Here is a 240860-nt window from a genome sequence, read left to right on the forward strand (position 1 = left end):
ACATGGCCATAATCACAGGCCAGTGTTTCTCAAGATATATGAAGTTATCTGAGATATCAAGATATCTGAAAACTTTACAGCAACTGCCCATGCTGGCAATGTTCCAAGATGCTCCTGCTTTGGTCACTGCATATGGATTACTCGTCTAGACGGCTCACACCTGTGGCACATTAATCTCCAGTGGCCCCAGCGCCGGATACAGCTGTTTAGCATGACAGCATGGCCCTCCGTTGCACCACACCTTTCCTTCTGTGCACATGGTGGTGCTCCAGCATGTGCTCAGAAAGGGGTGGGGTGGGGTGGGGAGGTTAGGACACTGCAGGTGCCAGCCGCACTCTGCCGTACCTCCCAGCCATCTTGGCAGGTGTGGGAGGTCCTGGCCTCTGTCAGACACCTCCATGTTTTCAGTTCACAAGTGCTTTTCTGGAGGTTGTCCATGGGATTGGTTCTCAGCAGCACCTTCACTGGCCCCGCTGGCATCATTGTTTCCTACAGTTAAACACAAGGTTTGAAATGCTCACCCTTGACTGAAAGGCATTAGGCCAGAAATGTTGTTTTCCTAGATTCCCACTGTTGAGGCTCCTTTGGTTCTATATGTATACAGGGTGGAAGGCGCATAACTTTTAATGGTTACCTGAAATTACCATAGAATGTAAATATTTAGAAACAGCATGGGTGGAGTCCCTTATTGTGTAGTAGTCAGTAGTGATGACCAGAGAAGAATGGGTTCCCCTAGCTGAGCCTTGGTTCCTCTCGAGGTTTTTTCCTTTTTCTGGGTGTTTTTCCTTGCCACTGTTGACTTTGCTTTGCTCACTAGGGGCCTAGAGTACTGTTCTATTGTTAGCCACTTTGTGACAATGTCCGTTGTAAAAAGCTCTGTATAAATCAAAATTGATTGATAAATGTAATTACATGTAAATTCACCACAGTTAGACCCATTCTTGCACAGTGATTGACTTGTTAAAGGCTTACTAGAAATGCCAAGACAGGCCATCAGCCACCAATATCACAGCTGACTGAATGACATTGGTTAGAAACCACATCAAAAGATTTTTTTTCACAAAACAGTTCTAAAATCTAAAAACTAAAGGTATTTTCCCATTGTTGTTGTAACGGCCATTTATAAGTATTATCATGTAGATCAAACTGAACAAACATTGCTTAAATGTGACTTAATTCATTAATTACCTGTAATGTGTGGGTAAATTATTATTCTGACAAAAGGTCCATAAATGCATTTTACAACATGATAGAATGTTTTATGATGGTTATCAGCATGTCTCCCTAAAAAAGGAATGGACCAGCATCTCTGGTATGCTACAATTCCCCTTGACACACACACACACACACACACACACACATCACTTTGCAAATTCACTTCATTTCTGTTTTTTCTCATTATAAAACTATTGTTCTGAATTAACAAACCTAATTTAGTGCATGATTCAAAATCAATGTCTGTGATATCATCAAAATGTTACCCATGCTATCATTCAGATAAGAATGGAACAATGGGACAAAATGCAATAGTAGAGTCGAGTGCGACCCCCCGACTTTGTTACGCATGTGGCTGTCATGTAATCTGAGGCATAAGACTGATCTGATGAAATCTCAGCCTGTTGCAATTTACTCAAATACGCTGCATTTTCACAGAGGCCTTCTGGCGGGGCAGACGGACGTTAACCTTTTGTGTGTCATGGCTGAATAATGCTTGCTTGTCCCCTGACTCTGATGACATACAGAAAGGGCCAGTGACAGATGCAAAGCAGTGATGAGAGGTGAGGACACACAGGGAACGTGCAGACAGAGTCTGCTTGTTTGACCTGTCGACAGTCTTCATAATTCAATACCTCAAGAGGAAAGCTAGTACCTGCATGGCAGAAGCCGCTCCATATATATCCATAGGGCCTTAAAGAAAAACTGTAAATAAATAGAACAAGTTCTCCCTCTCAACAGGACAACATAGGTGATCAGCCAGAAAAACTGAGAGTGAAAGCACAGGTGTCAGACACGAGGAATGTGTAGAAGTCTTGGTCCGCTTCTTCTCTGCTGCTGTTTTGACATGTTGTGAGGATTTCTGCTTTACCTTGGTGTGTCTGACAATGTAGCCCTTGTTCCCGACCCACCTGATGTACTTGCATTTGATGCTAAAAAGGTGTAGCTTGATGGGTTTGCATTGTGGAGGCATGAGGAGTGTAAGGTATGTTTTGAGAGGAAACATGTCTGAAATGATTTGAATGACTGTTGGGCGTCAAACCTTGTTATCGTTTGCTTAACCTCTTGTTATTGTGCTCATACATGAGTTCATTTGATCTCATTATATGAAGTGTCATTAAGAGTCACACATTGTAAAACCTATTGAATTTAACACACTGGGGTCAGTCTGAAAAAACCTGGATGGATCACAGGTCAAGCTTAAATTTAGACCCAACCTACCGCAGACTCCCATTTCAATTTCCGCCTAGCAGGCAATGTTCAGATTCCTTGTCATTGTCACAAGAGCAGAGTATTACGACTTTCCCACCGCCACCACTCTCCTACTGCCTGTAAAGTTTGACTTGGACCTCTGCCAGTGTTATAAACACAAAATCAATGGATTAACAATTTTGCCCTAATCTTATATGGCAGGCCTCGGCCAACAAGTGACCAAATGAACACAAAATAGAGTTCCACCCCCTACTTTCTCTTTTTAAAGGCTCCTCACACAGAGAGCCTCTATTCAGTTCACAAGCCACACTTGTTGAGGTCTTAGTGACCAATCTCTAAGTGCCTTTCTGTCGAACAAGACCCCCTATTGCAGAGGACTCAGTCCGGTTGGCAAACATTGTGCACAAAACCAGAATGGGTGGGAATCTGGCGTAGGACAACCGTCTTGGATTTGTGGATGGGATTACAGCCACAGCATCTCATCCCAACCTTTTCCCAAAAACTAATTTCCCTCCCTGAATGAACACATTCTTTCTCTTATTTGCTTGTTGTTAAGCTCTTGTTCTCGCAAGACTGTGAGGTGCAGATGTTAGATAATTGACATTTCAAGAAGGCAGATAAGACCTGAGAAGTTAAGAGTAAAGATTACATCCTGTCATTACATATACATTTACATTGCATTTATTGGCCAAGTATGTGAATGAAGACATACAAGGAATTTGATTCTGACCAATGGTAGCAAAATGGTATAAACAATGACAATATATAGTGAAAGTGAAAGTGGAGTGATTGTCATTGTGAAACACTGCAGTACAGCACATGGTGACAAAACGAAATGTGTCCTTTGCTTTTAACCTGCTTTTAAGTGAGCAGTTGGCAGTCATGACAGGCACCCGGGGAGCAGTGTGTGGGGACAGTGCTTTGCTCAGTGGCCCCTTAACCTTCTGATTATGGGGCCGCTTCCTTAACCGCTAGGCCACCACTGTCCCAAATATAAAATATACAATATTAACAAATCTAAGATTACTTATAGATGAGATAATACAGGTGTAATAAAGTGCAGAAGTAAATAGGTATCAGTTGTTTAGGAGGTGAATGATGAGGGGAATGTGTTGCACATTCCCCTCTGAGAATGTGCAACTGAGCTTAAGTCCACAAACAGGATCCTGGCATAAGTCCCTGGATGGTTGAGGTGTTGCAGGATGTAATGCAGCCCCATATTCACTGCATCATCCACTGACCTGTTTGCTCTGTAGGCAAACTGCAGGGGGTCCAGCTGGTGAAAAGTAAAAGTGAAGTGATTGTAACTGTGCACAACACATGGTGCACGCAATGATATGTGTCCTCTGCTTTTAACCAATCAAAATCAGTGGGCAGCCATGACAGGTACCCAGGGAGCAGTATGTGGGGACAGTGCTTTGCTGAGTGGCACATCAGTAAAACTTTGGTGGTTCTGGATTCAAACTTTTACCTGTGGAAGTTACAGAGCGATAGGCATCTTTTAAAAGAATATTGCAGTGATCCAGAGTGATATTGGGCCTAGTGGGACAGTCAATGTGCAATTTATTCTATTTACTGGTACTTTTTGTCCAAACCCATAATAAGCAACTCTCCAAATGAATCAGTAATTCATCTTGAATTTTCTAATCTGTTCTTATACGCACATTGAGAAAATTCAGTTTCTTCATGGAATTCAATAGAATTTTATGAAAATATCCTCCTCCTTCCCTCGGTTGCGCCATAATTGACCGGTCTGGCTGTACACATAATTGATCTTGCAAGTTTTACATCAAATGTGCATTCACAGTGGCTTAGGTGGAGGAGCTAAGCAATTTAAAGATTTAAAAACAAACAGTTAAATCTATTCTAAAAAGCTGTGAAGGGAAGTTCTTACCTAATGCAGTCAGGTGCAGCAGAGATCCAGCAACTATGGACAGACTATTATAATAGTCCAAACGAGATGACATGAAGGCATGTATGACCTTTTAAATGTCCAAGAATTGCCTTTAAGAGTTAAAAGAAGCTTTTTTTCTACCTTGTTTTTATCTGTTTCATAAAATTGTAATTGCTGTCAAGGAATTCCTTTCTAATCATTCAAAGTACAATAAAAATATGCAGAATTGCATAAAATGGTCACAGGATAAGTAGAGCTGTGTGTGCAATGGTCTGAATGAAATGTACAGTCAGCTGTGCAGTATGATCTGGAATATGCAATATCAGTTCACAGTACAAGAGCATTGAATTGTAGCCAGTTCACATTGGTTTAATCTAATGCATATACCTCGTTGGGTGTAAAAAGGTTCCTTTAAGACCTTTAAAGTTCCTTTACGTTTCTTACGTTTCTACTCTTCCTGATAAATACATGTCAATCTTTCAACCATGATTCAGTGGTCAAGAGCCCCACTTTTACCCTGCCAGCCTTGACCACTACCTGACTGTCTACACACATGTCCAAACACACCCTCACAGCTGTGTGTGAGGCACGGCCCTCTGCGGCACATTGTTTGTCATTCCAGACGTCAGTCATGTGCCGCTCTCCCAGGCCAACATGAACACATTTTGGTAAGAGGATATGGGGGAAACCAGAGTTCTTCCTGTTAACGTCACTGTTTCCCATGCTGAAGTTTCTCATGCTGCAGATTCAGGGCCTCTGAAAGAGCCACTCTACCACAGATAACGTCTAGCATTAATTCCAGCTGTTTTTTATGTAAAATGTGTGCTAATAAATACAATTTGTCTGATTATTTGATTTGTTATGATAGTACAGTGTAGCCACCTAGTCCAGCATAAACATGGATGTAGATGATTATTCTGCTTTTACTCTGAAGCCCCTGGGCATTAGCCCCTCTAACCCTCAGGATCGCCTCAGAGATCTCACAGCACCCTCTCCTGCCCTGGCATCGGGCCTTCTGTAGTCCACAGGCGCCGGGTCTAGCCACGGTGCCATGTGGCTTAAGCACTTAATCACTGCTCCTAATCCATGGACAGCTGGGGAATCTTTACAGCACAAATTGGGCATGATGAGGCACGGTGTCCGAGCTCCCATCTCTCCTGTCCCCGGGCGTATCACTGCAGACCTAATACATTCCCATAAAACAAGAGATTGAATATTCTTTATATGAATGTTTATATCAACATTCTTTATATGTCATTCCAAATGAATATTTGTTTGTCTTGACAGATTAACCAGGTGGTCCATCAATATTTCAGTACAACTTATTTTCCAATGCTGCAAAAAATGTCAGAATGTAAAAGTGACAGGTGGCACAGCAGGGTCATTAGCTGACATTTGGTGGAGTAATAGGGACTGGAAAAATATTTCATAACCGCAAACAACAAAAAGCTGAGATATCCAATCAAAATGACAAACTAATGGCCTGAGGAGCATTTTTTAAACAATCAATTACTACATTAATTAAATACATATTAAGAAAATACGAATACATATAAGGAAATCTATGTTAATATATGAAAAAAAAACATGTTTTTATTTTATTTAGCAAAAACTGAAGCAAGGAATAAACTCCATGTTCATCTTTCTCTTTATGAATCTCCACAGACCCATTTGTTCTCTTTTCTATTTAAATAGTTTCCACATTGATGCGTATCTGCAGCTGTAACCTTGTTGGGTCTGCTGAGCCATTAAATCAGTTGTGCTGAGTGGCACTGCAGAAAAACAACATGAAAGCGGTCGTGTGGATCGTGCATAACACCCGCCCCCCTCGCTACACAGGGATATTCTCCAGCTGGGCGAAGGGAGAATCTGGGTAAAAACAGTTGTGGGGTGCGTGATATATCATTTCATATGTTCAGCACATTGCATTCTAACTAAGGCTGATCCAAAGGATTGCATAAGGTAGTCTTTGTCCCACTAGTGGCCAGAGGGATTTCAGCCTCTTCTGATGCATGTACCAGGTAGAACTGGTCAGTGGGGGACCATTTAATGTCAGAGGATATTTTATATCCATCCTATCTGCGGCCTTGGTTTTTTTGGCAACATTCTCCAGGCGTTTTTCAACAAGGTCTTTTGTGAATTATGAATCTCAGATGGGGCTTTATTGCACCTACAATTGAATGTAATGTTAGATGTAATAAAATGAAACATTTATTGCCGCACCTGTTTAACATTTATGCTTCTGCTAAAGGACATGATAAGAAATGTTCATACCAACAAATGAACAGCTTTTGACTGTTATGCGATGCCATAAATGTGTTCCCCATCTTGGAAGTAAATAGCCATTGAAGTGACAGTGAACATTGGAGTGCTCATCATTAGTGAACTCATCTAGAGGTTTGGGTAAATTACTATATAACAAGGATGAGCCATACAGTTCCAGCTTAACTCTGTTAAACTCCTCAGTGCATCCAGTTCCTCTGAGGTGCTAATGAATAATGGAGTAATAGAAGGAATTTCCTTTTAAAATAAAATGCTGCTAACCCGGCACCTCTCCTGGCAAGTGCAGCCATTCCCCCACTGCAATCACAGTTCGGTCAGATGTGCCAAAACCTCAGCGCAGATCAGCTTTATGCGTATTCCGTCCCCCTAGAACTCCAGCAATAGCATCTCCAGGGCCTTCCTCATCATCCAAGTATGTGCACCAATGAGCAAAACACATGCTACATTATTATTTATGCATTAATTTGTTTATTTATTATCATTCCATATTTTCCTTAAGAAAAATGTTGACTTAAGGCTTTTAAATATATCAGGATTTATGTTGGGATTTCTGTAGGAGTGAAATGAAAGGCATGTAGCATTTGTAAGTTATTCATGTAACTTATTCCAGTTGATGCTGTTGGGGTGAAGGAACCATTGTACACACCCTGTGCTGTGTGTGGGGGGAGCACTGCATGTGTCGGCCTCGATAGTCTGGGAGGTTATCATCATTTGCCCCTCCGTAATATAAATAATAGTTGTGCATAGAATAGATATTCCAGGACTCTATCGGATGTTTTTGTCATTATCACCATTAAATGAGTGTTTATGGCCTTAACTGCATGCTGTGATTGAGGTGAAAGCTTATGGTTGAAGGGCATATTACATAATTTACATTACATGCAGTGGATGGGGCAATCCCATCCCACCAGGGTGGGTTTTTTTAGTTGCTTGTGATTGATTTGCAGTTTCCCTCCTGTCTAACAGGACAAGTTGACATGTACTAAACTAGTGACTTTTAGTTTCAGTCTCCTCCTTCTGTCTTAAAGGTGCAATGAGTAAGAATTTTAGTCTAAAATGTTCAAATTTTATAAAATTGAGAACTGCAAAGTGATGAAAATGCTTAGAAAAGGGCACAATAGACACCATGAGCAACAATGGAGACCATTCTTTCAAAAGATATTCATTTGTTTGGTGTCATCACTCCAGTCTTAAGTTGAGCTGTGGTCACATCATTTCATGGAAAACAGTATAGAATAGAGACATTACATTATAGGATTATTTTAAAAAGCATGTAAAACACAGTAAAACCCGGGCCAGGTTTTGCAGATTTTTCAGACCTTCCTTTACCTGAAAGTCAGGTGTGAAGTCCAATAAACTGGAGTATCTGAAACAAGACATGGAACTGAATTTAACCACTAGTCTCAAGGAGCTCTGCATTAAAGCACTTCATAAAATCATAAAACCATACGTGAGGAGTTAATGTAATTTTATTTTCCATTCTGTGCCACACCCTCTTTCATGTCAAAACATGACCTTATTGTGATATCTTAATTCACACAAAGACAAGAATTTGCTGTTAAACAAAGTGATCCTTGTCTCCATCGCCGATAGTTTATGTAGATGTACGTTTTTTCCTCCACCTGCAGCTTTTTATTTTGCTCCTGTTTTGAATGATCCGATACTCACTTGTTTTTCCAGGCAGGGATGACTGAAAGGGGAGTGGGAGCCTTGACAGGTACTTAACAACAATCAAAAACAGTTGTAAACAGCGCAGATCCTTGGACTCCTTCAGGGAATGAGTGAATGTTGGGAACACGCCTCTATCAGACTTTCCAGTGGGTGACCTGTTGCTTTCCCCCGAGGGAACAGAAACTAAAAAAAAAATGCATGAAATGATTTAGAACACACTTTGATTAAAACATTCTGCTTATATGATGAACAACGGACACACGGATGAATGAAGTGCACTCGCAGACCCCTGAAAGTGATGAATGGGGTAACGGGTGGCTGATAAACTGATGGCAGATGGGCTGCAGGCTGTTGGACACGGTTTAAGTGTTGATTAATGGTTGCTGATCATTCTGGGCTGCACAGTTAATGCACAGTAAACGTATTTACAGTTCTAAGACAATGTAGGTGGTGTGGTTGTCCATTAATTAAACCGGAAGGCATGTATATCTAATTTCTGTAGGCAGTCAGTTGCCCGTAGGTGTCCAGAAGTGCAGTATTAAGATGTGTAAGTGTGAATGTGTGATGTGTTTTGCCCAAATGCAGACAAGTCCAGGTTAATGACTGACTGTAATGCATTTGCCTAGCTGAATGGGCAAATGCAATGTTTGTATGGGCAGTTCAGCAGGTGGGTAGGCACTGGTGTCTAAATTGCCTTTTTTATGAGTTTCCACACAGCAGAAGTATGTATCATTGAGGACCTTAACCTCAGGAAATGCTTTCATTGTGAACCAAAATTAAATGCAGAACTTTCCATAATTGTTTTCCATGTACACTTATTAAAGGTTTAGATTTGTGGTATTGTGGTTAGAATGTGATATTGAAAGGGTGCTCCCTTTCTGATCAAAAATATCCTTACATGCAATGGCTAGATGAAAAACACATGCACATTTATTTGTATTTAACTTTCCTAGCTTTACTTCTCACCAGTCATTTTCCAAACCCTTATTGCTGTGGGTAATTTTTGGTTTATAATGGACTATCGAATGGAAAATATTCTCCTCCAAATTGTCTGGGGAAGAATTTGATGCATTCTTGAGGTTTGCTTCAAATTAGCTGAAATAATATAGTTCCTATAATATAGGTGTTTACAGAAAAAGAAAAAAAAACAACGTGATATAAAATCTGCACAACTTTTGTTTGCCTGCCCAAGACTTTTTACTCGGACATACTTCTCTGAATGTCTCTCAACTTTCCAGATGCGACACATGCAGTGGGTGCACTTTTCAATTAATCAACAATCAGATAAAATTGTACAGATAATAGTGTAACCTACTAGCCACATATAACCACAAACAATGCAGGTGGTTCAGTAAAAGACCATTTATTTTCCCCTGTCATTACTAAAAATTCTCCTGTCTTGTCTAGTGATCAATTGCATATGTGAGTGAACAGATAAAAAATTGAAATTAGATTTGGGCTTTGTCAAAAGACATGTTTGCATGACAAACATGAATGTAATGTAATTAAAGTCCAATAATAGAATTTGTAGTGAATATGATGGCTTCATTATCTGATCCTCTGTGAAGCACAACAGTAATCACTGAAGAAATCTGCTCCCTTTATGAAACCTAATCTCAACACTTACTCCTGTATTTCAGCTGCAAGCTGAATGGGTCAGGACCCATTGGTGCGCAATTGGTGACACTGTCCCCCATATCCACTGGAGCAGTGACTCAGAATCACAAAGGCTGCAAAAGGTCCTGTTACAGACTTTTTAGCTGTTTTTTCTGTGGTTGTTTCACCTCAAGACCCCGGGTTGCGCTCTGAGGTGACTGAAACGTTCCACAGCCAAGAGTCAACACTCCTCAGCAGAAAACTCCCAGGAAACAGGGAGCTGCATAGCACTCGCTCGTGTGGGGTGTCGCTGGATGCTTTTGTGCTGCTTTCAGCATTTGGAGGGTTCACAGAGCAAAGGATCTCACGCTTCCAGTGTGTCTCTCCACCCCAGCCTATTGTGCGGTTGGGTAGACTGAAGGATGAGAGGGGAGCGGGGAAAAGGGAATATGTTTTTTACAGTCTTTGCTGTAGTTGCGCCCACTTCCTCTCTGGTAACAGCTGTCAAAACGTTGCTGGATTACAGCGCACCGCAGAGTTACGGCTCGTATTAGAGCCTGGCACAGGGCAGGAAGTTAGGAGGGGTTCAGCCGTGCAGCCGACGTTTGGGCAACTCGGTTCCTTGGGGTCATGTAATCAAGGGCATCGTGTTCGGCTCATTTTAATGCGCCTTAATCTTCCGGCACATGTTGGGCGTAAGGCCGCATCCCGCTCCGCATCAGTTACTGAAATTGATATGTTGCAATCTGCGCTGTGCTCTCAAGATTAGACCTGATGGTTCTTCATCCAGATTAGCCAGCCTTTGTGCGGTGAAGATATGGGGATGACCATCAACCCCTCACCCCCGTAGTTCTTACAACATCAGCTGGGGGACTTGAGTTTGCTGACAGAGTCATGCAAACTAAATCCTGGGGATTTCAGGCATGGATGTGACGATACTGTTAGATTGTGTTGTCAATAGGAAGTTATTACAAAAACATTCCATAATAAGAGCAGTCAGGCAAAGCCCATCTGATGAGTGAATTGCCTTATTAGCTGTGACACAACATGCGGCAATACTGCCAGATACCTGATATTTAATCAAATAACAAATGGAAGCAGTGTGGGGATTACTGGTATCTGGATTGGAGGCTGCTTCAGCGGCTGCTGCTCGTGCTCCTGACAGCCAGTGGAAAATTCACTCTGCTCTGAAGGAAGAAATAAACCCTCAAGGACTTCTGTTCCTCTGCTGAATGGATGGACATCATTATTTGTTTCCTTTAGTGTTCTGATGATTGTGATAAAGACACCTAGTCAGGATGGCCAAGTGGTCTAAGGCACTGCGTTCAGGTTTCTCCAGGAGGCATGGGTTCGAATCCCACTTCTGACAGATAATCTGGTTTGGGGGCAGTGGTTGGCTTAGCAGGTAAGGACGCAGCCCCGTAATGAGAAGGTTTCCACTGAGCAAGGTATCATCCCCACACACTGCTCCCCTTCTCTTTTTAAGACATTACGCCAGAATCTGCCTAGGTTTCAGTTGAGCTGGGATCGCACTATGGGACTTACATAATATCAGAAACATCCTGGGAATGTACGAAATAGCAACATTTTGAAAATATTGCCCCAGGTCAGTACACATACAATGACTTGTGTACAATATTAGAAAAATAAAGTCACATGCAATAGTAATATAATAAACATTATTTTTTTAATATGTCCTGTGTTTGAAAATCCCAAATTTACTCACAACCCATTTGTGAAAGTGTGGAGAAAGATAAACATATTAAATTGTGGCTGCAATGAAAAGTCAGACTGAGCAGAATGAATGAAGAATGCCGCATCAGAAGATACTTTAAAAATTCATTTTTTATTTTCAGATTTCCTTGCCTTTGTTATACAAAGATGTTAAATAACTTAAATACATTCTTACCAGTCATTCATGATCAGTTTATACCTACAAGCTATACACATGAGGTAGAGGAAAATAATTTAGGTTCCCATAAGACATGAAAAAGTGGACATGGACAACCTCCTGTTGGTTTTCTCAAGTGACAACAAGCGCCTCCTTCAACGCCCAACACAAACTCTCTGTGTGTTCTCCCTCCCCCACAACGCATCTGGACTGTTTCACGGCAGGTTCTCCGAGTCCAATTTCAGGTCACATTTTATCTGGTCAATATTCTCAGCATTGGACCAATATGTTTATCAGAAAAAACAGATGTCTGGGGATGAATGCCAAAAACAGTTCTCAGAATGATTGACACAGACAGATAGTCGACTCCTTCAGAGTGGAAGCAAATCTGTTCAGGGGAAGTCATTATGTAGTTTTCAGAACCTACTGCAGTTTATTCTGCTCTTTGGTGGAGAGAAGGATATACGTAATGAGTTTGTGTTGCGCATTGGTGTTTTTGTGAGATATTTTCTCAGGGTTCATTTCAATTTTCAATTTTCACCAAATGCCTTTAAAATTCCCCCTTCTGAAATAAGCCCCCCAATGTCTTTCAAAAATTTCTGTTGAGTGAAGCCACACACTGCCTCTACTGAAGCCTCCACCCCAAACACCCCATACAGATTGAATGAAATCCATAGTAAAAAATAAAAGATTATAAAATCAGTTTTGACTTTACAAAATGTACATTGAACACATGCTCTTAATATATTTATTAAAATAATTTATCTTTGTTTTTATTTTTTATTTTTTCTACAAAATAGATTTTTATACATGATCTACTTAATAAAATGTAAAAGGACCCGAAGGTGGAAAGGAATCAGAATACAGTCTGGGTCAATGATATTAAAAAAAAAAGAACTGCTATCTTGTGCCGTCCTTAGTCATTATATTTGAAATATATTTTTTGTATATTTTGGACATATAACACACTGTGCATACATGAATATATAATCTCTGGCTAGAGTTATTTATCATTGAGTAATCTGCCTCTGTTGAGCACTACAGTTCGGGATGGTTGAGCATCCATCACCGTATGTACATGCACCGAATGTTTCTTTTTTCTTTTTTTGCACGCTACTCCGTTGTGGGTAGTAAGCGTGCCTCATGAGGCCCTGCACGTAGCTATTATGGTTTCCATGTAGCGTGCAGAGTCCTATGTATACATTTCCAGCTGCGCTTTAATTGGCATGCCTCTTCATCGCAAAATGTTTGGAATTCGGCTCGTTGCGACAAGTGCCTGGGACGAAGGGCTGTCCTCAGACGGGCCTTGTCCTTTGTATCCTGTATCAGCCTCAGTTTAAGCAAAAAAAAATTCAAAAGCCGAAATGGGGACGCATTCAGACACTCTTACCTACGAGGAACGGAAGCCACCAGTCTTTCCCAACCAGATACTCTAAGGCTGGGCCGTACTTACAGAGCACCTCACACCTTTCAGATGAACGTGGCTCAATTAGCCCCGCCCTTCACTCTACAACCTGCATCGCGCCCTACATTTACTGCCAAACTGCCTGTGAGAGTTGAGCATGTGCCTCACCTTTGTCTTCATACCACAGGAACATAAACCTCAGCTATTTACAATGAACAAAAATGCATTTTTAATTCGTCACATGTATTCATAAATATAGGGATTCTTTTTAAATACTTAAAGGGAAAGCTTCAGTGCGTGAATGCTGCCATTTTACAAAACTGGGTTCTCGCTCAGTAGTTCATTCACACTCACCAAAAACTATGCTTAAGGCCTTATATAATACAATTATATACCTTATGTTATTGTCTTATGTTAATATATTTACATTTTTCATTTATATTTCACTAAAACTATGACTACACTTTAGACCGACAGTCGTCAATATTACACATTAGATATAAATGTTTAATTGAAATTCCAGTGACCTGAATCCCTAATGGAATTGTTAAAGGATAAGTCAGACCTGTTAAAACCCTGATTTATGCCTCACAATAGACACTGATGGTTGGTTTTGGTTTTGTCTTTCATAGTTCATAGTACATTTAATAATAAGAAATATTTTGCAGAATTAAAACAAATATCGTGCAGAAGCTATTACAGGTCACCACCGACACCAGGGCGTGGCGCTGGGATTTCATCGCTTTCTCGCGTGTTTTTAAATGTCCGGTTAAGCATAGTGGTTTTTGTTGTTCCCTGAACAACATTCTACTGAGTTCATTCAAGGTCGACAGTCACGTCAAATCAGCGGGTTATAAAAGGATTTATAAAGTTATTTTCCATTCCTCTTACAGGAATAGTCCAAAAATATCCATAAATTACATCCACAGAAAAAGGGACAGATGTGCTGCTTTCCAAAGGGCCTTGTCAATGTGATAAAAAAAACACACAAATAAAAAGCTATTTGTGCAGTTAGTGGTTATTTGACATAATTTGGATAAGTGGTGTGAATACTATAATTATAATACAATTTTCATTTATTTACATACATACACTTGGACAGTGTGTGGGTGAGAGCAAGTTGTGTCACCTTGTCACTTTACTGTTACCCTTTCCCTAACCAATGAACACACACACACACAGTCACTCACCGATACATACATACAAACACACACTAAGGATATACACACATGGCTGTCATGGGCGTTGCACTGGCTCCATGTATGTAGCATTATCTTGCTTGGCCTTCATGTTATTGCTCAATGAATTATGCTGTGAAGCTGGGATTAGAGTTTGGCAGCAGGGGCCTTTAGTCAGACAGTCTAGACAGGGTCCCGGGGTCAATTAAAAGTAGAATCCCTCCAAAGTGCTTACATCTCCTGTTGGCTTACTGTCCCGTGAACCCATCCGTCTCAGGACGGGAGTCGTCGCACTCACGCATGCAGTCTGACACTCGCTCACACTAATGCTCGTCTTGGCCCTCTTCACTCTCTCTTGCGCGCCCCGCGACTAACCTTTGCACGTGTACACCTCCTCTCTCTGGGTGCACTGTTTGCACTCTACATAGCAGCACCAGCGCACCTGGCACTGGCAGGGGCGTGTCACCACCCGGCTCTGTGTATTGTGTCCGCGGCCACAGCAGATGGCGTCGCAGTTCTTGTCCTTGTAGCACTTGCGGGCGGACGTGCCGGGAGAGTACTTGCTCGAGCGGCAGAAGTTGGGCGAGTCTTCTATGTGGATCAGGTCCACGGTGCGTGGTATCTGGTCTTTGGACCCCAGGGTTCCATGGGCCTGGAGCAGCGGCAGGTTGGGGTGGTGCTGCTGCTGCTGCTGCTGCTGCTGCAGATGCTGCTGGCCGCGGCTCTGGCCGATGTCCCCCTCACCAGTGGCATCGTTGCTGGAACTGCCGACCTTCAGCGAGGTCTCGTAGAGCAGCTTCAGCTGATTCCCGATCGTGTGGAACGGGGAGAGCTGTCGCCAGCACGTCTGCACTGTGCAGGAGCCCGACACGCCGTGGCATTTACAGGTGGTCTCCACGCCTGCTTTGATCACCTGAGCAGAATGGGGGCAGAGCAGTCAGTCATCTGACATCAAAGGGACACTAAACAGCACCGAGATCATCCTCAGTCACTGCACATCATACAGGCTATGGCCTTTTATTAAAAATGAACAGGTAATCATGGCTGTGTTTAATATATAATATTATTATATTCATTATAACATCAAAGGGACCACCAACCCAAAACAAACAACTGGATTAACATATAATCACCTCAACACATAATCATATCATTTACTAGAAAATATTTGATTTTACAAGACTGAAGTGCACAATGCACACCAGATCCCTTCACATAAAGAGGAAATAAGAGGTGAAAGGTTTCAGAGTGACAGGAGCAAGGGGATATTACAGAGCTACAGAACACAGATACTTTTGCATTTAAATCAATGATGGGTATTAAGCACGAGTGCAGTGCGCCGTTTCTCTTGGAGCACTCCTGGAATAGAGGATCTATTGAGACAGCAATGAGAACAAACAGAGACGAGACATTCCTGGATGTGTGAGAGGAAGTGCTGGAGGGGGAGGTCCATCTGTGCCAGTTTCTAGTAATATAGTTTCTCTGTAATACAGTATGAAGCAGAGCAGGGTCTAATATTTGCATTCATTAATTGTCGGTTGTCAATGGTTGACAACTGACTTATTGTTTTAATGCCCACAGTAACAAGCATCTTCGGTCTTATGACCCACATGACCACATTTCTCTTATATACTTTTATGTCTATATATTCATCTGTTTTGAACAGCATTCAAAAACCATGAGGTCATGTGAGGTAATGAATTATAAACTGACGTGTCAATCATTATGGTAACTGTGAAAATGAAGGTCAATATCTTATTATAATAAATAAGCTTCACATCCTGAGTGAAAGTGAGCAACATGGACATTACGGATAGTACTGAATGTTATTGAACGTTGCAAAATGGGTCAATTCAAAAGGCTCACATCCGCCATGCTGGTAGCAGAGCTAAATGTGGGGAGTCAGCTTTAAAAACGGAGAATGCCCATTCGTGCACATTCCAAACCTTGCTCTCCATGTGGGATTTCAGCCTCAGATTTAGCCTCTGGATTTGGAGAGGTGAAGTCAAGAGGAAGATGGAGGACCAGGTCCATGGAGAGACATCTGTGTCTAGTAATAGTTTATATTCCTACTAAACCAAAATCTGAATAAATGCGGGGTGTGCCAGAACTGCAGTTTGCCTTGGCTGTGTGCTGAAGACCTTTCTCTAGTCTTTTTGATTTCACTCTTTAAAAAATTACTTCCAAGCTGCACCCTGCCTCCTGTCTCCCTGTCTCAACAAAAACAACAGAGAACGTACGCCTGGGACCAGCTCTGGCCCCGGCCAATCGCCTTGGAAAGGGAAGCTGACCCTTGATTGATGATCACTTTCAAAATTACTGAATTAAACGGTCAATTTGGGTGATTTAAGCCGGACCTTTTAAGTGATTGTTAAGGAATTTATGATCATATTTGTTTAACAAGCCCAGTCAAAAATTATGCCTCCATGTGAATTATCTGAACCACTGGAATGGCTTTAAAATATGCCATCATTGTTATTCTCTCACGGCCATGTCAGGTAACACTTTTAAATGGCCGGTTATTTTTTCAATGAGCTTTAAATGTTCCCTCATTTGTTGTTTGTGGAAAGTAATCCCTGATTTGTTGGTTGAATGCTGTCAGAAGCAGTGGCTAAAATATACTGTGTGAATCTGACATTTTTGTTCCTTTACTGTTTTCAGCATTTGTCAGTAAAGCCTCAACACACCAAAATGACCAGAATGTACCAAGCTACGACAGGCAATCAGGATCTTATTTGTATGCATCACCAAATTACGCTATATGTCCTGCATGGGGTCAGTGCTCTAAAGGTGATTTGAAAGTTACAGACAGCAAGCGAAACAAAAAAAAAACAGAGCAGAAAATCATTCCCTGCGGCGGATTCTGCCTAATGGGCCGTGAAGTAACAATAAGGACACTCAGACCTCCCGTACCTTCATGCCAACATTAGTGTTGTGCATGTCCACTCGGGCACGTAGGTCCTTGTTGGACTTCTTGCCCAGGAAGTCCTTGACAAACTTGTTGCTGTACTTGAGGTTGTCCCCGCAGCCACCCCACTGCCAGGCCTCGCGATTCTCCAGGTCGGGGGCTTCGTCACAGGTGCAGCGCTCCATGCGGCCGGCGCTGCATGCCTTGGCCATGGCATGGGTCAGGCCAGCAGAGGATATGGCATACAAGAAAGATGTCTCCTTGAAACCTGGGAATCAGGAAAGCAGAACGTTTTCATATTGAACATTGTATAAACTCAAAACGAAATGTCCATGAAGTAGCAATAAACTCTTAATGAATAGATCATTAACCTCTTTTCAAAATGTTGGCTCGGTAGCGCCCCTCAAGGGTGCAGTTCCACCTCTCGAAGCGGAACTGGTACTGGCATTCCAGTGCACTCATACTGATGGCCTCCATGAGGGTCTCAGCCACACCCGGGTCACGCCGACACATCCTGCGCTGCTTTTTCTCCAGCTTGAGTCGGTCACACAGTTTGTAGTGGGCTTTGCCCACCCTTTCCTCTGGTTGTGAGCTCAGTGGCAGGATAGACAAGGGCTCATTACCCGTCAGCCTAAGTAGAATGGACACAGCAGAAGTAAATAAACTGTACACTAAATCATTTCAATTCACCTTTAAAAATGTAGATAAAAATGTATGTAGATACGTCACTTCAGTATGACCAAAAGTTTTTCCTGAGTGTCAGGGCACATTATTCTCCTGAAACAGGCCTCTGCAATAGAACTTAGTTAGCAACAACGTTTAGGTAGAGAGTTCATACGGTCATTAAAAGCCTGCAAAAATTTTACAGGACAAAATTTTGGAATAAGTTATGGCAAAGTCCCTGAAATCTGATTGACTGTAAAAAAATGCGCAGATAACTTGGCGGACATAGTGTGGTGAAAATCGGAAATTCATTTTTTTGCTAGTGGCCATGCATGATAATTTGTAGCAAAATTTTACAATCGGCATTTGGCTTCACTTGGCTAAGCATAAAGGATGGCTGAGGAACCACAGACGTGCCAAATGTTGTCTGTGCAGTAAAACCTTTAACATATCGAACATGAGAGAGGCAGCGTTAACTAGCCATGCCAAGGGGGCTAAACACCAGGCTACTGTAGCTCCAACCCTACACCAACCCTCCAACCTGACACCTGCTCTCAGCTGTAGTACCCTCACATCCACCTTCAAACAAGGGACCGTTTCAGACGCTGTGGCCAGTAACAAAGCACTAACATCAGAGGTACTGTGGGCACTAAAGGTGGCACTATTACAAGTCGCATGAAGACAAAAGCCAGATAGCTGCTAGATTTGTGTGCGGTGAATGCAAGTGCTTATATTTGTGTACTTTTGTACTGGCTACTGTGCCTGAAATATTGAAACAAAGATTGTATGTATTGTTTGTTGAAACTTTGAACCACTATTTACCGACTAAACTGTTAAAAAATAAAAATATTTATTTTATATGGAGCTGATAATAATAATTTAGGATAATATGACATATTTGTGATAATTCAAACTTGCACAGAAATTTCTGAGGACATGTGATAATGGAAATATGGAAATTTGTCTTAGAATCATTGAAATTCTCTAGTAAAAATGTGTAAGAACCCTCTAGGTAACTTGTATGTGTCAAAGTAACATCCTAAGGTTTTCAAGCAGAACACTGCCAGGTGCATCATACCAGATAAAGTGCAGATGCACTTTATCACAAAGTCCATCCTGGAGCCATCCACAGGTTGCAAAAGAAATCATGGCACACTTACTGGTCCCCAAACCCAACAAACTTTCATGCACCTTTCTTTTAGAACATTTTTTTCTACAGTCTGATCTACAGGAACTCTCCTACTACATTAGACATGGGACAGCCTGTGATACCAAATGTATGAATGAGTCTTGGCCACCAATAACCAACCATTCCTTGCTTCGAACACTATTGGTAGGTCATGCCTTCTGCAGAGTCTGAACACCCAACAAGAGTTCATCCAGCAGTCATCACAATTCTGACTTGGTCATAATGTAATGTATATATCCTGACAAACACTGCATGGTTCCTGTTATAGCAGAAATGTAATGGCCAATCACTACTACCCAAAATTGAATTTTCTAAAATTAAATCTGAATCATTTAAAGTGGTACCACTAAAAGGGACATTTTCCCATATAGTTACCCCAGTGTAATGCAATACTGATACTGCTCACCCATACTGCATGTATATTCTCATCTGGCTTGGAACGTCAACAAGTATCAGGACTAGACTTTTTTTCTATTGGGAAACCAAGTACCATGCAGTAAAATGCTATGAGCAAATAAATATAGTAGTATGACCTTTTTATTACAAGATTAATTACAAGATTAAAGTACGCATTGTTTTGTAGCATGTTATGTCATCATATTTCGGCAGCTATGAATCAAAGTATACTGTCCATTGGGTGCATGGAAACATAGATGCAAATCATGCCATGGCGGGGTGAAATAGACGTAAGTTTTAATAAATGAAACAGAAAACATCATGACAGCTGGAAACATACAAATAAAGAAGCAGAAAATACCATAGCAAATAAAACAATGTTAATGCAGGACAAGTGAGTGAGGGAGAAAACCAACTGTCATGATCCGGTCCGGCAGGGGTTACTCCGGATCCAGAGTTCACACCGGAGTTTCATGTTCGTCCTGTGTAATGTTCCCTGATTGTTATCACCTGTGTATCATTGTATAAAACCATCCTGTTCGTGTCTGTTCGCCGTCAGGTCATTGTTTGGTGATGTTCCCTTGCCGTGTGTATTATGTATTAAACCCCTGTCCTGTGACGCCGTGCGTATGCGTCCTCCTTCCTCGCCATGTCCAGCCATCGTGACACCAACATATAAAGGGTTCAATGAGCAGAAAGTGGGGGTGATTAGAACCCTTGTGAGCATGTCACTGGCACCACCTGGCTAGCCCAGGGCTGCCTTGGCGTCACAAAATGTAGCCACCAAACATTTCATTAGTTAATTTTCAAGGGAGATCTAGCCCCACTCAAGGCACACAACGTGACCTGCAACCCTTCAGAAAATAAAGAAAATTAAACCACAATACACACTTGTCCCACCACATGTGCACGCCTCTCAGGAAATCAAGCAACATTTTACTCCTGCCTAAATACGGGCTGATCAGCAAACAAAAGACAAGGAGCTCTTTAGTTTGCTTATTTTAGGGGCAAGTGTGCATAAAACACACTTGCGGGGTCTGCCACAGTGCTGGTGACGAGCCCATCGGCATTCTGAGGTCACACTGGTGAGAGCCAAGCATTACTTTCACGAAACACACACTGGGACAAGACGGTCAGGCCCTGACCATTCTGGTCACACCAACTAACAATGTTGGCAGTCAAGCTGCTCATTATGTGCAATTTCTGGGTCGCTTTTACACATTCGTAGCAAAACTGCAGAATAAATGGCTTTACAGATCTCGCAAACACGCTGCACATGTTATTACTGCAGAGTTGACGCCTCCAGTCTGCTTTGGTCTACTAATATAGACATTGGCTATTATTATCCATGGCCGGGGTTGCCCTGACAACCTAAATCAACACTGCGTGCATGGTTCCTGCACTATCTGCTCACCTTCCTCTGGGTCACCCAGCTTCAGGTCTGCCTCAGCCTCGCATCTCTGCCAAATTTCCACCATTCAGACCCCTGACTCCTGGGTTTTGGAGGGCTCAGCCTCTCAGCCACGAAACATGAAAAGCTGCCGTTTACTCAGCCACTCAAGCATGTCTTCATAGGTGGGGGCTGCGGTCAGATCTTCAGATTGTGGGTGGCAAGGCTCTTTTTTTCTGGAAAAGTGTGATCTCGCCAAACTATTAGCAGTGTGTGGGGTAGACTTGTCAGAAATTGGGATAGGGTGGCTCACTAATGCTGCCTAATTGCATTCTCAGTCGATTACCACTGGATTTTTCCACATAACGATACAGTTTCTCTCAGCCGTGGATGCTTTAAACCCTTGGGAAATGTGATTGGCTAAAGGCTGCAGTATTTTTGTAAGGTTCGTAATGGTCTTCTGAAAGCACTGCATGTCTATGGATTTGAGCTGCACCCACCAAGTGGTAACCAAAGAATCAGGGAATCCTACAACTGATGATCCAATTATGGCAATAACAGTATCCCCGCCAGCATTATTTCTATTTATTTATCTAATGAGTCTGCCTCAACCCTTACAGTGTTAAAAAAAAAATCACTGCAGTTTAAAAGGACATAATACAACAAAACTCTACCTCTACTCTTGTCTAAGGACAAATATGAGGCAGCAGGGTTTCTCCTGAACCCATGACATCATTCTCTCGCCATGAGCTCAAGCAGAGACTGTAACCTAGGCCATGTAATGAGTAGCCGTGTTCCTGTCAAGTGGCAGAAACCTTTATATGATCCCTGTATCCTTTATGAGAAGCAAGGTGGCAGCTCTGCCAGGAGTAATAAGGTGATTGGGTGTGGACTGCGTCGTGTTCTCAGCTGCCACCAGAGGCTTCAGCGAAGTTCGAAAAGCTCAAGCCGCTGCCACCAGTTTCATTCTGTCAAAGGCGTTTGAGGTAATGGGCCTAAGTAACCCCTGCAGAGGAGTGATGTGAGAAAGCCACACAGGGAGATTTGTCCAGCTCCTCAACGCAGATTTTCTCGAATGCTCAGGCAGTCGTGAAGCTGTGCTGATTTAAGTAATCCCCCCCAGCCTTGGCTTGGGACCAGCACAGAGCCATTGTTAGCTTAGAGGACGTTTAGAAAGTGTTCAGTTCCAGGGCTTTGTAAAAGCAATGAAGGTGCAACAGTCAATAAAACCATAAAAGCGTCAATGCTCCATCATCACTGTGCTTTTTCCATAAAGCCATGATTAATATAGAGTGTGTAAGGGACACATGGAAAAGAATGACAAAAAGTGAAACTTCACCGCTTTTCCAACCCACTATGACAGCTGTGGGTGAATGTTTGAATAGAAACTTGTCCGTTTGTTTGACAGCACTTTAAAATGTGTATATGGAAATATTTATGCTCTCATTTGTTAAAATTATAGGTACTTTATGTAAAGGGCAAATGGCCATAATAAAGCTGGTTATCATTGAGACAAATGGCACCATATACATTCATAAATTGTATATTAAAATAATTCTGTTTTATGGAAAGTAAGAAAGTCTAAGAAAGTGAAGTGATTGTCACTTGTGACACACAGCAGCACAGCACATGGTGCACACAGTGAAATTTGTCCTCTGCATTTAACCCATCACTCTGAGTGAGCAGTGGGCAGCCATGACAGGCGCCTGGGGAGCAGTGTGTGGGGACGGTGCTTTGCTCAGTGGCTTTGCTCAGTTTGCTCACCTTGGCGGATCAGGATTTGAACCGGCAACCTTCTGATTACGGGGCTGCTTCCTTAACCGCTAGGCCACCACTGCCCCAGTTAATAATCAATGATAATTTTTCTCTCTTCTAATGAGAATTTACATTGATAATGTAAATATATCACATCATCACATACTGTAAATCGATAATAAATGGAGAATTACCTACAATCACAACAAAATCTTTTAATTGTTAATGATCAGTCCTGAATAGGACTGATTGCTTTTGATTATATGAATATTGATTGCTCCTGGCCCCAGCACTTTACTACTCCATATTCATTTGGTAGGACATTTAAAGCATATTTTTTACTATAACAACAGATGCTGAAGCTAAACAGGTGAAAACACCACTAAACACCTTCAGACTGATGATACAAGACATACACATTAAAATGTCCAGCACCAGCAGTTTACTGTACCCATAGACACACTTTCAAACCAGTTGGACCAGCGTGTTAAGCCCAGTTATCTGACTGCAGCAGGAGACACTGTGGTTGTGGCTACGCTGCTAGTGAAATGTTTCCTTAGAAAATGGACCCTGTTCCGTTTGAGATGTTTTAAATATTGGACAAAAACAAATAGAAGGCGTGTTTCACTTGACTGTGAGGCCTGCACTGATGAATTCTCAGGCTGCCTCAGCAGCCGTGCTCACGCTCCCGGCCAAGGCAAAAAAGTTTTCATGGAAAATGCCCAGATGAGCATAAAGCAGATGCTTGCGGTCATTCAGAAACAAGACTGGAGAATCACATGTCATTCCTCAAATACATCCTTGTGACGTGGGACTTACTGAAACAAAACAAAAAAAAAGCTCCACGAAGCTGGAGGCTGGCCAGAGACAAAGCGCTCCACTTAATCCCCGGGCTACTGCTCCTGTCTTGCTGTAGGAATATTTTTAGCTTGTTACCAGGAGGGCTTGGGGCACGATTGGATGTGCACAGCTGAAAGTCCCGGGACTCGGGAGAAGCAGCTCTGCTGACACGCATTTCCGCTCACAGACTGCACTGCATCAGCTACTTAACTGCTGTTGCAGATGGGTTTTTATGAGCTCCTCTTGTTTTAACAGAGTTGTACAGTAGATATCAAGTGCATCTCAAAAAAGGTCAATTGTTGTAATTTATTTAAAAAAAGGTAAACCTTCATTGCAAAAGTTAAATCATTTTCTGTTGATGCTGATCAGCTTATCAGAAATCAGAAAAAGCTGAACTACAGCTTCTCAAATTAGTAGAATATTACATATAATCAATCAGTAAAGGATTCACACTTCAAGAATGTCCAACTACTGAAAACTCATTAAGTTAGCATTTGGTAGCACAGAATGATTGAAAGTGTTGAATTAAATTATGAAAACAATCTTGTTCACAATATTCTATAAACTAGATGCAGTAGTCTATATTGTACATGTATAAGGGACTCTGTGTATCTCCCATTACTCTTTGACCCAGCTACAGAGCCTCGCTTCCTTCTCCAGTATTATTTTAGGCTCACACTGCCAAGCGGCTTCCAATATAATCTTTTTCTGTGACTGGTGATGACACTACTGTAGTACTAAGATCACCAAGTGATTTAACAGGTTTGCAAATTACACACCAGGGAGCTTATGCAATGACAAACTTAATGCTGTATAGAGTATGTGCAATCTCTTTGTTATTTGATGTATAGAGTAAATGCAATGACTGGTATTTTTTGTGCAATAGGAGTGGGGGCAGTGTGGAATGGGATGTGGGGTGAATTAACTAAAGAGCGCTGAGAATGCAATGTATTTTTTTGACTGCATACCACAATGATTGGTGCACTAATCTTGCCATCTGATAAGAATATCAGTAACATGTCCTATCTGAATTTAAAGAGTACATAAGAAATCAATCAACTAGAGGAGTCTATTAATCCAACAAAGTATTGCTGTAGAGAATCCTAGTCCAACCTTAGACTAAGTAATGGCTCATCAGTAAAAAAACAATTATATTCTATAATGCTCCACTGCAATTATTTAGTGTGTTACAGGAGAGCCATTCAATGGCAACCCCCCCTTCACACACTCACGCACGGTATGGGTGAAGCATGTTCAGAAAGTGTGGCAGAGATCAGTTCTTCAACGTGTGATGCTGATGTATGCCATAGAGCCATAAGGTGTTTTTTTTCTGTATTGGTCTTCAAATTGTTGGCAAAGTAACTTTACAAAAGTAACAATACCAAAAGCATTCGGTTATCATTGGTCAGGTCTGATCTTTACCACTGTTTGTTCAGCTTGCTTCTTTCCAGTTTGTTCACATTCATGCTCCTTTCAGGCCTCCCCAGAGCTTTAGCGGCCTAATCTTGCCAATTGCTTTGTACCCATCTTTCATTGGCTACCTCAGTTTGCAGCTCGGCCCTTTATTATTATTGTCAACACCTCACATTGCCGTTATACTGACTTCATGTACTTTTGTTCGCATCTGCAAAGGCTGAATGAAAATGCGCCATTACTCACACTGTCAAGCCATAAATTTTTTCTGACAATGGTACTGTTGCATGGTTTGAAACTGCAAACTTTGTCCTATTAACTATGCTGTGACAAATACTGTCACTTCAGATCAGTGTTAACAAATTGCTTCGGTGAGTAATGGGCAAATCTGTGATCTTGACTGTCTGTATAAAATACACTGTACATATAATATTTTGTACTACACTAAACATTAACTACTAATGGTTAATGGAATTGCATTGAACAAATCACTCAACAAGGTAATTTCTTAATGCTAATTCTAATTTCAAATATACTAAGGCACACATGCTTTCTATTGAAAAAGCATTTAAGAAAGATATGAGATATATATCTTTATATATTTGATCTGATAGATATGTAAAAGTATCTGTTTTTGGCCATATCTCTGTAGTTCTTCACAGCTATAGTGAATGGAAAAACATGGAGGTGCTAAGCTAGCATATGACAAATGACTAGGTGATGACTTGACCTGTCATGGAATGCCACCTTTTGGCTAGGGTCAAACCCCATGCTTACAAAAATAACTTTTTTCCATGGTGTATTCAACGGGCCACCACGTTAGGGTAAAAAAAATTGCTAATGCTAATGACCTAATCTCAAGGTCCAGTTTGCTTGCATTGAACTTCCTGTTCATGTGTGTGTTCATGTACAGAATTTATTTTACTGTGCAGCATTGCACAGGAAATGGTGAAACATCTCAATGGTGAACTTGAGACCACATGATAGACAATTCAGAGGAACGTATTTTGGCTCTGCATTTTGGGACATATAGTTTACCTTAGAGCAAAACCTCTCCCCAATATATCACATATCTACACCCACTCACAAGCTACTTCTCTCACACACACTAACACACAGCTAATAAGGAGCAGATGTGCACAGAGCAAAAGCCCTTATCCCACTGACAATATGAAGTTCAGCCATTATTTAGTTAAAACAAAAAGAAACAGAGTAGTACTCTCAATAGTTTGACCAAATGAACATCTCTGGCTAACTTCAAAATACCTGTCCACAGACACAACACAAACACACACACATTTTGGCAACTTTTAAGATGGGACTGATTTGCAGATTTTGCAAAGACTCGGACAAGTGTTTGACAAGCGAGCCCTGTACTGCGCCAATTCCAGTACTCCTTAAACAACAGGTGCTAGCTCTATGCTGATATGTGGAGTAAGTGTGTGTGTGTGTGTGTGTGTGTGTGTGTGTGTATGGGGGTGCAGTACAGGGCTCCCAATGTGGGGATTGGTGTGTTTCGCTACCTTAAAGTCAACACCTCCGACAGTAAACCCGGCTGAGGGAGCCCTGGGCCACAAGTGGGACTCTCTCCCAACCCGTCTGGGCTTGCTGATTGTGTGGTCTGCAGCCTGCCAGGTCAGACTCCCTGGCTGGGCAATTACTCTAAACGAATGCCAATCATTCCCCCCAGCTGTTGACCCCAAACAAAGCCTTTTCTTAGACAAAACCCCCCAGCTGTCTGCCGTGGCAACCCAAAACAAAGTCAGATGTGTGGGGAGGCAGGAATTGCTCGAGTGGGGCCAACAAAGGCCCTGCCTGCTGCTGGCTCGTGTTTCGGGCTCGGCCTCAGCGTGCACAGAATGAACCCACCCCTCCTTGATCAGAAGGTAGCCCCTTCTCCACTTGGCCTCTCTGTCCCTCCCCCGGAACATTCCGAAAGGCCTCGCAATCTGGGGGAAAGGATAACATGAGAATCAATTAGCTGCTATTCTGATCAGCATCTCAGGAACGACCCAATGACAGCCCATTAAAGCAGCACGAGGCCTAGAGGTGCTGACCCTGCCTCCACAACCTGCCCAGACAGGAAGACAGCAGGGAAGAGAGAGTGGGAAAAGGAGATGGGATGGTGTGAAAGAGTGATTCAGACTGTTAGATGGAGAGAGCGAGTTGGCTTTAAAAGACAGGGAAAAACGCCCTTCACTAGAAAGCTGGATGGAGTTCACACCACCGTGTAGTGGAGCAGGCCAGGCAAGAATGTGACTGTGGTATGCTCCCTTAGGCCCAGCCAGCAGACATGGCTGTCTGTTTGTTTTACTACAGAGGTCTTGGCTCACTAGCCAAGGCCTCCCTCTCTATGGGAACAGATCACTAACAGTGTTGGTGCAGCACACCTGACCAGGGCACAGGCACACCGCAAGCTCCAGGGATTTCCAAGTACCAGAATGTAAAATCTAGGGTTTTATGGAACTGCATTTCCATTTGCAGTTCTTAACAGTACTCTTGCCTTGATATGGTAAATTTAAGGATTTACCACCACCAGTGGACACCACCATTGGAGGGACTAAAATCTTGAATTTACTTTTAAAGTTCCCATGACCTTTCACACTTGCTTTGTGAGATTTTTTAACATTAATGTGAGTTCCCCTAGCCTGTCTATGGTCCTGCAGTGGCTAGAAATGGGGATAGATGTAAAGAGTGCTTTGGTAATTCTGCTTCACCATTCAGACAGCGACACCTCAGATGGCCATATCTGGAATTTGGCCCCTTATGACATCATACAGGGAAAGGTTACCTGCCTTTTATCATGCTTTGCCGACGCACAGAATTTTGCACCCCTCCCCAAAAAATAAATCGACCATCCATCGACCATCAACCATCATGGCTTCCAAACATGGGAAGCATTGTTTGGTGATTGGATGTAAAAATGAGCACAAATTTATTTTTTAAGTTCCAGCATGTGAGCCTCTGAAGAACTCCTATAGGCCTCTCTCTACCTCATTAGCATTTAAAACTACAGACACATAAACAGCGTGTCCTGGGGAAATCTCATTGTGGGTCTGGCACCAAGGCTGCATCAAGGTGCAGCCTTTTTGGAAAGACACTTCAGATATAGTATTAGGGGACCACTAAGACCTATATAAAAGTATGTCATGGGGCCTGTAACAGGGCAACATCAAAATAATTAAACACTGTTCCCAATTACACATTGCCATCGATATCTATTCTAAATCATTTTTGATGGTAGTGAACCAGTGTCATATATTCAGTGACAGATACTTCAAAGCATTTATGTAACTCTGGGTAAAAATACTGCCAATAACTATAAATGGAAATGGAATTTATACACTGTAGTACCGGTATCTTTGGTGCATTCATGAAATCTTTGCAACTGAAGAAGAAGAAAAAAACAGTTTTCAAAGTTTAAAAAGCAGAATTCAATAAAAAATGAGTGCATTAAAAGAGAAAGAATCTGAAGAAATTCAGATTCTGAGGTTTGTTTTTTTGTAAGCAATGAACAATTAAGTGATGGGTTTGAGAGAGGTCAATGCAAGAGCGCTAAACAGTCTTCCTCGCAGCCAGGTAGAACCTTATTCATAATCTTGAGTCACATGACCATAAAAACACATGTATAAAATATATACTTATCAAATGATTTGGAATTTCTAAATGTTCCTTAAAAAGTGTATTCACCAGGATGGACATAAAATCTCGGTTAGATGTGAAGAAACATCTAGCGTCACCAGAAAACTGACAAAGTACTCCTAAATAGCTTGGAGATGACGACTTGTCTGTTACAGACAAGCTCTTTCATAGCGATGGGGGGAGAGACATGGTCACATGACTTTCAGAGCTGAGTGACACATACAGGATGTGAGTGACCATCATGTCATCTGTGATCTCTCCATCCCTCCAGGCTTAGGGCTTTGAGCAACAAGTTGGTGGGGGCAAGGTCACACTAATGGGACAGGTCATCCATTAAATTCCAGACGCTAAGTGTTGCATGCATGGTCAAGGACAACCTTGAGAGATTCCAGAAATCCTCTCAAATCTCACACATCCTGGTAATTACTGAGAAGGTTTCCACCGTAGTGTTCAGCATTACTGACAATATCACTCCCAAGAACAACAGCAATGAAGAAATATGAACCCTACGGTGTGACCTGAAAATATCACACACAGAAGTGTATTTTTGAGTGCCTGTATGTGTGATTGTGTATGCATGCATGTGGGAAGAGCAGGAGTTGGGCTTGAGGGCTAAGAGGTTTAACTACTGAGTGAGTGAGTGTGTGTGTGTGTGTGTGTGTGTGTGTGTGTGCATGTGGTTGAAAACTCCTGCCATTCTCTCAGGACCGGTCACTGTGTGACTGGCACAGGTTGGGTGCTCAACAGCTTCCACATGACTCCCAGTTCGACCTCACGCCATGGCACAGAGCAGCCCTGTACCAGTGTGGTAACGACCCGGACCAGCACCCGCGCTCCGCTGTGTCAGGTACGAACGGGGCGCCTCGCTCTGCTCTCCCAAAGCCTGCAGGCTTCCAGCGCAAACTTATAGCAGCCTCAACACAATCAAACCAGTTTATTCTTTTCTGCAGGTTTACCAGCCATGTAAAAACTTAAGAGTAGGTGGTTTCAACCAACATTCTGCATTCAACTAAAATGTATGCATTGTGAGAGCTGATCCGAATCTCAAATAATCAAATCAGAGACCTCTGTTTTTCCTTGGCAATAATTATACATAAAAAACCCTAAAGATTACTCTGACCTGGCCACGATAGCTCTGCAGCTCTACATTGGCTGCCGTTGTTTAAAAAAGCACAACTGAGAGAGAGTTGAAATCAGGTGCATGAAGTTCAGTCCAGGCCTATAGTCTACAGCCTTTATAGTGACTTTATGAGTCTCTCTCTTTCACTCTCTCTCTCTCTCTCACCCTCACACAACCTTGCCTTAAATCTCAAAACATCAGAGCTGCATTTTGGGTGGCTGGGAAGAAGTGGTTCCCGGGGTCAGAAGGTTGCCCACTCAAGCTGAGACGTCATGCGTTATTGTTTAAATACCACAATTAAAGCTGAGATCTGTCACCATGTTTCACGTTTTCCCCAAGGTTGGCCTGACAGCGGGGTATGCAATAACAGAGCTGGGAGTAATTAAGGTGTGGCTGATGCATGTTGGAATTTTATGCCCCTGACAACTGATCCTGCCTTGTTTTGTCAGTGTTTAGAACAAGGCAATATCTTACCTACCAGCATTTCTTTCTGGAGCCCTAGAAAAATGACACGTGCCATAGAAGTAGTTTCACAAGATCACAACTAGATAATGAGTTTAGCATAGTGGTGATGTTCACAGAAAGCATGTAGGAGGTGAATGCTATTTTACAGGAAAGTTGTGTCATTTTCATTTGAAGGGATCTGTACACACAATGGAACCTAAAATACATCAGCTATGTATTTGATGTAGACCAGACAATTTGATGTTGTACAGAACAGGCCAAAAGTTTGGACACCTTCTCATTCAATGTGTTTTCTTTATTTTCATGACCATTTACATTGACCATTTACATGAATGAACACATGTGAAGTTATGTACTTCAAAAGATGAATGAGAAGGTGTGTCCAAACTTTTGGCCTGTACTGGATAGGTAAGAGTGACATGGTCCTGACATGGTAAGTCCCTTTGCCCTGTTAACACAGGATCTTCCTTGGCTGCCATTAAGAGGAGACTAATTTGAAGCGTGCAGAATGCATTTGGCCCGTCAGACTTCTAATCTCAGGCCATTCACCAGAGTTCCCACAATTCTGTGGGAGGAAACTGGGCTGTGGCGAGAAATGGAAAACGCAAGACATGGCAATCCCACTAATTAACATTATTTCATCAATCCTTAACCGCCAAAAACTACTACAGTTTTCCTGCTCCCCATCTGTGAAGCAAATCAGTGGGTCTACCTTCAGCTCGTTATGGGTCCCCATATCGCAGCACTATCCACCCATGAAGCATGTGGACGACTGGTAAGCGGCTACGCCCTCTCTTAAAATGCCAGTATTTCCAAACTGCGGTCTCCCCGGCCCCTGACGATACCGGGATCTCAAGTCTTTCGGATGTGAGTGGGCCAAACACATTTTAAAGACATTCCCTGAAGCAATAATAGCATATAATCAGGCTGGCTTACATACGGCCACATTGCACGGCCTTTCACAGTTAGACTGTGTGTGTTACTGCGTGCGCAGAGTAAACAAGCTTCAGTCAATCAGGGGTGTGGTCAAATGTTTTGGAATATGATGAACCCACGCAATTTAAGGCCATTGTTAAAGAGTGTGTGACTGTGATGCAACAGAAATGACAAGTTCACTTTAACAGTTTCGTGTGTTCATAAAACCAAAGTAAACGACATCAAAGTATACATATGCACCAAAACAACAGGATCAAATGTGATGTCCAGTTTAAGTAGACATATATCTCAATTTCTCATTGGTATGCATAAACTACCTACCTCTATCTATCTATCTATCTATTTTATGTACTGTCTACATCAGCACCACTGTTTAGTACATGGTCTTTGCTTTTTTATACATTGGAGGTGTCTATAAACATGTTGTTTGTTTCATTAAAGTATAATAACCTCTCTGTTTTTAATATTTTTTTTCTAGTAGCCCTTGGAATTCTGTATTCAACTGTGATCTGATTCCAGAGTAATTAACCAAAGGGAACTGATGAAAAATTTTGACGCATCTTGAAACTATTTGCTCCTGCACCGTATCCTATGCCTGGTTCATTTGGATAAGGCTGCGCTTGGTGCTCACTTCCCACTCTCCTAGGGTTACATAAAAAGGCCCAGAAAGTGCTGATTGAGGAGCAGGCTGCTCTGGCGGTTGTCACTGCTCCCCCCAGTGGAGGCTGGGTACACTGCAGCCGTGCTCAAAACAGCAAAGGAATATATAGGAAGACCCTGGGAGGTGACAAACCCGCAACAGCAGCAGTGGTTCTAGGCTACATTTGCAAAAAAAAAAAGGGATCATAGAGCTTCACAGACATCTCTGTTGCCAGGGGATACATTATAGGGTGCTGGATGGCGGCTGGGGCGTGAGAGATAACCCTTCGAAGGGCTGCTACAGCTGCAGGATATCCTTGGGAGTTTGGGAAGTCCCTCCATCGCCACCCAGCACGTCGGTCGAGGAGGGTAACAACACTTAAAAAGCTCATAATGAGGCGTTCGCCACCGCCGCCTGCCAGCCAGCCCACGGCAGCTCTACCTCCGCACTAATCACACGTTCATTCTTCTCCAACCGCCCGCCAAACCAGCTTGGACATGAAGCGAGGGGGGTGGGAGCACTTGAGCAACATCTGCGCTGTTTGTGTGGATACTGCGGAGTGTCCTCGGGCGATACTGAGGCTCACCGGGGCCCTGCGCTTAGCAGCGTCTCAACCGCCGGTCCAGGGTCCGGCGAGAGGTTCACGCCGAACCTCATCCCACTGCTTTGCTCGCCGAAAATCCATTTAGACCAAAACACTTAACACATGATTCAATGACTACAGGAGACCGACATGAACGCAGTCTGCTTTACAGCTTTGTGACGTGTAGACCTGCATGGGTGACCCAAGGCCGGCTTCAGCCGGATCTGTACGAACTTGTCAGCACCAGGCACACAAGAATCTCGTCTCAAGAGCCACATATGGCTTCGTTTTTTTGTTTTTTTTTTCTCAACAGAATCTTGCCTCTTCCCGTCACCCCTGGGCTGCCTGAGGTGAGCGCTGAGGCCAGACGAAAGGCAGGCGGTTCCGGGAATATACCTCAATTCCACGCGCTGGCCTGACCCACCCAAGAGCGAAAGGAAGAAAGTCACACACTTGCCATTAAAGACGCTGTGCAGAGGACGGGCACCTGCCACCACACCAACCCCAGGCAGGATGGGGGGAGAGGGTCCGAGCAGGACCCCACCCTCCGACTCGCTGGCTACCGCGCGGGGGAGACTGGGTATGCAATGCCGGCCGGCCCGGACGATGCCTCGTGCTCCCGCAGGATGTTTATTTGTGCGTCGGGCCATCGACGCGCCGGGCTCTCGGGTTTCCCCGCTGTCTCTGGCGCTCGGTGCGAGCCTCGGCTGGGGGGTGGAGATCTTGTCGCTGGAGTGGGCCGCGCCTCAGCTGCGCTTGTCTGGACCTCCGCCGCGCCTCCACCACTGCGCTGAGAGCACCGCAGCCCTGACTCTGCTACCGACACCAGATGTGCCGCCGGGCGCTGTAATGCAAGACACGCCGGCCGGTGCGCTTTTTTTCAAATTCGCCCTGGCTCGTATTCCGGAGTCGCTGTGTGAATGCGACTGAGTCAGTGTATATATATGCAAATGCTGGATGCAGATGAGGTTCAATAGTTTATTGTCACAGCCTGAGAAAACGTGCGTGAGCCTCCCCGAATGATGGAGAACCCGAGAGCTGCAAAAACAATAATGACTGACTGTAGAATAAAAAAAAATGTTCCCTATAATGGGAGGTGGAGCAGTGCAGACACTATTATTACTGTATAATTACTTATATCAGACACTGCGCTGCTTTCTTTTCACATACCAAGCACACACACACACACATATATATATATATATATATATATATATGTACGCCTTTTAAAAGCCTGCTCAATACCCACGATTTCCAGCTATTCACATCTCAGCTTTAATCTCTCAGGTCGCAGGAAAAGCTAATCCCACCCAAGGTATGGCTGTCCGGCCACCAAATTTTACTGATTTCCTCACACCGGAACGACGCGAAACAACGAGACCCAATCCACAGTCCCTGTAGCCCAACAAACCGGTTTACGGCTTCATAATGTTCTACAGGTCCTGGGGGAGCCACTCCCAGATTTGGCCTTTGCAGTAAGCCCTATCCTGAAAACACCTTTCCACACACACACACACACACACACATACACACACACACACACCGCCACACGCACATGTGTGTAGCTGACTGAGCGGCCAGGGGAAGCTGGACTGCAGAGTGTCCGGGACAGAACGAGTGGAGACGTCGGTAGGTTGCCATGAAGGCGGGCGAGAGGATGCCAGCGATGAGCACGACCTCCTCGCTGAGCCACATCTTCCGGACAGTGAATAAAGACACAGATTGCACGCATGCTGGGGAGGTGGGAGTAGATGAAGTCAGGAGTCGCCCAGGTCTGTAATCCTATTCGGGTGCGAGCCTCCACGCCTGTTGAAACAAGTCAGGGTGGCTTTGTGGCAGTAATAAAGCACTAAATTGGCACCCAGCAGAGATCTGGTTTTTATAGGGTACCTACAGAAACCTCTAGCAGCCGGCCAGGCACGGAAAGCCCTCCACCTCCTTCCAGCACCGCAAGAATGCGGGGGCCACGGAGGCGTTGCCCACCATCACTCCACTTTTCCTTCTTTTTTTTTTTTACGGTGGACACTGTAAACTCTTGACGGCGTTCTTTCGCGGCCGTCATTAAAGCCATCGGTGTTGGACGGGGAAAGTCCTGTCGCCGGTTCCGCGCGCCGCCGCGTTTATTGTTAGCAGCTGTGTGCGCGCCCGCGCGCGCGCGTTCGGTCGCGCGCGCGCGCGCGCTCCGTCTCCAGGTCCGTCTCGCGCGCGGCTGTCGGGGACGCAGTCGGAGAACTCACATGACGTCCGGAACGAGACCGACGAGACCTAACGTTCCGGCCGACCCCGGCTCGGTCACGAGTAAGCCCACGCAACTTCATAGCCCTCATAAATCCACAAATGATCCCTCGCGGTGACCCGTCCGTTCATTCCACTAAAGAGCGTTTTTCTAACAGTGACGCGTCCCGGCATCAACCTGTCGCCGCGTCAATTACACCCATTCATCCGGGCGCACTGCGACAGGTTCACTAACGCGACAGGCGGGTGACAAGTGACAGAGAGCACAGCCTACCCGAAATACGCCGCCGCGGGTCCTGGCAGGGTGAAAAGGTGCACTATAACTGTGAACGATAACCATCCCAGGAGTAGGTGTCCATCCAGCATTTTGCAGCGGCTCTGGGGCAGATCATTTCGTTTCTCCTGAGTAGTTGCGTGAGATCCCTTGTTGTGCGGTCGCCACGTTTTATACAGCGCGAGGATGGCGCGCTCCTCCCATCCACGGGCGCGCGCAACAAGGACAGGAGGAGAGAGAGCTGGAGAGAAGGAGGGGGTGATGAGTTCAATCCTCTTTTCTTGGGCTTTTATCCATAGGTTACTTCGGTGGTTTTTACAGCATTTACATTTACAGCATTTATCAGACGCCCTTATCCAGAGCGACTTACAATCCAGTAGTTACAGGGACAGTCCCCCTGGAGACACTCAGGGTTAAGAGTCTTACTCAGGGACACAATGGTAGTAAGTGGGTTTTGAACCTGGGTCTTCTGGTTCATAGACGAGTGCGTTAACCACCAGGCTACTACCTCACCTTGTTTGTCCGTAAACTCTGGAACGTCTTTGCTTTTACCGGTGTGACAGTCCCCCCCGTGTGATAATGTGAAAAATGCACATATTCCTCCACTGCTCATCACTAGATACTGGATATCTGACTGATAATTGACCCGCACTCCTCCCTTTTCTTCGGTGGGTGTCCTGAGGGGCTTTGTTTTGCAGACAAACTCCGGTCAGCTGAGACCAAGTGTCAGTCTGGTATGTTTTGCATACGGAGAGAAGTGTCCCCCGTTGACTCCAGGTCAGTGGCCATTTGTCATTTTTGACGAAGTAAAGCACTGTTCCTGTGGATTTCACATTTTGAAGCATGCAGATAAACTGCATTTGTAGAAATGTACTTTTCAGGCATCCTCCATAACAACAGTACATCAACTCTGGTCCTGCAACCACTTATGAGCTTCTATGTAATGCAAAAATCACCAGCGGGAACGATCTTTAAATTCAACATTTCAAACCTTAAGTTTAGTTGATGCCAAACTAAACCAAAAGGCACACAGTCAAAAGAATTCAGTTTCTCGCCACCATTCATCATCATTGACGGTTAAACATTGTCCAGAAAAGTCAAAGATTTGTGTGTATGTGTTTCATGTGAAGTGCAGTGCCGTAGGCAGAGTTTCTGCACCACTTTAGAGGCTGGGTTGAGCCTTCCTGTTGGTACGAGTTCACGCACAGTTCAAAAGTGGTACCGGAGCAGCTGATCTTTCTTTGGGCTAATATTTCACAAGCGCCAAAGATGAAATGCCTTATTGAGTAGGCAAGATAACTTATTGAGAGCATAAATCATAATTAAAGCATGGCACTGGCAAGGACCTGGAGCTGCTCGTGTTTTCATGCCATCAGTCGGCTGGGAAATTAAAAGACACTCAAGTTCGTTTTATTAGGGGTAAATTCGATACAAAGAATGTCGTGCACGTCTGCAGGTATAGGCAAGTTGTGCTTAATCGTTGAAGTACCACTGTTACACTGGCAGGTGAACAGACATTACGTAGCGTCAATTCCACTTTGAAATATTCCACGATTTTCCATCAATCCATCCCAGTGTGGTGCACCTTTGTTTTGGCATTGGACTGAGAAGGAAGATAGGAATCTGCGCTTGGGACGGATCCAGCTTTACCTGCGCTACACCTGGGCAAGACGTCTATTCGTCCCATCACAATAATACCAGCCTCCACATCAGCACCATTGACAGTCGGGCGACCGAGACCGCATGCCAAATGCACATTTACGCCTCGCGCAACAGATGGCCAGGAGGACAAGGTAAGAACTGTGGACTGACGCCATTTTCTGGCAGCAGGCCTCACGCAAGTGCCCGCACTCAGCTACGTGGCCATGATTTTATGGGTCTGTTAATTGGCACACACTCTCACCACAGGTGCCGAGAGCTGGAGCTGAGGGTTTTAGAGGACTGACAGTGGAGTTGTGCGTCTACTGTGACATTGTGCACTATTGACTTTTTTTTTTTTTTTTTTACTTTTGGCCCAAATCCTCTGATGTTATTGCAGCCCACAGAAAACATATTTGCACGAGTGCGAGTGAGAGTGTGTGCGCGCGCGAGCGCAAAAATGCATCCACCTCCCGCGCTATCTGTCTTCATCAAAGATGATGTTACATTTATTTGGCCGCGCGTGGCAGCCACAAATGAAATTTTCTGAAATGCGGTAAACTCCCAGTCGGCATTATTTATGGCCACTGCCAGCCGCTGACAGATAAGGGAATGCAGGTGTCAGTCAGGTTGAGGGGGAAAATCTCACTGTACTGTGGCTAAACCCAGCATGCAGGTACGGACCCCTGAGAGTCTTCTGCTGACGCTCTGTGACCCAAGGACTTGTATCAGGTTCATATACCGTCATGCATTCATGGAGCTCGTTTCAAAAGCCCTCCTGCACTGTGACTTTTGAGAGTTGAAATTCTTTAAAATTTATAAAGCTACAGCTAATGATTTCTTATCACTGGCTTTAAGGATGTTGAGGTTTACGTTTTTTTATTTTTAGCACCACAATAAAAGGCTTTGCATGGGGCTTTTCGTATATTTGATCACTGGGCTGTTGTTTCGCCAAGATTTGTTGAGTGTGAGCTAATCCAGTCCAAAGTCATCCTTCACATCAAAAGTAGTTACCAAACACCAATCCATAAACTCCCAATCCCAATAATCAGACCCCGAATAACATTTTTAGATTTTGTCACATAGCTTTTTCCTCTTCATGACTTTGAATTTCATACTGCTTTAGATCAAAGGTTATTTAAATCGGCTGAACAGACTGGCTGAATCGTAAGTGTATCCATAAGTGAACAAAAGCCTGAACCTGGAGCCACTGGAGTGAAAAGCTGTAGCAGAGAGCTGATTTGCCTCATACCTAATGCAGCCCCTTGAGTCTGTGCTGCTCAAGCTGTCACGCTAAAGAGTGCCATTTGCCGCTCACATGAACCAGTCCAGCCCAGTTATTTCCCCTCTTATTTAAAGCTCCCTTGCGTTATCCTGGACTTGATCCCCTCTCGGAATATCCTCCTGCATGTGAAGAATGTAAATCACATCCATCCATCCTGCTCCGGTGCCTGCAGTCATCTAGGCCTCTACGGCTCTCATCATGGCCCAGACGCTGACTGTGGCTTGAGGTTGGCTGCTGGTGGCGTGTCTGCATTAATACACTGTGTCAGGCCCTTGGCCGTCCACATATCTCCACTCACTCAATTCCTTAGGCTTAGTCCGAGCTATTAAATCTGCGGCTCAAAGACAATAAACTGGAACGTGGCATCAATTGTTCCTAAGCACCCACAATACGTCTGGAATTTTCAAGCCAAATGTAGACTGTTTTATCCTAGATGATTTGGCAATGGCTCCCATTGTCATCACAATTATCTTCTTGGGACTAAGAACTCCATGTAAAAGTGAAAATGATCTTTACTCCAGCGCTGCACTCCATTGTGACCCATTAGTCTTGTGGGTGAAAAGAAGCATTTGACTGATTTTGCATGCATATGAGGAGGCATATGTTAGCCCCCCGGTACTGATCCAAGATATGGATCTGGCGACAAATCTGGCTGTAGTGCGAGAGGCGGGTGGTTTGTGCTTGTCTTTGTTTTATGGTGGGTCATATCCAAATGCTATCACGATCATATCGAGTTAGCTGCTTGACAGACATCATCCCGTTTGAGGGAGATATTTGTGGGGGAAACTCCACGGTATGTGGAAGGGCCACTCCTAACTCGCCTGAGGTCTGGAGTGGGACACAGCTTCATCATTGAGGGAAGCAGGGAAGCCATTGTTCTTGCACATCTTTCTAAAACATTGAGGAATTCTTCAGCTAATACGCGTGTACATGCAGCGGCATGTTTCCCTTTCGGTGACTTAGTGACTGTGACAGAGAAATCCCACTAATTTCTCACTTAAAAGTTTAAAAGAATGAGGAGACTTGAGCTGGAAGGGTTCCAGTGCTGTTCACCTCAGGGAAACATGGCAATGCAACATTTAAAAAAGGGAATAAGAATAGCTTTATTGAGTGCAGGAAGATTTCAGGCACTACAGGTCAACCCTGTTTGCCAACACACTAATGCACATGCATTTTTGCCTTTTCCCATCATTAAAAGTCATTGCTTCTTTGTTTAGTGGACATTCTTCGTTTTTGAAAAGGCATGCATCTGAGTCTTCATTTTCTTTGCTTTTTCCCCGACCTCATCAGAATGGTTAATAAATGTTGTGCTGTAGCCACCAGATCAGAGCAGTTTGCAGGTTGCTGGGCAACTTGAGAGCACCTTAAGCAGGCCGTGTGTACAGAGTGACAAATCCATAGCAGCCTGTATTTGCCTTCAGTCAAAAAGGTCCCCTATGCCTTTCAGCTCAGACTGGACACAAAACAACATCGGCACACCATCACAGTACCACCATCGATAGCCAACAACATCACCAATCCATCACTGCATGTCTGTCAGACGAGAAGACACAGGGATAAAGATGCTTGGGCTTTTACAGACGTTGGGACGATGGCGCTCATCAAAGCTGAATCAAATGAAAGCCTGTGCATGGATGGGTACGTGAAATCGTTTGAAGTCACCACCCAACCCCATCCTTCCTCCTGCTCAGGCGCTCCACCTCAGAACCTTTCAAGTATCTTATCATCTTTGCCAATGTGTTCCCCTTTCAGGGCTGTCTGGTGACAACACTGGGCAAGGGCTCCTGAGGAAGAACCCTCAGGTCAAAAACAAGGCAGAGATAAGTAGAGCGTCCGTGGCAGGAACAGGCCTTCCCACCCACCCATCCTAATTTCGTTTCTCAGTGCTGAGAACTGAGGTTAACAGGGAGTTGGGGGATTTATGGGGTTGTGACCTCCCTTTGCTCCTAGTGAAAGCCTCTCCACCTTGAAGAATATTTAAAAAAAAAAAAAAAAGAAAATGAACCCCCAAAACCCCAGTACCCTGTGTTAGCAGAGCAGGAACTTGTAAGGAAAGTGATGAGTAGTTTCGAGGTGTGTGTGCCCCAGGGGTGTGTCCCAGCCTACACACTTATCAAGGCGCAGTCCCCTCCCTTTCCCCTGGAAACTTTGCAACTGCAAACAGAGCAGAATCGCAGGAATGGCAGTGTTTAAACAACAGGTTGTGTCGCCTTGTCTCACGTGTATTGTTTACCGTGTGTACTTTAGCTGCTGGCTATGTTCCAGACGAAAAAAGAAAAAAAAATGCATTAATGTACCTCAATGTCGTTATCTGTATGCAACTACAGCAATCCCATGCCCGTCATCTCAGTCAGGAGGAGATGACCATTCATGGGTGACTGAAGTCAAGCTCAGCAAATTAAATAGGGATATAGGTTTTCTTGGAAAATTACGCACATAAATAACTTTTTTATTTTTTGACAAATATATAAACAATCCTGACACCTAGTGGCCACGAGTGTAACTGTATTCATAACGCCATTCATATCAGGGGGTGGGGTGTCAATTCTTAGGAATAGGAAAATTGCTGACCTGCTTTTAAATTAAACATCCCTTTTAAGACCCCCCAAAAAAAACCTTCAAAGAAACAGCAACCGATAGAAACTCCCTAAGTCCCCACTGCATCCTGTTTGTTCCCAGTGCACAGACGGCACTTTCTCCCAACAAGTGACACACATATTCCAGCCAGTGAGTCAGAGCCTCGTAGTGACATGAAAAATGAAATATCACACAGCGGCTGACCTGCGCAGAGCAGCAGTGATGTCAGGACTTTGAGCAGGGGTGGTGAGAAGCCATTTCCAGGGTTGGGTGATATAAGGCAGGATAACAGCGGACCTCCTCTAAGACCTCCCAGGCTCACTTGGCAGGCTCACGTGTTATTAATCTTTGCCTGGTCTCTTGAGTTTCCATGGTTACTGTCTTCACTGAAAGTGAAAGTTTCTTCTCTTCCCCTTGTCAAGTGTCCCCTCCTGAAAGTCCCTGAAAGGTCGGGATTTACAACAACACATGATCAAAAATGCACCCAGACTCTCAAAATTAAATTAATCCAAGATACATTTAAATGTTAGACAGTAATGAAGTAAGACAGTAATGAAGTAAATTTACAGATGTTTCCATTTTTTAACTTTACTTGTAATGTATATGAATACATACAAATGTTAATGAATACATAAATATGTTAAACATAGAAATATTTGTACATATGTAGTTGTAACTGCATGGAATGTGCCTTTCTTCTGAATTTATATATCTATTATATCATACTATAATAAATCTGATTATGCCAGTTGATGTTTATGCACAGTAACATGCAATAAAGTAAATTAATACAGTAAATTAAATTTGTAAAAACTCAGTTTCAACCAATATTTTATCAAACTTAAACATAACATTCAACTTTGCTTGTTTCATAAGGACTTTGTTCCACCAAAAGCAAGATGCATTCTAAGACATTCCATTCTAAGACAGCAGTAACAGTGTAATTTAACGATATTCACAGGATTATGTGCAGAGACTTTTTCACCTAAAATTAGTTGATTAGGCAAGGGTTCTGGTAAAACTATGATAACAGAACAGTCAAGCCATAATAAATCACTGTACTTTTATGCTTGACACTTACATTTGAATGCAAATACTTTTGTGCTTTTTTACTCGAGTGGATGTTGAAGACTGCTTTGCTCCAGTAAAAGTTTAAGTGTTTTTGCACCACTGAAAACAGAATCTGTACCTGTGAATCTGACAGTGAGGAGGTTATACTGGTTTTTGACGGCTTCCAAAAAAAGAGGATCGCTACCACCACGTAGGTGTGAAAGTCCAGTTGAACAGAGCTGCTGGTGTAAGGCTGATATGAGGGCCAGCCTTCGGTACTTTTGTTGGATGGGGCCCTGCCTTTACATCATACAGGATGACATCATGGCCCCAGTGAGGTCAGTACAGGCGAGAAAAGCACATGGAAGCACTGCGATGTTGACACAAAGTCCCTCTGTTACCCCATGGAGGAAAAAGTGAACGGCTTGCAGGAAAGGGCTCTCTGGTGAAAGAATGAAGATTTAATATCCTGGGAAAAGGGGTGCTGTTGGTGGAGGCCGGGGGGAGTCAGCAAGATATTTTTTGTTGAGCTCAGCCCACAGCTGTGACTTATGCTTTCTGTCGCTGTTGACAAAAGAAGCATGAAGGCATTTTAAGCTTAAAGCAGTGGTCTTGAACGTATTGGTGTTGCATTTCTAAATCATGAAACGTAGTATAATTATAAAATAAGTAAATTTTGGGGAAAGTAGCTAAAAGGTTTTAAAAAATCACTTCATGACTAATGTCTTCTATGTATCCTACATAAACAGGTCAGAAATGCACTGATTGTTATGTTGGTTTAGCAGGAAGCATTAACGTCATGTCATTGGGCGTACATGCACCTTTAAGGAAACTTTAGGCTGAGGTATGTACTTAGTTCAGCTCGTTGAAGGGTGGTCGACCTGTGTTCCTGTTGGTGGAAAAGCAATAGCAAGTGCAGTCACGAGTCTTGGCCGCGTAAGGAGCCTTGTTTCAAGCCAAAGGCAAAAAAAAAAAAAACGGACAGGCTTGGTGCTGTTGGTGTGAATTTTTTGACCAGTAAATTAGATCCTTCTGCTGACTCACTAGCATTTGCGCCAGTGGCATGTGGGGTAATAAAGGCATACACCACACTTCAGCCAGCCTCCCAGACATATTACAGACATATATAGTCACGATATCCAATATGAAAGAGATTTAATCCAGACATAATTTCATTTCAGCCAAACCCATGGGTCCATGACTCAGCCTTTCAGTTTTTATACTTACTGTATCAATTGTAAAAAGTCATTCCACAGTTATGTGGACCAAACTGGCCATTGAATATTTCATGACGTCCACCCAAAGATGCATTAAATGTTCAAACTTCCTGGGGGGAATGGAGAACACCCTGAACAGGACAGCTGGGCAGTGATGTGGCAGTGAAAATGATATTCAGAGGCCGACTTCGTTTATCAGATGACAATCAAACAAACATCAATCATTATGTTAAAAACGAATAGTCAAATGTCTCAATTGCCAACTAACTTCCAACTGAAAATTGGCCTGGGACCTTATAGACTTGTGATCTGAACATCAGGCATTTTTTTGCCATTTTAATTCTGTGTGTTGTTAAGCCATGATTAGTATATGCTTTCTGAGTGATTCTTTTTCCAGTTCAATGGTTGAACGTGTTGATTCAAGTTTTGGTCATGATGCCTGCTGGTGTGATGAAATATATATATAAACTATTCAAATGATTCTTTCATTTCTAATGATGTAGAGGGTCTCCTGTGAGGACCTTGTGAGGTGCTGAGAAAATTTGCCTCTTTTGCAATGCAATCTTTTGAACTGTTAAAATACAGGAATACATGTCTTCTTCAGAACTGTCATATAGATAACCTTTGACATTACCTTTGACAGACATCAGTATTTATAGTCCATATGTGATCTTCATACCTGTATAGCTACACTTAAATCCGAAATTACTGTTCAACAGAGATATCAACTAAGTTACAAACCATCACAAGCCCTATTACAGTGCAAAAAGAACATAACATTTCAAAACCAAAAAAACTTTTGTTGCAATCTGAAAAGTTGTTTATTTAGTCCAGTAGATACTCGATGAGTTTTTAATCATCACTTAAAGATGGGAAGGGACTCAGACGTTCTGATGGCAATATGGAGCCAGAGCTGAAATGACTCTGGATGAATGTCTTGCTCCTTTAATGAGAAGGTGTGCTTGCTGCTCTTATGGGATGAGACATGACCTTCTGCTTAATTAATGAGAGATAGGAAGGAGACCATTCATTGCCTTGAATGCAATAGTTAATGGATTGAACTTAACACGGGAAGCCACATGAAACCAGGTTTTGTAGCAGAGGCGTAGTGTATGAAAATATTCAGACTTTGTAGACAAGTCTTGCAGGAACATTCTAGATCAGCAGAAGGGGTCACATAGTCTTCAGCAGACATCCAGTCAGTAGAGGGTTGCAGTAGTCCAGTTTAAAGGTAACCAGGGGCTGGACAAGTATCTGAGTATCACTGGTAAGAAACAGTCTGATTCATTTGATGTTCTAGAGGTGGCATTTGCATTACCAGGTAACTCTGTCACTATGAACGGAGAATGACAGGCCTTCATCTATTGTAGCTGTCATCTATTCCTGCTTTCTTTGAAGGAACATAACAGAGTTATCAATGGAAATGAATTCCCCTGAGGGCAGTGGTGGCCTAGCGGGTAATCAGGTGGACTTGTAACTGAAAGGTTGCCAGTTTAAATCCTGAACCATCAAGGTGCCACTGAAGTACCATCCCCACAAACTGCTCCCCGGGCACCTTTCATGGCTGGGTGATGGGTTAAATGTTTTCACTATTACTGGGGTTCAGCTTGAGGTGGTGGGAAGTCATCCAAGAGGAAACATCAGCCAGGAAGAAACAGGTAGAAACTTGTGAGTCACCTATGTACAAAAACGTTTAGTTCTTTATATTCTGGTATGTATATATGTGTGTGTGTGTGTGTGTGTGTGTGTGTGTGTGTGTGTGTGTGTGTGTGTGTGTGTGTGTGTGTGTGTTTTCTTTATTTTCATGACCATTAATAACTACATAACTCCATGTGTTCATTCATAGTTTTGATGCCTTCAGTGAGAGTCTACCAATTAACGTACCAATCATTTGAAATGATATATATATGTGTGTGTGTGTGTTTCAAATTATATATGTAATAAATGTTTCTATATATAATTAATGGTTTAATTGAGTTTCTATTTATGTTTGAACTTATCTTTAAGTATCCTTACATCAACTTATAAAAATAGAATTTATACCATCAGCAACTACATAAGGGATATAGCATTATGACAACTCTTTAATTAGCAAAAACCGCACAATGAAACGACATTTATTGGAATTAGGGATTTAAATCTGTTTAAATCCCTATCCGAGCTTCGATGGTTTGTTTTCTGTTGTCAGGGTAGGAAAGATTTCTTCAGGTTTTAACCACTAGATGGCGACAAAAGCAATGATAAATTCACGAGGATCCCGTCAATGGATGGATGGATGGATGGATGGGTGGGTGGTCTGGATTTATACATCAATTGCGTTTTAATTGAGCTAAAACTTTGTAATTGTTGTGTAAATATTTTTACTTTAAAGAAATGCTGCTCCATCAGTGTAGTTTAACACATTTTTATTTATAAAAATTTAATTTTAGACTTTTGGTTCTTTCATTTTCATTTAGATTAACTGTTTTAAAGATTCGATTTATTCATTGTTAAATATACACAAGATAGTGGAATTTCACCTTTCATATAATTTCATATTGTCGATTTTCTTTATTTAAAAATCGATGCACCTGCTCTTCGCCAGCCTCGCATCACTGTGCAGACGAGCGGACAAGACGCGTCCACGGAGGAAAAATACCACGCTCTTCCTGAGCATGCTGAACTCCCTGATCACAGCGACGCCTTCTCGTTTCACGTTTTAGACTGTACACAGTCCCATAGTATAAATTAACTAATTAGAATTCTTAATAATTCAATATGATGTAGATGGTAAAATCCAGCAAATTATTAATAGTAGCATTATTATGGCCCAAATTGTTATTTTTATTGTTGTTGTTTTTTCATTATTATTAGAGATACAGCCCCTGGTCATATGATATTTTAAATTAGACTATAAAACCGGAGGTGAGGGGTGATATTTATTAAAAAAAATGTTTTAACTTGATTTCTTTGTCTGTGTATTAAAATGGAATGAAGACGGCTGTTTGGTCGAGGACAGGGCGACAGGGACAGGGTTGATGACAGCGCGGGCGGAGCATCGCGATCTCTTTATAGGCGCTGGATCTCGCACGTAAAATATTATTATTCGTTTTATTCGTTTGTGAGATATTGGGGAGGAAACACGCGCCTCGCGTCGAAATCAGAAAGACACAAAACTCCCCCCGACACCCCAATAACAGCAGCAGCAGCTCCACCAGCAATTCGCACGTTTTTTTTTTTTTTTTTTGCATTTTAGCAGCTTCAGACCGGGGAGTGAAATCCGGACAGGTTGTTATTGCTGCCCAATCCACAGGGGTGTCCCCCCCACACCCCCAAACACACCACACACACACACACACTCCCCCCTCCTCCTCTCCCTTTAAACAACATTATATATGGCGCCGCCGGAGCGCAGGGCATGGCACTGGCCACACGTCCCGTTGCGCGCGGAGCATGCGGCGTGTTGAGAGGAGGAGATCATCATCATCATCATCACTGTTCCCCCTGTGGCAGTGGCTGCTGATTGGGCCCTAACCCTCAACCTCCATACCTGCGAGTCGCGAGCCGCGGCTGGCTGGCTGGCTGGGTGGGTGCTGCTGCTGGGTGCTGCTGGGTGCTGCTGGGTGCTGCTGCTGCTGCTGGGAGACTCCCTCGCTCTCGGCCCGGTTACAGAGACCAGAGGGGAAATATTGGTGTTTTTTTTTTTTTTTTTCCTTTTTTTTTTTACTCGCGCCCTCATTGAAAACGTGTGTGTGTGTGTGTGTGTGTGTGTGCGCGCGTGCGCGCATTTTCGCGAAACTTGCTTAAGGATGATACACCTGGGATGGTTCCTGTTCCTCTGCGGGCTCACACGCGTCATGGCGAGTTATCCAATCTGGTGGTAAGTTTTATTACTGATATTGCTCATAATAATCAATCATTTTTGTTGTTATTTGTGTTAGGGGTGTTTTTTTGTAACGAGTTTATTTTCGATTCGCGTGTCTGGTGTCGGTTTGTGCCGAATTGGGTGAATGTCGCATGTCGCTTCATGTCGTGTCATGTGGGGGACACTGGACCCGACGTTGGTCGCGGTTCTGGCCCAGACAAAAACTGGGGAAAGGGGAAAGTGTGCGGAAGCAAATAAATAAAATCGTCTTGAGTTGCAAAAAAAAGATATAAAAAGAATATATGGCAGAAATAAACCAAATCTGGAGCCGCCCCTTCATCTTCATCTTCATCTTCATCTTCTCCCACGGTGGCAGGTGCTGCCTGCCCGCCTGTCCATATATATATGTGTGTGTGTGTGTGTGTGTGTGTGTGTGTGTGTGTGTGTGTGTGTCGTTCTGTCAGCTGGGCTCGTTTTCTTTTTCGCAACCGACATTTATTAACACTGGTAATTTAACATTTCATTTTAATAATTTAATAGTCAAATAGAGTTTGTTAAACTAGCTTATTTAAACCACATAACAGCACCATTTTAAATGAATGTGTGCTTCTAGTAATTATTTTTATTATTAGTTAATCGTTTAAATATTTTTTTAATTCTTAAAAACCAGTGGAAAGAATGAATTCAAATTGATTATTAAAGCATTAAACAGTAAATTTACAAATTACAAATCATTTTACATTTGTTTCGATTTTTTTCTTACAGTTTATTTGAATAAATCCCTAATATTTTGCCTAAATCTTTATTTAATTCTTAATTCTCTTTAAACATTCTGGAAATGAAAATGAAATAGAAATTAAATTAAAAATTACAATTTTTAAAAATCACAGAATTATTTTTTTTTCAGTAAAAATTTTTTTAATCATAGAATGATTAAAAAAAACAAATATAATGATTTTGGAAAAGAAAAATAACAATATAACTAAAATATTTAAACAATGATTTGCAGTAAAGTTATGAAGAGGGTTACACAGAAGTCTGGGAGAGGCACTGAGTTTTAAGTCTGGTTTTAAACACTGTAATTGTCTGAGCCATTAGTCACTGAGCAGGTCATTCCCTGCCATTTAACTGCTGTCTGAGCCATCAGAGACATCAGGGGACCCACAATGTCCCCCTCAGTCCCAGAAGCAGTTGGGTGGGTTGTTAAGTTTTGGTGATGCTGTGGTCCCCCTCTGTCTGATGCAGCCTCCAATACATATAAAAAATACATGGTTTAGCTGAAGAGCAACTGCTGTTGCCACATTGAGGCTCATGTTTTCTTACAGAAGATTCTGCTTTTGTGCACAGAGCTGCTTTTCTGTCCAAGATTACAACAAAATACATGTCATGAGTGAGAGTCTCCCTGGCAGAATTCCATTTGGTCAAAGCAACAAGCCACTGGCATCAAAATAAAGTCATCAACTTTGTCTATGATTTGTGCTTGATGGGTGGGTCACAGTAATTATTGAATCTGGACCAGAGACCAGCTCCAAAAGTGTGACTTCCACACACTGTCTGTGAAAATGCAGCTCGTTCATCACTTAAAAATAAATGAAAAAGTATCAATTTAAATGTAGGGTTACTTATATGTGTGTGTCTGTGCGTGTGTGTATAGATGTATACATATGGTATATTAACCATATACATATGGTTAAAAAGTAAAATGTTAAGAGTAAAGCTGAATTCAGTAAGGTAATGATAAATCTGGTATTACAATGTAATTGCATATAGGTTGGAATAGATCAATGTATTTGATTAATTGAATCAACATATGTATAATATAGATCATAAAAGATGCATTTATTTTTAGCCCCAAATCTGTGTGTGTGTTTGTTGGTGCTTCAGTTCCTTCTCCTGAATCACTGTCCTAGTCAGATATGGGGTATGATTGTGCATGTGTCGGATACTCAGCCGCGTCTCATCCGCATGCGAATACGTCTGCTGAGGGTCATTTTCCTGATTGCTACTGGTCCGGCGTGGACCCACACTGAGACAGGTTCATGGCTGTCTAATTCCCAACCTGACATGGCACAGCCTAAGCCCTCCCCCCAACACACACACACACAAACCCTCCCCCTCACCCCACCTCTAAAGATAAATACCTGGAGGTGAAAGCTTGCCGCACATTCCTTCTTCCAAACATGTTCTCTTGATGTCAAAGTCGGCCCTGTGGCCCCGGGGCCCAGGAGTAAAGTGGTAATTCGGAGTTGCTCCTGCTTGGGCTTGCTGAAGTATGCATTAAACCTGGGCTGGATACACTTTAAATGGGAAAGGAACAAATCCATATCAGAGCCTTGAAAAATAGCAAAATCACATTTATTTCTCATTTCTCGCCATCTCTTCAGATCACACCAACCCAGTTACAAGTAACTGCATCATCAAATGCAATTTAAACAAACAGTGTAGCAAAATGGAATACCTTGTAGTTGCAATATCACATACCCGAACCCCGACAAAACCTAACCCTATCCTAACTGGAGTTCTGGAATCGAGGAGGCTTGAGGAGCAGTCTAGGCAAAAATATGGGGGGAGATGACTTCAGGAAACGGGTTCTACCATACTGACCCATACTTTTCAGTCTAGACAAAAAACATGATAATCGTAGATGGTGGCAAACTTAATATATTGGACCAAAAAATTATTTTTTTTTTGCATGGTATTATACAAGAGGTAATAAATGGCCTTATAATAAAAAAGAGACAATAAATATCAAAGAAGAGGTCTTGCTGTGAAAGAACCAAATCTCTAGGCCAAGACTATTTCAAAATTCTAAGCCTAGAACAAGAGTCTTGAGCACAAGAATGGACTAGAGTACCTCAGAACTTACTTTGTATTACCGATTTATACCAATTTAAAGGCCCTGCACGTGATCTGAGACTTGGTTCTACTCGGTATTATTATAAAACAATGTGCTCTGCAGCAGTGAGTTTCACACACAGGAAATAAAGTTCCATGTGGAGTCCAAAATGGTTCTCTAGCAGCTTCAGATGTAGCCCAAGGAAGGTTCATGTGTTTTTTGTTGTTTTGTTTTTATTGTTTTTATGCTTTTTATGCGCAGAACTTATTTAAAAGAAAGAACATTCGGAAATTTGCAGTTCTCACTTGAGGCGGCAAGCCTGGCATCTACTTAAATTATCTACTTAGTATTATCGTGCATGACAGACGTGTGTAGGATGGCTGGGCATGAGGAGGAGCACCCCGTTCCACCTGCTCGGCTCACTCAACACCGGTGACGTCTCAAATCCATCAGTTCCTGGCAGAATTCAGTTTTGTGAGCGTGGAAAGTGGCAGTCGGCAGCGCCGATTAATTACCGCGTATGTCTTGGCAGACGTGCCTGAAAGGCGTCCATGGCTGATGTCACCTGGTGCCACTGCAGCCCTCCTTCTCACGGACTGCTGGAAGTATTTGCTGAGGGATGGATGATTAAATCGATTCCCTTTGCCGGGGTTCAGACTGGAGAGTGTGTGTGTGTTTTGGAGGAAAGTGTCTCATGCCAGTGATCTGGAAGGTTCTTAACAGCTTAAGCGCCTTAGGATATGGACTGACAAGGGCTAAAGGAAGGTCACTTCGTAATAGGAGTTACTTAGTGAACAAATCTTCATATTTTCAGCTGCGCTCTGGCAGACAGGGGGAGAGAGCAAAGAGCAGAGAGGGAGTGAGACAGAACTATTTCAAAGTCTTTCTTGTGCTTGTTCCTTCTTGTTCTGTACTTCTTAGATGATAAACACAAAGGCTTGTTAAGCTCAGTGATTGAGAAAGCCTTTTAAGCAAATCTGACTCACTGCACATTCGTTGGCTTCAAGGATATAACACGAACTACTTGGTAACCTATTAGAATAATCTCAAACATGAGACGGAAACATGTCGGGCGAACGCGGCAGGGAGCTGAGAAGACCTGTCCTTCCTCATTTGGGCGCACATGTTCTCCTGGTAAAGGAGTTTCGGGTCAGTTCAGGTGAAGGTGCGTGGCGGGAATGGAAGCCCCACACGGGCCTCTGTAGGCCCTATCGCGCTCAGCACAGCGCCCCAGGTCAGCCATTCGGCAGCCTGCTTGTTGTGATCAGTGATTTGTCCTTAGCTGAGCTGCAGAGGTCAACAGACAGTGAGCTAATTGGGTTGCGCAACGCCTCTCACACCTGTTCTGGCTGCACAGTGCGGGACGAGGGTCGTGTCGTGTCCTCTGACAAGGAAGATAGTGAGCTCATGTTCTCAGAACCAAATGTAGTAGTTACACAGCTTGAACTTGGAATTTGGTCTCCATCGCTGGCCGGCCGCACAAAATCAGTCCTCCAGGCAAAACTATTCTGTGTCAGGAAAAGTCCGGGCTTTTCCAGAATTATGCGTCTGTGCATAAAGTAGACCGCATAAATTTTCATCAAATGTTCACCTACAGCCCACCTTCTCCTCCCGTCTGTCCGTCCCAGGTCCCTGGCAGTCTTCCATGGCCTCATCAATTTCACCTATCTTTTAAGGCATCTATACGTTTCATTTATATCAAATCTATAAATTGCACAAACATAGCAGAAGAAAAGGTGGACTTTTTATATGAACTTGCTGAGTTTTATATGAACTTTCCTACCCCAGTGATCCCTCTGTGTGTTTACATGCCCCCAAACAATTTTGTACTAACAATTTTGTACTAACAATTCTGTACTAATGATTTTACTATTTTGCATTTTCTAATTATTGAAATTCCTCTGGTTTGCTACCTTTCCACGGATAATTTAATAACGGTGCCATATGATTATATATTGTGGTTGTTAAATAGTCAGCAAATATAACTTGGTATTATGTGGATTTTTTTTAAACAAAGTTTGTTGACTTGACTTGACACTGTAATACTACTTCTGTTTTAAGCTGACCTGGGTCCTTGAACTTCAAAAGGGAAAGTCCTGATTGAGCTCAGCCCTGTTTGATGTCTGACTCACAGTTTTGCCAGAGACTGAGAATCGTAGGTGTCTGCAGAGCAGACTGCATTCATTTTACACTTGGACAAATGGAGGGAGAAAAATCAACAAAATCTGGACTTCTCGCAGCTCTTTCATTCAGACCAGCATGTTTTTGCCCTGCGTGAGAATAGGAAGTGTCAGCACTTGATTTAGGGACTTGAATCGAGCCACCACCGCTACGCTTTCAAAAGGGCTACAGATTTCAAAGAATGACATAACAGAGGGGACAAGTATTGGCTGCCGCCCCTTCGCCGTAGCCAAGCACTCGCAATGGGGAGTCGAAACGGAGGCTCATGGGTATAATTGTAGAGCAAGCCGAGCGTGTTTGCACTTGCAACCGCCCAGCTTACTGCCATCAAAGGGTGGCCAGGTTCAAAATGATATAACTCAAACGGGCTGTGATGCTAAGCCAGACTAATGCTCGCCGTCTCATCAGTCAAGCCGAGTGGACCGTTCACCATGTGGACAGTGGCATGTTGGTAGCCTGTAATGACAAGGTGCCTGTGAACTCTGGGTCTACAAACTGCCATTGCTTCACCTGCCCGCTTTCATGTTGGCTCTCAACCACTTAACCACATGAGTGAGGTCCTGTGATCCGAAATCCCCACTCTGAGATCAGGCAGCTGAGGCACCTGCAACTAACCTACAGCCCACCTTCTCCTCCCCTCTGTCCGTCCCAGGTCCCTGGCAGTGGGCCACCAGTATTCGTCGCTGGGCACCCAGCCCATCCTGTGTGGGAGCATACCCGGCCTGGTGCCCAAGCAGCTGCGCTTCTGCCGCAACTACGTGGAGATCATGCCCAGCGTGGCCGAGGGCGTCAAGATCGGAATCCAGGAGTGCCAGCACCAGTTCCGTGGGCGCCGCTGGAACTGCACCACTATCAACGACAACCTGGCCATCTTCGGACCTGTCCTGGATAAAGGTAGCTTATGTAACAGTGTGGGGTTTTTAATGCAGGGACTTATCAGCTCTTATCAAACAGCATCAGGCCCAGAGAGTACAAGGGAACTGAATTATGCTGAAGTTCACACAGCACCTCCAGACCTTCAGGTGTTGAACATTTTATATCTTGCCAATTTACTTTTGAGTCCAGCAGCTTCTGTCAGATGTGGGGTGTTCTGGGTTTTATCCTTTTTTGGCTAACATTTGTTCTTTAGAACATTGTTCTAACATGAAGACCATAAGTTCTGGGTTCTTCTCCTATAGTTGTCTTTAGCTGAGAACGAAAACAATAAATCAATTGCACAGGTACACAATTCTGTGTAATTTGGAATGTCAAGTTTGCACAGGAAGCCTCTCTGAAACATGATATATGGCTGAGAAGTAAAATGCCTGATAACATAAAGCGATAGAGAAATCATCCCGCAATTGTGTAATTAATCCATCTGGATTAATCTGTGCTTGTTTGCTCTTTGTGGTGGCAAATACGCACTGGCCATTGGCTCATAATCTTCCTTCCCACCTATCATTCATTAAGAGCCTCCCAAATCTCTGTTCAAACAGATCTCTGTCACACACACTCGCCTATGAAGAGCTTTAATTAATGCGGTGGCGTATGTACACACTCTGGGTGGAGCGTCTGTCGGGGGATTCCCTGCCAGTGTTTCCCCTACACGGCTGCCCTCCCACCTTCGGCATGGGAGACAACGTGCTTGCCTCCAGTCTGCGCCTCGCTATAAGTCAAACAGCACTTCTTTGGAGGAGGGTTATGTATCTCGCCGAGCGTTTATTTAAGGGGAACTCTCTTAATGTGGAGCATTAGACTTTAATCAATAAGGCTAAGTCAGAGTGCGACAGTTTTAAAGTAGCCATCCATTTTCCCACGTATCTAATGGCTGTTCAATAGTCTTGATTTTTGTGTTTATGATCGGGTTCATCATAGTGTCAGGTTAGCTCCTTAGAGTCCGTGGCCCATTTGACATGTAGCACACAGGGTGTGCTCACTGATGTCACACCGAGTTTGTCTTCAGGATTTAAAGGACTGATTTTAAAAATGTAATTATGTATGACTCCCAGAAAATGAAGTTTTATGATGCTTTTGAAAAAAAAGTTTAAAATGGGAGGAGCCTATATTGATGATTGACCACTCTCACACTGCCTCATTGTAGACGATTTAAACTTCCTTGTGTCAATACATCATATAAGAAAGTGTATCCTCCAACCTCTGCAGTCCTGAATTCCCTTGTCCACATCATTGGACATCGTACGTCTGATCTTGATGACTAGTATAGGAATCTCAGGACCATGTCCAATATCAAGCAAAACATTATCAGCAATCTAATTCAACTAGTGAATGTGCCACTAGCGAACACGCCCCATGCTCTGTTTTATAATACTGCGAAATAAAGGCTTCCAGTCTGACCTGACTCGCTGTTGTTGTAAACACCGGTTTATTTGGCGCTGTGACTCTGGCATGTGGCTGTGGCATGCCCCCTCCACACAAAAAAAGTCAGCCATTAGTTAAAAAGGAGGATGCGAAAGAGGAAAAAAGAGAGGGAGGGGGGAAGATTCTAAACCTGTCAAGGCTCTTGGAGGGGGAGAAGACTGATGTTTACTGTAGTGGGAGGTGGGGTTGGTTGGGGCAATTGCTTTTAATAAACTCTTGGGCAATTGTTACATTGATGGAGAAGGCTTGAGCTCAAGTAGGTCAGTAATGATAGGGGTTCACAGCCCTGGCCCATTGTGGTGCAAATCCTCTCGCATCCCCAACCCACCCCCCACCCCCCCGCAGCCCCCCCGCAGTCTAAATTGCAGGAGCCTGAGTTAAAGGAGGAGGTGCCGGCCCGGTCTTTGGGGTCTGGGTAGCTTTAGTAAATCATTTTGATTGGATTAAGGTCACTGAGGCCCTTAATAGTGTGAGAGGTCAAAGCGGCCGGATTAAGTTCCTTTGTCGAGGGGTTGGCGAGTGTGACTGTGTCCCTCCGATCCCTTTTGATGGGGTTTAGTGTGAGCAGCGCTTATTGCGTTTCATTGAGGGTTGATGGATGCTCGTATTTTGTCTGCATATCGGCATTGTCCACCGGCCGTGTCTGTTTGTCTGCGGCCGCAGACGGATGTATGTTTGTTTCCTTGTGACCTTTTTGTTCGCCACTGAATGGGACAGTGGATTTTACGCCTCTTGGTCAGCCCATTACTGCCAATCTCTTGTCCTACGCATGGCACCCACTTCCACTGGGAATAGTTTGAAACATTCGGCTTTCCCCAGAGTGAGGTCTGGGACAGAGGCGTTCCGGAGAAGGTCTGGCGTTCCAGGGAAGCTGGGGTGTTCAAAAAAGTGAGAATTGTCAAAGTATGATCTGAATCCTTCAGAGGGGAAGGGTGGAATCATTTCCAAGGAGTATAATTATAATGTGGTCATTCGGAGGCACCTCAAATGGAAACTATGCATCACCGAGACGTGACACCATTTTAAATCATATTTTGTTGCAGGTTCTGACAAATGTTGGTTTTAACGATTGCACCCACTTACCTTTACTTCCTCTCCCTGCCTCTTTCTTTCTCTCAATTTTTTTCCTCTACTGATTCCACATGGTGATGCAGATCTCTCCATCCATGGGAGCATTTCTAATAAATAAATCTAATAAATGCACCATTTTAATCGACATTAGTGTTAGCAAGAGTTAAAAACACCACTTAAATGAACTCTCTGGTTTATTTATAAAACTCCCAGACAGTTAAATGCTTCATTTCTCTATTATGGATTTTGTAGAAGCAGAAGATGGAGAGGGAGAGGGAGAGGGAGAGAAAGAAAATCCCCAGGCCTGTAGTGTCTCTCTCACATTGTTTTGGGCCGGTGAGCTGCCTTCATCCCTCCCTCTCTCCCTCCCGCCTCAGCCCGCCTCTGTCTATCTCTTTCACAGGTCTGCCCGCGGCAGTGTCTGCGTCAGCGTTCATTAATTTACATTAACCAAAGTGTCAAAACACGGCTGTGTGGAATCTGCCCGTGATGAAAGGGGAGTCTGTGCAGGTGTTCGCTGCGGAGCACTGCAGTCCCGCAAGCTCAGCGAACAGATACTGTTTCACTGCGCCGACTCAACTTTTTACACGCAGACAGCGGCAGTGCACATGCAAACATCATATGAGCCCGGCGAACAAACAAACACATTACACAGGAGGAACGTCCACACAGTTGTACCAACAATTGCAGATGCAATGTGAACCTGATCATTTCAAATTACAGTGCCCCTCTACAGCAACTGGGCCAACCCGAAAGGAACAGGGTCCCTAGATTTATAACATAATATCCTTATATTATATAATGTAACAGAGCCCAAAATCTGTCAATCCCACCAAAAGGACAATAACCATAAATATTTACATTTAGAAGAAAGTCAGTGCAAATAATTGTTTCCGTCTTGACACAGAGCTCCATTCTGAGATGAGGAGGCCACTTTCTACGCCTTTCCACTGAAAGAAAGATACTCTCCAAAGGTCAGGCAGCCCAGGTTGTGACCTCTGACCTCAGGAGGAGGAACTGTTACAATTTAGGATGTGCTAAGAGCTCCTTGCTTTTCATAAAATGCATGTTTCTTCATGCTGGGGGAGGCTAGCACATCAGTATATCATTAACTCTAGCTAAGAAAGAAAGAAGGGGTGTGGTAAATGCAGCTGATGGGGAGACCTTAGCCCCACTCCCCACTGGGCTCCGCCTGGAGCACAATATCTCTGCAACCATGAGATTAAGCCAGAGAGAAAGTGCCTTTCACCATTCACACGCCCTTTAGATTGTTTTATTAAAGCATTTGAATAGGGATTTCCCCGTCTGCCGACAAGCGAGGTCCAGCCAATGCATAGTTCTCTGTTGCTATGACTTAACTTGGTCCTCACTAATCACCGGCGAGGGCAAATTTCATATAAAATATCTGGGCCCTTTGTGGGCCTAACGCGCCGTGACAGTGGCAGCACAATGGGGGATTCAAGCCCTCAGCAGATAATATGGACGACTCGCCATGCAATGGTCCAGCTAAGATTGTTCGGAGGGTGGGTGGCGGGGGAAATTGGGGAGAGAGTGGGGGTTGAGTTGGTGTCACACAGGCAATCAAGCCAGTCAGGCACCACCCCATGCATTCTTTCAGCAGGTAAGCTTCATCCTGACTCAAGGTGTCACCAAATATTTAGCTTTTCCCTCCTTTTTTCTAGGATGGGGGCTTTTTTTAATTCTCCTTCTCATCTGTCTGGATAATCTGCTTTTCCTTTCTTTGCCCCCCACCAGGGTCCTATTAGCACTACCTCTGCTGTGCAGTATCATTGTCAGCTAGCTGTAAGGAATTGACCCACACTTTATTGGCTTCCTGATCATAAAAAGTGGGCGACTCAGTGGTTTTAAATTGAAATTGAATAGTGGCCTTTCAGACTAGACAATTCACACCCCTAGCAGGCCCCGAGAGTAGAAAACTCTTTGCTCAATGGGTCAAAATAGCAACCAAAAAGCTAGTAGCAATTGCTCTTCCATGTGTTTAAGAATTATTTTAGTCATATGTTTATCTACTTTAAATGTCACACGTCAAACCAGGTTAAAAATTGGCTTTTGGCTGGTGAAGATGACCTTCATTAAGTTTACTGTATTAAAATGCTTAAGCACACCCTCATATTTGGAATGAACATTGCAAGGACCAAGGATTGGTGAGGACGCCTGAGCTCAATCTCCACATTATTTCTCTCCATGCCCCTAATTTCACCAACCAGTTGAAACCTGCAACAAAGGAAGAACTTCTTCTTCACCAGGTCCCCCTAGCCGTTTCCCGTCTCTCTCTCTCTCTCTCTCTCTTTCTGTCTGTACAAGACCACACAAGACCAGAGAGTATTTATCAAGAAGGTGCACCATTTATACCATGCAGGGGAAACATTAAGTTGAAGGATTGCGTCAGCGTGGAAATTATATGAAATGCACTGATCACAATGAAGGCCTTCAGCACATTGAGCTCGACCAATCAATCATCTTTTTAACTAAGCGCCCCTGAGATTTCACCAAATCTCTCTGCTATGTGTCTTAGTCACGGTTAATGGGGCTATTGCCCAACCTTCAAAATCTTAATTGAGTCTGCTTAATTATAGGCCCATCACTCACCTACCGTACCGTCATCACCCAGAATGGGACCAGTCCCCGTTGACTCATTGGCCAGCTATGCCCGTCATAAGAATGAACCACTATCTCCAAATGGGTGTTTTTTAAAAGGAAAGTTCAGCTGTTTTCAGTCTGACTACTGATTCTGTACTGTGCACATGTGGGCGGAAGTCGAGGACCTGGCTGCCCTTTAAGTCACCTGACCCAGATTCAACACAGTCTGAGCCTGCAAAGCCAGCATGTGTGGGCATATCACAGCCTTCAGTTTAATGCAGTTTCTTTTTTTTTTTTTTTTTACGTTGGGCACCACTTCAAAAAAACAAAAAAGACAATGAACTGATTTTGTTCCCTTTTCCTGTGGATCAGTTAGGCTGGGTCCTTGTCTACTAAAACCAGCAAGTGTGCTAGATCCTGAGCACACTGACCAAACTGTTCTTTGTCTTCACAGCTACCAGAGAGTCGGCATTTGTGCATGCCATCGCTTCGGCAGGCGTGGCCTTTGCGGTGACCCGATCCTGCGCTGAGGGTTCAGCCACCATCTGCGGCTGTGACACGCGACATAAAGGCCCACCTGGGGAGGGCTGGAAATGGGGTGGGTGCAGCGAGGATGTGGAGTTTGGCAGCATGGTGTCTCGGGAGTTTGCCGATGCCCGGGAGAACCGACCAGACGCCCGTTCTGCTATGAACCGCCATAACAATGAAGCTGGTCGGACAGTAAGTTGCACTACATAACAAAATATTTATTGACCATTACTTACTATACACTAGTAATTGCCTCTAACACACAGGAAGGGGAGTTTCACATTTCTGGGGAAATTACTACTTTATTAAGATTAAGATTCAATTTTATTTCTAAATTAGATATATAATAACTTACCTGATCTCTTTCATCAGCATCCTCACCTGTGCCCTGTTAATATGAGTGTGCCGCAACAGCTTGTTTTTTTTTCTGATTTAGGCCATTCGGGCAGTGACACAGATTGAGAGGTGATTGAGACCCTATGGTCATATTTGTTCTCCGGAACAGTGGCTAGTTCCAGTATCTGTATTAGATGAACTACCCTGTCCAAAAGCCCTTATTTGGGTTTTGATTTGGCACATGGGACACCTCACCTTCACTCTCAGTTTTCAGCCTCGTCAGTAAGGAAGGTTCCCCTCCATCTACATTAGCTAATCTTCAGATTCTCATTTACTCTCGGTGCATATTCTCAAAAACCCAGAGCAGTCAATATGGAACAGTTAAAATACACTAAATTTGAACTTGGTGTTTCAATCTGATTCTGGGTGATTGTATTGCGATTCTCATTTGCCTTGTTTGTTTGTCTCTTATGCAGTCCATCACAGACCATATGTATCTGAAATGCAAATGCCATGGCCTTTCGGGGAGCTGTGAGGTGAAGACCTGCTGGTGGTCCCAACCTGATTTTCGGGTGATTGGTGATTACATGAAGGATAAGTATGACAGCGCCTCCGAGATGGTGGTAGAGAAACATCGTGAGTCCCGGGGCTGGGTGGAGACGCTAAGGCCGAAATACACTTTTTTCAAGCCCCCCACAGACCGTGACTTGGTCTATTATGAAAACTCCCCAAACTTCTGCGAGCCAAACCCAGAGACGGGCTCGTTTGGCACACGAGATCGGGTCTGCAACTTGACATCCCATGGCATCGACGGATGTGACCTTCTCTGTTGTGGCCGTGGCCACAACACCAGAACAGAGAATCGTAAGGAGAAGTGTCACTGCATCTTCCACTGGTGCTGCTATGTCAGCTGCCAGGAGTGCATGCGTGTCTATGATGTCCACACCTGCAAGTAAGAGCTTGCCTAATCTCACCAAATGCCTAACCAAAATGAGATTTCAGCCAAGTGGAGGCTACCAAACCACAGGCATCTCGGTACCCAGGACTTTATGGATTAAAACGAAGGCCACTGCTGGTCAAAGTTAAGCTTACTACTTCACAAACTCAGCTTCAAGGACCAGGCGTCAGATGGGAAATGTTGCGTTTTTAGCTCATTCGCAAGGACTAGTGTCCGATATCCATGGCGCCATGTTGGAGTCTGGGTCTGCGCATCAGAGTTCAAGGGAACACTTCTTGGATCCTTGGGAACAAGTGCCACCCCCACAAACACAACTGTGGTGGCATCACCTGAGTAAGGGTAATTGTGGGTCATTGATGAAGACTGCACATACAAACACAAACTCAAGTTTATCTCTCAGCCTCTCACTTCCAGCAATTAGCCTGATTTTCCATATGGCATTCCGAGTAAAAACGCATGTGTGTGTAAAATGTTTCCAGTGCGTTCTCACAACATTCTCTCAGTAGAGCAAAGGCCGTAGTTTTTTGCGAGCACATGTTCTACTTCTGAGCTTTGAGAAGCCCTTTGACTGAGTGAGTGACTCTCTGTGCATTCAGTATAGTGTTAAATTGTTACTAACATGTGGGTAAGCATGCACTTGCACCTGAGTGAATGTAGAGATTCTGTGTCTGTGTGTGTGTGTGTGTGTCTGTGTGTGCGTGTGTACATCCCATAAACTGAAAAATGTGCATACAAACTTCCCAGAGAACATGTTATGTTCACAACCACAAAATCCACCTGTCAAACTGCATAATCATCAAGTTAATCATTATTAGTATTTTCCCAAATAATATGTCAGTGACTGAAGGTAGCCAGGACAGAAAGTTATTTTTTGAAAATTATCTCCAAAGACATCAGTTGTCAACATTCAGTTTGAGTGCAAGGCCATTTGTTCAACAGCACAGAAGTCCGCACTTCATGAGACTGAGAACAGCTTTTGTTCTGTTAGGTTCCTAGAGTAACAAAATCAGTATTAGTGAAGATCTCACACAGATAGAGTGTCTCTTTGTGGGGGGCTGACCATAAAAAGTGATGCATTCACAATGATAGACCATTCAGATATTATTAAATCTTTAAGAACAGAGCAGACTGAATGCATCTGCCAATCTGCCAATTCAGAACCTGAGTAAGTCAGCAGCTCCTCCACAACAGTTACAAAGTGCCACCAAAATGCTGCTAATTAATGTGCATATATGTGTGTTGTGTATATGTACCTACAGGATGCATGGGTGTGCGTGTGTGTGTGTGTGTGTATTTTCTTCTTTCTATGAAAGATGCTGCGTAGGCATAGTGATAAACTAAAAATGTGAAGTTTTTTTTTCTACTAATTCTGTTTTCATAGAACTGGTATTTGATAACCAAATAGACAACATGTAAAAATTGTCCATGTCACTTGATGTAATGGGTGAGAAAGTATTAGAGATTGTGTGGAATATTGTTTATTAAGGCATTGTTTTATCAAGACTACTGATTGCTTCGACAAATCAGGGCCCTCAGTTAAGTAATCACCCTGTATTAAAAATCATCCATTGAAATTATTGTCCTGTAAGAGTAAGTCTTGTCAGCATAAGCATGAATTCATACTCTCCAGTGTCTTAATGTCTTATATAATGTGATCTATAAAGTCGTGGTACTGCATGAGCTATATGATTAATAAGCTTTCAGGACTGTAGTGAACCCAGAACACAGTAAGTGTTGTATAATGCGCATAATACAGCACTTAACATCACCAGCGAAGCCTCCGTACCCAAGTGTACAGTCCTTCAGAGACTACTGAGCAATGTTTCTTCTGATCTCATGTCCTCACACCTTCCACGCTTGTCTTCCATCTGCTCGTTTTCTGAACTTTGATTTGCGTATGTGTAAGGTCGTAAAATCCAAAGTTTTGTACAAACTAGCTGTGTGTTTCTATGGTTTCTAAAGTCTGGTTTTTGTATTATTTATTTTACCATAAATGTATATATTAGTAAGAGTATATATTTGCTGATAAAAATACTTGTTTTGACAGTGTTGTTTCTCTGTAGCACTGTAGCAGTTTTACCTCAATGTGTGTGTCATTTTTTGTTTGTTTGTTTTTTTATTTGTTTTGTTTTGTTTTGTTCTCACTGACCACATATTCACTCAGGACAGTTCTGCTGTCTGAATAGGATCATAGATGTTAACTTTATAACAAATAAAGTAAAAAATGTACCCGAACATGGCTATCAAGGAATGTTTTAAGCAAGTATCAAGAAACTCATACAAATATTATATTATATTATATTATATTATATTATATTATATTATATTATATTATATTATATTATATTATATTATATTATATTATATTATTACTACAATAAGCTTTTTAAGGTCCTCTGTAACTCCTTCCATTTTTTGTTTTTTATGTCTGTTAGTGTGTGTGTCTGTGTGGCAGAGGAATTATACAAAATTAATTAAGCATCATAAAATATTCAGTAGCCAGCGTGGTTTAACCTTTTTCACATGTTTTGTGGCCGAATGGTGCAGTGGTGGCCTGGCGAGAGGCAGTGGTGGCCTAGCGGCTAAGGAAGCGACCCCATAATCAGAAGGTTACCCGTTTGAATCCCAATCCGCCAAAGTGCCACTGAGAAAAGCACCGTCCCCACACACTGCTCACCTGTCATGGCTGCCCACTGCTCACTAAGGGTGATGGTTAAAAGCAGAGGACACATTTCATTGTGTCACCATGTGCTTTGCTGCAGTGTTTCACAATGATAATCACTTCACAAATGTACAGGATGGATTGCCAGTATGTCCCTTGTGGCAAGGTTATATAGCTGCTAAAGCAGGTAACCTGCAGCCAGGTGTGAGTGTTTTCCCTGCATTTGTGAAGGCTGGGAAGATCTCATACCTTTTCCTTTTCATTCATCTGCCCTTCCAAGGACTTGGCACAATGCAATACTTCCAATCTGGGTTGCCTGATTACTGTTCACACCTCCGTCTCTCCCAGACGTGGAATATGCAGTGTCATTATATCTCCGGGTTTATCACAACAGGCCAGCAAAGGGCTGATTGACACTGCAAATGCATAATCTCTTTGCTGGCCCTTTGTGCATGTGAACGTCATTATTGTGTCTGTTTTTATTGTTTCTCACCCCTGCTGAAAGAGGATAAGGCAGAGCTCACTAACTTGAAACTTTATTAAACTATAATGCTTAAAAATTGTCAGATTAAAATTTGGTGGGGTTGTCAGTGTATATTACGTTTAGGATCTGGGAACAGTCCACACAGCGGACAATGCCATCATTCTCCATGGACCCCCCCCCCCTTAAAAAAATCCATCCTTTAGTAATAATTTGATTCTTTTGAGAGGCCTCTGAGGGTCGCTGAGCTCTTTAAGAAACAATAAGAGGAGAATAAAATCTCATGGAAGGGATGGCAGCAATGAGAGAGGCTTGCTTGATCTGGCTGCAGAAGATTATGGGCCTAACTGAATAGAGCCCACCAAAATGTCATGAGCTGGGACCCTGATAACTCATTCTCTCCTGCACAATGTCCCAACCAGAGGCCAGGTCTCAAGCAACTAACCCCAGCATCCGAAAAATATTGACACACGGCGGCCCTCCTGTGTGGGTGCTATTCCATTCACATCTATGTCGCCTGTTCACACAGGCCGCTGCCATTCAGAAGATGAGCTGCAGGGACACCCGTTCGCTGACATAAATTGGCGGGAAAAACAAACCCAACCAGCTAAAGAGGAGTGCAGAAATTACAAGTTATCAATTTTGAATATTTTGATCGTGACTGAAGCACAAGAAGCAGATGTGCACACAATGATTTTGAATTCACTTTTATTCATACTAATGCAGAACTTTGTACTTTTATTAGCAGCAATGGATTGTAATGCTGCAATGCTTGTAGAAAGTAAACAAAAAATAAGTGTAGTGACATAAGAAAATGCATGTCTGATCTTAGATCAGAGTGGAGCAATTTATCTGTCAGTGTATCTGTCATAAATTTTTTTCACTCCAATTTTGTGAAGTTTCTAATTAATTACCAATTAGAGAACAGTTAATAATATGATAGAGGTAATCAATTTTTGATTACATTTGCCAGGTATCTATGTTTCATAAAAATTAAAAGTTCATTACAATAAACTTCATTACAATGAGAACATTACAAAATAACATTATTTGCTGATTTTATACGGTCGAAAGAAATGTTTTAGTATGGAACAGTTTAAATCATTTATGAAGTGTTCATTTTAACATTTCCATTGCATTTCTCGAACAAATTATTTTGATTTGTATCAAAATTACTGTATTTTATAAGACTTACATATTAATCTTTATTTACAGACATCCATAAAGTGTTGATTTATCATCCAAATGCAAAATATGCACCTGTCCTGAGCCTGATATAGAATAAATTTACATTCTACATTTTTGGCATATATCTTTTAATCTATGACCATAAAGCCAAAAAGCTGAGGAAAGGCGCATCATGCTGCAATACAGCTGAATTTGCATTCTGGTTTCAGCGCAGACAGGAAAGACATCTCACGTCTGGCCCCATCTCCCCCAGGGCAGGGAGAGGCCTGGGGAAGTTGGATGCAGGGCTTCCCTTCCCCACCTGACAATAACAGAGCAACCTCCATCCTTCCCCTTTTCACACCAGCGCAGGGAGAAACTGGCTCAGAACGTGAACCAATTCACCGGGTAGACAGAAACCCGGCAGGCTCATCGTCCTTGGGCCAAAGGAAATTGCCCCCCCCCTCCCTTCCCCCTGACCCCTTCTCCTCGAAAACCCACCAAACAAGCCTGTCACCAAAGTGAGATGCACATTGTTAGCAGATAGTTGCCATAGGAGGCAACGCCGGTTCCAGTGTGGGAGATGGCACTCGGAGTGTGAGAACTTTGACACTGTCAGGGGAGCCAGGTGGCACCACCCAATAACCATATAAATGGGAGACAATGATCCTAATAGCAATCAGTCCTCCGCCTCTTTTTATTTCATGGATTTGTGGTTGTTGGGAAAGGACAAGATTCCATCGTTTTTCCCCCTTTTTACTGTGGAGTGCATTTCAATAAACCTGTCCTCTTCTGAGGAGGGTGACACAAAGTGCAGGGCAGAAACGGAACTAAAAAAGGTCACACTTTAACTCAAAGCTGCACCATCTCACTTTCCCAGAAAGTTAAAAAAAATGTATGAGACTGAAATAAAATTAACTAGCCAAAAGATACATTCCTTTAAAAAAGTAGTCTTTGGATTCTCAAAAGTCCAATTTGAAGAGCTGCATTAATCACAATAACACAAATGTTACAAATGTAAATCTTACTTCTTTTATTAGCAGTCATGCAGTCTGTGAAGAACATGAAGCCAGGGGAGAAGGTTAAGGAGCAAAAAGAGGTAAACATGGCAATTAAAGTCTTGGTACTCTTAATCAGGAGGTGAAATTTAATTGAATTGGAGAAATATCATGAATCCTTCTCTAGTGGTACATTGTACAATATGCTGTTATCTAGTATGGCCGGATGAAGGTTACAGTTGAGTTGAATTTTTATAGAAGAAATTTTTTGATTTTGGCAGCATATTGTGACAAAATTATATCACGTCACTAAAATGCAAATAAATCCAGAAATGAAATAGCTAGATTAAGGTCCCCTTATGTTCCCCAATTCCTTTATCTTCCACAGCCACCATGACTCAGTCTGCATGTTCTTAGCACATCATAATCAGACACCAGGCTTAGGAAAGATCTCAGTATGAACCCCCCTTCCCCCCGTCTTTGTTCCGGGAAGCCCCCGACACTGCTCTGCATAATTCTGACTTTTCATGTTTTGTCTGCTCGCCTTCACCAGCATTCAGCTTCAGGCCGGGGGAAAGTCGGCATGCACATGGAACCTGCGTTCATCGTTTGAGGAAAAGATCCTCAACCATCACGCAGTGTGTGGTTCCTTCAAGCTTCATTGCCATATCGAATGTCTTCACAAGAAACAGACTTCGGGAGTATTAATGAAGAGAAAGCATTCAAAACAAATGTGTAGTTTAACCTATTAACATGGTTCGGTGTTTAAAGTTGGTTTTGTGGGAAAAGCAGAACAGGATGAAGCTCTGCTTCTTTTCTTTTTTTTTTTTCCTGTACAAAAGATGAGAGACGAAATGGCCTCAGCTCCCTCAGTGTTTGGGTACTTTATTATGAAGCCTGTCTTTGAAGTGATCTTTTTGATGGTCATGACAGTACTGAACCAATGACCTAATGAGTGGAGATACGTGATCTGTTTTTTTTTTTTTTGGAGTATTGCAGTGTTGTAATAATCAACCCCCAGGCCTAGAAACCAATGGCTTCTCTCAGGGGCTGCATCATCTCACGTGTTTTACAGCCTGAAGTTCTCACACGGCAGCAGTAATGAGTCATTTCCACTGGTTTTATTGACGTTGTGAACTTCAGTTCATCAGTTGGAGAAACCAGAAGCACGCAACCTGAAACCGAAATGGGATTATTCTGGATTAGTAGACGCTGCCTTGCTAGCCGGTGTGGAGAGTCATCACTAAGATCTTGTTGAGGTGCCAGAGGGAGATGTAAAAAGTGTGTCACCTGCCATGAAGGAGACGGGTCACCGCCCATCTCCTCTGAAAAAAAGAAGCCCCCCTCCATCATCAGCGCTGCGGCACCTGCAAAGTACTCTTACTTTGTTTGAAGTGCTTGTTTGTATTGTTGAGCCAAACAAAAGGATTTTGCCACCTTTGTACTTGCAAAGGGGACATTAGTCAAAAACGGGGGTCTGATCAGGGTTGAACGCTAACTACAAAGTGTGGGGGAGGGCGGATAGGGAAATGGGATCTTTCCCCCAGGGGGCGGGACATGGGGGCAGCAGGCAGGGCCAACGGCGGGAGGGCCGACGCCGCAGGCAGACGCACAGTAACCAGGGTTCCATCAACATCACTGGGCCAGATCATTAATCGCAATTTCACATGTAATTAGACAATTATCACCTTGTTATCACTGCTTCAGGCCAAACCAAATCAAGCTGTCAAACCGCACGCAAGGAAAGTGCCACTTGCAAATCAACTAGGTGAACCGTTGCTAAACAGGCGTCTTTTTCATCACTTGTGACGAAAACCCGGACAGTTTCATTAATGTGCAGTTAGTTTATCATGCATGCCGATACGTATACAGACATGTATGCTAATAAGCAGGCGTTTTTCTACCATCCACAAGGACAAAGATTAAAAAAATTAAGATGTCCCAGTTTTGTGCAGGTCTAAATGTACAATGTCATTTCAGAGACTGCAAATATTGCCAAATTTAGATTTTAGTGTAGGTATTGATTTAATAAGAATGTTTGGACCATGGTTTCTCTTAATTTAATAGTTTTTATTGTTATATATATTGTGTTATATACATTATGCCTTTATTCCTTTGAAATAAGCTTCACTTACTCACTAGAGTAGTTCATTTACTTAATTCACATTATTTAACTTCAGAGCAGTGTACTGAATTGTAAGACAATTTTCAGTGGCCTGAAGAAGCAACATTAGACTCAGAGGCACGCGACTGTAATTAGTGTATCACACTGGGTGAAGAAAGGGCTCGGAGCAGAGTCCTGGTTAAATTGGGTTGGGGGCACAGGGGTTGAGCAGAGGTCACAAAGACTGGAAAGTGGGGGGTGGAACTGACTGACTGTCACTGTAGCACAATGTAATCCGAGCAGTAACTTATCCTCATGGACAAAATCATTCAACACAAAGTGAGAAAAGTCTAGATGGTAACAACAAGCATACCCAGAGTATTCATTTATACTACCAGTCAAAAGTTTGGACACACCTACTCATTTACGGTTTTTGAATTTTTTACATAATACAACAAAACTGAGGACACAGGTCTATGAAACAATGTGAGGTTATGTAATAAACGAAAAAATATCAAACAAGGCAAAAAGCTGAACATTTCAGTGTCTCCAAAGCAGGAAGCTTTTGCAGCATTTCACACCATTGGCTTCTCTTCACCACCTTAATGTAGACAATGGGGATGGTTTCCAACAGTCCTGAAGGTTTATTCTGAATACTTTCTAATCATTTATCCATGCTAATGATCATCTCATGAAGCAGCTTTTGACAATTTACAATTGTGAATAAAGCCACCATGATGATAAAAACAGATTCGCTTTATAAATGTGAAATTTTGAGTCAATCAAAAACTTTATTTTACACAAATCAATTAAAATGTAAGTAAGCATTACAACTATAACATACTATTTTAATGTGAAAACTGTGTCCATTCAGAAGCTAGTGTGGAGGTCATCAGCTCAGTACAGTCTGACGTCCATCGCTTTCCTGGAGAAGTGACTCAGACTTCATGTCTGAACTGGTTTGCAAGCCACATGTCTGTGTTCTTGTCTGCCAGTTATCATAAAGTCTCTGTGTGAATACGTTTGCTCAGGAGGTGACCCTACTGGCAGAAATCGGGGCTGAAACGCCCCCCGCCTTGGTATCCCTGTTCAAGTGTGTGTTGTCAGCGAGGGTGTATCAATTACAAGGCGGCTCTCAGAGGGAGATGGAGAATGGTAGCGAGGGAGCCGAGAGAAGAGGAGAGGAGAGGAGAGGAGAGGAGGAGAGAGGTTATCATTAGCAGGGACTGGAAGCTGTCCTCCAATAGTTCCAGTAATTACTTCACAAAGGGTGGTGCTTGCCTTCCCACTGGTTTTCCCACACTGCACGGCAGTCCCTGAATTCCGAGCGCCCCAGACCTACAATCTCTTCAGTTTTACCCAGCAAATTACTAAGCAGCCCTATTCTTCACAGCACTGTAATTGCATTTTAGGGCTGTTTTTTATTGATGCTGGTCGGCCCAGCCCCTTTCCCCTGCTGAGAAGAGTCACGGTGTCTTTGAGGGGTGAAAAAGAAAGCCCCCCAAAATAATGGCATCACTTGTTTAGTGAGAAGCTAAGGGTTCGGGACTGACCGCTCTTTTTTTCTACATGCTGTCCAGCTCAGCTTGTACTCTTTAGTAACACTGTGTAGTTAACGTTGTCACACCGCAGTATGAGCGTGTAGCTAATGTAGTTACTCTGTGTAATTAATTTTTTTATAGGAGAGTAGGAGTGTGCTAGAATTGACATATTCCGTTGGAGTGTGTAATTAATGTTGTTACTTTAATTAAAAGAAAGAACATCATAATCTCCAGTAAGATTGTGCAACTAATGTGGTTAAAACTGTTGTAGGAGTGCGTTGGTATCATTTCTGTTCTACAGTAGTGTGTTGTAACACAGTAAAAGTATTTTGTACCGTGCAGCAGTTGTATGTTGTTTGTCCTGTTAAGCTGCAGCCATAGTGTGTGACAAATGTATCATTGTTCAAAATTTTAACACATTTCAAAATGTTCATTTAAATTGCTTTTTAAAGTTAATTTAGGTTCATTAAAGTTAATTTGAAGCTTCCATTTTGCGTGTGAATGAGTATTTTAAAACCAGAAAAATTTTTTTTTTTCAGCCTTTATTACATTTTTTGCAGAAGTGTTTGGAGCAGTGGAATGACAAGGAAGCAGGAGGTTATTGGTCCGCTCACCGGAGCGTTATCATCTCTGTCATGCTTAACATGATTATCAAGCGAAACCACAGCGAGGCTTTTCACACAGTGGGAATGCTAAGAGCCAAAAGCCAATGCTTGGGTAATTAGTTTTTTTTAATTGCACTGAAACATTTATGCTCAACACCAGAGTGGTCTGTGAAACAGAAGAGAAAAAACTCAGATGCACGCTAACTCCCGAGTGTCAAATTTGTATCAGTTTTGCTCTGCAAACGTAATTTTGAAAAAATATAATTTAAAAAAAATTGTCTAGGTGGCAAATTGATTGTGTGTACTTATGTTCTCTTTCCCACCAAAATACAATATTTCTTTACAATGTCCCCCCGTCCGAATTCATTAGTCTCCATGTCCATACAGAATCGGTGCAGAGAAAACATCTCATTAGAGGATTTGAAGAGATCTAGATGCATTCTTGGCTCCGTCAAGCTGTTCTTCATTTCTTAGATATAGTTTCTCTCCTTTCACTGACTGCAGAAATTCTCAACGTTCCTCTGCTGGACAACCGAGCAGTTTCTGTTTGAAATGAGAAAAGGAGAAAGGGAAGTAAATGGCCTCGGGATTAAAGGCTCTGAACAGGATAAAAGCATAATAGATTCTTGGTGTGATCCAGTTTAGTTTGAAAGGTGGAGGGTCTTAACCAGGATTTCAGACTTTAGACTGCTTTGTGCTATTCTTTTTTATCAAATGCAGTTTGTTCTGAATTGCAAGGTTTTGGTGGGCTCTACTGCAAACAGGCATATACACACAATCTTGTAAGAAACACAAACAGACACACACTAGGGACCAGTGTTGGGTGTAGTGTGTTACTAATTAAATTTTGGAATAAGCTACGTAATACAAATTGATTACAATATTTCACATTTGATGTAGAATAATTCAATGCATTCAGATTCAGACTCTCAGTGCCCCCAAGTACTTGTAATCAAGTTCGATAAACCATCCGTCCAGCGTTAAAAAGAAGTGAACCAATTGTAAATATTGAAATGTGTGCTTATTTGTATGTAGCCAGTGTGTGTATCTCTCTATGCCTGGTTGAACTACTGACATTTACAACATATCGTAAATAAAGATTCATCTGGACTGTAGTGAATGTAATACTTAATTTGTAGTCAAATTTATATTAAAGATTCAGGATGAAAATAATTCCTTTCTCTAGTAATAATGTGAGAGCGTTTGAGTAATTTGGTGGTTCCAGTTGTGCTAGTGACTCACGTTCTCACAGTCTCAGACATGACCATGCACAAATACATTCGATGGCCAACCTTTAAGGCAATCTCAACGTCTAGCCATGCTGAATCGGAAATTGGTTTGGACGAATCTACTTCAGCCAAACGCCTATTCTCAGACACGAAGAACTATGCGCATGGCAGCACGCACATCACAGTGCCGGAGCTTCCTCTGTAATTACGTTGTGTGGACATGCAGCCTGCTGCTGACACCTTCTGTAGAGCTCTCCGTCACTCACTTCTCCCTGACACCTGTGACCCCATCCTGAACGTCAGAGGGCTTCAATAAAGCAAAATGACAAGCCCAGGGAGACATTACTGCACAAGAGCGTCAGCCAGCAATGAGAGGCCTGCCAGCTACTGAGGAATTTTATTTAGCCCTGAGCAAGACAGGTGCACTTAAAAACAGAGCAAGACATAGAAAAATGTGAAGGGTAGAAGCAAAGGTGCCTTATTAGACACAACAAAAAGTGACAGAGCGTTCTTCAGTTACCCAGAAAGGTCTTGAGAGCTCCAAAACTTCTCCACAAATAATCGCACTGTTTGAGATTCAAGCGGATGGTTACTATAGTAGTGGTAAAGTGTTTTGGCAAAATCATTTGAAAAGGTGATAAATAATATTTTTTTAATTAGATAAATTGCGTGAGTGGATGGATCCACCTCCTTCAGGAATGACTGCTGTAACTCGGAGGGAGCGTCTCACCCAGACCACCTCTGAGCTACACTCAGAGCCCTTTTGATTGAGACCCAGCCCTACTAGGGAATTCAGCAGTAGCTTGTCAATCTCCAGAATGTCTTAGCTCGAACTGGAAACAAATAAAGGGGTTGAGGGCGGGCCTCAAATCACCTGGCATCAACGTGACAATGGAGGACAGCATGCCAAGGGGAGATGCCTTTGATGCCACTAAGTTTTTATCAGAGCTGGGTCTCCACGGTGTCTGCTCCAACAAGCTGTAAATTCCAGCCCATTATCCAGCCCAAGGTGGAACAGGTTTCCACATTCACCTTGGGCTTGGATGATCTAGAGGATGATTCCATTTAATCAAGATGGAGCGTAGGGTGGGGCATGCAAATCACATATTTAGTCCCATAAAGAAGCCATTGTTTACTTGTAATTTTTTACAGCAGAAAGGGAGCAGGAATTGGCCCCAAGGGTCTTTTGAAATATGCATGTGCACATTGCAGATATAATGTGTGCAGAGAAGAATCTAAAAAAAAAAACTTTGTCTACATTTTAATGAGTGAATGAAGTTGAGTGGTTTCATGCAGAAATAAGACACTGGCATAATAAAAGTCATTTTCACTAGTTTGCCAGTTATAATACTTGAATTTAATGACCTGATAATACTTGAATTTAATGACCTATCTGCATTTTTGACCAGGTATGGGGACATGGTCGTCTGAAAAGGATATCAAGAGCACCAAAAAATACGTAAATTGAAGAAGAAGGGAGGAGATATGTAATGTACTGACAGGAGGGAATGGTCTCCTCTCCAAGAAATTAAGGTAATATGTATCTGTTTTGTCTATTTACTTCTGTAAATCCAGAAGACAGGCTAGAGGTGCTAAGCTGTATATAGTGCAGCAAATATCTCAGTGCAATCATGTTTGTATATAAGATTTTGAGCGCATGTGTGATCACAAGAGCTATTGCTAATAGAGCTAGCAATCAGACGGCAGCTACACTGATCTAATCTGCCAATCGTTGTTGCAACACAAGGATGTTGTCAACAAAGATGAAACATACCCGACCGGGCCTTCACAATTTGTTTTATATCAATATATGTCTTTCTACCTTTTGGCATAAAACGGCACTTTACTCATTTCCATGTGCAGAGTGGTTCTCGAAACTTCCCTTTTCCAATAGACGTGCCAGGAAGTTCCCCATCTGACGACGTGGACCACATGGAAAATTAGCATGGGGCGAAGCACATTTCCTAATGCAAGCAGGGACGGATGCAAAATGTTATGTAAATCCCCTTAACGACCTTTTCAGGCCACCAACAATCGGCACACAAAAGTGATTGGCAGCCGACACGGTGGGGCTCATTTATCCAGTGCCTCAACCCGTCTCGCTCCACATCGCCCCCTGCTGTGAGAGGCGTGGGGTAAAGTGCCCAGCGACTTGGTTTGCCAACGGGTAGAGCCAACATGAACCCTCTCATGGCAACCACAGGGGTTGTCGTCATAATGTTCCGTTTGTTCCCCCCCCACATCACTTCGGAACTTGGCCCCTGGTGATCTTCGGGCACGTCAGGCGCAGGAGGAAGCGTCCACGCCTGTCCTTCTGTGTTCCCATGCTGCCCGGCCTCCCTTGGTTCCCATTGTGCTTCTCACAGTGTTGCTGTTGTCCTCGTTGCCTCTTCTGTTCCTCACAATGGCAGCACATGCCAGAACGATATAATTATTGTCATCATTCCTTGAGATTGTTATGATACGCACCCCTTCCCCTCCATGGAGTGGATCCCTACCAATGCCCTCTCGTCTTGAAGCCCGTGTTCCACTTCAAGAATACACAGTCGTACATAAATACTTGTAAATGCACACACTCTCCCTCACACACACACACCCAGAGCTGATTTTCTCAAGCCCGTGACTGAGAGGTTTTCACTATTCCAAGCTTCACTTTGAGTTGGGGGGGGTGCAGTTGTTCCCTACTGAGACACAAGCCCCACTTCCTACTGCGAGGCCTGTTTTGTTCCTTGGCGGTCTTCCTCCATTCAAGTCCACTCTGACCAGCCTTGCTCCACAGTGAGTAGTGAAATCTAAAAGGATTTTCCTCCATTTGTGTTTGAATGACCTGACAAATGAATAATGTGTCAAAAATTGATGAGCTGGGCTATACACCTATACACCTCGCTCTTCCTGCAGTTGCTGATTTTGATATGAATTATGTATATACTCTGGTGTTCTGTGGTGTGGTCTTCTTTGGGCCTTATTTATCAAATGCCACTGGGTGTGCTTACAGAGAGAAGGTGATGTGAAGACACTGAGGAGAAATCTCCATGTAAGCCATGGCAGACCTGGGTTAAATATGAGGCAGAAAAGGACCAGCTCTTAAGGAAATGGGCACCACTGGACAACTGCAATGAACTGAAGAGAACTCCTTCCTGAAACAAGGGCCTGGTATGTTAACAGATTGCTTGCATATATCATATTCTGGCATTAATTGTTAGGTTGCATGGTTTGTTACCCACCTCCTTGCACAGTTACATTATCAGGCTATGATTAATGCTACCATCAAATTATTACAAATCAATGTTGTTGCAATGAACTTGTATTCAGTATTAAATTAGGGTATTTCATTGTTTTTTCATAATGCAATATGTGCTAATGGCCTCATTTTCATATCTCAGCCAGGGTTTGAAACAAAGGGTTTCATGTTTCACTTTTGCAAAATGAATGCGCAAGTCTGATTAATGTACGAGAGTATCAGCTTTTAATAGAAAAGTTATTATTTTTCCTAATGACAAATTTTTCCTTATGACAATTACATAAATTATTCTACCAAACCTCTTGCTTGTATGCCTCTATTGATTTTTAGGCTAAACTGGCTTATGAACAAAAATGAAAATAAATTAGGTTTTTACCTAGTGCCATGCATGTGTGCCTTTCAAAAATGTCGTTTTTGCTGTTGTTGTTGTTTTTCAATGCTAACTTCATTCTGACAACTGGCATTATGGCACATGGACTGCGGCTGGAATGTAACTGAACTCATATAGGCCCCAGGGCCCTCACACCAGTGTACTCCCTCAATGGAGGGAGTTCAGTTGCATTTTTTTCAGTCAATAACCCATGTACAGTTTGTGTTTACCATGGAGCACATTAACTGGCAATTTCTGACCATATGTATGTTTGTTGGTGAACAGGCTCTCAGTCAGTAGCAAAATTCTACCAAAACAGCATCTCTGAACCATTACTACATCACTGTCATTGCTTCATTGAAAACAGTTCCACACCTAAATCAGACCTGAAAATGGAAGTTCATTTATTAATCACATTTACAAAAGGACATTACATTTTTACCAAACTGCTGTACAACAACAATGCATAGAAAAGCATGCAATATGCTAAAGCGTAAATAAATCATCAGCATTTAGATATGGCAACACATGTGCCCAGTACGATCCCATATGGAAGCCCATATGGAAGTATAACATTATAGCAATCACCCTTAGATTTTAACCACAAAAAAAGCCATAACATCCAGTGGCAGCTAGACTGCATAGAAAATAAATTGTAACGGGATCTCTCTCGAAGGAGCCAATTCCTGGTCAGAAATGGGCCGTTGATTAATGGGGTGATGGGAGCCTGCACCTGGTAAACTGAACAGTGCTCCTAATGTACACTTGCATACAATAATCTAATGGCCAACTACAAAGCAGGAGATGAAAAGTCAGGGAGTGAGGAGTGGCCCTGACAGAACATTTCTGGTCAAACGTGTGCATAATAGTGCAGAATTTGTAAAGAATATCATGTCATCAATGTCATGTGATGATTGCCTCGGATTTTGATTAATGCATTTTGCAATATGTCAATGGTTTATGTTTAGTGCTATATGTTGGTATGAAAGGCCAAAAATAGAAGAGGTTATGCTGCCCTTAAGCTAAGGTATAGAGCAGAGTTAATGATTTTAAGTTTAATAGGTCAGGTTATTTCAAAACCGAATCAGTGGCATTTTTAACCCTGAGTTACTTCAAAAGAGCAAAAGGAATGTTAGTGTACAATGAGCACAATTAGCGTTCAGCATGGAAGGGAAATAATTAGATCCTTTTAAACAAAGCTAATGATGAGGTCAGTTTGCTGGATGAGTCAATTATTCAATTCAAAAGAGTTAAATTGAGTTTAAAACTCAATAATTAGAAGCCAGAATGGGAGCTAGACAGCAGTCGTCTCATTGAGTTGCACGTGCAGAGCTAATCCATCATGTTAAAAGAGACTCATACAATTTATGAATAGCTTTCAGTGCTGGACAAGGAGGAAGAGATGGGCTTTTATGTTTTAAAATGTAATTTTCCAAGTTTTATTTTTATCTGTTTTAGTGGCTCTTTAGCCACAGTTGTCGAGCTATAGTGACACCTTTTGGGTAAATTTTCATGGTTATATGCTTTGAATTCCTTCAGGAGGCAACTGACAAATGAACAATGAACAAGGTTTTATGAGGTAGGAAAGGGTCAATAATTGTGATATAAATATGTATGTTTAATAAATCACATGTAAATGAAATAAAGAATATTTTCAGTATTAATCTTAATTAAACATGCCCATGTGTGTGTCATGTGATGATTCTTCTCTTGGCTCTTTTATCCTGTGGATCTGATAGTCATTGCTAATGTTATCCTTAAAAACAGGGAAAAAATGATTAATTTGGCACCAGCTCCATAATTAGTCGGCACTTAACCACACCCCTCCAGAGGAATGAAGGCCTCCTCAAGAATGAAGACAATGGTTGCTACGAAAAAAACAGTCTAAAAGATTTCCTCCCCGCTCTTGGCAGGGCAAAACCACAAATTAAGGTGCCCATTGTGAGTAGCCATTATGAATCTCTGTTGTGTGGTCCTCTACCCACCACAGTCCCAAACTCTTGAGCCATCCCATCCCGCTGTGCCCCCCACCCCCACTGTTGGGTACCAACAGACGTCAGCTTGAAAAACTGACCCCTACTACATAGGGGTTCATAGCCCAATGCTATCGCAATCAACCAGCTGTCTGAAGCCTAAAAATGTGTTCTTAAAGTAACTAAAATTATTTTATTTCTCACATTCTCTCTGCACCACTGCACCAATAGACACCTGCCTCCTATACATACAGGGGCATTGTGCTGGGTGTGTTTTTTTTTTTTTGTTTTTTTTTGCCAGAGTGCAAGCGAATTCATTGCTAGGGTCCTTGGCCTCCACCCCCATAGTGGCAACAGCTGCTTGTCTTTGAGCGTGAGAATGCATCATAAAAAGCCGACAGTCTGAGGGAGCCATGTCCCATGCCCTCAATTTATTCTGCGAGCATCACAGGTCCACTAACATGAATCTGTGCCATTGTATGCATAGAGGCGGTGATATCCAGTGCATGGAGCAGTTCATTAAAGCATCAGGAGCACCTGGAAGGCAAGACTCGTCATGCACAGAAGCGAGACGTAATGATAGCTACCCCGGCTCGGGCTACGCACTGGAAGCAGTGTCTTCATATTTTGTGGTCAGGAGTTGAGTTACTTTCTGCTAAAAAAGTTGACTGTGGTGTTTATTTGTTGTGGCTCTCAGTGTTGATGAGTCAGTACCACAGACGACAGTGAATTTAAGTGTGAAGTGAATGAAGGCCAAGATTCTGACAGAATTATGTGCTAACATGAAAATGGGAAAAATATACCACAATCAAAAGAGTAAGCACTGGCTGTGAGGTAGTTTAACCTGATGTAACTTTATGCATTATTCAACAGCAAGAACTTTCTGTATATTTTGCATTTACAATCATTTTCTTATGGAAGATCTTAAGCACAAATATTCAAATGGCAATTCAATATTCAATCTGAACATGTAATTTGATAATACATTTTGCAATCGGCAGTTCAATGTGCGAAGTGCTGACGTAATCCTTAGTTCATTTCAAAGTATTGTGAATTTAAATAATACAATAACAATTCACTGAATTGCATGGGTTTCCTGCACATTTATTCAAATGGCAATTCAGTGTCCAAAGTGCTGATGAAATCCTTTGTTGATTTAATTTTTTTAATTGAATTGCAATTGCAAACTGTCGCCACGACTCTACACAGAACAAAGTTTCGCCGAGTTAGAAAGAGCCCAGCATGCTATGATGAGAAACGAGCGTGTGCGGCTGGTCCTCCAGCCCACAGCGCGGACCCGTCGGCGCGCAGCGGAAGCGGCGGTCGACGCGCTGACGTGGCCGGTCGGCCGGCCGCCATCTTGGGGAAGGGAACGCCTCGGAGCGCCAGAAGAAACGAGCGGGTGAGTGAAAGAAGCGACAAGTCCCGTTTCAGACCGGCGCGTTTTGAGCGCCGGTCGCTGCGTCTGTCCGAGCCGGCGCACCGAGCTGCCGGCCCCGTGTTCGAGAGCCGCGCGCTTCCCTCCCGCGGCGGAAGCGGCTCCTTCGCGTCAGACGGACGCCTCGGTTAGCTTCGGCGCTAACCGGGTGTGTGTCTGTCAGTTGTCCAGCAGCCCGTCAAATAAACGCATGAAGTCTGAGAGAAAACGCGCGTCGGTGGCGATTCTTGTGGATTCCGGAGTGCGTGTGGACCTGGTGCTTGGGAACTTTAAATATTACCTTTAAATATCACCATGTTTACAGTGCTCCGTGGTTAGCGGCTAACGCTAATGGGATTGAGCCGGGTCGGATAGGTGGGAGTTTAACCGAGCTTTTTTTTTTTTTTTTTTTCCATCTCACCCATTAGAAAATATCGTTTTTATCATTAAATTGTTAGTTCCGTGTTTCGGTTGTTTTTATTTATTGCTGTCTGCATGTCCATTTCTACCATTTAATGTTTTCCTTTTTAACTCTCTTGCAGGTTTTTTTTTTTTTGCGTGAAGAGACCTGGTCCTTTTCACCACGCCTGAACCATGGGAAACATTTTTGCCAATTTATTCAAGGTCTTTGGCAAAAAAGAGATGCGAATTCTCATGGTGGGTCTTGATGCGGCTGGGAAAACAACGATTTTGTACAAACTTAAACTTGGGGAAATTGTAACAACTATCCCCACAATTGGTAAGTGGCCATAACAAAGTCTATTTGCGTTTTAACGTTCTAGCCAAAATTGTGTAGCCCACTGTGGTAACCACATGCATAATTCATTTCAGCGTTCGCACTGTTTGCAGTGCTGGTAAATGATTAATGTTTCTTTACCTGTTTCAGGTTTCAACGTTGAGACTGTTGAGTACAAGAACATTAGTTTCACAGTTTGGGACGTTGGTGGTCAAGACAAAATCCGACCACTGTGGCGTCATTACTTCCAGAACACACAGGGTGAGAACTATTCTTACACACCAGTGTCATTCGGTAAATTAAATGAGACATTTTTGCCACAATTTTACATCTTTTTTCAGGTCTTATCTTCGTAGTAGACAGTAACGACAGAGAGAGAGTGAATGAGGCCCGAGAGGAGCTCATGAGAATGTTAGCAGAGGATGAGCTTAGAGATGCTGTTTTACTGGTATTCGCTAACAAACAGGTTTGTTTGTTTTTTTTAATTTTATTTGTTTGTGCTTTTGTCATACCGTAATGTGTGACTGTACGATATCGGCTTGTCTCCCTGCTGTAGGACCTACCAAATGCCATGAACGCTGCTGAAATCACAGATAAGCTTGGACTGCACTCCCTGCGCCATAGAAACTGGTACATCCAGGCCACTTGTGCCACCAGTGGCGATGGCCTCTATGAAGGCCTAGACTGGCTTTCCAATCAGCTCCGGAACCAGAAATAATGTCCCGCTGTTCTCTTCTCCTCCTCTGCACTTGCTTTTCTCCTCTCATGTTGCAAACAGAGCTACTCTGTACCTGTTCTCATATCACTTGTAGTCCATGCCAGAAAGCTGCCGGGTGTCTTATTTAATGTAAATAGACAAGTTTTTTTTACGGGGCAGCTTGATGCAATATGTACCCAGATTTTCTGCCTCTTTTTTTTTAAAATATTAGATTATTTAACCACTGGACATGTAGTATATAAATTTGATGTATTTGGAGGGTGTGGGGGACAGACACTAGACAACTGCACATTGGCTGCTTAAATCCTATTTTCTTCTTTCAATGCCTCACAGACATGCTCTCTAAATGTCATTGTAACATTTTATATTTACTGTAAGGGGCGCTGTTCTGTTAATAAAGAGACACATTAATGGAAGCCAGTTGCTACCAAACAGATACACTACCCACAAGAATTCTTGTTTTTTTGATAGTCATAATTAAAGGTGGTTGCCTTTTAATTATTTAAGTATTTGTGTCAACAACACGTAATATAAGTGGCTTGATGCCGTTGCATCAGTGATTGAACTCCATGTGAGCACATCTTAGAGCTGCTTATCAGTCAGATGCCAAGCAGGTTCTGATGCAGCCTGAATGCAAATAAGTCGTTGTGGCCAAACCTTACCTGCATACAAGGGGACAGTCTAAAAGACTGACTTTTTTTTTTTTTTTTTTTGTATGATTTATTTGGTAGAATGTTATTGGTTATAATGATATGACTCAGGTTAATCATGTTCTGCTTTACTATGTAATTGGGATAAGTGTGGGGCTTTGAATTTTTGCCATTTGTTGCCTAGCCTAATGTTCCTCAACCATTTACAATGGGTGACTGTGGTTTTTGGCGATTCGGTATCCGATGTGTTGCATGTCTGCCAGTGATGCTTGTTTTTTTCTGTCCTGTCCCATGCCTTCATCTCAAAGTGCTAGAGTATTTTGTTGGAGGGGGAATGTGGCATGTTTATAAGCAATATGAAACCTCCGGTAGTAATATTTACTGAGCTGGGTGTTCAACCACTGACCATCCTCTGTACAAACACTCAGGTCCATGTATCTTCCATAGCTTTACTTACGTACTCACCTATTACACAAAACAATCTCAGTAGACATGATGCAGAAAACTTGAAGCAAAAAACTGAATGGTCTCCTTGTTTGATGTCACCTCTGATGTCTTCATTTAACTTTCATTGCTTGTAAATGAAAATCTGTTAGAATGTCTGTCCTCTAGCGTGCCTCTTAACATGAATGTTAATTTTTTATGTAAACTTTCATTTTGACAAGAGCACTGTAATTAATTAAACTCGTCATATTAACGTCTTTCTTTCTTTATCTTTTCTAATGAAGTTCGTGAAATGTGTTTTTTGTTTTCTACTCCATGTGGGAAAAATACACAAATGAACGAAAGATTGCAAATGCCTCATAATCAATTAATTCTGCTTCATTCACACCAACTGTTCAGTTGTGTAAAACTGACCACCTGCTTACGTTCTTCAGAGCAAAGGAGAAGCCATTTTATGAAAAGTCTTCCATATGTTCTTTATTCAATTATTGCAAAAAAATAAAGTAAAGTAATAGCAGGATCATGACTGCTGAGGTGCTTGTGGAATGGGATTGAATTTGAGTGGACAAGCTTCTATGGCTTTTGCATGTGATGTTCTGGTAGATGTAATGTCAAAAGTGTGCCAATAATTTGGTCCATATAGTGTAAAATAAGACAAGGATCAAAATAGGGAAGATGAAGGCCTGAAAATTCACTTGTTTTCCTGTCCTGTGATGATCGTGACACTGTGGTCTAAAATGTGGATATTCAAATTTAGTTTATGGGTCGAATACGACCTCCATGTGTGACTGTCCAAAGTTCATCATCACAGGTAGCCAGAAAACTTTACTTCATCAGCTGAAGGAGTCTCCAGACATTCAATTTTGCTGTGTGAATTCATATTTAGCATTTGTCCTGTTATATTTTCTCAGTGAACACAACAGTAATAACGTGTACTGTATGACAGTGCATTCGAAAGCTAGTCTTCTACACAAAATGTAAAATTAAAATTTCAATCTACAGATGCATGTTATTGAATCTAGAGGGGTTTTGTAATTATTGTATACTAAACTGGGCTTTTTTTGTTTTTGTTAAAAATGTAAGTAAAAAGATTTTTTCACATATTTGTCTTAAACATTTTGCTGAACAACCACACTCATTTTAAAATGATAGAACATTGGAGAAGAGCCACAAAGCCTTGTTGGTTTTATTAAGGCTTTTTTTAAAAAAAAAAAACATACGTTTTGGTAAATTGGTTAGTCGTGGAATCCCTCAGAGCAGCAGCATGAGCACACAAGCTTCCAGAGCCCGGCTCACTCCCACTCACGACGGCACATCATCTTCAGCTCCAGCCCCATTGTCCCCGAGCACCCCCACCACAAACCCACAACCAAACTTCCCGGCTTTCTCATGGGGCTTTTCTCCTGAATGACTCCTCATGTAAGCGTTTCTGCGCTTTAGCTCCACCGGGCTCCTTCTCTCGCCCTCCTGCTGGCTCCAATCCTCGACTCGACCCCAACCCCTCGCGGCTGCACCGCTTTCCACCAAACCATAGGCGACAGACAGCTCCCCGCTCCCAGAGGTTCTCTTTAATAAGTGACAAATGGAAATGACTGGGCCTGTGTGGTCAGCAGGGTCTGCCCAGGCGCCAGGGGTGGAACAAGAGGGGGGGGGGAAAGCAATCGAGGACAACGTTCTTTTGGCCTGATTAGGCTGCCATGGATAATGCAACCAAGCCAGTAACGCATGGCAGGAGAGCATGATGGTGGGAAAGGAGAGGTGCTCGCTCGCTTTCTTTTTCTCTTTCTCTCTCTTACAGGGTGGCTTTGTTTCGCCCACTCCTGCTGCTCCATCAGCTTGGGCTTGTGTGTGGCGCTCCTGCATCTATAAAAGGACCGGCCTGGTTTTTTGCACTCTCCCTTTTGTCCCGGCTTTGCTCTTTTTTAGCGCAGCCCCAGGTGCCAGGCAGCAGAATGCCCCCTTTCACAGCGACTCAATGCAAATGCAAACACTACACTCTATTATGACCACTGGAGTGCATTCCAGTGCCGTCTCACTGGCCAGGGAGCGCCACTCACACAGGGACAAAGGGACAGCGCTCGCTTGATTGAGAAAACGAAGGAGGGCCTGCCTGTGTAAAATGGACAGAGTAGTGTAAGGTAGAGGGCTGATTTATTTCAATTACTACAAAATACTCATATGCTGGACCTATCAGTAGATGCCTAGACAGTTCAATAATATTTGATGGTGCTGACAACCCAAAAAATACAATTATTTATTTATTTTATTTTTTAAAAGGCTTTATTGGACAGATTTACATGATTATAATTTCTAAAATTATAATTCAAAAGCAAATATAACTCTTGCCATGAACCCGCAGAGAGCAACAGACTACAGACGACTTGTTCATTATTTGCTGACCTGAGGGCACCTGCTGCATCACCTGAATTATGAGCGTGGGGGGAAAAGTTGTCATGTTTGTATAAAGTCTCTCAGCCTGTGTCTCTAAATGGGGGTGGGCCGGGAGGTTGAAAGGGCCGCATTAGTCGTCTGAATCGGTGTCGTGGCGCCGCCGGTGGCATTGTATCGACGAGGATGGTGGGGACCTGCGACTGTCACTGCGGCGAGGGCGGCGAGACCCCCCGTCATCGGAGGAGTCTGTTTCATGCCGTTGCTGGCGTCGCCGGGCAGGAGGGGAGTGGCGTGAACGCTCGCCCTTTGGCCCCCCTCCTAAATGGCTGTCACAGGCCCTGGTTCCACTCTGACTGCTCCATGATGGATTATGACTATGGTGGTCCTTTCTGCGCCTAGGGATCACAAAACACACCCAGACAATCAGTGATTGGGAGGGGGGAACTGAATGAGGCCCTAGGTTTTTTGGGGTTTTTTTTTAAGAAAAAAGGAAGGTGTGGCAAAACCAAAATTAAGTAGACAGGTGATCCATATTCCCAAGCATAAAAAGTTGTAAAATAGTTTCTCTAACAACAATTTTAGTCCAAATAAATTTTAATAAATAAATATATATGTAAGTGTATGCATACACTTCTGTTGAGCACATTCTGAGAACACTATACTTCTTCCACATCCGGAATCTGTATTGTGGACGAATTAGAGAGGAGTCCCATGCAAAGCCTCCAAAAACAGTTCTACAGCGCCCTCTAGTGTTCTCATACCAGTCCTCTGCCAGACCACATTTTATATTATCCCAGCAGATCAGTGGGCTTTACAGACTCACTGGATCATCTTCTGAACAACGTTCTATCATTGGCCACTTCATTAGGTTTATCTACCATAAAGATACACTTACATTTTTAACCTACAGCAGGACATAATTTGTCAGCCACTTCCCACTTGTCAGCCCTGAGTTTATTACATTTGCACAGCAGCATGTTAGTCAAATTTTGGTACTTTTAGGAATGTTTTACACACATCAATGGCATTACTGAGTAAAGAGTGGTCCCAATCTGTGAACAGAAAGAGACCCTAGTGATGGGCTAGATCAGTGGGGTCAAAACCCGCAGCCCACGGGCCACATCTCACGAGACAACTTTATATAGATCTATTATTACACGCTGATAACACACAAACTACAGATCCCATAATGCAGTGCTGCATCTGTATTTTGCATGTTATCAGCACTTCATATAGCCGGGCCAAAACAATAGATCTATATAAAGTGATCACACGTGGCAGCACCGATATAATGAAGAGTTCAGTGCATCAATAGTTCTACAGCTAACCAAACGCTAACAAATGAAGCACTCGGTCACCTTTTATTTTCATGTTCGGATTCAGAGGAAGATGATGAATCCCTTCTGTGGTGTTTCTTTTTCTTCTCTTTCTTCTTTTTCTTTTCCTTTTTATTCTTCTTCTCTTTTTTGGTCTTTTTCAGGCTCTCCAACCTTGAGATAATTTAAATTAAATAAAACATAGCAATTAAACAAATGTATATTTATATATAGATGAGTGGGAATGTGCTGTATTAAAGCTACCAATATATAATTAATACCTCTGGTCAGCTGGATCTTGCGGAGTGCTCTCTGTGGTATTATTAGCAGAAGCAACTTGAGGCTGATCAGTTTTATGATGCTGTTGAAATATTCTTGATTAACACAAAACTATTATTATACTATATGAATGCCATTGCAACCAGTAAAACATTCATTAATAAATTGCTTAATTACCGTAAAGACTGACAGACCCATTTTTGCGGCTTCCTTCTCTTGCTTGGACAGGATCAACTTCCTTGCCCCAGTACTATTTAGAGAAAAAGCTGAAGTTGTTTCATAGCATCAAAAACATAACATGAAGGAAAAGGGGACGTTCTTATTACCTAGTGGTCAAGTTAATTATAATTATACCACAGCATTTTGAATAGTTACAATACTGCATGATAGTCAAACTTAAACATCACTCCATCTTATTATTTACAATGAACAATGATGCATATCATTAGTTTGCTTAAGTTTTGTCACAACAGCTGTGAACAAGTTTTTAAATAATTTAATTCCATAATATAACTCATCAGTTCCTTTTCTCCCACAGACAAAACATCCTTCACCTAGAACTTCCCAGTCCAGAGATCCTGTCGACGTCTCTTTCCTCCCCTTCTCCTCCCTCTCTCCGACACACATCAGCCAAATCCTGATAGGCACAATATAAGAGTTTATTTTCCATTTAATTAGTTCAAGCAGCAATTCTGGACTAATAATAATAATAATAATAATGATCATCAGTTGAGAAACAAACCTCTTTTGTAAGACCAGTTGGTTGTCTCTTCAATACCTTGTGGCCTCTGAAAACAAAGGACTTTTTAGTATTTTAGAAATTATATCTTTATAACATTTACATCAACTGTATACAGTTGGGATGCTCCAGTCTGGGATTTTGGGCCATGCAGAAAGATTGTAATGCTTAATAATATTATTACATTTACATTTACAGCATTTATCAGACGCCCTTATCCAATCAGTAATTACAGGGACAGTCTCCCTGGAGCAACTTAGGGTTAAGTGTCTTGCTCAGGGACACAATGGTAGTAAGTGGGATTCGAACCCGGGTCTTCTGGTTCATAGGCGAGTGTGTTACCCACTAGGCTAGTACCACCCTGTCTAATGATATTGCCCTCCGTTGGCGATCCCAGCACTTACAGAGCAGCCATCATGGCCTCATGCTCGGCTTCCTTCACGGCAGCCAGCTCCTGCTCCTTAGACAGCGACTTGCCGGTCTTATCTTTAGAATACCATGTCAGGTCTTTCCCCTTCTGCCAGCGGCCCACCGGAGCCATGAGGGAGTTTCCTGAGTGACAGAGGCAGATACAACATCAGCACAGAGCACGCCACCAACAATCACACAACAAAATCATTACACCCAAACAAACAGGCTTTTACATGCAGTTCCGTTAAAACAGCGTAACACTAAACTCTAAACCATGGCAACTTTCTAAATGATATTAATACTGTTGTGGTGATTGAGAGGGAGTGGGTAGGTGATACATCCATTAACATCTTATGTACTTGTTTTTCATAGGAAACAATTGTTGCATTAAAAATTAAAAAGACACCAAATGGGTCAAAACTCCGGTTCCTGACATTGTTAATGTCGGTAATGTAACACCGGTACTTGGAAATGGCAGCTCATGATATAGTATCTGCATACATGTAGAGATGAACTTTATCAGTGGAAGGAGGTGTTCATTAATCCTTTAAGCTTTATTGATTATTAGAAAACCCTTTAAAATTATTTTAGTACAGCAGACAAGTTACACTGCGATAAAAAAATGCAATAAAACTGCCTACATAATTCAATCAAACTTTGTCAACAACCATTCAAACCTATTTTGTGTGTGTTTTTTAAAACAGGGAAAATGCAGGGAAATGCACATACACTACATACACATGGACAGTCACAAATAGACTAAATATCTTGCAATATGAACATTTTGAACAGACGTCTTAATTAAATTGAACTAATTACGACGTGTTGATTCAGTCCACGCGTGTTGTGAATTAGAAACATGTGTTCGTGTGATATGCATTATTTGCTAAATCGATTTGGGTGCCGCTCTCGCGTGTTTTGGAAGGGCCCCACGCCACGTTGGTTTCTGTTACGTAACCAGCCCCCCCGCCCCACGGCCACGCAGAAGACGGGTGAGAGGAGCCGCCGGCGGGGAACCTTCAGGCCAGTGACCCGCGCTGCAGCTCGGCGGGACGACGTGAGATGAGGGACCTCATCGCGGGAGCAGGTCAGGCGCCGCGGACCATTTTAAAAGATCAGAAAGATGGCAAGTCCACGTTCGCCGATTGGAAATTTCGAAGTGTAGAAACTTCGATTAGGCTAAATTAATCATTTCCACCCAAACCACCTATATTATTCACACAAAAATAAGGATTCTATTCTATTTAATAAAAGCGCACTGTCCGCCTCAAACTAATATCTGCTGTGTATGCAAATAAGATGCTAATTCTGCTAGCTGTTTTGGCTAACAGTTTAAACAAGGATAATAGCGAATATGCTAACTATACAATAATAAGTATGCAACTGATCTGATTGAACGGAACACGTGGACTTTAATTGCGTGTATTTTTTTTATTTCGTCATGGTGTCGTTTTCGGCGGAAACCGCGTGTCGTGGCCGCGGCGAGATAAACCGGGCTGTTATCGCGACCAACAGGCTGTTCGCGGCCCGCTTACCCAGGTAGTTCTCTCTGTGTTTATCCGTCTTAACGTCATCCCAGCTGAACTGGTCCTGTCCTCCCCGCACTCCGCCTGACCGGGAAGACCCGAACATGGTCGCTCGGAAGCTGAGGGGAAAAAAACAGTCTGGAGGGGCTTGTACTAGTTATTTATTGGAGTTATTCGGAACCCGCGACGACTCTCACCCGGCAGATTTGGTTCTGGTCGCTTGTTTACTGGGGGGAAGTAGCGCGTAATATTCGCCTTGTGGCGAACTCGGAAGCACGTGGTACGGTCGCGTTCCAATCCGTATGATCAGGGCGCGTAAAGTTGTCTCCCGTCATGCATTTCGCCAACCAATCAACCTGCGGTGGCGAAGGGACGTGCCGAGCGAATTGGGACGCGGACGCTTCTGTTTGCGGTTTGGCCCCCGTTGATGACGTAAGCTGCCCGTCCATAATGGCTCTCGTGCGGAAGGAGTATCCTGGAAGCGAGTAGATGCGTGCGGAAGCTTTTTGGTCTGCCGAGAGACGTTTCCCCCACCCCATGTTCATGAGGTTCTTCTCCACGGTGGTTTCAGGTAGGGCGGACTTCATTGCAGTTGTACGGATGGAGACGTGAGAGGGGAGGGCACTTCTTCTTCTATTTGCAGCTCTGAATGTCTGTTTAATTTAGACGTATGTGTCATATTACAGAAATGCAGTTATTCAGCCTCATGCTTGTTCTCCTTTTGTCGGATGGTGAAATGAATGCAACTATCACATGGTGAAAGCCTCTTCTACTGGTAGGCTGCAGGGTGTTCAAGGTGTCCAGTGGTTGTGGGTTTCCATTTTGCATGAATGATGCCAGAGCATGAACTTGGTTCTGCACAGTTTGTGGTAGAATAATAGGACTGGAAGATGGGGTGTCGCAGGACCATGGCCTTTCTACGCTTTTGTTTTGCGTATCAGCCGTCTGTAAGAGGAAATGTGACATTCCTTCTTACAGACGGCTGATACGCAAAACAAAAGCGTAGAAAGGCCATGGTCCTGCGACGCCCCATCTTACAAGACAATAATGAACTAACTGGTCTCGTGGCAGTTCTGCTTGTTATGATGTCACATGAACAGAAAAGCATACGAGTCTTATTGCTACACTGACCTCTGTAAAAGTGGTATGTTAAAAGTCTGGTTAGTTATGACATACCGGCGTCCAAGTTCAGTAATGGCTGTATTGAGATGAGTAATGGTAGTTTGCACATTAAGGAGCACGTGTGGTCATGAGAACCTTGGCAAATTTAATTTGCGGAGGTCTAGTCCCATGTGATAATGTCTAATTACTCCCATTTTTCATAAATTCAGTTATAGTTGTCAGCTTTAGAAAACAGCTGTATTTTAGTGCAACATTTTTACGGCTCGTTGACAGGTTGCCTCATTAGTTGTTACTAATTAATAACAGACTTATGAATAGGTCCTGCAGAGTGTTACTCTGCCCGAAACGTGCATGACTAGGTCGTCAAGGACATGTGTTTGTCAGTGGAACCGCTTGGGCTCTGCGACTCTGATTTTGACATGGAAAAGCAGGAGCAGCGAGGATGGAGTGGAAAAGGCCCGTGTCACGTGCAGCTGTAATCCCCGGTAATGGTCTGTTGTCTCTGCTGCACCCTCGTATTAGATCAGTCCACAAGGGGGTAAATAAAGAAACAAAAAGCAATCTGAACTCAAAGCTGTGCAAGTTGAATAGCTATTCGGCAATGTTCTTAGAGCCACAAGGTCTAGTTTAGTCATTCAGAGCACCAGATCGTCTAATTGAATTGACCCTGGACTCAATCAGATTAGGGACACAACATAGTGAATGGCATGTGATGCACCATTTGTGGAATGAGCTTCCAGCTGCCATCAGAATTGTTCCTTCACTCACTCAGAATTTAGCTGTTTTTTTTTTGAAAAAGATCTAAAGATCTAGATTGTGGAAATAATATGGGTTTTGGTTGAATTTGATGGAGGTGTAGCTCTTGCTGGACATTGCTTATCAAAGACTTCTTCCAGGAACCCCTGCCATTAAGCTGCCATGCAGCTGTGGGTTTTTTTTCCACATCATTTCAAGTGAGTGAAACAAACCAAACATGAAAGTGAAAGGACATAGAAAGGTAAGTTCTGAAATGAATCTGATTGGAGGGTTATTTGAAGCCACATCCTACCATGGGTCTAAAGGAGTCTTCTTGCATTCTTGGCTTAAATCAGTTAGTATTCTGTTCCTGTCCAGAATCAACAGGTTCACATCTCACAACGCGGTAAGGTAGGGGACGATTTGTTTGTGTAAAAGCGCTTTTTTGGGTGTGGTGCACTGGGTATTTGTAAATTCAGAATCAGAAAATCTTTAATGTCATTGTAAGTACAATAAAAGTAGGTGCAGTCCCTGAGCCGGAGAGGTATCTGGGGAAAAAAAAAAAGCTAGCTTAAAAGAAGATGTATACTAATATAATACAAAATATAAAACCAAAAATTAAAGGGTGGTGTAAAATTATTGTCTGTAGTCAGTAAAGTTGATTGTACACATTTGTACTTTTTTTTTTATATATATACTTATAGCTCCTTGTGGTTTGCTGACAAACTAGTTTTTCTGGCTTTCAAGCTATTTTGTTTGCATATCTGTAACAGCACTCTGGGTCGAGCAGTGCAGAGCGATGGGAAGTGTGAAAGAGACATTGAGGAGAGTGGCAGGAGAGATTAGGGACCGGCAGGTACCAGCAAGAGTGGAAGGGCATGTTTGCATGACCAGAAGTGTCATATGGGTGGCACTGACGAAAAGACGGGAGTCAGAGCTGGATGTCACAAAGTTAAAGATGCTGTTGGGAGATAGACAGGATTAAGAATGAGTGCATTAGAGGAACAGTTACGGTTGGGTGTTTTGAAGACAAAGCGGCGAGACAGCGTTGGTTTGGACACATACAGAGGAGAGACAGGACGTGCAGGTGGTTTGTGTGGAAAGTGCAGGCACACAGATTTGATACAAAAAAAAAATTGTGCTCAGTGCTCTTTCTGGATACTATGCCTGTATGGAAAGGTACATCTGCATGATATCCTGGTGATGTGCAAAAGTAAAATCTGTCATTGATCTGGACCTTGAAGTGACATGATTCAGCTATTGAATGAGTCCTGTGCAACTTGTACTTATTTACAGTGCACTGTTCAGTAATACAGTTTACCTCTTCTCATGATGTAAGACTAAGTAATTTGAACAAGGTTGGATCGTTCATGTTAACATGAATGGAATATATTGTGGTTAAGGTCAGAGTCAGATTCTGCTGACGTCATCCGGAGACCCCAGTTCGTTCCTGCCCACACCTTGACAACCGCACATAATGAATCCCTGTGTGCTAATTGGTGTTTTGCCGTAACCTGTTCTGATTTGCACTTGCGAATAAAAATAGCCTGAAGCCTCACCTGTAACCATCACTGGCTGTTAATGCATCGTACCTGTTTGCTGCTCAGCTCAGTTCTTCTACTCTGTAATTTTTTAATATTCTGCATTTCGTTTCTTATATCCCGTTTAAAGCAATGGCAGGACCAAGGCCTGTGGTGATGAGTGGGCCCTCAGGGGCAGGGAAAAGCACCCTGCTGAAGAGGCTTCTGAAGGAGTTTGAAGGCGTCTTTGGCTTCAGCGTCTCTCGTAAGCAACTTTTTGACCAAACTGATGCCTGCTGATGTTTGGAGAGACCCTCACGCAGGCTGGTGTTTGATGGTGTGGTATTTTCTTCCCTCAGATACAACAAGGAGTCCTCGCCCGGGTGAGGTCAATGGAAAAGGTGACTCCAAATTCTCATTGTTTTTATGAGCTTTGCAGCTCGACCTGCTTGTTCGATATTAAACGTGTTCTGTGTGTTGCAGATTACCATTATGTCACCAGGGAGGTCATGCTGGAGAGCATAGACAATGGAGAATTCATTGAGAATGCAGAATTTTCTGGAAACATGTATGGCACAAGGTATGTCTGCTTAGAGTTCAGCTAATCATAAATGAATGTGTTTAATTGCAGATGAATGGGGGGGGCTGGCATGTGACTGAAAATGAATGTAAAAGCTCCTCACCTTAATTTTAAATGGACAGTCATGTTAACCCAGCAAATTTCTGCTTTGTGAACCACCCCACAGGTCTTTTTGTTTCATTGGCTGTTGTCAGCAAGATAATTTTTGGTTGTCAGTAATCACTAATGAAGACTTTGTTGAAGATCAGCTCAGTTTGTGTTTCCATTGTGAGTCCTTCCCTCACCATAACAATGTGTGTTTTGTAGTAAAGCTGCAGTTCAGGATGTCCAGGCAAAGAACCTCATCTGCATCCTGGACATCGACATGCAGGGAGTGAAGAACATCAAAGGAACAGACCTCAACCCCATCTACATCTCCATCCAGCCACCTTCCATGGAAGTGCTGGTACGCCACAGTTCATAAATCTGGATTTCTGGTCACTCGGGTTTTATCAGTGGCATGCTGCTAAAAGTGGAGCACTTTACTTTTCTTCAGGAGCAACGTTTAAGGGATCGGAAAACTGAAAACGAGGAGAGCCTACAGAAGCGCTTGCATGCAGCAGCTGTTGATATGGAGCTCAGTAAGCATTACGGAGGACTTCGCATCCTTTTTGTCCCCTCTTCAGCATTTTGCCATATAGCTCCAACGCGTTGTCCATTTCTTCCAGGTAAGGAGGCTGGTGTGTTTGACACAGTCGTTGTAAATGATGATCTAGACAGAGCGTACGAGAAGTTGAAAGGTGTCCTTCTTGAGGTAAGCAGTGAGTAATGTACAAATGTACATATCACATTCTATTTATTAATTAATTATCTTCCATCTGGCATCATTGTCTAATCGAGAAGTAACATTGGTGTTTTTGATTGTCTCATGGTTGCTCAGTTTTTCCCCGTTCTTTCATTTTTAATAGGAAATCAATAAAGTGAAAGAGAGCAGAAATGCGTAATCCACTCCTGACTAACCACACCACAGCCTTCATCACAGGATCCTTCAACACAGCTTACATAAAACTAGCACATTCAACTTAAGCAAATTAAGATTTATGCAGTTTGTGATTTTATTATTATTTATTTTAACATTCCAAAGGCTAATTTAAAGAAGAATTTCAAGAAATGGAAACATCTGTACATTAAATCTACTCCTTGGATGTGTGTGTGGATAATGTTTATGTACTGGAGGCATGTTTAGCTGTACATTTTTTTTTAAATAAATGCTTCTTTTTATTCTTTAAGGGTCATCCAGGATGCCTTAATTTTAAGACAATCTTGCCTCAAGACCTTCTGTTAGCATGCTCTAATGCTACAAGTATATTTCAGATTTTTAAATATATATTACGTTAATTTTGCTCTCCAGGAAAATCCACATTTCCAGCTTTTGCAATCTGGATGTTTCCACATTTTTATTAATTGCAGTGACATCTACTGAGACATTTGCAAAAGATGCTGCTGCTTTAGTGTCCTTAGTCACTGGCTACATTAAATTTTGTGATAAAAGTGAAAACCAAACACTCCTTTTTTTTATTTTTTTTGCAGCGTATCAATGCGTGTCTTTAATTCTGACACAGGAACATATGTGGCAAAATTCTGTGGTTTCATTCAGCATTGATCTGAACATATGCTATCCCATATTCAGAACACTGATCTGAACATATGCTATCCCACCAACAGCCCCACCACCACAATGCTGTAGAGGATTGAAATATTTATATTTGGAGGTCAGATGGAAATTAGAGCCTTTTAGCATTAAAAATGTGATCTTGTTGATAGTCTTCCCTCTGTAGTTAGACTGTCCTGCTATTTTCACTAGAGGTCAAGAAGTCTTGAGATGTCTCAAAACTAACAGGGAAACACCATTATTGATTTAATGTATTGTACATGGATTTTGTTTTTTTTATACACATTACACATAACATGGTTCCAAAAAGGCAACTCCAAAACAGGGGTGCAGTGACTTATGAGCACCAATTGAACCATTCAATTGGGTGAAAGTCCTTGTGTTGCTAAATATTAATAAATAAAAAAACTACAGCGCTCTTAATGGACACATATTGTGTGTAGTTTTAAGTGTAGATGTTTTTTATACCTTGGCTGTTGTTTTTTTTTAAATCAAATGTGTTAACATCCCTTTATATCTATAGCAAATGGACATGAGTAGTCTAAAGTAAATGTAACCAAAAGTGATTACACTAGACTGTCAAATGTTTAATATTCTGTTCAGTTGTAATAAATGTATACTGATCAAAGAATGATTGTTTTCTCTCCAATTCTTTGTATTGTAAGAGGGACAGTACTTGCAGTAATACAACAGATTACTAAATTTTTCTTTTTTTTCACAATCTGTTACAGCTTCATGATCCCCCGAAGTAACATAAGTCCACATTTTTGTTCTGAAACAGCAACTTCATTGTAACTTTCTATGCAGATGCTGGTGTCTGATGTTAATCAGTTCATACAGTTCTTGAAGAACAAAAAAACATAAATAGGAAAGAAAAATACATTTTAAAAATGTACATATTGCCATGACACCATAATAATCTTGTTTCCTTAGTTTGCACTGGTTAAGACAGAAGATGAGAATGAGTTCCAGTCTTCTCACAGGGGAAAAAAAAAAATGTTCCAGTGGGGTGATACAAGGTGCTAGTGGTTTATATACAGTGTATCTGGAAAGTATTCACAGTGCATCACTCCCCCCCCCACATTTTTTGTTATGTTACAGCCTTATTCCAAAATGGAAAAAGGCAAAAAAAATTCCACACAACACCGTATAATGACAATGGTATAAAAAAAAACTGAGAAACCGCATGTACATAAGTATTCACAGCCTTTGCCGTGATGTTCAAAATTGAAATCAGATGCATCCTGTTTCCCCTGATCATCCTTCAAATGTTTCTGCAACTTAATTGGAGTCCACCTGTTGATTTTGACATGATTTGGAAAGACACACCGTCTATATAAGGTCCCACAGTAGACAGTTCATTTCACAGCACAAACCAACCATGAAGTTAAAGGAATTGTCTTGAGGCACCAAATCTGGGGAAGGTTACAGAAAAAATTCTGCTGCTTTGAAGATCCCAATGAGCACAGTGGCCTCCATCATCTGTAAGTGGATAAGTTCAAAACCACCAGGACTCATCCTAGAGCTGGCCGGCCACTTACACTGAGCAATCGAGGGAGAAGGGCCTTAGTCAGGGAGGTGACCAAGAACCTGATTGTCACTCTGTCAGAGCTCCTGAGGTCCTCTGTGGACAGAAGAGAACCTTCTAGAATGACAACCATCTCTGCAGCAATCCACCATTTCAGGCTTGTATGGTAGAGTGGCCAGATGGAAGAAGCCAGTCCTTATTAAAAGGTACATGGCAGCCTGCCTGGAGTTTGCCAAAATTGCCAAAAGCCTCTCCGAGGATGAGAAACAAAATTCTCTGGTCTGATGAGACAAAGATTGAACTGAGTGCCAGGTGACACGTGTGGAGGAAACCAGGTACCTCTTATCACCAAGCCAATGCCATCAATACAGTGAACCATGGTGATGGCAGCATCATTAGTCAGGATACAGGTAAAGATGACTGCAGCAATTTACAGAAACATCCTTGAACTCAGTGTGGGGCGACGGTTCATCTTTCAGCAGGACAATGACCCTAAGCACACAGAAAGATGTCAAAGGAGCGTTTTCAGGACAACTGTGTGAATGTCCTTGAGTGGGCAAGCTAGAATCCAGACTTGAATCTGATTGAACATCTCTGGAGAGATCTTTAAATGGCTGTGCACCATCGCTTCCCATCCAACCTGATGGAGCTTGAGAGGTGCTTTGCAAAGAGGAATTGGTGAAACTGGTCAAGGATAGGTGAGCCACGCTTGTGGCAACATATTCAAAAAGACTTACATTTACAGAATTTATCAGACGCCCTTATTCAGAGCGGCTTACAATCAGTAGTTATAGGGACAGTCCCCCCCGGAGCAACTTAGGGTTAAGTGTCTTGCTCAGGGACACAATGGTAGTAAGTGGGATTTGAACCTGGGTCTTCTGGTTCATAGGCGAGTGTGTTACCCACTAGGTTACTACAACCCTTGACTTGACTTGTGTAAGTTTACTTGAGTCTGTAATTGCTGCCAAAGGTGCATCAACAAAATACTGAGCAAAGGCTGTGAACACATAGAATTTCTCTTTTTTTTTTATTTTTTATATATTTTCCAAGTAAATGTTTTTTCACATTTACATTATGGGGTGTTGTGTGTAGAATTCTGTGATATACACACAAACAATTTTGGATATCCAAACACCCCTAGTCACTGGTATGTTACCATCAAATGTAGTAACAAAAAAAGCATTAAAAAGAAACATGTGAGCGTCAAAAATGAAAGCGTCTCTTGTTGAAGTAGCAAAGAAAAAAAAAGTGAATTTTTATTCACTACATCATTTTCTGTTGATCGTTAAACATAGCACTAACATACATATTGTGGAAATATTTATTTTAGTGACTAATCGTTCGGGTTCTATGAGCAGCTTTGAGGCAATTTCGCTACTGATAAAACTATACGGCCATGGAGTCTCTCTGTCTGCTGGTTCTCTGTCTATGACATTTCTGATGGGTTTCTGTATTATCAAATGGTCCGCCACTCACAGCACTGCCACGCCCCCATCACATCGACTTGTAATCATGTTGCCAACTTCAGTCCACGTGTCCAGGTGAGGGTCATAGATCTCCACAGAGTCAACAGTCACCGGTGCCTGGAAATCCCTGCTGGAGGTGCGGCCACCCACAGCGTACAGGAGCCCATTCACAGCTGCAACCATCACCCCTGCCCGGGCGACTCCCATGGGAGCAACCTCCACCCACTTTTCCTACAATGCCAAGAAAAGTGTCACTTCAACATGCTGCTTTGTGTAAAGCCTACTACATATTTCTTCAGCTCCATCTATCTCCCGTGCTCTGTCTTTATTCCAACAGAAGACAAGTGTTCTCCCTAAACCTGGATTTTTTTTTTTTTAATTACATTAAATCTTAATATTTCTTTTGATCTCCTGTGTTAACGGACATCAGCTAACCTCCTCTGGGCAGTACTTTTCCACTGTCTCCAGGGAACCGAGGGCCTCGTTCCAGCCCCCCACAGCATAGATGCAGTTATTGAGGCTGGCCACACCCACATAGGCACGACGTGTCACCATAACTGGCAGGGCAGTCCAGCGGTGGGAGAGGGTATCGTACATCTCTGCAGAACGCAGTTCTGTTCCCTCATCACTGATGCCACCAATCACATAAATGAACCCTGCAAAGAACATTTACAAAAAGCTGAGACTAGAAATACTAACAAATATTCTACACATAGTATAACAAGTTAGGTCTATAATGCTACATAATGTCATGTTAAAGGCATATACTCTAACTTTCATTCATAGAATTATTCTATTCTATACAACACAAAGGAACATAACATGTTCCATAATGTAACCACCAGATGGAGACAAACTCCATGAGAGGAAGTTTTCCTGGTCTACATGTTCTCAGTAAGTCACATATTGCATGCAAACAGCTCATGCACACTCTTATTGCAGATATAAGCTTCAAACCTAGTAAATCTCCAATCACCCTGACTTCTATAAAAGGAAAAACTCAGACTACCCACCATGCAGTTCACAGCAGCCAAAGTAGTACCGAGGCACAGCCATGCTCCCTATAACTTCCCACTTGTTTTCTGCCGGATCATAGCGCTCCATGGTCTTTCCGATCTCAGACCCAATCCAGCCACCTGGATAAACCGAATCACAGCATCATTACATTTTATTTATATTTTTAAATGTGATCCAAAGGCTCATTTTAACCAACTAATTCCATACTGTATATGTTGACACCTAATATGATTTAAACATAAATGGATAGAACAGCACTCTTTCGTGTGTCAAGGTACCTAGTGCATAGAGAGCTCCACTACAACCACACACACCCACTCCACAACGTGGGAAATTCAGTGAGGCAATGGCAGCCCACTGTTTTGTCACAGGGTCATATCGCTCACTACAGTCAAATATCATGGAGTCCTTCTCTCCTGTTGAACACAAAATAAATGGTCAGACAAGCATCATATCATTAATATGAACATTTCACACATCTAACCCATGTGGGCAGCACCAGCATGCATAAGTGTGTTGGGTATGGATTAAAGCTCAGTTTAAATTTTTAAGATGAGCATCACAAGGAAGAAAATGACATCATATTGTCCATGCATGTAGAAGACTTTCCATCTTTTATGTACACTATACCCAACAACTAAAAAGGCTAAAGCACACACCTCCTATTACGTAGATCATGCCCTCGAGCACAGCCACTCCCACACCACTGCGTGCCTGGTGCAGGGAGGACACAGTGGTCCAGTACTGGCTAAAGGAGTCAAAGCGTTCCACGCAGCTCAGAGCACGGCTGTCACTCCAGCGACCTCCCTGCAAGCGTGTATAGCCCCCTGGGTGAGGAATCATAATCACCAGCAGCTCAATGAAGCAGCGGAAAAATCCAGAATTCTGTGAAATATACTCTAGTAAAACGTTTCCAAATGTACCAATGGCATAGAGGTATTTCCTGGCTTTCCTCCTGGGCCGTGTTTTGGCTGGCTGCAGCAGGCTGACCGTCTTACTCTCTTTCGGAGACTTGGACACCTCTGTGTAATCCTTCAGGAGTGTCTGTAATGCCACACGTAGACTGAAGTCGGAAACACCTTCAATAAACCCAGAAAAAGGACATGAATTCATAAGTTAAACTAGGATATGAAATATGTACTATATATATATATACATATATACTATCTAATGGTATTACTGGTGAGTACAACAATCCTTGAACATAAATTAATTTCAGATATCATTACATTGTAAAACGTTGTAATAATCCTTGTAATGATCCATGACAAATGTCCTTACTCTCTATGTACTTGAACAGCCTCTGTGGCGAGAGCAAGGGGAAGCGCACGGCGTCCAGCACCTCCACAACATGTTTCTTCCTGCTGCTCACGTCCTGCAGCACCCAGTCCATGGCTGCAGTGAACACCTGGTACTCATCCTCAATCCTCAGCTCCTCACTGCGCAGCAGCTTCACCAGCTGATCTTTAGTCAGGCTGGAAAACTCCTCTGCTGCACACACCTTAACAAGAAACAGCAAGACATCTTAAATATACGTAACAGGATTGTAGCCTTGTGGGGAGACACTTGCCTATGAACCAGAAGACCACAATGTGTAGTCTCCCACAACAAAATAAGTCCTCCTAATTTAACCCATCACCCTTGGTGAGCAGTGGGCAGCCATGGGGACGGTTCTTAGCTCAGTGGAATCAGCAAACTTCCGATTACTTCCTCAGCCGCTAGGCCACCACTGTCCCTGAGCAATACACTTTAGTTGCTCTTGGGGGGACTGTAACTACTACTGAGTGTAAGTCACTCTGGACAAAATGCCATAAATGTAAATGTGCAATGCACTACACACTCCAATGATCAGAGAAGGTATGGTTGGAAAAAGAAGAAACTCACCTCAAGAAAGTGAACATGTACGTAGTTTTCTGTGAATTCAAGCAGGTCTAGGCAGGCGATTTGTTCCAGGAACTGATATATGCCCACGCAGTTGGAGGGATCCATGTGTCCTCGTAGAAATTCACCACAGATGGCCACCACTTCATTCAGCTGCAGCATGTCTGCAGCCACCATCAGCTCCTGCACATTGTCCACTGTGACATCCACAGTTCCTGCAGGAATGTCCAAAAAATTAAGTATATGTCTATGTTAATGTAACAATGATGATTCAGAAAAATAAAATGCATTACCTGTGTAAATAAACTCCAACAGTTTCTCAAAGACCTCAGGCTCGACCCCAGCTATTCGCACCTCTTCCTCACGGGCTTCGCTCATCGCCCCAGAAAAGAGTGCTGCGAAGTAGGGGCCACTGGCAGCCAGGACCAGCTTGTGCACGCCGAAGGACTGGCCCCCGACCCGAAGCAGCACGTCGCAGAAGTCGGCGCGGAGGCGCATCTTGTTCATCTGGGCCAGCAGGAGGCGCGCATGCGCATCCGAGGTGTAGAGCGCCCGCTCCGGCGCCTGTGCAGCATCCATGATGGCATGTGCTGACGGGGGCGCTTTTCAGGGCCTTTCAGGCGCGGGTCTACAGAGCGCCGCTCTCCCCACAGCCCGGTCCCGACGGCGCCATTGTCTGTTTTTAAAAAAAAAATGCGTGATAAAAAATGTGCCAAGCTGAGCTTTGACGAATATTGTCACTAAATAATTGCGTCGAGGGTTAGCGGTATCAGAGAAAAGCGCGCGTTATATAAAGCTGTTTTTATCTCTTCTTTTGCACCTTGTGTTACCGCTGACGACGACACGATTCGATGCCAAATCTACACAAGAAAGTTTTGCCACAGCCCTGGCGACCCCGACTAGCATGTCCGCACCAGTCCCCGATACAAAGTTGACAAGTGGGGCAGGGTCCATAAAGCTGCATGCAGCGAGCTGACCATCATAAACGGTTCACCAGCACAGTCCCCTTTGCATAATTAATGCTAGGAACAAATGGACAGACTCACGGGAATTAATTCGTGGATTAATTCGCCTCCATCATTCAGCTCATCACTTTTGCAGAATCTAACAGCAGCTTCCGTGTTTGCAATCTATTACTCTGCTATCCATTAGGCGCGCTGAGTGAACGGCTAGGTGTGGCAAATCAAACGCAGACCAAATCGAGCGGTTTGCTGCGGCTCGCGACAAAACCTACAGATAAAATTTACATTTACATTTACCAGACACCCCTCCAGAGCGACTTACCATAAGTAGTTACAGGGGACAGTCCCCCTGGAGCAACTTAGGGTTAAGTGTCTTGCTCAGGGACACAATGGTAGTAAGTGGGATTTGAATCTGGGTCTTCTGGTTCATAGGCGAGTGTGTTACCCACTAGGCTACTACCACCCTGTAAAAAATGTGTTTTGAAACATTGACAGAAATATTCCATATGAATATTATTATTTAAATTGGAAGCAATCAAAGAAACAAAACGAGATTGTGATCTCTTTTATTATCTATTTCTATAAATCGTTTTATATTATTTATTAATAATTAAAAGTTGTTATTAATGCAAAGTACACACATATGTGGCAGCTGAATCAAAAATATTTAGTTACAGCTGTATTCTGATTACAAGTGTCATTGTTAAGACTAGATAACTAATTAAATTAAACTAATCTCTTTGAATGAGATTCAATTACATCATTAAGTCTGTAAATTGGATGGCACAGTTTGACCCCATACTTTCAATTTGGTTTAAGTGACAAGAACATACGATAGCTCTCATATTGTGCACAAATAGATAACTAATAATAAAAATAAATAATCACAGATTAGTTTTAGTTGTGTTCATCAAAACCTTACATTTTATGTAGCACTATTTCACCCCAAATGTACTATTCTGGTTTTCCCTCCTCAACATTTCAGAGTTTAGTTAACTTCCGTCTAACTTTTCCCCGTCTCTAGTTTCCATCCCCTGGTTACAACAACACTTTTTAAATGGTCTGTATATACTTTCATGGTCTGCATGACACTGTCCGACATTTTGCTGTTCTTCCAACTGATGGCTTCAGCTTTTACGGCAAAGGAATAAAAAAAAAAAGCCATTTGATTACATAAAAACAAATACCCTGTGAAGCTCAGCTGTGCTAGTGCGCATATCTGCAGCACAGGGACTGTGACTCAGCAGGTCTCCTCATTCAGTGCCGCCCTAACAAGCTGTTCTGACTTGACTAATTCCCCTTAGCCCCGCCGTAGTGCTGACACAGTTCAAGACGACTAATCCAGCAGCCGGATCCATAGCCCTTCCTCAGAATTGCCAAATCCCCAACAGCCGCCACATGGAGGAAATGTGATAGGCCACAACAGTGAACCGGTAATACCCAATGTCGCTTCTCCTTTTCCTCCCCTACATTCTCTATTCACAGACTGCCTCACTGTCAGAGGTTGGTCCATTTTCTTTAAGATTGGACCAGCATCAATTGAACTTCCGTAACTTAAAATACTCAGTGTTCAGAAAAAATACTCTTTCGAAGACAAAAAAGGTATAAAAAGGTATTTAATTGTTTTTTTTTTACAAAATGGTTGCACAGCTTTCATAGTAAAACAGTGTAGGAAGATCCCTGAGTAAAATAAATAGAAGTAATAAAACTAAGAACAAAACAAAGGGTACTAAGTGTAAATCAGTATACTGGTTCCTATTTAGACACACGCAATGTCATGCAATGTATGCAACACAATTTGTAATATGTTAATGATGCTATAACATAAGACAGAAAATAAACAGGATGTTTGTCCGGCGTTATTTGAAATGGCCCATGGTAAGGTAGTGGTTCTCTTCAGCCTGCTCCCGCCTCATAAAGTGCATGTAGGAGGGCTCGTGAAAAGTCTTTTTACGGAGTGGCCCTCATTCGTTGAAGTCATCCAGTATGTGGCAGTTGTGACTGTGTTAGCTGTGCGGGCAGGGCACGTCCATGTGAACTGGGTAGGCCAGCCGCACATCAAGGGCCTGGTTGTGCTGGACCAGAGAGGTTTGGTGGTAGTGAGCAACCAGGTCCTTTAGAGACCTGTAAAGGTTGTAGGGTTCGGCAAAGCCATAGCCTCGCGGTGTGCAGTAGATTATGCAGTGCTTTACCTGGTTCTGCAACCTGTTTCAAAGAGAAAGAGACAATAAATAATGAGTATAACAATTTACAGACAGCTTAGGAACATTCCAGTTGAACGATTATAAATTAAACGATTATAAAATCTGGGCCATGTTTAAAGTTGCTTTTAAATACTCAAATACCCCATTTTTTAAGTGGCTCTAGTAAATACAATAAGGCCTGAGAGTAAATTTAACACAGTTTAGGGGACAAGGAGGATAGGCTGCACATTGTGAAGTGTGATAAAATCGCTGTAATGCTGTAATGCTCTTTTGAAAGAGCTTATTGCTTTAATATCCTGTTACCAGTGCTGCGAAAACAGTTAAGAGGCAACTGAGTTCATCAACAATTAGGCTCATCTCCCAGCATGTAATAGAACACGCTGTACTTTTCACAACAAAGCCAGGTTAAGAGCGTTATCCTCAGGTGAACTCACACAACAGAGCAGGCATAGCAGCCCTTTTTGCTGCTGTGACGAATAAGGAAGGCTCCATCTGGCTTCCCAGCCAGCAGCTCCTCTGCCTCCACACGGCTCAAATCTCCAACAAACCAGCTTGCCTCCTCCATCACAAAGTGGGGACTATGGGACATACCAGTCACACATGCACCTATAAAAACAGCTTTACAGACAATCTGACATCTTTATGCATGTTCAAGTTTATGCTCACCTGAGATACGGATTAAGTATCTTGCGGAGCTGCTTGACGTGTGTCTCCAGGCCTGTTTCTTTGCTGAATTTCTCTGGGATTGCTGGGTTGTTGGTTTCCAGATACAATTTGTCATCAAGAAACTTGTGTTGCTGAGATTTCAGCTTCTGGCACATTGTGCTGATCCTTAAGAGAAGGTCACATATAAGCACATATAAATATGTGACAAATAAAACCCTGAAGTTGCCTTTAAGTGGAAAAAATGTCACATGGTGCCTTAAAAGGAGCACTTACAGTATTTTTCCATGGGTCCCCTTCTATACCCACATGAATAAGGTGCTCTTATGAGTAGAATAAATACTTTCATGGATATGTGGGTGTCCCTACATGTGGGGAAGTATCATATTGTCACGGTTCCCCACCGTGTATTTTTGTGAGAGAGATGTGCATTATATTACATATTACAAATACTTCAAATACTGAATATACATTTCCAAAAATGTATTTAAAGCTGTCTAAGGTAAATGAAGCTTGAAATCTGGCATTGTATCTGTTGAGCCACTTCATCATGCTGAAGGAACTGAATGGATCAAACGTACCAGTTTACATCCCTCATGATTCTGTCATTGTGACGTATGCCACACCTCCCCTCCAGTGTAGTCACAAAATCTCTGAAGACATCAACAGCAATTCTTTTTTTCCTTATTTCCTAGAGTACACAATGAGAAAAGGCTTACTTCACATTACTAATAGTAAAGCAAGGTGCCATTCTTGAGTTCCAATTGTCCAATTTACAAAATATGTAAATATTAATAATAATACACATGATAAAGTGTGTCATACATTTACATTACATTTACGGCATTTAACAGACGCCCTTATCCAGAGCGCAATAAGTAATTAAAGGACAGTCCCCCTGGAGACACTCAGGGTTAGGTGTCTTGCTCAGGGACTACAATGGTAGTACCTGGGTTTGAACCCTGGTTTTCTGGTTCAGAGGTGAGTGTGTTAGCAACTACCACCCTGTTTAAAAGGTCATATTCCTCAGTAACCACTTAGACCAGGTTCTGACTGCCCAAATGTCTCTCCCTCACAACTCTGAAACTATCCTCCTACATAATCTTAAGATCACCCTGCACATTTGCATCACTGTCAAAAAAACATCACAGTAAATTATCATACTGTTATCAGCATTGTTCAAAATTGCTTACCTGGCAAACACGGGAAACTGGGTGGGCAAGAGCAACATCCAGTGCAGCATTGTACTGGGCCAGTGAGTGGTGCTGGAAGTGCTTAATCAGGTCCACCACAGAGCTGAAAGTGAATGGCTCGGAGAAGCCATATTTGCCATTTTGGTAGTGGATCTTTATAAGCTTGTTGTCGCCATTTTTCCTGAATCATTGACAAAAACGGATGGTGAATACAATATTTTTTTAAATGACATCCCATCAACATTAAAAAAGCAGCATTAATCTTCAAGCTACCTCAGTGTTAACGTGTACTCCCCCTTTATTCTGGAAGAGGCATCTCGGACTAGAAAGGTGCCATCTGGGCTATCCTGCAACATCTCACTAACAGCCTCCCTGTAAAGAAAATATTATTTTATAAAAAGTTATTTTATTTTTTGCGTCACTTAATTACACACTCTTACAGGTTTTATCTGGCGTCAGCTCACCTTGACACATCACCCCAGTACCACTCAGCGTCTTGCAGGGAGCTGGTCATGGACTGGTCCAGCACAGGAGGTTCAAATCCCAGGCCTGCGTGAACAGCATGATTCTTCTATTCTCCATACATTTCCAAAGACTGGAAGCCATATTTAAAACGTATTCCTTCAAATATTTACTGGTGGGGACTTAGAAATAGAATAAATAGATAGCTGTACCCAGTTGTCTACGTAGAACCTTCAAGGCCGCCAAAGAAAACACGGCGCCAACTACCACTGCGCTTTAACCAAGCCGTTTTTCTGTATGATATGAATTAATCTGGCTCGGACCCAAAAATGACGCGTCACTCACCTGTCCCGCGGATATAATCGGCGACATAATCATCACAGTCACCGTGCATAGGACACGTACCTGTAGGACGCTTCTGATCCATGTCGATGTAAAACAAGAGATCCTCAGGCATCTTGCTCGTGCATCATCAGAATGAGTAAAAGGTTGTTAAAGTGGTATTTCAAATGCAACATCAATTGGTCTCGCAAGAAAGTATTAAACTTTCTCACAAAGCCACCAAATTGTCGTACTTCGTAGTACACTCCACAGTCTGCGAGCCTCGCATAATGAGTGTGGCGGTCAAGTGTCCCGCACTGAAATATGGCAAGACGTCGGAGGCACCATTACAAACACTGATCCTTTCCAAACACTCTCACTGCCTTTCTGACTTTCTCTAATAATGAAATATCAATTGCGCGATGTCTACAGGGATGGTAACTGGGTGTAATATTGTCAAGGGGAACTCCGAATGAATGTAATAAAGTCATTGACATCAGCCTGCTCCCCCCACACGTCATAGTAATGGTACAGTCCGCCGCTCGGCGATAGCGTGACATCTCATCACAGAATGATGCAAGTGCAGGTTACAGCTTTAACATTAGGTACGCTGTAAATCTGTTTGTAATTGTTATCTTTGTTGATTACGTATTCATTTGTCGCAATAAATGTTGTGTCTCGATGTTTTTTTCTGACTCCAGATGTCACAATATTATTCGTTTATCGTTTCGATCATCACAAATTATCATGGCATTAGTTTTACTGTGTAAGACTAAATGAGGAAGTCCAGTAGTAGTATTTGTTAGAGTGTGTTCATCATTCTCGGGGGTCTGTATGCAGTTTTTGACCAGACCTTTTGACCCTTGCTGCGATTTATGACCCGCTATAGTTTGCTCCCATCAGGCAGAGGTTGTTGAAAGAGGAACAGGCCCACCTTCTTGCATTCGGATTCTACTTTTCACGGTTAAGAAATTATCTAGATATGCATTTGAGAGTGCGATCATAAAGAATTAATACAGTTCATGCATAATCATCCTTGCATAATGCCTGATGAAAGCGCAAGGGTTGTACACACATAATGTATGTAAATCATTTTGCCACACAGAATGGTTGTGGGAGATAACTGCTAACAGTCAACTGAAAATTAGGTGAATAATAAGTGTGCGTGTGTGTGTGTGTGGTAAGAATTCTCAGATTTAGGCAGCCATGATTGAATGAGGATCAGCCAGGCTAATCTGGTGCTTTCTGGGCTTGGGGCAATACTGTGATCCGTTCCAACTGGACACTGACAGGATGTGTGCTGCTAGGGTCCTGGAAGGTTACCTCGGGGTAGAAGTGGTTTAGTACTATCAGCTAGAAACATAGAGTCTCAGAAGCATAAAGGCCTGTTATTAATTAACAAACCACAGGACAGATTTTTACCATAATCCTGTGACCGAGGATTGGGAACAGTAATGCCTAATGAAGTGAATTAATTTGCTATTTATGTGTCTGAGGCGTTGTCTGACAGGTGTGTAGCTCAGTGAACTGTATAAAGAACAATTACAGATGAAAGGCACATAATTAGAACAATTTCTAGGTACTGGTGGAGGTAGGGGTGTAAGGAAACACCAACTATCTAAGACTGGTCTCCTTTACGCCTCTTTTTCGCTTTTAAAAAATAATTTCTCATGTATGAACACCACAAAGCACCCACAAATGGGTAACAATGCAGAGAAAAGTCAGAGACATTATTCCATATGAAAAGCTAAAATTAAATAACCAATGTCATTGTACTACAATGTTAAATGGCAGAAATCAACATTTTAAAGCAGGCAGGGCTTAGAGTGGCCCACATTTAATGGCCCACTGTTTAAGAATTAACACTGTTTTTCATGCTGTTACTCTGAGGATCAGCACTGGGAACTGAGCAGCCATTGTCACCATGCCTCACTAGATTTACTGCCTCTCTCTTTGTGGTAACCTTCACCTCTGACCTGTCTCACCCGCTCAGTAATTTCAGGGCTTGTGGGATGCCCTTTCTCTTGTTTCATGACCCTATTCACTTTTTGTTGGCTGTAAAAGGAACATTGCATGTCTCTGAAGCAATTAAAACTCAAACTAGCCAAACTTTTCATTAAACATGCAGAATGTAAGGCGTATATATATATATATATAATATTTTATAATGTATTTTGTTGTACTGTCATTACTCTAAAAAATACAAAACTACAAAAATTACAAAAAATCTGAATCCAGTTAAGTAATTAAACAGTGCAAATTAAATTAGGTAAAATAACACACAAACCAAATACCCAAATTAACTCAAAACAATAAAAATGAACTAGAATTTCTACATTTTATATGAGTCTGTACAAACAAGAGCATATTGTTTTGGTCACATGTTTTATTGCCAGTTACAAAGAATTCACACACCATACTGCACACACACCATACACACCACACACACCATACTGCCACCACCACTGCCACCAAAAAAAAAAACTGATCAGGGCATTTACACTCTTTTCTGTCCTCAATATTTACACACTAGTTTTATTCAAATTTCAACCAACATGAAGATTTCAATAACATTTATCCAAGAAACTTTACATAACTGATTACACACAGTGTATTCTGAACAAAATATAGAACTGAGCTGCAAGGCATTGAGCTAGAAACCACAATTCACACACAATTATAGTAAATACAAATCATGGCTCAGAATCTAGAATTGTAATTATACACTTCTATGATATATACTAATTATAATTATATATTTTTTGTTACAATTATTCATTAACCGTTAATATCTTATTAATTTAAAAATACAAACAAAAAATCAAATAAAGCATAAATATTTATGATGAAACGGTCTTTACATATTATCCTGGCCTGACTTTGTGGGGTAATCCAGTTCCATGTTCTGGTTTGGAGTTTGGTGTTAACTGTGTGTGCTACTGATTTCCAGATTGTGTTCACCCATGTTGCTATGTATAAATCTACCATGGTTGTGTCTTGTTCTAGAAACACTAGAGTTCTAGAAACACTAACTAACCACAGATCTTCTTTGCATGTAGGATTCCTCAAATCCCAGATAGCCTCAGTGGTCTAGGGCGGACATACCATCACTTTTCCATCACAGGGCTCCTTGTTCTTTACACTGAAGATAGTTCGTACATTGTCCTGTTTCAGAATAGGTTTGGGACCAATCACACATCTACCCGGTAAGTATCTGCCATGACTTTAGTATCAACATGCCATGAATCCTGACCAAAAGTCAATCTGAAGAAATGTTCCCCAAAACCTGCAAGGATCCTCCACCATGCTTCACTGTTACCTGCAGAAATGCATTATCATGCCAATCTCCAGACCCTCAGCAAACAAACTTTTTCTCCAGCCAGATATTTCAAATTTTGACCAGCCCAGACTGATGTAAGTATTTAGTAAGCATTCTTAGTTTACTGCTACTTAAGTACTCTTTTACTACTCCTTCATAGAAAGTGTCATATAATCAGAAGGTTCCGTAATCACAAGGTTGCCGGTTCGAATCCTGATCCGCCATGGCACCTCAGATGCGACTGAGGTGCCATTGAGCAAAGCACCATCCCCACAAACTGCTCCCCGGGCACCTGTCATGGCTGCCCACTGCTCACTCAGGGTGATGGGTTAAATGCAGAGGACAAATTTCACTGTATGCATCGTGTGCTGTGCTGCTGTATATCACATGTGACAATCACTTCACTTTACCTGTTTACCTGTTATTAAGTCTTGGATCAACAGGAGTTATCAGATGGCTAGATTACAGAAGAGCAGCACTGCCCTCTGCAGGAGTCAAACAACAAACTACTCGAAAATATATATTCTTAATTTCAATGATTAAGCTTCGAAATATCGAATAGCATTGTTCAAAAGTTAAGCAAAGCCTTCTTCTTTTTAGATGTAAAACAGACTCTCTAGACAGACGCTTTTGCATTTCATTAGACCATGAGCACTAGATTCATTCTGCATAATGCAACATATTGCACTTTGCGTGGAAACGCCATACTTAATAACCCAGCTGGAGACATGCAGAGCGGCGAGTTATAAATTTAGCTGCGAGTTATGAAAACAGATCTTGGACGCCTGACTGGCCAGTCGAACGCGCGCGGCGCGTGCACGAGGTCTGCGTCGAGTCACGTGCGCCTCCGCTCGGTAACGCGCGTCCCACACGGTGACGAGCGAGCGGGGCGGGACGCAGAGGACGTCGCGCTTTACAACTTTTTAGATTACCATTATCATGGTGAGTTTTCCACGCTTGCTAAGTGTCGAGCACTTGCGGTATTTTGTCGCCCTTTCACTGAAGAAATAATAATTAAAAAAAGGTTGCGGCGAGGGCGGTGTGTGAGTGTCCACGATTATGTGATTTAAACGGATTTAGCTCGACCGTGGTTAAAAAAAGAACCCGCACTCCCCACCCACGTGGGCGTGGAAGCGGCCCTCCGGGCTGCGAATGAATATGTTTTATGGATCGTGGTAGGCAGATGGTGTGTAGTTCTTCAACTAAGGTTGGAGGGAACCCAATCTGGCAGGAAAAAGATATCGAAGTGCATGATTCATAATACGACAGTGTGAAAGCAACCTATAGACTCCACTCAGTAATAGTTTTGGTTTGTTTCGCATGATATCTTTATTAAATGATGCCACAGTGTAATTGCACTGTCACACAGTGAGAATTACATTAAAATCTATTTCTAAATTACTAAGCAGTTCTTCTGTCTTATGAATTCCTCAGTGTGACTAATTAAGTTGAACTTTTTAGGGAAGGTTAGCTCCACTTGAATAAAGTGAACTGATTAAAATCTCTTTTTTTATCATGTGTACATTAATCTGACAAATGCTTTTGTCTGCAGTTCACCTGCCTGAGGATTTGCCGCTACGCTTCTTTATTTTAACATTATTTAACATTTAACATTATTTTTTATTTTAACAACTTTTTAAATTAATACGAGTTCCCCTAGAATGTCTATGGTCCTGCAGTGCCTAGATATGGGGATCTGTATAAAGTGTGCTTTGGTTATTCTGCTTCTCCATTCAGACAGTCGGATCTGGAATGTCTCCCCTTATGTCATCAGAACGGGAAAAGTTACCTCCCCTTTTTCATGCTTTTTCCGCCCAGAGAATTTCCCACCCCTGCCCTAAAAAAGGAACACCATCCATCATTTTACATTTACAGCATTTATCAGACGCCCTTATCCAGAGCGACTTACAATCAGTAGGTTCAGGGACAGTCCCCCTGGAGACACTCAGGGTTAAGTGTCTTGCTCAGGGACACAATGGTAGTATGCGGGATTTGAACCTGGGTCTTATGGTTCATAGGCGAGTGTGTTACTCACAAGGCTACAGCCACACCCTTGGCTTCCAAACGTGTGAAGTATTGCAGTTGCTCTGTGATTGGATGTTAAATGAGCACAAATTAATTTTTAGGTTCAGTCACACACTCTGAAGAACCAGTGAGTAAATTGTATTTTTATTGGAAAAACGCAGACACGACTTCCTGTCTGTACGAAAGATTGTGGTTGGTGAATGGTGCTGATGACATCATTTCTGTGAAGGCCTCCTCAACTTCTATAGGCCTCTCTCCTCCTCATCCTGCCTCTCTCCTCCTCTTTTGCATTTAAAGCTACAGACACAGAAACAGCGCGTCCCGGTGAATTTTCATTGTGGGACTGGGTAAAAGTGGCTGAATTTCTGAAAAAGACTTCAGATACACAAAAGCAAACCTTTAACTAATAAGAAATGATCATTAGCTCTGTCAAATGATTGAAGGGGCCTGGTTATTGCAGGATGAAGAGAACCCGGTGGCCTTGGCTGATATTTGCCTGGCCTGGATCTGCTTGAACCTCCGGCAGCTATGTGAGAGGCGTTCTGATGGATCCTTGTGTTTCCACCGTTGTCCCGTGTTCCCACAGGAGCTAGCTGACCAGCTGCTGTGCAGGATGGCAGAGGAGGGTGAGTGAGAGGGATGCAGAGTTGCGTGCATGGCCTATTTTTAATTCACTTCACACACCTGGTGCCTTTGGATCGTGGCTCTTATGGCTGATCATTTGTCACGTTGATGAGGTCTTCCTTTCATCTCCAGGTGTCCTAAATGATGGCACCATCGGCATCTTCCGCAGCCATGAGCATCTGCGTCTTCGTCGTGCGTTGCTCCGCTCCTCACATCTCTCTGCTGAGCCTTTCCGCTTAGCTATATGTCCTCATCGTCTGCAAGAGCTGGACGTATCCCGGATCAAGGGTGACCTGACTGTCTCAGATGTTCTGCTCAGCCTGGCTAATGAGGAATGCCGAGAAAGCCTTCAGAAACTGGTTTTGACTGGTTTGGATCTAAGGGGTGAGAATGTAGAGGCCAGTTCACTCAGCTTCAGTGCTTTACGTGGTGTGAAGAGCCTGGGACTGGCTGGGACAGAGCTTGATGATTCTGGCCTGGAGGACGTTTCTGCACTCCCTCTGTTGGAAGCTCTGGATATCTCTAACACAAATGTGACAGATCTTAGAGCCCTCCTGGGCTGCCAGGCCAGCCTGCGGTCCCTCACTGCCCATGGACTCACATGTCTGGACATGACCCCTGCTCAACTCTTGTACGTTCTGAGCCATTTGCCAGGTCTCCGGCACCTGGACCTCTCAGACAACACGCTCAATGCAGACAGAGACTGTGTGGTCAAGCAGCTGCTGGAGGAGCCAGGCATTCTCCCATCTCTGGTGTCCCTGGATGTTTCTGGGCATAGGGAGCTCACAGATGCAGCCATCCAAGCCTTCGTGGAAGCAAGACCTGGAATGACCTTTATTGGCCTACTGGCTACCCAAGCAGGTTTCTGTGACTTCTTTACTGGGAAAAGCAAGTTAAAGGTCAGTATCAGGACTGTTACCACCCATTAATTAATAAACCAATTAACCAATTATTAATAATATGTTGCATAACATCTGCTGTTGTAGTAGTCTGGTGAACAGCATATTTATTATAACACATGATGCTGCTGTGCACCTTATAAGGCCTTCTGCAGTGCAGTGTAAAGGAAACTGCCGTGAGACTCTTGTAAGCTCTCCTTGGTGATTCATGGTGGTTTTTATATAATTATCACATAACACAGGGTAGGTCGTTTCAGAAATGACCTTTTCGATGCTTTAAATGAAGTATAATATTTTGTTGCAGGTGGCTGGAGAGGCCAACATCGCCCAGATCAGTGAAGCTTTGCACAGGTACAGTGAAAGGGAGTGCTTTGTCCGTGAGGCTCTTGTTCATCTCTACAGCCTGACTAATGACAGTGATGAACCTCAGCCAGATGTCTTAAAGGCACAGTTTTTCATCTCCTTTTGATTGTTTCATTTATTGTAGTCCTTGCAAAAGCAACAAAAATGCATTATTGATAATTTGCTCTATTGGTCTGAATATAAGACTTATTTTTTTAATATTTGTCTTAAAACGTGGTGTCATTATTTGTGGCCTAAATAAAAACACATTGCTGGTAGATGGCACCACATATGATAGTGTATCCATTAGTCTTGTGCAATATGTTTTAAAATATTCCTGTGTTGGTTGCAGTTTCTGTTCCTGCTTTTTTGGTAAGTTAATTGTTTCTCTTTGAATAAAGCTGACCAGGTGACCACTCTCTGATCTCTAGCTGGTATCAACAGCAATGCAGAGCCATGCACACTCTTTGCATGTCCAGCTGTTGGCCACTGCCTGTGTCTTCAACCTCACAAGTCAAGATCTGGCCATCGGCATTCCACTGAGGCTTCTGGGGAATATAGTTCGACAGCTCCTGGCGGCTATGAGGAATTTTCCTAACCATGAGCAGGTGTATACAGACCACATAACATCCAGCTTTAACAGTTTACATTCACTATAGACTGATGACTAATAGCAGACCAGGGCCCCAACAAATTTGGAGCCCTATGCAGATGACAGCGTAAAATGCTGCATTGAGGGTGTTTACAGAACACTTCCACACGAACGTACTAAACAGCAGTTTAGTACGGTGTTACCTTTAAAAATGAGGCAAGTCTTATTGTATGTATTCTTATTATATTACTACTACAGCTTAATAGGCTTTTCTAAGCAGGTAAATTTATGTGGGCTTGTTCTTTTATATTAACACACATTAATACCAACTAGTTTAAACAAACCAACTAGTTTTAAGACTTTTTTGCCCCTCTGTTTGTAAATGACTATCATCAATCATCAATCATGATGTCACAGTCACAGCTTCTGTTCTGACTCATCTATATGTTGCATAGTTAGTTCATTGTCTATAGTTCTTGACAAATCTATACAAAATGCATCTGTTCATGGACCTGTCTATAGTTATTTTTTTTCCAAATAAGCAGGAAAGTGCAATAAATATGTTTTACCTGAAATAATGAATAGTAATGATTAATAATCGTGATTACAATAGTGATAAAAACAATCGGGATTCAAATTTTGTAGCCCTATTGCTTATGCCACGGGCCGGTCTTCTGTTGAGCTACTTCATCGAGTTAGGCTACCATAGCGCGCATCGATCACCTAACCCTAACCATAAACCAGCAAGTTTAGGTTTAGGTAAACCTTATAAATCCTATCCCTGTGGAAGAGCTCCCGAGCCTTTCTGCGCACATTCAGGTCTTGATATGTAGCATGATTCGATACAACACCAGCCTGACTAATAGTGTTCTTACCTGTCTAAAACGTCAAACACTAATTATTTTCTCAGAATGTTTTTTTGATCATAAAGTCTTTCCAGTTGCAGAAAAACTGCTTGCTGACACTCTGCAGTGACCGAATCTTGCAGGATGTCCCATTTGATAGGTCTGTAATTTGCTTTTCCTTAACCAGTCTGTAACTGGTCTACAGACTGCTGCCCTGTTTCGACCTAATTCTCAGGCTTTTTGTCGGCCCAGGTTTGAAGCAGCTAAACTTGTTATGATGTGGCTGAGCACTCGTGAGGACCAGACCCTGCAGAGGATGGCTGTAGCCATTGTCTCCATTCTGGTGTCCAAGGTAGATTTTGGAACAAGCATCAGATCCATTAGACAGTTATTCATACCAGTAACTAATGTTCTGAATGGGTCATGTGTTTTTCTTTTACACCAGTGTCTGCATCAGAGTGCATTAGGTACAAAAGAGCTGAAAACTAATTCTTAACAGCTTTTGTAGCCACTTTTCAACTTTACAAGCAAAAATGATCAAATATGACAAATTATTAATGACAGAACTCTGACTACATGAGCAGTAGAGTGGTATTTTAAGAGGACATCATACTTGTGTTTCTCCAGCTGACAACTGAGGAAACCACACAGCTTGGTGCTGAAGCTTTTATTATGAAGGTAGAGTTTCCATTACCAGAGCCACCAGTACAGCCTGTATGCTCAGTTACTGGGTTTCCTGGTTACTGTCTGTCCTTGTGTCTCTGCAGCAACTTCTTTGCATCGTCCAGCAGAAGGCCTCAGTGGGTGTTGTTGACTCCACCCTAAAGTTTGCCCTCAGTGCACTGTGGAATCTGACTGACGAGACCCCCACTGCTTGCCAACACTTCATCGAGTGCCAGGGTCTTGAGCTGTATGTCGAGGTGCTGGAGGTAAACCTCTCCTGTACACACTGAGAATTTTTGAGCAGATGCTGAATGATTGTGTTGTCTTTAATTTCTTTGTATCTTTAATATCTTCTACAGTCTTACTATTCAGAGTCATCCATCCAGCAGAAGGTCTTGGGCTTGTTGGTGGGTGTATTTTTGCTATGCAGATATAGATATCGGTCTGTATTTTTCTAGTGTAATGCAAGATGTTGCATTCACTAATGTAACTGCATTTATGTCTTCTGGACTTACAGACAGATAAAAATATATATACAGATACAAACATGAATACACTGCTTGCTTGGAGAGCAGCACAGCAGTCATTTGTTCAACAGTTATTTCACAGAGAAGACACTAAATTAAGTTTTAAACAGAGAGCTTGTAGGCATGATCCATTAAACAGCTCTCATGTCCAATTTCAAGACAAATTATACCTGCTCCTGTAAATAAATCATAGTCAAAGGCATCCATCTCCTGTTTCCCTCTGTTTGCTCCTGATACCCCTTGATATGCAGTGAATTTTTTTTCTTACAATTTACATTTTATTTAGGGCCTCATAAAAGCTTTTTGAGCATAATGACACTTTGCCATAGATGTACACACTCAAACACTCATCCTATGCTCCTAGAACAACATAGCAGAGGTTGCAGAGCTGCGAACAGAGCTTTTGGATGAAGACCTGGTTCAGCATGTGCTCAACCTCCTGCAGAGCCCCGAGGTGGAGGTCGGGGTCAGTTACTTTGCAGGTGGTATTCTGGCCAACCTGGCATCCTCCGGAGAGGCTACCTGGAACCTGGACCTGGAACTTCGGAACATTGTCGTGGCAAAACTGGTACTTCTGTTAAATTGTGTGCAAACCACTGTGTTCCTTTTCTCTTGCTGAGTTTCATATTCTCATATCGCAGCACTCTGCCATTATGACATGGACCCCACCTGAACGTGAGATGGTGTCTTATAGGTAAGGGCCAAAAGTTATTAATCACCAAGTCTATGCATAAACCTATAAGCTGCACTAGAAGTACAACATATATGGAGTCAACCATTATTTATTCTAATATTCACTGACATTCACTAATATTGTTTTCTGTAAAACACAGGACATTCCAGCCATTCTACCCATTACTTGACAGTTCTCAACCCACGGGAGTGCAGCTCTGGGCTGTCTGGGCAATGAACCTTGTCTGTGGGCAGAATGGTGAGATAACATAACCCTCCAGGAATCTGTCCCATATGCAGATCTTTATAATTCCATGACTAAATTTAATAAACTTAGTAACTACATTGAATGACATCTATACTCACCAACTGATCCTGTGTGTGGTAATGGGTAACCCAACTTTTACTGGGCAGTAAATCTGTGATCCCACACAAATTTCCCTTTTTTTCAGTCTGTACCTCGTTTTATCAGATATTATTAGGCTGTGTTTCTGATGGAGGCCCAGGAAAAGTTCAATCACCAATCAATAGTCCTTTTGTCAGTTATGGCATAAAGCCAATATTAAACCAGTAGCTCCTGTTTATAATGTATATTGATCTCACTGCACTGATGGCAAGGTTTTAATACAAATGGAAGATTCTGGATGTCCACCAAAAACAGATGGATGGCCCATCCTGATCACCCACTCTAGATTGTATTTATTTGAGTTAAAGGTTTTTGGACAAGCTCTAATACTTAATAATTGTTTTTCTTTTTTAGCCCCACACTATGGCAAAATGCTCCAAGATGAAGGTGGGTTTGCACTACTGAAGACCTTAATAACTCATCCCAACACTCACAACGATGTCCGGAGACTGGCAGAGGGCATTCTGTGTAGTTTAGAGCAACAGCAGTGTCTTGGATAGGCTTTCAATAAACGTGCAGTATCAGAACTACCAAGCAGACAGTGAGGGAGAGAGGAAAGCAGCCTTTTATCTTCATGACTTGTGTTTCTCTTTCATCTTTTTTTTCCACTACAGAGGTGTTTTGAGACTCCCAGAGAGCCTCTGTGAGCATGTGTAATCAGGCACTGGTGTTACGCAGACTGTGGCAACAGACATCGGTCTTCAGGTTCAGTCTGATGGTTCTCAGGGTGGCATGAACTCCGTTTCAAATAGACTGTTAATCGGTAACCGATTTCGGCGTGTGGAGTCTGCTTGAAAATATGAACAGGCACAGGCTTAGCTGATCATATATTGAAATAGGCTTGCTGATATATATGAACGAAAACCATGTATAAGTTACTTTTCTGAGATGGATGGGAAGTAGGCTCCGCCCACCATTTAGCCTTCGGAATGCTGGCTACGTATATAGATGTGAGAAGTCTGTCTGTTTAACGCAGCGTTTAACCTTAGCACCCACAGACAGCTGCAGTACTATTCTTACAGGACCTGCTCACGGAAATAGTTCCGCAGGGTATCTTCTTTTATCTTTGAGATTTGTGGAGACAGAAATCTTCATGACAACGGTAACTGGATCACCTGCTGCTTACTTTTGTTGTTGTGGCAACAAAGACGATATGGATTGAAATTTTGCTGGGATGTGGTACATCCTGAATCCTTCATGGGTTTATGGAATGTGACAGCTGCTATACACATAGGCTAATCTGTGTGTGATTATCAAGACTGTATTAAAATGACAAAGTGACCATTATAATGCTCACTAGGACAAATAATGTATACATGGACATTTAGCTATTTATTCATTGCTAATTGGTTGATTGAAACCAATTCGAGCTTCATCGTAATACTCAGTATTTTGAACGGCAACATGTCTCTTTTTTGGATGTGAATAGAAGTGGACAAGTAAGAGGCTGGATTGATGCTAGTGACTCAGCAGCCCTTTCCAGAGAAGGCGTACAGTGTGCACAGCCCCAGGAAATCAGATATTACCGCACATGAGTGACAAAGGCCAGCACATTTTCAGTTTGTGTTCACTTATACCAACGTTAAATAAAAAGGATTATAACTGAATTCCAGTGTGGTTCATCTCAACGTGATGGACAAGTACATCCCACCACAAAACGTTATATTCATCGTTCAGAAACGAAACATTCGACTACACTTTGTTTACAGAGTCATAGTAATGTTAATAATAGGAATATTATTACAGTCATAGTTAGAATACTAATAGTTGATAACTAACTGAAATATTTGCACAGTAATGAGTATTTTTTTTAATGAATATACTAATTGGACATTAATATAATGCTTTGTCATTTCATCACTGATTATGATGATTTTTAGTTCCTGTTGACGTGCCGAGCTCCACACACCTGTCACCTGTCCCATTGCGGAGCAGGTTTCCACCCGCAATGGAAAGAAAGCAGTTCCGCTGTTCCCATGCCCTCTTCTTTCTTACTCTTTTACTTCCTCCTTTTCCTCGGAGTCAAGTTCCCCGTTCTTCCTTTTCACATGTCGCTCAAGCAGCACCATCACGACCCCCGCCAACCAGGCCAGCACAGTGCCAGCTGCAAAGATCACAAAGCCGATAGCCACGAAGAACAAGTAGTCCTGGTGGCCGAGACTCGGGTGGCATTGTGCCCGCAGGTTGAGGCCCAGTTCTGCGAGTCGCCTGCCCCTCATTTCCGGGGGGCTCTCACACACCGTCAGCCCTTCGTCTGCAAAGGAAACAATCAAGACAGTTAAATCTTTTTACTAATGATTTGTATTTAATTGTGAGGAGATTATATGCTGACTGGGGAAACGCTTTAAGTTCAATACAATTTCTTCAGCAGCCAAATTCCAAAAACCTGGAATATTGCAATTTAATTAGATGCCAAAAACTTATAACATTTTAATGGTTTCTAGTATACATCCAAACTTGTAGGAAAGAAAAATAAAAATATGGAATTGCATGTAGTCACCGTCATAGGCTGTTGCGCTCTGATCCTCTTCGTCACCCATGCAACTAACCCCTTCGGCAGAGTGATGCCATACAGATATTAATATAATTAAACAATATGAAACCTTGTCATTGACATTACTAAGTAATTCCCTTCTAATCTTTAACTTAAAATGTGTACATTACAAATAATAAACTATTCTATTTCTTTAATGGAAACATAACGGTCATAAAACATAAAGCTCATCTTATCTTAATGGCTCTACCATTACAAATGAAGATACTCATAGTGGGGTAGCGGTGGCCTAGCGGGGTAGGAAACTGACCCGTGATCAGCAAAGCACCGTCCCCACACACTGCTCCCTGGGCGCCTGTCATGGCTGCCCACTGCTCACCAAGGGTGATGGTTAAAAGCAGAGGACACGTTTCGTCGTGTCACTGTTGTGTTTCACAATCACTTCACTTTCACTTTTCACAAGAATCTGTATTTTGAAGCAATATTAGGTCTTTTAGGTAATATTTACCATTCAGGCTGCACACACACACATTCATATAATAAACCATATACAAGAAACTTTACTTAAGCATGCCCAAAAAAACAGTACACACCCGATCCTTTGTGCCTGGTTTGTTGTGCCTGGTTTGGGAACAGCCACAGTATTGTTCTTCAGGAGGACCTAGTGCCCCAGTGACACTCATTTAAGAGCACAGTGGCTCTTCCATTTCTCTGTGTGTTTCCTCTTCAAATTAATAGTTAATTGCAAAACTAAGACAGTTTTGTTTGTTTGTTTCGGTTCTCCAAGATTATTACGTTTCAAAGTGAACTTCTAATAATTCAAACATGTTACATCCCTCCCAGTGTCTGTAAGTGGACACACTCCTTTATTCGTGTCCCTGCGTTTATCCATAAAATAAAATAAAAAAAAAAACCCACAATGTTTCTCAGTATGATCTGCAACATAATCCTGTCTTCATCTGTGTAACCAAACTCGCAGTTAAAGCCCCCCATTCTTTCTCAGAGCTAACTTACACCCCCCCTTCCGAACCGGCTATTTTCAGCCGCTCGTCTTACATAATGAAATGCTAATCTTCAGTCTTCAGGCCCCGGCCCCGTCCCGACGTAAACGCGGCGGGGCTTTCACCGCCGTGATTTACTCCGATGTGTGGAAGGGGCGAACGTGGGTGGGTGGGTGGGGGGAAATAGGACAGCACACGAGGGAGTAGTTTCGGGGTCGACGTGCGCCAGACGTCCGGCCGGATCAGACCACGCACTGCCGCGCCGAGCCGCGCTGCTAATTAACGCAATTAGGCTCGGAGTCCTCTCGCGTGGCCGCGCGTCTCGAGTGGGCCCCGCGGCTCCGGGACTGATGTGGTTCGGGCGGGGACTGGCGTTTCAACGAGTCTTTCACGTGTCCTGTCTTGACGATTTGACAGTCTTGACAGTGACCATAAAGATTTATATACATGAGCTCAGTGCGCCTTGTGTCATGATCAAGTACGATGTTCAGCAATGAGTAAATTGTACATTTTGGGTCAGACATTTGTGCTGTTATGTGATAAATTGATCATAGACGGAAAGCCTGGTCCGTGTCGTGCACAACGGGACAGAAAGTGCCTCCCGTACCTTGGAACCGGAACGTGTCCGTCTGCAGCCACAGGCACAGGTCCTCCGTGTCGCAGCCGCAGCGCCACGGGTTCCCGCTGAGGCCGAGCGAGCGCAGGGCGGGCAGGGCGAGCAGGGCGCTGACGTTGAGGGCGCTCAGGTTGTTGCGACTCACGTCCAGCACCTGGAGCGCCGCGTCCTCCGCGAACGCCGTGGCGTGGATGTCCGACAGGCGCGGGTTGTCCGTCAGCCGCAGCATCACCAGGCTCAGCAGGGGGACGAACGTGTGGTCCTCGATGCGCACGAAGTTGTTGTAGGACAGGTCCAGGTAGACGAGGTGGCGCAGGTTGCCGAACGTGGACTCGGACACGTCGCTCAGGGAGTTGTTGCTGCAGTCCAGGTACGCGAGGTCGGACAGGAAGTTGAGCTGCAGCGCGGGCAGCTCGTCCAGGCGGTTGTTGGAGATGATCAGCTGCCGGGTGGGCAGCGGCAGGTCGGCGGGGAAGACGCGCAGCCGCTGGCCCGAGCACTGGACCACGAGCTGGTCGTCGCACACGCAGCGCTCCGGGCAGCCGGCGGAGAGGGGGGGTCCCGGGGCGACCCTCACGCCGAGCAGCAGCAGCAGCACGACCACCGGCGCCCGGCGCATGGTCCCGCCGTCCTCATCACCACGGACGGTCTCCGCCGGTTCATTTATCCAGCGCCGAGCAGGCTGCTCATTGTTCACAGTTAGTGGGGTAACGCAGCGCCACCCTCCCCACGCGCGTGGAGACGAGCACGAGGGAGGGAGAGGGGCGGGTCCGGTTCATTACCACTGGAGGATAAGACGAGGCTGGAAAATGGAACCCCTAATCCGAAGGTTGCCGGTTCCAATCCCGAGCACTGCTCCCCGGGCGCCTGTCATGGCTGCCCACTGCTCACCACGGGTGATGGTTAAAAGCAGAGGACACATTTCGTTGTGTCACCCTGTGCTGTGCTGCGGTGTTTCGCAATGACAATCACTTAACTCTCATATTTTATAGAAATGAAAACCCAACCCCACTCCTAGTTATGTTGGATCTCGACAATTACTACTCTGGGCAGAACCCTGTTATTATAACATACACAAAATCCTCACCGCGACCACCAAATTCAGACAGTAAAAGTAAAACGAGGAATTGTTCGCTCTCATGGCATGGAAGGTTGAGCAGTAATCCTCAATTTAAAAAAAAATGTAACAAAACAGTATTAAAAATACCGTCATTTTATTTCTAATGACGTAATTGATCACAGAAGTGGATGTTTCATTGGCATCAGTAAAACTCGTATTAGTTGATATTTATGGGCTGTAATGAATATTAATGTTAATTTAATAATTGTGGTGTGTCTGCTTAAATGTGGTGTGGTGCTCACTGAATTATTCATTCAAAAACATAAATATGACACAATCTTTCATGTTTATAGTCACATTTTAATTAAAAATGTGGCCTTAATGTCAGAGCCGAGGGCATGTACTGTGACCAAAGGCGTCAGAGCCCAGGTCATACAGTTTACCCCTATCAAACACCACAATGATCCAGTCAATATTGTGTTAAAGCGAGAAACTGAGGAGGAAATATGAACACTTAAAGAATTATATTTGCACCATGTTGTCAATAAGCTAGTCGTGTTGTTACATATTAATTACATGCCCGTTGTAATAGTAATACATATATAGTGATATGGTTGTTGTTATTATTAGGTGACGTTAATGTCGGACGAAACTACACGCCCCATATGGCGCCATTGCGAATGTCCCGGATGTTCATCGCGCCGGAAGAGAAGGAAGTGTCTTCCCTGGCCATCTTGTGGCAGCTTCCCGCGAACTGTTCGCGTCAAGCCTCGTAGAATCGGAGGAGAATCCCACAGAAGGGGCGCCATCATGCCCGGACACCTGCAAGAAGGCTTCGGCTGCGTCGTTACCAATCGGTTCGACCAGCTATTGGACGACGAGTCCGATCCGTTCGAGGTGTTAAAGGCCGCGGAGAACAAGAAGAAAGATGCGGCCGCGTCGGGTGCCGCGAAGACCGCGGCTCAAGCCGCCAAGCAGCCGAAAAAGGAGTCCCAGAAGGACAGGAAGAACCCGCTGCTGGACAAAAAGGAGGATTCCCAGGCGCCGGTGCCCCTGAAGAAGGAAGGTAGGAACTACAGCAAACGTCCGGCTGGCGCGTCGCGACGCGGGCTCAGCGTGCTTCTCCTGCACCCCGTGGAGCCGCAGTCAGTCGGCCGGGCCCGCTTTGTGTTTATGTGCTGCGCTTCGCCGACATCCGGGAAGCTGCATCGCGGGTGGCCGGGCGTTACGGACACACGGGGCGTTACGTTACGGATACAGGTGATGCTAGGGGGCGTTACGGACACAGGTGTTGTTACAAAGCGTTACGGACACAGGTGATGCTACTGGGCGTTATGGACACAGGTTATGTTACGGGCCGTTACAGACACAGGTGATGTTACGGGGTGTTACGTTACGGATACAGTAGATGCTACTGGGCATTACGTTATGGATACAGTTGATGTTATGGGGCGTTATGGACACAGGTGATGCTACTGGGCGTTACGGACACAGGTGATGTTACGGGGCCTTTACAAACACAGGTGTTGTTACGGGCATTACGGACACAGGTTATGTGCCATTATGGGTACAGGTGACATTACAGGGCATTACGGATACAGGTGATGTTACGGGGAATTACAGACACAGGTGATGTTATGGGGCGTTACAGATACAGGTGATGTTACAGGGCGTTACGGACACAGGTTATGTCCCGGTACGGGTGACATTACAGGGCATTACGGATACAGGTGATGTTACGGGGCATTACAGATACAGGTGATGTTATGGGGTGTTACAGATACAGGTGATGTTACAGGGCGTTACGGACACAGGTTATGTCCCCGTATGGGTGACATTACAGGGCATTACGGATACAGGTGATGTTACGGGGCATTACAGATACAGGTGATGTTATGGGGCGTTACAGATACAGGTGATGTTATGGGGTGTTACAGATACAGGTGATGTTACAGGGCGTTACGGACACAGGTTATGTCCCCGTATGGGTGACATTACAGGGCATTACGGATACAGGTGATGTTACGGGGCATTACAGATACAGGTGATGTTATGGGGCGTTACAGATACAGGTGATGTTATGGGGCGTTACAGATACAGGTGATGTTACAGGGCGTTACGGACACATGTTATGTCCCCGTACGGGTGACATTACAGGGCATTACGGATACAGGTGATGTTACGGGGCATTACGGATACAGGTGATGTTACGGGGCATTACAGATACAGGTGATGTTATGGGGCGTTACAGATACAGGTGATGTTATGGGGCATTATAGATACAGGTGATGTTACTAGCCGCCTGAAAAAGTGACACGGGACGCACAGTTGCTTAATTTCACCAGTGTGAGCAACATTTCCACCAATCCGGCTACTTCAACATTACGTATACGTAGTGGTGAGAAGTTGGTCGCTGCCAGTGCAGGTCTTAGATAAGTTGGCATGCGGTGTCCGGAGTGTGTGCACTCTGCCCCAGCCATAAACCCTGTCACTGGGCTAGAACGCCACAGAACAGCGGTCCCCAGCCTTTGTCGTACCAGGTATGACCAGAAGCAGCCGCCGGGCACGTAATAAAACCATAATAATGTGTGCAATAGCTTGTGGGCTTCGTTTACCTGCATTCAGCAGTGGCAGAAACGTGCTTGGAGAGAGGCACAGACAGGGAGATGATCTGAGCATAAAAAACACCCTGCAGTGAATAAAATTGAATAAAAATGGTGGGTCCGGTTAAGTGGTTGAGAACCGCTGCCATAGGTTAGTGATGGACGTGTAGCACCTCAGTGATGGAAGTGTGTAAGAGCTGCATGGGGAGACACTTATTTAGATGTAAATAAAGCAGAAATGGTATTATATGCTGAGTATTGTTGGTATTAATAAGCTACAAATAAGCTGTCTTCTCTTCTCCCCTCTTGCAGTTATCCTCTATCTAACACGGCCTATTTATAACAGACTTGAACTGGCGCCTTGTGCTGTCAGGTTATTTCAGGTTGTGTTCTATTTTAGGGATTCGGAGGGTTGGTCGGAGGCCAGAGCAGCAGGGCCAGCCTGGCTCCCAGCACCAGGGAGGTCAAGGGGATGGACGCCCCGGAGACAGAAGGCCAGACAGACGGCCCCCGCGCGAGCGGCGCTTTGACAAGCCCAGCGAAGACAAGCCAGAGGGAGGGGAGTTCACAGCGGACAAGTAGGTCTTTGTGGGATGCTTTGATCAGTTTCACTTGGACGTTTGTGTTAAGGGGAGTGAACCATGGCCAAAGGAGACTTTTCAGGATGGCATGTGAGACATAATTCATCATGGTATAAATCTTAGCCATATTGTACTATACTGTTACTATGACAATGATATTACAGTACTCTTTGTTCTTTGTTTTACTTAAGCATGTTAAAGTTTCCCTAAATAACAAAATTGTGTAGAAATGGAGAAATATACTTTGTTTTGTCCCATGCCTAATCAACCAGTATGTTTATTACAACAGAGCTAATGACCATGGCATCATGCATCTGACTGGGTTTGTTTACCTCATAGACCTGGAGGGGACAGACCTCAGCGGGGACGTGGCGGTGGTCGTGGGGGACGTGGTGGCCGCGGCCGTGGCATGGGAAGGAGCGATGGCTTTGACACTCGTGGCAAGCGTGAATTTGACAGACATAGTGGCAATGAAAAAACGTGAGTTGATCGACTGTTATTGGGCAGAGGTCTGTTGTGGCATTTTGGCCCAAGCATTAAGGCAGAACTGTCATGTTTTGATGTGAGGCTATATCATGTATATCATCTATACGGGGCAGTGGTGGCCTAGTGGGTAAGGAAGCGGAACAATAATTGGAAGGTTGTCTGTTCAAATCCCGAACCTGCAAGGCACCGTCACCACACACTGCTCACTGGGCGCCTGTCATGGCTGCAACTCACCAAGGGTGATGGGTTAAATGCAGAGGACACATTTCGTTGTGTCACCGTGTGCTGTGCTGCAGTGTGTCACAGTGACATTTCCCTCTCGCTAATCAGCGGCCAGAAAACTGAGGAAAAGCGTGGCGGGGCCGGATCTCACAACTGGGGCAACGTGAAGGATGAAGTCAGGTAAAGTCTTTTTTTATTTACTTGTTTTCACAAAAAATTGAATTATGCTTATGTTGAAGGTGACCATTGTGCAACCCCTGCAGTATCGCATGTTGCAGCCTGTAAAATGCCATCTGCAACATCTGCTGCTGTTTGTGGTTCCCAGTTAGTGTTTTCCTGCCTGCTGGTGGGAATGGGTGGGGACTGGTTAAGAACTGTTGGACCTGCTTACATTGTACCATTCTAGATCCCTTACATGATTTCTGAGCAGTATTTTTGTACGTTTGAAAGTGCGCATGCAGACAGAGAGTAGCCTGACCTGTCAGATATCGCCTGTATTTAAAAACGCAAAAAAAAAAGAAGTGAACCTGTAAAAACTTAAATGCGATGACATTGAAAATTTGGCGCACCTAACTTTTGTGCTGGTGAACTTATGAAAAAAGTCGGGCACACCAGTACAAAATGTTAGTCTACAGTCCTGGCATAAAAGGTACAAAATGTTTAAAGTGTGGGAATCTTTAACATGGTAAAGGAAGGCAACGTGGTAAGGTGATACAGTACCTGAATTGAAAGCTTCCACACGTAAACTGCAGTTCACCAAGTGGAACCTCTGCAAGGTACCTCTCCAAGGTAACATAAAAGTTGATGCTAGCTGGGTTAAGATTGCTAACTAATTTAGACACTTGTATTTGTGATTATTGGTAGCCTATGCGGTAGTATCATCCACTTGTCATCTCGGACACAGAAACAGAGAGACAGCAAGCTACCCAGCCCTGGCAGAACTGGCTAAGTCAATGCTCTCAAGAGGGCTTTTGTTCTCTGCTGCTAGGAACGTTGCCTCAACGTTTCCAGCAGAACTAAGAGCAAGCCTTAGTTCTGCTCATATGGAAACGCTGACATTTTTACACTGGAACAGTCACTTGCTTTTGTAAACTATTGCATATGCATTGCACACAAATGCACTAAGGCCAAGTTTATCTTAATGTGTGTGCATTTATTTGTTGTAAGTCATTATTTGTTGTAAGCTGACACTTTTAGTTGAAATAAAAAGCAGGAAAACAGCCATTTGCTTGATTATTTAAACAGGCATTTCATCTTACAATAATGCATGATCAATATTGTTTAAGTAAATTTCATCGATGAAATTGCCAGAAAAGTATTCCAAAAGTATTCTACAGTTGCAGCCCTACATGAAAACAATCACTTTCACATATCTTTATTCAAGAATTTTTTTTTGAGGATAAAAATGTATTCCATGCTAGCAATGTTTAATGAGTTATACTATTGCTGTTTTAAACGTAATGAGTTATACTATTGCTGTTTTAAAACGTGACTTTTTATTTTTTATGATTTAAAATTGTAGTGAGCACGAGCAGCCCCCTGCGCCTCAGGAAACCCATGTAGGAGAGGAACACGCCCCTGCTGACTCTGAAAACAAGTGAGTATGCTGGAGGAGAGGCCCATTCTTAAACCTTCTGCGGTCCATAATGTCCAGAGTCCTGTTACATCTTTAATCACAATGGAGCTCTCTGTCTCAGACATTTGAAATGTAACAGGACTATTTTGTACATTTTGAAGGGAAAATGAAGTGGAAGAGGTGAAGGACGAAAGCCCTAAGGAAATGACCCTTGATGAATGGAAGGCCATGCAGGACAAGGAGCGCTCCAAGGTTGAGTTCAACATCCGCAAACCCAATGAGGGCAATGATGGCCAGTGGAAGAAGGGCTACGTGCTGCACAAGTCCAAGAGCGAGGACGTTGGCGGGGTAAGACCATGGGTTGTAATACCAGCTGTAAGGGCTCTTACTCTTAACAATTCCCCATTTTGGAATTTCATATTTATTCAGCCCTTCAACTGCACATAAATTGCAACAGATTATGCTGTCTTGAGCAATTTGTACCAGGCCCATTTGAATAAAACATATTTGATATACCTGTAAGTATTTTACTTAAAGGTTTAAATAGGAGATTATTGCAGTTTATATTCACTGACCCTTTGTGTTTTGTGCAACTGGGCAATGGCTATAGATCACCTTACAGTTTTAGTCTTGAGAACATTGACATCAAAGGAATGTCAAGCGTAGTTGTGTTTTGCTGCTGTGTCAAAGCATTATAGTGAAGTGTCTTATTTATTTTAAGGCCTGTTTCATATGATATTTTCTTGTTATATTTAGGCTGCTTATTAAGTGTTTTTTTTTTTTTTTTTTTGCTCCCTGTTTGAATAAGAAGAAGTCCGGTGCTTTGATTGACTCTGGGGATTATGAGGCCGATTCAACCACTCTGCACCACAAGGTGATTTGATCTTCCTACTGTTTGCTGAATCGCCCTCAAACACAATTCACTGTGTGCAGCGATCAGTGTTGTGTATTTAAACAGCTCCACCCCCAATTAGGTATTTGTTAGCTAATTATTATTATTTGTATGCAGCAGGGTGGTGACGATGTTACTGGAGACCATCACTTCCGCAAGCCGGCCAATGACATCACCTCTCAGCTGGAAATCAACTTTGGAGATCTGGGGCGCCCTGGGCGTGGACGTGGGGGCTCTCGTGGTGGTCGAGGGGGTCGCAGTGGTGGTGGCAACAGGGCAGGGCGTGGGGGAGGCAGGACTGAAAAGGTGAGTAGAAACAGTGTGTTCTTTCCTATACATAGCTGTTTCTGTCACAAATATAAAAAAGGATAACTTGAAAGTAGTTTGGTTATGTTCAAGAAGGTACATTTGAGGGAAGTATACTTTGAATGTGCTGCTGTAGGTGAAAGTATTTTTACCCTTTCAAACAGAGCCATTGTTTCATAATATTTAATACCCACTGAAGAATACATATGACAGTATTAGAAAAGTCTGGGTTCTGGCTTAACTGGAACAATGTTCAGGAGGAAGACTGTAAACACCCAGCAGACATCACCTCATTTCCTCTTGCTGTTTACATCAGGGTACCCACAGGGTCTTAAAAACCTGAAAAAGTCTTTTGGAATTCTTAAAATTAAGGTCTTGAAAAGTTAGAGACTGTGAGAGAATATCCAAGAATAAAAATACACTGCTAAAAAATAAAGCTAACAAATACTTTGTTATTTGCATAGTTGAATTTGATGACAACAAAATCACACAAAATTATTGATGGAAATCAAAATTATCAACCCATGGAAGTCTGGATTTGGAGTCACACTTGTGTGGAAAAACACTACAGGCTGATCCAACTTTGATGTAATGTCTTTAAAACAAGTCGAAATGATACTCAGTAGTGTGTAGCCTCCTACAATGCCTGGACATGTTCCTTATGAAGTGGTGGATGGTCTCCTGAGGGATCTCCTTCCAGACCTGGACTAAAGCGTCCGCCAACTCCTGAACAGTCTGTGGTGCAATGGTGGATAGAGCGAGACACAATGACCCAAATTTCCCTTGATGTGTTCAATTGGATTCAGGTCTGGGGAACGGCCAGGCCAGTCCATAGCATCAGAGCATCATTTTAACACCTACACACGTGGACAAAATTGTTGGTACCCTTCTGTCAATGAAAGAAAAACTCACAATGGTCACAGAAATAACTTTAATCTGACAAAAGTAATAATAAATAAAAATTCTATGAAATTTAACCAATGAAAGTCAGACATTGGTTTTCAACCATGCTTCAACAGAATTATTTTTATAAAATAAACTCATGAAACAGGCCTGGACAAAAATGATGGTACCCCTAACTTAATATTTTGTTGCACAAACTTTTGAGGCAATCACTGCAATCAAACGATTCCTGTAATGGTCAATGAGACTTCTGCACTTCTCAGCAGGTATTTTGGCCCACTCCTCATGAGCGAACTGCTCCAGTTGTCTCAGGTTTGAAGGGTGCCTTTTCCAGACGGCATGTTTCTGCTCTTTCGGGTCATTGTCCTGTTGCGAGACCCATGACCTGTGACTGAGACCAAGCTTTCTGACACTGGCCAGCACATTTCACTCTAGAATCCCTTGATAGTCTTGAGATTTCATTGTACCCTGCACAGATTCAAGACACCCTGTGCCAGATGCAGCAAAGCAGCCCCAGAACATAACAGAGCCTCCTCCATGTTTCACAGAACGGACGGTGTTCTTTTCTTGATATGCTTCATTTTTCTGTCTGTGAACATAGAGCTCATGTGCCTTGGCAAAAAGTTCAATTTTTGTCTCATCTGTCCATAGGACATTCTTGTGGCTTGTCATTACATTTACATTTACGGCATTTGGCAGACGCCCTTATCCAGAGCGACTTACAACGTGCTTTCAAGTTACCATCGATGAAGAGATCAATTCCGGTTCACTAGGACCCCAACTATGAATACATCTATTTAATTCACTCTGTTGTAGATTCTGTACACAAAGTTCGACAACAAGAAAATTACAATTTAATCTAAATATTCTTTAAAGAGGAAGGTCTTGAGCTGTCGTTTGAAGGTGCTCAGTGACTGAGCTGTTCTGACCTCGAGGGGAAGTTCATTCCACCACCGAGGGGCCAAGATGGAGAAGAGTCTAGATGAATGTTTTCCTTTTACCTTCAGAGATGGAGGGACCAGGCGAGCAGTACTGGAGGCTTGGAGTAAACGAGGTGCAGTGCGGGGTGTAATAAGGGCTTGTCCACGTGTAGTTTGGCATATTCCAGTCTGGCTTTTTTATGATTTGTTTTCAACAATGGTGTCCTCCTTGGTCGTCTCCCATGAAGTTCGCTTTGGCTCAAACTACGACAGATGGTGAGATCTGACACTGATGTTCCTTGAGCTTGAAGTTCACCTTGGATCTCTTTAGAAGTTTTTGTGGGCCCTTTTGTTACCATTCGTATTATCCGTCTCTTTGATTTGTCATCAATTTTCCTCCTGCGGCTATGTCATGGGAGGTTGGCTACAGTCCCATGGATCTTAAATTTCTGAATAATATGTGCAACTGTAGTCACAGGAACATCAAGCTGCTTCGAGATGGTCTTATAGCCTTTACCTTTGACCTGCTTGTCTATAATTTTCATTCTAATCTCCTGAGACAACTCTTTTCTTCGCTTCCTCTGGTCCATGTTGAGTGTGGTACACACCATGTCACCAAACAACACAGTGACTACCTGGAGCCCCATATATAGGGCCACTGACTGATTACAAGATTGTAGACACCTGTGATGCTAATTAGTGGACACACCTTGGATTAACATGTCCCTTTGGTCACATTATTTTCAGTCTTTTCTAGGGGTACCATCATTTTTGTCCAGGCCTGTTTCATGATTTTTTTTTTAAATAATTCTGTTGAAGCATGGTTGAAAAGCAATGTCTGACTTTTATTAGTTAAATTTCATAGAAATTTTATTTATTATTACTTTTGTCAGATTCAAGTTATTTTTGTGACCATTTTGAGTTTTTCTTTCATTGACTAAAGGGTACCAACAATTTTGTCCACGTGTGTAGGTTTGTAATCAATGATTTTTCACAAGGGGCTAGGAAAGCGAGGTCAATACGGGGGTCACCACTATCAAAAGAATACATTCAGTCTTACTCTCATTTAGTTCCAGTGGTATTTACAAGGTTTAACTTTTAAGAATAATAGAGGATAAAACAGCGCGCGTGGTGTTTTGATTTTAACCCACAACTGCAACAACCAGGAACTTAAATGTCAAGACCAGAAAGAAACTCACAGGAAAGAAAATAACAGGTCAACTTAAAGCATCTTCACCACCATACCTTTCAAGATTAAAAAAAGATTTTTGATATGTGGAATGCTGAACTTGTGTTGATGCTGAGCAATTTTGGTCTTAATGGGATGTTGTGCTAAATAGCTGCGCATTAAGGTTTGGGAAGTGAGAGAAAAAATGAAATCTAATTTATTATGCATATTAGCACAGGTATGTCAATTAGAAATGTGTTTGTCTAAAGATGACACGTGTGTGTACCAGGTTTGGTGCTTGGTGCTGTATTTCCACAGGAAGAAAGAAATGCTTACACATTTGAAATGTCAGCATTAGGTCACTGTTTAACATATGAAAGTCGTTATCAGTGCTTCTAAACCAACTTCTTGACAACATCCGGCCCATATTTCATGTGGTTGTGATGAACCGTGTCCAAGCTCAATAAGGAAAACTAAAAGCTTGTTGTTTTTTTTTTTTGTTTGACTAGTTGGTGGCACTATACAATATTTTTACATGGGTGTGACCAGGGAATTACCCTGAATATGTCTGGGAAATTTGAAATACATTTGTACAAAATTTCAAGAGATTTTGAGCGTGGGAAAGGCCTCAAAAATGCCCCAAACCTCCAAAAATAATAATAATAATCCTTACAGATACAATAGGGCCTTTGTATTCCAGGAAAGGTGCAACCATTGTTAAGTTTCATTTAAAGTGGTTTTAAAAGGTCTTAAATTTAAGATATAAAATCCTGGTGGTACTCTGTTACTAATTTAAAGATTGGGAGACTTATGAATGAAGTTAAGTTGAGTGCCATAGACGGCCCAGGTTGACAACATTGCAGTTGTGTAGTCGGCCTTGTGTGAGTAGAAATATGTGTGCCAGATCAGCCTAAAGATGATGTCAGTAGCCGCTTCATTGGACATGGAGAATTAGCATGCATTTTTACTCAGTTTTACTCATCCGTGTTGCTCTCATTATGACTCCTTGCACTAATTGCAGGTTCAGGGTTACCTGTGTTAATCAGGAGCTCTGATTTTGACATTTGGGTCTGTTGCAGAGAAGGATCAACAGCGGAGTAAAATGCACCAACGGTGTTGCACATAACCAAGTGTCCTTAAACTCAGGAACCCCTGCCATAGATGAATTTGTAGCGTAGACATTTACTCAACTGCTCACACAACAATCTTAGCACTTATTGTCTCAGTCAGGCTGCATCATTTGAGTAATGTTTTATTTTAAGTACTGTTGTCCTGTATTGTGATATAGATTTAATATAATAATTAGCCTCTTAACTTTTGTGTTTGCAGTCAAGTGGAGTGTCTGTTCCCAACGTGGATGACCCAGAGGCCTTCCCAGCCCTGGCCTAAAACCAAGCAGCACCATCAGCCATCACAGACGCCCCTCTGGGACCCTCCTCTACGAGGCTTGCATGCTTAAGGATCCTCTGATTATCAAAAATGAAAAGGAAAAAAAAAAACGAGAAAAAAATATTTTAAAACATTGAAAAAAAGACTACCATCCATGCCATTCACTCTGAGGACTGTTTTACCCCCTTTTGAAAGGAAAAGAATAAGCAAAAGGACTTCTCTTGTTACACTGAAGCAAATTCTTGGTGAAGTTTTTGTATTTAGAAAATATGATAGCAGGGATGTTTCATACAGTATTTTTTTTTCCAGAGGTTGTGCATCCTCCATCAATATTTTTATTGCTGCTTGAATGTATGCATTTCCAAAACTGAACTGGAGCGTGGTATGGACCCATACTATATCTGCGGCATTTAGCCTTGACCCCATGTGTGATTCTTCGTAATCTTGGGATCATCTTTGATCGGCTGTTACCAAAAGGGGAATATTATGTATGAGATTGAGCTAGTAGGACCTCTGTCCTTTTTTATTTTGAAAGACATTGTACACAGTTGTAAGTGTATGTAAAGGAAATCCCTGAGGTTAAGTAGTCCAAAAGGTTTCATTTTATTTTGTTTTGTATTTTATTTTTTTCTTCCTTCAGCTTTTTTGTCTGAAGCTATTGGTTTTGTTTTAATGAGAGTAGTGACTTTTTTTCCCCTCCTCTCTCTTTCCTGGTGGACCAGTGGTCTTAGTTCATGTGCTTTTCCCTGTCCCTCTTCAAGATTTAGTCCTGGTCTTGTAAGAGTAGTCAGGGTGTATTGTAGTTCCAGGCTGGTCCTTGTAAAGGTTGCTTTGCGACCTGTCTTATCTGTGGACCACTATCAAAAATGTGTGTTTTATGTACCTGTCTTTGAATGTGTTTGAATGATAAGGACTTATTTTTGATGTACTTATTTGCCATGAACTTGGGTCATTGGAATCTTAGGTTCTAGGTTTAAACAGCTCCATTTGATCAGACAATTAGCTTTGTGTTGAAAGTTTGTAGTGAATTTTGGACATATCTTGCACTTAGTTTAATAATAACTCATACTCCACATGCTTATACCCATGAGTTCTCAACATCATGTTTTTGGCTTTTACCTGTTGTATTTCTTTTTGTGAAATTTGCTGTGTTTATTTCTATAATACAACAGCACTACTGCATTTTTTTGGTTTTGTTTTATGTAAAGAAAATGCACCATTCGGTGTGAAATGGCTGTACAACAGAAGAATGAATGCCAATCCTGCTTTTATCGATGTCTGAAGGCTTTAGTCCCCCTTTTGCTTCCAGCACATCCACTCTGTTCTCATGCGGGAGAGGGGATAGATGTTTAAGAGTCAGCAGTTCAGATCAATCTTTGCTCAAATAATTTATCAGACTTCCAGACCTTAGTGATGTGATATTATTTTTGAAAGGACTTGTACTATTTTTTTTTTCTTCAAACATCCCTGTTCAATAAATTGCTTAGAGGTGTTAAATGTTTTTTCTTGTCTGTGGTCGTGAATCAATTGAGCCGCGGAGACATTCATGCAACAATAGCGCCGAACTTGTGACGTACAGGGTCGCTTTAAATGGTGGGCGGGGTCGACGGAGAGGCCACGCCCACCGCCGCCCACCCGTTCCGGGACGGCGCAGCGTCTAGCTGCTGCAGCTATGGCGGGGACGGAAGACGCGAAGTCGAAGTGCGCGTCGGAGGAGACGAGTGGCGCTGCGGACACGACGTCCGTTTTCGCCAAGCTGTGCGCCGCGGCGTTTTACGGAGTCAGTTCCTTTCTCATCGTGGTCGTGAATAAAAGCGTCCTGACCAACTACAGGTAACGAACCGGTGACACTTTGGCCACGTGTGTGAGTCTAGGCTGAGGGAATAAATGTTCATTTTTAAATGATAAATACATGGATGCAGCCGAGTAAATGACAATAAACGGAAAGTGTGCTGTTGCAGGTTCCCGTCATCGTTATGCGTGGGCATTGGACAGGTAAGTGTTTTTTTGGAACTTTGGCCTCCAGTGCTCTGTTCTGACCGAATGATCATACTACACTTTACAGATGATGGCCACTGTGGTCGTGTTGTGGGTTGGGAAGGAACTGAGCATCATCACTTTTCCGGGTTTCAACCGTAGCATCCCAGGCAGAGTAAGTGTCGGAGCATAGGATGTCCAATCATCACAAATTCCGTATTCTTGTTCCAGATGAGGTAATCTGTTCTTTTCCTGTCCCATACACAGTTATTCCCACTGCCGCTTTTATATGTGGGAAATCAAATGACAGGACTGCTGGGAACAAAGCATCTGAAGTACGTACTGTACTGTATGCATTTGTTAACCGTTTAGGAGAATAATTATACAAACTTGCCACCAAATGCTTAAACAGAAACCATTGGCCCATTCCTGCATTGAACACAAACTGGACACTGTGGTTGCATCGTTTTCCAGTTTTTTTTTTTGTTTTTATTTTATAGTAGCCTGTGACTGTCACGGTCGTATAAATGACGTCCCCCCCTTATTGTCTCAGTTTGCCGATGTTCACGGTGCTCAGGAGATTCTCCATTTTGTTCACTATGCTGGCAGAGGGAACCCTTCTGAAGTAAGTTTCTGTCATTTCTATGCAAAGCGCCATCGCATAGACAATACTGCATACAGTTTTAAACGAGCTGTGCTTATTCCAGAAAGACGTTTTCCAGGTCCATTCAGCTTACAGTATTTACCATGATTTTCGGAGCACTAGTTGCTGCCAGGTAAGACACGTGACCCGTGATGGACTGCTCTACAGGTGTGGTGTTTAACTTGGCGAAATCGGGTGAAGGTGCAATTTTTTTCTTCCTCATGAATGTGTTGGTTTGTTTGCTGTAGCTCTGATCTGGCCTTTGACCTGCAAGGTTACATGTTTATTACAGTCAACAACCTTCTGACTGCTGCAGGTGGGGCATATATGAAACAGAAACTGGATTCCAAGGTATATGACACCACTAAAGATTAGGTATTATTGTTGTTTTGATATGATATAATAATATTAAACAATTCAAATTAAGAAATTATAATAAATAATAATAAAATGTACTTTAACACTGCTAATACATTGCCTCTTAATGGTCCTCAGGAGCTGGGAAAGTATGGGCTCCTGTATTATAATGCATTATTTATGGTTTTTCCCACCTTGGTGTTTGCATTTTTCACCGGTGACTTGCAGCAGGTAACTTTGTTTACTTCCACAATGAATATATTTTTAAATTAATAAAAAAAAACAAGTATGCTTCCCCCCTCACTCTCAGACCCTGGAGTTTGAAGGATGGTCGGACGTGTTTTTTGTTTTCCAATTCATTCTTTCTTCAGTTATGGGGTAAATAGTTAGTCTCTTAACATTTTAGAATGCGTTTCAGTAAAACTGGTGAAATGTTAATAGCATTACTGACATCGCTTATTTCTGCCAGTTTTGTTTTAATGTACTCCATTGTGCTGTGCACACACTACAATTCGGCACTGACCACCAGCATCGTGGGCTGTATAAAAGTAAGTCAGATTTACTGTTCCTTAGATGGAATGTGCTCTCTGATGACGTCTGATTTTCCTTCCTGCATTATCCACAGAATATCTTAGTTACATACATCGGGATGTTCTTCGGCGGTGATTACATTTTCACCTGGATTAATTTTATTGGATTTAACATAAGGTAAATTACTTGTTAATGTTCCCTGTACTATACATTTATATGAACTTTTTTTAATGCTTGTTTTCCTTGTTTAAACAGCATTGCTGGTAGTCTTGTGTACTCGTATATCACCTTCACAACAGCACAAAAAAGTACGTGAAAATGAATTTTGTTTTCTAATCCTGGGAAATAATACCTTTTAAATAAAACACTGCTGAATTTAAGGCTGGTAGATTTGCACTGAAAAGCTTTTCAGTATTATGACTATCATTCCTTTAAAATGATTGGCATTAATTCTTTCTTTCTTTTTTCTACAGAACAATCTTAACAGGACAGCAGTGTGTCTTCCCTGCAGCAGCGTGGACTCTAGAAGCAGAACTTCTAACTGTATTTTTATCCATGTGAACATTTTAGGCCAGAACAGTAACCAAATAAAAATTTTAAGTCTTAATACATGTAAATCTCTATACACACACAATTTTATGTTTGAGAACCTAAAGGAAGATTCAGTGAAAGTGAAGTGATTGTCATCGTGAAGCACAGCAAAATGTGCCCTCTATTGGGTGTCAGGTGAAATATTGCAGAATGTGGCTATATTTGAAGCAAGTATCAGTTCCTGTAGCTTGTACGGGGGTCGAACCTGTGTCCTTGGCGTTATTAGCACCACACTCTATCCAGCCTTGCCGGTTGATGTAGTTTGAAAAGTGACCTGTAATCTTGAGGGTGGATCTGGAGCATCTTTGGTGTTTACCAGCCCCCGTGGGCTACAGGAACGTGCTCTAACAAGGAAAGGTTTATTTATTTATTTTTTTTACCACAATTTGCAGTATTTCACCTGACACTCACAAAACCACAAATCTCTCACTCTTACTTCCAGCACACACTGTTGAAATGTCTTTTTTTTTTTTCATACTTCACTTAGGAATCATATTTTATTTTGGCATCAAACCAGATTTATCACATCGATCGTAAACAGCGATGACAGAAACAGGAACAGACACGCCGGTGTGCAGAGAAAGCTTCACCCAGAAATAGCTCACAAACTATAAAAACAAAGATCACATAGCACCGGGTGCCTTGAGCGTCTTTTTTTCTGCCATAATTCCAACATTGAAACATGAGCAACTCAGTATTTTCCAGTCTCTCTGAGACAAATAAACAGTTTTAAAGCATATAGTCAATAACATCAGCTACATAATAAAACCGAATGCTAAACCATCAGCGTTCAACATTCAACTCATTCATCAGGCAAATGGAACAGATGAGAACGAAGTGTTACATGAACTGAAACAAAGTCCACTTTTAAAATGGTAACCCTTCTAAATGCACTTGTAGGTCAACCCTGTAAACAGTGTTTATGAAAAGGGCAGTTTTACCTACATTCCACTGAAGCATGCCGTTCATTTTAGAAGGCGCTTTTGGGAGCACACACATAAGATTTTATTCCAGAAAGAAACTCTGGTTCTGAAGGGTTGCATAAATTTGAAGCGTCCCGTATGAGGGGAATGCCTAGGATTCAGTGTTTAAAGCGGTGTTGAACCCGAGAAGATAAGAGCTGTGACTTGCAATTCTAAAACATGTTCATGTGCCCACACTTTGTAATTCCCCTTTACTGTGCACACAGGATAATGATGGTGACCTCACCATGAAGGACACCGGACAGAGGCAGATTTACAAAACAGTTATCAAAAGTGTGAGATTTGTACAGATTAACAAAATCTTTACAAAACTTTACATGTTCACCAACTAGTGCCTTTCTAATGCTGGGTTACGAGTGATGAGTGAGAGCGGAAAGAACCTTTAAAACTGGAGCTAGAAATAGCAGTGTGCCTCTCGGTCCTGCTTCTCATGGTTCCCTGGTCTCTTCGTTACTGATCAATGATTGACTTAAATGTTGCAGCTTGCACCAACTCACAACTGAAACTTTGTGGGAGTTTTATTCTTAAAGCTGTCAGCACCTTTATCTCTCTTGAAACTGATGTCAGCACAGCTTAACTTTTTATAAATCATGAAAAAGCCATATCTACTCCAAATTTCCAAACAGAAAGAAAGTGGCTTTCATTTCAACATACATGTTGTACCTCCTCAGAAAAGATAGTACTAAAGGTTAAATATAAATAATAAAAACAAGAACAAAATCCGAGCCTTGACGGAAACTAACACATGAAGAACAGGACTGAAAAGGCACTGCGACTAGTGTTGTTATCACTGATCTCAAAGCTGCCCGACAACAAACCATCAGAGGATGCTTCCAATGGATCGTTTCTGTTTGTGTTTACTATATGGAATTTTAGCGTACCAGAATTCAGTTCGTCGACCACCATGACCACCTTCATCAGAACCAAAAATGAACATACAGAGTAAAAGTGCATCTTGTGTCTGCATTCCAAGTGAAAGCCAGGCCTATTAACCCCTTATGACTGTCCGTGCCTTACTAAAATGGCTTTACCAGCAAATCAATTTTTGTAAAAATATAAATATATATATATATATGTGTGTGTGTGTGTGTGTGTATTCGTTTTAAAAAAATATCACAGACATTTTTCAGATACAAATCCTTTTCTTAGTAAAAGGTTGACAGGTCTCTGGGGAAGGAGTGATGCAATGTTTGTGGTCCCTAGCCCAGCCTTGGGGCAAGGAATTTTGGTCTTGGGATTTGGTGTATATGTACCCGGGATCAGTCTTCCTTAGCCCTGGAAGCTTCAATTTCCAAATGGGCCTCACCCTCAGTCCGGCATTTCTTAGGTAAGGGCTCATAGGCTCGGCTGTCACTGTCACTGCACGCAGTCTCATTGCCATTCCTTTCTGGTGTTGGGGAATCGGTTGGGCAACAGCCATTAGAGTCCTGGCCTGTCAAGGGTGTGTGGGTGTTGCCATTAGGCTGGGTGCAGTCACTTCTCACTTCAGTACCTAAACCCAGCAGCTGGGCAGAGGAGGGGAAGGACTCAGCGCTGTAACTGTTCACACCTGTTCCACACAATACAGAGGTGAAGTCATATCAAGCATCAACATCCATGTTCTTTATGCATCTTAATCAATGAAGGATGTGCATTAGGGTCAGAACATCTTCTCACCATTATGGTTGCTCCCCTCCTCTCTTTCGGATTGGCATGTACTGCCATTCGGGGGAGGCGAGGCTGCTCTGCTGGACGCAGTGCTCTCCGTCTCATCCAGCAACCGGTCCATGTAATCCCTGCAGCACACTCTAGCTGTCAGACTGTCTGTTTCTGCTTACACACCCAGGAGCTAATAGGCACCACCACGCCAAGGGCACAATGTTCACTGTACATCAGGTGCAATTTACTGCACATAGTACTCATTAGCAGAGGTGGACCCTTCATAATTTTTTACGAACACACTGTAGAACGTGAAACTCTGTAATATACCATAATAATAGATTTTCAGCATATAGGTTGCATAAAAAAAAAAAATCATAGAATATATATTCACATATCCTGTTCATATTAATATATCAAGTACATATTAGTTACTATTTAACCTTCATACTTTAAATAGTCTTAGTTTTGATGAGTGTGCCACATACAGTGGTGTGAAGTTCTTTGAATGCTTCGGGAGATCTTGGATTACTTTTTTGCTCCACTCTTTTTGGTCAGCCGGCCACTCTTGGGAAGGTTCATCACTGTTCCATTTTTCATTTGGGGATAATGGCTCTCACTGTGGTTCAATGACTTTAGAAATGGCTTAATAACCTTTCCCAGACTGATATCTCTCAATCAATTTCTTGCTCTTTGGGAAATTTTGGTCTACATGGCTTTGTCAGGCAGGTCTTATTTAAGTGATTTCTTGACTGAGAACAGGTGTGGCAGTAATCAGGCCACGGTTTGTCTAGAGATGTCGAACCACTTTTAACACAGGGCCATGTAGGTTTGGATTTCACCACCCCTTAATAATAAAATCATTCACTTAAAATGCATTTGGTGTTTACTTGTATTATCCTTGTCTAATATTTGTTATTTTTATACATTTCAATCTGTCTAACAAAAAATGTAAGAAGTCACACCACTGTATGTAAATAGTGTGCTTGCATTACATATCCTGTCTGCACACACGACATGTCTACACTTTAAATTTACAGCATTATTCAGACACTTATTCAAGTGCAATAAGATCACTATTTATGTAATGTGATTGTAATATACATTAAAGTACACAATATGTTGCATGCTTTCACGTAAATGTTTCTGCTTTATTAACTGTGGATATACATAATAAAAGATATAAATAAAAGGTTTCCACTTACGTGACACCAGGGTGAAGGTTGTATTTCCGTTTACCAAGTCTGGTTTGCTGTGCAAAGAAATCGTAGCGCTCTGACTTCTTCCACATGTAATAAAATGCCACACATTCACCTACAGACCTAGTTCTCACCTGAAAAATAAAAATCACACAAAAAAGGATAACATTTTTATGCACATAAACAAAATCAACACCAAAACTCACAAAGCTCACCTTGTTGGCTTGTATGAAATGGAAATCTTTGCCATAAGCTTTTAGACCTTGTTCAAAATTTCGACACTCTTCCTCTGTCCAGACAGACAATTCTTCTGTAATGAGAAAAAACAATCATGTTTCTCAGTATTGTCATCTATTTTCCTAGATACAGAATAAACAAAAATAACTAAATGAAAAACTTTTATAATAATGTGGGAAATGTTTCTTTTGGTTGTTGCTGATCTCACCTCTAGCAGCTTTTACATTAAACCTTAGTCTTCTCAGAGCTTCAGCAGTATTAAAATCACACTTCACCAACTCGTAGAGGGCCTGGTGACAAGTAAGATGTTCATGAGAGCATTTACATTACACATAAACTCTAACAAAGGCCTTTTGGTTAATCAGCAATTGCTAACCTCAATTAAAATCAAACATTTTAATAAATTACACAAACTTGACTGACTTAACTTCAAGATCATCTTTGGTTTATAGAGCTAATAAAAATCAAAAAGTAATTTTTATTCTCTGTCTGATATAACAGCCACAAACATGTCACGTTACACACTCTACCTGCTCATTATCTTTGATATGGGAGCCTTCAGGGATGGCGTCCACACCTTTCTCTTCGCCGGTGCGTCTACAGGCCTCGGTTAAAAACTCCACTACTGTGTTTTCTGTGAGAAAGTCTGGATTCCAAAGTAGCTGATCTTCATTCTCATACACTACAGAAATTAAACAAACCAAAAAAAGAATTCAAACAGCACAAATAAGTCATAGCTACACAGGACTTTCTTGATTCTTTGTATTTCAGAACATTGTATATTTGATTGCAGCCATCTATACTTATTTGTGCAGCACATAGCACATCCCATACAGTTCAATCAGAAATGCATGCATGTTTCCCACATTTTAATAACCATATACAACATTTATGTACACATATTAAAGTGGTAAAGTTTTTAAATCATGTTTACCTTTTTCATTCTCCTTATACTTGCATAATCCTGTTGGTGTGTCAGCTTGGTACATTGAACCCACCATGATCTCCTGTAAAGGAAGGAGGGGGAGGTCAAAAATAAGTGTATAATTTGGCCATAGTGAGCTGAAAATAAAAACGTTCAATAAGCAAATATGTTAAGTCAAAAAGAGTCCGTCCATGATCCTATTTAACGATCTCAAATTTTCAAGGAGGTTCACACACTTCCCAATAGCAGAAGTTCCAAAATTTATCTCCCAATTAATAATAGTTTTGGCATAAAAAAGTATTTTTTTCAACTAACCTCAGGCCTGTTTTGAGTAGAGTTTTCTGGTGAGCCACTTTGAGATTGCTGTATCTAGAAAAATATTTAAGTTAGGTCCTTCAAATATGTAGAATTTGTGGACTTTTACACGTGCCTTTGGTTCATCATAGAATCCTGTTTGAAAATGTGTGAACCTCCAGGAATTTTTCCCACTAAATCGGAGTCCAAATCTTTCCCCCAAATCGATGGATCCAACATGGGTTCATGTCATGACACTAATTATACCTTTTTCCAGTCTTCTGATGGGACGTAGTCCTCGTCCTCATCAGATTCTTCCTCAGCATCATTATCTGATCAAAGAGAAAAAAAATAACACATGGCTATGCAGGGACTCTTACCTTTGAATATAATAAAAGCATTATATATACTATTCACATTAATTTACAGGACTTACTCTCAAAGGAGCTCTGTGGCCGAATGAGCTCTGCCGTGCTGTGGGTTGTCACTGATCGAGTATGGCCCTCGCCAGATGTATGGTTCTCATCCACGATTCCAGATGAGATCTTCACTGGAGTTTCCTATTTGTATTAAACAACAGAAGCAAAGCAAAATCTGGACCTGAAATCCCACAGCTATAGCAGGCTATACCATGTTGTCAAAACCACAGAAACGTTGTTGTACAGCCCTGTTCAAGTTTTAATACTAGCGCTAACCAATCTGTGTGTGATTCAGATGATGCAAAGAAACTGTACGCAGCTTGTATGGTAGTAATAGATGTTTTAATGACTGGAAGATGTATTTACGTGATAGAGTTTACAATTTAGTGAAGATAGGACTCAAAGGATTATGTTCAATGGAGACCTCAGACTCATGCCTCAAGAGCTATTTAATTGATCCGGGTGAATCATGAATCACACAGTACTACAGCTCACAGTAACATGGCCCCCTCTGTCAGCTGATGGAGGAAGGAGGTGAACTGCTATTAGTACCTCATGCCTACCCTCTGCCAGCACTAACCTTATTTCTCTTCAGCTCCTCAGTGCTTCTACTGCTCTCATCATTGTCTATATCCTCTCCATCTTCCTCATCCTCCTCTTCCTCATCCTCCTCTTCATCTTCTTCTATAGACTCAGGATTACCATAACCATAAAGATTTAAAAGATCCTGTAAGGGCATTTCTCCCTCCTGTGGAAATAGAGTGGAAATCGGGGTTAAACATGACACTGAAATTTACAGGAAAGAACAAAGTTTAAAAAAACTCTGCAAATATGTCGTGCTCAGTATCCACTTGAGATTGTACAAAACATTATCCAGCAATATAATACTCTGATGTACTGAACATCAATGCTGTTTTTATAAGAAACAAATGGAGGAACTGAATGCAATTTCCCCCAGAAAGTACTGTTTCCTTCATGACAAAATACAGATTTTTCTCTTCTTAATCGATATCATGCTCACACTGCAATGTACAGAGTATGGCAGAATGGACAGTATTATAATATGGACATGGACAATACTTTGTTGCTGGGTTCTCTGTGAACCCTAGTGTGCTCCATAATTTCAAATCACTTGTTCATGTGCAAGCATTTTTCATGGCTAGGGAACAGTTGCTCTACCTTTGCCATTCTTTGGACACAGAACCAGTAATGTGACCTTGAATAACCATGTTCGGCTTCACTGTACCACATACCCTGGTAAGGTCTTTAATCTCATTTCCAAAGTTGGTTTCCCCCTCAAGCCTCTCCTCTTCTTCAAGCGTTTGCTCATCATCATAATCATGATTCAACATGTCAGCGGAAGGATCAAAGTCTAGGTTGTCAGACCCAGTTGAGACTCCTACAAAGCAATACCAACAAAAGTATTAAAACGATCATTTATCTAATTAACATGCATTTCTACACTCTAAAAAAACAACACTCCATGCACATTAGAGCAGAGTTGATATTTGGTTTACCTGGGCTTGAATTCCCAAAGGAGGACTTGTGGAAAGAGTGATAAAAAAATACATGAAAAAAAAACACAATTACAAACAACATTTTGTTGAGACACAGCATAGATAAACAGATCAAATCAGTAAATCACTAAAAGCACTATACTGTCCGACTGGAAAGCAAGTCTGAATTAAGACGATTTTTTTTTTATGGACCAAGACATTTAATTAATGGGTGGTAGTAGCCTAGTGGGTAACACACTCGCCTATGAACCAGAAGACCCGGGTTCAAATCCCACTTACTATCACTGTGTCCCTGAGCAAGACACTTAACCCTAAGTTGCTCCAGGGGGGACTGTCCCCTGTAACTACTGATTGTAAGTCGCTCTGGATAAGGGTAAATGTAATGTAATGTAAATGTAAATGTAATCAACTCAAAAAGCGCCATGGCAGAAGCCATTCAACCAGTTAACACTACAACACAACTGGCAGAACTGAACTAAATTAAACTGCATTTTTATCTAATAGTGCTCAATTAAACCAGCATTTACAAAAGAAACATAATCGCAAAAGATATATATATAAATTGTTAATCTGTGTACGTAAAGGTTCTAAAACGTTTTTTAAAAGAATAATATACTGCTTTGACGTTCGCACCGATGCGCGAATAAGGAGCGTCTGAGAGCCATTTAGCTAAATCCTGGCTATTCAACTAGCTTAGCTGAGAAGTTGTGCAGAATACACAGCTCTGAGGAAAATACGCACGACGACACACAAAATACACCGAAAGCAACTGCACCCATTATATGCGCTTCGACATCGCAAATACAAACTGCCGTACGTGACAATTCCTTACAAATACGATTATTACTTAGACAATATGTATTATTTTTCTGTCTTACCTCCGCCATGTTTGCAGTACTGATGGGTCACATTAGGGGGGGTCACCCATAGTTCCCGGATGCACATGCTCCGCCCTCATATTAATCTGGACCCCTTTTTAATAGCTGTTGACCGAAACCTCATTGGTTGTATATCACAGTGTTATACATTTACCCGTCACAACCACAACTAATCAACTTATATGAATAATTTCCCTTTTCCCTTATAAGCTGCAAGGAATGTTTTGTATAAATAATCTTTACGTTTAATTCAAACAAGACAAGCACGATATGATACAGCAATATGGATGTATGAAATCTTTTAATCTGGTATTGCACAATTATGAGAAATGTACATGTGAATTACACATCAACCATATCAAAAGAGATGACAACACAACACGCATAATGAGTATGAATGGAAAGGTATTCAACTCCATTTTGTCCCCAGCAAATATCTTCCTTGTCATTTAGATAGATTAAACTATCTGCCCATTGAGGCAAGCACATTAGTTCACAACAATTTTCTTTAAAACAATTTTCTTGTACCCTCTTTGTAAAAGTAACTTGAGGCAGCAATGACAGCATGGTGCACAACAATGCAGGATTTCTGTCACACCACCAGGTGGCAGTGTCTTCAGCATCCCATACTTTTGGCACTCATTCTGTCCAGTTTGTGTCCGAAGCAAGCCTGCCCTGCAGTATAAGTTCTCTTTGGACCTCTGTGTTTTTTCCGACCACTGGGTGCCTCAATTGTCTGGGACTTGGTGAGGTTCATATGGAGATTTTGTGCCAGATGTAACCTTTCCTCTTCCAGTTTGTGGACAGAGTCCTCAGTATTGGAAGAGTTCCTTAAAACTTGAGTCCTGTTGTGCTGTAAATGTTAGATTAATTTATGAAAACTATATTTTTGCTTTGTGAACAAATTTGCTAAAATAATTAGAAATGACATGGTCCACATTATAGCCAGGAAAATGATCACCTGATTTTACTGAATATTGTGGTCATCAAACTTCAATAAGAAATTGTCCAGAAGACGTTTTTTTTATATTGAAAAATGTTTCATTATTTTATACAGCTTGAAATATTGTGTCAGTAATACTTTTCATTTGATTTTCTTGATTTGAAAAGACTCGAGTAACAGTGCATCCTCATCAGTGCGAGATAAGTACTTTCGTACCTATGAGATTTGCTCAATGAAACGCAAATCTGTTTATCTGTAACCCATAGTGCCACTAACCTTGTTAGGTGTTGTTGCCAGCGGTTTTGCGCTGAGTGGAAAAGACAAGCAGAGCATCAACAGTCCACACGTGATCACCAGCGCAATGCCCATCCTCGCGTCTGCAGATCGTGCTGGACAGAATGCAGCCGTCAACTCCCGCGCCCCGGAGCTTTATAATATCCCGGCGTGATGTCACATCACACTGGAAACCGCATCCTTTCCATCACCCTTATACATCGTCCTCCAATATTAACGCGGACATCTAATAAAAACTTAGTGTAATAAAAAGTGAATGCGAGTGCACCATTTGTCTTTGGGGAAGTCTACATCGTCTAAATGCCAATTCGGTTAAATTGATTTCTTTATTTAATGTGAGTGAAGTTGATAATTGCAAAATGTGTTAATTTAATTTTAAACCGCAAAATTCCATTTTAATTCATAGTTGTATATTGTTGCGTATAGAACCTTTTTTTTTTTTTTTTGCTTTTTTTTGGCTTGTCTGTTTCTTTCTCTTAAAAAAAAAAAAGACTCAACCTTTCGCCCGTACAACTTCATTTCCCAGCATGCTTTTCCACCGGAAAACGCTTTAAACGACGTCATTGGGTAGCTTAGCTTCTGAAGTTTGTTTTGTCATCGGGAAAGGTAATTTTGTGTATCCACATTTTGAATACGTTTTAGCAACGTTCATTGTATATTTTATGTAGCTTACAGCTATGTTGTTTTTAGAACGTGTGTTATGTTAGCTTATGTTTTGCGATATTCACTGAAATGTTGCTTGCTAATATACAACCCGGTGGCCCTTTGAACCATCTATTCTTATGCGGTGACCGATTGAGTGGCTTTTGTCCTTAGACCCCCGTATTTTATATTGAAACAATATTATTGTTGATTAAAAAGGGCATGGAAGTAATTTTTTTATCAGTCGTTGTTTTGAGCATTAGGTGAACCTATTTTATATCGCATGTTGCCTGACCGCAAGAAATATCTGGTTATGGTTATTATACTGCCGAGAATATACGTGATCTCCCCTTTTTTTTTTTTTTTTTTTTTTTTTAGGATTTAAAGGGTTCCTATTATGGAGTCTAAAGGAAAGGGGCCCAGTTGGTCGAACGAAGCTAGGCGTGGGCAGAATCAGCCCCCACGCAAAGATGCCTACGCCAAGCTGCTCAGCCAGCACCAGAGCAGTAGGTTCAGGTCTTACTTAGAACAGTTCGCCCAACAGAACGTCCTGCCAGATCTGAACAGTGTCTCTAACAAGGGGTGTGGCTCCAAATATAGGAAACGTGGTCCCATTGTAATGGATAAGTTTGATTTGATAGGTCAAGAGTCACCTCTGCACTCTGAAATGAGAGGGGAAATTGGGGATAGAGACAGAGATGTGTACAGTCTTACCAAACATGGACAGTTTGGGACTGTCACCCAGACAAATAACCATAAGGAGGATTTAGCATTAGATGAAAAAAGCCCAAAGAAGCATAAGAAGAAGCAGATGCTCAAAGATCCTGGGTCAGGAGAAAGCACAGGCAGCAAAGTTGACAAAGCTGCAAAGAGTGAATCACAGCACTCAGAGAACCACATTGATGTGAGGTGTGGGCTAGAAGGTGTAAATAAGAGATCAAGAAAAAAAAGTGGTGCAAAAGAAAAGAACTCTGCTGATCCCCCCCTTGTGCAAAACAAAGGCCACCAGCCTCAGGGTAAAGATATACTTTGTCATAAATACATTTATCTGGATTCTGAAATATTGAGGTTTTTTTTTACTTTGCTTGTTTACTGTTTAAACACAGCTTCCCCTGCAGATAGAGTGAAAAAGAATAGAGGTGGAAGGCAATCAAAAAAGGCAATGTTTGAGGAGTACATGTCTCTACAGGATGTGTCTGCTGGCCTCAAAAGAGGAGAACTAATTCAGGTAAAAGGTCTGAATGATCTGAAATCATAATCTAGGATCCACAGCAGCAACGCTTAATGTATTTTAATGTGCATTTGACATTTCAGGGTTCTTTGAGAATCAACCCAAAAAAATACCACGAGGCATTTATTCCATCTCCTGTGAGTAGAAGGCAAATTTAGTTTTTGGGTAGCATCATGTCAAATTTGACTTCTGTTATGTTGCATTACAGGATGGCTTGGCAGATATTTTTCTCGACGGAATTGTGGCCCGTAACAGGGCGCTCAATGGGGATATTGTGGTGGTGAAGGTTCTGCCTCAGCATCAGTGGAGGGTAATTTTTCTTAATTCTTAATGTAAGGGATCATCCTTACATATATAATTAATTAAACATTTCCAATTCTGGGTTCAAATTAATGTGTAGAAAACAGGATAAAAGCCAATATAATCATTGGATTTCAGTGTTTTTCTGAAATGTAGCAGTTCATCTTTACGTGACTTGTTGAGGCAAGCAGTTTGTAAGTGCCAGTTCTTTTTTTTTTTTTTTTTTTTTTTCTTTCTTCTTCTCTATCATAAAAAAATTTAGTTTACCATGGTGTTTTATCATTAGACAGCTCCGCTGTGTCTCTGTTTCTTCTTGCCCCCTCCAGATTTTTTTGGGAGTCCTCATTCATACTTTCATAACTGACTTGGATTTGCAGAGTCATGAATGTTTGGGATTGACTTCAGCCTCTTGTGCCAAACCACAGTCATGATAATCAGATTATAAATAGTATTTTTTATTTTTTTTTTGGCAGAATTATGTGACATTTTGTTTGAATGAGTAATTAATGTTTTATGGTCCATACCCGAGGCCCTTATGAACAGGTTTATTGATTTTAGTGCAAGAACATGTGAGGTGCTCTAAGGCAGGTGACTTCACTCCATAAGCAATCGGTGGAGTTTCTGAAAAAAAATTAGATAGTAATCAAAGAGGATGGATTTTCAGAAAATGCAGTCTTCCTGAATAGATTTCCTTGCATCAAATGACCAGCTGTGCCTGGAATGGAATAGAATCATTGCGACAAGAAAGTCTGTTTCTGGTCATTTGCTTACTTTAATTACCTTTCCTTTTTAAGATGTTCTAAAATGTGATCTAATGTTTGAAACCCAGAATCAGATGACTGCCTATTTGTGACTGAGTACTACAGTTAATGTTAATTACTACTGTAATTGCCCTTCCTGAGCTGTTTGTATTGATTTAATCTGTGTAGGTGGTGAAATCTGAGCCAGACAGTGAAGAATCACCTGAGACACAATGTGTAGCTGGGAACACTAAGTGTGAAAACAAGAAAGCAGCGACCTCTTCCAGTCCTGATGTAATTGTGGAAGCTCACTACAACGATGAGAGTGAGGGTCCCAATGAAGCAGTGGTCCAAAGAGTACAGAACATAAGCCTGCAAGACAAAGGTCTGACTTTTTTTTTTTTTTTTACTCAATTTTGGGACACTATTTCTATTTTGTGACAACTTAAAGCAAATACTCTGTTTATTATTCTTAGGCTTGTTTTGGATATAACGTAATAATTCAACCAGAATGGCACATCACCTCATCTTTAAAAGATCTATGATATTTAGATGTGACCTTTGGTTCGGGGTTTTTTAAATATGCGTCATTGCGAAAAAATGAGCAGCACACCCCTTGAAGTGTAGTATATCTGAGACTATTTGAGATATGGACACTTAAAGCAGGATATCGAGGATTCTAAAACAGATTGAAGTCATTGACAGATTTTTTTTCTAGTTTGCTAGGATTGTACTACCCCAGTGAATGAGCTATTCTCTACAATATGCAAAGCAGTGGCGACTCATTCTTGGTGTCCCTAAGTAGCCTTTGTTTGGATGATAGATATTCGCCTGTGCATTTCACATTGCTTCATTGGAATAAACGTACATACACCACCTCAATTTGTTACTGTGGGGCAAAGAAGTATTTGGCAGCGACCGATTGTGCAAGTTGTCCCACTTAAAAAGATTAGAGGTCTGTAAATTTCATCATAGGTACACTTACATTCACATTTACATTTACAGCATTTATCAGACGCCCTTATCCAGAGCAACTTACAATCAGTAGTTACAGAGACAGTTTCCCTGGAGCAGTTTAGGGTTAAGTGTCTTGCTCAGGGACACAATGGTAGTAAGTGGGATTTGTACCTGGGTCTTCTGGTTCATGGGAGAGTGTGTTACCCACTAGGTTACCACCACCACTTAAACTATGTGCGATGTAAAAAATGTAAATGTAAAAAAATCCCAGGAAATCATGTTGTATGATTCATAAAGAATTAAAGTGGGACAGCTTGCACAATCTATGCTGCCACTGATTGTGTGGTTTTTATATATGTGATCTTTCTACTTATTAATTAACTAATTAATTAATTTACATCTTGCCTATATGTACTGTAATATTAAAGTAAGAGAATTGATCATGCTACAGTTTTGGCTACATTGACTTCTACATTCATGTTTACTAGTTTTCTTATTTTATAATTTGGCTTTATTTTTAAATAACCCCAGCTTCGTCAAAAAATGAAGACACCCCTACTGCCCTCCCTACAGAGAAGGTTCTTCAAAGGACAGCAAAGGTAAGAATTCTGTTTGAATTACTAAGTCAAATTATTAGACATTCAGTGAACGGTAGCAATTCTGTGCCATTTACCTTTCAACAGCAAAGGTTCATTGAATAGGGTCTTCAGTTTTACAGTGTAACCAACAGCCAGTGCACCTGACAGTACTTATGGCTTGATGTTGTAGGTGGTATACATCATAGAGCAGAAGCACTCACGGGCAGCGTCAGGGTTCATCAAATTTCTTCCAGACAAGAACTTTGCCATGTTTGCTCCAGTGGACCACCGGATTCCACGAGTAAATGTGCCTTTGGTGGACTGTCCTGCTAATTTTGATTTGCGTCCTGGCGATTACGCCAATACCCTGTTCATCTGCCGGATCACTCACTGGCCTGCTGATAACACTTTTGCTGAAGGGTATGTGAAGACTACATATCTTTCAGTGTTATTTCAATTAAAAGCATTACTGCAAGTTTAGTTGGCACAACACTGATTACATGCATCAAAATGCCATTTAATTGCCTCTATTTTGCATATACCTTTGTGTAATTATTTGCACAAATGTGTATTTGTAGGCGATTGGCAAAGACACTGGGCCAGGCCGGAGAGATCGAACCAGAGACTGAGGGTATCCTAATTGAGTATGATGTGGACTTCTCAGAGTTTTCTGATCAGGCTCTGGCATGTTTGCCCCAGGCTCTCCCCTGGAGCATCCCACCAGAGGAGCTCTCCAAGAGGCGGGACCTGAGGTGATGCTTTGGGAACTATTCCATTTTGCAATCTAAATGGCAGTGGAAGGTTCAAGATTCAAAGAGCAAGTGATGTGAGACTGTTTCTCTTAGGGAATTGTGACTTTGTCCTTTGTTACCTGCAGGAAAGAATGCATCTTCACAATTGACCCAACCACTGCCCGAGATTTAGATGATGCCTTGTCGTGCAAACTACTGCCTGATGGTACGAGTTGAAAGTGGAACACAAAGTATACATCTGTTATTGTGGCACTAATGAAAACAAACATTGAACATTTTGTGCTATTATACAAAATTTTGTACTACTTTACTGACCTTCAATGTAGTCTAAATTTCATTTTGTATTTTGACAATAGCCGGGTTAAGCATTTCTTTTTTTTTTTTTCTTTAAATACACACAGGGAACTTTGAAGTTGGTGTTCATATTGCGGATGTTAGTTTCTTTGTGGAACCTGGAAATGCACTGGATTTCATCGCCAGTCGAAGAGCCACAAGTGTCTACCTGGTCCAAAAGGTATTTATTTATTTCTGTATGTTTATTTTAAAAAGAAAAAAAATACTTTTAACTGCAATTAACTGCTGTTTTCTGGAACGTACTGGTGTGCAAATTATGAATTTACAAATTATGAAGATGAATATGCACTTTTTTTATATTCAGAATCATTTATCAATGACAAAGTTAGTTTATTTCACTTCATTTTCATCTGTCTGGGGCTCCTGGTTTTTCAAGGATTTTTCAAGGTCAAGGAGAACCTGTCACAACAGTTCATGCTGTGTGTATGTTCCTCACACTCACTCAACAGCACCTGCCTACCCTAAAAATGCATTGTTCTTTTCCTGTGTTTCTGTCCCTGCCTGCGCACATCAATGCCACAAGCATAGCGCACGTTCCTCCTGCCCACGAGAGCTCCGGCACACAAGCACATTCAGCCTTGTTTTGCATTCTCATTCTTTGTTATTTTCATTTCCTCTGGGAGAAGCTGCTCATAAATAATACTTTTTTTTTCTATATATAGCTGCCGATTTATCATCTGTGACTGAGAACATTCTGAGGTCTCTTTATGTACAAAATAAAGGCTCTTCTAAATTGGGTTGCTGGGGTACAGTATCTTGTGTGCTTAAAACAGTTAACCAAAGCAGTGAAAATGGCTTTAGAATAAAGGTTAAATAAGAAATGGAGAGACATCAGATGGGAAGCATGGGTTCAGTGGAGTTTAATGCATTTCTTTAATTATATACATTCAATAATAAGCCACAATATTAACACCACTGATGGGTGAAGTGAATAATACTGATTGTCTTTTTATGATTTCTTGGTTGTTTTGAAATTATTGGACGATTGAGAATCTAAAAAGATCTTACCTGAACGGGTCATGTGGGGTGTGGTTTGTACATACAAATTCTATTCTAAGGAAGGACCACTACTGTGTGGGGATGGAAGGCGAGCCATCCTGGTCTGAGCCCACAAAAGTGTTTCTGTAGCACAACATATGATAGAACCTATGGTCATGATGGAAACTGGTAGATAACTGTCAATTTATGAAGTGAAGATTATTTACAATGTTCATCTATGTCATAATGATACAATCTTTCATTGCGTGTTTGTTTTAAGCCACCAGCAAGAACTGCTGCTTTTGAAATGCAACACTTCAGTGCAAATTCAACACTCCCCAATTTGTAGGTCTCAGACAAAATTAATTTGTTCTTAAAGGTCAGGCTATGGCTTTTTTTGTCAGACCTACTACATGCTCTGCCAGTGTAGGCACAGGAAATGCAAGGCTTAAAGTGACCCCATGCATAGTTAACTCTGTTCCGCTTTAGGAGAGTGCCATCACAAGCTTCCCTGTAGGCATTTACACAGCTATGCCATACCTGCCCTGAGTACAGTTGATCTTAAGGAAAAAAGTGACAGATTAGGTGAAAGTGAAGTGATTTTCATTGTGATACACTGCAGCATTGTGCTTTGCTCAGTGGCACCTTGGCAGATCGGGATTCGAACCAGCAACCTTCTGATTACAGGGCTGCTTCCTTAACTGCTAGGCCACCACTGCCCCCACAAAGTACCTTCAAAATAAATAAAGATGCTTGCAGTGGTTGTGATCTTGTATCTGTAGTGTCTCATGAAGTCATGCTTGATATGTGTCCAGGTGATCCCGATGTTGCCTCGCCTGCTTTGTGAAGAGCTGTGCAGTTTGAACCCGCTGACGGACCGACTGACCATTTCTGTTATTTGGAATCTTACTCCTGAAGGAAAGGTACAATGTTAACGTTTTTTCCCTAAATTTGTTAATTTTATTAGTTGTTGCTGCAGAAAGTTGTAATGTTTGTATAAAAGAGTATTTATATCTGTAAAGGGTGACTGAGTCTTGCATTAAATTGAAATGCAAACAATGTTACCATAGCAGTGAGAATTTCTGAGGCGGCCTTCTGTTTTCCTGTTGTTCATTGTCAGATTCTGAGTGAGTGGTTTGGTCGTTCTGTGATCCGCTCCTGCGTGAAGCTGAGCTACGACCATGCTCAGAGCATGATTGAAGCTCCAGACAAGCTCTTCACCGCCAATGAGCTCCCGCCCTGTGCCCCAGAACACCCCATTGATGAGATCCACCAAGCCGTACTTAATCTGCACGCCATTGCCAAATGCCTGCGGGCCCAGCGGTTTGAAGGCGGTGCACTACGACTTGACCAGGTTGGTTGGAGAACCTCTTTTGATAAAGCTTGTTCCGGTGAAGAACATAAGCAACAGATAAAAACAAAGAAACTCCTATAGCTCTGACTGGATCTACTGTTGCTTGTACTATCTAAGCACTCATTAATATGTTTAATTGCATGTAATTTCTTCAATACATGCCATGTAGTAGGAACAAGTCATTCCAGTAAGTGGTTTTTACTTGCTCAGGCCTGATACGGCATTTCTCAGAAAAAGACAAATTGTCAACTTTTCTCTTCATCAGAAGCCTTGCATCCCTCATTTTTCCATTACATAATGACTGTCATTGCCTGGCAGTGGTATCAACATGGCAGCATGGTTTGGCAGCCTGTCTGAGATGATTGATCTCTTTGGGTGGTGTTCCCTTTGGGTGTCGTGTGGTGCCGCTGTGGGCCAGTTGCTCTCCACCCATACACATGTCTGCTTTCATCGGCCTGTCTACCTGCCTTTACTCTGCTTATGACAGATGGGCACTGTCTGCCTAATTATCCCTTCTGATGGTAATTAAATGATTGTGCCGTGGGTTGAGTGTTTTTGCTGCCTCATGTGATCATGATATTTTGTGTGTGTTTTTTTTGTTCTTTACTCTTTAGATGAAGCTTTCCTTCACTCTAGATCATGAGACTGGCATGCCCCAAGGGTGTTATGTCTATCAATACAGGGACAGTAACAAGTAAGTGAAAATTAAGCTGATTTACTGCTATTAAAACTGTTCTCAGGGGTGCTGTACATTTTGTTTCACCTTCTCTAGTCAGTTTTGCTTCAGATTGAGAAATGTACATATGATTAATGATAATATTAATTGGCATGACTGACATTTTTGGCACTTTGACCCACAGACTGGTAGAGGAATTCATGCTGCTGGCCAACATGTCTGCTGCTCACCAGATCTACCGGACATTTCCAGAACTGGCCCTACTGCGTCGCCACCCTCCGCCACAGGCCAAGATGGTGGACACCCTGCAGGAATTATGTGATCAAATGGGTCTGAATATTGATCTGTCCTCTGCAGGTGCACTTCATGTGAGTCTCAGAGCTGCTGAACACTGAAATGGGCTCATCATTTTAATTAAATATAATAATCATAGGGTCAGTTCCCCTTTCATGGATTAAGGCTAGTCCTAGACTAAAAGATCTTCAGCAAAGTTCTTGATGAGTCTAGAACTATGTTTAACAGGAAACTGACCCATAATCATGCTTTATAATCACAAATTTATGTTTACAGAGGAGCCTGAATGAGACTCTGGGCAATGACCAGTACTCCAGTGCCAGGAAAGAAGTTCTCACCAACATGTGCTCCAGGCCAATGCAGGTTGGAGCAAGACCATTACTTCTCCTCAACAGCACTTACGAGCCATGACAGAGCACTCAAACCACCAGGTTTCATTTTGAGCTGCTAGATTTTTGAGCACAGATAATAATTTACAGTCAGTGTATGCTGCCATTGCTGACTGTCAGACAAGATTTCTGACTTATGCAGGTGTATCTAAACAATGAAGAATACAGAAATGTGGAATTGTTGGTTAAACTTCAGCTATTACTCTGAATAAATAATTTGTAGTTGCACATACAGTGCAATAATTTGTAGTTGCACATACAGTAATGTTAGGTTAGGAGAATATGCTCGTTTTTAGAGTTGAGTTGTATGTATTGCATTAACCCTGTTTCAATTCATTTGTTTTAAGATGGCTCTTTATTTCTGCTCTGGGGCATTGAAGAATGAGACACTCTTTCGCCACTATGCCCTGAATGTGCCAATGTACACCCACTTCACCTCTCCCATCAGACGCTATGCAGACGTTATTGTACATAGGCTGCTAGCAGCTTCACTGCGTGAGTTTAATTTCCAATTCTGTTTCATTAAACGGTGTGTGAGGTGTGCATGTTACGTATGTCAGAGGTTTTATTAAGTTTGTGCATACCCTTTTGCGTGTGTGTTTTGATTCACATAGGCTGTGGACCTCACATAAAGATCACCACTGAGGACATTCAGAATCAGGCCTCCCACTGTAATGACAGAAAGACTGCGTCAAAGAGGGTACAGGAGTTGAGCTCTGAGCTCTTTTTCAGTGTCTTTGTCAAGGTAATAGCACAAACACACACTCTTATTCATCTTGTTCATACAGAGAGCGTGGTTTTAATCCAGTCCATACAGTGTTTGACTAGTTGCTGGTTTGTTTAGGAGTCCGGTCCTTTGGACTCTGAGGCAATGGTGATGGGAATGCTTGACCAGTCCTTTGATGTGTTGGTGCTGCGGTATGGCGTACAGAAGAGAATCTACTGTAATGTAAGTACAGTTCCTGTTTATCTACCTGTAATATGTGAATTTCACTACTTTCCATTAGTGATGTAAAAATTGCATTTTGTGTCAGTCCCTTGAGGGCCTTCAGAGCTTTGAGTACAAGAAGGTGGGCAAATGTCCAGAAATGACACTCCTGTGGACTCCGGATGACACAGAAAAACCTTGTATTCGGCAGGTAATTACATGTAATATACTGAACATTTTTAATATTGCAGATTGTTATATACTTTTGGGTGTGTGAGACTGGTTCTGGAGCCTGTCACATTAATGCTGATGTGCTCTTTTTAAAATACATGCCCATGTACCTGTGTTGTCTGTTGTGTAAATATGTAAATGGTTTCTTTTTATTTTATGTAGAAGTTTGCATTAGAGCAATTGTTAAATTGTACACTATTCTGTGCTTGTTTCTTGCTCTGGGATTTAGGCAACCCTAGTACATACAGAATAGTAGGTGTTTTTAAGAATGCAGGGGAGACGTGCCTTCATGCTTGAAAAAAATTTCAAACGAATAGTCCATTTGTAAAATTGGTTTGCTAGACATTGATTGAAATTAATTAGGGTACTGACAACAGGTCACTAATTTATGTTGCTTTTGAATAAGTGTATTTAGTCAAATGCAGAAAAATGGGAGAGCAGGAGGCTGTGTATTGAAGCGACTATTTATTTATTTATTTATCTATTCCATCTTAAATAACCCATTCTAATAATCATGTACTGTTTAATATTTAGCTAGACTTAGAGATGTCACTTTTGCAAATATACAGGGCTGGTTGCATTCAGGCGCCACGCAGGCTCTCCGGTGTACCGAAGTGGCTGCGAAATAAATAAATAATGAATGAAAATCAGGTCTGCCCAATAATCAGACATTAGATCTGAGAGGCACAGCTCAGAGCGCAGCTTTCACCACGCCAACAATAGGTCTGCCTGCCAGTAAGCCAATCAGAGATAGGGAGGGGTGAACCTTTGATCTTGGCCAAACACATCGATACAGATCCTGCAGTTTTTTGATGTGACTGAAACGATATGAGATGCAAGGTAAATGCTTGTCATGTGACTATAACTATAAGAAATGTATGTATTTTTGTTGATTATTAAAAAAATAAGACTTTACAAAATTATAACTATATGGAACAAATCTGTATTATTCTTGAGTCTATAAGATAACAATAATATCCTTGTTCTAAATTATGATTACCTTGTTTTTTTGTTTTAATTATGAAATGGGTTTGACTAAAATAATTTAGTTTTTGTCTTTTCTACTAGGTATTTGTACTATATTTGAATGGGTTACTAATAAAAGACACTAAAATACTTTTTCATTGACAAAAACTAGACTACAACAGTCATGGGAAATTCTGACTAAAATGCTGAAACTTGAGTAGATTAAAACGAGTATGTAAGTGAGTAATAAAACCCTCACATAAAAAAGGCTCAGGAATCCCCCCCCCACCCAATATCAGCTCTGTATATAAATATAACTGTGTCTCTGCTATGTATGCTTGTCTAATATAAAGTTCTACCTTATCCAGGATCTTTCCATATTCAGCCTGGTGGAGGTGCAGCTGAAATCTGATAAAGCTCCTCTGAAATACAGCGCGGTGTTGAAGAGACCTTAGGGATGGCGACATAAACATCTTGCTATTGTTCACTTTCAGGCACCCTCAGAACTGGATTTGACCCATACATGTATTGAACCCACACATGCAATAAGGCATTTAGAAAAGTTTTAGTATTACTGTAAGTAGAACATTGTGTTTTGTTGAACAGATCATAGTCTCATACAACTGACCTGCTGCTTTATTATGTTCTATTGATGTACCAATTGTCCTCTATATTATTTTATTTTTTGGCTCACTGCTTCATAGATATAACTGATTTCATCAGTTTTATTTTAAATAATTTTCTGTATGAAATTGTTTATTTTATTATTTGATTCTTATAATTGTACACGTGCCTTAAATATTTTATAGTTTTAATGATTTATTAAGCAGTGTGGGTGCATTTTAGTGATTGTCATTGTTTTTACTTTTTGTCTAAGCACAGACATTTATATGCTACCAGAAGTGAGCGTATTAAGTATTGTCACTAAAAGCATGTAATTGTGTAAATCTCCAGAGTTCTAAGGAAGATAACCAAAAGTTGACACAATAGCTTTACCAAAATTTACTCTGCTCATGTCAGTTTATGTGCTTTTATGAAATATTATGTGAAATGTGCACTTTTGTTATATGCTGCTTGTAGCAATGTAATGGGTGCAAGATTGGAGACTATAAAAGAAACTGCACATTCTGAAGAAATGGATTGTATGTGCCATGGACTGAATTAAAATCTGAGGCAGAAGGCAATTTCCGTTTGTGTCCAGAACTGTCATTCAGATCAATCAGAATCAGAAAACTTCATTAATCCTGAAGGAAATTGCTTAAATTTTCTTATCTGGCGCCAATTAAATTTGTCTGTGTTCTTTCACCATTAAATGTGATTGGTAACATCCCTGAAGTTGAACTTTATTTAAAGAGAAAGCTACAACAACTATTTAATAAAGTTGGTTGTGTATTAATAATTTTTTCTAAAATTGGAACTGGTATGCAGTTCTGAAAAGAAGAAATTTAGGGTATTTAGGTCTAATGAACTTTGTTTTTGTTGTGTATATATGTTTTTTTTAATGGTGATAAAACATTCATTTGAAAGGGGAGGAAACGGGAGGAAAGCTTTCTGCAGGATGCGATTTTTGTTTGCTGACAACCAGATTAAATGTTAATGTTAAATCCTTTTGTAGTGGACTAATTGAGGAAATCTCCACGCTCCACGGAACAGCGGTAGCGCTCTTCGAACGCCAGATGTCGCTGCTGTACCAACAATGAATTCGCGCCGTGACTCGGTGCATCTGTCCCGCACGAACACAATCTGTTCCGTGTTCAAAAACAATATCTTGACGAACGCAAGTATTAAATTTTCCAGAATAGCCTTGTTGTTTCACGTAAACAAAGCACGTGCTCGTGGGTCGACACGGCGTTTAGTTGTCGCCTCCGTCCCGCGGTCACGGTTGATGAGACGGGAAGTGGAACAGAATCCGCTACTGATCCGGCCCAACCGGGACGGTTCCTATTGGCCGCGGCGCCTGTCGCTCACCCGCCGCACGGCCCAGCCCGGAGTGGGAGCGGATTTCGGCACCACCGCGGTCGCGTCGGGCTCTTGCGCTAATGCGATGCCCGTATTAGCAAGAACTACCTGCGTTTTTCAGAATCGTTCTGTGCAGTGAATCTTGCTCACCGGGCGCCTCCTGACCTTTTTTTAAATATAGAAACGATATATTTGGTTTCTCCGGTGGCCAGCAGACGCACCTTATTTTAAAATTAAATATATATATACATATATATAAATATATAGCACGGAAATGAAGGTAACAGTGGATTTTGAGGAATGTCTGAAAGATTCTCCACGATTCCGGTAAGGTTGCATTTTAATGTTTTTTTTTTTTTTTTAAATGGCCAGGAGTATCATATTGTGTGTATCTCTCTCTCTCTCTCTCTCTCTTTCTCTCTCTCTCCCGCTCCCCATTCATTTCGACCGTGTCACCCGTCCGAAAACGGGCCGAATGTTCTGTTGTATCATAATGCACGTTGAGGACAGGAGACATTTCGCGCAGGATCAGCCTTTTGTAGGTGGACGAGAACCCGAGCGGGGCGGGGGGGGTGTCCGTGGGGTATATCGGACATGCGGATTCGGGTCTAATTTGATCGCAGCAGAGAAACACCAGACACTGAAAGTTCCTCCAGCAACGCTGGATTCCTGCTGCTCTGGGCGAGAGATTGAAGAATTATTCTGTCCCTTCATTATCGTCTTCATTATCATGCTAATGACGTGTGTGTGACGCTGTGCGTGCCCTGCGTCTGTAGTGGCTTCTCGTGCATGTAACACACGTGACCAAGAAATATTTACATTTACAGCATTTGTCAGATGGCCTTATCCAGAGCGCCTTACAGTCAGTAGTTACAGGGACAGTCCCCCCGGAGACACTCTGGGTTAAATGTCTTGCTCAGGGACACAATGGTAGTAAGTGGGATTTGAACCTGGGAACCTGGGAGTGTGTTACCCACTAGGCTACTACCACCCCGGTAACAACCACACAGTTGCTTTACCGAGTTATATAACCTTAACTGGGTGCTTTCATCTGAATTTTTAATATCTGCTGAATTTCCTGCACTGTGAACATCTGCTGTGGTGCAGGAACGTTTGTTAATGAAATGGTGATAAAATGCGATGCAGCGCTGTCTTTCGTTTATTAGGCTCCGGCCGTCTCAGGCCTGGCTACTGTGAGTAATGTCATTATGTGCTCACTGGGGAGGAATACGAGATGAAGAACTGGAGCTGTCAGAGCGTAGTTGAGTGGTTCAGGACCCCCCTTTCTGCCGTGAGAGCGCCTGTACGCCCCACGCTGATGTGCTTGTAAATGCATCATCAGTTCATAAGGGTCTGCTTCAGCAAACATGTCGCGTGCCGCACATCTGGTTTCACCGTGGCCCTTTACCTCAGGCCCTACTGCCAAAAAAAGGAAGTGTCTTTGGCAATAACGGCCATACTTGCCATCAGGACAGGTTTATTCCATACAAGGGTTCTGTGTTTTTTACATTTACGGCATTTATCAGACACCCTGGTTCATAGGTGAGTGTGTTACCCACTAGGATACTACCAGCCCTATACCTATACCTATACTTGTTTTTATGTACATTTACATTTACAGCATTTATCAGACGCCCTTATCCAGAGCGACTTACAATCAGTAGTTACAGGGACAGTCCCCCCCTGGAGCAACTTAAGGTTAAGTGTCTTGCTCAGGGACACAATGGTAGTAAGCGGGATTCGAACCCAGGTCTTCATAGGCGAGTGTGTTACCCACTAGGCTACTACCACCCTATGTGTTGTTAGAAGTATTTTTGAAAGTGAAGTGATTGTGAAACACTGCAGCACAGCACACGGTGACACAACAAAATGTGTCCTCTTCCCAATTTGGCGGATCAGGATTCGAACCAGCAACCTTCTGATCACGGGGCCGCTTCCTTAACCGCTGGGCCACCACTGCCCCTGCTGACAACCAAATACTGATAACCAAACACATGACAGGGTTGAGCAGCAGCAGGCAGAAATAATGCATCCGCCTACATTTTGAGATTATCTGTGGTAACTGCTGACAAATGCAGGCGGATGCTTAATTCCTGCCTGCTGCTGCTCAGCCCCAATTCTGTCATGTGTTTGGGTATTATTAGTTGTTGTTATCAGTTTAGGCCGTGACATCAGGGTGTAGGCTTTTGGGTGCCTGACCTCTGACATGACACTCGCACGTTCTTAATGATGTGAGTGAGCGTTAATGGCTCGTGGAGCTTGATTTATAGAGCACTCGGTTGGTGTCGTGCCAGCCAGGGCTACTGGGCAACAGCATTTGCATAAACTCCACAGGGACAAAAGCAGGGAAATGATTCTTAGTTTTTTTGCATGTTACACAAGTACAGTAGCTTTGCTGCTGGGTTCAGTGTTATTTTACTTTATTTTTTTTTTTATCTCTGATGATTTCCTGTGGACTTCCCTTTGATTTCTTTGTTCCATTGTATCTCATTGTAGTGCTGGGCTGGGTGTGTTTGGGATATTATATTACTCCTGTCTATTTTATTTGCTTTTGTTTACATGTTAATGTCTGTATTTTGACATATTGGGGCTGGAGTGAAAAAGATCAAGTTGAAATTATGCATGTCGCTACTGGATTATTTTTTCATACACAGTTATGCAGGTACTACGTTTGAAGAACTTCAGAGAACAAAGTTTAACTGACAAAAAACATGAAGTTATCAAAGCTGCCTGAGTTATTCTGGGTTGAACCAGCGGGTTTCCCATTTATGAAGAATATTTTTTTATATACTGAAGAGAAATCAGTTGTGATTTGACTGTATGCTGTCTGAGGGCACAGTAATTTCTGCCCTGGTGTGTCCTGCCCCACGGGAATTGAAGGGTCCACCATTGATTTCTGTGAGGGTCCTATGCACTGGGATGTAATGGACGATGGTATATATTGATTCCCCAAGGCAAATCCAGCGGAAAACTGTTTGGATGGACAAGCTTGTTGTTTCCTGGGAGACTGATGGGAAAGTCATTAAGTGTAGCGTGAATCTCAGACTTGTGCACATGCCAGGGCGGTGGGACTTTGAAAAGCTTTTAATTGTTCCTGCATCATCTGCCTCTCTCTCTTTTTGATCACTTTAGTGCCACCATCGAGGATGTGGAGTTAGATGTTGCAGAGCTAGAATCAAAACTAGACAAGGTGAGAGAGCAGTAAACCCACCAGACACTTTATTCCAGGGTTAGTTATGAGTGATGATTTTTAACACATCCTGACTTTTCTTTTTGTCTTTTCAGCTGATCAAGCTGTGCATTGGAATGATAGACGCCGGTAGGGCGTACAACATGGCCAACAAACAGTTTGTAAATGGAATTCGTGATTTAGCGCTGCAGTCCACGAAAGATACAATGATCGAGGTAAAGGCTTGGTGCCAGTTGATGAAATATAAAAAAAATTAAGAGTTGGGATTCCGTTTGTCCACAATGATGACCTGTTTTTTTCCTAACAGTCCACGTTAACAAAGTTTGCAGAAAGCCTCCAAGAGATGAACAACTACCATACAGTAAGTTTCTTAAGTATTACAATTCTGATGATAAAAGTCTAAGAAAAAGGACATGAATCAATTTATTTTGTATTGCAACTGTTGTATTGCATTTCTTCAGACCCGAGAGCTATGAAAACAGAATCATCATTTGTGCTTCCATTTTCTCTGTGTCTTTTGACCTTCTGTCCATAGATTTTATTTGACCAAGCACAGAGATCAATCAAGTCTCAGCTCCAGACATTTGTGAAGGAGTAAGTGTTGCTTAATAGTGTTACTCAGTGTTTTTTTCCCATTTCAGGCCTTTCTCCATAAAACTGCTAACAATGGTTTAATGGATGAGCAGTTACCAGGGTATACTTTGTTAATTGAGTGAAATTCCAGGGTCCCTGACCTGAACAGGAGAACATAAAAATATATCAAGTGTCTAGAGCAGTATTCTTTCAAGGGGTTATGAATTCCTGGCAGTGCTACCACCAGCTTAAAAATGACCTTATATATCTGTGAATCTCTGAATAATTTTTTAATACTAACAAGACACGTTGACTCACAGATTCATAAATGTTAAATGATCATTCTGTCCAGAGATCTTAGGAAGTTTAAAGAGACGAAGAAGCACTTTGACAAGGTGAGTGAGGAGAAGGAGGTGGCGCTGGTGAAGAACGCCCAGGTGCCACGCAGCAAGCAGCACGAGGTGGAGGAGGCCACCAGCATCCTGACCACAACCAGAAAATGCTTCCGCCACATCGCCTTGGACTATGTCCTGCAGGTGGGAGTCTGAAAGTTAAGCATGTCTGGGCTTTTATCGAGATTCTAACATCCTTTAAAGGATGAAAACTGACCGAGTTTCTGTTGAAAGGTCAACATTTTCAGTCGTCATAATTACGTCAAAGTTTAATCTGAATTGGATGAGAGAACTGGACTTAAAGCTTGTTGTAAAACGCTCCATCTGCTCTCTACATGTCTTTCATTTGAATTTTTTTGTGTGCAGATCAACGTGCTTCAGTCCAAGCGCAGGTCTGAAATCCTGAAATCGGTGAGCACCAGGGACTTTTTTAAAAATTTGTCTGGTGTCACCAGCAGACAAGCCTGCAAGCTGAGAGCCAAAAACTCAATGGGTCAGCGGGTGTTGTTTGGCTGGAAGAATTGTAACACGTGTTGATTGTCAGAGTAACATCATTTCAAATAAAATATATTTTTAATCTTTGGATAAAATCTGTATTTTATCAAGTCAGTTGAATATGTTTCTGTTGACATGCATTTCTGTCATGCAACTTTTATCAGTAAATATTATATTATTGAGACCTTTAGGGATTTTTGATTGGTTGTTAATATATGGCTGTGAACTAAACAATTACCTCCTTGTTCTTTTTCGGACGCAGATGCTGTCCTTCATGTACGCTCACCTGACCTTCTTCCATCAAGGTTATGACCTGTTCAGTGAGCTTCAGCCCCTGATGAAGCAGCTCAGTGACCAGGTCAGTGTTCAGGTCCTGTGAATGTGGCTGCGCTTCGTTTTGTGTTGGATGCAAGACGTGGCTCAAGGGTCTAATGGACTTCTTTTGTTTCTTTTTCCTAGTTGGACCAGCTTGTGGTAGACTCAGCAAAGGACAAGAGGGACATGGAGCAGAAGCACTCCACTATCCAGCAGAAGGTAGAGTTTTCTGAAACTTTTTTTAATACACTGTAGAACCATTGGTTCAGTCCAAGTGTGTGTCTCTCAGTGGCTGTATGACTTTTTAGCTTTGGAGGGCTAATTTGAGTTCTTGGGGCTTTAGGAGAACGTATACATAATTGCTATGAGAACCAGTATGTGCCACATGCTACAGAGGTGAAAATTCTCAGGTTAACAAGGTGGTCAGATGACATGGACACGCTGAACACACTGACTTGTCCTGTCCTTGCCCTTCTGGACTGATGCGGGTAATTGAACTATGGTGGGGTCTTTCCTGTACGGTACAGAAAATCTCCTAATGACATGTGAGTGTCAGGAGTCATGAGCAGAGGTTCCCATCCAGGTGTAGGAGCTAAATGTTGGCACTCCTCACACCAGCCTCTTTATCTCATTGTTCTGTATCTCATTCCTTTCTGCTGCTTGTCCTGGCATGTTCTCTCTCTGCCCCCTCCCTGCTTCACTCCACCAGGCCGCCCTGCAGGTGAGTCTGTTTCGCTTCTGATCACTCTTTGCTCGTGCTTATCAGATCTACACTATCTCCATTGGGCATGTGCCCGGGGGACCGGATGCAATGTCTCTTAAAGGAGCACATAGCTTAAAGTGTGAATTTGTGGTTGCTTTGTTTCTTAAGAAAAACTGGACTTGTAGGTAACAGAAGTGAGTCATATGAGTCATGAGGTTCAGCTATGGAGGCTGACAGAATTCACTTTGCTATTTCTCACGTCATGTTGGGTGGAGTGCTTCTGTGACATCTCACAACAGGCAGGTGAAGGCTTCACCAATCGCTGCTCTCAGGAGTGGAAAAGTTGCACAATCTAGTTACTACTACTTTAAATCTTTGAAGTCATTAAATCCAGTCATGGGGGTTGTTCTGACTCATGCTGACTCTTGTTCATGTGATAGGACTTATTCAATGAAGACACCAAGCTTGAGTACAACGTGGACACAGAAAATGGCATTGCCATGGAAGGATACTTATTTAAGAGGGCCAGCAATGCCTTTAAGTCATGGAACAGGTAAAAATGCATTAATGCTCTTCATTGTAGCAACTGGAAACAGAACAACATTGTGTGATGATGCATCAAATCATTTATAGTACTTAATTTTGCTGATGTAAACATTTCATAAAATGATCAGGTCAGATCAATTATGTCTTCGGCATTTGCTATAATATAGATGCCAGGAACTATCTAACTTCCTCCTCATTTCTGAGGCACTGAGGTGCCACTGAGCAAAGCACCGTCCCCACACACTGTTCCCCGGATGCCTGTCATGGCTGCCCACTGCTCACCAAGGGTGATGGGTTAAATGCAGTGGACACATTTCGTTGCATTCACCGTGTGCTGTGCTGTGTAGGCTGTTCCTTAAGGATAATTTAAAACACACAGTTTCACACAGCCTGCTTCTGAATTTTGGACCGTTTTAACCTACTCCAGTCGATATGTTACATGTTACATCAGCCCAACTCCATGGCTGCAACCATGCCAAATATGAATGCTATAAAGTGAAAGTGAAGTGACTGTCATTGCAAAGCGCAGCGCACACAGCAAATGCATCCTCTGCATTTAACGCATCACATCATAGTGGGCAGCCCGGGGAGCAGTGTGTGTAGACGGTACTTTGCTCAGTGGCACCTTGGCGGCTTGGGATTCGAGATGTCATATTGAACATGCTCCATGTGTAAATGGAAAAATACCCCAATGTGTTACCATATTATTGGTTAAACCATCCTTGTATCCCAAATTGTTCTTATTACTTTGTAATGTTTGTTTATTTGGTGTTGGCATTGTGGCTGTACATCCATTTTCCTTCTTTGTTGATTTGCATGTTTTGTGCTTCACTATTTTCATTTGTGCTCATTGTGTGTTTTTGTGCGTTCACTTTATTTATTTGGTTCCTCCTGGTGTTTGAAACATGAAAGAAAAAAGGCTGATAATATAAGGTACAACATTCTCCCAACAATGTCTCTTCCTCATTTTTACATTACCACATTTTTGTCCTGACTTCAGTTCATTGACTCCAAAGTATGAATTTCATGCTTATCTAGATTGTACTTTTGTTCTAGACGCTGGTTCTCTATACAAAACAGTCAACTTGTTTATCAGAAGAAATTTAAGGTAATCTAAGGTTTATGGGTACATTACATGTTTGTGTGTGTCTGTTTTATCTTTGTTGTTGTGATTACATGATAACTGTCTTGCAGGATAACCTAACAGTGGTTGTAGAAGACCTGAGGCTCTGCACAGTGAAGCCCGTTGAAGACATTGAGCGCCGTTTCTGTTTCGAAGTGGTGTCTCCCACAAAGTGAGTAGCATGTGCCCTGAAGATTTCATAAAAATTTCTATAGATTTCTCAAGGTGATCTTTAATCCTTTCCCAGGAGCTGCGTGATGCAGGCGGACTCTGAGAACCTTCGGCAGGCCTGGATCAAAGCAGTTCAGAACAGCATCGCTACGGCCTTCCGTGAGAATGGGGAGGAGCCAGCGGTAAATCCTTCTGTCTCTGCCATTATCATTTTAGGGTTGACTTAATAGGTGGTAATATTAGGGAATATTTACATATTGTAATGTAAATACAATTAATTAAAAAGTAATTGTAATTCAGAAGTAATGCCATGCCCACAATTTCCCCTGCACTTTGTTTTGCCACACCCCCTTTTCATTTAACTGAGTTTGCGGATTCTTGACAACTAGGAAAGGAAAACTGGTTTAGGTTTAAGAGAGATTTTCTGTGAATAGCCAAAGCTGGACAAGAAGTCCTCAGCATCTCTGGGCAGCCTGGACTCTGGGGCTGAGACCAGGTCGTTAAAGGCAGAGAGCGCGCTCCAGAGGGTGCTGTCTATCCCGGGCAATGACACCTGCTGTGACTGTGGCCAGACGGAGCCTCGCTGGGCCAGCATCAACCTGGGCATCACACTCTGCATTGAGTGCTCAGGCATTCACAGGTATCACACCCACCAAAACCACACAACGTTTCTGACAACTTACAAGGAAGTTAGTTTTCCAGTGTGTTCATGGCATGAAACTGATTACTAACATCTCCGTGTGGGTGAGTTTGTGAATGTCAGTGCCCTGTGTGACAGGGATGGATGAAGTATTCCACAATATACCTCTCTCCTGTAGGAGTTTGGGGGTGCATAACTCGAAGGTCCGGTCTCTCACACTTGATTCATGGGAGCCTGAGCTTCTAAAGGTGGGACACCGGTGCTCCATATGTGACCTCAGAGCGACATGTACTGAATGTTGTTCTTGGGATATGAGCTATAGCTCAATGACCCATGAATGTATGTTTCTAGTTAATGTGTGAGCTGGGAAACGGAGTCATAAACCGCATTTATGAAGCACGCAGAGAGGAGATGGGAGAACGGAAACCTCAACCAGGAGATCCCAGGTAAAAGAAAGAAAATAGAATAGAAAGAGGCTGCATGTGCTTTTGTCTAGTTGGTAGCAGATGACAATGTACCTCCATTTATTTCTGGTTACTGTGGCAGAAAATAGAGATGAACCTGGTAAATACCTTTTGTAATAAAGAACAAAAGTAACAAAACCTCTTTACTCATTATTCAACTATGCAAACAGGGCCACTATTGTGTGAAAATTTAATCAGTTTGTTCTTTTTCAAGTGCAAGAGCTGGCAATGACTAAATAAATCGGTTTTAGATAGTTCTTTCCTAAACAAGGGATGATTGAAAATTATTGAACTAGTTTCACTACTGCCTAAAACTTTTGCACAGGACTGTACATATTGAGCAGATCTAAAACTGAGCATTAAAAAATATGAGTATCATGAAAAATTCCATCCCATCCTTGACTCTCTGATGCAATTTGGTAGACAGGAGATAGAAGCCTACATCAGAGCGAAGTACGTGGAGAAGAAGTTTGTCCTGAAGCCCACTGCCATGGAGCAGAGGTCAAAGGTCACCGCCTTGAGCAAACAGGACAAGCGACCGAGAGGCATTGTGGAGTTTTTGCCCCCACGTCCGCCCCCGCCTACACCCAAGCTGCGCACCACCTCCAGCACCACAGGTTTGTCTGGACTGAAGCTGCCTGTGCTCTGGTTGTCTGTTGCTCTCGCCTTTAGACTAATTTGCCTTTGCTTTAATCTCGGCTTTTTCAACATCTCTCATTTCTCACGTCCTTTCTCGATCTTTCCTGCCCCGTGCGTGCTCTGTGCGTGTTGTCCTCCACTAATACTCCCTCTCGGCTTCCTCGCCCCTTGCCGTGTGACGTGCGTTTGCTCAATAGCGGCAGCTAGTGGCCAGGAGGTGCGTCGTGACTCCCTCTTCTGCCCCGATGAGCTAGACTCTCTCTTCTCCTACTTTGACACCTCCTCCAAGCTGCGGAGCTGTGAGTACTGCATTGTTATGTCCACCTGCCCCTCCCCACTGCTGCTAGGTACACTTTCTCATCTAACCTCTGCTGTTCTGGGATCTGTGCTTGGAGTTGCTTGCCAGTGTATGAGCGTGGCTAAGTGAAAGAGCCTGGCTGGATTCTCAGACCCTTTTTAGGGTTTCGTCTATACCCTGTATGTAGGGCAACTGACCCGACTTCCCACGTGTCTGGTCTGTGCCTGTGTTGTAGAATGATTGTTGTTAGAAATCTGAGACTTCCCTGTTTTCTCTGTGCCAGTGAGGAGTGCAGACAGTGGGATCCAGAACAGTACAGATGGGAGTCGGGAAATGCTGGCCTCCACACCCTCCAGCAACAGCCCAAGTGAGCCTGGTGAGCTGACAGAAAGATGTGAAGCTTGGTTGTGCCTCTTGGCCATCCTCTCAGTGAATCAGATCAGGGTCTTATGCTCAGAAGATCATAGCTGAATAGTGGGTAACATAAATTAACCAGTCAGTTACAATGCCACAGGTTTAATAGCCATTTATGATTAAGATTCAGGATTAAGATTCTGGATTCTGTCTGCAAGTCACTTTAGACAAAAGTGTCTGATGAATGAACATTTGGAAACGGAAGCAAAAATGTGTTATTATTGTCATATTGTGTGATTGTTACGTTTAAAGTGCTGATTTGTTCATATCAGTGATGCTGTGCAGTGCACTATGTCTCACAGAACTGCCCGAGTCTGAGTCACCAGTGGGCTATCAAAGGAGGGAGTCTCCACCGGTGTTCTCAGAGTTGACAGACTTCTCCCCTGGTCTGCTGCTCTACTGGGCGTCATGCGCCTGCAGTCTTCCCGATATGGCTGAGGCATTGGCGCATGGTGCCGATGTCAACTGGGTCAACACTGAAGACTGCAACCGGACACCTCTCATACAGGCCGTCCAGGGGGTGGGTTCCACAAGAGAGACAAATATTGCAAAAATCCCATGTAAAATGGATTCATGGTAACAGATTGCAAACAGAAAGAAGCCTAGAGAGTTATGACCTACCAGCTATACTCTTAATTAGCTCTATTTGCATGCATATTTGTCCACATTTTTGGGTGCACAGAAAATAGACAGCTTGGTGAAGTGAGTTCCCTTTCAAATTAACTGAGAACATGAAGATGTGAGCACACAAACCTGGTTCAGTGTTTCTGCTGGACCAATTTTTTTTATCTTGCAGTAAATTGACAGACTAGGCTTGACTTACTTTTCTTAGAAATGTATCTAACCACTTTAGTCAAAATGTCTCTCTGAATCTCACTTCTTAAGTAATATTGTGCAGTGGAACCCATATTTGACCGATTATGTGGTCATAATCGTGTTTTACAGGGATCATTGATCACTTGTGAGTTCCTGCTTCAGAACGCTGCCATTGTTGACCAGCAGGACATTCGTGGTCGAGGCCCGTTGCATCACGCCACGATACTGGGACACACCGGGTAATTCCATCCTGGTATTGTAGACATTACACATAGATTTTGTCTGGTCACTAAGTTAAGTGCCACAAAGTTTTTTTTTTTTCCAATGGCTGAATGACTGAAGTAGGATTATGAAGTAACTGTTACTTCTGGATTTCCAGAGCGACTTCATGCAACCTGATATGATGAAATCACACGTATCCTATGCTGTGTTTGCAGCCAAGTATGCCTGTTCTTGAAAAGAGGTGCCAAGCAGAATGCTGTGGACACTGATGGCAGAAGTCCACTCTCCATCGCTGTGGAAGCTGCCAATGCAGACATTGTCACACTGTAAGGCTTATAAAACAAGTCTCAGCAACATGCTTTGTGGGCCTTATTTATCTCAAAATGTATCCTCCTTCACAATTTTAATACCAATTTTCTGTCTCTTCAATTGTAGGCTCCGTTTGGCGAGGATGAACGAGGAGATGCGGGAACAGGAAGGCACATACGGGCAACCAGGTCAACTCCCCTCCCAGAGCAGCCAGACTGAGCAGCAGTACAAGAAATGCATTCAGGAGTTTATCAGCCTCCAGCTAGAGGAATCCTAACTCTGCTCTTTATATAGAGCTGTTTTTACAGTTAAAACAATACACTGTTAAATCACAGGAGTTTTTTTATTTTAAAACTTCAGACGGACTACATGATTTAATCACTTACAAGGGTAGAAAAACGAAGCCATAGAAATTGGCCATGAAATTTTGGGGCTTGTAACAGCTGCAGCATGCAGTATTGTGTAGGGTAAAGGCACATTCCAACTGAATTCTTTCATCTTACATTTTCATCGTACTTGCTCTGTGCAAATAGATAAAAGAAATTAATTACAAAAGCCAGAGATTCTCCCCCCTTTTTCTTTTTCTACTTTACATTTACGTTTACGGCATTTGGCAGGCGCCCTTATCCAGAGCGACTTACAACGTGCTTTCAAGTTACCATCGATGAAGAGATCAATTTCACTAGGACCCCAACTATGAATACAGATTGAATTTAAATTGAAGCGGCCCTAAAGTCATATTCATATGTTGGCCTTTATTGTTTGCAGCAGAGAATCTGGTTGGAATGTCCCTTTAATGTCTGGATTAACCAAATATGATATAGAATATGCATATATGTGGTTTGTATATTTGTAAAATTAGGTCTTATTTGGTATATTCAGTTTTACACCCTTGTCATACAGGTGCTTATTTGAGACGTAACACTGCAGGTCAACAGTTTACTAACAACACGGTGCAATTTTTTTGTCCATGATATGGGATCAGAAATTCAGCACTGATACGCTTGCTCAGTTGCATATGGACAGGGCTTCATTTCCTGTTGATGCAGACCTCAAACAGGGCTGTACATTTAGCATGTCTTCCCAAGACAACAAAGGAGAGGGAGACTGTGACTCTCTATCACCTTGTCACCAAAAAATGTTTTGCACATCAGCTGGATGTTGCAGCTGACTTGAACTGTAATAAGTTCCAGACCATTAGAATCGTTAGATTTTTTGTGCTTGGTATTGATGTCCGCTTCATGTTGTATTTAATCGCCTCAACTACTTCTAACGTTACATTTAAATTCCGTCCTCCACTTAACTCTGCCCGTCTTTGCACACAGACTGTCAAATTTTCTGCATGCACACCACCTGCATAGATGTGTCATAGGAAATTAGCATTTGCATCTGAGCTTTTGGACAAAGAAGGAGTAGTGTTTGCTACCTCAGGCACATATGTTGTACAGTGAAGACGAACATACATGTGCAATTCCTCTTTGCCTCTGATTTATAATTGTAAGGTTAAGGCAGGATGTCATTCGAGAAGCACGAGAAAGGCTGTTCTGGGGTAAGCTGTTGATTTTCTAATCATGCCTTCGGATCAGCATTAGGTGTCAAAGTAGACAAGGCTGAGTTCCTAGTTAGCTGTAGTTAACTGGCCATGCAAAAGACGTGTTTTTAAAAGTTAGCAAGTGTGTGCTTTAACTCATTGATACTAAAATTCAGTCCATGGTGTGTAAAGGACCAACAATTGGGGGCAGAGTTCAAGTTAGGAAGTTTAGGAATTAGGACTCTTTAGAGTAGAAGACCGATAGGTCACAACCGTTCAAATAAACACAGACCTGCAGCGTTTCAACTTCCTCAGCTCTTGCATGTACGGTAGAACTTTCCACATAAGTCGTTTAGAGGCCATGACTTCATGTTGTGAGCAGGTTTTATGTAGCTTCAGCTTATTCGGGAATGAAATAACATTTTGTACATAATCCATACAAGAAGTTCAGCGCTCGGTCATATTTTCACGTTTGCATATAGCATTTACAATATGTAGCCGACACTGGCCGGGATAGATCCACAGTTTACCGCAGTCCACTTGCTCTACCTGACAGGTTGAAGTGAAAACCAGCACACATGGGGGGCTTAAGCACCCTTTAACGTCAGTTTACAAGTTTTCTTCAGGTCAGCATACTGAAAATGCCAATTTAACACACTTACATGCCGAAGAGACTGTTCCTACTTCTGTATTCCTGGCCATAGTGCAAAGACCATGTAACAATTATGTAACAATATATATACTATAATACCATGGTGTTCATAGGTCTGCAACTCAAATGTACACTTTGTTAATGTGAAGACTGAAATCCATTAAAACTGTATATGTTTAGTTTTATTCAGCATCTTATTAATATTGATAAATGTTGATTTCAGTCTTCTGAACAAATTTGAAATTGTAGGCTCATTGATTTTTCTTTTGTGTTAATGTTACCTGCTATGTCCATTAAGATGAGTGATGTTAATTTATTCACGGTGTCAAGTTATGCACCCGTCTCAAATGTAGCAGCAGGAACAGGCCAGAAGCGACGTATTTCTCTGCTACGTGTTCACTCTGCTGTGGTCAATACGGTCCTAGTTGATCTGCATTTGAGAGCACTAACCCTGCGTGTGACATTTTTTTAAGTGACCCACTACTTCTTGAGTTTGCTCAGAACTAAGCTGCAAGGTGAAGATGAGGCAAAAAAAATGATCAGAGTTGATTCACTTTCTGTTTAAAATTATGCTGAAACTTATTGTGTTCTGTTGTGTTTTTAAAGTGTGAGGATAAGGATGTGGGAATAATTCTAACTTTTCAGAGGTCAAGCACTCTGAAGAGGTCAAAGGACTGTTTTTAATATGCCACACGGAGAGATTTGAACGTGCATCAATTGTTTTACCCGATGAGTGCGGAAGGGAGCGAACATTGGTCCTGCTTTTTAGCCTCATTTCTTCTCTGTGGTTGTCCCTTTGCTAAAATGCTGCCTCCTCTTCCTCCACCCACTCCAGAGCTTGTGCCTTTTCTGTTCTGTTCTGTTTGTAAATCTGCACTTTAAATACAGTATTCTCATTAGACAAGAAGCTGCTGTGTGCTCGTCTTTTCCATAACTCCCACTGACTATTTAAAGCCAATTTCTGCATACATATTAATGCAAATTAACATTTAATCAAAATAAATCTGACCTTTTGACAGGTCATGTCCTTTAAAATGGGTCCTGTATATAACAGTTATAGTATTGCAGCTATAAACACTTCTAGTGTTGGATAGTACTATGAAGTAAGTTAGCTGGAAATGTCGTTAGTGTAATTTTAGAATGTTAATATTAATTGCAATTCAAGCCCTAATCTGTGATGATCAATCAGTCAATGAATCTTTTTAACAATATACATTGGCACCTTAGATTAAAATACAGAACTCAAGGCTCCTAGTGAGAAAGCCAAAGGCGACAGTGTCAATTAAAAAAATATCCTGAACAAAAATCTGGAGTAAATGATTAGATTATCTGTGTATGCTCGGCTTCTCTTCTGGCCTCTTCTCTCTTTCTGCTTAGCAACCCTCTCTGACCTGCTTGGCGCTGCCAGTCTCTGGCCTCAGGTATGTCTGTTCTTTTTCTTTTTCTGCTGCATTCTTATCCTCTGTCTGTGTGTGATGAAGTGCATGGTCCATGAGAGCACCTCCTGGTTTACACAATTTTAATGCAGAGAATGCATATAATGTCTGATTTTGCCTCTTTTTCTCCTGCAGAAGATGACACTTGTAAGGAAATCTTCCGGGATTTTTCTCAGATGGCATCTAACCACCCGGAGAAACTCAATCGCTTTTAGTGACCTCAGTAACAGGGAATGTGAAGCATGTGACACAGATTGTGAAGAGGTAGAAGCACAACATGTTGTTTGTGGCTGGATTCAGTTACTGTACATGACTGATTTATGTGTAAATGTGTGTGTGCACATGTATGTTCTGTGCTTAAGAAATATTGATACTGACTCATAGGTTTTCATCACCTGATCCAAGAAGAAGAGGATAAAATGTCTTGGACTGGCACTAAGGCATTAAGCAGCACATTCAGCGTCTTCACACGTGGTCTTCAGCAAGAAGAAATGAACTCAAGTCAATTTCTTTCTTAATGTTAATTGATCTATGCATATGTATTTTTTTTTATTTGAAAATGGTTGAAATAATCATCATTGGAATTGTAAGAATAATATAGTTAATAATATAATATGAATAGTTTTTTATAATACATAATATTAAGATAACATATAAGTGTCATCATATTTAATGGGCAGTGTGAATTAAATTGTCTGGATCTGCAGTGATCCTGGGTGAGGTACTGCTTATATATATATTTTTTGCCCTGCTTTGTGTTTAATGTTACTATATGTATGCTGTATTGTTACTATATTGCACTCCATATAAAGAGAAGTAGGGTATTCTGTGCTGCAAATGTAAAAATGGTACTTCACAAATAAAGGTTTTTATTGTTGATTTTGCTGTCAGAAATTATTTAAATAGCTGCAAAACCAAAATGAAGTGACCTGTCTGATGTTACTGCATGTTGAACATGAAAAAAGTGATTTACATATCAGATTGGCTGTCAGGTAGATACCAAACATTAAGTGTAAATACAATAAATCGTGAAAGAAATATTGACACTAATTATTGTAGTATTGATATATCTCAATTATATTGGGGAAACAAAAAAACGTATTAGAACAGTATAATGTGACCGAGTGGAAGTTAATTTAATATAGTCTGTCAACCAAATAGCACCTGAAGAAGTCCAAATTGTTTTCATATTAACCTCTAGTTTATTAGTTAGAATGTGACGACAGCGGAGGCTCGCTCGGCATTTCGCCTTCGCGTTTTGTCCCCTCCCGGCCCCCGTACGCAGTGCTCCACTCGGCAGGAAACTGATGAACATGGCAGCGAAAACGGCCAAGCAGGGTCGCCCCGGAGCTCGGAGAGCGGCTGTCGATCAGGACGAAGAGGAGCAGCCGCTCCAGGCCGTCCTGGTGGCGGACAGCTTCAACCGCAGGTTCTTCCCCGTCACTAAAGACCAGCCCCGCGTACGTACCGAGCTGCTCCTGCCAGTCATGATGCCCGCATGTGGTGCCGCGACCCAGCTGCCACCAACCACCCCAACGCCACTTCGTTTATGCGTGGACACCTTTTACCTGCTAACCATTTTGAAGTCGTCTGTTTCACGGGAAAATAGAAGCCAATCATGCATCGCCAGTCAAACTGTCGGAAGAATTTAAGGCTTCGGCTCGACACCGCTTGCTTCTTCTTTTATAAAGTGTTTTTTTTTTTTTTTATTCACTAAAATTGTCCCCCCCGATGGTTTTTTTGGACACACTGCTGTTCTCCCCCCAGTCGGCTGATATTAACTTTCCAATACAGACAAATGTCTGTCACCATAGGCAGGTGGAATAGCTGTGAATTAAAAATGTAATGTAATACACTTTTTTTTGTGCTTTTCATTTTCAGGCTCTGCTGCCTTTGGCCAATGTAGCCATGATCGACTACACACTTGAATTCCTTACGTCCACCGGAGTTCAAGAAACTTTTGTTTTCTGTTGCTGGATGTCAGACAAAATCAAGGACCACTTGGCGTAAGATGCTCTTGTTTTCCATTTTTGTGAAGTTGTCATTCATGTTAAAACCGTGTCCTCCCTCTAATATGATGATTTAAAAAATTGTTTTTTTTTTTACTGTTAGGAAGTCAAAATGGTGTCGCTCCAATTCTTCCAACACCGTTCATTTCATCACCTCAGACACGTACCGTTCCCTTGGCGATGTACTGCGGGACGTGGATGCGAAGGCCTTGCTCCGCTCGGATTTCATTCTTGTTTATGGGGATGTGGTCTCCAGCATTGATGTTACCCAGGCGTTACAGGAGCACCGGTAAAGGAGTCCGCCTTCCCATTCACGTCTTCTAACATCACTTCAGTCGTACGTTTCAGTGCTCGTCTTCACACGCTATGTGCCCTGTGTGTTCTCAAAAGACTCCGGCGAAAACTGGAGAAGAACATCTCTGTGATGACTATGATCTTCAAAGAGTCTTCGCCGGGTCACCGGGCACGCTGTGAGGAGGACAACATTGTAGTCGCCGTGGACAGCAAGAGCAAGCGCATTTTACACTATCAGAAGACCCAGGGCCTGAAAAAGCTCCAGTTTCCCATGGTAACATTTTCAGTCCCACTCACTACTGTTTTCAAAAGTTATTGTAAATGATCATAATTCATTAAAATTGACGTTTTGCCATCCTCACAGAGCATGTTTATTAATTCTAGTAGTTGGAGACACAAACTTTTTTCTAGTATATTTTTCTAGTACATTTGACTTGACTTGTAAACTGATTTGATTTCTTTAACTGTTATGTTATGGCTTTAATATTAGAACTTGTTACTGTTGCTGGTTCTAAATGTATAAAAGCACTGTTGAGTGACTGTTTTTTTCTTAAGAACATTTTCCACAGTACAAGTGATGAGTTTGAAATTCGACACGATCTTCTTGACTGTCACATTAGCATCTGCTCCCCGCAAGTGAGTTTTTTTTTTTTTTTTGTTTTTTTTTTAAGGCATAAGGCATTCCCAGATATCTGAAGACTAAACATTAATGCATGGCTCCTTGCTTTCAGGTGGCAGAACTATTCACAGATAACTTTGACTATCAGACTCGAAATGATTTTGTACGTGGGATTTTGGTCAATGAAGAGGTAAGGGACTTTTTCTTTCGCACCCCAATTATGCATACACTGTTATGACTAATGTTTAAAATGTGCTTCAGATTTTAGGAAACCAGATCCATCTGCATGTTGCAAAAGATGGTTATGGTGCCCGTGTGTCCAACCTGTTCATGTATGATGCTGTCTCTTCGGACATGATTCGTCGTTGGATATACCCGATCACCCCCGAGTCCAACTTTGTGGATGAGGAGGGCAAGAGCTGCACCCACTCCAGGCACAATGTGTACCGTGGCACCGGCGTCAGTCTGGGTCACGGCAGTCAAATGGAAGAGAATGTTCTCATTGGTCAAGACACCAGCATTGGCGCCAAGGGACACATTTCTAACAGTGTCATTGGTGCCAACTGTATCATTGGTATTTGACTATATTTGTGGTTCCAGTCTGTTTAGATGTTTATTAGAACTCTTACAATACACACATTTGACATTAAGAAGCACCATAAGAATAATATCGAATTATATTTAATAATTTTATCAGATAAAATTAGCAGATTTATAAAGCCACTTTAATAGAAACACATTTTAGTGCTGTACACAGTGCTGTACATTCATGATTTATGTTTATCATACAGGGGACAATGTGATCCTGGATAGAGCCTACATATGGAATAATGTCCACATTGCTGATAATGTGGCGATCCGACAGTCTGTTGTCTGTGATGGTGTGGAAGTGAAAACAGGGGTCATTCTGAAGGAGCAGTGTGTCCTGGCATTTAATGTAAGAGTTCAGTCAGCAGCAAAATATGTCTTTTTGTGAAAGAGTTCACTTAGTGAAAGAGTTCACTTCCTCCATGTAGGCTGTTGTTGGACCAGATGTCACTCTTCCAGAAGGCACAGTGGTGTCATTGCACCATCCAGATGAGGAGGAGGAAGAACAAGATGAGTTCTTAAGTGATCATGCTGAGGCTGGCCACAATAAAGCCACAAAAAAAGACAAAGGTAAATCATTATTCACTTTCTGTTCCTGATGCCATTTTAAAAGCTTATGTGTGAAAATAGAGATGCTGTGGAAACTATGAATACATTTGCTTATTTTAAGCAAACAACTCAAAGGAACTGGGTACAGAGGGCCAAGGTTATATATGGAAGAGTAGCAGTTTGGATCACACCAAAGAAGATGAACTGGCCCAGTCCTTGTGGGGTATGTGTTTACTTAACCTGCATACATACTCATTCAGAACGCAATACAGACTGCTCAAAAAAGGGAACACAAAAACAAGAGATACTATGAATGAAATATTCTTATTAAATACTTTGTTCTTTACATGGTTGAATGTGTTGACAACAAAATCACACAAATTATCAATGGAAATCAAATTTTATCAACCCATGGAGGTCTGTATTTGGAGTCACCCTCAAAATGTGAAAAAAAGCTCTACAGGCTTGTAAATGAGGAATTCAAGCACTGTATTAAACACTCTTTTGATGTTACCTGGCATGAAAGTGTCATGGTTCCAACAATGATGAGTTTCTAATTTATTAACACCAGTAGATTACTATTGCAGTTACATGTATATATTATATGTAAAAAAAAAAAAGGTATCAGTGTTACAGAAAAACCAAAAGAAAGGATAAAGGGAAGAGAAAAAAAAAAGCCGTGAACCAGACTTCACCAGCCTGGCCCAGGAGAAACAAGGGGAGAATGAAGGGGACCTTCACGAAAGACAAAAGCACAAAATGCTACTGGAATTTCCTATTTTACAGGTCCAACTTTGATGTAATGTCTTTAAAACAAGTCAAAATGACACTCAGTTGTGTGTGTAGCCTCCACGTGCCTGTATGACCTCCTTACAATGCCTGGGCATCCTGATGAGGTGGCGGATGGTCTCCTGAGGGATTTCCTCCCAGACCGGGACTAAAGCATCCGCAAACTCCTGGACAGTCTGTGGTGCAATGTGGTGTTGGTGGATGGAGCGAGACATGATGTCCCGAATGTGGTCAATTGGATTCAGGTCTGGGGAACGGGCAACAATTCCTTCATCTTGCAGGAACTCCTAACACACTCCAGCCACATGAGTCTATGAATTCCATTAAGAGGAATTCATGGACAATCACACCAGTATATGGTCTAATAAAGGGTCTGAGGCTCTCATCTTGGTACCTAATGGCAGTCAGGTTACCTATGGCGGGGACATGGATGGCTGTGTGACCCACAAAAAGGATATGCCACCCCACACCATTACTGCCAAACTACAGCAGCAGAACGGCATCTCCAGACACTCTTAATTTGCTCAGAGTGAAACCTGATTTTATCTGTGAAGAGCACAGGGTGACTGGCGAGTTTGCAAATGGCAAACATGTTATAAGGTGTTGGACTGTAAGCCCCGCCCCTAACTGTAGGCATCAGGTCTTCATACCACCCTCATGGAGGGTGCGCATTTGTGGCCTGCTGGAGGTCATTTTGCAAGGCTCTGGCAGTGCTCCCCCTGTTCCACTGCTGCTGGGTTGTTGCCCTCCTACAGCCTCTTCCACGTTTCCTGATGTGCTGGCCTGTCTTCTGGTAACACCTCCATGCTCTGGACACTAGGCTGACAGACACCGCAAACCTTCTTGCAACAGCTTGCATTGATGTGCCATCCTGGATGAGCTGCACTACCTGAGCCACTTGTGTGGGTTGTAGATTCCATCTCATGTAACCACTAGAGTGAAAACACCTCCAGCATTCAAAAGTGACCAAAACATCAGCCAGAACGTATAGGAACTGAGAAGTGGTCAGGTCACCACCTGCAGAACCACGCCTTTATTGGGGATGTCTTGCTAATTGGCTATAATTTCCACCTGTTGTATGTTCCATTTGCACAACAGCAAGTGAAATTGATCCACTTCCTAATGGATCGTTTGATTGACTTGGAGTTACATTGTGTCATTTAAGTATTTCATTTATTTATTTTTTTTGAGCAGTGTACATTTTTAAATTCTGTATTTGATAGCATGAAGTGGAAACAATCACTTTGTAATCACCAGATTATATAGTGTTATTTTAAAAAGTAATTGTTCAATTGTTCACTGTTCTGCAGGGCTGGTGTTGAACCCTGACCCAGAGAGTGACAGTGAAAGTGAGGCCAGTGAAGGTTCTGATCAACCAGGAAGCCGTACCATTTCTCCAGAGCTGGATGATATTAAGGGTAATTTTTGATAATTATCAGCTGATTATTGTCATTATGGGCATGACATTTTACAAGTGCATTTAAAGAATGAAGCCTTAATAATAAAGGCTAAACATTGTAGTGGTTCTTCTGTGGAAAACCTGTTCATCATCAGCCCCAACTCTCATTTATCCATCTCATTTTTTTTCTCATGGATATTTTGTGTGTTTAGTGTTCCAGACAGAGGTTCAGGGGACCTTGCAGAGAGGTTTGGAGGAGAACATTGGCTGTGACAATTTAGTACTGGAGATCAACTCATTGAAGTAAGTCCTTGTGTGAAGGACTACGTATATAGATATGCTACGATACCTGAGTCACCTCTTTATGTTGTAGCTAACCACAACATATGAGATGGGTAGGAGTTACTTTGGCTTTTGCATTTTATTCATTCTCTCAGGTATGCCTATAATATTACTCTCAAGGAGGTCATGCAGATCTTGACCAGAGTTGTGTTAGAATACCCCTTCTTCCAAGAGGGAGCGGATCTCAGCACATCCCAGTACAACACTTTGCTCCTGCCTGTGTGTATTCATAGATCATCTTTACCCATTCAAAAGGCATCCAAAACATAGTATGAGTATGATGACTGTAACCAAATGTCCCCTATACGCAGCTCTTGAAGGGGTGGGCTCCTGTCTTTAAGAACTATGTAAAAAGGGCTCAAGACCACCTGAACTGCCTGGCCTCCATTGAAGAGTTCTTCTTGGAGCATGAAGCTCACTGGGGAGCTCTGGTAAAAGTAAGGAATTGTGTCTTTGCACACAGGGCAAAATAATAATGGTTCTAACAATATTATTAATAAGCCAAACTTTAACAACTGAGATGTTTTGAATGATATTATCTGCTTTTAACCTTGAAGGTTCTGATGAGTGCATACAACTTGGATATTTTGGAGGAAGATGGTATCATGCGCTGGTTCTCTCAAGAAGGAACTACAGACAAGAGCAAATTATTACGCAAGAACCAAGGGGTGAGTCTTTGAGCTAGGATGATCTGATCTGTTCAGATGCTTTCCTTTATTGTATGAGTGCAGAGGTCAATGATATTGCTAAATTCTGCCCTAATTTTTCTATAATGGATTATTAACTCAAAAGCACTCAGTAAGAATAACAATAAAAGAAATATAAACAATATAAACCATAAACCTTCATTTTTAGCTGCTGAAGTTCATCCAGTGGCTGGAAGAAGCAGAAGAGTATTCAGAAGGAGATTAGTTGGATGAAAGCTGTGCTGCTGAAGACTGAATGGTTAAATGTGTGCCCTCTGACCTGGGATACAGTTCAGGGCTACACAAGAGTGCACCGTGACCTGATGGAGCCTGAACAGAACATTTGCGTGCGCGTTGTCATGTCTGCGTTCTGCATCTGAAATCACAGTGAGAATATAGCAATCCGGCAATCGTTTTATTGGCAGTGCAGTAAATTAAATCCATCAGGTTCTACTCCAACCTTTGAGCCTTCAGGTCATTTAAGGTCCTTTGCAATGGGTTCTACAGATTTCCCCTCTCCTGATTGATGGTTCCATCCCTCATTTAATAAATGCTTTGTTATATATAATGCACAGGTGAACCTGTTGAAATGAATAGTGTGGGAGAATTTGATGCATACACTGCTGTACACTGAAAGCTTTGATGAAAAAGTTACATAAAACCAAGGCTGATCACATGTGAGTACAGTTTTATTTCTGTGAAAAAGCAGTACAGATGTAGGGCTGATAAAAAAATCTTTCCATTCATGACAAACCATAAAACAAGAATAATCTATTTCCCCAATTACCTTAATCACAGCACAATCACAATATCTTGTAGGTTCCATGTAACAGGGACCAGCATATCAGTTGGGTGCTATCGTATGGCCAGTCATTCCATAAAACCGTCAGCAGATTTTGTGACTACTTTAAGAATACTTTATACAAAAAAGAATACATTTTGCATTGTGGTCTTGGAAAGGGAGCATGGAGGTGAGAGTTGGAAAGGGTACCCTCTGCTAACTGAATAAGAGTGATTCCAAGGCCCAGTTATAATTTCTGGTCCTTTAATTTGAGACTGGCATGACTTGTCACAGTTAAGGTACATTTTGTCCCTGAAATTGATTTGATGTAAGCTGAAAAATGGCAAATGTTCCCAGCATTGGTTAGGACCTACCAAACGTTTTCAAAGGAAGGAAAACCAGTGCACTAGTGACAAGGTCATGAGTGGGCCCTGGTTCTCAAAACTATGTGTTTTTAACATTTCAATCTAGATATCCTCACTTGCTGCGTGTTTGAATGCAGTATTGACTGGATGTACAGCAATACTGTACACTGGAACTGAAAAAGGCTGATCGCTTTATTTGGGAGAAGCATAAAGAGTTTTGAAGGAAGGAACTTGGCTCTAGAGTAGAAAATCAACAGTGTTTTAATTCCTCCACGAATGAGGGTTTGCTCATTCCTCATGAGGGTTTACTAACCCTTTACAGAAGGGTTTATCAAAACTGTTTGCAGAGGCTCTTTGCTCAGTAATGAGTGGTGTACACTGCTGACAGGAAGAGGTTTGGGGAGGCAAGGGGGTTATACATGAAATTATAAATTCCCATTGGAAATAAAGTAAACACCCCATGGCATAATCACGATATTGAAAAGTAATCCGGAACAGTAATATTATATGAAAGACGTCTGTTTTAGTCTTTTCTGCCTCCATGTTGGTTGTAGGCACTGAAGGCCACTCCAGCTAACACCGAGGTTCCTGTGATCCCCAACAGAGCAGTCAAAGCTTTAAACCATCCTGCGGTCCGCTCGTGTCTCTCTATGAAACTCTTGTGGTCTCCAGACATGAGGACATACAAACGGCCGTCTTTGGGTGGCTGGAGTCTCATGACATCACCGTATTCCAGGACCACCTCGCCAAACCCAGTAATGGTGGCTCCCACTTTGAGAATCTCCTCTCGCTCTTCCTGGGCCACTGGTTTCTCTCCACTCAAACCCTGCACCACCACATCCACCAGGTCTTCTTTGGCGAACTTCATGTGGCGGTGCACCTCCTCCAGGTAATCTCCAGACGCCGCCAGCGGAGACTGCACCTTAACGGACGAGTCGTAGAGGTAGGTGCCAGGAGAAACCAAACTGAAAGGAACGGAGTTGTTCGTCTCCTTCCTGTTCCTCACATTCCTGCTCCTGCAACAGCAGAACAAGTGTGGTTAAAGACAAAGTCCAGTTCCTCGACTCCAAAGGAGCAGATTCACAAGACGGACCAGGCATTTGTCACCGAGTTCCACAATTTCCAGTGTTCTTGCACGGTGACCTTCTGCACAACAGCAAAGCACCTTGGTACAAACTGACTGGCCAATGACTCCCCGTCTGCCTGCACAATGCCTTTAAATGTAAGAAAAAGAGTGAGCGTGGCGGCGTGTGGTGCGCGCAAGGCCGCGATTACACTGGCCAACAGAGGCCAAAAACCCCCCAACATTCAACGTACCTTCAACTGCGACATACTGCAGTCGTTTATGAGGAGATGACTTCAGGACTTTAAGCAAGTGGTGGTCTGGCTGAAATTTTGGTATCTCCTGTAACAGGAAAAAAAAGAATGAACTTACGACGCCCGTGTCCACAATAGGAATGGCGTTTTAGGACCGGTTACCTTCAGTTTCCTCGTTTCCTTCTTCTTCTCCTCATATAAATGGTAGAAGACGCACGAGAAGGCTAAGCTGGACCCCGCGAACAACACCAGCGGCGTCAGGAGGGCGTCGCTCATCTTTTATCTCAGTGGAGAAAATACACACATTTTGGGAGATTTTAGCCCTCTGTGCAGCAAGACAGGTGACCCACCTTCACTCGCACCAAAACAGGACATCAGTAGCAAGGACGCCAGCAGCAAAACACTTACTTTAAAAAAAGGGAAAAAAAGGCAAAGTAAACGTGTGTGAAATATCTTACAGGAACACTCGGCGTTAAATGAAAGTAAAAAAAGACGTGCGCTTTCACTCCGGTTTCCTTGTTGGGGAGCGACGCGGTTCGCGCATGCGCGTCAGGAGCAGGCGGCGACTCTGTTACCGGTCAGAAAAAAACAAAACAAGAATGACTACTGCATATTTACATTTACAGCATTTATCAGACGCCCTTATCCAGAGCGACTTACAATCAGTAGTTACAGGGACAGTCCCCCCCCCCGGAGCAACTTAAGGTTAAGTGTCTTGCTCAGGGACACAATGGTAGTAAGTGGGATTTGATCCTGGGTCTTCTGGTTCACAGGCGAGTGTCTTACCCACTAGGCTACTACCACCATTTAATCTCGGTACACATATTCCCTCTATTTCATGCAATCAGGCTTCAAATAATCACCCCAGAAAAAAGCACTCCAGAGTGCTCTTTTTATCACCATTCTGTCTATGTCCAGAGGCCATTTCATTTAATCACTTGCTCACAAGTTCATTCATTAAATAAACTCTCATTGAATAACGGTTCTCAAGTTTTAATAAAAACTTACAAAACCTACTAGCTCTACTGTGAACCTCTGAGAACCTGTGAACAGGCGCCATTTCACCATTATTGTCAACATTTTTGCCCTGTCCAATGTTTCCCTACACAATGTGTAGATTTGTGCAGCATAATGGAGTTGCATTCAGTTTGAATCAACTCACTAACTGAGCTCTACTCATAGGATCACATCTCTGTACGTAATGGCAGTCAGGCTACCTCTGGTGAGCATATTGAGGGCTGTGGGACCCCCAAAGAAATGCCACCCCACACCATTACTGACCCCCTGCTAAACCGGTCATGCTGGAGGATGTTGCAGGCAGCAGAACTTTCTCTACTGCCTCCCTAGACTCTGTGATGTCTGTCACATGTGTTCAGTGTGCCAGTGGCAAATTTGCCACGTTGGTGTTTTCTGGCAAATGCCAGATATGGCAAACAAATACAGTCCCTGACAAAAGTCTTGTCGCTTATCTATTTTTCTAGATACACCTGCTATTAACCTGACTTTTAATTAATCAATTGGTGTTATAAATAGCTCATATGAAAAGCTAAAACCCTACCAAATTATGTTTAATGCCTTGAAATTAATTAGTTTCACTGAAAAAATATTTATAATTTATAAGACAGAAAGGTCAAATTTTTGCAAGACAAAAGTTTTGTCGCCTATACAGAAATTGAACAAATTTACTGAAAATACAAAAATATGTCAGTAGTTGTGCTGTGAGATCCAAATTTAATATCTTGTATGACTTCCATGACCTTGAAGGACTGCATCAGTGCGGTTTGGCAAGGATTCTAACAATTTATTGATGAAGTCATCAGGAATTGCATGCCTCCCAGAGTTCATCAATATTCTTTGGTTTCATCTTCCATGCTTTCATCCTACCCCACACATGCTCAATGATGTTCATGTCTGGTGACTGGGCTGGCCAATCCTGGAGCATCTTGATCCTCTTCGCATTGAGGAACTTTGATGTGGAGATGGAAGTATGTGATGGAGCACCATCCTGCTGCAGAATTTGGCCTCTTTTATGGTTGGGAATATAAAAAGTAGCTAAGATTTGTTGGTATTTCAGACTATTGATGTTGCCTTCCACCCTGCAGATCTCTCGCACACCCCCATACTGGATGTAACCACAGACCATGATTTTTCTGGCACCAAACTTTACTGTTTTCTCTGTGAATCTCAGATCCATGTGGGCTCCAGTAAGTCTCCTGCAATATTTGCGGTGACTGTGGTGTTATTCAACAGAAGATTCATCTGAAAAATCCACCTTCTGCCACTTTTCCAGCGTCCATACTTTTAGCAGGTTGTGGGCCTTGGCAAATGCCACACGGTTTTTCAATTGTCTTTTGTTTAGTGCTGGCTTCTGGGCACTGATTTGACCATGCAGGCCATTTCAAGACAGAATCTGACAAACTCTTCTGGTTGACACAGGGACTTCAGGTGACCAGGTCTTGTGGAGCTCAGCTGCAGTGGAAAATGGGTTGGCCTTGGATTTCGAGCAGTTGTCTTGCAGGGTCTGCCTGACTTGGGCTTGTCAAAAAAGTCTCCAGTCGCTTCAAACCTTTTTTTTAATCCTCTGTACTTGATGCTGAGACACATTGAAGGTGTCTGCCACATCAGCTGTGGATCTGGTCTTCAGCCTCTTGATAATCAACACTTTAGTCTCAGGGTGAATCTTAGGCATGTTTGCAGAGGTCTAGGTGCAGTTGATGTGAAGGTCTAGTGAAGGTCTGGGCTTCTTTTTATACACACCTGACACCTACTTGATCCATTATTAGTCACTGGTAAAGCTCATATGACAAGGCGGTAACACTTATGTCTTTGCAAAAATTGACTCAATGGGCTTTACCAAACTTTGAATATTAGAATACTTTTTGACAGTTTCGTTTGGCACTGAAACATTATTAAAAAGCTATTGTGAATAAAATGAGCCATTTCTTGTAAAAAAAAAATCAAATCTTGATTAGAAATATATTTCAGCGACACTTGAGGTCAATTTGTACACAAGTGACAAGACTTTTGTCAGGGACTGTAGAATATATGTATGTACATATGTTCAGAGTGGCTATATACATGTATTGCACATAAGAAGTTGTCATGGAGTATTAGATGTGTGTGTTTATTAGTCTGTGTAGCCAATGAATGTGTGATCAGCTGTAAGACCTTTGTTGTAAAGCTTTTGATCTCTCCTTCCCAATTTGTGGAAGCAGGAGCTTGCCACAGAAGGAGCTGCTCAGTGCCGTCAGAAGTTCTTGCATGGGGTGTGAGACTGTATCCAACAGGGATTAGGGGTGACCTTGGGGAGACATGGCATCTAGATTAACTGCGGGAAGAAGACAAGTTTGTGGATGCTGTGTGATGCTTTAGGCAATGCATTCATTTGGATGTTTCTTTGGCACATTGCTGATTAAATTCATGACTTGAATTTGGGTGGTTGGGTGGGTGGTAGTAGCCTAGTGGGTAACACACAATGAACCAGAAGACCCAGGTTCAAAGCCCACTTACTACCATTGTGTCCCTGAGCAAGACACTTAACCCTGAGTGTCTCCAGGGGGACTGTCCCTGTAACTACTGATTGTAAGTCACTCTGGATAAGGGCATCTGATAAATGCTGTAAATGGAAGGATAAAGTTGAACCAGCAATCACAACCGATGGAACACTGGCGTACTTAGAAGTAAAGTACATGTTCATGAAAACTCCTGACTACTGTAAATGACAGTGAAAAAAAGATCTCCAGATGCAGATGGCTTCTATTTCGGTGCAGGGGGTGAGCTGGTGTCAGAAAACAGTTCTACCGTTCATACCGCACAGACTATGATCCACATTAACTGCATGTTTTACGCAAAAAAAAAAAGGCGAAAACTTTTAACCAAGAGGCATCAATGAACTCACTTATCATTCAACACTAGATGGCAGTGTTACCTCAAGAAAAGAAAATGCAGCTGTGATGCATGTGAATACGACATTACTAACCTTCTTGCATACATTTAATTCTGTTCTTGTCTTGGTGGCTTCAGGAACCCAAGTAATACATGTTTGCACCGGTCAGCAAAGGGTTAGCAGCACATGTATCTGCTGACGATCATCAAGTCATATTGATCAAAATGTTACACTGAACATCCTTTCAGGGGCAGTGGCCCGTAATCAGAAGGTTGCAGGTTCGAATCCCGATCCGCCAAGGTGCCACTGAGGTGCCACTGAGGTCCCCGGGCGCCTTTCATGGCTGCCCACTGCTCACCAAGGGTGATGGTTCAAAGCAAAGGACACATTTTGTCAAAATTGGAACGTGTAGCTCAAGCACCACCATCTTATTGTCATACTTACTTTTTTAGATACAGTACTTGAATTTCCTGTAAATGAAATTGTCCTTACACTCCCCTTGATTTGTTGATTTGTTGGTAGACACAAACTCCTGACAGACTTACCAGTCAGAAAATAGGTCAGTTGGATTCTGCATGGCATCATTGAGCCTTATTGTTCATTTTCCCTCATGGCATGGCTGATGTGCATTTAATGTTTTCCACCCTTCACCTTGACTGTTCTCCCCCTGTGAAAAGGATACCACTGTGAGACAACACCACTGCTTGATATTACCGCATGTGCCTCACTACATGGTCTCTTAACACTACAATGTCAGGATATTCTATACTATGGCAGGGCGATATGGCAAAAAAAAATAGCACTATGTACTTTCTCACAGCAAACACTTAGATTTTTTGATTGATTTCTATCCATTTTTTTCTGATATTGACTGAAAATACCAGAGATAATGAACAGTTTATCATATTCTATTCTATTCTATTCTATTATATTGAAGAATAACTTTTCATTTTCAGTAATTTCTTTGCCAGCTTGTACATCATGTAATGTGGTAGTAGCCTAGTGGACTTTCCTATGAAGCAGAAGACCACAATGTCACAAGTTCAAACCCCACTTACTACCATTGTGTCTTTGACATTTAACCCTGTGTGTTTCTAGGGGGTAATGTCCCTGTAACCGATTGACAGTCGCTCTGGATAAGGGCGTCTGGTAAATGTCAAATAAATGCCAAGAGCGTCTGGTAAATGTAAATAAATATATGTAATGCATTGCTTCTGTATTGTAGTGCCTCAGCAGCAACATGTCTGCATTTAAAAGTAAGAAAAATACACAGGAATTCAAAAGATGCTAATTTTCTTATTGAGATCATGAAAAATGCCAGAAGCTGATCACCAAAATTGAGCTGACTTTTATAGCAATCATTAATTATGATCGTATAGTCTCAGACTCTTAAATTTGTACTACTTTAAAACTTTACAACAACATTACGACTCCTGCCTAAATGTCAATTTTTTCTCATATAATCAGATAACCAACGTAACTGATTTGTACACAATGATGCATGCCTGGAACTTTGATCCTATTTGTGATTGCTATTAATTTAGAATTAGATTATATTTCAGTCAGAATACTTGATTTCTTTGGTATAGCTACAGTGTGCAAGACCACACTAACTTTCTTTCTCTCTTTGTTCTTGGCCTCCTCAATACACGTGACTCCTCCAAGCCGGCACTAGACCTGAGGAACGCAGGAAGCTCCTCTCACTGTGATTTCATATCCTGGAGTCCGTGGCTTTGGTTTACAACAACAGGATGCCATTGTCTGCATTTTTCTGCTTGACTCACCAACATGGGGGAATCCAATTTCAGACTGCCTTTGTTATCACCCTTTCTTTAGAAGCTTGTTTTGGTTTGAGTGCCATTTTTCCCCTCATTCTGCAAATGGCTTTCTAATTTGCATTAGTGTGTGTGTGTGTGTGTGTGTGTGTGTGTGTGTGTGTGTGTGTGTTTTGGTAACTCTTTCCCAGAGTAAAATGTTTTTTTTGTCTGTTACTTTACAATGGATTTCTGGGATGCCCTAACAGCAGAACATTGGCAGCAGTCAATAAAGCTAAAAATACACCAGATGATGTAGAGTCTGTTGTGAAGGGTTTTCTGGGCTGGATGTGAACATAATTGATTTTCTCTTGTGGTTCACACATCATTAATGCACAGAGGTTTTTTTAAAGACTATTCATGCTCTGTACGAGCTGCAGTGTTGCAGGTGTCTAGCTCTACTTTTAAAGAATGATTTCATAATAGCACCTACATTATAAATATGAATATGGCCAATATTAGATCGACTAATGTGAAGATTTAAACAGGAATGTATAGTAAAAGATTTGTGTGTGATGTGTTATGTTGCTATCCACCACTGTTTTAGTCAGACTTGTGCAGAAACCTGTCTGTGTTTCCATATCTCGAGCAAACACACCTCCCCAGGTGGACAGGAAAAGTTCCTGCTCTCCCAGCCAGCTTCCTACATATCCTTGTGCTCTAAAAAACAGGAAGTTACTGTAAGTACAGAATGATAGCAGTGGGCTTCCTGTTGGGGGATGTGACTGTGGCCCACTGAAGTCCCACTGCAGCTGTTATGGATTTCAACATTCAGTAATAATTACTTAGTTTTCCTGGGATCAATAAAAAGACATATTTTTATTATCATATTTTTATGATATAGTTTCTCTAAACCATTACTGTAAACAACAATTTGCATATATATTTATGTATAGTATAATTTTGGAAGAAAGGTTTGTTTGAAAAAGAGAGAAGAAAAAAAGGTGAACATCTAACATATTCCAAAAGAAAGTGAATGCCATTCTTCCACTTTTATTTTTAAACCTTTTTCAGCAGTCTTTCCACGACCATTGAAAACATCCCCAAATAGTGAAATGTACTGTTGTGCTATATAAGTGGGTTGTAATAAAAGCAAGCTCTTCTAAATTTCGTGAAATCCTGCTTTGTCTGGCAAAACAAGGACAGTCTGCTCAACAGGAGGTCCAACACTTTAATCATGGTAAATAGTCATTTTTCACATTAAGGCTTAAATTAATCTGTCCCGTTTCTCTAAAGATTATCAGATAAAGAACCATCCCACCAAATCACATGAGAAAATGTTACAGGGCTTAGGTGGGATGGCTTTGTGGGTATAGTGGATTATCTCCGAAATAAATGTTCTATGCCTGGCAGAGAAATCCTCCAACACATTACTGGAAAGACAGTTTCCAGACAAACGTGAGTTCATTGGGGTCTCAGAGATGCGTCGGGGCACATGTGCGTGCTGGTGTGCACCACAGGGCTCTTTCAGCAGATAGGCCATGTGAAGATTAAAGCCTCTGGATTCAAACAAAGGCCACATTGGCAGAGATTAAATGGCCCCCTTGTATCATTCAGATTGACAAGGGTGAAGGGAAGACAAGAGAGCATCTTGTGATGCCTACAGCTTCAGACATTGCCTTAGGCAAGCTATCCAGGAAGAAGACACTGTTTGGGACAAACCTTTTGGAGCACAATGTCTGTTCCATGTTTAAACTGAGACTGTATGTTTGTCAGGGACTCAGGGATGGATGGTTTCTCAGGGATTCTAAGTGCTTTCTGTCACATGGGTTGCAGCTTCTGTTTTCCCATCTTTTTATCTCCACACGTGGAACAAACAAACGTTTATAAACCAGCCATGTTGATTTACTTTCTAATACAGGGATACTGGGGTAGAGGACATTTATTTTGTTCATTCTGGTATGGACCTACTCAAATCAGTCTTTGTAATCCCAATGCCCCCATGTCAATGAACAGAGCTAAGCACAGCAGGGAAAGATCATCCACATGTCCTGGGCCACACGTGTTGCTAGGTATGGCTCCATGAAAGCAGGGCTGGAGTGACTTTAATGATGTTGTGCCTGCGACTGCACCGGTGACGCACTGATGACGGAACCGCAATCAATGAGTGGCTTTCATTCAGGTCCAGTTCCCATCCTGGGGCTGTTCAATGACAGATGTCTTTGGTACTATGGAGCCCCAAATAAAGCAATAAACATCTTCATTTTCATTTTAAAGGTGTTGTAGAGCTAGGGGCTCAATGCTTTCTTTGGAATCATGATTTGAAAACTCATTATTATTTAGGTATAATATAATACATTTATTGTAATTTAAGTTATTGTTTTTAAATCTCCAATTTACTGCCACTTTTATTCTAAAGTACTGACTGACATTTTGGAAGCACTTAAATTGTTTCTAGGCAAAATCTCTAGACTAGTCTCTCAATTAGTGTGAATGTAACGTGTTACCATGGTGATCAATTTGCGAGACCATTTGAATGTTCCTTCTCAAAAACTCCTTTGGTGCAAGAGGCACATGCAGTACATGTAGATTAGCGAGTCAGTGGAAGTCAATGAAGGGGCTGTTTCTGAGACTGTTTGTTTGTCGAAGGAAACTACAAAGGTGCCACACTTCCCCAAACACCAACACACACACACACCTTGCACCATGTCTTTCTTCCACACTGCCAATTTGGAAAGAAAACAGGATCAAATCATAAAGAAATAGTGTGTGTAATTTCTGCTCATGTCCCTTTTCCCACTACAGTAACTGAACTATTGAAGCTTTTTCATGTTGTCATGTTGTGCTCCCTGGGTTACACCTGGGTCTCTGCTCTGAGTCCTGTTGTCTGCACAAATGGAATTCTGTCTACAGTTAGGTGATGGCCACTCGCTCCCCCTTTCTGTTGCTCCAGGACCGCTTACATAACCGCTGTGATTGGTGGCGATCCCGATAGGAAAACCAATTGGCCACGACGGCTATGGAGCGCACCCAGAGGCAGTATTTGTAAGAGATGAGACGGCCACGTGAGGAATCACGTTCTCTGGTTCTCTCACACACATGAGCCCCCCACGTGGGCACACCTGCCACACATGACTCTCCTTGAAGGCTAACAACACCCTTTTACTTATACTGTGCATCCAGAAAGCATTCAAATTTTGTTTTGTTACAGCATTACAACCTCCAAAATTGATTAAATCCATTTTTCCTCAGAACTCTACTTACAACATCCCATAATATGGCTATGCACCATCGCTTCCCATCCAACCTGAGGAGATTGAAAAGTGCTGCAAAGAGAATTGGGTGAAACTGGACAAGGATAGGTATGACAAGTTTGTGGCATCATATTCAAAAAGACTTGAGTCTGTAATTGCAGAAAAAGGTGCATCAACAATATATTGAGCAAAGGCTGTGAATACGTATGTACTTATGTACTTATGTGCTTTCCTAGTTTTTTTATTTGTAATAAATTTGTCAAAACCTCAAGTAACGTTTTTCACATTGTCATTACGGGGTGTTGTGTGTACAATTCAGAGGAAAAATGCATTTAATCCATTTTGGGAAAAGGCTGAAACATAAGAAAATGTGGAAAAAAATGATATGCTGTGAATACTTTCTGGATGCACTGCATACTAAAAGGATAAAGCAATATGAGAACATAGGTTTCCTGCCAGAAACAATAAGAAAAAAACTCAAGACACATTGGATCAAAAATGTGTTGGAGAGACTATAATTCGTATTTTACGAATCGTATTTTACGAATCATGTTTACGGTCGTATTTTAACACTAACATTTGCATTTTGTTGACAATTTAGAGTTAATTTACCACTGGCTATGTTAAGATTTTTATATGGTTGGTGCATGATGAATGTACATGATGATGAACTTGCAATAAAATCAGTTTTAATTGTGAAAAGAGGGCACAAAGGTCCTCTGAGCCTGATTGTTTAAATGGTGATATTTTTGGAAAAATGGTGTGGGTGGGTCTCAGGGCCTAACAAAATTTGGAGCCCTAGGTGGTGTTAATGATTCCGTGTGTTATCCAGGAACATGTGTAGGCACATGCAAACCCTGAGCCCGTCGGGACAGCCCCTCATGGCACAGGACGGGTTGGCTAGTGTGCTGCGGGCTGTGACTCACTTTGTTCACTTGTTAAAGGTTAAGGCTACAGACACTCTGGATTGAAAAACTGATGGCAATTATCTGTGCAACGTTCTCTAGCAGAAGTCCAGTTGTTTGTGTTAACCAAGTTGTGCATTTTGTTAACAACATTAAAACAGAAGATGACTTAGTCTGTGAATTTGTTGTAAAATTAAACACACCCTGTTACACAGGGCTGAGCTCGCAATCAAAAGGTTGCCGGATCGTATCCCAAACCGTCAAGATGTAACTGAGGTGCCACTAAGCAAAGCGGCTCCCATAATTTTGTTGCAATGCCTTGCACTAAATACAGTTATGTTACAGCTATGGCACAATTAAATGAGCGGGACAAATTAATTATGAAAGTGGCATTTGTTTAAAATGTCCAATTCTTTAAATCTACTAACTCAAGCCATTTTTAAATGTCACATAAACAATTAAGACGTTACAACTAAAACTTTCATATTGAGTCCAATCTGATTGCCAACTAAAACTTTTACATTAAGTACAGTTTGATTGAACATCTATCAAAATTATGGACCATGTTGCTAATTCCACAGCATTTATGTATTCTGTTTATACAGAAATTAAGAGATACCAACAAGACTGCTTGACTGCTTAATTGTGAAGTGATTGTCACATGTGATACACAGCAGCACAGCACACGGTGCACACAGTGAAATTTGTCCTCTGCATTTAACCCATCACCCTTTAGTGAGCAGTGGGCAGCCATGACCAGCGCCCGGGGAGCAGTGTGTGGGGACGGTGCTTTGCTCAGTGGCACCTCAGTGGCACCTTGGCGGCTCGGGATTCGAACCGGCAACCTTCTGATTACGGGGTCGCTTCCTTAACCGCTAGGCCACCACTGCCTAGCTACCTGTATCCACCTACCCAGGTGTAATTCTTTTTCTTCCCTTATTCCCAAACCAAACAAGACGATAATCAGCTTTTTAACATCCTATGGGTGAACATGTGATAGTGATATTAGTGAATCTTATATGCTGCTAGGAAATATGGTCCTCCAATATTATGGCCTGAGGAAGCCCTTGTTCTTTCCTTGCCTCTGTTGTTTGTCTCATTGATGCATTTAAAACACAAGTAACATTGAACAAGGATATATGATGTGGACAGTTGTGATGAATTGCACACTATGATAGGCAGGGGTATTTCATTATTTGCACTCCGCAAACTCATCACTGCTTCTTTAAAGATTTACTTGAGCCTAATAAAATCTTGTTTTTTCAGGAGCAAGGTTGACACCAAGACACAAAACATCATAAAGCTTCTCTCACCACACATTTTCTCTGCAAACTAATTTGTCCACTGTACATTAACTGCCTAAACACATCAAGGTTACTGACATGAAAGATAATAGGTGCTGTTACGTCATAAATAACCATGGATAAGCATATTGATAAGAGGTTGTCCATTCGTAAACTATTTCCTTAAGTAGCCTTTGTACAGTATTTTCTTAAACTAATTTAAACTAATGACTTATTGATTGAATGACAAAACTAATGACTTATTGATTAGTATTTATTGTCAGCTGTACTTTAAGGGGAGAATAACCCCTTAAATCAATTGCCGTTTATTATTCCAACATCAATTCCATTCAGCTAGTTGCCTGCTGTAGTGTATTTAGACGTATGTAAGAACAACAGCATATGCCTGTAAGACTGTATGCTGAATTAACTATTTATTGCAACGAATGCTTCCATTCATGTTTCTAGAGTTTCTTGGAAATTATCAAACTCAACTGGTTTTGAAAAAGAACCCTAAAGAAAGCTGGGGAGGGGATTAATCACTGACCCACTGAGCAGCAAAGCAGCAATGATTTTTTTTTCAGCCTCAATGTCCAGCCAAGGGATTTCAGATTGTGAAAATGAGTAAAAGGGACAATGCCATGTTTTGTTTCCACTCAAGAAAGCTCTACAGTAGAGGACCCTGCAATGTCTGGCTGATCAGAAGGGGAGCATCTTACGTCAATGCAAGGGAATTAAATTAAGGTGTATTGTGTACTGAGGAGTGTCAAGTTTAGACAGAGATCTTTTGGATTAATACACCATTTAAAAGTGTAATTTCAGTATTCCATCATTCACAATATGGGCTTGTTAATGAAAGTGAAAATGAAAAATGAAGATGACAAAGACTGGAGTTCCTCCACTAGTTTAAATTCAGTGTGCTGAAAGAATCTCAGAACAGCAGATGTCCAACCATCTCTTTTGCCTCAGCCAGTGTTGCCGGCACTGACCTCACAATAAACTCTTATCAAACAGTAGTTGCATAACTTGCACCCAAATTACTCTGGCTGACAAGAATTAGCATACAATTACTAGCCAGGCCGGTCCAACGGGCACGTCAGAAATCATCAGTATCAGGCTGGCGCCTCGCCACACTAATGAGACTCCTGTCTAAAAAGGCCAGAGTGGTTGAGCCCATTGAGACATACTGTATGTGATTTTGGGCTAAAAAAGAAATAAATGTTGTTGTTGTTGTGGTCCTGTGCGACGTGTTCATCTTCTCGCTCAGTACAGCTTTATGAAGGGTGTGCTTTTCCTGCTGGACACATGACTGTGCCCTTCGGCCAGCTGCTAATTTTACAATTAAATGGTGTTGTTTTACATTAGGGATCTAGACAAAAATGCAATACTGTTTGCCAAGTAAAATATTTTTGAAATAATATTTTGCCGGTGCCCCGTGTCCCGGGATGGGCTCTGGCAGCCATGAGTTACAGGAGGTTAAGGATAGTGTATGGGTGAGGAAGTGTTTTAGTAAGTCATGAATACGCAAGAATGTCTTATATTCAGGAATATAACACAGGAATTACCAATTCACCAACTGATGCAGTGCAAAGAATATTGCTTGTTTAATGTAGGCTTAGACAATTAAATCTCCCGTTCTTGAATATGCGCTTTGGGATTATGGTTCATTTACCAACACTACACTTCTTCAAAAATCCCCAAATGAAGAAGATGGGTCTTGGTGGGATGGTCCAAATGGTCCAAAAGAACCACACTGGAACGGTTCTTATTTCGTATTTCATTCCGTGAGGGACCTTTCTTGAGAAATGCAGTGTGAAGCAAGAATCATACAGAGTCACACGGTCACTGCTGATGAAAGGGTATCGATGGAAACCGCCTCTGTGGTGCGTGAGGTGTGTGGTGAGGTTGTGCAAATTTACTCAGTCTTCATGGCTGCTATGCGGAAACAATGCAGATTCAATAAATACCAGAGCAAATGACAGAAATTCTTGAGGACCCTTATAAAGAGATCTTATGATCACCTCAAAGGCACTAGTAAACTTTAGACCGAAACAGGACATTTAATTTATGGCCTGGTGTTTATTGATGTCTTTGCTGTGAATATGGCATAACAGTTCAGACAGAAAGAGACCCTAAAATCATGTTAAAAACATTCCGTGACCCTAATCTGTGAAACATTACAAATTTCATGGATCCATTATACCAAAACAACGTTGATTAATTTAACACAAAAAATATCCGTATCAATAGTTTGTCAGGCCATGGGAAGGACAAACAGGGGAGATACAGAATACTATGTTTTCATAAATAGATGTCTCCTGTCATTTTATAGAAGTAATTTAAATCCTTGTTTACATGCAATTTCCCTTCCCAGTAATAGCCACTTTTTTGTTTCGCAATCAGTCTTTGCAAACATATCTCTTTTGACTTTATTTTCACTCAGATGTGCTGCCCAGACCTTCCTGGTGCTGTGTTTGAATTGATACAGGGCTCTCACGTTTGGCCACACGTGCTCAAATTTGCAGAGGCCAAAAGATTGGGTGCAATCTTAACCCATTTTACTCCATTGCCTCAGTTCAGTCAGGCTTATGCGAAGCCATTTATGCCCCTAAGAGCCCAGCATTCGTTGTGTTATTAAGCAACACGTGAGCCAACTACTGGGGAGAGGAGAAATGTAGCGAGAGAGAGAGAGAAAGGTGGAGAGTGAGAAGTGTAATGGAGATCAGCTTGCCTCGCATGGCCTCGACCATTTACTTTCTTACATTACAAAATTAAACTTTGTGTGTAATTACAGTTGGGATGTAAATGCTTAAATCTCTTGTATGTGATAATATGACACAGTGTGTTATGCTGGTCATTGAACTGTGCCTGAAACAAATATGTCCATATTGGAAGCAGCTCCAGCCTTAACACTGACAAACAAGAATAATACATTTTTGTATAGCCCAAAATTTCAAGCAGTATATGTCAATGGGCCTTATCGCCACTACAGAAAACGCCCCTCAAACTCGGACCCTCTCTGGACTAAAGAACAACCCCCTAGAAAACTCACATAGATCTATTCTTATGACCTGGCAATATGTTCAGCTGCTCCATGCGCAGGGGAAAGAGTCCCTCATTTGGAGTTGAGAAAGTTGGCAACCCTACAGCAACCTTGCCACCACCAGATCCTTAAGGGCCACAAGGACGTCTGAGGGGCCAGTGACCCAGATGTAGATGAAGGTAAGGTCAGTGTCCCATGTAAAATCCTCCCTCCTTCTGTTCATCCCTGTTCTGCTACGTCTGCACATGTCCCAGGACCCAAACCATGACATACTGTTAAATAAGTATAAGAAGTTCGTTATTTCTAAGGTTGTATATGCCAATGATGCTAAGAGTCATGAGTCCATTTTGTTTCAGCAGGACCTGGGGTCGTGGTGGGACCTGCAGTCCATGTCCACGCCTGCACCTCTGTGGTGGTCTCATCACTGGACTCTGGAAGTCTGGGTGCTTGACTTAGTGCCTCGGAGAGAAGAAACTGCAGCAGCGGCAGATGGTGCCATTGCACAACTGGTAAAGAAATACGTGGTTATGGTGGTTAGTGGGATTTTAACTTCAGAAGCATTAGGCCAGGTGAGGGGGGATGAGGGGGATGCCATCCCCCCTGAAATAAAAACAGTCAAACTCTTTCCCCTTCTTAAATGAACATCCCCTGTTCCATCCCTTACGCTTTTTTATCAATTAATGTATTAGGACCATATGATCAGGCAGGACGTTTGCACACCAACGCAATGTAAATTCGCAGTCAGCAATGGCTTTGCGAATCCAGACCACTTGCCCGATGGGTTCTGCTCAAACTCTTGGTCATGCAAACAAAACAGCTGATTCATTCACTATCCGTCCCTGATTTGTTTTTACAAGTAAGTAAGAAAAAAAGTGTTTCTTAAAACTAATTTATAATAATTTCTATTAATATCTTAACCCTGTTAAGTAAAAATTCACTGAGTATCTGATATGTAACATACACACCATGCATGTTGTTTTAGTTTAGTAGAATATATTAATTATGTTTTTGCTTAAGCAACAATAAAATCCATCCCTCCTATCCCTCCCTGATTTGTTTTAACAAGTGAAAAGATGTGATTTAAACACTGAAACTGCATCATGCACTAAGATCATGTTTCTTATCTTTGCAATATTTCCAAGGTGAAAGAATATTCATGAGACTCAAATGAAAGACCTGTGTCAATGAAGAAATCTAGAACCTTTACTTCTGTACTTCTGTACTTTCTGTACAGAAAAGCTATCCAGAGTTATGATGTAGTCAGTCTGGCTGCATGAACCTCAGATCTGTCTTATCAGGACTCAGCAGAAGAAAGTCAGTGAGCATCCCCTGTCTAATGTCCTTTACATATGGCTGTGTGTCATCGGAATAACAGTGATTTTTTTTTTTTTTACAAAAAACATGACATAAAAGAAACATGTATGAGGAAATAAGCAGCAGACCTAAGACAGAACCTTGTGGAACACCAAACACCACTATGTGAATAGAAATCACCAATAATGTCCACAAACTGATACAAATCAGTCAAAAATAACCTTAACCAGGATCTGTTGAGGAGAATAGCATGATCAACCGTATCAAATGCTGCAATCAGGTCAAGCAGGACAAGCAGTGAGACACAGTCCTGATCAGAGTCCAGCAGCAGGTCATTAACCACTCGTCGGGTCCTTAACATGTCTGTCATGTCTTGCTGCCTATTTATTGCAGGCTGGTGCCTGTAATAACCCCCCATTTGTATATGCTGTGCACATGAGTCCATCTGTTCACTGTCACAGGGGTTTGAAAGAACTGCTACTTTAAAGGAACTTTGTACATGACCAGTGCTGAGCAAAGCATGAATAATTTTGATAATTGGGATTTATCGGGCATTACTTGTTTAAGAAAGCTTGTAGGAAGGTGATCTAGACAACTGGTAGACTCTCAATATCAGATTTCTCTCTCTGTATCAGGCCATGTGAAACCACATTTTATTCCACATACATTTCTCTAGCATGTAAATTAAAAGTGTATAAATGTCTACGTTTACAGTGTTCACATTTCTTCTATAAGAACTGGAAGGTACTGTGTCTGTAGTCAGTGGGAAGTTAGGTGGTAAGTCAGCTATTTATTGTATGCTTGCATTAATGCCTCAACCCCCCCGACATACTTGTTGAGACCACTGTGTATGTGTCTTGTGCTGCTAAAACAGCTTTTTACACACAAAGATACACATCATCACACAGATTTAACAGGGTGAAAAAATGTGTGATACAGATTTGGGGAAAAAACAAGATGGTTGTGTGACACACACACACTAACCCTTATACACACAGGGTCAGCAGTGTTGTGAAACAGAGGGATGGAAAACTGCCTGGAAGACAGTGACAGGAAGTGTCCGGGTCCTGCAGAGGGAAATGTGGCTCCACTCTTCACTCTGTGCTCAGGTCCTGTTGTCGGATGCCGACAGATCCAGGCTGTTTCCTTTTTCATGAACGTCTGTGTGGCTGCTGTGTCCCTTTTGCCCGGATGCTTTAACAGCAGAACACATTTCCTTAGAACACATCACATGCAGCCGTGAGGAATCACAATACAGATTAACTCCAAAAAGCATCTGCTTTACACATTTAGACATCAAAATAAAAAGATTTATTAAAAAACATTCAGAAAGTGTAGGATTTTAGCATTAATTTTAGCTAATTTTTGTTATTCTAAAAAAACCTAATCTAGAAAACCTACACTGTTAGACCAAACAGTAAAAGTTAGTAAGTAGTAAATTGTAATCACAAAGAAACAGCTGTACTGTCCCTGCTCATTTTTTCATGAGCACAACCAGGTGATCAATATCAATCAATGCACGATGGAACACAGTTTGTGGACATTAATGGTGTTTCATCTTCACGTAGTAAAGTGGAGTTTGGTGTTTCACAAGGTTCCGTCTTAGGTGCGTTGCTGTTTTCCTTAACATCATTTTTAAAACACGCTATTAGTTTTCACTGCTATGCTGATGACACACAATTGAATTTATCAGCAATGTCAGGCGAGAGTCAGCAGTTGAACAGAATAGAACATTGTCTGAAGGACATTAGACCATTTTCTTCTGTTAAACCCTCATAAGACAGTAGCGCTTGGGCCTCATGCAGCCAGACGTATGCTGTCTGACTACATCCTAGCCTGGATGGCCTTTCCATTTCACCAAGTACAGAAGTAAAGGATCTATTTGTACTTATTGATGCAGGTCTCTCATTCGATTCACATGTAGATAATGTCACTAGGATAGCGTTCTTTCACCTTAGGAATATTGCAAAGACAAGAAATATGACCTCAATGTACAATGCAGAAAAGTTGGTCCATGCCTTTATTACTGCAACGCACTTCTGTCTGGATGTTGTAGTAGGTGCATGAGTGGTACCCAAAGTACAGAAGGTCACAGCTGGGAGCAGATCCTACTCATATAGAGCTCCACAGCTCTGGTGCAGCGTGCCAGTCAGTGTTTGTGACTCAGATGCCGTCTCAGTGATTAAATCTAAACTGAAAACCTGTTCACTCTTGCCTTCTGTTAAAATCCCAAATACTAAGCCTTATTACACAGTCACCTAGTCAAGCATAGACAGTGTTCAAGTCACCTTAGTTAGGCTGTCCTAGTTAGGGTACACAGCGCATGTGGCAGGGGATCCAGACCATCACAGGCTACAAGCCAACACATCAGGCCTGCAGCAGAGGCCCCTCCCTGCCAGATGAGCTAAACAACTTCTTTGCAGAAATCATGGACCCACAGAGGAAGACAACTGTTTATCCAAATGACCAGGTCCTCTGTCTTTCCAATGGAGACGTCAGGATTACACTCCACAGAGGAAACTCTCAGAAAGCAGCAGGACCAGACAACGCTACTTGCATGCCTCAAAACCATCGTCCCAGTTCCAAAGAAGTCAACTGTGTCCTGCCTCAATATTACCGGTCCATAGATTATAAACTATCATTATGAAGTGCTTTGAGAGGTTAGTACTGAGGCACACAGAATCTGGAATCTGGAAACTCAGTAGTGAAGACTGGAAGAGATGAAAAATGATCTCATGGCAGGGGATTATGTGAAGAAAGATAATGAAGTGTTTATGCACTTAAAATGTAATAAATGTAAGTTAATTTGAATGGAGGGTCTTTTTGTTTTAACCTACTAAGGATTGTATTTGATTTTAAAAGTGTACATGTTACTGTTCAAATTAACACTGGATTGCATGATGTATTGACCAATTTCATACAAAATAATCATGTTCATCTGACAAACTACTAGTATAATGGTCACACAAGATTATTTCCTTTTATTTTGTACATTTTCTAGTTCATATTTGCCTATTGTGTAATTTACTTAAGTATTTATATTCTGTGAACATTCTCTCCAAAGAACTTTTACCATTTTTTCAACAATAAAATTAAAAGATGTTTATTATAAAGGCATTTTTTATGAATATAAAAGATGTGTGTTGTCAAATGAATGCTTTGCTAACAATTAAATACATTTTCACTTAAACAAGTTTCTTGAACTAAATAATGAATACATAAATACATTTTTTTCAAATTACATTTACAGCATTTATCAGACGCCCTTATCCAGAGCAACTTACAATCAGTAGTTACAGGGACAGTCTCCCTGGAGCAATTTAGGGTTAAGTGTCTTGCTCAGGGACACAATGGTAGTAAGTGGGATTCAAACCTGGGTCTTCTGGTTCATAGGCGAGTGTGTTACCCACTAGGCTACTACCATTAAATGAATAATATTGTCTATTTAACTTAAAATTACTTAAGTTTCATTGCAATTGAACTTACTGCATTTTACAGTGTAGAAAACTGTGAACATCTCTGTGTGATGAGAATTTGTGAAGACGCTCTCGCGTATCTTGTCTGATAGGGAAGCACATCTTCAGGCATGTTACCCCACATGATCTTTATTGACCATTTTTTCCAGGTAACATCGTATACTAAAAAGTAATATATACAAAGATACAGCCGTACAAGACTTTTGCATAGCAAAGATATATTTTGGGAGTGTTTTCCTAAACAAAACATGTGGCAATATAGAAACGCTAATAACATTGAACAAATTTATATATATTTATTCAAAATATTTACTTTGAGTCATATATTATTTGCTACTTCCACCTATATTTACATGTTGGCAGACCCTTAGATCTGAGAAAAAAAAATTAAAAAGCAAAACCACAAAAAATAATTACAAAAAACGAACTGGGAAGTTGATCTAAATCCTACACACACGGTCAGTCGACAGAGCTCTCGGAATTTTGATCATCGGAATCAGTCTCGGAGCCGAACTCCTGGTTGCTGTCGATGGACGACTCGCTGCCCGTGCTCTCTCCAGACAGCAGCCGGGTCACCTGCAGGTCACCCTTCAGCGCGTGCACGTCGTTGCCGATGCACAGCTCCCCGAGGTCGTCGATGATCATGCAGAGCTCGTCCTTGCCTCCCTCGAAACAGTCCCCGTCCAGGAACTCGTCGCGGTCCCCCTGCTCCTGCTCCTCGCCCACCGAGTCCTCGGTGATGGAGCCGAGTTTGGGCGCGCTCCGGCTGCGCTCCACGGGCGGTTTGTAGGGACACTGTCCGTTCAAAAGCTTCCTCATGGGCACCAGGGGGACGCCGTGCTCCCCTACCAGCAGCTGCTGCTGGTGCCGGGCGTCGTCTCTCCGCTTCAGGCGCTGGAACTCGGCCAGAGCCGCGGCCGAGGTCTGGTACAGCGTGAGCGCCATGGCTTTGGCTTTGTCCGGCTTGGACACCAGCACCGCGTGGCAGCGGAGCATCACGGCCTTGTGCTTCAGCTCGTGCCTGTAGATCCAGGCGAAGATTTTGGGCAGCCGCGAGTCGGCGACGCAGTAGGTGACCCGGTGCAGGAGGTACAGGTGGCCGGGCTTCTGCGCCTTCTCGTCGGCGTGCACCATGCGTATGCCCTGCGGGCTGATCGTGAGCTTCATCTTCGTGCCGCTGTGTCCCGAGTCGCTTTTAGTCCAGATTTTGCTTACGGCCACGTCGGTGCAGCCCTCCCCTCTGGACTGGATGGTGGTCGAGTTGCCCAGGTAGAGGACCGTGTAGGTGGGGCTGTCTCTGGAGATGGCCAGCTTCTTCTTCCTGGACCGGAACATGTTTCCGAGGCGGTGCAGGACGCCGTCGGTGGGCGAACCGGCCGAAGGAGTCAGCGCGCGGGAGCCTTCACCTCCGCCGATAAACTCGCATTTATGCAGCTTCACCGGTTCATCCATTCACGTCCGGACAGAGTTTCTCCTCGGTATCGGTGGATGAGACCATCCGAGAGCACTTTGTGTTGTCCCAACGCGCCGCGACTGGACTGGACTTAAATACCCGCCGGACTAAACCATCTGGAGAAGCGGTGGGGGGAAATCTGGATGTAGAAATAACGAATGCGCACAAATAACGCAAAAAATTTACTTTACCATACTCATTTACTGCTATTATAACACGTGTGTATATTGTTCCTCATAATTTAGAACGTGGTCGTTGTTACATTTACAACACGAGGAACAAATATGACCTCCTGGTGGTTCTTTCATTGTTTTGGAGCACAAGACACCAATTGAACTATTAAACTAGTGAACAATGTTTTATTTACGGCTAGTAAAGATAGTTATTGTACACAACGTTTGAATCCCACTTAAAAATTTACATAAAGTTTTAAGCTATTCTGCGGACTGGTTTAGACAAAAAAGACAAAAAAAAAAAAAAAAAACGTCATCAAGCAAATAAAACAAAAACATGCTCTTACGTGCATTTTCCCACACATCTCACAAATAAAAAATGGAAAGAAATCATTAATTAAGCAAATAAATAAATGGGAATGGTATACATACAGGTTGGGAATTTTTTTTTACAAAGAAACGCATTTTGGAAAACTAGTTTCAGCTATAAGTACCAAATATAATACTGATTTGATAACTGTATAAATACTATGAAATAAAATCTAGCAGAAAAGGTGATGAAATTTGGGTCAAAGGAAAAAAACATCCTTTAAAGTTTAAATAATAAAACAGGGTATCTTGCCTTGATGCCCAACCTCCACATGAAAGACCATCATGACTCAGTAGCTTCAACTTTCCATAAGGAAAAAACAAGAGCTGTGATTGGCTGTGTAGTATTATGTGGTTTTGTGTAAAATACATGAAGCCAACTGCCTGTAACCAGCCAGCACAATGACCATGTTTTAAAATGCTTAACAATGACTAAACAGTGGACCCTTCAAGTCATATGTTTCTGAAGAACAGTTTTGCACACAGGTCAAAGTATCACAGGAGCATTTAGGATTTTGAAGCTCACACCTGACTATGCAGTTAATATAAATCCAAAAGTGTGAAAACCACAGACATTGCAAAGATGGGTGAAAGTGCCACTTTTAGAGTTCTGACCGCAGCGACTGTGTACTCAGTTCATATAGAGGTCAGAAATTGATCTCAATATAAATATACAAATGAACATTTCAGCAGACTGAATTAGGAATGAACTGGGTATACAGGTCCAATCCGGTCTGATACCATGTACTGGTTCAAAGTCCATATTTCTATTTTCAGGTAAGGGTGAGGCAGTTCCTTGCACAAATTTTATGGTGTTCTTCCGTTTTAATTATTACATAGAAGCTCTGCAATGGAATGTACAATAAAAACAATGTTTATAGCAGGCATAGTATTATATGATCACGTGTCTAATATGGTCACGTTTTTTCTACTTCATTCTGTTTTATTATTATTTGGTCAAACTCAAACTGAAATCATTTTTCAGATGAAAATTAACTCTTATACTAATGAGTAAGCACAAAACAATGCCAGATTTTACAAACTACTTTAAAGGTTCTCGTCAGGTTGGCTTGGCATGGCGAGGAAGGAGGACACATACGCTGACATCACAAGACAGGGGTTTAATACATAATACACAGGACAGGGGAAACATCACCACACAATGACCCGACCGCGAACAGAAACGAAAAGGATAGTTTTATACAATGATACACAGGCGATAACCTGTGATAATCAGGGAACATTACACAGGACGAACATGAAACTCCGGACCAGGAGGAACCCCTGCCGGACCGGATCATGACAGTTCTACATGAAAAAAATCTGAAGAACTGTACTGAAGAATCTGAAGAAATGTACTGAAGAATCTGAAGAAATGTACTCATGCACATGTTTTTTTTCTCATTTTAACTTCACACAGAACTCAGCACACAAACCTCCAAAAAGGGCAGTGCATGAACTTTTGATCACTGGAATTTTTAAATGCTATATGTCAACCTATTTTACAACAATATTATACATCATAGACACCAGTATTAAAACAAAACGCAACAGGAAATCACATAACTGCATTGCACTCTTGTAATGAGTTACTTAGAGCCTGGTTGAGGCCAGTTTTATTTACAGTGTGTCACAAAAGTGAGAACACCCCTCACATTTTGATTTTTTTATATCTCAATTATTATTATAAATTTTATTTTTTATTATTATAAAATTCCAAAAGTGTCAATATTTTGAGTGGCCATCATTATTTACCAGGAATGCCTTAACTTGCCACTGGAATCCTCTTACACTCCTCCATGAAGACATCACAGATCTGGTTGATGCTGGAGACCTTGAGCTCCTCCACCGTCTGTTGCTTGGCCAGCACCTTTACCCTCAGTTTCATTAGCAAGGCACTGGTCGTCTTGGAGGTGTGTTTGGGGTCATTGTCATGTTGGAATACTGCCCTGCTGCCCAGTTTTTTAGTATGTCACAGTACATGTTGGCATTCATGTTCAGCACTCATGCAGCCCCAAACCAAGACTGACATTGGTCTTTGAACTCTTCTCCTGAACCATCTAAGTTGATCTTGGTCTCATCAGACTACAGGACATGGTTCCAGTATCCTTGTCTTCTTGATTTCTTGTGCATCATATTCAGAAGAGGCTTTCTTCTAGGATGACAGCCATGTGGACGAATTTGATGCAGTGTGCAGCATATGGTCTGAGCTCTGACAGGCTGACCCCACACCCCTTCAACCCCTGCAGCAATGTTGGCAGCACTCAAACATCTAATTTCAAAAGACAACCACTGAATATGATGCTGAGCGCATGCACTCAACTTCTCTGTTGTGCAAAAGTTCTTTTTCCACATCATCAGAGTTCTTTGCCATGAGGTGCCATGTTGAACTACATTGACTAGTATGGGAGAGTGTAAGAGTGATAACAGCAAGTTTAACACATCCGAGACTGTGTAACAGGAAAATGGCTAATTGGACACAATTTGGACATTTCCAATTAGGGGTGTTCTCAATTTTATTGACAGCGGTTTAGAAATGAATGACTGTTTAGTTATTTTGAGAGGGACAGCACTTTTACACTGTTATACAAGCTGTACACTGAATACTTTACATTGTATCAAAGTGTCATATCTTCAGTGTTCGCCAGGAGAAAATATGAAAAAAATATTTATATATTTTAAAATATAAAAATATATTTTTTCAAAACTGAGGGGTGTACTCTCTTTTGTGAGATACTGTATTTCAGTGGATAGCTGCATATTATTTAATATACTCATCTATACCACCACGAACATATACTGCCAGCCTGGACTGGACAGGACTTATTCTTTTTACTCATTGTTCAATGTTCAACTCATCCATCAGAAGGATCACAAAAGTCCTTATGAATGAGTCAGTTTGGATGTTAAGGGGCAGGTCCTTGAGCATCCTCATCCTTTCTCTTCTGCAAAAAAAACCCTTCTCCTTTCATTTAGGGTTGAGGACAGATTTGACCCTACAGTAACTCACTACCGCCCCTTGAAGTAAGATGTGGTATTACAAGGAAGGGTAGGCCAGAAAGACAGAGATCTGCAGAATAGTGATTTTATCAGACAGTTTCAGTGTTTTTTTTAATAGTCTTTGCTACTGTTATTTCTTTTTATTTGTGTTACTTCATGTTTTTCTCTTTTTGTGACGAGGAGGTCATCAGCACAGGGGACAGACCTGGATGATGCTGTCACTTCACCTACAAGGTTCAGACCAAAAAGAACTTCTAGTGTTCAACCTGCTGTCACAGATGCACAATCTCCTGGTGAATTTTTCTTGATTTTTTTGATGATGATATAATCAAACACAAGCAAGAATGCTGCAAAAACTAAACAAAAGTGCACCATGTGCAAGAGAAGCAGTGCAATGTAGGCCTCTGATACAACTTGAGAGGAACTGATTCTTGGAGTTCCATCAGGGGCCAAGAGTAACTATATGGCCAGACTTCAAATGACTCTTATTTTTCATTGTTTTATAGTTCATATTGAATATTCAAAATATTCTAATCTAACCAAACTATAACAAAATGAGACATTCCTCTGTGCACGCAGCATTTAACCACAAAAAAAAAGAAAAAAACTTGGAAACTTTAGATCCCTGCTATATTAGTGCATTTGCAGTCTAGGCTCAGTCAAATGTAATTACTGTACTAAGTCATTTATATTATTGGAATAATTTATTTGGAGGACAGGCTCGACCCATACCACTATGGCTAATCCGATTACACATCAGTCTGGTATTCCACAGCCCTGACCTCCTCTCCCACAATGTGGTCACTCCAACCCACACTCTTTCCACACAGCCACATTCATTGTTAGATAATTATTAGATTTATAATGTGGCTTTCCCACGAGTTCAGAGAGGAAGCACAGATTTAGATGTTCTGTCTATTTTCCCAACAGATGGCAGTATTAACCTGTGAGAAGAACTTCACCGCTGGACCTTTCAACTTAAAGCTCAGTTCATTTCCAGTTGACCTGGCAGGGGTGTGGGGCAGCTAAACCCCGCCACCCTTGCTCTTCATCCAGACTTCAGCTTCGATCTTGGAGTGAACTTCTTTAATGTCAATAATGCCTAATTCTGTGTCCTTAATACTCTTGACACCTGGCTGGTACTGCAGCCAGCAGGAGAAAAGTCTTAATCTTCTGTGGGTTAGTGATTTTGTTAAATTACTTTGCCAGCGGCCTTGGCTATTGGAAAATGGACTGCTGTGTTTCTGCACAGGATTTGTACATTATGACTATGAGAAAAAAATTATTTACTATCCTGTAAGAAGCAAATTGTGTTTTGTGCATCATGATTACATTTACATTTACAGCATATATCGGACGCCCTTATCCAGGGCGACTTACAATCAGTAGTCACAGGGACAGTCCCCCCCTGAGACACTCAGGGTTAAGTGTCTTGCTCAGGGACACAATGGTAGTACGTGGGATTTGAACCTGGGTCTTCTGGTTCATGGGCGAGTGTGTTACCCACTAGTTATATAGACACAGGTGAGATTCCTGGTCACATGGCTACCAACCCTTCACACACTTATCAAATAATTAGTATAAATAAACAGGAAAGTTTGGGCAAATTAGAGAGCCACATCATTAGAAGAAAGTCATTACAGCTCAGAGCCTTTGCTTATTTCAAGTGCATTTTAAACGGAAGTAAAAACGCCTTCCATATCGTGGTGTGCTCTGGCGCACGGTTATTACCCCCTTATTAGCGCTAACAGTCGAGGTATCACCGGGAGCGTCGCGGGTAACAGCCGGGCCGAATTTAGCGCCTTTTTCGCTCCTCGAGTGACCTCACATCCTGTCCCGAACTTCCTCCCCGCGACAGTCCGGCGGATTTCGGCCGTTTGATGCGCAGCTCTGCAGATGTGACCACATGTGCGCGCCGCGCAGCGCCGCGCCGGAAGCCATGTAACACCCCAGGACTCGAGCCGGCGAGGGTAACTTTACCTTCTTTTTTTTTACCGTGTACGTGTGCGTGTGCGTGTCGAGTTGGCTTCGTGGTCCCCACGCTGAGGCGTCTTTCGCGCCCTTCGTGTCCGCTCTTCCGCTCGCGCTGCTTCAGTTAACTTTAAAAAACAAAAAACTTCTCCACGTAACGTGTCGTTTCTTTCCGGTCTGTACCAAGCGACCCGTCTTCATGGCGAACTTGTGGTGATTAAACGTGTAGAATATAAAATCTGCGACCGCGCGGAGTTCGGTTTCGACACTCTTGACTGTCCGTGATAATAATAATAATAATAATAATAATAAAGCAGCTTTAATTAGGTATTTTCAGCCCAAGGTACTTTGCAAATGCAAATACAGGCACAGTTATGAAGGAGGGTAGGTTAAATGAACACGATGGACACTTGATCTTCATCTTCTGGGAGCAATTTTGCTGTTTTCGTGCAGGTTTTTTTTTTTTTTTTTTTTGGGTGGGGGGGAGCTTGTTCCCATAATCTCCACTGGTATTGGGATCCAGAGCTTAGGGACAAAAAAAACACACAAAGCTCCCTCACGTTTGCCTTCGCGATGTGAATGGATCGGAAGGGGTGGTGGGTGGAACTGAACGCTCGGGGTCCCACCTTCACGTTGGTGGGTGATGCTCGTAATTCTGTCAGTAGACACTTGAAGGACGAGTCACGGCACGGGAATGGGCCAAACATACCACGAAACTACTAAATCAAGTCCAAGTAACATGTGCAGATGGACAGCTGTTGTTTTGTATGCGCTCTCTTTCAGCACAGCAGACGAATACACAATAATGTGTCTGCGAATCGACATTAGTAATCGTCACAGTTTATTTAGGACTCGCGAGTCCAGACAACCGTAAGCGGCGATCAGCCAGGAATGTTCCCGGGGCAGATCAGCAGGCGAACACTTGCACAAGTTCCAGTTCCAGGGCGGAAAATACCTGCACAGCGTGATCTGTTGCCGCTCAAGGCAGCGGCGCCGCGCCGTGCGGCCGTGGTGCCGGACGGAAAAACAAGCGGCGGAGACATCTGTGGCGAGACCGCCGCCTTCCCCAGCTGGCCAGGGCCAGTTTTACTCGAACAATGTTGCATCTGCAGCCGGCCTCTCGGTGTGGAACGACGGTTTCTTATTATGTCACGTGTCTTGTCAGAATAGGCTTTTGGTGTTTGGCTTGTACTCACACAAGACAACAGGCGTGGAGTGATGGCATTGCGGGATCTTTATACCTTTCCTTTCCTTTGCATTATTTCCAGGTCTATAGAAGGAGTTGGTTTTGCCTGCATTTTTGTTTCGCTCAGGCAGACATCGTTTTTTTACACGTCGCCGCTTGAAGGGCCCCTTTTATGGATCCAAGATAGCTAGTTTCAGATAAATGACAAAGAAGCTACCTCCGTGTAAGTTTGTTGTGATGGGTTTTATTACATAACTACGGCACAAAAATTCCGCTGACCTGACATTCTCTATTTCAGAGTGTGTTGTCTAATGGGCGAACGCATTTTAAAACACACGGCAGCAATTTCATATCATATAGGTGATGAAAGTCAAATTTTGACCTGACTGAATGAAAGGATTTTTCTTTACACACTGTGCTTTATGTCAGTGTTAAGCGAAACTTTGAAGGTCATCTGTATGTTTAGACTCTTTTCTGTTCTATTGTGTTCTATTTAAAGTAGCTGCCTACAATGAATGTTTTTTAGGTGTTGACTTTTTCTTTCCTCGTAATATTTATTTTCCTGTAATATTTAGCTCTGCTGTATGGAAAGAGCACTGAGTGAATCTGTCATGTTGCGGTAGCTTCTGACCTTTCGAATGCAGCTGTTTCCTTCAAAGTCAGGGCTTTTTCCTGATATTCACAGCGAAAGCTGTTTTACAGCTTGATGAGACGTTTATTGCTGGATGTCTGGCTGCTCTCGTGTTTGCAGTTGGTCCATTGTGCCTCTGTGCCAAAATGGAGAAGAATGGGATGAAGCTAATCAACAAGGGTCAGGAGGATGAAATGGTGAGTTCCCTGCCACCGACTCACAGACACAGACTACGGTGGAATGTCAGCATGACGACCAGTGTGTTTCTCCTTTAAAAATGACTCAAGGCAAATCGCTCTGGATAAGCAGTGAATTATGGGATCTGTAGTTTTGCTTCATATTGCAGGGCCATAATAATACATCTATATAAAGTGATCTTGCAGAATGAGGCCCACATGCCTGAAACAGTTTATAACTCATAGCCATATTTGCATGAGTTTTGCCCTGCTTACAGTAGTCTAGTATTGGCCGACGAGGCTTTGATTGGAATACCGAACTGGAGTTGCCCCAAAAGGGTTAAAATCAAAATCCCACATATTTCGGGATGTCCTGGACAATTCGGGACGATGGAAACCCTTAGTCATGGCCTCCTATACAGCAGTCCATCCGTGTTCAGTGGTTCACTAAACCTAGTACATTTCTGAGCATATTCTATGGTATTTGTAAGTTGTCTTTAGTAAAAGTGAGTGCCAAATCCATAAATTGGAGGACTGACAGCGTTTGTTTAAATGTTTAGTGGGGGACCAGGGCTGTTCTTTCTTGCACTGGCTGGTATTTGTGAATTGGAATTACTGCTGTTTTGTTCTGCTCAGAATGTTCCTTGGTCCTCTGTGTTTCCTGAAGAAACTGAATGATAGTGGCGTGTTCACTCTGAAGTCATGCATAACTCCTCAGGTTCACACAGGCTGCTCCTTTTAAGTCAATTATTCCCTTAAGCCATTCATTGTGCTGAGCTGATAAGTATATAATTTGATAAGTAAATTTTAATGTTTTTGAAAGGGTAACGTGTCCATAGCAAAGGCACTGCAGCAGGACGTTACTTAATAAACTTTTTACAGATACATCAACATATAGCATAACCATATACCAGATAAAACAATATCCGAGCAATTGAAAGTGAAGTGATTGTCATTGTGAAGAACAGCACACGGTGACACAACAAAGTGTGTCGTCTGCATTTATCTCATCTCCTTTGGTGAGCAGCGGGCAGCCATGACAGGCGCCTGGGGAGCTTCTACATTCAGCTGTACAGTTTAAAAATATTTTCAGAAATTATTCTGCACAATGCTTGTTCATATTTTATCATGCAGCCCCACCAGGATTCCAGGATTTCCAATAAAGTTTTTGCACAGGGCACGAACAGGCTAGGACTGCCCCTGGTCATTTCCATACGCGCTGTCAGTACCCAGTCGGTACCACTTGCCTGATCGGTTCCGTGCACGCATGCTCACGTGTACTCCGAAAGCCACCGTGCCACGGCCTAAACCTAACCCTAACTGTTGCAGAACCGGTCGGGCAAGCTGACAAGCGCGCTGCACTTAGTAAACTTGGAAGTGCACAGCACGCAGTGACCGGCGGCTTGTTTTATTTTATTTACTGGGTTGGCAGTATTTTTAAGGCCTTTAAACTCTAGATTTAAGGATTACTAGTCAGGGGGGATGCGATTATTTCGCCAGGAGCAGATATCTGGTACCCACCAGACTACTACAACCCTATTGATACTTGATGCTGACAACATTTCAATCTGACAACTATTCAGTTTATTAACAGCTAGGGGTGTGTATTGGCAAGGATCTCACGATATGATACATATCACAATACATTGGTCACAATACGATAATATCATGATATATTGTGATACTGTTCATATTCTACAGTTTACTGAAAATGTTTCTGCATCTGATATACAAGATGCTGTGTATGATCTGTGTGGATTACATTAATAATTCTGCCAAAACAACATAACTGAATTTTGGGCTAAATTTGTATACAAAAATATTAACATTTGATGTCCCTGTATCAATACAATATCGCCACATAAAATATTGCTGTATATTTTCTATCACCCATATTAACCGTCATTTCCAGGTTCTTGGAACTTGGAATATTTAAAATTGTAGCATTTACTAAGAAACCTCAGCTGAGCATATGTGTTTCCTCTCTGGTTATCCTCCAGGACATGTGGGGTTACCAGCCGTGTCGATGGAAGATGGCTCTGATGGGGTTGGGGGTGCTGTGCACCGGGGGTCTCCTCCTCCTGCTGCTTTATTGGCTGCCTGAGTGGAGTGTGAAGAGCACCTGCACGCGCTGCGCGGTCCGAGACGCTCGGATCCTGCTGCTCAGATCCACAGTAATCCCACCTCCCCTGCTTTCAGTAGTGCCTCTGTTGCAGGCTGTCAGTGATCGCCACACTGTGCTGGACCTCTCACTGATGCAGGAATGACGGCCTGCTGGGGGTTGGGAAGTGTGGTCTAACTGGGCTTATGTGATTGAATGTGAAGGATGAAATTGATCGACTTCAACTAATATCAGTTGAACTGGTTACAGGATGAGTTCAAACGCTGGTTCCGTGTGAGGGTGCATGTGATGCTCTCTCGTGGGAGAAAACCATTTGATGCTGTGGATCTCCACATCGCCTCAGCCAATGGTCATGGCACACTCCCCGTTGCCCCAACAACAGAATCTCTAGAAAAACCCACCCACATCCAACATCTGCAGGTAGATTTTCATGAAGCATTCTGATAGAAAGTATAGTATATTTTTGTGGCTGAAAATGCACACGTTGTATTTTGTCCCTGCTCACTACGCATAGACACATCTTTGTTATGTCATCTTCACACGTCCACTGTTGGTCTGCTGAAGGTGCAGACTGTGACACCAGATGACGTGTTTTTTTTCACATCTTCCAAACGTACAGTATTTACCTTGGTAGGACCTCCATATAAGGACTCATTGTAGTCCATTGAAGTGACGTCTTTTTCAGGTCATCTTTGCATGTCCGCTGTTGATCCTCTGAGGCTCCAGACTATGACACCAGGTTACGTGTCTTCTGAACGTCTTGTATTTTTTGTCCGTAGGACCTCTGTATAAGGGCTCATTCTAGTCCAAATGAGGTCACTGTGAATGTCTTTTAAACTCATTTAAAAATGTAAACAGGCCTACTGTTTCTAGGCTCTGTGCATAACTAGTGCCATTTCATGAGGTGGTGTTCTGTTCCATTTCATTTCCCTACAGCTTCATTTGATCGTCTCAGCAGCGGATTTGAACTGGAAATGCTTTACATCTCTGTATGCATCTGGAAATGCTTATGCATTTTAAACTATGCATTTTTATTTTGACACTTCCTCCACCTTCTGGAATACATGTTACAGTTCTACACATCATGCTTTACAAAAAAAAATAAAATAAAATCTGCCCACTATTTTCTTTCCATTTTTATTAATTCCATTCACCACTATATCAAATATATACAATACAAAACAACAGTTGAGAGATTCAGTCCTGTGTGTTCTCTTTGTGGTCCATGCTTTAAATGCTCTGAGGCACACCCATTATAAATATGCTATCATACAATCCTAAGTCCCCATATTTGTAAGCAAAACAGGTTGCCCATGCATTCAATACCAATACTAAACATAACCTACTAGATTAATACAAAAACCAAAAAGCCACTTTTCACAGTCCAGAAAATAATGTGCAACTCACTGCAACAAGCAGACATGAACATCTCAGGTTAAATTTTATGTTCTTAAAATTCACCTGCACCTTCAGAGGACCAACAGCAGACATGCAAAGATGACCTGAAAAAAGACATCACTTTAATGTATCTGTGGAGTGGGAATGACCTCATTTGGACTAGAATGTGCTCTTATACAGAGGTCTGATTGACGTTCGAAAGACATAAAAATAAATATGTCATCTATCGTCAGAGTCTTGCTTCGTCAGCAGACCACCAGCAGATGTGTGAACATGACCTGACAAAGACGTTGCTTCAACGTGTCTATGCGCAGTGGGTAATGTCAATTTCTTGCACCTGTGTTAGACGTCCCCATGATGTCCAAAAAAGTTCTGGGACCAAGTCAGGGTTAAACTGCATATTGATGTCCAAGTGGGGTTAGTTGTTAGTTGTCAAAATAGTAGACAGTTTGCACGTCGTGTAAAATTCTAGAATCGGTCTTGGACCAATGGACGCAATATTGACATGATCTGCATGTCCATAAGACGTGTAATGTTTAATGAGTGAGAGATTATGTGAATTTTGTTGCTCAATATCTGCATATACTCCCTTCATTTTTCTGTGTCAGATTCCCTACTTCAGCCACCACTGCATGCAATACTTCTGGAATGACACAGTTCAGAACTTTGAAGTTATAAAGTAAGATTTTTACCCTTTCGTAAAGTTAATGCTGGCACACCTTAATGCTTATTCCAAATATCCCAAAAATCTTTAGTAATTGTTACTGTTTAAAAATATTTCAGATATCAGAATTTCAAGGGCAAGTATGTTTGTTCAGTTGTTTTGTACTGAGTGTGTGAACTTGTGTATATTGTGTTTTACATGTATGTGCTGTCCTCAGTGGTCTTGAGGACCTTGGCCTTAGCTGCTCCTCCATATACTCTGAGCACACTACTGGCCTCAGTAGACACATCCAGGAATACAGGTACAAGCAGAGCACTATAAATAAACACGCATGCACTAATACTCAGTATTTGTAAGAATCCCATATAAAACACACACATTGCTCACAAAAAATAGTTCCACACATTGTGAAACACAGCACAGCACACACAACGAAATGTATCCTCAGCATTTAACCATCACCCTTGGTGAGCAGTGGGCAGCCATGACAGGCGCCCGGGGAGCAGTGTGTGGGGACAGTGCTTTGCTCAGTGGCACCTCAGTGGTACCTCGGGATTCAAACCAGCAACCTTCTGATTACGAATCTGATTCCTTACCCGCTAGGCCACCACTGTCCCTATTTGCATTACTTGCAAATAGGAGTAGACACAAAAAGGCCCATTCATATGTCTAATTCACACACACTCCAACACACAGGAATCAGCTTTGGAAAGGGGGGTGTGGAAACAGGCAAAGAAACAGCACAAGAAAGCCCCAGAGTGACACCACTCTGACGAGGAACGTGACCTGACTCTTTAAACCCGGAGTCACACCGACTCCGACCAGGACAAGAGATAGGACAAACAGCTGAGCACAAAACAGCATCCCCCTCCATCTGTCAGGTTCACAGTTTAATATGGGATCCCGGTGTGGGGAAACAGGGGCGCGTGGCCTGCAGTCAGTGCTCAGATGTATCCTGTCGTCCCGGGTTCCACCATGACACCTCATAATTATTGTACTGACATGGCCAGAGTTGTTACTTATTACTTACTGCTCATCTTGTGTATGTCAACAGGAAGTTGTTCTTTGGAATTAATGAAATTACTGTGAAAGTGCCTTCATTATTCAAGCTGCTAATTAAAGAGGTCAGTTTTTTTTTCTTGTTGTTGTTTGTCTAAACTGGTTTTTAAAAGCTGTTCTCCTAACCGGATTTGAATTCAACACTGTGATAAAAAAGTTTAGGCAAGATTCAGTTTTGCTTGAATCGTTTTTAGTTATTTAGTTATTTGATCACTGAAACATTAACTAAACTAATTCTTTGCTAAGTACAGAATTTAGGCAAAAAAATACTTGGTTTCAAAATTTTGGTTAAAAAAAAAAAGTAATGTTAGAAGTTAATGTTTTCTTTTTACAGTGTCATACTGAATTTCCTGCTTTTACTGTCTGTTTTCACTATTGCCATTTGACATGCGGCTTCTGTCTCTTCTCCAGGTGCTGAATCCCTTCTATGTCTTCCAGCTGTTCAGTGTCATTCTGTGGAGCGCAGATGAGTACTATTACTACGCTGCTGCCATTGTATTCATGTCAGTCATTTCCATAGCCATCTCTCTGTATACTATTAAAAAGGTGAGCAGTCACCCGCTTTGCATGCAGTCATTGTGGGCATAAAACGTTATACTCTCGTTTAATGGCTTTAAGAGGCCATTGTGTTTATCAAATCTAATCGGAACAAGATTATTCGTGATTGCTTCATTTTTTTAGTAGCATGTGATTCACAGCTGACGCCGCGCTTTGATTCATGCTTGTGTATTTGCTTGTATTTTAGCAATATGTGATGCTGCATGACATGGTTGCAGACCACAGTATTGTGCGTGTATCAGTGTGTAGAGCTGGTAAAGGTACGTATGTGAAATGTGACTACGCAAATGTCTTTAATTGAGCTCTAAAGTCATTACTTGGCCAGGTTTGGTGTAGTCAGACATGCCCGGTTTTATTATTTCTTGCACAATCATCAGACTTTACTCTTGAATGGTCAAGATGGCATGATAAAAAAAGTAGTGACTGTCCAGACCCTCCTATGTGCGACACAAACTGCAATAAAACAGTGATGTGTCGCATCTCAGCTGTACATCTAAAAATCACACAAAACACATCTGAAAAGTTTGTACCTTGAAGAATACAGACATCCTAAGTGACATGTTTTGCTAATCCCTTTGGACTTCTGTGATCCCAGAAACTGAGGACATCATGTCCACTGACTTGGTCCCAGGTGATGTCATTGTCATTCCAGCCAATGGCACTATAATGCCTTGTGACGCAGTTGTGATCAACGGGACCTGCATAGTCAATGAGAGCATGCTCACAGGTTTGTACTTCTTAAATATTTGCTTGTATTGATTTGTCTTCATGCACAGATTTGGGAGAGGTTCTCTGGCTGATAATAATGGTGGACTGACATTCTCAGGGTTATTCATTAAACCAGTGCAGGGGATCCTGCACAGACCTCTAATTTGCCAAACAGAACATGCATGGGAACAACTTTCCAGGAAAGCCGTTATGAAAAATATGATTGTGCTAGTCATTCTACTACTGTAAGACTTTGATCTAGACATTAATTTACAGTCATGTGCTTGGTGCGAAGTGTTGTAACCTTTCTAAGAATTTTATAATGCATTGTAAATGCATTTTTGTTGTAGGCCAATCAGATACATTCCACATAAAACCATAACCTTTTAAGTATACAGTATAGTATGCTGTTTTCATGAAATGTGTTGTGCATGTTTTGTAAATAGGGTTCATACGGTCATTGGAAACCTGGAAAAGTCATTCCAAATGTTTTGGAATAATAAATAAACATATAAAGTTGGAAAAGTAATTGAAATCTGGTTGGCACATGAATGTAAAATGAAGTACATGGTTCCCGTAAGGCTGCATTTTTACATTTGCAATGAGCGCAGGTCTGTATAAACTTTGCTAGATTTATTTACATTTACAGCATTTATCAGACGCCCTTGTCCAGAGTGACTTACAATCAGTAGTTACAGTCCCCCCTGGAGCAACTTAGGTTTAAGTGTCTTGCTCAGGGACACAATGATAGTAAGTGGGATTTGAACCTGTGACTCTGTAGTCTTCTGGTTCATAGGCAAGTGTGTTACCCACTAGGCTACTACCATCCCCTACCATCCATTTATGCAGTGAACCATGTCACATGGTACTGCTTGTGTTACTTCCATATTCAAACCCCTCTTAAAAGTAATAAATATTACAGCTGAAGGTCTTTGGCCAAACCTTAAGAGGGCATTTTATTCAGGCATTCTAATTTTAGTTTTACAAAATCTTGGTAAATTTGACTTTTTGATTTGCCCATGAAAAGTCATGGAAATTATTTAGTAAAAATGTGTATGAAGCTGGTTTACACTGGCTATAGATTGTGTCCAGATGTCCAAAATAAGGCACAATGTTCTCGTCACTTCAGGTGCTACTGAATAGGTTCCATGTTAAAAGGCTTTTCATTGACTATAGTTCAGCATTTAACACGATAATCCCTTCCACACTCACCACCAACACCTGGGACTCAGTGGATCTCCAACTTCCTAACTGGCAGACCACAGGTCTAAGAAACGCGACAAGGGTGTGGAGAGGAGGAGGTCCACTGTTTCACACACACAACCAAACAAAGGATACAAACAGTGCTTTTATTTACAGGGTGCTAACAGGTACAATAAAACAGCGGATTCAGGACAGCTAACCAACATCAGAACAGCCTAAAGGAAGGGATGGTCCAGCGGGGATAACTCAAACATGCACAAGTTAACCAAAAAGGGCCAAAAAGCTAACAGGCTAACAACAAAGGGGTCTATCACACAAAACAACAAGGCACACAAATGAGAGCTCCTTGCAGATCTCCGTGGACCCTGGGGACCTCCTGAACACCATCCAAAGTCTCTTTATATAGGTGGAGGTGACCAATAGGCATACGGTAGGTGGAGCTGGTAGGCTTCAACTCCTTTCACGAAGTCAACCTAAAAGAGACAGGACACAAAAACACAGCCAGCTACACAGAACACGTGGGAGCAAACGTCCAGGGATGTAAAACAGTAAAGATGGGTGGACATGTCTCAGCCGCCATCACTCTCATCACTGGTGCCCCCAGGGCTGTGTTTTGAGCCCCCTGCTGTACTCTCTGTACAGCCACTACAAACTCCACCACCATCATTAAGTTTACTGACGACACTGTCATGGTGGGCCTGATCTCTGACAACGACGAGACAGCCTACTTGGAGGAGGTTGGAAATCTGGAGAATTGGTGCCAGAGGAACAATCTCCACCTGAACATCAACAAGACAAAGGAGTTAATAGTGGACTTGAGTACCAAGCAGGAGAGGACCTACCAGACCCCTGTCATCAACAGGAGCCCAGTGGAGAGAGTGGACAGCTTCTGATACCTCGGTGTTCACATCACGCAGGACCTGTCATGGTCCTGTCACATCAAGACCGTGGTGAAAAAGGCCCAGCATCGTCTCTACCACCTTAGACGCCTAAGAGACTTTAGACTGCTCTCCAAGCTGCTCAGGAACTTCTACTCCTGCACTATTGAGAGCATCCTGATGGGAAACATCTCAACCTGGTTCAGGAACAGCACCATGCAGGACAGGCGAGCCCTACAGAGGGTGGTTCGATTAGCTGAACGCATCATTTGTACCAAGCTCCCTGACCTTCAATCAATCTACAGCAAGCGGTGCTGGACCAGGGCCAGGAAGATAGGGAAGGACCTCACCCACCCCAACAATGGACTCTTCTCTCTGCTGCGATCAGGGAAGCACTTCTGCTCCCTGAAGGCCAACACAGCGAGAATGAGGTGGAGCTTCTTCCCGCAGGCTGTACGAGCTCTCAACAACAACAACACTACATAGGACATAACACTAATACACCCCAGCACTTTCAATTGCTTCTGGACTCACCTCCCCCCAGAATTTTGCAGAAAATTTGCACAACTCTAAACATATTTAATGTTTAAAAACATACATTTGTAATATTTGGGTTATTTGCATATTGTTTTTTTTTTCACTTGAATACTTGCAAATTTGCAATATTGAGGTCTAGCAGTAGCAAAAGCATTTCACTGCATATCGTACGGTGTATGACTGTGTATTTGACAAAGAAAATTTGAGCACTGTGATCTATGCTGGTCATGACATTATGCATTGTAAATAAAGTCCAAAAAGGGTGTAATGCCAATATGAAGCTTAATCTAACATATCTAACTGAGCTAATTCTTTGCATATTATTTTCAAGACCCTGATCCCTGACCTCTCACATTTACACCATGCAGGGGAGAGTGTGCCAGTGACCAAGACCAGCTTGCCCACCTCAGGAGCAGAGGGGCTGACCACGTACAGCACAGAGGAGCACAAACGGCACACATTGTTCTGTGGCACCCATGTTATCCAGACACGTTTCTACACTGGAGAACTGGTCAAAGCCCTGGTGGTCCGCACAGGTCAGTCTCAGGCTGTTTTTCACTTGTGGGAGTTCTAGTACACTCATAATGTTTAATTTTGTGCAGTGTGTAGCATAATCATTGTAGGTTTTGATGGGCTTTGCATTTGGGCCTTTGCTAAGGCCTGCATTGAATGTACACAATATTAAAACCACCTACATAATATTGCATAGATCACCCAGAATAGCCATGGGTTTGACAGGTTTCCAGCATTAAGGTTTTCAGGAAAATGTTTCAGGGTAGCCAGACAGGCTACTTATACTCCACCTGTACCTCAGTGAGTCTTGAGCATCCATGACCCTGTTTCTGGTTTTACTTCTATGGAAAACTTGGTGGTAAACTCTTCAAACCAGGAAGAGCTGCTGTTTTGCAGACGCACAATTTGTGAACTGTCCTTGTCAAATATTCTTAGATTTTTTTATTTTTTTTTCGTCCAAAAACACCAGTGTTCATCTGCTGCATAATTGATTATGACATTTGAGAAAATTAGTTGATCGATGGCATTATTTTGTATTTTCTGTTAGTGGTTTTAATCATGAGGCTGATATTTGATTTTATAAATTGTTTTTTCATACATGTCATACATGAAACAGTCACAGAATATTTTTTTATATTTATTTCCTCATGAGCCATACATGATTGTATTGTGCTGCAGGTTTCAACACAGAGAAAGGGCAGCTTGTGCGCACCATCCTCTACCCTAAACCTACTGATTTCAAGCTGTACAGAGATGCTTATCTCTTTCTGCTGTGTCTGGTGGGAGTGGCAGCGGTTGGGTTTATATACACCATTGTCCTCAGCATCATGAACCAGGTAGTGTCTTTGAATAATGAATTCCCTGTTTTCAGAGTGGACATTTTATCTATGTTCACAGAGAAAGTTTATGAAAGGTGCTACCAGAACATCACCAGATCATATACAACCCAGAAATAAAATAATCTTTTTAAGTGAATGATGACAATGAAAGTGCTTTTAAATCTCCCTCATAGTTGCAGTTTTTCCATACTTTGGACTATACTCCTAATTTATGGTTCCAGCTGAGATTTAATGATCCCGCCAAATAAAAGATCAGTTGTCCAGTATTCCAAACTCTGATGTCATCCACAGCCAAATACAATAGTAGACAGATACAGAATTTCCGATCTCAGATTCAGCTGTGGTGTATTTATATGTAGTGTTAAAGGTTATATCCTTTGTTGTGTGATTGCCTACAGTACTGACAGTAGATGACATTCAGTAGTCATCCATATTAGGAATAAAATTGTGTGCTTTAACTTTTAAACTTTTAACTTGTGTGTTACTGTAAATTATTTTGGCTTGAAAACTTTTTCTTCTATTTCTTCCTCTTCTCCTTCTTATCATTATTCTTTTCCGGGAAAAAAATTCTATATGCTTCTCCTCTACAGTTTTCATTGCACATCCCCCAAACTCAATATTTCGCATCTCCATGACCCCCTCATTGCATTTATTTATTTATTAATTTATATTTGTCAAATAGCCACACCTTAACACTTCTTTTTCATCGCTTCTTTTTTCTCATTAACTTATAATAGGAAATTTAATCCGTCCTCGGCTCCTCAAATTTCAACATATTCAGATGAAATTTGGTACACACCTTGGTACACACCATCTGAAGTCAACTTAATTTTCTCTTTCACTCTTTAACCCTCACTCCTCCCTTATCACTCTTTCTTTATCCTCCAATTCACTTCCATGCATTTTACAGAGCAACAATGACAACACTTTCAGCCTTTCAACCATCACACATTTCAACTCTTTGTTTATCCAATTTAAGTTTATCCAATTTAACCACATTTAACCTCTTTCCCATCATCCCCCATCTCCCACTCCTTTTTCTCTCCATCCTCCCATTCACTCCTATGCATTTTACAGTGTAACATTAGTCACATTTTTAGCTTTCAAACCACCACATATTTAACCCATTCAACAAACTTAACATATTCAACCACATTTAATGATAACTTGCAAATTTTTCAGCATGCTTCAATATGTCACCAAATTTCATGTGATGCATCATGACCCTGCCCCATTAGCATTTTTAAGTTTGAATGCCATCATTAGCATGCTAACATGCAAATATTTTATCGTGCTTTAAACGTAACCAAATTTCTTGCGTTAATATATGCAAATATCTGTTTTTTTTTTTTTTACCAATTTCACAAAATTAACTCATTTAACAGTGATTTCACTCTTTTTCTTCATACCTTTTTTCCGCTCATGTCTTGTATTACAATGTATTACAATTTCAGCTATTCCACGAAATGAACGAATTCAACAACGATTCCACTCTTCATGTTTCCTCATCTACTATCTTAACTTTTGACAATTGTAATTCCACAAATTTAACTAATTCAACAATGATCCCTTTCTTTCCCTTCATCGTTTCATCCTCTCGTCTTTTAACCTTTCACTGCTTTCCAAGCCAAAATCGAGGTTTGTTCACAAACTTCCGTTTTCTAGTTGTTGTTGTTGCTGTTATTAGTGGACGATTCTCTACGTGATGCACAGGACATTTTGATAACACAAGTTACTTTATCCCCATTACTAGTGGTCAGATCTATGAACAACTATGACAGATAGACCTTCACTGGTCTCATTATTCAGAATTCTTATACCATCGCCAGGACATCACCATTATGATATAATCGATTAGGTTTTGCACTGCATCGATGCAATATCATTCACATTTCCATCGTGACGCATCGATTATACGATAACACCCCCGTATGTATGTAGTACTTATCATGCTTTACTACTGGGAAGTTTAATATAAAGTTATGACAAAAGCCATATAAGCAGTTTGAGAACTTGCATGTGATACACAGGACACAGAAAACTAGTCTCACTTGTTAAAACAAATCTCCACAATAAAATTCTGTGAATAATGGGTGTCAAAAGTGTACAAAACTTCAATAAAATAACATTTATGCAATACTAATAAATGCAACTAAAATGGACAAGTTGATGTGATGCACAACAATGTCACTGGACTACAAGCTACACGAGAAAGCTATACTAGGCCACATCTGACCCATTGGTATCGAATTGCCCAATAATGGCTCATAATTATAACTGCATTCATTTTCCTGTAATGCCTGCCGTTACACCAGGTGGCGCATTAGGTGCAGATAGAGCTGGAGATATTCGGCCGAGCCTGATGGGTTTTTACACTAGGGAGGAAACGTGATCAGGAATCCACAACTTGGAAGTGAGCGAAGGGCACCGCTATTCCCCAGTACTTGCTGGGGAATAGCAGCCACACACAACATGACACGAGATGCAGACACTGACCGTAATACTCAGGGTAAGAAAGGCTTGTTGTGAAAGTGAAGTGATTGTCATTGTGGAACAATGCAGCACAGCACATGGTGCACACAACAAAATGTGTCCTCTGCTTTTTACCATCACTCTTGGTGAGCAGTGGGTAGCTATGACAGGCTGATTCTGGTTACGAATTGATTCTGATTACAGGGCCGCTTCCTTAACCGCTAGGCTACCACTGGGGGTCGAGCTGGCACAGATGGCCCATGAGAAAATGGGAGAGGTGGGGGTTTAGGTTTCATGCTATCCAGAACCTGGTGCTTCACATTTATATCTCTTCATACTGCTCTTCATACTCTTCATCCAGTCAATCTACAGGCCATTATTGTCTACTGTCCCCCTTGTACTCTTTGTAGATGAACATGACACTCTTCTAAGTGAGTCCCAGATTAATACCCTATTAATTCTCCTTGGAGTCTTCAATCTTCAAAAGGACAAGCTCCAGTTCTCCTGTCTTCTATATCTCCTCTGCTCCTTCAATTTGACTTACAGCAACTCACACAGAAATAAATATCTTAGACCTAGTCTTCAGTTGCCCATCTTTAACTACAGACTTCATCCAAACTCAAGAGGACTTCTCCTATTCCGTGGCTCTCTAATGCAGTAGGTAGCAATCACAGGGAGCATTAGAATGGAAATGGAGGAAATCACAATTTGACTAGGACATATCATATATACACAAACATATCACAATCTTCTTAAGAATTTTTAAGTTGAAGTAACTACTGCAAAAAACAACTTTTACAAAAAATAAATTAGACTCTTGCATCAAGGATCCCTTAGCCAGAACATCCTTCAGGAAACAGTCTGCTTTCAAAACTGCCCACTCCACAGAGACTGCTTTTCTGCCAGTTACAGAGAAACTACATGCAGTTAGATCAGCAAAATTGTCATCAGTGCTAATTTTCTGGAACCTTTAGCAACATTTGACACAGTCAACCTCAAAACTCTCCTGACCATCCCTAGGAGTGGATAGCTTCCTATCTGGAGGAATAGAGCTTCCTTATTGGAGGATAAAACTTACCAGGTGACATAGTTACACATCTGACATGGTAACACATCTGCACATCACAAGCTCTCGAATGGTGTCCCTCAGAGCTCAGCACTTGGCCCCCTCCTGTTCTCCCTTTACACCTAATCGCTTGGTGAGGTCATATCTATTCATGGGTTATCCTATCACTTCTATGCAAATGACACCCAACTTTCTTTTCCACCATCAGATGTAAATGTGTCCACCAAAATCTCTGCTTGCCTGTCTGACATTTCATCCTGGGTCCCTCTGAAACTCAACCCCAACAACTAAACTGCTATTCATCCTCTTTGATTTCTCCCCACAACAGGACCTTAAAATCTCCCTGGACAGTTCTTGAATCTCTCCCTCTGCCACTGGGTTAACCATGGACAATTCTCTCTCCTACTCGTCTCACATGTCCAGTCTCTCTTGCTCATGTCAATCCTTCTCTACAGCATTAGGAGGATGTGTCGATTTTTATCAACACTTGCTTTTCAGATTTACATCTACATTTACATTTAAGGCATTTGGCAGACGCCCTTATCCAGAGCAACTTACATTGTGCTTCCATGTTACAATCAATGAAGTGATCAATTCTGGTTCACTAGGACTCCCGACTATGAATATAATCTTTTTATTCACTCTGTTGTAGTTTCTATACATAAGTAAGAAAATAAGAAGGTTACAAGTTAATCTAAATATTCTCTAAAGAGGAAGGTCTTGAGCTGCCATTTGAAAGTACTCAAGGGGAAGTTAATTCCACCACCGAACGGTCAAGACAGAGAAGAGTCTAGATGAGTGTCTTCCTTTTACCTTGAGAGATGGAGGGACCAGGCGAGCAGTACTGGAGGCTTGGAGAATACGAGGTGCAGTGCAAGGTATAATAAGATACTTCTCCAATCTCTGGTCATCTCCAAATTGGACTACTGTAACTCACTCCTGCCTGGTTTTCTTCTTAGCACTACTCGACCTCTCCAGCTAATCCAGAACATCAGAACTGCATCACAACTTGTTTTCATCCTTCCAAGATTCTTCCACACCAATCCATTGCTGCATTTCCACTGGCTTCCAATAGCTGCTTGCAACAAATTCAAAATACTGGTGCTTGCCTACAAGCCAAGGAATTGTCAGCACCCTCTTACCTCAGATCCATCACTCCTCACTCTGAACCTTGATCTCTCCGATCCTCCAGCACTGCTACACTGGTACCACCATCTCTCAAGGTACTAGGAAAGCATTTATCTAGACTTCTCTGTTCTGAGTTCTGTTCTGAGTTGTTATGCAAACAGTATCTACATTATTGGGTCATAGTGAACCAAACGAGGGATTTCAATGATCAATATTTTAAAGCACCTGTGTAAGTCGCTTGGGATAAAGTCAGATAGAGTCTGCCAAATACTCTGAATATAAAATTGCCTCCTGTGTAAGCTAGTTAATAATAGTCGTAATGGCTTGGGGAGCCAACTATTTCAAGATATGATACTCGTTGTGAAACATTTGATAATGTCACGACCCTGATGTTCCATTTTCCCAGAGTGTATTTTTGTGTTCTCTGTGTTGTGTTCCTGATTACCTGATCATTTTAATTTGCCCAGTTAATTATTCATTAAATCCCTCAGTTTGTGAGTCTGCCTTGTATCCCTGACAGATAACCACTGGTGTAATACAAGGCTTCCACGCTCTCACTCAGATAATGATGTCATGGTCCCACATCTGATTCATTTCTAGGTTCCAGCCAAAACCATTGTTATTGAATCCTTGGACATCATCACTATCACCGTGCCACCTGCACTACCTGCTGCAATGACAGCGGGAATCGTCTATGCCCAGCGCCGTCTCAAACGAGCTGGAATCTTTTGCATCAGCCCTCAGAGAATCAATATATGTGGCCAGCTAAACCTAGTGTGCTTTGACAAGGTTTAAGAAGTTTTTTTTGTTAATCAGATTTGACATTTGTGTCTGTTTGATCCTTAAATGTAATATGAGCACCAATTTTTCAATCAAAATGCAGACAGGTACTCTTACAGAGGATGGCCTAGACCTTTGGGCTGTTCAGAGAGCTGAAAATGCCAGGTGAGCTCTGACTGATGAGTTGATTGCTTACTGTAAGACTGTGTTTCCCAATCCTGTTCCTCATGACCCTCTGACCTGTTTCAGTTTTTCTATTTACCAATTCACCTGATAGTGCTAATAAAGGCCGTGATAATAATCTGATCACTTGGATCAGGTGTGCTGCAACAGTGAAATGCACGAATAGGTTTGGGAAACACCGCTTTAAGATAAGATGTTACACGTACAGCTTTATTTCTCTAGGTAGTGCAGTGTTCTGTCTGTATGAATTAGTGTATGACAGACTCTCATCACCTACTCCGTGTCTTACAGTTTTTCACAGCCAGAGCATGATCCTTATAAAGACTGTCCAGTGGAGTCGCCATTCCTGGCCTGCATGGCAACATGCCACTCCTTGACCAAAATTAATGGGGAGCTGTCAGGAGACCCACTGGACCTAAAGATGTTCAATGCCACTGGCTGGGTAAGTCTGTCATCGTTTATGTCATTCTCATTCAATGTGATTATTTCTTTAATTCTACACTTTATTCTTTTAACTCAGATTCTGGAGGAGGCAACAGAGGAGGAAACATCGCTCCACAACCCACTAATGCCCACAGTAGTACGGCCACCCAAGAACCTGGTACCTGAGGTCACAGCCACTGTGGACGAAGGCATGGTAGGCAAGGATTATCCAACATACTGACAGACCCTTTATTACTATATATCTATCTATTGGTTTTTATAGAGGATGTGGAGTAAATGTTAACTGAGGCATTTTTTCTAATGTGTTTTTGTTGCAGGAGCTATATGAGCTACCGGTAAGCCATCAGGCTGTCACTCTCTGTTTCTAGTATTTGGACCCCAGAGTATTCAGTGCATCACAGTCTTTGCTGTCCTTCTGCAGCCAACATACGAGCTGGGGATTGTGCGTCAGTTTCCCTTCTCCTCTGCACTGCAACGCATGAGTGTGGTTACACGCAGGCTGGGAGAAAAGCATATGGAGGCCTACCTGAAGGGAGCACCAGAGGTGGTGGCCAGCCTATGCAAGAGCTCAACAGGTCAGACACTTTCAAATTCTACTCACAGTTTAGTGAGTGTGAAACTCTCATGGTCAAGAATATAATTATAATTAAGATGAAACCAATCACTTGGCATCATGCATGGATAATCGGCCTTTTGATTATCACTATTCAGTAGTTATTTCATTTGGGAAGGCTCATTGATATTCATTACCATTAGCAGACACCCTTATCCTGAGCATCTTACAATCAGATGCAGTACGGTTCATAGGCGAGTGTGTTACCCACTAGGCTAGTTCCATCTCACTAGCTGGGATGAACATGCAAATGAGTTGTCAGGTGATCAAGTATAATAGAAATCATGCATGTACTAGTGCTGAGCTGAGTAACCTGATAACTTGTGTTTATCCTCTTCTCTTTCAGTTCCTGTGAACTTCACCGAAGTTTTGGAAGGTTACACCAGCCATGGATTTCGTGTGATAGGCTTGGCAAACTGTCAGCTAGAGACCAAACTGACCTGGCACAAAGTGCAAACCCTCAACAGGTTTAGTAATAACGAACATACTTTTTTAACAAAAATGTGGAATAAAAACAGGACAGACCTATTCCAAAAACTTCAGAGAGGGGCAGGTCTTTAGTTGACATTTTAAGCCTTTCAGTGAGTCAATTCTTCAACAGTTCAGACATGTTTAGACACTTTGAATGATGATGGGACTGGTCAAGCAGTGCTGAAGTATCGGAGGGAATGTGGTGTGGTGTAGGCAAGCATCAATATTTTTAATCTGTATATTTTCTGATGTAGGCAGCTGTATGAAACCAGTGGAGGAACCGTAGCTATTGGGTGGCATGGGAGAATTTGAATTGAAGATTGAAACATTGAATTGAAGATTGATGCATTTTTGATGAGTTGCAGATGTTGAGGTTGCCTTTGGTTGCTCTCTAGGGGCCTTGAGCCGTTCTGATACAAGCCGCTTTGTGCCAGTGTACATTTTTTGATTGATTGAATGGTGCTCAGGACCTGCCAGAAGTGAATTACAGTAGCCCAGTTTAGACATTTGATTTGCCAGTGGACAAATTTTTCTAATGTTGAAGAGGACAAAGAGAAATATCTGGGCACAAACATGTGACTTAGCAGGAGGAAAATGAGAGGATATATGTGGTATGTGAGGGTAGCTCCTCTCCAAGAGACCTTATTTAGTGGGAGGTCAGAAGAGGATCAAGCACCTAGACCTGAGGGATGCCAGTGGATACACATCTGAGAAATGCTTTTTCACTTTTCCTTTTTGCAGAGATCAAATAGAGGCTGACATGAATTTCTTGGGCCTGATCATCATGCAAAACAAACTGAAGCCTGAGACACCAAGAGTTTTACAGGATCTTCGACTTGCTAACATTCGCACGGTGATGATTACAGGTGAACTGAGTGTTTTTCAGAACAGGATAATAGAATTCAGTTTTGAATTTAATTAACCATTTCCATTGTTTTTTTGAAGGGGATAACATGCTGACAGCAATTTCAGTGGCAAGGGACTGTGGGATGATCGACCCTCAAGAAAGGGTCATCATCGCTGAAGCACAGGCACCCCGAGGGGGGCAGGCAGCTAAGATCTACTGGCATTATGCCGACAGCCCTACCCCTCTTGTCATTAAGAAGAGCCATATTCAGGTGGGAAGACAATTTATTACAACATGCTCTAATGGCGTTTCACATCTGAACATAAACAACTCTAGAGATCCTTTCAAATCAAATAAAAATGTTAAGGAATGGTCCCAAAACTTACATTGGTCTCTAGTTGGGGCCTGCAGTGTTTGTCTTTAGATAATTATTACCTCAGTGAGCAGTGGGCAGCCATGAAAGGTGCCCGGGGAGCAGTGTGTAGGGACGGTGGTTTTGCTCAGTTTCACCTCACTTTGAAGTATCTGTGATTATCATCAGGACACCGGTGGACACTTCTGCCAAGACTAGCTAATATGTTCTCTATTATTGCTTTTACCACTCGATATGCCTATGTTAAAGTATTTTTTAAAAAATATTTTTAGGTAGCAGACATGGCCTCTGACACAGTTGTTGATTACGAACAAAGGGACCAGTACCACTTTTCTATGAATGGCAAGTCCTTGGCTGTCATCACTGAGCACTTCCCGGAGCTGGTGCCTAAGGTCTGCGCTCGAATCTCACCTTAAACCCTCATTCTGTTGACATTAGTGTAATTACAATTGGGTCAATTATGAACTATTTTAATGGAATGCATTAATAGACAATCCTTTTGAGTTGCTTTTATTTTTGGAAATGCCAGTCATGAAAATGGTTTGTCTTTTTTTATTCCATGTTGTGCTTGTTGGCAGTTGGTGTTGCATGGGACTGTGTTTGCCCGGATGTCTCCCGACCAGAAGACCCAGCTGGTCGAGATTCTGCAGAGTGTTGAGTGAGTCCAAAGTATTTATCCATCACTGCTTATGGCACTGGGCTCAGTTATCACTAAAAAGGATATCAGTATATGTCATCTGTCATCAGCATGTGTCACACTTCAATCAGTTACACATTTCGCTATCAAACGATTCATCTGTCAGTGTTCATTATACATCTCTTCATTAAATTTGCAGCTACTATGTGGGGATGTGTGGTGATGGTGCAAATGACTGTGGTGTAAGTGGACACCTCACATTCACACTCTTTCACAGAAAAAAAAAGTGAGAATTGATGTTTCCCCAAAATCTTTTTCTCTCTGCCTCTAAGGCCCTGAAGCGAGCTCACAGTGGAATCTCCCTCTCCGAACTGGAAGCGTCAGTAGCCTCTCCGTTCACTTCCACCACTCCAAACATTTCTTGTGTTCCCAGCCTCATCAGGTAGGAAATGACCAAACACATCTTATAAATTAATAAAACCGCTAATAAAAGCAACACATTACAATATACAGTCATGCAAATACTGATTTCATCTTTATTTAAACGCTTTTTTAAGCTTTGTCAGTAAAATTATCTGATTATTGTGAATATGTATCAGCATTGTTCAAGTAAATAAATACAGTTTTCTAAACTGTAAAGGCTTAGCATAATTGTGAACGAGCAAATGTGTTGACAAGATATATCTCCCCCTTGTGGCCTCCAAAAGCTATTATTTCAGATTACATACTACACAGAAAAAAAAATGAAAATCTGGGCCATTTTGTGAAAATGTTTTTTTCTTACAGGGAGGGTCGTGCAGCTCTTATTACCTCTTTCTGTGTTTTTAAATTCATGGCCCTGTACAGCATCATCCAGTATATCAGTGTTACTTTACTTTACTCTGTGAGTTCACTCATTTCTTTTTTTAATATCATGCCAGTTCAAATAAAATTTTTGTTAATAGTGTTCATTGTGTTGTATTTCTTTATATCTTTTAGGCCCTGAGCAACTTGGGAGATTTCCAATTCCTCTTCATCGATGTGTTCATCATCCTCGTCATAGCTTTTACAAGTGAGTAAACAGAACATACCTCATGAAAGCAATTATTAATTTCCAGAAATAGCTGCCTTACCTTATTACATAGACAATATTTGCTACAGCATTAGCCACCCGTGGTTATTATTTTCAGTTGGTCATAAATAATTCTGTCTGCAATCAGTGAGCCTGAATCCTGCCTGGAAGGAGCTGGTTGCGCAGCGGCCACCATCCAGTCTGATCTCAGGGCCACTTTTGTTCTCAGTGCTAGCACAGATTCTAGTGGCACTCAGCTTCCAGGCCCTTTCGTTTGTTTGGGTGAGGTACCAGAGCTGGTATGAAATATGGACGCCTGACTCAAAGTGAGTATTTTTGTAGTTTCCATGTGAAGTAAATATCAAAAAATCTTCCCTAGAACACATGTGGTAAGGATGTGTAGTAGGGATAGTAAGGAAGCCATCGGTACACAGAAAGATTCCATCATTTGCAAAGTGTTTTATTTCTTCAGTTCTTTTAGCAGTTATTTCTGTTTCATTCTAGGGCTGCAGGATATTGGGAAAATATGCGATATTGTTGTTGAATATTGCGATAATGATATTTCTTGCGATATAACATTTCCCTAGATAAATGCTTTTTAAATTATTATTATTATTATTAGCTATTTTTAAAATCATTTATACATGTAATGATCATACTGAAAATAAACAGCTAATATATATTCATCTGATCTAATTAAATCTAATTCAGGCTAATATATATATATTATTAAACAAAAGTGAAATAAAAAAATACTATTAAACAAAGTGTACAGGCCTTAAATAAATAAGTATGTAGTGGAAACACTAACATATTGTCAACATCCACAAAATTTAATATTAACATGTAAACATTACATGGCCCGGTCTAGCCAATAGTATTATATCACCTACTTGGGAGGCGGGTATAAAGAAAGTAAGGGCCCATCTGATTGGTCAAATTTGGACACACAAATTCTTGGCACATAAATTAATGCAGTATGCGAGGCTAGTAGTATGTCGGAATTCATAGTATTCGAAAAACAGTAAATGAGAAGTACCCGGATGACCTACTACTTCCAGCCGAATTCTGTAGTAGGCATTCGATGGACACTTCACTATCCCATAAGGCAATTATCACAAGTGTAATTTAGCCACAATGAACAATGTTCCCCTTAAGGTACTCACTCCATGTTTCGAATATGATGCCGCTGCCTTATGGGATAGTGAAGTGTCCATCGAATGGCTACTACATAATTTGGCTGGAAGTAGTCATCCAGGTACTTCTCGTTTATTGTTTTTCAAATACTATGAATTCGGACATACTACTCGCCTCGCATACTGTTTTTCACATACAATATAGTGTGGCGGCGGAGGCCGGCCCTGTGTTGCAAATAATTATATAAATAATAGGGACTGCAAATAGTTAACCATGTTACAGGTAAATGTGTTACGTGGAAGCCGAAGGAGTAGGTATTGGCTGTTAGCGCCACCTACTGGCTTCCATTCAATAAAAAGCGTTATTCCGAAACCCTCATGATGGAGCTGATTTCTCCTTTCCTGACCTCGCAGCGACGGCTCGTCACAATAGTATATAGTATGCTTTTTCAGACGCAGCATAAATTTCATTTATCACAACTCTTTGCGATACAGATATTGTGTATACTACTATCATGATAACGATAATTTTTCGAAATATCGTGCATCCCTATTTCATTTCTTTCTCTCTGCAGTGCGTGTAACACTACCCGAGCAGGTTTCACCATCAGTCACAATGAAACCCTGCACATTGACCACAAGAACATCAAGAACTATGAAAACACCACGTTGTTCTTCATCTCGTCCTTCCAGTACCTTGTTGTGGCCATAATCTTCTCAAAAGGGAAGCCCTTCAGACAGCCCAGCTACAAAAACTGTGAGCATTTACCCCTTTATTTACAGGACTTGAGAATGTGAAACAAACCTGTGTGACCTCATTTTTTGTATGACAAGATTAGACACACATTATTAAATGCATTGTTAATACAAGCCATCTCACTTGAATCTGGAGTTCCTGCTTTGTCTTATGAACAAAATTGCAGAGTGGACATAAAAAATAGTTCAAATTTAAAACACAGTATAGAGCTTGGCAATAATAATTGGGCTGAGCTAAAAATATCACAATAGTTTAAAGCTATATCACGATACACAAATCACTATATAAATGCTAAAGTTGGCCTGTTGTTGCATTAAAGGACACCTATGTTATGAGTTTAAACAATATGATATTTCTGGGTTCTCCGGTTCCCTATTTCCTTGATTGGACTTTTTCTGTTTTCTGTCTTGTGTTCCATGATTACCTGATTTTGTGCATTTTGTGACTGGGCCACTTCTTTGACATCCTGTGCTTAGGGTTGTTGTCCTGCTGAATGTGCGTTAAAACTGCATTTGTGAGGTTTTTGGGTTTTTTTTTAGAACCAAGTCATCCACCTCCATCTCCAATTAATATCTCGGAAATCTTGTGGGCTTTCACGTGTCTTTGTGGATTCTCTTTTCTCTACTGGTAGACTAGTACAAACACCCATGCACCGAGAGAGTTTTCTGAATATGCGGGGGAGAGAGTTGCCTGCTTGAAATACATACTGTCTGTTTATCAATAACATTAGGTTTTATTCTTGATGGTCATGATATAGTCATTTACTGCACCACACATGGAACAAGCCAAGAACATGGAGTATATTCAATATATCGCCCACAGCTCATGACATTCAAAATCGATGTTTAATGTCACATTGTTGCACCAGACTTTAACGTTGACAATTAATATTTTTTACTTCTATCAGGGCTGTTTGTTATATCCTGCATAAGCCTTTACCTCTTTCTCCTCATCATCCTGCTGGTTCCTGTGCCTGCCATCGACCGCTTCCTTGAGGTAGGCAATGCACCCTGCTAGTAGAAGAACTCAATCCAGTGTGTAAAGTGAAGAAATGTCATCATTGCATAAGCTTAGAGCTGGGCGACATGGCAAAAAATTATCACAATATACTTTGCCATATCGAACTATTGGATTTTTCTATCAATTTTTATTTGTTTTTTTTCTGATATTGCCAGACTGAAACCAAAGACACCAGAGATAATAAACAGTTTCTTAACACATAAAACCATGACTGTCACTGCCCTTCTCAGCTCCGTTTTCATCCGTTTCGTGGTTTTCTAGCTTTAAGCTGTGAACCACGTCACATGGTACTCTGTGCGTTTCCATGTTTTTGTGCCGTCACAGCTCAGACATTCCCACAACCAAACACCTGTAAATCCTGTAGTCTGACGTGAAATTTAGAAGTTAAATAAAATGCACAGAAATCTGATTGACTTATTTTGCCAAGTAAACCAATCAGGATGCTCTTTTTGTAGCTCAGCCTAAATGAACAGGCCACACACATGCAGTGATCCACTCATACACACTTTCCCATTCTCGTTTGTCGTGTGCTTCTCTCAGGTCCACCTCTGCTTTCTTTGCAGATTGTGTGCGTCCCTGATGATTGGCGGCTCAAAATGGTGCTCATTGTTTTGGTTAATACTGTTGTGGCAACATTGATGGAGGTAAAGTACTTAGAGCTGCTTCACTTTCTGAGACATCAAGCTTCCCACAATGCTTTACACACCATTTAATTTTGTTGAAATGACTTATCTGAACAACCTACTAACTTTGTGATTTTAAAATATGATTCAGCCTCAACACTGAATGACTGAAATAAATCAAAGCAAAACCACACACACTTGTGATCAGTTAACTTTAACACCAGCACCTGTATGATCGGCAGCCATCTTGTTTCCCTCCTGCCAACTGCAATATTCCGTAGACTTTGGTCCTTGATATCATCTTATGGAGGCTTGTGTTCAGCCAAGACAAGCCAGGAAGGGATGGGGTGGCCTCTGCTACCCAGCTACTGCAGGTTTGCAAGTTGATGCTTTCTTTCCTCACTGTTTTCTTGCCCTTTAAATTATCCGCTGCATAGATTAGAGTATTACTGAATTACTATTTTAAGCAAATGTCTAACTGGATAGCTATCTAAACTAAGGAGAATATATCATTTTGAAAATGTGGTGTTGCTAACTTTTGCATTTTGGAAAAGAGGGGAAATTCATCAGTGTCCTCTGTTTCATAGCTGAGTAATGACCGCTGGGGCTCGAGGTTCCTCTCCTGGCTGTTTTGTCAGGAGAGGAGGGCACCCAGAGCCCGATACATGCACTTGGCCCAGGAGCTGCTGGATGACCCCAACTGGCCCCCAAAACCCCAGAGCTGCACCTACGACCAGGCATCCCTTGGTGTCTTCCAAACGAGCACTAGTTGAGATTGTCACACCATCTCTCCCGTCCTCTGTAGACCTCTAGCTTGGAGCTAAAGTGACTAAAACTAATCCACTTGTCTAAAACTTTGTGTTTCTATGTTTGGCACCAATTTGAAAACCAGCTTCTAGGACTTTGTCGTTCCACTCTCCCGTGACCTCTCTCCACATCATATCCCCGCACTCACTGATCAGCTCCTAAGACATTCATGAATACTACACTGCCTGTAGTGCGTTACCACTTCGTTCATCATAAATGAATGCCCAATGAGTGCAGAGATGCAGGAGCACATCTGCCATGAGTACTGGATGGATGGAAATAAAAAATAAAAAAACAGCACAGTATTTCTGCTACTGCGTCTTCACCACAGTACGTTTCAGTCTTGTGTCTACATCGTCATTGCCATTTTTGCTCTGTGGTACAATATTTGTATGCCAGATCAGGTTTTAACCATAAGAGTTAAAATGCTTCTCATAACCTGGTGTCTGCTTAGATTCTGTCCACAGAGAAGCTGCTATAATTGCTGTAAATTTAGTGTTTTTTAATGAATAGTGAAGAGTATCAAAACTCAGTAGATGTCAACGCACAACTAGGATTTATAATCGTGACTCTTCCTGTGGAAGATCAAAAATAATTATTGCTGTGTAGACATTTCGCAATTCAGTTCATTCAGAAGTCTACACAGTCTAATCATGTTTTATACAGTTTTATCAGAGAGTGATTAAAGGAACTGATACAGATATTGAGGGAAAATTAAAGAAACAGACATCAGGAGAGGGACCCGTGCTTATGGTTTTACCTTCATTTTTTGTTGTATTTTAAGTTTCTATTCCATACCACAACAGTCAGTACAGTTAAGACTTTGTTTGAATCTCCCAGTGTTACAATTCCATAAGCTGGATGTCACCATTTAGCAAGTCAGCTAATTTTTAGCAACATATGTCAAAACCATACGGTACAACCTCTTAATGATAATAATGATAATTGTTATAATAATAATATTCAATGCACACTTATTTCATAAAAGCACAGTACAATTTCAAATCACTTACATTACAGAAAGAAGGTTAACATAATATTATGTTCATTTTCACCTCTGGAGAGATGAAAATGTAGTCCATTTCAGGATTGAGACTTTGATCAGTTTAATACATTTTATGTTTTTTTTTTTCAGGTTTGGGTTATGTACATTTTCTTAGGAATTTCTGGAATTTTGATTCATACTGTGATCTTTTCTTTGTTGCTTCTATGTTACCTCCTTGGCCACTAGTGAATGTAGAGTAAGAGCATTGTAGACTGTTATCATTATTGAATATTAAATTGAATATTACAGTGCTTTTTACATATAGGACGTAGCCATGACACAATTTCAATTAAATATAATACATTAAAAGATTTTAATGCAAAAACATCAGCAATGACCAACAATTATGCCATTAAAACGTTGATATACTAAGGGAATGCAAATCATAGTACTGTAAAATTGTTTATTTTGATAGTACATAATTATCAAATGGTGCCTATTTTTCTAAACTACCTTTGTAATACTATATAAAAAAAGAGAACAACAATTTAATGTTTTCACATTCAAAAAAATGCTAAACGATGTTGACATTGTGCAAAACCCATTAAATGATAGCTGGATAACATATGAATCTTTGAATGTGTTTCATCAATATTGTTCACGTGTTCCACTGAGTGTTTTTGCGCATTATTTCATTGTTGGGATGAATCACCTCCGGTCATTTCAGGGGCTTTCATCTGGTAACAGTGCTGAGCGGAAGGACTGACCAGTTGAAACTGTAGCCAACAGAGGGCAGTGTTAGGTTTCAGGAGCAGAAATCTCCTGAATCTCCTGGTTGCTTATTTAGAGAATTCATTTGTGGAAACATTCTCATATCTGAGACTTGAAGCTTTACACACTGGGAATTTGGTGATTAAATTTGGACACCTGAAGGTCATAACGATTCTTATGGATATCCTGTATTGAATAATATTACTGTGGGCAAACAAAAGTACTAAATTGTTTCTAGTTTCTTGAGCTTGTTGAATGATAGAGACATGATGACAGAGACTTCATGGTCTAACCGAGGGCATTGTTTAGCAGGTGACAAGGACACTGGTCACTTTGCAATGTTGTCACACCACATCACTGTAGTTTGGGATTAATTTAAATACATGCTAGAGGGTATGCATGAATATGGACTGTGGCTGAGCCTGAAGAATTCCTTTTGACCAAGCTCAGTCATCCACCTCAGATCTTTCATGACTTTCTTTCATAGCTTTAAAATCTAATAAAATGACATTAAAACAACATTTTAATTCCAAACTATGGATTCTTAAGAAATTGTAACCGATAGACAGCCTTCAGTCTATATTGACCTTTTTACCCTTATACAATAAATTAGAAATGTAAGAAATCACATGCAATACCCATGACGCCATTTGTTTCTGTTTCAGTTTTCAGTGTGTCTGCATGGATAAAGGAATCACAGTTTCAGACTTCAATTACAGATCAATTATAGGCTTTAGCTGCCTCTGTGTCTGTGTGCATATGGGAGCTTAGAGGTCCACAAGTAGCACTGAGAGAGATATCATTTCATGTGGAGATCTGGAGCCACAGCTCTGAATAGGTGGATTTGAGAAGGACCTGAATGAGAGAAGGGATTCAGTGGAATGCAGTAGAATGGAGTCTCTGGGATCAAGCCAGGGGATTATTGGAATATTCATGACCAGATAAGCGAAGTAATGAATTGATGCATCCACCACATCATCCTATAGGTAAACAGCATCTAAATGGAACAGAAAGCCCACTTGTTTCAGGTTCAGTTAGGACTTTTCCGCATACTTGCCTTAATGTAACAGATGGTCCTGGATAAAGGAATCCACCACACTTCAAGATTAGGGCATAGCTTTGTCCCTCACACATCGTAACTATACTGTACTGCTGAAAATATGTCTCAATTAAAGACCATGTGTGTGATTATGTCTTCAGGATTTCCCATGGGAATCTATAGGATCAGAGCTGCCAAGGATTTACTAAGGATTACTAAATTATTATTATTATTAGTGAAATACATAATACATATCTACCAGGGACGTTTTTAGATTTTAAGGTTTTATGTACGTATATTATGCTGTATGCACATTATGCATAATGAAACTGTAAAGGCGATTAAATCTAAAGTCAATTAACTAACTAAAAAGTGGTGAGCTATAATTTCAGGTAAACTCAATATTCCTATTATCAATACATGAATATTGATGCTATCAACAAAACAATGCAGCTGGAAAGTATGCACTTTTTCCATATTTTGATATGCTACAGCCTTACCTAAATGTTTGGGCTCAGAATGCTACACACAACACCCCATAATGACAATGTGCAAAAAGTTTATTTGAGGTTTTGGAAAATGTATTAAAAATAAAAAAAATGAGACAGCACATGCCTTTGCCATGAAGTTTAAAATTGAGCTCAGGCACATCCTGTTTCCCCAGATTGTCCTTGAGATGTTTCTGCAGCTTATCTGGTGTCTACATGTGAAGAAACTATAAAAGGTCCCAGATGTCAGAGCACAAGTCAAGTCAAAGGAATTCTCAGGACAACAGGATTGTCTCAAGACACAAATCTGGGGAAGGTAAAAAAAAAGCTGCTTTGAAGGTCCCAATGAGCACAGTGGTCTCCATCAACCGTGAGTGAAAGACGTTCAAAACCACCAGGACTCTTCCTGAAGCTGTCTGGCCACCTAAACTTGATCACAGAGGTGACCAAGAACTCGATGGTCACTTTGTCAGAGGTCCTCTGTGGACAGAGGAGAATCTTCTGGAAGGACAGCCATCTCTGCATCAACCAATCAGGTCTGTATGTGTCAGGGTTGGGTGCATTTGGAGATGCACCTGGCACCAATTTTGAGGGCGGTTATAAGGTGCTGTTGAGCAGTCCATCAGCAGCTGTGACATTTTATGTGGACCGTGCAACTGTTGTGTAGTGTTGTTTCAGTTCTGCCAATTGCCACACGCCTGCGGGTTAGTTTTTGTTCTCCCCTTTATTTCCACTGTTTTCGGCCCTCGTGCCTGGTTTTGTTTCCTTATGTTAATAAATGTTTCCCAGTATGTCCCGCCTCTGCGCTTCCTTCCCTCATCAGCTTGTGGACATGACAGCACGGTAGAGTGGCCAGGCAGAAGAAGGCAATCCTGTCATGCGATTCCATCCGCGTGACGGCGAGCAATAGGCAAGATGGCCGTCGTTCCTTGCTCAGTCATTATTTGCTGTTATCACGCAAAGACTCTGACTTTCATTGTCCTGCTTCTACAAGTAAGACTTATCCTGTTTGTTACCTGCCTTGTTTTGGAACTGACTTCTTGTCCTGCCTTTCCCTTGTCTTATCATTTCACACAAAAATCAACATCCATGGACATCCGCTTTCACGTTCCGGTCTCTGCATTGGGGTTATCATTTCTACCTACATGCGCTCAAATCCTTAATAAAAGGCACACAACAGCTTGCCTGGTGTTTGCCAAAAGACACCTGAAGGACTCTCGGACCATGAGAAACAAAATTCTCACCAGGCAACGCACATCACCAGGCCAATTCCATCCATACAGTGAAGCATGGTGGTGGCAGCATCATGCTGTGGGGATGTTTTTCAGCTGCAGGAACTGTGAGACTAGGCAGGATAGAGGAAAAGATGACTGCAGCAATGTACAGAGACAGCCTGGATGAAAATTTGCATGTAGGGAGCATGTGCGAGTTTGTGAAAGTGATGGCTGATGGTAAAGGCAATTAACAGTAGTGGGAACCCAATAGAAGCTCTTCATTAGGCTGATTGATGACATAAAGGTGATGTCTCTGTCTCCAGAGACCTGTCACACATTTGGCAAGATCACAACTGGCTTAGTGTGTCTTTCATACAACTAAACAAGTGGGCTCCTGTTTAGGGGTTCTGCTAATGCTAACTGCAACACTGTGACCTTCACTTTGTGGCTTCATTCATTGTCAACCAAAGAGCACCCAGATTTGCTCAACCAAACCCCCATCTAGGCCTTTTGTCCGGATAGCTCGATGGCCTTCCTGACATAGAGACTACACTGACCATTAGCATCTCTAAAAGCACATTCATTGAGTTGCAGTCGGGCGGATGTGGACCGCTTCTTGATTTCGGGGTTTGGCCCATTATTAAACTAATGCAAAGAAGTCTGGTAAAGGCCTGTTGCGTTCTGTAGAGCAGCAGATGGACACAAAGCCATGTCCCTCCCCAGTCCTGACCTTTTTGAAGGTTATGTTCCCTCCATTTTTTTGGCGGGCCATTTGTATGAATGGGCTTTGGGATGGTCTATAAATTCAGTGATTCAGGGGGCGGACAGTAGCGGTCATGTAAGCGTTTGTTTGTTGGCTTGTTGGAGGGATGGGCATGGCCCCTTGTCTCTTTGTGTCCAAGCAGGTTAGGAGTTAATGGAAGGATGGCATGCTAAACTTATTGCAGAGAATGGAGGATTATCATGCGATTGGTTTCATGTCATTTGACATTTATATTTTTACATGGATTTTGTGGGTTTTATTTTTATATGAGATCCACCACTCACTTCTAATTGATTTATAATAATGTGGCTTGTTCAGCTGACTATTTACTCTCTATTTATAGATAAATACAGAAGAAGTGAGCAGTGTTGTCTAAATCAAATCTATATTTAATTAATCTGCTTTACTGTGTTCTGTGACTTGGCACCACTCTGACATTGATCTTACTAGCGTGACACAAGCCAAGGCACTGAACGAAAAGAATGGAGGAAAAGGAGAAATGAGTGACTGAAGGCTTACCCACAACAGAGATTTACTTTCATGTGTAGATGAGTCTCCAAGGATACCAGTAAGCTTTGGAATAGACATGTGAGGGGGGGTTCCACAGGGGCCAGATTTGGGTCCAGTCTAGAGAGTGACATGCTAGCACACAAGGAAATGGTTAGTAGGGCAGCAGGTTAAGGCGTGAACCCAGGGGATCATCCGTTAT

General features: G+C 41.9%; 18 protein-coding genes across 41 annotated transcripts; 10 read left to right on the forward strand and 8 right to left on the reverse strand.

Annotated features, from left to right (window-relative positions):
* Nucleotides 1–11698: 11698 nt before the first annotated feature.
* Nucleotides 11699–34962, reverse strand: wnt9a (wingless-type MMTV integration site family, member 9A). 2 transcript variants are annotated; one of them, XM_028978461.1, is made up of 4 exons: nt 34795–34962; nt 17625–17884; nt 17259–17521; nt 11699–15258 (listed from the first exon to the last, which is right to left on the reverse strand). In XM_028978461.1, the coding sequence occupies exons 1-4, from the start codon at nt 34884–34886 to the stop codon at nt 14716–14718; spliced, it is 1158 nt and encodes a 385-aa protein (XP_028834294.1). In that variant the 5' UTR covers nt 34887–34962; the 3' UTR covers nt 11699–14715. The 2 variants fall into 2 exon arrangements, with proteins under 2 accessions (XP_028834294.1, XP_028834295.1); XM_028978462.1 differs by lacking the exon at nt 34795–34962 and adding an exon at nt 17983–19413.
* Nucleotides 34963–46279: 11317 nt separating this feature from the next.
* wnt3a (wingless-type MMTV integration site family, member 3A) lies at nt 46280–61417 on the forward strand. The gene is made up of 4 exons (XM_028976331.1): nt 46280–46420; nt 52075–52316; nt 57907–58172; nt 58793–61417. The coding sequence occupies exons 1-4, from the start codon at nt 46350–46352 to the stop codon at nt 59270–59272; spliced, it is 1059 nt and encodes a 352-aa protein (XP_028832164.1). The 5' UTR covers nt 46280–46349; the 3' UTR covers nt 59273–61417.
* A 15612-nt stretch (nt 61418–77029) lies between these two features.
* On the forward strand, nt 77030–79893 carry arf1 (ADP-ribosylation factor 1). Its single transcript, XM_028976977.1, has 5 exons — nt 77030–77048; nt 77607–77801; nt 77949–78059; nt 78140–78264; nt 78355–79893. The coding sequence occupies exons 2-5, from the start codon at nt 77657–77659 to the stop codon at nt 78514–78516; spliced, it is 543 nt and encodes a 180-aa protein (XP_028832810.1). The 5' UTR covers nt 77030–77048; nt 77607–77656; the 3' UTR covers nt 78517–79893.
* Nucleotides 79894–81873: 1980 nt separating this feature from the next.
* Nucleotides 81874–86577, reverse strand: c4h1orf35 (chromosome 4 C1orf35 homolog). The gene is made up of 9 exons (XM_028977810.1): nt 86470–86577; nt 86282–86391; nt 84740–84887; nt 84339–84384; nt 84151–84233; nt 83774–83846; nt 83599–83678; nt 83360–83491; nt 81874–82396 (listed from the first exon to the last, which is right to left on the reverse strand). Exons 2-9 carry the CDS (start codon nt 86376–86378, stop codon nt 82132–82134), a joined length of 924 nt encoding a protein of 307 aa, XP_028833643.1. The 5' UTR covers nt 86379–86391; nt 86470–86577; the 3' UTR covers nt 81874–82131.
* Nucleotides 86298–92511, forward strand: guk1a (guanylate kinase 1a). The gene is made up of 8 exons (XM_028977811.1): nt 86298–86843; nt 89801–89914; nt 90009–90050; nt 90133–90229; nt 90536–90674; nt 90765–90849; nt 90937–91022; nt 91177–92511. Exons 1-8 carry the CDS (start codon nt 86762–86764, stop codon nt 91210–91212), a joined length of 681 nt encoding a protein of 226 aa, XP_028833644.1. The 5' UTR covers nt 86298–86761; the 3' UTR covers nt 91213–92511.
* Nucleotides 92512–94418: 1907 nt separating this feature from the next.
* Nucleotides 94419–98912, reverse strand: ipp (intracisternal A particle-promoted polypeptide). The gene is made up of 10 exons (XM_028977563.1): nt 98819–98912; nt 98066–98448; nt 97776–97987; nt 97173–97392; nt 96815–96970; nt 96551–96718; nt 96170–96307; nt 95888–96010; nt 95310–95530; nt 94419–95105 (listed from the first exon to the last, which is right to left on the reverse strand). The coding sequence occupies exons 2-10, from the start codon at nt 98349–98351 to the stop codon at nt 94881–94883; spliced, it is 1749 nt and encodes a 582-aa protein (XP_028833396.1). The 5' UTR covers nt 98352–98448; nt 98819–98912; the 3' UTR covers nt 94419–94880.
* Nucleotides 98913–100333: 1421 nt separating this feature from the next.
* Nucleotides 100334–104001, reverse strand: pik3r3a (phosphoinositide-3-kinase, regulatory subunit 3a (gamma)). Its single transcript, XM_028977435.1, has 8 exons — nt 103662–104001; nt 103259–103343; nt 103068–103166; nt 102795–102975; nt 102183–102292; nt 101605–101769; nt 101373–101516; nt 100334–100939 (listed from the first exon to the last, which is right to left on the reverse strand). The coding sequence occupies exons 1-8, from the start codon at nt 103711–103713 to the stop codon at nt 100741–100743; spliced, it is 1035 nt and encodes a 344-aa protein (XP_028833268.1). The 5' UTR covers nt 103714–104001; the 3' UTR covers nt 100334–100740.
* Nucleotides 104002–107746: 3745 nt separating this feature from the next.
* zyg11l (zyg-11 family member, cell cycle regulator, like) lies at nt 107747–116098 on the forward strand. Of its 2 annotated transcripts, none has more exons than XM_028976171.1 (14): nt 107747–107838; nt 109382–109547; nt 109678–110444; nt 110749–110889; nt 111218–111394; nt 112319–112383; nt 112476–112575; nt 112851–112901; nt 112991–113152; nt 113246–113293; nt 113778–113981; nt 114055–114107; nt 114247–114344; nt 114846–116098. In XM_028976171.1, exons 1-14 carry the CDS (start codon nt 107836–107838, stop codon nt 114989–114991), a joined length of 2181 nt encoding a protein of 726 aa, XP_028832004.1. In that variant the 5' UTR covers nt 107747–107835; the 3' UTR covers nt 114992–116098. The 2 variants fall into 2 exon arrangements, with proteins under 2 accessions (XP_028832004.1, XP_028832005.1); XM_028976172.1 differs by having other exon boundaries at nt 107782–107838; nt 109508–109547.
* Nucleotides 115909–119486, reverse strand: LOC114788049 (leucine-rich repeat-containing protein 52). Its single transcript, XM_028976181.1, has 2 exons — nt 118594–119486; nt 115909–116745 (listed from the first exon to the last, which is right to left on the reverse strand). Exons 1-2 carry the CDS (start codon nt 119219–119221, stop codon nt 116483–116485), a joined length of 891 nt encoding a protein of 296 aa, XP_028832014.1. The 5' UTR covers nt 119222–119486; the 3' UTR covers nt 115909–116482.
* Nucleotides 119487–120344: 858 nt separating this feature from the next.
* serbp1b (SERPINE1 mRNA binding protein 1b) lies at nt 120345–130890 on the forward strand. 7 transcript variants are annotated; one of them, XM_028976173.1, is made up of 9 exons: nt 120345–120728; nt 122666–122843; nt 123186–123326; nt 123663–123734; nt 125077–125151; nt 125289–125478; nt 125939–126004; nt 126140–126328; nt 130649–130890. In XM_028976173.1, the coding sequence occupies exons 1-9, from the start codon at nt 120473–120475 to the stop codon at nt 130706–130708; spliced, it is 1227 nt and encodes a 408-aa protein (XP_028832006.1). In that variant the 5' UTR covers nt 120345–120472; the 3' UTR covers nt 130709–130890. The 7 variants fall into 7 exon arrangements, with proteins under 7 accessions (XP_028832006.1, XP_028832009.1, XP_028832012.1 ...); XM_028976176.1 differs by having other exon boundaries at nt 126143–126328; XM_028976179.1 differs by having other exon boundaries at nt 120346–120728; nt 125942–126004; nt 126143–126328.
* Nucleotides 130891–132348: 1458 nt separating this feature from the next.
* On the forward strand, nt 132349–134823 carry slc35d1b (solute carrier family 35 member D1b). The gene is made up of 13 exons (XM_028976642.1): nt 132349–132541; nt 132670–132703; nt 132774–132860; nt 132953–133020; nt 133239–133310; nt 133393–133461; nt 133577–133679; nt 133824–133916; nt 133996–134063; nt 134155–134233; nt 134311–134393; nt 134472–134524; nt 134690–134823. The coding sequence occupies exons 1-13, from the start codon at nt 132381–132383 to the stop codon at nt 134698–134700; spliced, it is 981 nt and encodes a 326-aa protein (XP_028832475.1). The 5' UTR covers nt 132349–132380; the 3' UTR covers nt 134701–134823.
* Nucleotides 134824–135285: 462 nt separating this feature from the next.
* mier1b (mesoderm induction early response 1b, transcriptional regulator) lies at nt 135286–144252 on the reverse strand. Of its 2 annotated transcripts, XM_028976640.1 has the most exons (15): nt 144117–144252; nt 142898–143750; nt 142020–142044; nt 141756–141901; nt 141083–141250; nt 140520–140643; nt 140351–140415; nt 140105–140158; nt 139799–139871; nt 139395–139546; nt 139073–139154; nt 138843–138937; nt 138634–138761; nt 137447–137565; nt 135286–137339 (listed from the first exon to the last, which is right to left on the reverse strand). In XM_028976640.1, the coding sequence occupies exons 2-15, from the start codon at nt 142904–142906 to the stop codon at nt 137050–137052; spliced, it is 1530 nt and encodes a 509-aa protein (XP_028832473.1). In that variant the 5' UTR covers nt 142907–143750; nt 144117–144252; the 3' UTR covers nt 135286–137049. The 2 variants fall into 2 exon arrangements, with proteins under 2 accessions (XP_028832473.1, XP_028832474.1); XM_028976641.1 differs by lacking the exon at nt 140105–140158.
* Nucleotides 144253–144673: 421 nt separating this feature from the next.
* Nucleotides 144674–156812, forward strand: dis3l2 (DIS3 like 3'-5' exoribonuclease 2). Of its 2 annotated transcripts, none has more exons than XM_028976489.1 (21): nt 144674–144740; nt 145155–145792; nt 145883–146004; nt 146091–146144; nt 146216–146317; nt 147237–147432; nt 148536–148603; nt 148773–149002; nt 149161–149334; nt 149460–149539; nt 149736–149848; nt 151482–151589; nt 151787–152020; nt 152635–152714; nt 152881–153064; nt 153267–153353; nt 153727–153874; nt 153994–154124; nt 154224–154328; nt 154414–154518; nt 155873–156812. In XM_028976489.1, exons 2-21 carry the CDS (start codon nt 145174–145176, stop codon nt 155957–155959), a joined length of 3027 nt encoding a protein of 1008 aa, XP_028832322.1. In that variant the 5' UTR covers nt 144674–144740; nt 145155–145173; the 3' UTR covers nt 155960–156812. The 2 variants fall into 2 exon arrangements, with proteins under 2 accessions (XP_028832322.1, XP_028832323.1); XM_028976490.1 differs by having other exon boundaries at nt 145155–145282.
* A 649-nt stretch (nt 156813–157461) lies between these two features.
* On the forward strand, nt 157462–173271 carry acap2a (ArfGAP with coiled-coil, ankyrin repeat and PH domains 2a). 11 transcript variants are annotated; one of them, XM_028976557.1, is made up of 26 exons: nt 157463–157790; nt 160596–160653; nt 160749–160868; nt 160961–161014; nt 161189–161247; nt 161579–161762; nt 161985–162029; nt 162376–162471; nt 162573–162647; nt 163138–163149; nt 163572–163684; nt 164590–164610; nt 164734–164785; nt 164872–164972; nt 165048–165153; nt 165406–165611; nt 165790–165859; nt 165963–166057; nt 166499–167013; nt 167296–167388; nt 167729–167946; nt 168372–168481; nt 168680–168790; nt 168900–168961; nt 172528–172656; nt 172777–173271. In XM_028976557.1, the coding sequence occupies exons 1-25, from the start codon at nt 157738–157740 to the stop codon at nt 172605–172607; spliced, it is 2709 nt and encodes a 902-aa protein (XP_028832390.1). In that variant the 5' UTR covers nt 157463–157737; the 3' UTR covers nt 172608–172656; nt 172777–173271. The 11 variants fall into 11 exon arrangements, with proteins under 11 accessions (XP_028832401.1, XP_028832390.1, XP_028832398.1 ...); XM_028976568.1 differs by lacking the exon at nt 163138–163149 and having other exon boundaries at nt 157462–157790; XM_028976565.1 differs by lacking the exon at nt 164590–164610.
* Nucleotides 173272–173667: 396 nt separating this feature from the next.
* Nucleotides 173668–180235, forward strand: eif2b5 (eukaryotic translation initiation factor 2B, subunit 5 epsilon). The gene is made up of 16 exons (XM_028976644.1): nt 173668–173852; nt 174274–174398; nt 174505–174690; nt 174792–174969; nt 175251–175331; nt 175427–175504; nt 175576–175888; nt 176106–176251; nt 176331–176472; nt 176573–176674; nt 178551–178658; nt 178852–178942; nt 179077–179200; nt 179293–179418; nt 179539–179649; nt 179837–180235. The coding sequence occupies exons 1-16, from the start codon at nt 173700–173702 to the stop codon at nt 179891–179893; spliced, it is 2121 nt and encodes a 706-aa protein (XP_028832477.1). The 5' UTR covers nt 173668–173699; the 3' UTR covers nt 179894–180235.
* Nucleotides 180236–180338: 103 nt separating this feature from the next.
* mul3 (mitochondrial E3 ubiquitin protein ligase 3) lies at nt 180339–182665 on the reverse strand. Of its 3 annotated transcripts, none has more exons than XM_028978599.1 (5): nt 182539–182665; nt 182293–182413; nt 182131–182218; nt 181907–182027; nt 180339–181829 (listed from the first exon to the last, which is right to left on the reverse strand). In XM_028978599.1, the coding sequence occupies exons 2-5, from the start codon at nt 182404–182406 to the stop codon at nt 181337–181339; spliced, it is 816 nt and encodes a 271-aa protein (XP_028834432.1). In that variant the 5' UTR covers nt 182407–182413; nt 182539–182665; the 3' UTR covers nt 180339–181336. The 3 variants fall into 3 exon arrangements, with proteins under 3 accessions (XP_028834432.1, XP_028834433.1, XP_028834431.1); XM_028978600.1 differs by having other exon boundaries at nt 182589–182664; XM_028978598.1 differs by lacking the exon at nt 182539–182665 and having other exon boundaries at nt 182293–182532.
* Nucleotides 182666–200890: 18225 nt separating this feature from the next.
* LOC114788890 (protein FAM43A-like) lies at nt 200891–202559 on the reverse strand. Its single transcript, XM_028977831.1, has one exon. It carries the CDS (start codon nt 202495–202497, stop codon nt 201505–201507), a length of 993 nt encoding a protein of 330 aa, XP_028833664.1. The 5' UTR covers nt 202498–202559; the 3' UTR covers nt 200891–201504.
* A 5298-nt stretch (nt 202560–207857) lies between these two features.
* On the forward strand, nt 207858–235196 carry LOC114788123 (probable cation-transporting ATPase 13A3). Of its 2 annotated transcripts, none has more exons than XR_003749505.1 (33): nt 207858–208010; nt 209949–210025; nt 212005–212178; nt 212376–212546; nt 214133–214203; nt 214406–214489; nt 215243–215312; nt 215659–215793; nt 215993–216065; nt 216401–216532; nt 219500–219667; nt 220323–220480; nt 225750–225938; nt 226033–226094; nt 226404–226554; nt 226633–226749; nt 226874–226891; nt 226978–227131; nt 227516–227636; nt 228382–228506; nt 228586–228758; nt 229133–229252; nt 229439–229518; nt 229697–229739; nt 229830–229939; nt 230284–230380; nt 230476–230548; nt 230697–230874; nt 232260–232441; nt 233349–233437; nt 234025–234105; nt 234327–234458; nt 234672–234727. XR_003749505.1 is itself a non-coding variant. In XM_028976352.1 (33 exons), the coding sequence occupies exons 2-33, from the start codon at nt 209975–209977 to the stop codon at nt 234855–234857; spliced, it is 3729 nt and encodes a 1242-aa protein (XP_028832185.1). In that variant the 5' UTR covers nt 207858–208010; nt 209949–209974; the 3' UTR covers nt 234858–235196. The 2 variants fall into 2 exon arrangements, 1 of the variants encoding a protein (XP_028832185.1); XM_028976352.1 differs by having other exon boundaries at nt 234366–234458; nt 234672–235196.
* Nucleotides 235197–240860: the final 5664 nt, after the last annotated feature.

This window comes from Denticeps clupeoides, chromosome 4 (assembly GCF_900700375.1).
Source record: "Denticeps clupeoides chromosome 4, fDenClu1.1, whole genome shotgun sequence".
Taxonomy (NCBI): domain Eukaryota; kingdom Metazoa; phylum Chordata; class Actinopteri; order Clupeiformes; family Denticipitidae; genus Denticeps; species Denticeps clupeoides.

What these genes read in the sequence shown, in the direction of transcription:
- ipp (XM_028977563.1), bottom strand. Translation starts at nt 98,351, where the DNA reads ATGGATGCTGCACAGGCGCCGGAGCGGGCGCTCTACACCTCGGATGCG. An exon ending in GTTGGAGTTTATTTACACAG is followed by an intron (nt 97,988 to 98,065) that starts GTAATGCATTTT and finishes ACATTCCTGCAG; the next exon opens with GAACTGTGGATGTCACAGTG. An exon ending in AAAAGTACTGCCCAGAGGAG is followed by an intron (nt 95,106 to 95,309) that starts GTTAGCTGATGT and finishes TTGGCATTGTAG; the next exon opens with GAAAAGTGGGTGGAGGTTGC.
- wnt9a (XM_028978461.1), bottom strand. Translation starts at nt 34,886, where the DNA reads ATGCTGGATGGACACCTACTCCTGGGATGGTTATCGTTCACAGTTATA. An exon ending in AGCCAACATTTTGAAAAGAG is followed by an intron (nt 17,522 to 17,624) that starts GTTAATGATCTA and finishes CCTGATTCCCAG; the next exon opens with GTTTCAAGGAGACATCTTTC. An exon ending in ACACTAATGTTGGCATGAAG is followed by an intron (nt 15,259 to 17,258) that starts GTACGGGAGGTC and finishes CATTCTGCTCAG; the next exon opens with GTGATCAAAGCAGGCGTGGA.
- c4h1orf35 (XM_028977810.1), bottom strand. Translation starts at nt 86,378, where the DNA reads ATGTTCGGGTCTTCCCGGTCAGGCGGAGTGCGGGGAGGACAGGACCAG. An exon ending in TCTGGACTGGGAAGTTCTAG is followed by an intron (nt 83,847 to 84,150) that starts GTGAAGGATGTT and finishes TTCTCTAAATAG; the next exon opens with TACTGGGGCAAGGAAGTTGA. An exon ending in CAAGATCCAGCTGACCAGAG is followed by an intron (nt 83,492 to 83,598) that starts GTATTAATTATA and finishes AATTATCTCAAG; the next exon opens with GTTGGAGAGCCTGAAAAAGA.
- mier1b (XM_028976640.1), bottom strand. An exon ending in CTACTCAAAACAGGCCTGAG is followed by an intron (nt 139,872 to 140,104) that starts GTTAGTTGAAAA and finishes CTTCCTTTACAG; the next exon opens with GAGATCATGGTGGGTTCAAT. An exon ending in GTATAAGGAGAATGAAAAAG is followed by an intron (nt 139,547 to 139,798) that starts GTAAACATGATT and finishes TAATTTCTGTAG; the next exon opens with TGTATGAGAATGAAGATCAG.
- LOC114788049 (XM_028976181.1), bottom strand. Translation starts at nt 119,221, where the DNA reads ATGCGCCGGGCGCCGGTGGTCGTGCTGCTGCTGCTGCTCGGCGTGAGG. An exon ending in GGACACGTTCCGGTTCCAAG is followed by an intron (nt 116,746 to 118,593) that starts GTACGGGAGGCA and finishes TTTCCTTTGCAG; the next exon opens with ACGAAGGGCTGACGGTGTGT.
- acap2a (XM_028976556.1), top strand. Translation starts at nt 157,738, where the DNA reads ATGAAGGTAACAGTGGATTTTGAGGAATGTCTGAAAGATTCTCCACGA. An exon ending in GGTCTGAAATCCTGAAATCG is followed by an intron (nt 162,030 to 162,375) that starts GTGAGCACCAGG and finishes TTTCGGACGCAG; the next exon opens with ATGCTGTCCTTCATGTACGC. An exon ending in GAGTGCTCAGGCATTCACAG is followed by an intron (nt 165,612 to 165,789) that starts GTATCACACCCA and finishes TCTCTCCTGTAG; the next exon opens with GAGTTTGGGGGTGCATAACT.
- zyg11l (XM_028976171.1), top strand. An exon ending in CTGGGAAAAGCAAGTTAAAG is followed by an intron (nt 110,445 to 110,748) that starts GTCAGTATCAGG and finishes ATTTTGTTGCAG; the next exon opens with GTGGCTGGAGAGGCCAACAT. An exon ending in CTGAAGCTTTTATTATGAAG is followed by an intron (nt 112,902 to 112,990) that starts GTAGAGTTTCCA and finishes GTGTCTCTGCAG; the next exon opens with CAACTTCTTTGCATCGTCCA.
- mul3 (XM_028978599.1), bottom strand. Translation starts at nt 182,406, where the DNA reads ATGAGCGACGCCCTCCTGACGCCGCTGGTGTTGTTCGCGGGGTCCAGC. An exon ending in AGGAAACGAGGAAACTGAAG is followed by an intron (nt 182,219 to 182,292) that starts GTAACCGGTCCT and finishes TTCCTGTTACAG; the next exon opens with GAGATACCAAAATTTCAGCC. An exon ending in GCAGTATGTCGCAGTTGAAG is followed by an intron (nt 182,028 to 182,130) that starts GTACGTTGAATG and finishes TTACATTTAAAG; the next exon opens with GCATTGTGCAGGCAGACGGG.
- LOC114788123 (XM_028976352.1), top strand. Translation starts at nt 209,975, where the DNA reads ATGGAGAAGAATGGGATGAAGCTAATCAACAAGGGTCAGGAGGATGAA. An exon ending in AGGGTCAGGAGGATGAAATG is followed by an intron (nt 210,026 to 212,004) that starts GTGAGTTCCCTG and finishes GTTATCCTCCAG; the next exon opens with GACATGTGGGGTTACCAGCC. An exon ending in CAGAACTTTGAAGTTATAAA is followed by an intron (nt 214,204 to 214,405) that starts GTAAGATTTTTA and finishes TGCTGTCCTCAG; the next exon opens with TGGTCTTGAGGACCTTGGCC.
- serbp1b (XM_028976173.1), top strand. Translation starts at nt 120,473, where the DNA reads ATGCCCGGACACCTGCAAGAAGGCTTCGGCTGCGTCGTTACCAATCGG. An exon ending in CATAGTGGCAATGAAAAAAC is followed by an intron (nt 123,327 to 123,662) that starts GTGAGTTGATCG and finishes CTCGCTAATCAG; the next exon opens with CGGCCAGAAAACTGAGGAAA. An exon ending in CCTGCTGACTCTGAAAACAA is followed by an intron (nt 125,152 to 125,288) that starts GTGAGTATGCTG and finishes TTGTACATTTTG; the next exon opens with AAGGGAAAATGAAGTGGAAG.
- eif2b5 (XM_028976644.1), top strand. Translation starts at nt 173,700, where the DNA reads ATGAACATGGCAGCGAAAACGGCCAAGCAGGGTCGCCCCGGAGCTCGG. An exon ending in AAAAGCTCCAGTTTCCCATG is followed by an intron (nt 174,970 to 175,250) that starts GTAACATTTTCA and finishes TTTTTTCTTAAG; the next exon opens with AACATTTTCCACAGTACAAG. An exon ending in AGTGTGTCCTGGCATTTAAT is followed by an intron (nt 176,252 to 176,330) that starts GTAAGAGTTCAG and finishes TCCTCCATGTAG; the next exon opens with GCTGTTGTTGGACCAGATGT.
- guk1a (XM_028977811.1), top strand. Translation starts at nt 86,762, where the DNA reads ATGCGTGCGGAAGCTTTTTGGTCTGCCGAGAGACGTTTCCCCCACCCC. An exon ending in CTTCTCCACGGTGGTTTCAG is followed by an intron (nt 86,844 to 89,800) that starts GTAGGGCGGACT and finishes TCCCGTTTAAAG; the next exon opens with CAATGGCAGGACCAAGGCCT. An exon ending in GGAAACATGTATGGCACAAG is followed by an intron (nt 90,230 to 90,535) that starts GTATGTCTGCTT and finishes TGTGTTTTGTAG; the next exon opens with TAAAGCTGCAGTTCAGGATG.
- LOC114788890 (XM_028977831.1), bottom strand. Translation starts at nt 202,497, where the DNA reads ATGGATGAACCGGTGAAGCTGCATAAATGCGAGTTTATCGGCGGAGGT.
- wnt3a (XM_028976331.1), top strand. Translation starts at nt 46,350, where the DNA reads ATGATACACCTGGGATGGTTCCTGTTCCTCTGCGGGCTCACACGCGTC. An exon ending in GCGAGTTATCCAATCTGGTG is followed by an intron (nt 46,421 to 52,074) that starts GTAAGTTTTATT and finishes TGTCCGTCCCAG; the next exon opens with GTCCCTGGCAGTGGGCCACC. An exon ending in ACAATGAAGCTGGTCGGACA is followed by an intron (nt 58,173 to 58,792) that starts GTAAGTTGCACT and finishes TCTCTTATGCAG; the next exon opens with TCCATCACAGACCATATGTA.
- pik3r3a (XM_028977435.1), bottom strand. Translation starts at nt 103,713, where the DNA reads ATGCCTGAGGATCTCTTGTTTTACATCGACATGGATCAGAAGCGTCCT. An exon ending in CAGTTTCCCGTGTTTGCCAG is followed by an intron (nt 102,293 to 102,794) that starts GTAAGCAATTTT and finishes TGTGTACTCTAG; the next exon opens with GAAATAAGGAAAAAAAGAAT. An exon ending in ATCATGAGGGATGTAAACTG is followed by an intron (nt 101,770 to 102,182) that starts GTACGTTTGATC and finishes CCTTCTCTTAAG; the next exon opens with GATCAGCACAATGTGCCAGA.
- slc35d1b (XM_028976642.1), top strand. Translation starts at nt 132,381, where the DNA reads ATGGCGGGGACGGAAGACGCGAAGTCGAAGTGCGCGTCGGAGGAGACG. An exon ending in ATTCTTTCTTCAGTTATGGG is followed by an intron (nt 134,064 to 134,154) that starts GTAAATAGTTAG and finishes TATTTCTGCCAG; the next exon opens with TTTTGTTTTAATGTACTCCA. An exon ending in TTTATTGGATTTAACATAAG is followed by an intron (nt 134,394 to 134,471) that starts GTAAATTACTTG and finishes TTGTTTAAACAG; the next exon opens with CATTGCTGGTAGTCTTGTGT.
- arf1 (XM_028976977.1), top strand. Translation starts at nt 77,657, where the DNA reads ATGGGAAACATTTTTGCCAATTTATTCAAGGTCTTTGGCAAAAAAGAG. An exon ending in AACAACTATCCCCACAATTG is followed by an intron (nt 77,802 to 77,948) that starts GTAAGTGGCCAT and finishes TACCTGTTTCAG; the next exon opens with GTTTCAACGTTGAGACTGTT. An exon ending in TGGTATTCGCTAACAAACAG is followed by an intron (nt 78,265 to 78,354) that starts GTTTGTTTGTTT and finishes TCCCTGCTGTAG; the next exon opens with GACCTACCAAATGCCATGAA.
- dis3l2 (XM_028976489.1), top strand. Translation starts at nt 145,174, where the DNA reads ATGGAGTCTAAAGGAAAGGGGCCCAGTTGGTCGAACGAAGCTAGGCGT. An exon ending in TGCCTCAGCATCAGTGGAGG is followed by an intron (nt 146,318 to 147,236) that starts GTAATTTTTCTT and finishes TAATCTGTGTAG; the next exon opens with GTGGTGAAATCTGAGCCAGA. An exon ending in GATAACACTTTTGCTGAAGG is followed by an intron (nt 149,003 to 149,160) that starts GTATGTGAAGAC and finishes GTGTATTTGTAG; the next exon opens with GCGATTGGCAAAGACACTGG.